Source organism: Vicugna pacos, chromosome 7, assembly GCF_048564905.1.
Source record: "Vicugna pacos chromosome 7, VicPac4, whole genome shotgun sequence".
Lineage (NCBI taxonomy): Eukaryota > Metazoa > Chordata > Mammalia > Artiodactyla > Camelidae > Vicugna > Vicugna pacos.
In genome coordinates, this window is record NC_132993.1 from 74,131,099 (window position 1) to 74,333,491 (window position 202,393).

At 35.9% G+C, this 202,393-nt stretch overlaps 1 protein-coding gene and 2 long non-coding RNA genes across 3 annotated transcripts; 1 reads left to right on the forward strand and 2 right to left on the reverse strand.

Moving 5' to 3' along the window:
- Positions 1–15,250: 15,250 nt before the first annotated feature.
- PTPN12 (protein tyrosine phosphatase non-receptor type 12) lies at positions 15,251–93,970 on the reverse strand. Its single transcript, XM_006198487.3, has 18 exons — positions 93,534–93,970; positions 61,547–61,655; positions 54,147–54,223; positions 52,498–52,593; positions 51,689–51,727; positions 49,342–49,413; positions 46,086–46,145; positions 44,289–44,431; positions 41,350–41,416; positions 39,174–39,251; positions 38,978–39,076; positions 32,421–32,506; positions 24,525–25,504; positions 20,940–21,017; positions 19,995–20,062; positions 19,030–19,060; positions 16,648–16,755; positions 15,251–16,112 (listed from the first exon to the last, which is right to left on the reverse strand). Exons 1-18 carry the CDS (start codon positions 93,630–93,632, stop codon positions 16,051–16,053), a joined length of 2,352 nt encoding a protein of 783 aa, XP_006198549.2. The 5' UTR covers positions 93,633–93,970; the 3' UTR covers positions 15,251–16,050.
- Positions 93,971–94,261: 291 nt separating this feature from the next.
- Positions 94,262–168,678, forward strand: LOC140697447 (uncharacterized). The gene is made up of 4 exons (XR_012074557.1): positions 94,262–95,137; positions 95,236–95,291; positions 123,906–123,993; positions 168,507–168,678. It is a non-coding gene; the product is annotated as an uncharacterized lncRNA (long non-coding RNA).
- LOC140697448 (uncharacterized) lies at positions 156,642–164,881 on the reverse strand. Its single transcript, XR_012074558.1, has 3 exons — positions 164,807–164,881; positions 158,861–158,973; positions 156,642–157,125 (listed from the first exon to the last, which is right to left on the reverse strand). It is a non-coding gene; the product is annotated as an uncharacterized lncRNA (long non-coding RNA).
- Positions 168,679–202,393: the final 33,715 nt, after the last annotated feature.

The following is a 202,393-nucleotide window of genomic DNA, read 5'->3' on the forward strand; positions in this document are numbered from 1 at the left end:
TGTTTTCCATAGTGGTTGCACCAATTTACATTCCCACCAACAGTGAAGAAGGGTTCCCTTTTCTCTATGTCCTTTCCAAAACTTACCTCTAGTCTTTTTGATAATAGCCATTCTAACAGATATGAGATGATTTCTCATTGTGGTTTTGATTTGTATTTCCCTGATAATTAGTGATGTAGAACATCTTTTCATGTACCTGCTGACCATTTGTGTGTCTTTGGAAAAATGACTGTTCATATCTTCTGCCGTTTTTTATCAGATTATTTGTGTTTTGATATTGAATTATATGGATTCATTATATATAAATGTAAGATATTAGCCCCTTATCAAATATATGACTTGCAAATATTTCCTCCTGTTCAGTAGCCTTTTCATTTTGTTGATGGTTTCCTTTACTATGCAGATGTTTTTTAGTTTGATGTTGTCCCACTTGTTTATTTTTGCTTTTGTTACTTTTGCTTTTGGTGTCTATTGTTCTTATCCTACAAATGATGAAACTGAGAGAGCTTAAGTAATTGCATTGATATTGCACAAAGATGAATTACTAATAGATATCACAGTAATTTTATCAGCACAGTCCATTTATTTGGGGGTGATGAGATGTGAAACTCATAGTGAATTCTTGTTTGATTTTGTGACTTGCATATAAGATCCTGCTAAAAGTATTAAGATTATAATTTTTAAATAATTTAAATAATTTATTATGATTACATAGTATGACAATAGCAAAAAGGTGGAATCAACTTAAATTTTTATTGATAAGTGAATGGATGAACAAAATGTGGTATATCAGTAGAATGGAATATTATTAACCTTAAAAAAGAGTGAAGTTCTGATATATGCTACCATATGAGTAAACCTTGAAAACTACATGCTAAATGAAATAAGTCAGACACAAAAGACAAATATTATGTGATTTCACTTATATGAGGTGCCTAGATTAGTCAAATTTTTAGGGATGAAAAATAGAATCGTGGCTACCAGGGGGCTGGGAATAGAGGTAATGAGTTGTTATTGTTTAATATGTACAGAGTTTTAGTTTAGTATGATGAAAACTCTTTACATGGATTGCCTGATTTAATCTTCACAACAGCCCTATGATCTAGGTACTATTATTATCTCCATTCTATGAATAAGGAAATTGAGGCACAGAGTGGGTTAAGTAATTTGACCAAGACAATGTAGCTGGTAAACGTCAGAGCTAGGAATTAAACTGAGGCAGTTGACTTCAGGAGCTCTCTTGTATTCTTTAATTTTGTTACATCCCTTGAGGGAATTTGAGATGCTTTAGGGAGCTGAAAATGGGGGAAATTCCTGCCCTACCAATCATTAGTTTTCAATTTGTTCAGTTTCATGTCCAATACCTGAATAGGGAAAATGAATTCACAGAGTTGTTGATTATTTTATTTATTTTATTTTTTGCATTACAGAATCTTAATTTGGAAGAGACTTTTTGGTTTTTCTAGATATTGGACTTTCATGTACAGTTAAATTTTCAAGATAATTTTGGAGACTAACACGGAGTTCTATAATTTCATTTTTGCCAAGGTGAGTACAATGAAAAAATAAAAGTATCATTCATCACCACTATTGACAAAAAGGACATCTTAACACCAAAATAGGGAAGTCATAAAGACAGAAAAAAACGAAATTCAAATAAATTGGATAGATTTACCTTTATGAAAATGTCGCTCACTGCATGTTTATTTCTCTGAATGTGCCAGTGGCTGGTGGAAACTTTGTCATAGAGAAGCAACGTTCTGAGAAATCACAAATGAATATTTGGTCTCAGTCAACCACCTTCCACCAATATCTGGTGCTTGGATTCTATCACATTCCACCCAATGGCAGGGAGCCTCTGATGGCTCATTGGGAAAAGTTTGCTTTCTCTAGGTGTACTTTAATGACGGTCATCACCGGGCCCTTTGAAAGTCTTGTGGGGGCCTTTGGATCATACGTTTCTTTAGTGAGAGGGTACACTAGTTGCAGCAGGAGATTGCTTTGCACATTTACCTTTATAGCTTATGCCATACAATTTCTCTAAGTACCTATTTTGGATTTAAAATACAAGATGATTTTGTGATTTTTTAATCTCTCTAATCTGCCTGTCCCTTGATTCCCATCTAGGTAGTCTACATTGTGATCTCTAACAGGAAAACTGATAGATTTGAAATTACTGTTTATGTTGCTCTCTATACAGGCATAATCAAAAAATAATTTGTCTCTCATTCTCCTGAAGAGACAAAAATATATTTTTTAAAAAGTCTTAGAGTAGCTGTTGAGATGTATGCTAGCTTGATGAACTTGTGCTGAATATGGAAATGCTCTTCCAGGCTAAGGAAATCTCAGAGAAAATTATCACCTTAAAAAGGTAATTTAAAAATTGCAACACAGTTGAATTTCCTTAGGTATCACCGGTCTGGAGGTGCAAAGGGGAGTAACATCAACAGTTATAACTCACATTCCACTAACTTTTGCCCACACTGATTCACAAAAGATATCAGCCCCATTCCAAAACTTCACATTTGTATCTGGGAAGTCCCAGGATGTGTTTCAAAAGTGCCCAAACAATTCTGGGAAGCTTTCGTGTGGTTCCCCCAGCCATAGGTTTCTGCAGAGCCTGCCCCACCAATCAGCTGAGCCTCAGTGAAGGATACGCTGTAGGCTTGTGCTGAATTTCCTGCTGCGCATATGGGGAACATGGTCATTTCTGTATAATTGCAGCCCCAGCTCTGGATAACCAGCTTGTGCTCTTATTTTTAAGGCTGATTTTTGTTTTTAAAAAAACTTCTTTGGTTAGTAATGACATTAAACCTGTGAAGATTATATTTGAATCAAGCATTGGAATTCACTCATTCCTTCAGTAAATATTTATTAAGCACTAGTATGTGCCAGGCAGTATTCTACATGCCAGGGCTAAATGAGGAAGCAAACTAAGCCCCTGCCCTCATGGAGAGTAATAGTCACCAAATTAACATTGAGTTCATGGTGCCAGCTCATTTCTGCAAATATAACATCTTGCTTTCCATCTAGTTTTCTGAGAGTCTAATCTAAAGAATTGCTACCTTCAATAGCACAAATCACTTGAGGGGAAGAGGGGCCACTTATCTATTTTCTCTTATATACTTAAAGCAGCTGTGAAAAGAGGAGGCGAGTGTTGAGGGTAAAGATAAAGGGTGTTGCAGTCTTCTTGCTAGATTCCAGATTGAGTCTCTCACTCTGATTGATGCCATCCATTTATACTCCGTGCAACTCCCTTAAACCTTCCCCAGAAGTGACACTTTAGGACGCTACAGACTAATTTACTTTTTGATGCATTTTTTGGTATTTGGAAGCCCTCCAGTGGCCAAATACTATATCTGAAAAAAAAAATCCTTTTGCTATGCTGAAATATTTAGGTCTGAAGTATACTCATGTTTGTAATTTACTTTGAAATCCAAAAGATGGATTAATGTATGATAGAGGGATAACGATAGATGGTTAGAGATGCGATAAAGCAAATATAACAAAGATAATTGAGAATTTAGGTGACAGGTTATAAGTATAATTAGGTCACTGGATAGGTCATAGTATAATTCTTTCATAGTATAATTCTTTTTGTGTTTGAATATTTATATAATAAAATGTTGAATAAAAATCTCTTTGCTAGACTCTGAAGATTTATACCTTTTAGTTCACATTATTGAGTTAAAATTTTGTGAAGACAATACTTAAATTACCTTTCAATAAAATTGTCTTCATTAATGGACATGGATTAATTTTTCTTAACATGATTAATTTTTAAATTCTTTTTTTTCTTTAATGGAGGTACTGCAGATTGAACCCAAGACCTTGTGCATGCTAAACATGCACTTTGCCACTGAGCTATACCGCCCCCCTAATATGGATTAATTTTTAAATATTTAAAAAGTACTTCTGGAGGAGGGGGAATTGGAGGAAGGTGGTCAAAAGGTACAAACTTTCCGTTATACAATAAGTACTGGGGATGTCATGTGCGACATGATTAGAACTAACACTGCTGTATGACATACAGGAAAGTTGTTAGGAGAGTAAATCCTAAGAGCTCTCATCACAAGTAGAGGACTTTTTTCTTTTTTGAGATGGTGGATATTAGTTGAACCTACTGTGGTAATCATTTCGCAGTATATGTAAATAAAGCCATCAAGCTGTATGCCTTAAACTTATACAGTGATGTATGTCAGATAGTTCCCAGTAAAACTAGGTGGGGAAAGCACTCTGTGTTTCTTTTTAGAAAGTTTATACAATGGGAATGTGAAATTGCTATACATTTTGTTTGTTTGTTTTAAAAAAGGCTTATTTTCCTAGTATATCTGTTTTACACGCTTAGACAATTGGTAACAAGTTAACTAAATTAACTTAAAAAATATCAGAGATCAACAGTTTGACAATTGCTGAAAATACTTTTTCTTAGAGGAGATGCATTGGTCAGGGTTCAAAGCAGAGATCAAAATCCACTCTTAAGTAAGTTAAGCCAAAAGAGATTTATTACGTGACCTATTACAAATGGTTGGCAGGGTTGAAGAAACAGCCTGTGGGCTGAGCTTCAGGAGTGACTCACAAATCCAGGCTATAGAACTGAGCCGTCAAAGGACTGCTTCTCAGGCCATGCTCGGGAGGCCACCCCTACAGCCACTGGTTCCACAGCCACATCTCCTTCACTATAATACACCCCATCAGGATGGTGCCTCATAACCTGACTCTCCTCCACTCAGTTCTGGATTCTTCACTATCCACAAGTGCCTCTGGTTCATGGAATTAAAATCACATCTGTAACTCTAGCTGCAAAGGAGTTTGAGAAGTGCATTTTAAGCCTTCCAGGCACTAAAGCCCAGGAAGGCATGTTAAGAGTAGGATGGCATTAGATGAAAAGCTGTTGGGAACTTTTTAATAAACAGATCAAGTTGACAGCACTCACTGATCAACATTACCATTGAGACTTCTAGACACTATGACCCTTCTTTCTGTTGTATAAAATAGATGGCAGTGCCTATGAAGTATTCTTGCCCAAATCATCAAACCTTAATGTGAGAAAGCTGCTAGATCCAACTACCAAGTTTACAAGAAGGGATAGAGGATGTTAACACCACCACAGGGTTGCAGTTAGCAAAAGCCAGTGTGGGAAACTTCGCAGGACAAAAGACACAGTTCAACAAATAAATGGCAAGGAAAAAAAGGAGGGAAACTTAAAATTGAGAAATTTAAGAGACAAATCAAGTAAATGTAGTGTGTGAATCTTGTATGGATCTTGATTCAAAAAAACCAGTTGTCAAAAACATTTCATGAGACTCTCAGGGAAATTTGAAGTGTACTTGGATAATTGATCATATTAGAGAATTATTCTTTATTTTTTTAGATGTGATAATAGTATTGTGGTTATGTCGACAATCACTTCAATCACTTTCACAATAAGGTCTTTACTTTTTCAGCTGGCTACACATTGTTTCATGATTAATTTAAATGTTTTTAATACTAAAAGAGAAAGTTTATTGTGCTAAGCATTTTATATATGTTAAATAATTTAAGCCTTGTAACAATCCTTTGATTAGAGGAAATTAAGGGAAACACTTGTTACAGCCTTTCTAGAAGTAGATAAAAACAAATGTCTGTTTTAAAGTGCACTTAGTATGTCTTTGAAGGAACAAGGAGGCTGACAGTCTTTCGGAAAGGAACACCATCAGCCATCTTAGCTAATTAATAGGTAAGGCAAATGATCAGATAATAAGTCCTTTCAAAAAAACAGATTTGTTAGATTCCATAAAGATTAGATTCAGTGTTCAAAATATTTTCAAATTGTTCCCTTGTCCCTGAATCTCTGAGAGGGCATGAAACTATTATCTCATTTTACTTTTTTTTTTTTTGAGGGGGGAGAGGTAATTAGATTTATTTATTTTATTTATTTTTAGAGGAGGTACCAGGGATTGAACCCAGAACCTCCTTTATGTTAAGCATGCACTCTACCACTTGAGCTATTCCCTCTTCTATTGTCTCATTTTAAAGGTGAGGAAAAACCCGACTCACTTCCAGCCAGGATGAGATTAAGGGTGAGAAGCACATTGAGGGTTTTGGTGTTATCAGGCACAGCCAAGGGGATGACGCCTGGACCATCAATGCTGCTAAAACTAGTTTGCTGTAGTCTTGAATTTGCAGGTCTCTGTTAGTGGGCTTGCACCATGCATCCTGAAATTTTGTTCTTGGAGGCAAAAAACCCCTTGTAGATGTAACAGTGGTTTGCACCTCTTCAAAGCTCAATTCTCCCCAACAAAATTTTATTCTTTAACTCTCTCACTAGGGGGAATTTAAATTTTCTCCTGTTGGGGGAGGGCAATAATAAAAAAAAAGTTTTAGGAACACTAGCTTAAGCCAAAATTGATGTCTTATGTAGAATAGAGTGATTTTTTAAAATTGCAATATAGTTGATATACAATGTTGTGTTAGTTTCTGGTGTACAGCATAGTGATTCAGTTATACATTTATATATATTCTCTTTCATTATAGGTTTTTGTAAGCTATTGAATATATTTCCCTGTGCCATACAGTAGGACCTTGTTGTTTATCAATTGTATATATAGTAGTTAGTATGTGCAAATCCCAAACTCGTAATTTAACCCTCTCCACCCCCTTTCCCCTTTGGTAACCATAAGTTTGTTTTCTATGTCTGTGAGTTTGTTTCTGTTTTGTAAATAAGTTCATCTGTGTCATTTTTTTAGATTCTACATGTAAGTGATATCATATGTTATTTGTCTTTCTCTGACTTACTTCACTTAGTATGATAATCTCTAGGTCCATCCATGTTGCTGCAAATGGAATTATTTCTTTTTATGGCTGAGTAGTATTCCATTGTACAAACACACACACACACACACACACACAACAACAACTTCTTTTTTGGGGGGAAGTAATTAGGTTTATTTATGTATTTTTCAATTTTTTTTAAGTGTAAGTAGTGGGGATTGAACCCAGGACCTTATGCATGCTAAGCACGTACTCTACCACTGAGCTCTACCCTCCCCCTTATACTACAACTTCTTTATCCAGTCATTTGTTGATGGATATTTAGGTTGCTTCTATGTCTTGGCTATTGTAAATAGTGCTTCTATGAACATTGGGGTGCATGTATCTTTTGGAATTAGAGTTTTCCCCAGATAAATGCCCAGGAGTGTTATTGTTGGATCATAAGGTAACTCTATTTTTAGTTTTTTAAGGTATCTCCATACTGTTTTCCATAATGGCTTCACCAAAAACATTCCTACCAACAGTGTAGGAGGGTTCCCTTTTTTCCATACCCTCTCCAGCATTTATCCTTTGTGGACTTTTTAATGATGGCCATTCTGACCAATAGGTGATACCCCATTGTAGTTTTGAATTGCATTTCTCTGATAATTAGCGATATTGAGCATCTTTTCGAGTGGATATTGGCCATCTTTAGAATACAGTGATTTTTAAAATCATGTCTTCACATTCTTGGAAATGGATATCATTACATTTTTTTTATTAAATTAATTTTAAAAGCAAATATTTTTTCTCAAGTATATATAGGTCCTTTTTTCCCCAGATTCCAAATGGCTTATGAAATCAAAATGCAGAATGATTCACCAAATGCCACTTTTTTCAAGGAAAATTGTGACATCTTTACCTAATAGAAAAATTAATTGATAAAGGAATGATAGCTCCCTCAAGGAACTGCAGTCCCATTTGACTTGGGCCATCTACCTATAGTGAACTTACTAACTAGTAAATGCTAGTTCCCACTAAACTTTATGCTTCATAAACAATCTAAAAACTGTTGGTAGGTAACTGTTTAGTTAATGTTCTCTACTTCTAGATCTTACCCCCTGTTCTTGCTTATATGAAATTGCTATCAAATTTTCTAACTTGAACTTAAGGAATCGCTATTCTTTACCCTGAAACTGCCCTGAGGCAATACAAGAAATGTCACCTCTGCTTGTCTCTAAAGTTTATGTAACAGGAACTGAGTCTGGAAAAGGTGCCCTCTTCACCCTGACTAAATGCCACCTCTAATCAAATGATACCATTACAACAAATGTGCACCTGAATCCATACTGTAAGCAGAAAATTGGGTTAGGCACTACTGTGGCAGATACATTTTATAAACAGCTAATTTAAAATTATGTGAAAAAAATTGCTTAGGATACTAGAGCTAAGGAGACTTGATAGAAGGAGCAATTGATTCTGCCAGAGGTCAAGAGGTTAGGATACTGAGAAGGAGGAAGTCTCTGTGGAAGGTAGTACTGGTGGGCTTTGAAAGGCATGTGACTCCACTTTTACATTTGAAGTAGATTCTGTGTAGGGGCAGGTGTTGAGTGGGACCAAATGAGCAAAGCACAGAGGAGAAAACTTCCAAGGTATATCTAGGGGCTGTTTTCCATAGCTGAAGTTTAGAATGGAGGGGCCAGTGGTGACAGATGAACCTGGAAAGATTGGAGCCACATAATGAATCTCAAATAACATGCAAAGGCCTCCATGCTCTAAGTTACTTCCCTGGGAAGAATTACTTAAAGGGAGCTGTTATTTGGATACATGATACCACCTAACTCCATTTCTGCCTCCTGCCCCTCATCCTTTATCCCCCAGAGAGACAGCAAAATTTCCCTGCATTGTAACCTTGGACAAGTTACTTAACCTCTCTCTGTACTGATTTCCTCATCTATAAGTGGAGATTAAAGATCGTGCCTATTCATTAAATGAGTCACAGCAATATATGGACCTGGTAAGCAACATATAAATGTTTGTTAGGTAAATAATGGATATAGTTCTGTCTAGCAAAATTCTCAAACAACTGTCCTGAGGCATAGAAGAAAAGAGAAGGATTTCAGATATGTTTAGATCTATGCTAATTTCCAACTATGGTTTTAAGACTTTTCACGTTACAAATTATTATGTACATCATTATAGCCTTAAAAAATGTAATTGCTAAAAAGACTACTAGTGTGCCCTTTTATTTTAGAGCTCACGTAAAGGCTTTTCCAGCCTAGAAGCTGCTTACAGAGTTTCATTAAGTAAGCGGGTACATTTCTAATTATTTCAGACTGGAAATTCCTTGGCTTTGTAGCTACAGCCTTTTCACATTTTCACTGTTCATTACCAACTATATGTTATGACAAGAAAGACCATGTAGGGCCATTTTATACACCTGTGAACAGTGGAAAAGTGATAGCAGATAGGAAGAAATCTACATTAAATATTCTGAGATTTAACTTATGCATTTTGTTCTCCATTTTTTTAACTATTTTAGTTATATATTGCTACATAATAAACTTTACTGTAAAACATAATAGCTTTAAAACAGTTTATTATCTCTCACAATCCTGGGCATTAGAAGGGCCACCTGAATGCTTCTCCGCATAGTGTTGGCTCGGACTAGCTCTCCATGTAGTCCCCCATCAGTCTCTCATTGCTCAGTGTGGTTTTGCCTGAGGTTCTTTACATGCCAGCAGCATCCCAAGAGGCTGAAGTAGCCTGGCCTCTTAGGGTCTAGACACAGAATAAGCCTAGAAACACATCTGCTGCATTTTATTGGTCAAGCAAGGCACAAAGCCAGCCCAGATACTGGAGTGGGAAAACAAAACAACACCTTGATGGGAGGATTTGATTATGGCCATGATTTCCAACCTACCACAGCAGCTGACCAAGATGACCATAAAATTAAAGTTGACCAAGTTGGTAAAATTCCAGATTCTAACTTCTCTCCCACACAATGTTTATCCCATTTTGCCCTAGAAATTATTGCAGGATAGGAAGTAAACAAATACCAAGGAAAAGCATGGAAATGGCCATCAGTTTTCAAGTTGTGTATTTTAAAGGCAATTAGTGAAATTTAACTTAAGTAACTAGACCCTTTGCCAGTCAGTTAACTAGCACACACGTTTCTGCCTACTAGAGTCTACACTCCTAGCTTCTCTGAAATCTAGAGGCATATAGTAGCGTCAGTAGTTAAGAGCAAGGATTTTGTCATGGGAATTAGGTTTAAATTCTGGCTTTGTTACTTTGTGTGGTTTTAAATTATCTAAAGTCTGTATTCTTCAGATTCATCCATAAAACAGGGATATCCATCTGGCAAAGTTTTTGTGAAAGTTAAGGAAGATAATGTGCTCAGAGATTAGCAGAGGTCCTGGCACATGGTAAGCATTCAGCAAGCTTAATTATTTTTATTAGATAGGCCTGAGTTTACATAAAGGTATACCAATGTGTTAAGGTTTGCATATGCCTCTTGCAAAGTGGGGCACTTGGCATTAGGAACTTCAAAACACGCTTAAACAGTGAAGCCACCCAAAAAAGCTGAGCCATGAGCTTTCTAAATTTTCTTATGTGTTTCCTGATTTTTTTTTTTTGACCTATGAATTTCCTCTCGGCTTGCTTTGCTGCCCCCTTCTGGTAGAATGGGGAAGAGCTCAATGATGTTCAAGCCCTACAGCCACTGAAACTGCTAAAAGCTCAGTATACTGAATCCAACTTTCAGAAATCTTTGGTCCTAAGTTCAAGTGAATTCACATGAAAGTCAAGTCTAAATGTAAATTTCAGTTTATTTCTGTTATATGAAAACTGATAGTGAGAGATGAAATAATTAATATTAAAACGGACAACTCACTTTAGGTTGAAAAGATGGCAAGAACACGTCTTTTAATGGCAACAATAATTTTACTATAAACTTTATTTTACCTTTCTGAAACAATGAAATGTGTACATATGAAATTTTAGCATAAGGTTTCCTAATGTTAATCTCAGCTAATCTGCATCTTTCAAATTATAATAGATATGTAGTATTCCTCAATTGGTATTTAAAATTGTTTGTATAGAAGCTGCATGAAATTGTTATTGTGTCCTCTCAAATACAATGAGAAATGCTAAATACTTAGATTTTATATTTAATTCTATAAGTAAATTTTAAAAATGCTTTCTCACATTTCAGTTTTAGAAAGTATTAGAAATATTCTAACAGATTTATATATAGATAAAACTAAAATTTAAAAACCACAGTACTTTAAAATATCAGACGTATTATACTTTTGTGTACTTGTTATAAGTAAACATAAGCCTACTACAAAATTTTTCAGTCAGAAAAACAAAATTTTAAGGAGAAATTTAGCACAATTTTTCTGTTTAATGTTTGGCTGTTTGGGTATAAATCTGTTCTAGCTAAAGAATATGTTCTTGCTGAAATGTTGGCAAGAGTTCTCAAGTCACAAATGCTGTTACATTAAATCATGATTACAGTACATAGGCTATGTTATTGCTAAAAACCAAAAAATGGCTGGAATCTTCGGAATTCCCTTCCGCCACTAATTCAACAAAGCCCAGATTTGTTGTAGTTTAGAACACAGAGACACATCTTCTTGAGCTACCCAAGCATAGCTGCTTTTCACTGGTTAAATTGTTCATGATCTAAATATTGGTTATTTGCACATCATAAAAGATTTGTGCACCTTAAGGAAAATAGCAGGAGAAACAGATTGCAGCAAATCTGTTAAGAAAATATAGTTTACATTCAAAATTAGAGCTACCTTTAGCATAATATGCAAGGGCTGCTTATTGAATGGATATGTGCCAAAATCTTTGTTAAAGTTTTTGCAATTTTCCATCTGCCAAAATTGAATATATGAGCTTCTGGCCTTTAAGAGCTATGTAACAAAGATCCAAAATTGGAGAATATAGTATTAAAAAACTGAAATTAATTCACATCTGATTATTTAGAAAGCTATTAACTGAATCTGAATTTTTGATATTTAAAATTAAAGTCACTAAAAGCAGGCAATTAGGAGATATCTGTGTAAGAAAAACAGCAAAAGTGTTTCCAAAACTAGCACAACAGTTCTTTAATTCAATTTAATCAAATATTTAGGGTTAAACTAAGAGCGACTTCATAGATTGCAACCAAGACTACCAAACATGGGGGGAAGTGTAGAGTACCTGCTTAGCATGCTTGAGGTACTGGGTTCAATCCCCACTATCTCCATTAAAAAAAAAATTAAATAAGCCTAATTACCTTACCCCCCCAAAATAGTCATTAAAGAAAGACTATCAAATACATACTTCAACAAAAATACTACAATCAGAACACATTTTAAGACTAAATATAAGTAAGATGTCATTCTTCACTTGGATTTATTTCAAAAGCTTCAGATTGTAAATTGGGTTATTTTTATTGCTCCCCTTCCACATTTAGGACAAAACTGTCTCTTAGTTTAATTATGTGCCCATCAATAGACGAATGGGTAAAGAAAATGTGGTGTGTACATATACTGTGAAATATTACTCAGCCATAAAAAAGAATGAAACCTTGCTGTTTGCAACAACATGGATGGAACTAGAGGGTATTATGCTAAGTGAAATACATCAGAGAAAAAACATAAACAGATTCATAGACAGTACAAACTGGTGGTTGCCAGAGGGAAAGGAGGTCGGGGGATGAGTGAAATAGGTGAGGGAGATTTAGAGGTACAAACTTCCAGTTATAAATGAGTCATGGGATGTAATGTACAGCACAGGGAATAAAGGCAATAATACTGTAATACCTTTGTATGGTTCAGATGGTAACTAGACTTATCATGGTGATAATTTTGTAATAGATAAAAATATTGGGTCACTGTGTTGTATATCTGAAATGAATGTAGTATTATAAGTCAATTATACCTCAATTAAAAGTAACACAGGCAATGGCATTAAAATCTTTTTTAAACAATAAAATTAAAAAAGTTAACATCCATAGTTTCAACTATTTAAAGCAGTCCCAGGGGTTTAGGACATAGTTATGTAATTTTGCTCAGGCAAAAAAATCTTAATCACATGTCCTATGAGGCTGTTATCTGTGAGGAAGTCACTTAGCTAATGACTGAGCCTGGCTCAGCACTGACATATAACTGTGGCTTTACTGCTCTCTATTTATCAATATACAGAGAAAATGTTCGTAAACTGAGAAATACTATACTGAAAATACTATTTGTGAAAAATTGCTTCCAGAAGAAAGGTAATTAAGTGTTAGGAAGGAAAAGGAAAGATTAAAGGTCGTTGTAGCACTAGCTACAAGGTAGTGGTTTTGGATAAAGTGGCAGGATGAATTTGGCAATGGCTTATCTGAGATACAAAAGAGCTTGTGATATGCTTTCATTGAAAAATAAAAATAACTTTGAGTGTTCTATGCAGTATAAAATTAATCAATGGGACAAAGCTAAAGGTGAAAAAAGCAGAATTTAAAAAATTATAAAGATAGGCAATAGAATAGGAAGCAAAAAAAAAATCTAGTAATTGACTCAAAGATCAATGGATACCTAACTTATGACAGGACTATATATCTAATGGGGAAAGGACATTAAATGGTGATTCGTTAAAGGAAAAAGAAATCTACCTTATACTCTACACACAGACAAAAATAATTCTGCAACTTTAGATAGAACAAAAATAATATAACAAGACATCAATAAAATATAAGCTCCTAGAAAAACTGTAGAATATCTTTGTGATGTTGGGGTGGGCAAAAATTTCTAAAAGAGGATACCAAAAAGGAGTAATTATTTTTAAAAAATTATAAATTGGATTTAGTTAAAATTAGCAACTTGTTTGTCAAAAAAAAAAAAACCCAAAATCAGAGTGAAAGGCAAACCCACAAGGATTAAAATGCAGAATATATAAATAATTCCAACATATCAATGAGAAAAACAAAACTAAATAGAAAAACAGGTGCAAGGTTGCCAGATGACAGGATACATGCACACTCTGCTTTAGCCAAAACTGCCGAACAGTATTTACTTAAGACTTGAACAGGTCGTTCACAAAAGAGAATATCCACTTGGTCCTAAACACATAAGAATGACCTCAACCTCATTAGTGAGGAGAGAAATATATTTTCAGATCATAATGCAGTACTACTACATACTCATTAGAATGGATAAAATGAAAACTGATGGCACTACCAAGCGTTAGCAAGGATATGTAACAGTCAGAACCACCACTTTGGAAAACCGGCAATTATCTACAAAGCTGAATATATATGCATAGTCTATGATCCAAAAATTCCACTCCTGGATACATACCCAACAGATTTATGTATACAGGTGCACCAAAACACATTAAACCATGTTTGTAGCAACAGAATTTGTATTTTTCTCAAGTCAGAAACAATCCAAATGTCTTAGTAGCAGAATGGACAAATTGTGGTATATTCATACAACACAAAACTCTATGGCAATGAAAACTGAACAAGCAACTACTGCACATGTAATAGTGAGCAAATCTCAGAAGCCCAAGGTGGGAACCTTTTCAGTGGCTGGTCCTGTTCTACTCCTTGACCTATGGGTGGTCACACTCCCAGGAGTGTACACTTTCTGATGAGTAATATGGTTTTTGCACATTTCTGAATACACGTATACTTCAGTGAAGGTGTTCCAAAGCAACCCCTTCCCAACAACAAAAAAACCTTTATAAATGATTGCAGTATTATAAAAAGTTGTAAGATTATTAAGTGTGGAGACTAAATATTTTTCAGTTATACTTATTATGAAAATAATACACTATAGAGGTGTTTGTGTCTTGTGAGTTTCAAGGGTCCACTTATTCACATTTTTTTTTACCAAAATATATGAGAAAATGTGAAATTCTAAGACTTTTTAGCTTTTTGTTTTAATTTTTTTAATGGAGGTACTGGGAACTGAACCCAGGACCTTGTGCGTGCTAAAGCACATGTTTTACCACTGAACTATACCCTCCCTCCCAAGACTATTTAGCTTTAATAATTTTTTGATATGAAATTATAGTATTATTTTCTCTTCCAGTGATCCTCCTTCTATTCCTATATGGTTATCTTATCTGACTTTAGCCTCATAATTTCTTCTCTCTTTTGTATGCAGAGGGAAAATATAGATGCCTATCAACTTCAGTCCATGACATCAGAATTCAAACTTGGTACTTATGGATAGGACCTGGGCTCCAGGTGCAGGATGCGGAGAAACCAGTTCCCCTTTCCCAGCCTGCACCTTTGTTTGGTGTTTTCCTGGGATCCTCATAGACAATGATGAGAAGGCTGAGAAGGATGCCTAGGGCTGACTCCAGGGTAGGTTAGAACTGCAAAGCCATATTCTTGCAGAAGGTGCTCCCTATTCTTTAGTAAAGAGATTAAACCCCATTCACACTCATAACTTAAAGATAAGACTGAGCTGGCAGGAAGGCAGATATTAAGTCTAATTTCCCACAAATGAGGAATGAAAAACCAAAACAAGTAGGCACTGTAAAACTGTTTTTGTTTTTTAATGGCAGGTCAAATATCCTGAAACATACATATATTTTGATAGTCTTCTAATCCCAGTTGAGTTCCAATATTAAAGTAACACACACGAGCTAAGAGAATTCAATGGTTCCAAGGCACTTACTGAATCTCCATGACTACATGAAAACAAGGACAATTAGGATGGACAATTAGACAGTATATAATATAAAAATAACTTTTTGCTTACAATTTACAAAATGTATTATTATTACAATCTTTGATCTCTGATAACCTGCAGTGCTGGCTGCATGAATCCAGCAATTTTAAAATTCAGAAACTATTTTCTAAAACTTCAGGGCAAATAATTTACAAATAAGGTACACAAAGATTTAGACCATGCAGAAATTTCTTACATCTTCTGTTAATAATATTTTATGACTGCAACTTTATCAAATTATATACCTACTTGCCCTGTACATATACAAAATAATGCATACATGATAAAACATTAGCAAAAGAGTAGTCCTTAAACTCAATTTATCATAAAAGTATTACTATATTAACATGTCTACAAGCAGCGTGTAACAGGGTTAAGAGACATTAAGGCAATAATACTTGAAGTTAGAAAATAAACCATGTGTAATACTTTTTCCTACATGTAATATAAGGCAGGTAGATGGTCCCAGCAAAAAATACTATGGTAACAATCTACACTGCTGTTAGTCCCACATTTTTAAGATGGAATACTATAAATCTGGCTTTCAGTGGCACTTGAATTTTCCAGTATAATTTAAAGTGTCTTTTAGTTCCCTGAATCATGTCCATTCTGAAGGTGGATCTCTTGGTCCTTTGGGTTTTCCACAGCGATTACCAAAACCTATAATCAAAACACCACAATAATTGGCTAGTGTTCAGAAGTATTTTTACACTATTAAACCATGTCTGTAGACATCTTCATTTTGTGGAACAAATAAGTTTCCATATGGGAATTTAGAATTTAAATAAACTCTACAAACCCAAACCAACACTAAATTTGTTCTAGGTAGTTGGAAATAATTGCTTCTTTTATAAAAATAATTCTATCACAATGTAAGAAAAACACCTAAGATATTTTAGCCTTTACAAAACAAAGATTTGTTTACACACTACATAGTTTTTTATATTTTAGTTTTAATCTTAATATAAAACAGAATAAATTATTTTATTTACTTCAGAATTAATTCCAAGTATTGTTGATGGTATAAGTTTTACTCTTGGCTAGTGTCATTTAAGAACCTGAATAAATCATAGCACAGAATTTGATAAACTTTGCCTTACGGAAATCCTGGAATGATGACAAATAACTCTTATTTCATTTTTGCCAGCATTAACTACATAATTATAGTTTTAAAATTATTTAGCAATCACATTACCAATCTCTGTGGCTTCTGTTGGACTTTCGGATATTTGATCTTTCCTGTTACTCAAAGCAGGTGGACATTCTGTACAAGTCTCTGTATAAATACCTCCTGCTGGATGATCTGAAAGTGCAAACCAAAACCACTGTTAATCACAATCATGTGTAGCATCATATGGAGAAGAATCTTCTAATGGTTTTAATGTGGGCAGTTAGTTAAAAGAGCAAGTTTTCTCTCTTGGGCATCATAATTTTGGAGGCCCAGATAAATATAAATGTAGGGGTAGTGCATACAGAAATCATGTTAGGGATTTTCATAGGCACTGAGAAATCTGTGGCGAGTTCTTTCGCAGTGTGAAATTCTCCTTATGTTCTTAATTTTAACTGCAACTGAAATGCCCTTATGTGGAAATAAATGGCAAATAAGTTCATAGTTTATTAATGGACTTAATATTTGCACCTAAAAGTAGTAATTCTTTTCTTTTGAAGTTTTAACATTGCTTAAATTTTAAATTACTTATTTAATTACTATTGCATAAGGAAATCAACTACCATGATTCAGTCATTCTTTCACAACCTTTATCACATCCCCTAAACCCCTGTAAGGAACTTTTCTGGAAACTTGGAATACAAGTCAAATAATAGATGATCCCTGCCTTCAGGTGCTTATAGTCTAGACAGGGGTCAGCAAACTTTTTCTATAAAGGTCTAGAGAATACTTTTAGGCTCTGCAAGCCACATATGGTCTCTGTCACATATTCTTCATAGATTTTTGTTTCTTTGCTTTTATTTTTAAACAACTCTTTAAAAAATGCAAAAACCATTTATTGAGTTCCAGGACAGAAGCAGAAAAGAAGCCAAGGGCAGTATCAGGCCTGCGGGATAGTTTGCCAATCCCTGGTTTAGTAGGAGAGGCAGACAAGTACCTTTACTGTGATAGTAGTGTGGTAAGTTTTATAATAATGGGGGCAGGGAGGAGAGGGATGTAGATGAAACTAGTGGTGGTGAGGTATTCAGGGTTTAGTCTAAAAGCCTCGATTTTCTCAATGAAGTAAAAGGTCATCTACTGAAAGAGTTAGTGAGATTGATGATTTTAGAAAAAAACAGATTTTAAAAATTCAAGGAGAACAGTGTACAAACTAGAGCATGTAAGATAACTGAGCAATACTGAGGGCTCAACTGTGGTCGAATACCTAGAACTGTATGTTCAATCTGTAAAACCGAGCGATGTTCTTAGCAGTGTTCAGTAATCCTGAGGGGTAAAATGAAATGGTATGGGAATTGGGAGCAAGACTAGAGTGATGGATGATGGTATCTAGATCAAATAGAGAAGAGAAACCAGAAGGGAGTTAATAGATACTAAGAAAATAAAAGACCCAGGGATCTAGCCATAGCAGCAGTAATAATATAACATAATAATAATATTACTATTGCTGCCATTTCAGTGCCTACCATGTGCCATGCACTGTGTCTGATACTCTCTCTCTATGATTTAATTTAATTAAATCTCTGGAACAATCCTTTAGTGTAGGTTACTTACTACTATTATCTCCACTTCACAGAGAAGAAAACTGAGGCTCAGAAAGATTAGGTAACTTGACCAAAGCCACATAGTAAGTAAAATGGCAAAAATGGGATTCCAATCCAGGTGGGCTTGACACTAAAGCTTCAGCTCTTTTCCTTACAGCATGCTGCCTCAGGAAAGCAGATAGAGTAGTAGGAGTTTATGAGATGAACGGAGCCCCATTAGGCAAAGATCTAGGAGAGAGCAGCTGAAGCAAAATGGAAGGTAAGGGCACAGATGACAGATAAATTGAGGGAACTGTATAGGCTAGGATGTTTGATGAGCTGATTACATGGTCACTGATGTGTAAGAATTAATAATAGCTTGACCTATTTTTACTATGATAATAAAAGTAATATGGTAGAAAAATCTTCTAACTTGGCATCATAATACTGGGTTGAGCTAATATAACTTTACTGGCCTTCACAAATGTAAAAGTCCTAAAAGGAAGATTTCCAAAACAACTGATTTTTAGGGACCCAATTCAACCATCTAGGTTAATTTGGGGGCATTTATTTCAAATCATTGTCAAATCTAGACTCTAAATATTTTTAAAAACAACAGAAATAAAATGGAGAAAAATATTGAAAAATAATTTCTTTCCCATCAGCCTGTTAACTACTGATACTAAATGCTATTATCTTCCTGATCAATAATAATATCTGGTATAATAATTAATTTGGAAAAATTATACTACATAATTCAAGTTCCAGAAGAGTTGTCCTACATATTTTCACATACAGAAACAATCAAATAAACAGCATACACCATGAGACATTTTTATAGAAGTTAATCTATACAATCTGTAGCAAAAAGGAACATGATCCAACTTACCACATGTTTCACTTCCAGAGGTTGTCAAGCCCTATAAGGAAGACATTTAATAGCTATTACAATACATCCCCTTCATGTACAAATAATAGAAAATTTGATCTGTTGTAAGGATATATCCCAATAAATCAAAGTCTATCAAGATTCTCAGCATCAAAGGAAAAGAAAACAATGGTGTTTTCAATTAGGGTTAAAAATTTTCAATGTTATGGTGTTTTATACTGGGAGTAAAAGGACAGAGGAATTCCTTTTTCCTTCTGGATAAAAACTGAAAATTCAAGAGTTACTACACAAAGGAACACAACTGCATTTTGCCAGCCCTCTACCATACTCATCAAATTATGGTATCATTGCTTGTAAGACATAGTATCATTATTAGGTTACTAATACTTTATGTGCCAATTAAAGTGTATCACAATGCTTTTTAATCAATTTTAAGATATACCCCAATTTCAGAGATACTAACGTGAGGGAGATAGGAAAAAACATTAATGTTGATGAAAAACTGTATTTCCCATGGCTAAAACAGTTACCTACCAAAATATTTCCTGAAAGTGAAAGGAAGCCTCTTCTGACCAGAAAAACCAAACAGAAAGACAATATACCTAGTGTCATGATGAAAAGAACTAAGTCTAGGAAAGTACTATGACCCTGAAAATAGTAACTCCTGTTCCATTCATACCTCCAAAATGATTTGGAACAAAGCATAATTTAAAAATCTCAAAAGCAGCTTGGGAAAATAACACTCTGCAGTGACGGTCATATGTGGATCATGATGCCCTTTAGAAATAGTTTAGATCTCATATTTTAATAGGCTTTCCATCTAAAATTGTAGCATAAGAAATGCTTATCAAAAATTATATTTAATAGTCTTAAGGTAACAGTTATTATAACAATCAACTGTAAGATAAATTAACAAAAGAACAAAAATACTGAGCTATAGCTGTTCCAATTCCAAAAGGACTCACTTTAGGGTTTTTTTGTTCAGACTGTTCCTGATTTTGAAGTTCACTCCACTCAGATCTTACAGGTGTATCTGAGAAAAACGAAATCTTACAATTAAAATTAACGTCTTTAATTCTTGAAACTTTTTCATTGAAGTAATATACAAAAATAGATCCCATATAGACTTTTTGAAACTATCACTTCCATAAAAAAATTTTCTAGTTTTCTATTAAAGAAAATCCCTTTAAGTTTCCTTCCTTAAAATTATTCAATTCTTGGAGTTCACTATAAACACACTGTAATCGATAGATATGACAAGCTTAGACTCATTTATTTAGTATTAGTGAAATATATGGCTTCACTGTTTTTAATATTGTTAAAATCAGTTAAAATTAACAAAATATTGGTAAAATGCAACTCAGATAAGACTAGTGAGCACTTCCTCTGAGCATGAGACACTGTAAATATACTAAAGCTGTTTCTGTACTCTTTTTTGGGACAGGAAGGAGGAGAAATACATTATTAATGTCCTAAAATATGATCACTTTCTCCCAGTTCTCACAGGTAACTCTTGTGACCTAAAGTGTCCATCAATTAACAGCACTGAGTGATGCCTGCCTTCAACCAAATTTAAATATTTACTTACCTAAACTGTCACCAAGTAAAGCAATTAATATCTTTTCACTAATAAGTGCTATTTTTAATGAATGAAAAGATAATAAATTGCATGCAGTTATAATTGTATTTCACTGAATTATAGGATTTAACATAAATGAAGCCATTAGCAAATAAAAATACCATTTTAAAGTATTTTTTCAAGCAAGGAATTAAAAACATTTGTCAATATCAACTCAAATCTGTTTTTGAATTTAATTATATAGCTCAGCAGCAACTAGATTAACATCAGCCATGTTTCTCAGAGTTTATTATTACAGTATGAAATATGTAAAATCAGAAGAGACACTCACTATGTTCACTTGCTAATACAAAAGATTCAGGAGTTCTTTCAGGTAGGGGAGGAGGCGAATCTTCATTAACATCCACGTCTATATTAAAAACATGAAATTCAGACAAATTATGAACTTGTTAAAAAATATTAACTAATTACAAAATGAACTTATCTAAGCAAAATAAGAGCTTTCTTGATATTTGAAAAAATCATTGCCACAAATATATGAGAACCAGTTTTAAAAAATGCAAAAAACAAACAAGATATCTTTACCACTCCACTTGTAATAAAGAATTATGAAGCTTATTGAACCAAAAATGAACTCCATCACTGCTGCAGAGAGAAAATGACTCTCCCATGACTTTCCTGCAGGCATTAATCACACTGTCCTCTGAGTCGGAAAGCATCTTCAGCAGAGAAGCCAGCAGGGAAGTGCCTGCTCTTCTGGGCTTGCTGATGATGCTCGGAGGCCACAAAGGAAAGCTTTGGCATTTGACTTAAGTGAGTGTTTCCCAAACTATAATCAACTGCTTCACGTCTTTTATGAGTATTGCCATACTGTGGACCATATGTCCTATTTTTAAAAATCCCACTCGTTTTTAACTATATAGTTCAGTCACGTTGTAAACAATGACTACAATAACAAATTTAAAGTGCTAGTTATTTTTCAAATGCATATAAAAATATAATCATTAAAATTTTTTGAATGTTCATTTATTGCCTAAAATCTTGTGAAAAATGGTACACGATCATACCTTGAGAATACTGACTGAAAGCTATATAAAAGCTTTTCACCAGTAAAAACAAATGCATTATCTTTTCCAAGAGCTAATTTAAGTAATCCTTAGTAGTCAGAGCTTTATTATGGTATAAAGTGAATGAGAGTACTAGATCCTCTGAAGTTTCACTGGAGGTAGAAAAAGAAAATACAAGGATACAGTTCTATGTGTGGACCCTCAGGTTAGGGAGGGTGGGGCAAAGAAAGGAAGATGTGAGGATCCTATATTATTTTTTCTGGGTGTTGACAACTGTTCTCTTAAAAATATGAACAATCTTGCCTTGATACTTTGGTGTTTTACCACATTTAATAGGCTTTGCATTAAAAAGAGATTGAAAATCAAGTAAAGCTGTTTCAATTTTCAACAAGCACTGCAATTTTCAACAAGCTCGAGCCAGGTATGATTGCTTTTGTCCCTCGTACATTTATTTAGTTGAAGACACAAGAAAATATAGCCTCTAGGTCCTGCTGAGAGAAGACTTCAAGTCCAGTACTTTATATCTATATAAACTATCTTGAGTACTGGAACTCTCTCTTGTATATAAAGTTAAGCCACTAAAGAACTATCTACCTTATCTGGTAGTAACTAGCAGTCTGAGCAATACTTCCCTTTGCCCTTTTGTTACTAACAGCTCACAGTGAAGAGATGGCAATTGGAAGAAAGGGATGCATAATCTTGGCATTGTCGTGCCATTTCATAATTAAGTGAACAAATCAGGAAGGGCAGTCTTGCTTGTTTACATTAAGTATCAAATATCTCGTCTGCTATAACAATCCTCACTCTTGAAGACTTTATTTTCTAACTATGGCTTTTGCTCCTCAACTTCATAGATCTTTGGGTTGCTCCTCAACTTCATAGATCTTTGGGTTGCCTTTTCTAAAACTTCTGTTTTAGAGGTTACCCAGAGACTGCATACTTTTCACAGGCTTTTGTAAATCATACACTTTATGGAAGCCTGGTGTAGCCAAGTTTCAGAAAACTTTCAGGAGGCCTGAGTCAATACTATAATCAGAATGCATAGCCAGGAATTTTTTTCAGGCAGTAGCCTATGTAAAAGGTAGTTTTAGGTATCAAAATTATTCCACAACAAATTCTAAAACAAACAAGTAAACAATAATCTAATCCTTGTGCCAGTGGTTCCTCTACAAGGGAAATAATTAATAACATTAAAAATAGGACTGCTTGTAGTTAGGTTACAACACAGAACACTTACACAGGAAAATCTCTGTTAATACTGAATGCATTTAGCATAGTTAGGGTAGGGTGAAAAGAAATTAGAAATCACATTTACATCTATCTTTGCTTCGAAATAAATATAAAATGGAGAGAACAGAAGTGAGCTGGTATATAGTAGGGTGCTTTCAACTATTAAGACTGCACAGTATGTGGTATTTTAAAGGATCCCTTTCTGTTATCACCAAGACTGGTCATGTGGCAGTACTTACAATGAGCATATCGTATCATGAATCCTTCCTTGTCCTCACCAAATTCTATTTCTAGTAATGGTTTAAAAAAATATATTTCCTAGATATAAAACATATGCCTGATATAGTAAAAAAAGCCCAAAATGAAAATTTTTTATCTACACATTTTCTTGTGTAATTACAACTTGACAGTTATTTTCAAACTCTGAAGTAGAGGAAGAAAAAAAATTAACAATTTTAAATTATGCCAAACTGGTAATGTACTATTTATTGTGGCAACCATTAACTTCTGAAGAGCTTTCAAATAAAACATAGAAGAATCAACAAAACAGAATCCTGTAAATTTTAAAAACTAGCTTAGACTGTCATCTACTCTACCAGATACATTCTCAAGATAAAAATAAATAAATAAAGTACGTGTGAGTTGAGCAAAATAAAGGTACCACAGTATGGGTGGTACTTAATGGGTCAGAAATAGAAAAAGTCATCTTTCAAGTTCAGTACTTATTTCGCCTGCATGTTATAAATACCAGCCTGTATGTGTCACTACCAAAGTTCACTGACAAATGAAAGACTACTGATAATCAATCTATCAGTAAATAGCTTTTGTGTTTATACATTTGCTCTCAACTTTACAGTCTGTTTGAGATGGCAGGCATGGTAATTTTTAGCAGATTACAAAGAGAAGTTTCAAAACCAATAACACATCTTGGGAAATGAGGGCATGCTTTATCCTGAAATGCTTAGATTGCTTAAAGAAGAGAGTCATTAATTAAATAGCATTAGCACTGAGAACTAGATATGTAAATATCCCATTTACTACCAACTGAATTAAACTTCCCATATTCTGCTGAGTAGCTGCAATATTGCTTTTTGGCTAAACCTAGGGTTGAAAGGAGCTTTTTTTTTTTTACAAGCATTTGTGAAGAGAATTTTAAAAAGGTATTTTCTAGTTAAAAGAGCATAAAAAGGAAATGAAATAGATGTTTGTAATGTATATATGGGTGAAATTAAATGGCCAGTCAAGCCATTTGACAACATTTGTGTCACTGTCACTATAAGTAATTTTGTCTTCCCTAAATTATTTCTAATTATTCAGTCATATAAATTTCTAACCCATATAAGTACTAAGAGCTGTAAGATATAAGAAGAGAAAATTTTCAGTTACAACAATTGAAATATTTTGGAAACACAAAATCCAGTAATGCCATGTGGCCAAACTAAGTAAGGTAACAATAAAAGCTTACTTTAAAAAAAACAGTATTGAAAATAATGAAATTTTGCCATAGGTTCTGGAGTAAAGTATGGAATAAACCATAATGAATTAATATAGCTAAAGTGCTTAGAACAGTGATTGGCACATAGTAAAAATATTTAAGTGTTAGATACTATTATTATTACCTTTTTCAGCACCTGAATGTATTGTTCCTGCTATATCATGTCTAGCAATGGACATTGGTAATACTTTCCTTGTAGAAATGCTTTCAGTACTAGTGGCAGCAGAAACGGTGGCACTTGCTGTTGAAATATTGGTTTTATTCTTGGTCACAGCCTCATCAGAGTTCCTTTCATCCGAGTCCGAGTCGTCAGAGTGAAGAGGATTAGTAAAACTGAGGGGTGCTCTGAGTAGAGGGGAACTGTTATGATCCACAAGATCATGGGTTTCAACTTGTGCTGTGGGGCTTGGTGTTAAACTCACAGTTTTTGTTGTTTCACACTGGAGATCTGAGGATTTGCCTTCAGATGAATTGGGCATGTGTGCGGTATTTTCAGGTCCATGAAATGACCACGTTACATGTCCTTTCTCATCAAGAGGCAAGCGGTCTGGCCTTGGAGGTGTGTCTGAATTCTTCTGTGCTTCTTCTGGTGGAATAACTGGGGCTATACTTGATTGTGTTGCACTGCAGTCCACACAAGAATTCTGAGAAATATCATCAACTTTTAGATCCCTTGAACTCAATTCCTGTGACTTGGAGATTCTATCAATTATACAAGGTGAAGCTGAAGCTGATTTAATTTTAATTGCATGTCCCCTATTCAAGAGCGTGTTCCCATCAAAACTTTTTGGTCCCTCTTGGAGAGGGACCTTCTTAATCTCAAAACTTAAATTTCGCTCCAATTTTTTATCTATCTGTTCAATAGTTGATTCATTTTTCCCTATTAGTTCTGATGATTTACTATAGTTTCTGTTGAGGTCTGTTGAATGTTGTTCTGATGACACCATGTGCAACACTGGCTTTGGATGGTATCTGTCATTGTCCTGCCACACTGTAGTGACTGTTGGAAAAGCTGAGGGGGGAGAAGGTGTCAAGATGGGTGGTACTGGGTGCGGTTCCGGAGGCTGCAGTATTTCTTCCTTAGCATCCCCTTCTACAAGGCAACTGAAAAACATTGAGGAAAGAGTATTGTAAGAAGGGTCATCCTTTTAAAAAAATAAGTTGATAGGGAACAGTTATGTAGCTAAGTCTATTATATTAAAAGTCAATAAAGTCTGGTTATGAATAAAAATTAGCAAAACTAAGAAATTTAATGTTTAACAAGGTAGTAATACTTGTACATTGTTTAAATAAGGCAATACAAGAATTTTAATAAAAACCCAACAGTCACCTCCCATAGCCATCCAGTTACTGAGACATCGAGTTTCAGCTTTTTAAAAACGGCTGCTTATAAGATTTATCTTTATATTTCAAAATGCATAAAACTGTTATTACCTGATCTTTCTACTTCACAATTCTCTACTTCCTTCCTACTATGTAAATGTCTTCTCCATCTTCCCAATACTTTTATATTATAATTTTTGGTTAGTGCAATCTTACGACTATAGTTATTATTCATACTGATGATACCATGATTTCCTATATTTTCTTATACAACTCTGGTTTTTCCCTAATAACTGCCCTGGGTTTCCTATGTATCATCAGTAATCCAGTCCTTCTTCAAACTTACCCGCAGATTTGTACACCTCCTCTCAATTGGTCAAGCATACCAGGTAACCATCAATACCACAGACATCCCTCTTAGAAATTTGAGCCTCCTGCTCCAGTGTGGACCACTGGCTCCTGAGGCCACCACAGAGCTGATATTCTCTCCTGTATCAGACTCTTCCTGTTTCCCAGGCCCCATCTTCCTTTTTCTAGATACATTCCTTTGATTTAGTGGGTTATATCTCCCCATTGCTTAAGGACTATACAGAGGAAACAAATTTCTTGAGGCCTGTACATTTGAGTATTATAGTTTCAAGGTTATTGACTTTTGGAAAAAGTATATTAATTCTAGAGTATAGATAATTTTCCTTCAGAATTTTATAATTCTGATTCCTGTTCCTTTGAATATTGGCTGTTTTTTCTCTCTCTTGGAGCTTTTAGGTTCTTTTTTATTCTTGATGTTCTACAATCTCATTGTGTAACTTTTTTTAATCTAGGGTATTACAATTTTTTAATGCATTACATTGAGAACTTTCTTTGAAAACTTATGTTAATATTAATGCTTACATCTTTGCTAATTTCTTCTTTTCCACTCTCCTTCCAGGCAGTATTAGCTTTAGATATAATAATTATTATTATGTGATGGACCTCCTATTTTGATTCTCTATAATTTCTTTATCTTCTCTCCTATTTTCTCTATTTGTCCATTCTCTTGGGAGATTTCCTAGACTATCTTCCAGCCTTATTTAATTAAAATTAAATTTTAAGTTTTAAAACTTATGCTATTATATTTTTAATTCCCAAGATCTTTTTATTTATTATGACCCAGTTCTTATTTCATGGTTGCAATATTTCCTAATTCCTGAGAAAAATGAACAGTTGTTTTCCCCACCTCATCTTTTTTCTACTGTGTGTTGTCTCCATTTCCTCCGTGTTCCTTTTATTCCTCCTTATTTGGATCTGTCTTTCATGTTAGAGGCTTTGTCAATTGTCTGATAATTCTTGGTTCTGTTCATTTGTTAGGAATGGAACATTTTAAATGACTGAAAGATGTGTACGTAATTGTCAGGGGGAGGGCTTGTGGCTCTGTGGTCATCTCACTGCTTGGTGACTGAATATAGCCCTTGCAATATCATTGGTGGGCCACAACCATCAATAAATAACTGTAGATTTCCTCTCTTGGGCTGGTTAGTTTTTCAAAAGAGGGATTCTGTCTCCCACCTTAAGTGGCTGCTAGTATTCTGGGAGCCAAACAAGGGCTGAGAACAAGGGAGCTGGAGGATCTCACTATTCAGCATGCAGATTCCTGCTTTCAGTAAGGCACTAACAACCCCACCATCAGTTGGACCTGATGTTCCAAATCCAGATACGTCCAGGTTCAACCACACCAGAGTAAATCCCTCCTACTATGTATCCAGGCTTGGAAGAAGCTGTCAATTGCCTGCTCAATTCAACGGAAGGAATCTGGGGTTCTAAACATTCTTTATAGAGACATTCTAGGACTCTTCTGATCTTCAGTTCTATCCTATATACCAGCCTTAACAGGGACCTCCAATTTCTGGGCCATTCTGGGGGTTCTTTGAATAGAATCATCTTGCTGCTTCTTGGCTTTACTCACCCACAGAAAAGCAAGTTTTAGCTTTTTCTGTTCTGTTAAGTCCCTTTTCATGGGTCAGTGTACTTTTCACTTTCCAAAATTTTGTCAAAATCTAATTTGCTGCCATTTCCTCTTCAATTTTCTGGTTTTTAAACTTTTTAATTTTTATATTCCTTCACTATAATTATAGGAAGTTTAGGGAGGGACCAGAATTAAATATATTTAAACTGCCTACCTAACCAACAGTCTTGTAAACTGTCTTACTGCTTTTAGGAGCAGTAGTCTGTACATGATGTTGATATGTACATAGTAAATAAATTCTTGGCTACTCACATTTTAAAAATAGCTTTATGGAGGTATAGTTGATATACAAAAACCTGCACATATTTAATGTATACAACTTGATGAGTTCGGACATATACATATACTATCACCACAATCAAGGTAATAAACATTTCCATCACCTCCAAAAGTTTTCTCATGTCCCTTTGTGGTTCTTTTGGCTAGTCAAATTTGATTGATCATTACACTAACAGACTTTCCCCTTATCCTTCCTGAAGGTTTGTTGAAATAGGCTTAAAACACTTTTATAGCACTTTGATGTGCACAAAAATTATAAGCCCAGTCACAAAAAAAATATGCTACATACTGACTTTCCACTATAGTATTCAACATTCTTATTTTCACTGGGTATTCTGATGGAAAAAAATTCCTCTGACTAAATATGATGTGACTTGCATCATTCTGATTGTAAATATTGTTCTTAATTTCATCTGTTCGGAGGAAGGCATTTTTCACTTCAAAAACAAAACACAACATTCAAGACCTACCACTTGCCAGGCAGTACACTAGTACTAGAAGAAGACAGAACAATGAACACAAAAGTTTGGGTCCCTAAGGAGTATAGAGTAATAGTGTAAAATAAGGCTAAAAAAGTAAGTTGGAGCTATACTGTGACGGCCCAGATTTTTCACAGTAAGAAGTTTGGACTTTATAATATAGAAATTTTACATTTAATTTGTATGACCAGATCTTAAAATTAGTGGACTATAACTTTTGTTTCAAATTGATGTTTTATAGAAACTCAGAAAACTAGTTTCCTTATAATAATTTAGGCTGGATTTTATGTAGGGTGGAAAGATTATGGCGGTGCAGGAAATGACAACCAAAATATTAGAACATAACATTTTTTTTTTTACCAAATTTTTTTTTTCAGGCAAGGGGTAGGTAATTAGGTTTATCTGTTTACCTACTTTTAGTGGAGGCACTGCGGATTGAACCCAGGACCTCATGCAGGCTAAGCACACACTCTACCATTGAGCTATATACCCCCCCCCAAGAACGTAACATTTTAAAAACAAAAAACCTTCACTACTATCCTTTCTTCTAGGGAGGTAATACCATATAATGAAAAAAGCAATGGACTAGAAGATAACAGATGTGTGTTCTTAGTTGAACTCTGCTAGCCAATGCAGGTCAACACCTTTGGGAACCGTCTATATTGACATCCATGTGATCGAGATTACTTTAAAAATTATTGGATTCTCTACATCAGTAATCACTTTGACACTGACTATCTACAGAATGAACAGAGAATACATGATGATCTAAAAAAGGAAGATGAGAAAACATAGGAAATTAGAGAACTACAGTAAGGACGCTAAAATCTTCCCGTATTAATCTTAAAAAAATGCCGATTTGGAATGATTATTTAGAACTTGAAAATTTTAAGTGGTCAAATTAATCAATCTTGTCCTTTGTGATTTCCTTTATGTCTTCTATTATATCTCCTTCTACAAGTTTGTCAAACATTAAATTATATTCTATGTTTCAATGATTTGACCTTTTATATTTAATTTATTTAAATATCTGAAGCTTACTTTGATATTTGGTGTGATACAAGGATCTAAATATATTTTCCCACAAATGGTTAATAATATTAGAACATAACTTAATAAATAACCCTATTCTTTTTTCCTACTTAGTATATGTTAGACTAATTCATTACAGGATCTATTCCTTAGTTGCTTTTTCAACTCCATCAACTGATATATTCTTACACCACTAACAGACTGTTTTAAATATAGCTTTATAATTTTAAAAGTGTTGCTCCTTGCTCATCATTACTTTCATCCTAAGTTTTCTTTGGTATGTTTGCCTCTTTATTCTCACAAATGAAAATATTTCAGAAAAAATTCCTTTGGTATTCTCATTTGAACTGCATCAAATTTGAAAAGAATTGGTATTTACATATCATTGAAAAACGGTAAATTACATTTAACTTTCCCAGCTAAGAATACTTAATTTTTGTCATTAAGACAAATGAATACATTTCTATCTAAGGTTCTGGTTTTTAAGGTTATTTCTAGGTATTTTATATTTTGAAAGGGATCTCTTTTTTAATCCTTTCTCTGCCAGATACAAAACTGTCTCCTTCATGGCCTCTATAATGCCACTGTTTCCTGGTTTTCCTTTATCCCTTGGTTGCCTCTTCCTTCCTTCCTCCCTTTCTTCCTTCCTTCCTTCCTTCCTCCCTTTCTTCCTTCCTTCTTTCCTTCCTTTCTTCCTCCCTTTCTCTCTCTGTCTCTGTCTCTCTCTCTCTCTTTCTCTCTTTCTTTTAGTTTGCTCTTAACAAATCTTGGTGCTTACCAGGGGTCCCTCCTTGGTACTTCATGATACTGTACCCAACATCTGAAAGATTTATTCATGTCCAAGTTTTCTATATAAGCTATATAGAGAATCCTCAGTAAACCTTTACCCCTAGCCTAGGTATCAAAATGTCTAAAACAGAACCACTTTCTGTCTTTCTCTCAATCCTATTCCAACTTAAATTTGTTTGAAGTGAGAGGCATTAGGAGCATCAAGTGTACCGTCACTGTCTCTGAAATATTTATAAATAAAGAAAATTTACTAAGGTGTAAATAACTGATTAACTTGCTTACTGTCACCATAATGAAAAATATACTGTTTGGTAAGATTTACTTTGTATGAATCTTACACTCTTGTGATTTTATTTTCATTTAGCAAGGTATTCTTTGTGGAATATAATAAAATTCTGCCATTTGACTCTATTGCATGAATAAGTAAAAAGATAATCTAAGCTTGTAATATAAAATCACATACATGTAAAAATTTGAGCACATAATCCCCAAATAAAATCCTGGCACATAAGCTGAATGAACATTTTTCTGTTAATACTCATTGGCTACTTCTTTAACAGGAGCCAAACTTTGGAAAAGGTATATGAGAAAGGTTTAAAATTCAGAACATTCTATTCTTTTTTTTTTTTTTGCTTCAAAATTAGAAAAAGGGTACCACTATTTGTTGTTGGAGGTAAATGACCATATAAATCACAAACATCAGTGTACACTTTGAGAACCTCTACATTGGCTCAACCTCAAAAACCAATTTAAAAGATATTAGAGTAGCAAAAATGTTTCTTAATTTCCTTTAAGGTCATTATAGTTTCTGTTAGGACTCTACAGAACACATATGGGGGACAAAGAAATTAGAAGACTAACAGTTTATAGGTTTTAACTGGTTACCTTCCACAGTAAATACCAAAGTGGAAATCAAACAGGAAAGAACTACTGGGAAGTGTTAGCACCCAGTTAACACCCTGAGCATTTAGATGCTGAGACCTAGACTCTACATAGGCTTTCTGATCTTCCTTAGAGAAGTGTGCAAAAAGCCACGCCAGAGACTATAAAAGCTACTACATCTTGCCTTAGTTATTGAGGAAATTGTAGGTTTTTTTTCTTTTGTATAGAGGGATGATCTCATTAAGGTGCAGCAACTCAATGCCAAGACACAACCATAGTCACCTTATCCAACTTTAGTGAACTGCTATCAGACTTTTAAAGGGAAAGAATTGATGAATACCTATATAATACCTACTCTGAGGGAAGGTCAATCTGTTTAGGCAGATCTATGCTCAAGACAGGACATAATATAAATCATTCTATAGTTTTATTATAGATCATCTACTGTGCCTCCTTTTAAAAATAATTCAATAACTCAATCTTAACATCATATTATAATGGGAAAACCAACATTTAATGAAAACAAAGTATATGCCAGGTCTTAAAAGTAGCATTTTCACATACTTTATTTCATTTAATCCTTAGGACAATACTTAAAGAAAAATAATCCCCTAAGGATCAAATAAGTTAAGTGAGTTACTCATGACTTTAGGGCTAATAAGTGGCTGAAAAGGATTTGAAACTAAATCATTCTGACTCTATCTGTATTCCTTCATACTACCATCTAACTGACTTAGCATCTACCCTGAAAGAAAAATGAAGAAAGGGGGACAGGAATATACGTTGCTTTAACTATTAAAAATGAGCTTGGTATGAAAGCAAGAAAATGTAGAAGAAATAAACTCATCTCTACTAGTAATGTTATTAATCATCTTCACATAATTTCTTCAATATGTATACAATTTTTGACAATCATATTACATGTTCAGTCATTATGAGAAAATTGAAATCTTTAGAGTAGCTAAATTAGTTGTACCACAGACCGAAAGATGAGCTATAGGCAATTCAGGGTTATGCTCACTGTTCTGGTATAGTATACTACTGAAATTTTATCCAAATTGAAAAGAATTTTTTACAGTACACCAGTAAAAAGGATCAGTTGCCATACATATACTAAACAAAAGAATGATAATAAATATTTTTTAAAGACCCTCAGAAACAGTCAGAATTTTTTGTTTTAGTAACAGTGAGTAAAAATAAAGTATCCTTTCTAAGAAAATGTGACGTACAGTACCTGCGGGTCCTTGGTGGTTTTGGAGGGGGAGAATCTTGTTTGTCAGAATCTATGGAGCTGACCATATGTTCGGTGTTAATTTCATTCTGCCAAGGGAAAAAACCAACAGAATGAGTCTTAAGTCCTTCACCTTTCCCAGACTTTTTTAGGACTCCTACTGCTATATAGTACTTTTAAATAGGTCCCAGAATTCATTTTAATCATTTCTTGCCCTGCCATCCCTCTGTTACCAGAGAATGCCCTATTCTATTAAGGCATGTAGCCCCTATATCACTGCCTAACCAAATGGACCCAAAGAAGGCAGGAAGACCCCATCCAGGAATAGCCTTGATTCTTGCTGGTTACATGACTAGTGAAATCATTAACAAGGATGATCCAGAGTCAATACAGCTATAAGAATCTTAGGTTGTATTTAGGATTGTGAATAGAGGAGATATGAAATTACTATACAAAACATTGCCCTGAATTAGATTCAGCCTCAGAAAGTACCTCATTTTTATCTGGCTAGGCTATGTTAATTCTAGGCCAGAAGACAAGAATGACTTTCACCCTTGCCTATATCTCAGGTAATCTTATTATTTTATATTTTATATATATATATATATAAAAGTCATATTTGCAAATACTAGGATCAGTTAAAGAACTCTGAAAGTGCAGCTGACTTTTTCTTTTAATCAAAAGATACTTCTATCATGTCTATCATGGCAGCTTGTTTGTCCATATAACTATTTCTTGCCAATGTCCTTTTTAACTTAACTACTCTCAACAAAAGCAAACAGAAACCTCAACTTTCCAGCAATTTTAATACACCCTGACTCCTAATATCAGATGCATTACAAGAGTCTTAACAACTTATTATATATCTTGTTTTGACCAAAACAGAAGTTACATTATGCAGCTAAAAGATTTCATCCCCTACCAAAACAGGCAGCTGTTGCAGGGATATCTGCTACAGGTAGGGTGATCATATAATTTTTTGTCCAAATCAGGGCTTTTACACCTAGACAAGTATAAACTGGTTTTGCCTCCGTTAAATCAGGACTTTTGGTTACCACACTTTTAGATCCCCAGATATTACCAGAATTTAGACTTTTTGCATCAAAAAGACTCCTTTCACATATTAATGATTCATTTGTTTATTATTCCTATTAATTAAACAATCATACTCCCATAATAACACTCATTAATATTTCAGTCTCAAAATCTATAAAAATTCTCATTAAATAGGTTAAATAAAGATTACAGGTAAACCACATGAAACTACTTCTACTGAACTGTTTCTAACCTACAAAAACACAGTAATTTTTCATAATACAACATGAACAGCCTCATGTCCTGTCAAGTCAGGTTTTGCTGCTAAATAAGTGTAATACCAAACACACATACACACATGCACACACACACAGAAACCAACCATAGCTTTTCACAGCATTTTAGATTTTGGAACAGCAGGTAAGGAAGGCACTGTGGATCTATATATAAAAGGCACTGAAAAGTAAGCACTGGAGAAGATATAAAAATGTAAAAGACATAGTACTTAACTTCAAGAACTGTATAGTCTGGTAATATAATCAAACAAAAAAGTTAAAAGAGTAATAATAAAACCATAAAGTGGTAAAATCAGTACACTGAAGCTATGAAATCAGGGAAAGGAGATTTATAAATGAGAATATTGAGAACATAGTTGAGAAGATATTAAGAAGTTGAGAATATTAAGGTAGCATATAGAACGGCATTAAGGGATGGATAAGAGTTTGACAAATGAAAAAGAGCAGAAGATGGAAGCATGGAACAGGGAGGAAGGGGACAAAGACAAAGTAGCTGTATTTGCAGGCAAATGACCACCTGTGACAAAGGAAAGAAGCTGTCATGAAGGATTCCCCATTCCCGGTAAATGAGAGAATGGTGGAGCCATAAACAGAAAAGGCTGAAAGATGAAAAGAACTTCTGGAGGAGGTTTACTTTTTGGGCATGTTGAATTTCACGTGATTAAAGGCATCAATGTGGCAATGCAGAAGTGCAACTTAGAGACTCACTGCTCACAGAGCATGAACAAAACCTCCTAGTCACTGGACTTCCAGAACAAAACAATGAACTTCTTAGATTCCTAGTTTTCACTTACAATAATGTTTGCTATAATTTTAAGTCTTCTGATCCTCTTATATTTACAGCTTTTGTCCCCACATTTATTCTACTGTGTACAGCTCTTTGGCTACTTTTATTACCAGTTAAAACAATCACCAACTTTTGAAGCTGAAAGGAATTTTAGAAATTAAATAATCTACTGGAGATTAGGTTCTAGTGTATTATCTTGTTTCAAGCAGAGCTAGCTAAAGTTACTTTTTTTTTTAACCTTTTGATCACCTTCACCCACTCTGCTAAGGCTATTTTGTGTATTAATATTTCCACGTAACAGAGCTCTGTCAAGGGACACGAAAGAAAAAATCAGAACCTAATTATCAAATACTTAAGGATATATTATCAGCTGGAGAACAAAATAAATATTAAAACAAAGTGCTTTAAAAATAAACATTAGAGGAAAAAAGATTCAGGATACAATAACATCAAATCTAAAATGCACAACACAAGCATAACAAAAGGAACATAACACAAACTATCGTTCCTGTTATTCAGTCATCCTAGAATTGAAAATCCTGTTGTTGATTATCGATGGTGGTATCATTTATGTACAAAGTAAAAAGACATGTGTGCATACCTTGCTTACTGAGGTGTTTCTAAATCCCAAGTCAATAAGCTACTGGATTCCAAAATAAATTTTCCCTTTAGAGCTCCTCCCTGGGAAGTGATTTTAGTTGTAATACTTCTGACAAATAACATTTATTATAGAGTCATATTGCTGATTAGTATTTCAAACTAAAATTTCTATAAAAGTAATTCTGGAATATAAGAGCTTGTTTTAAGAGCTTTTTAAAAAATTCCTTAACTTCTAAATTAAGTTTTCAGCGATATAATAAATAGAGATTTATAATTCTTTCTCACAGTACAGGTTCAGAACGATAAAGAACATACTTAGAATCATTTTATACTCAATCACACAGCTATAAGGTGATTTTCTCCAGTTTTTTAGATTCTACATTTTCTTTAACTGGGATTTATGGTTTTCAACCATATATTATTAACCTGTTATAAAAACAGTCACTTATAATTAAAAATACCTAGAAAACAAGATTTTTAAGAAGAAAATATTAGAAATTATCTAGAATGATAAGCTATCTTTTCTTCTGTCCATTTGTCCTTCCTTCCACTTTTTTTTTTTCAGTCATCCATTGAGATATTTAGTACCAGACACAATGGTACACAACTTTTGGCAAAATATTTATCCCCATCAAATATAGCTTTCTCAGAATAGATACTATAGAAAATTGTTTTTCCCACTTGCAAAATAAGAAAACCCATCTTACTCAAATGGTAAATTCAGCAGTCACCATGTCAGCTTTAACAAAATGCAAGGACATAATCTAACATTTTATGTTCAGTTAGCAAACATTTAGTGTGTGTCTCCTATGCAGCCAGGCAATGAGATAAGACAGTAGGATTGAAGTAACCACTATTTCCTATTGGGTATTATTTCATCACATACAGTGTATGATTTTTCTTGCATTCCTTGGGGATTTGTAAACCTTTGACCTATTAGACAGAAACAATCTATAAAAAAAATTATAATTGTAATATGGAGGTCAGGCTAGTAAAAAGGAATAAAACCTAATCAAAAAATCAGGTAATAAGAACAAATATGAGGGAATAAGCCAACATTTATCATATACCACTTTTGACAGACAACTAAAATACAGTTAATAGTTCAAAAATTACAACACTGAAAATTGGATTAAAAATTTTTTTTCTAGCAAACGCAACAAAAGCAAATTTAAGCAATCAGGAATGTATGAAACTAAAAAGCTCTGCACAGCAAAGGAAACCATCAAGAAAATGAAAAGGCAATATACCAAATGGGAGAAAATATTTGCAAATCATGTATCTGATAAGGGGTTAATATAAAAATATATATATATAAAGAACTCATACAACTTGGTAGCAAAAAACACACACAAGCCAATTAAGAAATGGGCAGAATACTGGAATAGACAATTTTCCAAGGACAGACAGGTACCCAACAGGTACATGAAAAGGTGCTCAACATCACTAATCTTCAGGGAAATGCAAATCAAAACCACAGTGAGACCCTAGACCTGTCAAAATGACCATTATCAAAAATACAAGAAATAACAAGTGTTGGAGAGGATGTGGAGAAAAGGGAACCTTTGCGCACTGTTCATGGGAATGCAAATTGGTGCAGCCATTACGCAAAACACTACAGAGGTTGCTCAAAAAAGTAAAAATAGAACTACCATATGACCCAGCAACTTCACTTTTATATATTTATCTAAAGAAAACAAAACATCTAACTCAAAAAGACACATGAACCTTCATGTTCATTGCAGCATCATTTACAATAGCCAATACATGGAAGCAACCTAAGTGTGCACTGATGAAAAATGGATAAAGAAAATGTGGTATATATATATAATAGAATATTTTTTGGCCAAAACAGAATGAAATCTTGCCATTTGCAACAACATGAATGGAACTTGAGGGCATTATATCAGGTGAACTAAGTCAGAGAAAAGACAAATACCTTATAATCTCACTTTGTATGTAGAATCTAAAAACAAAAAACCCAACTCATAGATAGAACAGATTGGTGCTTGCCAGAGGAGGTGGTGGAGGTGGTGGTGGTAGTGGTGGTGGTGCCCAAATTGGGTGAGGGGGTGTGGGTCAAAAGGTACAAACTTCCAGTTATAAAATAAGTAAGTCATGGGATAGAATGTACAGTATGTTTGTTATAGTTAATAATACTGTATTTTATATTTGAAGGTTCCTAAGAGTAAACCTTAGAAGTTCTCACTACAAGAAAAAAAAATTTCTGTAACTATGTATTATGATGAATGTTAACTAAACTTACTGTGGTGATCATTTCACAATATATGCAAATATTGAATCACTATGTTGTATACCTGAAAATAATACAATGTTAGATGTCAATTATGTCTCAATTTAAAAATTAATTAATTAAAAAATAATTTTCTATACATTAAAAATTCTTCACTACTATTAAGGAAATGATATATTTCTGAAGTATAAAAACCTTAACTTTGAAATTAATATTGCATTTATGAAAAAAAACAGAACTATTTTTCAATTAAAGTTTAAAGAAAAATGTATAGCCTACTAAACTTTATGAAATAATAAAGGTGCCTCAATTTGGATAAAATTATAGACAGTAATAATAAACATTCTATTCTATATTATAAAATATAAGGCTACACTAAGCACAGGTCATAATAGGCTTTAATTATACTTAGGGAAAACAGAGATGGCAATTTATGAGGCGTAGTTGCACAATGATCCCTGTGTTAATGAAGGAAATAAGAATGGGGTCATGTATATGAATCTTAAAAATCTGAAACTATTATTTGCCTAATAAAGGAAATACACTGTGTCAAAAATTCATGGATAAATATTAAAATATTTTAACACATTGAGACCAGCATTTGGGTGACAAATCTCTCATTTGTGACACCAAGAAATTTCAACAAGAGAGGAGGGTATAGTTAAGGGGCAGGGTACATGCTTGGTATGCACGAGGTCCTGGGTTCGATCCCCAGTAACTCCATTAAAATAAATAAATAAACTTAATTACCCCAAAAAAATTTTAAAAAAAGAAAAGAAATTTCAAACAAATAGTCTCAGAAACTGCCAAACCCATGTAAAAGGGAAAAGGGAAAAGAAGGTTATAAATTTTGCAACTAATTTCCTCATTTTACTTCAGTTATTGAGGCTAAGTTGGTTTATCATGCAATAGTTATCTTAGGTTCAGTGATAAAGATGTAAAGACATTTTACCAAAAAATAGTCTAATACCTTCAAGAATAACATGATTATATGGAGTAAATAAGAGAACTACTTAATAAAGAGGCAGAAATGAGAACACTAGGAATACAGTATTTTTGTCAGATCAAAAGTCTGAAAAAGATCTTTCAGGGCAAAAATGACATTGAACTAAAAGAAGCACCAACAGGACTTAACTCTGGTCCCCTAATTCTACTTATTTAAAAAACATGTACAAAATAACGACAAAGTTTTTTATCATCATGGCTAAGAACAGAATTAAATTCATGTAGAATCAACTTAGAATTACTTTGGCTGGGGTGGAAGAGAAGAAGAGACAGAAAAATGCAGTTAATTTTTAAAGTAATTAATACTTGAAATAATATTGAATTATATAACTTTTGGTGTGAGATCTACCTTCATAACTATATTTTATTTGGAATATTATTCAATCTGCATTGGAATCATTAAATATCATTAAATAGATTCAAACAGGAAGAAGAAAAGGAGTTAAAAGATCAAGGTTAAATAAAAATAATAACTGTAATGAATATTCTCATAGAATATGTTAGCTAAAGATGACAAAAAGCTAAATACTACATCTTGGTAGAAGTGAAAGTTTTCTAAAATTAATAGGCAAAGAACACCTACCACTCCATCAGCAATTTTCTGGGCCCCATGAATTTCATATTGTTGTAGCTGTTTTTCAAACAATTGGGCGATCGCTCTATGAACAAGCTCATATTGCTCCTATTAGGGAAATGAAATGATAAAGAAGGGAAAGGCATTAAAAACTAGGAAGGCATTTATAAAAATATAGTTTATAAAGTTAAACAAAAAATTATACCTTAGTTTGTACTGCAGAATGCCTTTGTGTTCTCATTTCTTGTATTAAATTAAAAACATTAAATTCCTCTGGTATTTTCTAAAATAAAGAATTTAATATATGAACTCTGGACAACTGTTCAGAGAAATAGTAAAACAGTCTTCAACTTTTATACAGACCTTACATACACGCTAGATAACTAAAAACATTTACTGAGCACTACCTACCATGTATCAGACACTGTGTTTGGCAGCATGGGTACAGAGCTCATCTTGACTCTAGAAGTCAGGCTAGCAAGCCAGATATATGAACAAAATAAATGTCCAGCCAAGGTATGATTGCAGTACAGTGGGAATAAAATGAAAATAAGTAACTCTGATTGGTGTGTGAGTGAAAAATGAAGAAAACACACATACGCATGGCAGATTAAATGTATAATCTATGTGAGGAATTGAGAAGCTTGATATAGATAAAGGAGAGTTATTCAAAGGGAGAGAAAAGATAAGACTACTTGGGATCAGGCTGTAAACATAACAGAGTTTGAACTCATTCTGTAGGCTAGTGTTTCCTAGGTTGGGTACATAAGGATCAGTTACATAAAAATACAGATCCTTCAGCTACATCTCTGGAGATTGACTGTGAAACATCCTAGGCAATTCGTTTGTACACCTGGAATCAGAATGACTGCAACAGGCAACCCTGACATGAACAATCTGCTATTCAGGTAACTTTTGCAGCAGGAAAGATGACAGAGTGAAAAGTGGAGAAACTGGTAACAGTAGTCTTAAAAAAAGAAGGGTAGAAACAGATTGGAGGCAGATTTCTGAGGCAGAACTATTAGAACCTGGTGATCCACAAGAATATTTTGGAGTGATAAAGAAGATAGAAGAATTAAGCATGATTTCCAGGTTCACTGCTTGGGAGTCTTTATATGTATCCAAAGATTTTTTACATCAGGTCCTAACCTAAGGCTTAAGATTATATTTACGTTAAGTCAAACTCAATTAAATGGGGACTATGTACAAAATACACAATTTTTGAAATGACCAGATGTTTGCTGGCAGTCATTCGTCTAAATGCCTCTTCCTACCTCAATTTTAATCTTTGATTTTTACTTTAAAATGTGTTAGATCTAGTGAAATTTTTTTCATTTAAAAATTTGAGTATTAAGAGATGATCAGTTTTGTGGGTATAAGAAAATTTAACAGAGGGCTTTTTGAAAGACTGTTTAAAATTTAAATATTCCCTAAGCAAAAGTGAAAAATAGAAAGAAGGCAAGGGGAAAAAGAAAACAGAATAGAAAGAAGAGAAAAAGATATTAGTATTTTATTAATCCTATTTTATATAAGATATAGATTGACATATTCATAGTAACTATAAAGCCATGAAGAGTAACAGCTTCTCCATAATGCACAGAAAATAACATACTATAGACGAAGCTAATGAAACAAATCTGCAATCAATGAGGAGACTTGTGTTTTTCAAATTTGTAATGAGGGCTGTATCTTTATATCCTCCATAGTGTCAAACTCATTTTCTTGGGAATAGCAATGGTAGCAACAATAGTAACAGCAATAGTAATAAGAAATAACACTAAACTGAGCACCTGTTACATGCCACACATAGTTGTAAAGAACTTCTATAAAAGTTTCTTAAGAACTTACGTAATTCTTTTAAGTTATTAACATTATGATCCCCATTTTCAGATGAAGAAATTGAGGCACAATGAAATTAAGTAATTCTACCAATATCCCACAGCTAGTAAATGACAGAGCCAGAATTTTAATCTGGAAAGTTTGGCCCCCGTCATCATTCTTAACTACTGTACTATATATAATATTTCCAGATAGGCATAAATACTTACTGAATCGATTATACTTATACCTAGAATAAATATAAAAGGCAGCAAGGGTGCTAAATTTGGAAAAGTCAATGCAGAGCTTACATCCTGAATGTAGGTATTAATTCACATAGGACACTTGGATGACAACATGTTTACCCTGCTGCCCCATGTATTACCTGTAGGTAATATGCATCATTTGCACCTTTCACTACCTTTATCTCTTACATAGCAAAGCTACTTCTAAAAAAGTAACATGAAAACAAAGCATATGCTATAATTTACTACTATTAATCATTAAGTTTGAAACCCATAATAGATCAACAGGATATAATGCCCCATGAAAATTATTCTTACCCCAGCTTTTAGTAAATTCCACGTATAATCTATGGCACAAATGGCACCTGTTCTTCCACAGCCGGCACTGTGGATATAAAATTTGAAAAAACAATTTGATTTGATTTTGACATGTTGGTATTCAGAAACAAAAAATCATTTAATAAACTTGACAGAATTCTACTTATTTAGTAAACAAAGTACAACTCAAAGTGTATGCATGGCAAACATCCTTAACATTAGGATTTATATCTTTTTAAAATTTAATTTAAAGAACTTCCAAGAGTAAGTGACTCACAGAATACCTAGAAGCTTTCACTTTGGAGGTCTAATTCTACCTCAGAAAACCTTGTCTAGCTAACAAAGAATCTTGCAGAGAATAAATTTATTCTATTCCGTGGTGCTTTAGAGCAGAGGAGGAAAGTACCATCATTTCCATCTGGAAAAGGTACAGAAAAGACAGTGAATGCTATAAGCCCTAGAAACTGGTTTGAACACCAGCAGTGATTTCACTAAAGAAACAAAGGCCACTAATGCTCTCTAATCTCTGAAGAACTAACAGAACCTGGAAAATGTAAAGCAAATACCATAGGTTTATTATTTAAAGACAATACACAAACTTGAAAGCAACTGATTCTCAACTAGAGGGAGACATGTGCACCTCAGCATTGAGAACCACTGCGTAAGTAAAGATGTTACTGACATTACCGTAATGATTTAGGCAGAAAAAAAGTTGGGCAGCACTGTAAGATGCATATTTTGAAACGTTCAGAAGTATCAGTAGTTAGTTAAACATGTAAGAATTCCAGATAAAGGACAACTTAGTATAGATTTGAAAGAGCTCTTAACAATAAACATCAATAATATTTTTAACCATTGATACATTTGTCAATTCCAGACATCAAAACATTTCCAGAATTTTTGGGTTCAGAGTTAACTAGGGCTAAATGATATACTTAAAACTTGATGTTTAAAACTGTCATATTACAAAGACAACCAGATCAATGAAACACAATTGAAAATTCAGAAACAGATCTGAGTATATGTATTTATTACTTCACAGTGGAATCTCTAATCAAAGGGGAAGGACTGGACTATTCCATAAATGGTACAGGGAAAGTTAGAACAAAAACTAGTCTTACCTTTTATCTCAATCATAAAGAAATTGTGGGGGGGTGGGTATAGCTCAATGGTAGAATGCATGCTAAGCATGCATGAGGTCCTGGGTTCAATCCCCAGAACCTCCATTAAAAATAAAAAATAAAATAAAAAGTTAAAAAACTTTTTAAAAATTTAAAAACTGCAGATGGATGAAAAATACAATGTTAAAAAATCCTATAAAAGTGTACTTTTAAGTATTACTGTGTTGGGGAAGAACTTTCTAAGCATATCTCAATGCAAAGAAATCATAAATTAAGACATTCACAACTTTGACTACACAACAATTTAAAACCATTTATGTATGGCAAAAAACAGACAGAATAAAAACCATGAAAAACCATGGTACTTACAACATGACTACAAGTTAACATCCTCAATATGTAAAGATGCATAGGAACTCATAGCATATAATTATTAAGAGATGAATGCCTGCTATAAAATAATTAGCAAAGTATTCAAACAAGCAACTCACAAAAGGATATAAACTACAAAGAAAAAAAGAGCTTGCCTGTCTCAACAACACTGAAACAAAATATAACAGTACTGGGAAGAGTATGGGGAATGGGCACTTGCACAAACAAACCAGCAGGGGTAGGTAGGCTTATAATAGCCTCAACTTTATGGATAACAAATTTATAAATACATATTAGAAACATGGAAAAGTTCATGTCCTTTGACTTAGAAATCCCACTTTCAGACATCTATTCTAATGAATTACAGATGTGCTCAAAGATTTCACCATAAAACCAGCCCATTAAATTATAAAATAACTGAAAACAAATGGGGTAATAAATGAAATGCCAAGGAATAGAGGTTAAATATAAAATACAGTGCAGTCATAATGTATTGCAGAAGAACATTTATATGATGTAGAAAGATGTACATAATATATCAAATGGGGAAATACTCTTTAAAAAATACTATACACATATTGAAAGGACATATACTAAAGTTTTAACAATGGTCATCTCTAGTGGGATTCTAAGTGACCCTTTCCTTTTATGTATGCGTTTTCTAGGTCACTACAGTTAACATACTATTTTGGTTGTTCAAAAATATTAAATGATCGATTTACTTTTTAAAGGAAAATCTTCCTATCATACTGGATTTATGAACTATACACATTAACTGAACAATACTGATAGAACAGGAAATAATTTCAACTAACTTGTAATAAAGTCAAGTCAAAGCAAACTGTTTACCTTTTAACTCTACAATTAAATAATCTTACTCTTTTTAAACAGTAAACTACTTACTTAAAAAGTCAACTAACCACTGAATTAACTACAGAAAATTATTTTTTCATTAAGCAGGTTGTTAATTGTTTCCTACATCTCCATCAGCAAGTCACTTTTCTGGCTCATAAAGGAAAAGCAGCCCTTTCACTTCATTAATAGGCATCACAACCCAACCAACTGGCTAAGAAAACTATCTTTGGTGTTTTTTAACTACTTACATTTTTTAACTACTTAATTAACCAGTAAGTCTCTGAGTCTGAAAAATTTCATATATTTTTATAACAAATATGAATGCAGGTAAGTCACTCAAAAAGATAAATTTACTGCAGTTTTATGAAAAAAGTATTATGATTTTAAGTCTTTTAGAAGAACCTAACATAAAATAAAATTAAGAGAAGAAAAACTGCCTCAAGATTCAAATAGCTTTTACTACTTGGAAACCCATATAATGACCTATCTAATGAAATTCCAAAACTTAGTTTTCAAAATACCATACATTACCCATATTATAATGCTATCTATATTCCAAAGAATTTAAATATTTAAGAGGTCATTTTGTACCTGCAATGAATACAAATAGGCACATCTTCATGTTCTTGGTATTTCCTCATTAAGCTTATCATATCCAGAATAGAATCAAATGATGAGGGAACATCATGGTCTGGCCAGTTCACGTAATGAAACTGATATAGCCTACGAGATTCCTTCAAGAATAACAGAAATTCAACCATTATGAAAATACAGTTGCAAATTTTAAAGCATACAGAAAAGTTGCACATCTCACTTTACTGCCATTTCTATGATACGTATGTGGTGTTTAGCGGTGCCTTAAAAAAAAAATGACAGCCTACATTTACAGACTATCACATAACAAGTATTGATCTAAGGGGCTTCACCTGTAACAATTTATGTAATCCCATGTAACACCATGGGGAAGGCACTGTTAATATTATTCTCATTTTATGGGCAAGAAGATTGTGACAGAAAGAATAACTTGCATAATGTTTCACAACAAGTGACATGTGGTATCTGAACGTAAGCAGTCTTTACCTCCAAAACTTGCACTTTAACTATTACACTATATATACTATTTAATTGACCTACAGTATTAAACGAATGAGCAATATACCATAAGCACTGTGTTAGAATATACTGTAATAGGAAGACTAACAGAATGTTTAAACTGATAAAGAAAATTAGAAATGAACTTGTCCAAACCCAAACCTACTTGTCTTTATTTTAGATCAGTGGTTCAGTTCTTAAATTATGGTATGGGTTGCTACCCAAACCCCTACCCTTACGAGGCATCTATGAGTTTTACACTATTTTTATAATAATACTAAAGTGTTATTTGCCTTTTTCACTCTCATTCTCTCATGAGGGTACAGCAGAATCTTCTCAAGGCTGCATGACTTAGGATGATGTCATCACTCTGATAGCTAATGGAATGTATGATTGTGTATTCATGTTTTAAAAAAAGTCTCAGTTTTAATTTCAAATATAGTAAATATTGAAAGATAGAACCCATATAAACAAGAGCTCTTTGGAACCTTTAGTAGTTTTTAAGAATGTAAAAAAGTCCTGATATCAAAATGTTTTGAGAATGGCTATTCTGAGGTGTTTAACAGAAAGAGCACTGCTTGCAATTCTGGCAAAACTGTATTCAAATTCTACTTCTGCCATTTACTGAGTAACTTCAGGTAGACCATCTAACTTCTCAAAGATTCTTTATCTTCATCTATGGGCAGTGGACATAACAGTTATCTATCACTATGAAGTTATTAGGACGACTGAAATACCTGATACACTACTCAAATTCAGTAAGGTTCCTATCATTACTACTGTCTATTAAAAAATAGCAACCCAAGTATAATAACTGACTCAACTACAGGGAAGCAATTAGTAACGTCAGGGTTGCTACGAGTACTGGAACCATGTCTACTTGTAAACAGCAAAGCCTTAAGTATGTTTACAAATGCACTAGCTGGGGAAGAATATGCACTTCATGGCCAAGTTGAATTACTTACAGTGGTTTAAAAATTAAGATAATAAAAATAAAGGAATTGAGGAAGAAGTTGACAGACACTCTTCAATGTTCATCAGATTTTTCTTGATTCCTTCCTAGAGAAATTACATAGCTCTGAAACAAGGGCCTCAAGTGAAAACAGTTCATATACTTTAATGGATAAGCAATAAGCTCAAGATACTAAATAAAACATGATTTTCTTCTTCATTATTTTACATAACTAAAAAAATTAACAAATCTCCTTAACCATGTAGGATAAGACAGTATACTATTTATATATTTTCTCTTTAGAAGCTATCCTTAGAAACTATTTCTAAATGGAAAATACTTACATTTTGAAATTCAAGTAAGAGTGTCCTAATGAAGTAGTCTGTTCTTGCTTGTTCAGCTTCCTAAGTAAAGGGAAACACTTGTGAGTCAATGAGAACATTTAAACAAAGACATATACACACCAAAATAAACAATAATTGCATTTTAAGGTCCACAGTATAAAATTAACCATTGAAATTCCAGGTGTGCCCGGTAATTATAACAATCATTCTAAAAGTCATCGATTTGTTTAAGTTTTATTTAGAGGTTTTTTCTTAAAACACACACACACACACACACACACACACAGAATTGTTTGTTAACTAATTACTTAAATTATCATCTGGATGACTCTATCATCCAATAAAATGTTTGCAAAGTAACAACCATTCCCAGAATCATATAACAGAAATAACACCTACAAACAAAATGTCACTCCTTAGTACTTTATAAACATCTTCAACCATCTTATCTTTCCATAAAGCTTGATTTTCCCTACCTAACACTCAACTCTGAATTAACTGGATGCCACCTGGGGAAGGAAAAGGATGCACTTAGTAAATCTCAAATTATTATTCTGGTTGACGACAACATAATCACTTTAAGTTTCTTACTGTCCTTTATCAGTGTATTAGAATGAAGCCATTACATCAGTTTGTCACTAAGCAAACTATTCTTTTTGACTTTTTATGTAAAACTACAGATAGTCTAGGACAGTGATTGTCAAGAGCAATAGGGTATGCTGCTTTAGTAATAAAAAAAAATTCAATATTATGTAAATTAATGAGTATGGCTGTACTCCAATAAAACTTTACTCACAGGCAGTGGGCTAGATTGACTCATGGACAGGGTGTTTATATCTGGTCTAAGTGGTTGCATGCAGCAGCAGTGCTACTAGGCTCCTGCTAGTTAGTCCCCCACGTTTCGTCAACACCTTACCCTCCTCCTCATCCCCAAAACAAGAGAGCTCCTGATACTGTCCTGTCTCAGTCTCAAATTCTCTGACTGCCAAGTCAAGTCACTTACTATGGTTATTTTCACTTTCTCCTATTTATAAATTTGATTTTTGTTTATATCTATGATAACAAATCCTGAGTCGTCTGAAACAACCACAGGACATACAAATTACTTTCCATTTAGAAATCCTGAAAGAAAAGTTTTGCTTCTTCAGTATAGATCTATCCCAACGTTGACAAATCAAACCAGCTGTGACTAATCAAATCAAACCTCTTATCAAGAGGACTTTTATTAGCTTGTAATTCAATTGAAAAACCAACCCAAAAGAGTCAATTCATCTTTTTCCAAATTATAAACTATTTCTTACTTCCTCTATTCATTATAGTAAGTTGTTTATTATTCCTAATCCCCAACTGTTCAAAAATTTCAAGTTGTCTTGTTGACTATTAAGCACTGTATGTTGCTGCTTGAATTGTGGCATTCAGTACTGTAATCTTATTACATTTAAATTTATAATGTCTACACAACCACACTGCACAGAACTAGGTTTCCTGAACTGTCTAGGAACTTAAAATTGTTGAATAGTTTCTGTATTGGTGAGGGTGAAGGTGTTCCCCCGGAAGTATAATACAGTATGTATTGGTTTTTATTCTTTCCAACTAATATGAAATACAGTAAGACTTAAAATTTTTTAAATATTTAACCCACGAACAGTTAATTCTAACCAGAACTTCAGAGCACTAACTGCATATTAAATCAGGCAGTTTAACTATGAGTTACAGTTAACATTACAAAAATCACATTGCATTTATAAAGAAGACTATGTAACACAGTTTGAGTCCTTTTTACAACATAGAAAGCAGTAAATTTGGGGTATGCATCAGAGGAATTCAAAAGTCCTAAGTACAAATAAGTGATACAATTAGATTTCTTCAATTCACCAATGATGAGTAAAATCACAGAAATTGTACTTCATTTAACCATTGAAAACAACGGCAAAAACAAGCAATGCTGAGATGCGGAATGCAATGGTTAATTTTATATGTCAAGTTGGCTGGGCCATGGTATGATCAGATAATTGGTCATATATTATTCTTAGTTTTCTTGTGAGGGAGTTTTTCGGTGAGATTAACATTTAAATCAGTAGACTTTGAGTACAGCAGACTGCTCTGTCTATAAGGTGACTGGCTCTCATTCAACCAGGCCCTGAATAGAACAAAACCACCAGCCTCCTCCAAGTAAAAGAGAGTTCTCCAGGAGACTGCTTTCGTTTGTAACATTGGATCTTCTTGGTTCTACAGCAGCCTGTCTTTGGACTAGAGCTGAATATCAGTTTGCCTGGGTCTCCAGCCTGCCCACCTTCAGACCAGCACTGCTGTATCAGCTCTCTCGGTCTCTAGGCTGTTGGTCTTCAGCCTGAAACTGAAGCATCAGCTCCTCTTGGGTCTCCAGCTTGCCCACCCACCCCTGCAGATTTTGGACTTGCCAGCTTCCATAATCACGTGAGCCAATTCTTCATGGTAATTCTCTTTCTCTCTATATATACACATCCTATTGTTTCTGTTTCTCTGGAAAACCCTGACTCAGACTGGGAAGTTATTTAATTTTCACATATGCTTAATCATGGTCTTTTGAGCTGAGTAAAGACACCATTATGTATAGCCCAAAGCAAATTGCTGGTTCTATTCTAAAGTTCACTTACATTTTACTTCTTCTTGTTTCTCCTTCATTGTTTGCTTTTTTAAATTCATTTTCTCAGATTTGTGCTGCGTTAGTTTTAGAACTTGAATTTAATTCATTTCCACAGCTTATCAAATAGGTATATATTTTAAGTTTCTTATCAAATTTTTTGCCAAAAAGGATCAATCCCTACTTTTAGGATGGAAGTTCTCAAGCCCATCTTTGTATCTAATTATAATAATTCTGGAGAGAATAACACATTGAAAGATTAACATGATAAACTATACTTCAGTCATGGTCTTTCCCATTTATTGAATTTGAAGCTATTATTTCTATCACTTTTCAAACAGATCATTCAAAGCAGTTATTTGTTTATTATTATGATCAACTTATACACAATGACAGAATTAACATAAGGTACAAGGAAATTATATGTTTATGAAAAATCATTCTCAAAGCTTCTTAATTTAAAAGCAAACATTATTAATGCCTGTTTATACTGTAATTAAGTGTAGATTTACGTGAGACATTGAGTGCTTGGCTTATATAAAACCAGGTTCACACCATATTAAAATTTAATTATTCATCAGTCTAATATGCCCGTTTTCTGATTAAATAATATATATCAAAATAGGTACTTACACAAGAAATTTTAAATGGTGCAAATGTTATAGGGTCTTCTCCATACAAAGGCCAATAGCGCTCACATTTTTTCTGTTACCAAAAAAAAATAAGATAGTAAATAATTTATAATTTGTTTTATTTGAACTTTTACAAATAGTTTGTATTCAGCTTGTTCTTCCTTCCCAGAAAACAGAAAAACTGTCAAGAGTAGGCAAGGAGCTAGGAGCACTCAGACTTATCCCAACTCTTTTTAATTTTAACTTTAATTTTTTTAATTGAGTTACAGTCAGTTTACAATGTTGTGTCTGTCCAACTCTTTTTAAAGGTGAGCTACTGTGTCCTCTCCAAGATTAGTCAGAAGGACCTTATTAACATACGCATATAAGCTCATTGCTAACCTGCTTGGTCTACACAGTAGACTCCTAAGATCCTCCTCTAAAAGAGAAAAATTGCTTAAAAAAAAAGTGCCTCACACAAGGAGGTCCATTTAGTTTTTATGGTTGCCAGGCAAGTTTTAATGTTTGTAAAATGACAATCTCTGTAATACGTGGCTGAATTTTCATTAATTGTAAAATCTGTGCTATAATGGAATTATTACCTATAGGCTAGAATTAACTGACAATACTGCTCTCAGAGCAACAAAGTAGAACTGCTTTAGCTTAGATTATGTGCTACCAATATTTTAGAAGGCTTAAAGCCACAAACCTCATTTCCCAGTAGAAGTTATAAAAAATGATGAAAATAATTTAATTATTTTGAAGGGTTTTTTCCTTTGTCTTCTACCTAGTAAAGTTTTAACATCTTGAAACAGAAGACAAGTTTATAAGGAGATTAACTGAGTAAGAATTGAAAGCTTGTTGACTAACAAGCTCCTCAATCAGATAAGCAGTAACTGCATAAGGATTATATTAGTACTTAAATTTCAGGTGTGAACTAATTACAATTGATACCAAAAATTATGTGTTAAACATCATACATGCATAATCTATAATAATTTATCATTGGTCTTAGAGATGAGGAAGCTTAAGTTCAGAACGTAAGTTCACTGCACCATGGTCAAAATGCTAGTAAAGTTTAGGTTTATTTGATTTCATTACTTATGCTCTTTACATTAGGTCACATTCTAAGTCAAGATCTGAATCAGGGTTATAAAATAAATTCATAGCCCTACCGGCAACTTACTACTAACAAAATACTATGAATCAAAAAATCTTTAGCCTCAAAAAATTTTACACTCAATATAACTTAATTTTTCATCAAGCATTATTACTGATATTACAGTGTGAGCTATTAATAGAATGCAAAGAGAAACAAATCCTAAACCTTAGAAGTAACTAACAAACTTAGGAAGGTGAAATTTAAATTTCCTAATACAATTGACTAATAATAACAGTACTGAAATACATAGTGAAAATACTTAAACAGATAATCACTTAATTTCTCAGTCTGTATATTTTCTAATCTTAGATTGTTCATTTTATGTCTAATATTAGTAATACCTCCACTTTAAGTAAGTGATGTGGTTGGGAGGAATGACAAAAATTACTAGTAAAAATAAGATCTTCAAATGATTTACACATCATAACATCTCATATAACTGAAAGATGTACTATCTTGCTTTATGCAACATACCCTTTTCTGAAAATTTTAACAAGAATTTTACAGCTTCAAAATGATTCTCACTTTAACTAATGAATCACATTTGTATAATGAAACTTCGACAAATCATCACATAGTTTGTCACATTTATAGAAGACCGCAATTAAGTTTTATTTAATACTTATTCTCTGTAAATGCATTATCATCTTCAAAAATGAAGACTTAGGAATTGATGCTGCAAGAGATGACAATACTTTTGAAATGAATTTCACTTGTATAGAATTTGTAACTAATGTTAAAAATTTCAGATTAAGGAATTTTCTTCTCCTTACCTTGTAGATAGCATTATAAAAAGGTAGTGGTATTTGCAGACAGAGAAATTAAAATATTCAAGCTATAAACTGATGATAATTAATCAGAATTGTTTAATTCATTTTAATTGCTCAATCTTATTCAGTCCATAAATAGTATTCTACTTATAACACCATTAAATATTTGAAGAATACTAAGTAACAGTACAAAATCTATTATTTTAAGTATATCATAAAATGTACTTATAAAATATAAAAGGACAGTTTGTGTGCTTAGAGATTACTTTGTTCCTTTTGATGAAATAAAAGCAATAGCAGAACACAGAAAAGGAAAAGTAACTATTTTAACAACATGGGATCAGAATATAACAAAAGACTAGAAATATGTATCTTTAGAAATGAAGTGATAAAAAGAATACCACACAATTATTTTAAGTGTTACTAGGTGTACATACCCTTCCCATCTCAAATTCACGACAGGCCATTACAATGATCTAAAAAGAAGTAGGGTTGGCAGAATATATCAGTTAAACACAATTTTACTTTTTCAATAAAATATACATTTCAGAATTATTTTTTTATTCTGAGTAAAAGTATATCTGGCCCGTCCAAAAAAGGTAGGTTTAATATTAAAAGTATGAGTTAAAGAAATGATCAAAATCACACCTTCAGGGCTAACTATTAGCAACAAATTAAGTTGGCCTCAAATACCATGATATATTTGCTTGAATTAAATTTAATGACTCTTACAGATTTACTTCTGTCTTTTGAAATTGTATTAAAATAACACATTCAGGATATTTAACCAATAATATAGCACTATTAAATATTTTATATACATTTAACAATATTATCTAAAGATTGAATGCATTTAACTGTCTTTAAACATAAAAGTCATTACATGTGCTTCACCATCCCAACATTTTACAATGTAATGTTTCAAACATACAGCAAAGTTAAAATAATTTTACAGTAAACACTGTATAGCCACCATCTCTACTCTACCATCAACATGTCACAATACTTGTTTTATCACATAGCTATCCCTCTGTCCATCTACTAATCTGTCTTATTTGGTAATTGTCTTATTAATTACTGACTTGGGGTAAGATGTAAAGTATTATTATCACACCCTATTCTTAAAATATTTCAACAAGTTTCTCAAAATTTAATTAGACATCAGTTTCTGTCTTTTTAGTAAACATTAGTTATAATCAAAATATCATTATGGCTAAAAAGTCGTGTTATTACATGTAATACTTACTACAACATTGTACTCCCATATCATCCTCCAAAAATCTATTACTGTATTTGCTAAAGGTCCTTGGGTTGCCACATATGCTTTTGGCCCATAAACACCCTAAAATGATTAAGAGTAAATTTCATATTTATTATGATTACCAAAAATGTTTCCTTAACTAAATTTTAAGGTTTCAAATTTTATTAGTAATAGTGCTGTTTTCATCTAAACAATTTCCAAATAACTTTTCTTTCATTGTACATAAAAGCATAACAACATATTCATTTCACTTTAGCTTTTGGTGACACGTTATTACTTTCGTGTATTTATTAGACATGGTACACAGAATTCATAATTAAACCTCCTTATGCTAATTTTAAAATTACTATTTACCTAGAAATTAAAAACAAAACCCCTAATATCCCATCAACAAAGCTAGCTCTAGTAGAAAGTTAAAAGTATGTGTTGATTCTAAAAGATAATACTAAAACTAGCTAACAGTTCTCCCTTAGCTAGATTCTTATATAGCTGCCTTTATTTATTCAACTTAAAAGTTTATAAAGCACCTACTGTATACATTTCCAATGGTAAACCCAAGAATATACCAAACAAGATAGTGTCCTAAAATACTAAAATACTAATTCAGCACACAATTGAATCATACAGTCAGTCAGTGTTATTAAGTGCAAATAAAAACTAGAACTTTCAACAAATGTCCTCATAAAAGAGCATAAGCATTAATTACATCTGAAAGAACGAGCTACCTACATATTAGTTTTTGTTTAACCTATTAGTTTTGGGTTTTGCCATAACTGTTGTAAAACTGACTTTTTTGGAAAAAGTTTTTATTTGAAACCATGACTATTCAATGTTGACATAGTATTAATTTTACCACATAATTTTTACCACCATAATAATTTTCTTAATAAAATATTTTATTAAAATATGTATAAATACCATATATAATATAACTGAAATTATACTGTCATATAATTAGGAAGATTCACACAAAATAACTAATGGAACAAAACAGTCTTTTATTTACTCAAGTAGCAGTTTGAATCTGTCTATTGATAACTGTAAAAACATGACTGCTTTTGATCGAGTATTCAAAAAAGTTATCTATAAAGACTATATTTAATGTTGCATTTCGGCTGTCACTTGAAATGCAGGGACAGTTGCCAAAAGTTTTTAATCTAAGTTTATATTCTAAAATTTAAAATCAGTATTACTAAGTAATTATGGCCCTGGTAATTTATTCTAAGAAATTACTCAAAAGAATAGCAACATTCACTGCAATATTATCATCAAGAAAAATTGTTAACAACCTATATAGTTCAACAACAGGAATGACCATGTGCTTTTGTATACACAAACTCAAAGGGAGAAAAGAGAAGATTAAGCAACCTGTAAAGTGTTTGTAAGACTTCAATGTAAAAGAAGAAACAAAAATAGAATACTGAATCTCCACTGTCATAAAACTAAGCAAAACTCTTTATATTTATGAATAAGGAAGCTAGAAGGATAGCACACAATATGTCATGGCTGTGATTTTATTTTAACTTCTTTTGCTGTTGGCATCATGTTAGGCACTTTAAAGTTTTCTTAATAAAACTAGTATGTAGGAAGACATTAACTATGACAAAGAAATACTATTTAAAGTTAATACATACCTTAATAAAATTTGCATTGATATAGTCTGAATCTTGAGAAGGAGTCTTTAAAGTCAACTTAACTCGGCTGTGGTCAACTATAAGGGGAAAAAAAGGATTTCATAAGTTATGTCCTGTTGGCAGACAGATTTTTTCTAATGAACCGTAACTAAAATTAAATAAATAACTAAAAGTATTTACTTGAAAAAACAGTTAATGAAAATTGACTCCAGATACCAACAGGGTAATCTCTAAAATCATATTGACAGGAAGTAAGTCTAATGATTATAAAGCTGTGTTTTAAAGCTGGAATCAGAATACTCTCAGGAGCTCTTTTAAAGTACAAATTCCTGGGCATTATCCTTGATTTATTATACAAGAGTCTGGGGTTCACGTCTCTGCAGTTTTTAACAAGCAAAGCAAGTAGTGAACACTAGCCACTGATACACAAGCTCATTTGCCAAAGTTCTTATTAGGAAATCTAACTTTCATATTTCACAAGATATTATAAAAATTAAGTAAACTATGACAAATAAATGAATTTACATAATGTGTAAATAGTGCTCAATACTTGCACTTGGCCAATAATATTTATTATTAGGTAATGTCCAGTATGTTAAAAAAAACTTTATAAGAAAGTCCTAAAGCATAAATTTTATTAATTTTATAAAATTATGTAGTTTTATTTTTAAAATAAAAATAATACTAATATGATTTTTTTAAATTAGATCTTAAAGAAATATAAAATGAAAAGCAATCATCTCCTGTCCTTGAACACCAGGGCTCTCTCTCCCAATAAAGACAGTATTAAAGTTCTTTTTTCCTTCCAAAAGTAATTTTCATGAATATACCTATATACTTTGAAAAAGTACAGAAACACAATCATAGTATACATGGTGTTCTGTACCTTATTACTTTTCAGTTAGTTATATATCCTGGAACTCTTCCCAGAGCAAAAATAGATCATCTTACTTTTTTTAATGTTACGTGGAATCTATTATATGAATGTTTCATTATTTATTTAACTAGATACACTATTGATGGGCCATTTTTTCCTGCTAGACATACTACTTGAACACTGCAGTACTTATATCTGTTAACCAGCATTACTAGAAAGTTAAGTTCCTAACAGAGGAATTGCTACTTGCTTTGTAAAGAGTATATACCAATTTTTACAATGCAACTGTTAATAGTAAAAGTAACTGGTTGTTAATCATACTTTTTAATAGCTGACAATCTAAAAAATAAAAAAATCAGACTTGCATTTTTGAATTATGCAAATGGTTGCATCTTTTCATATATAGTTAATTTCTTTTACCAAAACCACTTGTTTATATCCTTTGAACATCATTTCCACATGTCCGTGTTTTTCTCCTGATTTAATAAAATCTATGCGCAGAGAAAAATCAGCCCTTGGTCAGAGGTAAGTGCAAAGAGGTTTTTTAAAAACTTTTCATTTAAAACTAATTTTAGATTTACGGAAAAATTGAAAAAATAGTATAGAGAATTCTCATACATCCTTCACTCTGCTTCCCTTAATGTTAACATCTTACATAACCATAGCTCAATTATCAACACAAGAAAACTAACATTGTTATAATGCTATGAATTAAACAGACTGTATACAAATTTTACCAGTTTAAAAAAATATATTTTTTCTCTTTCCAGAATGCCACATTATACTTGGTTACTATTTCTCCTAAGTCTCTTCCAATATATAAAAGTTCCTCTGACTGATTTTTTTCTTGTGATTGGAATGAGGTTATGCATTTTGCCACAAACACCTGAGAACAATGATATGTCCTTCTCAGAAGACAAACCAAGGAGTTCATGATGTGAATATGCCATATTACTTGCGAGGTTAACCTTGGTCCCTTGGTTAATGAGTTGTCAGCTGGTGTCTCCACTGGAAAGTTACTATCTTTCTCTTTGTAGTTAATAAATATTTTGTGGGGGGCATACTTTGAGCCTACAAAATCTTAAGTAGTAGGATTATCTAATATTCATGGGTGTCTAGATTAGACAGGGCCATAAACATGTAACATGTCAGTATCATATTTTGTTCCTTTCTAATGCAAGGATAATGTCTACTAAAAGCAATTAAAATTCAAAAAGAGATACACAAATGGTAACAGATACTAATCAACTTCTTAGCAAACTCTTTAAAAGGACAACTAATGAATAAGTAATTCATCTGCCAATGACCCGATTTTTATACATTAGTACTAAGGCCCAGTTCTGCTTGTTTTATTTATTTATTTTTGGTGAAATCTTCTTTGAAAATTCGTAGGAAGATATATAACAAAGACATACTAGCTTACAATTAAAATTATTTATTTCCTTACCACGTTTCCAGGAAAGAGAATGCTTACATATTTATTAATACTGTTTCTTATTTCACTCCATCCTTCATGTCTTTTTTTTTAAGCCATTTGGGATAAGGGATATACATATTAAAAAATGCTATGCTTGGATGGATAAGAATAGAATAATTCAGTAATTAGGATAATGATAGTTAAGAAACTATATGAAGCTTCCTCTCACCACGTTTGCAGTAATGAGGGGTCCCCGTTAATTACCGTAATTCATGTGGCATATCAGCCTATATGCAAAGTAACTCAAAGGCAGAGACTTCGTACAATAGTTGGTTTACCATTGGATCCTTAGTAAACATTTCTGGGGATTCTGAATCCACATGAGAACTGTGGCTCCCAAATAATAGTCTAGCCTGGTGCCAGGCTGCTATATGCAAGCTGGGAAGTTTTTTTTTTTTTTTTTCAATTTTCTGTGATGGAAAATTTTATGCATACACAAAAATATAAATAGCTTAATGAATCCCCATATATCCATTACTCAAGTTCAATAATCATCACATTTTGCCAATCTTATTTCATCTATTGCTAATTATACAGCAGCTGAGGGCTGGGGGGAAGCAAATTAAAACGCAAGAATTCTGAGTCCAATATTCTGCAGTAAGTTTGATTCAGTAAATTCAAGATAGGACATAGCAATGGCTCGTTTTTAAAAAACTCTAAACCACAGGCAAATTTTGTAGTCACTGCTCTATACTATATAATGATAGTACATTATTGAGCATTTAAAAATCAGTATTATGCTGCATATATAACAAGTCATGCAAATTTTAATATCCTTCATTGGTGCTCCTAATTAAGCATAACATGAACAGAAATAATTTAAAGAATATTAAAGAAATGAAAACAAACATTCCTCTCCATGATTTTGCTGACTGCCGCTACAATCTCCCAAGAGTCCAACTCCAAGTAGGTAAAATCAATATTCATTAGAAGAGGCTCAGGTTAAAGCAGCAACTTTTTTTTTCTTGAACAAACATCAACAATCTATTGCAACAACAAGAATATATATAAACACTGTCACCTCCAGGAAAGACAACTATTGTCTAAATCCTAGGTCTGAGAAATAAAAAGATCCCATAATTAATATTGGAATAGGCAGAGTACCCTGTTCCATCACTTCTAAAGGCTAGCCAACCCAATTTTAGCCCTCTCAACAGAAAAAAAGCCAGTTCATCCTTAACATGGAGTATCTAGGAATTTCTTAATTCTGGGATTGTCCTCACTGTTCTAGCAAGATCTGCAAAATAGCTTGAGAAAAACCTAAGTGATCTTTGAACAGTGATGAAACCACTTTTTATGGATCAAAAGCAAGGATGTCTGCTCTTGCCACTGCAACATTATACTAAAGGTTCTAGCCAGTGCAATAAGGCAAAATAGACATTTAGACTGAAAGAGAAGTAGTAAAACTATCATTATTTGCAAATAACAAGATTCTGATATGTAAAAAATCCTAAAGGCTACACATACACACACAAATACTAAATACTAAAATAAACAAGTTTAGGAATTTCAGTGGATTAAAAAAATCTGTATGCAAATATAGATTGTGTTTCTATATACTAGTAATAAAGAACTTGAAAATAAAATTAAAATAATTCTATTCACAATAGCATAAAGAATTTTTTTTAAAGAAGAAATACAAGACTTGTATACTGAAAACCATAAAACACTGCTGAGTGAAATTAAAGAAGATCCAAATAAATGTAGGGAGAAGAGCCATGTTCACAGGTTGGAAGAGTTCATAGGTTGTTTAAGATGGCAATTGTCCCTAAATTGATCCAAAGATCCAACACAATTCTTATCAAAATTCCAGTAGAAGTTTTTGCAGAAACTGACAAGCTGATCCTATAATTGATATGGAAATGCAAAGGACTCAAAAGAACCAAATCAATTTTTAAAAATAAGAACACAATTAGAAGACTTACTACTTCTTACTTTTAAAACTTACTATAAAGCTACAGTAATCATGACAGTGGGATATTGGCTTAATAATAAGTCAATGAAATAGAATTAAGAGTCCAGAAATAAACCCTTACATTTATGGTCAAATGATTTCAAACAAAGGTATCAAGGCAATTCAATGGAGAAAGGATAATCTTTTCAAAAACTGATGCTCGAACAATGCTATACACACAAAAATTATTTTAGACCCTAACCTACACTGTGGTAAAAATTAACTCAAAATGGATTATAGACTTAAATGTAGGAACTAAAACTATAAAACTTCTAGGACTAAAATGAGAAAATATAGGAGAAAATCTTTGTAAACTTGGATTAGGCAAAGGGTTCTTGGACTAAACATCAAAAGCATGATCCATAAAACTGATAAACTAGACTTCTTCAAAATTAAAAGCTTGCACAACTTTAAAAGATACCATTAAGAAAATGAAAAGATAAACCACAAACTGGGGAAAAAATGTGCATCATAAGATCTCAAAAAAAGACTTGTATCTCAGATATATAAAAAACGTTTACAACTCAATAGGATAAAAATATCAATTTTAAAAAACTACAAATGATTTGAAAAGATTTTTCACCAAAGAAGACATACAAGTGACTAACAGAACAGGAAAAGATGTTCAACATCATTAGTCATTAGGGAAATGCAAATTAGAACCACAAGGAGATACCTCTAGATACACCCACTAGAATAATTATAATAAAAAAGACTGTCAATAACAGGTGTTGGTAAGGATGTGGAGAAATTTCAACCCTCGTACGCTGCTGGTGGGAAAGTAAAATGTTACACAGATACTTTGAAAAACAGTTTAGTGGTCCCTTAAAAAGTTAAACAGAAGCTTCCACAGACCCAGAAAATATAGATCTAAGAGAAATGAAACCTTATGTCCATACAAAGATTTGTACGGAAATGTTTATAGCAGCATTATCCATACAATGGAATATTACTGAACAACAAAGAGGAATGAATTACTGATGTATAACACGGATGAATTCAAAAACATGTTAAGTGCAAAAAAGCAGGCACAAAAGACTACATGTTATATGATTTTATTTACATGAAATTTCCTAGAAAGGAAAATCTAGAGACAGAAAGCAGATTAGTGGTTGCCCAGGACTGAAGATTATAACTATCTTTTCAGTGTGATGTAAATATTCTGAAACTGTATTGTGTTGATGATTATATAGTTCTACACACTTACTTAAAAATCACTGAATTGTACACTTAACATGGGTAAGTTTTTCCTTCTTAAAAATTAAAAAAATTTAATACAATTTTAAAGATTACTTTTCATTTACAGTTATTACAAAATATTGGCTATACTCCCTATGTTGTATAATACATCCTTAAGGCTCTCTTACACCCAATAGTTTGTGGCTTCCCACTTCCCCCACCCCTATCTTGCCCCCCAAAACTAGTAACCAGTAGTTTGTTCTTTGCACCTGTAAGTCTGCCTCTTTTTTATTATGTTCACTGGTTTGCTGCATTTTTTAGATTCTGCATATAAGTGATATTATACGAATACATTCAGATTTGTCTTTGTTTGACTTACTTAGCATAATGCACTCTAAGTCCATCCATGTTGTTGCAAAATTCCATTCTTTTTTAAGGCTGAATAGTATCCTATTGTGTATGTGTATATATGTATACACACATTCACACACCCCATATCTTCTTTATCCATTAATCTGCTGATGAACACTTAAGGTTGTTTCCATATCTTGGCAATTGTAAATAATGCTCCTATGAACACTGGGGTATATGTATCTTTTCAAATTTGTGTTTTTGGTTTTTTTTGGATATACACCCAGGAGTGGAACTGCTGGGTCATATGGTAGTTCTATATTTAGGTTCTTGAGAAACCTCCATACTGTTTTCCACAATGGCTGCACCAATTTATATTCCCACCAATAATATACAAGGTTCCCTTTTCTTAAAATGAGTAAATTTTATGCTATGTAAATTATACCTCAATAAAGCTGTTTTTTAAAAATAGAACATCTGCAAGAGCTGGACATGCTAAATATTCAAAGGAAGTTGACAACATATTATTCTTATGACAGTAAGTAAACATATCTCAAAAACTATTACTTTCAGTACAATTTTCCAAATTAAAATAACTAGAAATTTATTGGAAACTGACTCATTAAATCTTAAATAACTTAAAGGGAAAAAGGCACTGCTACTCTGCCTATAGCACAGTGATTAAGAGCTCAGGCTCTAGGGCAAGATTTCTCAACCTCAGCACTATTGATATTATGACGTTGGATAATTCTTTGCTTTGGGAGGCGGTAGCCCCATATCAGAGGATGCAGTAGCATCCCTGGTCTCCACCCTCTAGATGCCAGTAGCAGCCTGCTCACTCCACATCCTGATTGTGACAACCAAAACATCTCCACACATCGCTAAATGTCCCTTCAGGAGCAAGATCACCCTAGTTGAGAACTAATGCTCTGGATACAAAAGTTGCCTAGGTTTAAATTCTCATCCACCCTATTAGCTATGTGACAAGGTATTTAACCTCTCTATTTCTCTATGTCTTATATATAAGAATATAATTATATATTATTATTAGAACATAATGCTAACAGTCTAAGGCATGCCATCAGAGATACATATTTAGACTGCTGAGGACACCAGACACACAGGCATGAATCATCTTATGGTTCATTTTAATGCATAATTAATCAATTAGCATTCTTATTGTGAATAGACAATAAATGAGTTAATATTTTTAGCATTTTACAAAATATATTCAATTATATTTATTGAATTATCTATCTGTATTATTTTAACAAAATAACTTCTTCGAACAGAGTCCACAAAAGGTATTTTACTTGGATTTTTCAGTATTTAAAAGTAAGTTAGCATCAAGGTAACTGTGATGCTTAAAGAAAAAAAATTAAACAATAAAACCAACTAGAGCAACAAAAGGAAAAGCAAGCACAATCAGAAATTATTATCTTGTAGTGTACCTTGAAAGAGAGATTAATGACTACCTCCTTAACAAACTCATTAGGAAGTCTATGCTATAAAACTGCTAATTAGCATTTCCATTTGTTCCATTAAGGGTATTTCAAACTTACATGGCAGTATGTCCTTGTATCTGTTCTTTTTAACATTTTCTTCTTTTTCTCCAGTGGCTGTGGGATAAATCTTTTCTGTTCTATATTTGGTAGACAATCTTCTTAATCGCTTAAAATACAAAAAAAAAAAGAAAAGAAAAGAAAAGAAAATTGAAGTTTAGAAAAACATTAATATTTTAAAATTTTAATGAAAAATTTAACGATAAATAGCTCTTTATTGAATTTTGCTGATCCCAATTTCTCACAATTCATTTTCCTGTTTTTCTAAGTTCACAATATCTCCCTACCCCCTAATCACTGACTCTAAGGATAATTTCTTTTTTAGCATAAGTGCAAGCTTAAGATTAATATTCCAAATAGCAGTGAAAGAAAGGGGACGTTAGGATAGAAGTAGTTGTATTTAAAGAAAACATTAATAAGTTAAGTCAGAATATTTAACTCAGGGTCTCAAAAACCAAATTTTAAAATCATGCCTAAAAGATTATGTACAAGCTTCTTTATGCCTTTTCTCAGTAAACCTTGAGCACCCATGATGTGCCAGGCTCCTTCCAAGATATAAGCTTATAATTACTTACAAGACACTGCAAAACAAAGTTCTTTCATATTGAACTGGAAATGTCCAACAAAGACCAATTCTGCTTATTCACTGCATTACAGAAGTGGTTTGTGAGTTAGTGACAAATTCTTACCACATATGGCAGTAGGGATGTTCTTTGGGCTGGAATATTTCTGCATGTCAGTAATACACTTCCTGCTTTCAGAAGCACTGAAAGTCAGCATTGTGAATTGTTTAAATTTACCACTCAACTACATTGCTGAAATTTAATTTCAAAGGAGCCTACTTTCTTCCAGGCTTAAAGACATATTGAAAGCATTCGGGTTTTACTATTCAACAAATTATTAATACAAATGAAGTCTGGTAACATTTAACTTTTCATCATTTTATTTTTCCTCCTTATGATGCTGATAATTAAGCAATTAAGAATTTTATGTTTATATTTTTTAAAATTCAGTTAAAACTTTAATTCAAGATTCTTAACTTTTTCTGGTTATGACATACTTTAACACAGAGCACTTGAAATAAACTTAAAATAAGCCCTTACATCTAGAATAGTGAGTTTTTTTGTTTTCTCTGAAAAACAACTAAACTTTATCATGATCTTAGAGACCTAAAACAGGAATATACATTTTTTAAGATGAAAAGATTTATTAGAATCTTGTTCTGCATTGGCACGATGCCAAAGCAAAATTCTCCACATTTATGAAATTATTTCTTGTGGTAATAAAGTTCTCAAAGTATGTAAGTGTACTAGGGTAAAAAAAAAAAATGTATTTAGAAAGTAAATGGGCTATTGATGAGGGTGTGGGAAAACCAGAACCTTGATGCAATGCTGGTAGAAAAGAACATTAGCACAACCCCTAAGGAGGGTAATTTGGCAATGACAAATACACATAACCCCTTAACCCAGGAACTGCACTTCTACAAATTTCTTCTCTAGATAAATGGCACACATTGATGAAATGATGTACACACAGAGTTATTTATCACAGAACTGTTTATAACAGCAAAAGACTGCAAACAACTGGAAAAGACTTATTAGTAGAGGATTGGCTAAGTAGATTTGTTTCATTCATACAGTCAAATATGATATGGCTGAAAACAAATGAGGAAGCTCTTGATATACAGTGATATGGAAAGATCTTGAAAATATATATTAAGGGTAAAAAAGCAGGGAACACAACAGTGTATGTAACACACTACTGTTGGTGTTAGAAAGAAAAAAATATATTTGTGTTTGCTTGTACATGTACATGAAATATCTCTGAAAGACAAACTATTAACAAAGGTTGTTGTCTGTGGGGAAGAGAATGGGTAGCTGTAGAAAATGGATGGGAAGGAAACATTACTATGCGTCCTTTCATACCTTTTGGATTACATGAATGTATTACCTATTCAAAACTTAGCTGTTAAGAAAAAGTAAAAGTAGAAAAGACTGTTCATGATTTCATTATTCCACATTAGCAAGATCCTCCCAGTTACTTACATATATATCCTGCTTATTTAATCAGAATTTTTGTATTTCCTCTGCTCAGAGATTTTCAATATTTATAGTATCTTAAAGCATCACAAAATATTCTATGTGAATACAAAGAACTGAAGGATATCGCCCCAAACAGTTGCAAAAACACAGGGGAAAGGAACACACTGTCATTGGAAAAAATACACACACACACACACACACACACACATAAAAAACTACAAAGAAAAGGGAAGAGCAGATGAATTTAATTAGAAAATGGGACTGCCCTTCTGGAATATGTGCTGTAATCATGCGAAGCATTTCTTCTTTTACAAGTTATGTTACTAAGAAATGTGCAAAACAAAGGTTTTATAGGAAATGACTTTTCATTTCTCATTAAATGAACCTTCAGAACACTTTTGTGCACAAATAAATGTCTAATTTGTGTTTGAATTTTATATATCGAGTTTTCTTAAAGCCTAGAACAACATGGGATGCTTTCTACATTCAAGCTTCCAATGAAGCATGTTCTATAAAAACCAGTCTACATAAGTAGTGTACTTAGAAATTTTCACCCCTCAGAGATACAAATCTATGACAGTATAAATAAAGTAGTCATCCATTAAACATAAAAACTATGTTCTGTACATTAAAAAAAGCTGACATCAAAAAAAATTCTACACAACTGTATTAAAAAAGATATCCTCAAGTCAAAACTTATTTCCTAACAAAGTCAGCTTTATAGTTGGCTGCTTGAATTAAAATGCTGGATCTGACATTCTCTAGCTGTACGACACTGAACATGTTAAACTATGTCTCGCCCTCTGTAATATGAGGATAATACCTACTCTCAGCAAAGAGCCTGGTACAAAAAATGGGCTCAGTAAATGTTAACTATTACTATTGGGTCAATTACTGAAACTCTTTCAGTGTTATTTGCTACTACAGATCTCTTTCTTTGAACAAAACCTTTCCTAGACCAGAGATCAAAAGGAGTCATACATTCTAGGCCAATTTGTTTGCCTGGGAGTGCTGAGTATTATAAAGCATGCTTCATTTATATTGTCAAATTTGAGCATGCTTCCGAATCATCAGGAGGGCTTGTTAAAACAAGGGTTGTAGGGCCCTACCCTCAAGAGTTTCTGATTCTGTAGGTCTGGGGTGCAGCCTGAACATCTGTAAGTTCTCAGGTGATGCTGCTGCTGCTGCTGCTGTTTGGGGGCTGTGCTGTAAGAACCACTGGCATATGGTATGTTCAAGAAGTAGGAGTATTGTGATTGATTGCTTGGAGGATTGGAAGCTGATTTTCAACAAGTCTTAGGTTCCTCTGTATTTTATGTGTAGATTGACAGCATTGAAAACTTCCAAAAAGTGATTAGGGATTTTTCTTGGGAGGAGGATGAATTATGGATGAAGAAGGAAACATGTAATTATCAAGTAGCAAAAAAAAAGGGGGGGGGGAATCATTGTTCAGCAGCAAGTAAGAGCAAAAAAACCCAGCTGTAAACAAGAAGTACTTAAATGAAAGAATGAAAAGGTTTTGAGATTAGGGTCTAGATAAATTTGGAGGTACTGGCAAACCAAAACTCCTTCTTAAATCTCTTAAAACATCATAATAATACAATACTATATGGACCTGGTAGCACTTGACATCAGCAGCATGTAAATGGTAAACAAAACAAAACATCCAAAAGATTCAACCCTCAGTGTCTTTGTGTATGCTTTTTCTTTGCTTCTTAGTGGTCATTCCACTTGCACATCTTCAAATCTTACACATCTTTGAAGTTCTAGCTCTTTTGTAGTTTCTTACTCCCTCATGCAAAAATAATCTTTCCCTTCTCAGTTCTTTTTAGACTTTATGTGTCCTCTTGAAAAGCCATTTTCTTCTCTTTATGATAAATATATAAAGAGAATACATCTTACTTCCTCTACTCAACTATAAACTGTGAGAATAAGATCACTGTCAGATTAATATTTGTCATGCCTTGTATCCTTGGAGCATGTTTAATTCTTACATGTTAAAAAAATTAATCTTAGATATGAATCCTTGCCTAAACAAAAGAAGGTTTTCTTCTTTCAATACCACATCAAATTTAATGTCCCCATAGCGCCTGAAAGCACTAGAGAGGTAACATCACCAACGTTCATTTAACTGTATGAAATGGAGAGTACCCACACACAAGTTCATTTAACTTCCTGACCACCATTTCCATTGTCTCTAGTGAAGGTGTCACTGTGAAACTGAAAAACATGCCATAATATACTAAGCAATGTTATTTATAAACATAGCGCTATGTGACAGTTTGTATGAGAACAGCACTGGACTAAACACTAATAAAGTAATTCATTTATTTAGTTACACATAATTACACTAAAGCAAGAAAGTACTTTGAATCACACTTACTGTCCTAAATGAGCAAAAATAAAGCTAAATGGTATATTTACGTAAACTTACAGGTACTATGTATACCCTTTATCATTTTTAAATGATATTTCTGAAGTAAGCAAACAAAAAAGCCTTTAAGAAGACATTTTATAGCTAAGTCTATCCTTAAAAGTCTTGAGTAAGTCACATAACAAACTCCTTATATAATTTCATTTGTATCTCAGTTATTATTCCAAAAAGCAAATCCGATCATTTTAATGTTAATTTCACACTTAAAAATCCTCCAATGGATCTATTTCCTCCAAGATAAACTGCCAATTCCTTAATTTACTAATAACATATTTTGAAAGCTGCCTTTTTCCTACCTCCTTTTTATAACATTCTCTTACTCAGAGTATGACTCTTCAGCCATACAGAATTATTTGCCACCACCCGCAACCCTCCACCCCTCATCAGTTTCACAATTTCTGCTCTTGCTGTTGAGGTAACACAGTAAGACTCTGACTAAAGTGTTATTTCCTCTGTGAACCCTTTCTTGAACCTTCCCTCCCTAATTGCTCCCAGCTCCCAGCACTGAGTAGTCAGTAATACGTTGCTCTAGTAACACCCATGAAAAGTCTCACCCATTAGACTATTAAACTGAAGACAGAGACTGGACTGTCTTATTGTACTTTATAGCTAGCACAGTGCAAATCACATTAAAATGAATGATTTCAAGAACTGTTTAATTAGCCTACTCAGACAAGTCAGAGATACTTCTAATACATTAGAATTTTTGATGCAAACAAAAACGAAGTTTAATATTCACTGTTTTAAAGTTCAAAACAAATTATTTTTTCTTTATTTCTTCAAAACACTTAAGTTTTTTTCCCCAACCCTAAATCAACAAACTAATTCTCTAAGGCCTCTAAAGTCACACACAGTAAGACTATCCTCTTTAAGGTATCCATTTATGTGTCAAGATTTGGTTCTTTAAAAGGGTAGAGGAGTTTCCTTGTTTATCTAAGGACTAAAGCTAATGAGAATGTGCTTGTTTAATCTCTCCAAATAGCTGTCTACTCGATTGTCCACTGGGTGTCTCATGGACATCACGAACATGTCCAAATAGCAACACTATTCAATGGGCTGCTCAAGACTAAAAGCTGGGAATCATCCCGATTCCTACCTTTACCTTCCCTCATCCCCAACATCCAGTCAATCCTTCAGCAAGTTGTATTAGCTCCACCTCTAAAATGTATCAAATTCTCTTCATATTCACTTAACAGACTTAGGATAGGAACAAGTATCAAATTTAATTGTTGGCTGGATTTTCAATCAGGACAATTAAGAAAACAAACTGACACAAGTAATAGATCTAAAATGAAATTAAGCTAACTCAAATTCTTCCCGCTGTAAGATGGAATACAAATAAGTAAAATATTGGCATTCAACCCTTCTCATGCTGTTACAAGGCCCCACAGTACTGCTTCAAGCAGCTCAATGTCATTAACACTTAAAAAATAGTATGAGTTTCATAAGCCATTAATTTTTGTAAATATGTGCATAAGAATATACAAATCTTAAAAATGTATCTTAAAGTGAAATAAAGTGGAATTACTTTAAGCTTATGAGTTACACTGTAGCAAAATATAAAAATACCTAAATAGTACTGCTTTTGCTATTGCTCTGAAAAATGTCCGAGGCAATTACTGAAAAATCCATCTATATTTTAAAAGGTAGGGGGTTTGGCACATAGTTGGATTCAATAATAAGTGTTAAATGAGTAAATTAATCTGGTTTTATGCTTGAAATGTTTAAATGTCATCAGTCACAAAGGTCACTCATTGTAATACAACTAAGTTAACCCAATCATACAAGTTGCATGATTATTAAGATAAAACAATTTTTTTTAAAAACCCCAAATACAAAGTAACAGCAGCAAGTAATAAAATCAGAGTATAATTTCCACCAAAAGTATATTATCTCTAACAGGCTGTTCTTAAATTGTTAACAAATATATTTATATAAAAATATACCATTAATAACTGTTACAAACAACTAAAATAACGGGTCTTTTAGCTACACAAATATAATATCTACTTTTAGTTGCAAAATATGCAACCCTGCCTTTCAAAATTCATCCTCCTATCTTTGCTCACACTTTACCTACTTGCTACTAACTTGTCTGCTTTTTCTGAAATGCATAGCTCTGCCTTCTTATTAAAACTAAGTCAAGGCTGATACTAAAAGGACATACTTTGGAGTTAATAGAGGCCAATCTTACAGGTCTTTGGATAACAAAGTGCTTTTACTCTTTGTTCATGTTGATTTCAGCAGTTCAGTTATTTTCCTAGTAGTCCTCCAAGCGAAGGCCTTGCTTCTTTCTAGCTCAGTACAAAAATCATCTTGCTGAAACATATCCTGAGAATGGTACTGGCACCCAACTCTATCTTCCACTTCCTCCCATATTGCTTCCTTATCTTTATCCACAGCACTTTCATATATACCTTTCATCTAGGACATATCTCAATGTAAAATAATTATTTATATATGCACATATGCCATCCCTGATAGAACAAGAGTTCCCTGAAGATGCAAACTGTATCTTCTTATTCTATTACTACCAGCTACTACCAGTATAACCCATGACAAGTAGCAGCAAGTCAATATACCCTTTAAGTCTTCTCAAGTGGTAATGTTCAGAGGAAATGGATGCAAATCAGAATTCATCAGTAAACTTTGGAACCAGTTTTCTCTCCCCCGTTAAACTTCACAATGAGACGGCTTTGAGTCAGAGAAGCTGGGGTCCAATTTCTAGTTCCATCAACTACGAGCAAAGGAGATCTCCTCAACATAGCAGCTTTATAATCCTCCCTGAATGGATGCAGCAATAGATCTTAATTTCAAGAATTAGTTTTTAAATAAAACTTTGCACTAGAGACTTTATATTTTTAAATTATAAGTATGGCAAAGCATAAAAACTAAAAGAAATAAAGGTAATAAAAAATTTCACAACAAGCCTATAATCATTTTTTGCACACCCTAGACAACAAGCTAATGCTTTCCTTTTCTTAAAGGAAAGGCTTCTGTTTTCTGGCTGGAAAAGAACAGTGCTTTCTCAAGATCAAAATATTAGTTAGGAAGACGTAATCCAAGCTTATCCTCTCCCTAGCTCTAAGCTACGTTTTTTTATGGAAAAAAGTAGAATCCTTATTGAACTAAGAGGCCAATAAAATTATTTTGCTAATACAGCAAATGAAAAACAAATGTGTTCCCAAGTTTATTTTATTTTTGTTTGTTCCTAGTCACAAAGCCCTTGTGGTCTCTTCATTGGTTTCTTTATCATCCTTTTTCTAAAAGCTCCCTGACCATTTAACTCATACAACCACTGGTTCCACATTTTCCAGGTCAATCCCAACTTCAAATATTTCTTTCACTGTCCCCACAGCAAATTGCTCAAAAATTCCAAAATGTGGATATTAATACTATGGCTTCTGACTATGCCACCATTTATCTGGTTATGTGTCTTGATTTAAGAAAACATGATCATTACAGTCGTCTTTACCCTTTAGCCTCCACTGGGGAATTCTCTGCCAAGCCCAGACTCTCAACGTATTTCAAAGCAATCTATCACTAATCTCATTATTCCAAAACATATAATATGAACATATAGTAAAACTGAGAATTTTGAATCCCAGTTTTAATGATTAAGTCACAATAACATCAACTGACCAACTAAAAAATAAAACAAAGACCCATTTAAATTAATAGCATGGATGCAGAATTCACATTTTACCTTTGCAAAAGCAAATGTAGCACAGCAAGAGTCTCCTTTGCAGTTGAAGAAAGCTCAATTCATATCTATCACTATATGGAAAAACATTATTTTTTGCTAGGCCAGACTGCCACAAAGCTGTGGTCAACAGACCAAATTTTGTAAGAGAAACCTGTACTTCCTGGGGAAACATTAACTCCTGAAACCCCTGAAAATTTTATTATTCTCTTTACAACTTGTACTGAAAACTACTTTTATGATGTCACCAATAATCCAAAAGGCATCAAAATCAAAAGCTCCAATTCCTATAAAGTATTTAACACAGATGATCCACCCCTTTTTAAAACTCCTTTCTTAGATTCCTTGAAACTGTTTCTTGATTCTCCTCTTACCCTTTCTGGTCCTCTGCATCCAGCCCCTAAATGTACGTGTTCTCCACTGAACTGTTCTCTCCTCAGATTTTGTTTTTAAGCAAGTTTATACCCCCGTCCCTACCATGCCTTTACCTATGACATCTATGATGATCCCACATCTGTATTTCTAGTGCCAACTTTTCTCTCCAGTTCCAGTTCCATATTCAAACTGCTTACTGAACATTCACAACAATTCAAACCGAACGAGATAAAAAGAAATTCACCTGATTTTTCAAATGCTTCTATGTCCCTTTTTGTTTTCATGGTACCTCTGCCCTCCTTACCCATTCAGGCTTAAAAACTTCTAGTAGTTTTGGACTTTCCCCCTTATCTGTCCAGTTGCTTCCTCTCACATTCAGTCAGTTTCAAGTTTTGGTGAGCCCACCTTAGTAAAGATCTCCAAAACCTGGCCCTTATTTTCCATCCCACTGCCAGTGAAGAAAGACAGTTGTTTTAAGTAAAGGATTACCATTCAGGACAATTTTAATTGTCTTTTCAATTAAAAATAAAAAGATTTAAGAAACTGTTTGACTGAGGAAAAAGAGGAAATTTGGTAGGCATAACAAAATAGTATAATAAATAACTAATTAGTGTACGTCAAGGAGTAGAGACAGAAAAAATGCACATATGTTCATTAAATCATGTATGTAAAGCAGCCTAACAATATCTAGCATAGAGCATGCATTTAGAAATATAAAAACTGAGGTAAGGATATAAGATTTATTAACAGATGAGGAATTTAAGGAAAATTTTTAATTAGCTGCCTCAGATTAGCTGACTTGTTACTTAGGCTGCATTGGAGAAAATAAACCATGGGCCAAATTCCAGAATGGTAGAATAAATTGTCACTGATGGTCTCCCTAATCCTTCCATTATGGATACAGAGACAGACCACATATGTCCTATTATTTATCCAAAAGTGTGAAAATTACCTGGCAAACCACACTTAAGTTTACAAGCCATATTTCTGTACCTTCTCTTTCTACTTCCCAAGTCTAGTAACACATAAAGAATTACTATTAAGGGTTCTGCTGTGCCAATTTTTCCTTTTAATGCATAAAAATGCTTTGTTAAATATGAGGTATGTATGGTTTTAAAATATAAAAAATTAAGTGTAATAAAGGATCTGCTTTAACACAATTATTTCATTTTTCAAAAAGGGAGACCAAGCAGAGAAAAAGTCAAGTTAGAGTACCAAACTTTTGTTTGTAAAGTTAAGTTTTAAATTTTTAATAGAGACACAGTTGGGCAATTCCTCCAAAAGTTAAATATAGAGTTACCATATGACCCAGCAATCCCACACCTAGGTATGTACCCAAGAGAACCAAAAACATATGTCCAGATACAAACTTGTACACAAATGCTCATAGCAGCATTATTCACAAGTGCCCAAAAGTGGAAACAACCCACATGTCCATCAACTGATGAATGAATAAACAAAATATAGTCATACAATGGAGTATTATTTGGCCATAAAAAGGAATAAAGTACTGATACATACTCAACAGATAAATCTTGAAAACATCCTAACTGAAAGAAGTCAGACACAGAAAGCACATATCATATGATTCCATTGATATGTAATGTCCAGAATAGGGAAATCTATAGTCATAAAGCAGAGTAGTTGTTTCCAGGGTGTTGGGGCAAGGGGAAATGAGGTGTGACTGGTAATGAGTATGGGGTTTCTTTTGGCTGTGATGAAAATGTTCTAAAATTAGATAATGATGATTTCTCACAAAAAGTATCTCATTCTGGCATTATTTTAGACTTGGTCCAGAAAGAATAGATCAACTACTGTGAAGATATGTGCACCCCAAGTTACCAAGGGTATGATTTTTCTCTTCAAATATCTCTTTTGTAATAATGATAAATAGTGCTCCTCTTACAATACATAAAATCAAGCAAACAGTAAGCCAAACGTCTATCATGATAAAAAGTAGGACTCACCTCCGTATGATTATCAAGATTTCTGTAATATTTTAAATAAAAACAAACTTACAGTATAAAGGAAATACGTAACAAAAACAACTTACAAACAAATGTAATCTAGAATGCATTTCTTAATTAAAAAAAGATACTTTAGAATCCTTAAATCAAAGTAAGCCAAGATGTTAAAAAGATGTGACATTTTTGACAACTTTCAAAACTATGGTCAAAGTCATTGAAGAGGATTAACTAATATTTCCTCTAGCAGAAACTTTACTGAGACAAGCAGAAGATATGTCAATCTGTATAGCAATCTTGGAAGGGAAAAAAATAAGTGGAACTTCAGCTGATTATAAGAATTATTAATCACACGAATTATGAAGCCACATTAACTATCCTCTCTGAGAAAATTTTACTTTGAGAATGAATTACAAGTTTTGTTTTTCTATGACTGTTAAACTTTTATAAACTGACTGTCCTTTCTGTGCTGAAGATGGATATACAGAAACACTCTGAGATGAAGAGCTCCTACAACTCAACAACAAAAAAATCCCCACATTTTGTAAGTGGGCAAAGGATTGAGTAGACATTTCTCAAAAAAAAAAAAAAATACAAATAGCCAACAAGCTTAAGAAAAGATGCTCAACATCACTAACCAGTAGGGAAATGCATATCAAAATCATGAGGTCACCTGACACCCATTACAATGGTTATTATCAAAGTAACAAAATAACAAATGTGAGGATGCAGAAAAATTGGAACCTCTGTGCACTGCTGGTGGGAATGTAAAATGATGCAGCCACTGTGAAAAACAGTATGGCAGTTCCTCAAAAAGTTAAAACTTGAATTACCATGTGATCCAGCAAGTCCACTTTTGGGTATATACCCCCCAAAATTGAATGAAGGCTCTTGAACAGTGTGCACTCATATTCACAGCAACATTTTACTCACAATAGCCAGGAGGTGGAAGTAACCCAACTGTCCATCGATGGACCAATGGATAAACAAAATGTGGTGTGTATATATACAATGGAATACAATTCAGCTTTAAACAGGAAGGAAATTCACACATGCTGCAACATGGAAGAAACCTGAAAATATTACACTAAGTGAAATGAGGCAGCAACAAGAGAACAAATATTGCTATTATTCTACTTAAATGAGGTACCAAGACTAGTCAAAGTCATAGAGATAGAAAGTAGAACCATAGTTGCCAGGAGCTGGTGGGGGGAAGAGGGGAATGGGAGTTGTTTAATCAGTGTATAGTTTTGGTTCTGGAAGATGAAAAGAGTTCTAGAGACTGGATGCATAACAATGTGATGTACTTAAAACACTACTAACTATACACTTATAAATGGTTAAGATAGTAAGTTTTATATTATTTCCATTTTACCACTATTAAAATTTTTTTTAAAAAGGAAAAGAAATCCTTTGTAGTTGTTTGCATTGACATTAAATGCCCTAAAATATGATCTACCAAGCCATGAAAGACATAGAAGAAACTTAAAAGACATATTACTAAATGAAAGAAGCCAGTCTGAAAAGGCTACAAACTGTACTATTCCAATCAAATGACATTCTGGAAAAGGCACAACTACAGAAACAATAAAAAGATCATGGTTTCCAGGGGTTTGGAGAGAAGGAGGGAGGGAGGGATGAATAGATGGAGCACAAAGGATTTTTACAGCAATTAAATTATTCTGTATTGTATTATAGTGGTGGCTACATGTCATTATGCATTTGTCAAAACCCATAGAATGTACAATGTGAAGCCTAATGCAAATTATGGACTTCTGGTTGATAATAATGTGCCCATGTTGGTTCATCAATTGTACCAAATACACCACACTGATGAGGGATGTTGAGGTTAGGGGAGTGTATATGTGTGGGTGGGGAGGGCTATGTGTGAACCCTGTATTTTCTGCTCAATTCTGTTGTGAACCTGAAACTGTTCTAAATGAACAAAGTCTATTAAAAAAAAAAAGAAATTAAATGTCCTAACTAGTAATAGGGACCAGCTAATTGTTGGTAAGTGCCATTTAAGTGTCTCAGATTACTAGGCCACACAATATTTACATAGTATCAGACAGTTCTGCTCTACTCCTGAATTAACTGTTGTGATTTAAAAAAAAGAAATTTGCTTTCTCAGTCTACTGACATACTGGATCTGGGCATTTGTAATAAAAGGAAAAGGTAAGATTTAATTATACCTTCATGAGGACGACCAGTCTTACATTATTTTTTCCTAACCTACTCTATGTTCTATGTGTCAGGTATTCTTTTAGGTGGTACACGTATAGTGGTGAACAGGGCAAAATTCCTGCCTTCATGTAGCATGTATTCCAAAAGTAGATCCTCGTCATATAGTGTTTATCATTCCTGGTTCTTTTATCCATCATTTGTTAACATGGTTTATCCCATCAGTACCACCACTGCTGCCACCCAAGATTATAACTCTCTGTCTGCCAGAGATAATCTTTTGTATTTCTCTTTATCCTCCACAATGCCTAGTGTCTTCCGTGCATCACATATTCAGTAAAGCTTGGCAAGCCTTTAAGGCATAACGGGCACTGAAAACCATACTCAGAACATCATATAGTCAGAATTGGCACCCTAGTATTACATTTATAACATATTTAGTTCAGTAAGTTGAGGTAATATAGTGTGTATAACTGGAGAGTATGTATTTAAAAATGCTACTTGAGAAGTATGATTTTTGTGGTTTACCAGCAGACTGACATGAAACTGATAAAAAATGAAGTGTAATTTAAACTAATTTAAAGTAATAATCCCCATGTGCTAAATAAACAACATACCTGAAGACACCTTGTTTTTGATTTGCTTCTTTATTACATTACCTACCATGTCACCAAGGAAAGCTTCCAATCTTTTATCACCAGGGGAAAATGTGCAGAATAATAAAAAATAAATAAAATAAAATGTGCAGAATAAATGGGTGCTAATACACACATATAAAAGCCCATCAACACATCATAGTATATATGTGTGCCCAAGTATACACATACATACATACATATAATTTAAATATGTAATATATTAAATTTAACATTTTAAAATTTATATAAGCAATATATGTAGATGCTAAAACAGACCATAGTGACAAGTTGTGCCATGGGTTCCTAAGACCACCCTCAGGTTTGATGATGCATGAGGATGACTCACAGGACTATATCTGTAGTCATATTCACAGTTATGATTTATTACAACTAATGGATACAAAGCAAAAGCAGCAAAGGGAAAGGTTCGTGAGGCAAAGTCCAGAAGAAACCAGGCACAAGTTTTCAAGAGTCCTCTCCTAATACAGTCGCAAAGGACCCACTTAATTCCTCCAGCAATGAGTTGTGACAACACCTGTGAAATGCTGTCTACCAGAGTAGTTGTTTAGAGACTCAGTGCCCAGTTTTTATTGGTGGCTGGTCATATAGGCACTCTCTGCCTTAGCAGGAACCAAATCTCCAGATCTGCAGAAGGCAAGTTAAGTATTTCACAAAAACCATATTTGTACAGTAAAAGCAAAGTGAGCTACTTTTATCATGGAATGATGGGACCCTCCCAAAAGCCCAAGTGCCAGACACCAGTCAAGGACTTTTTAGGAATAGCAATCCCAAGCTTGCTATGTTATTTTTTTTCTGCATACATTTATAGAATGAAAAAGTAACCTCCTTTCCTCCATATCTCTCTCCCTTGAAGTATCTAATCATGTTAATAAGCCTCTTTACTAACAGATATTTTATATGTTGCTTCACAAAAATTGCTGTAACTAACACACTTGGACATACTATTTTAAGCACATATGCAAATGTTTTAAAGAGATTCCTAGAAGTTGACATGCTGGTCAAAGAGTATACGTATTACCAATTCTATCAGAAGTGGCCAAACTGCCTTCCAAAAAAGGCTTTACCAGTTCACCTATCAACAGATCTAGAATACAGGTTTTTCTATATCCTTGCCAACATTTGCTATTATCAATTTCTGAATTGCACTGATTATCAGTTTTTTAAATTTTACCAAATTTTGTGGAATCTGATGGACTCTCCCCTCAAAAAATGCTGATTAATTTTTATTTCTGATTATTGGATAGGTTGGTGACTTTTTCCCCATGTTTAGTTATTTGCATTTGTCTTCTGTTAATTTTCTTAGCACATGTTAATTTTTCCCTTGGAGTATTCTTTTTATTTATATATAGAAGCTACTGATATATATTAGATAATAATCCTCCCATTGTTAAATGTGTTTAAAATGTTTTACATTAATCTGCTACTTATCTTTGCATTATATTGTATTATAGGTGTTTTTTATTTTTCTAAGGTCAAATTTGATCTTTAGTATTATAACATTTGTGCTTTAATGTAAGTAAGGAGAAAAAGCACCCTAATGCATATTGGCTTTGTCCCTAATTGTTTCACCAGTCTTTTTATACTGGCATACTGACTCCTTTAGATAACTATTACATATAAAAATTTTACCCAAATATGGTGGATCTCGTTTTTGAACTTGCTTATTTTAAAATAAAATGAAAAAAAAATCTTATAATCAGGCTACTGTTTTAGATTACAAAGAGAAGTCTCAGGCAAAGTGGTATTCTCCTGAATCACTTTGTGAAGTGGCAATTCTTAGTTATCAGCTAATTTCTAATAGGATGAGGCCATTCGTGTGAGTCAGTACTTCACTGTCAATTTGACTTCTCTGAGCCATACAAAACCACTTGTGATAATACTTAACGTGTAGTGTGGGTACACTGGCAATCTCCAGGATTAAATTATTTTAGAGCATGTCTTCTATAACCAAATAAGGTTTATTGTTTAAACTTTAAATCTGCTGCTGACTCGAACACATCATGAATAACAAAGGCCAAATCTACTTTTACCTGTGGAAAACTGATTTAGCATTTATTCTAAAAATTCATACTATTCTTAACAAATTTCTTGTTTATTAAGTGTAAGTCTTAGTATTTATAAATTCACCAAAGCCCTACTAGATTAGTTATTTCTATAAATGTTCGTTTTGATTGCTCTTCTTTAGTTAATAATGCTACTAATTGTTGTTCCCTGAAATCTCATCTTTACCTCCAGCTATATTTGTTTGCTCAGAGGGTTCCCTCTACTTGTAAAGTTGCTCCACCAAAATTCACTTATCATTCCAGGCTCATTTTGAGAGCACCTTTTTATAAAGCATTCCATGACTCTCCTAAGAGTATAGGATTTTTTTCTCTTTAAGAATTCTCATTGCACAACAATGTGAATGTATTTAATGGCAACGAACTATACATTTAAAAATGGTTAACATGGTGACTTTTGTTATGTACATTTTTATCATAATAAAACTTTATCATAAAAAGTTGCCCCCCAAAAAGTATCCTCATGGTACTTTGTCCCATGGTATCATGTTCACTTTTGCATTATTTATTTGAATACATTTTTATTTCCTCATTTCTATTAAAATTTTTCTTAGGAAAGAGATCATTTAAGCCCCAGTGCCATTCAAATGGGTTGAATATACCAGAGAACTCAGAATAACTCAGTCTCTTTGAAATGAAATAAAGTTACGGTAATTCTATATATAACTCACTCCAACTCTGATGTGGTAAAAAATGTAAAGATAACCATTTAATGTCTGTTTTTACAACTTTAATAGGTGAAAAAGAATCTATTTGTCTTGCTTTTATATACTAAATTACTAAACTCTACTCTCAATGGAGAGTTTTCCTTCAATGAAATTGTTACATTAATGAAACAGAACTTAAAATTACAGGAAGGGATCACATTATTCATCAAAATGTACACTAACTAGCAGAGTGTTAAAGGCATATGAACAGAAATGCTTTGATTGGAAAATTTGCAAAGATGGAGCCACCTCCTCCTCCCACTGCATCATTAAAAATGGTTCACGTGCAACATTTTAGAAAAGAATTCCATGTCAACAGACATGACACTTACATGTTCAGTCCATACTCAAGTATATTTAAGGTAAAAGATGCTGACAAATGGTTGACAGCCAGCAGAAATGTTAACAAATTTTATGACATCAAGCAACCACTTATTTCAAAAGTTCTGCCAGTAAGTCTCTCTCAGGTTAGGAATGGATGATCTTGCTACTGTGCCCACAACAGCTGCACTGAAAGAGCCAGCAAAAGTATAACAGTTAAGAGTGGAGGAGCAGCACAAGAGTGGTAGGGAAGGGCAGAAATGGGCAACGCGATCCAGGGGTAAGAGAGGAGGAGAGAATAATAAACCAAATAAATACATTTATTAGCTTTCTGACCTATCTCCAGTCCCTTCCCCAAGTTCTATTTTCCCTAAAATGACTACATCAGGTTTACCTTTCAGGGCAGCTTATACATACATGATAGGATTTCATAGACAGGGTAATTCTCCCACTGCTTTAAAAAATAAGATCAATTCAAAAAAAAAAAAATCGGTCCTAACTTCTCCTCAGTGCTCTTGACAAGTCACCCACGGCTTCTATTCCCAAATTCAGGTTTAAATGCAAATTCTCTTTGTAAATCCTCAACCCACTTAGTGTCTCTACCACTCTCCAGGTTCTGCACCTAACTCACTAGCACTGAGAACTGATCATCCTCAAGTAGACACTAAAGTGAAGTGTGCCTAATGTTCTATATTCTTCCTTGTTATTCTCAGTATATATTCTTTATCTCAGAAATCTCATCCTCTTCCATGAGTTCAAAGATCACTCATACACACACAAAAATCAGAGAGCTAGAAGGCCAACCATGACTGGCCTGAGATCTAAATTCAACTCAAACTCTATACATCTAAAAATTGAACTCAGGGACTCAGTTCCTCAAACTTTTCTTTCCTCCTATACTCCCTATCTCATCACTATCACTTAATGTCCATGTTAGCTTGGATAAGTTCTTCCTCACCCTCCATTATCACCAAATTTCAGGACTGCCTTCCAAATGCATCTGTTGTTTTCTTTATATTCACTGTCATTGTCTCCAGGCCCTCCTGCTTGAACTACTCAAGTAGCTTTCGAAGCGTTCTCTGCTTGTATCCTTACCTCTCTACATTTTATTCTCCACACAGCAGGCAAGGTGATTCTGTTAAAATGCAAGTTAAGATAACATCACAACCAACAGTAAAACCCAAAAGGTTCTCATCTCACTTAGAGTAAAAGCCAAAAAGTCCTTACAATGACCTACCAGAACCTACATGGTTTGCCAAAACTCCCAACACTACCACAAATCTACTCTCTTCCTCACCTATTCTGTGCAAGCACACTGGCTTCCTTGATATCCCTTCGACACACTCTTAACTCAGATCCCTGGGCACTTAATGCTCTTTCTGTCTGGAATACTCTTCTCCCAGCTAACTGCAGGCTCACCCCCTCACTATTTCAAATCTTGGGTGCATGTCTTAACCACCTTATTGTAATAATAATAACCCCTACACTTGTCATATGGTAAATTAATCATATTAAATAGCCTGTTTTTCAACTCTTCCTATATTAAAACCACACGTGACTTTGCAGTTTTTCTGACTTAAAAGGTATAATCTATTTCCCAATCCCTTGAAGTTAAGGTGGTGCTATAACTTGCTTTGGCCAACAGAAAATGTAATGATTTGGGAACTTATTTGAAAATATTAGATATGGCATAAACAATACATTGTTTGCAACCAAAATATGGCTTGTAAACAATATAAAAATGGGCATATAATAAAGTAATGACAGAAAATTAAATGTATTGGTTAAACGTTCATCTTATATTTCTGGCTTAGATTAAGCTGCATTTTCCAAAAATACTGTAAAAATAATCTACAAGCCATCACAAGAATGTAGGTATAAGAAAATATCAATTATTTTATTATTCTTTGAAACTCTCAGACACCATTAGGATAAGCCATGTCACTGTAGTCAGTTTTACAAGATTTGTAAGATTCTTTCTTATTTTTAAGTATCCAATTATATTTCTCTTAAGACCTAACAGCATGAAAAATAGAAAGTATGCTGCCCTTGAGCCAATAATAGAAGAGACAGACTAAAGAGGTATGTGAAAACCAGGTGTAAATGATGCTTCAACGTAAACGGAAAAGAGGGCTTAAAAAGTCAACAGTGCTGAATGCTCAAGGGGCATCAAGAAAGCCACACACTACTACAACGTATTTACTGAATACGTCCAGGAGATCTAAGGCAACCATAGTAAATGCAATTTCAGCAGAATGGCAGAACTTGGAATCAGCTTAGAGTGGAGGAGGTTAAAGGAGTGAAGAAAGGACCAAGGAAGCAGAGCTAGCCAGTGCCTACCTAATTATTCATTTAAGAAAGCTTTTAAGCCTTCACTTTACCATTAATAATAATTTATTTGAATGCTGTCTTTCACACACACACACACACACACACACACAATTTTCTGTTTCTAGCTTTTGAACTATAAAAATTCTCATCCTCTTTAGTTTTCCATAAAATAAAAAGACCAAACCATCTTGGCATATTAAACATTAAAACTAAATTTCTTACTTTAATAAATAACTTCCTACTATATAAATTATAAAGTAATGAAAGAATTAAATGTTTTATTTCGCACATCTAATAATGCCAGTGAATGGGTTTAAAGATAAATATTTGAACATATTCAACTACTTCAAATAGTTGCAAAATCCCATTATTAATATCCACCTACTTTATGTTCCTCCTTGGTATTTACATATAACCTACTTACAGCACAAGAAGTAAAGAATTACAACAACTAGGCATAAATTACATAAAATTTCTAAATTACACAGTACATCCTCATCTATCTCTAATACCCATTTCCAACCCACATTAACGAATCTTAAGCACAAACAGGCCAATGGACAGAGCAGATAAAGATACGAAGACAGAAGTGCACAGGCAGGCAGATACACAGCACGGAGACCGGCAAATATATATTACAGCACTTAAATTTTAGATGATTTGGGAACTAAAGGAACTATACTTAGATTTATTTTATTAATGCAAAATCTATTGTGAAGAAAATACATTAGTCATCCAGTGATAAATTTCAGATGTATTTTCAGGCAGAGAATGAACGACTAAATACAATACTTTGATAAAACTGATCTTTAGAATTACCTTTCCTTGTAAGAAGGTAATGCTCTGGTTCCATATTTTAACAATGAAAAATTACAACTTAAATCTTGGGTACCATAAATATGCAGCTTATAGGTTATCCTAATTTTATTGTTTCCACTTGGAAACCTTAAACGTTGGACGTTTAATATATACTGTATATGTGAAACAACACTCTGCCAGAGTCAACAGAACATTTTCTCAAGTCAAAAAGACTCTTTACGCTTCTTCTTCTCTTCTCTGAAAGAAGGTGGGTGAAGTTTATTTGGGGCTGAAGCCTTAAAGTAGTTTAAAAAAATTTTTTTTCAGTTTTGCTTCAAGGATTTTGGTACTAGGTACTCCTTGGGCCACCTGCCTAGTTAGGGAACTAGCCCTCTCCTCCAACTAAAGTCCCTACCAATTACACAGAAACAAGCTCCCCACCTTGGTCAACTGCACACATGTATACTACATAATACTCATCTCATCAGCAAGTTAATTGATTCTTTCAGGAATGTGAAACTGAGCTATAACAATTCTAGTCATTTTGAGTTCTTCCCCTAAAATTGAAATAAAATGAATGAGATAGGTTAGATCGCCATAAGGGATGCCTTTATTCAGCACGTGCAACCCCAAACAGTGAAAGTCAAATGCAGAGAGAAGAGTAAAGCAGGCGCACAGAGAAGCAAAGACAAGTATCCAGGAAGCCCTAGAGAGACAGAGAAACTGAACAATATGGAGAACCACAGACACACAGAGCGCCTGAAACGAAGAGTCACCCAGTCTCTCCATCTCTTGGTTCCTGCCTTTAAAGCACCTCAAAGGCAGTACTCTATTGTAGTTTTTCCTACTTGAGATAGTTTGGAAGTAGGATACAACCAAAAGTCTATACCAACAAGAAAGTCTCCAATAATTTTCAGGACATTTATGCTCCACTTTTTCCCCCCTTTATTGACGTTTTCCCTAAATAATTAGAATGCAATTGTCAATCTAAGCAACACCATGCTGTATAAAAAGTATCTGCTTTGATAACTTGGGACAAACTCAGCTCTGCCAGCTTCTAAGTGTAAAACCTGTAACAAGCTCCTTAATTTCTAAACAACTTTAACGTCAAAGGAATGAGTTATGAGCAAACCCAGTGTACATGAAGGGAGAAAGTGTCCAGAAAAGCCATTCTCCATATTTTCATAGCATGGAAGCTAGAATTCCTTTCCCTTCTCACTTAGGTTCTGGTCCCAAAGGTGTAGCCTCAAAATCTCTCAGTTATCTCCTAGAGAATTCAGATATGCTGAGGAATCCAAACTAAACAAAGGCTTACCATTATAAATAATTTGCCAAGGTTCTGAAGACCTTTTTTAATGTTAATTTTTTTTACAGGGTGCTTTTAACAGAAGCCAGTGAAAAACACTGATCTAGCCATTTAAGAACTGTATAAACAGAGAAAGTACTACTTTATAGATCTGGGATAAAGTAAAATTACCATATTTGAGAACACTCGCCTTGTAGAACTCCATTTTTAAAAGATCCTTCATACCAACCAAACCATATATTCTAAGAGTAAGAAACTACGCCACAATGAGACATCAAAACACTCTTCACCAAAACATTCAGGAATGCAGAGGCCAATTTCATATTCATATCATGCTTAGCATTTAAGCTGTTCTCCCTTTGGGAACCCCCCCCCATTTACGCGGGTATGTGGGCTTTGCTTATTTTGTACACTGCCACCTTGTTGCTCTCATCAAACACCCCAGGTTCTTATCTCTATGTCTCTGCAAGTGCTGTTTTCTATCTCTGAAATGCCTAGGCCCCTTGACAAACTTCCTTCAAGAGTCAGATCAAATGTAGCCTCCTCACTGAAACTGTCTATGATTTATTCAGGCAGATCTAGGCTCTCCTGCCTCTGTGGTTTAAATCTTGAATACGCTTCCCTTCGAGTAATAATTGCATCTTGAACTACTACTGAGTACCTTCTACGAACTATGTTAGAAGCTTTACATACACATTATCTTGATCCTTCTAGGTGGGTATCCACATTCCGGATTTCTCTAGATAATCTGCTTATAATCACAGGAGGGCTAGGACAGAAATTAATTACTGCATGGCTCCAAAGCTCATTGTTTTTCTACTAGTCTAGAGTTTCTAAGATTTTTGGATACTAAGCCCCTTGAGAATCTAAGAGCTATGAACTTTCTCCATCCCTCTCCCAAAGGGCTTACACATAAAATACTGTGTATAATTTGAAAGGGTTCACAGACCCCCTGAAGCCCATCCACTGCCCTCAGGAAAACTTTTTGAGGGAAGTGATTCTCATCTTTTCAATTGTCTATTGTAAACACAGTGCCTAGGGCAAAGTGGGGACTCAATGAATATCTTTTGTATAAATGATGGATGGTAGGAATCATGGAAGGATGACCGGGACACATTTTTGCATTCCTTCAGAGCCTACCAGGGTAGTCACTCAAATGTTGTTAAATAGCTTTTCAAATGCAGATTACATCTAAAAACAGTTATTACAGGAAATGTAGACATTAGTATTCATCCTAAAGCCTCTGAGATTAACGTGATCCACATTCCACATTCTCTAGGAAAAACTTTTAGGCAGCAACTACTTATATCTGCCATAAGCCAGTTCACAGGTACTATAACAGTATACAAATGGAAACAAGATTTTTGTGTTATTTTGGAGGGAAGGAGATAACTTTCAAGGCTTAATGCATGAATCTAGAAAATTCAAATACTACAGGAAATATGAAATGCTGGGACAGTAGTTCAATTTGTTTCGAAGAGACTAGTGGTTTAGAAGAACTGCATTATCACTAGACTTCCCTTAGCAAGTCTTCAACTCAAAACTAATGAAAGGCTTTTTTCCCATGGTATTAAAAATCAAATTTGCAATGGAGAACAAGTGTTTTCAGATAAACTGAGCTAATATTTTATTCCAGAAAGTGAAAATTACATTCCTGCTTCTGAGTTCTGGGTGAATGTGATAAAGACATTCTAAATTTTCAGTGTTCTGATCTTCAAAGTACTGATCTATAAAATAGGAGGAAAGTTTTCTAAGAAAGGGAAAAAATATGTTCACCCGTACAATCACAGATAAGCAAGATTTCATTCATTCAGTGGGTATGCTCAAGGACAAGAAATAGCCATTTCAGAGGAAAGAGAGGACATATACTACAGAGTACAGGAGTGTAATACTGGAAAGGTAATTAGAGACTATGTTAAGAAGGCTCTGGGAGACCAGGCTAAGAAGTATAGATTTTATCCTATTGGCCTGTGATTCTAAACCAGGGCAAAAACTACAAAACAGCGGGGAGGGGAGAAAGGGAAATTAGGAAGGAAGACAGACAGACAATTACAGTTTGAAAAAAAGCAGCTCTTGGGTCTGATGCTTTAAGCTGCCTTAGGCATTTAAAATTCTAATAATTTTAATGGCCATCAGAGGGAGCCTTGAGAGTTTTTTTTTAACTTATACTTTTTGATAATAAAAATAAAACCATATGCCTAATATGGTCCTATATGGATATATTAAAGAAAATAAAACTAAGCAGCAACACTAGACTCAAACCCACATCTTCTGATTTTACAACCAGTACGCCCTCCATTACCCCACAGACGCCAACACTTGAAAGTGGTATTTTAGGAAAGTGAGTACGATATGTGGAATGAATTGGATGAGGCAAGAAACTAGAGGCAAGGAGAGAACAGCCATTGCTGTAATCACTCCCCAAACACCCACAAGCTACAAGATACCACTATTGTTGGTGAGATGCCAGTGACATCCAGTGATAGCTGGATTTTCTTAATGAAATCTAAAACCAAAAGGTAAAAGTGGACATTTTATTAAAATTAATATTCTAAGATAATGTCCCCAAAGTATGATTCACGAGGTGGGGAATACACAGGTAGTTACTTTAAGTTGTTTCCTGAATCCTTATGCACATGAATCAATGTCCAGAGAAGGACAGGTTCCATACTATTTTTCACATTTATGTGGAAGATATTACAATTAATAAAACATATCTATTTATAAGTTTTATAAAAGTCTAGTACTTTATCTTGTATTTTCTTTTTTTCAGTAGATACTGAAAACACAACCACATTTGTGCAAGCACACCTGTATGTAGAAAGAAAAAGCAGTTCTCATGCTTAGTCTAAGAGACAAGCCCCTTGGACAATGTTTTAGAATCCACCTGAAGAATAAATCTATTTTACAGCATTAAGCTCACGCAATGGCCATTAATGCCTATTAAATGCCAGGCACTATATTAACAATGGGATACAGAGATAATTAAGTCCCAGTCTCTAGCCTTGGAGGCTTTCAGTCTGGGAAGTCAGAGAATGTAAATGTTTATGAATTTAATGAACTGAGTGCTACAAAAACCCAGAAGTGTTTAGCATATCAACAAAAATTTTTAATCTATTTAAATGTTAATGTCTTACTTTCAGTTTCAGTCTTTCAAAAACCTTTTCCAAACTAAATGTCAAATATTGAAGGGAAAAAAAGCTAACAATATCTAAAAGTAAATAAGGTAAAACATTCTTGATAATTAACACCAGGTAAAGTTCCTGTGTGCTATCTCAGTGAGCCATGTCTGGAGAGTTATGTAAAAGTTCACTTAGACTTTTGAAGTTAGTTAAAATGTAAGTGTTTCACTGGACACTCATCAAAGGTAAGAGAATCTTAATTAAACCAGTGGCACTGGAAAAGGATTAAGATTAGCTAAAATGCTAGGACCGGAAAATATTTCCCATCACTCTAGCTGTAAAGACACGTTAGACACACTGCATGATTTATATAAGCTTATGGAGATATTTTAAAAACCTACAAGCCAACAACAAGATACCACATCACACCCTCTAAGGTGGTTAGAATTTAAAAGTCAGACAATAGCAAGTATTGGTGAGGATATAAAGAAATGGGTGGGAATGTAAAATGTTCTCTCCTGGTGGAGAAAATGTAAAAAGTACAGCAGGTTTGGATAACAGTTTGGCAGTTCTTTAGGTATATACTCAAGATAACCGAGGACATACATCCTAACAAAAACTTGTATACAAAGGTTTACAGCAGCATTATTCATAAAATAATACAAAATATTACATTATATTTATGTATTATTTATAATACAAAATATTCCAAAAAGTGGAAATAACTCAAATGTCCATCAACAAATGAATGGATAAACAAAATGGGGTATATCCATACAACAGAAAATTGTTCAGTCATAAAAAGAAGTATTTTTGACCATGCAACAACATAAAAGAACCTTGAAAACATTATGTTAAGTCAACGGAGTCAGTCACAAAACACCGTATGATTCCAATTATATGAAATGTCTAGAGGAAGCAAATCTATGGAGACAGAAGCCAGATTAGTGGTTGCCGAGATCTGCTGGGAGGGAGGGAAGCAGGAATGTCTGCTGATGGGTATGGGGTTTCTTTTTGGGGTGATAAAAATTGATTGTGGTGATGGTTGCACAATTTTGTGAATATACTAAAAACTATTCTATTGCACATCTTAAATGAATTAATTTCACATTAGTTGAATTACACTCAATAAGGCTGTTATTAAATTTTAAAATACCTACAAGCCACAATATCGAACAGTTTAATAGACAAAATTTTTTATACTTATTTAGTCTGTGCACCTAAGATCTTGTCAGGCTTTCAGTATTTCCTCCTCTCACTCCCTTTTTTTTTTTAACAAATCAAATCCAAACCTTAAATTAAAACTTAAGGGGTCTTATTTAACCAAAAGACAAGTTCCTGTTACCTGTCTTTTAAAACTATACTTAAACAGCAATCATTTAACAAAAAAATACATATAGATAAGAAATACATATTTGAAAAATGTCCCTATCTCAACTTTTTTTTTTAAAAAAAAGCAGAGGGTGGGAAAGTAGTTCTCCTTCAGTCTGTGTCTTCCTCTCGCTTCTGCCATCTATTTTCAGAATGTTAAAGTAAATGGAAGGAATTTATGCCACTTCACCTGTTTCTTCCTTAGCCCACTATAATCTGGCTTTTGCCCATACTCCAACCCCAAATGGCTTTTTCTACACTCCTACTTGGCAAACAGAGCGGTACTTTCTCAACCTCACCTTACCGGTCCACCCAGAATTATTTGACTTTGGTAATGACTCCTTTCCTGAAACTCTCCCAGGCTTTTCTGACATCCTCTGGGTTCCCTTCCCTCCTCTTTGACCACACCTTCCCAGGAACAGTAACTAGCACTTCTGTTTAGAAGCTACTCTTTAAATGCTGATGCTCTTCAACCTAAAGCTGGTCACTGTATATGCTTGTCTGAATAAGCTCAATCACCCTCATGCTTTCAGCTGCCTCTTACATGTTTACCTCATGACTCTCAAATCTTTAATACTGTCCTGTCAGCGCTCTTGAGCTCTAAATTTCTACTAGATGTCTCACAGGTACCTCAGTTTTAACGTGTCTAAAACTAAACTCATTCTTTTCTACCTTGAAATTTCCTCCAATCATCTTCTGCTTGTTTCTCTCCGTTCTACTTCTCCTTCTACTTGATCTCCTCCCTTACTCCTCACCCTAATGGTACCTTTCAACTCATATGATAGTGTACTAAGCTAGAAACCTTAGAGTCATACTACAATATTCCTCTCTATTACCCACACCTACTGAATCACTGAGAATTCTTTCTTAATCCTTATCAGATCTTTTATATACTCTCTATTCCTGTCTTTTTTAAATTAAAGTTTTATTATTTTTTTTTAAATTTCTAGGCTGCGGAGGTTAATTAGGCTCAGGCCCTCACATCCCACTTCCTATATTTCAATAGCTTTCCAAAATGCTCTTCATCCAGTAATCCATTCTTCATACTACCATCAGAATCAACTTTCCACAACACAAATCTGTCAAATGACTGCTTACTTTTCTTAAAATATGCAGCAATCTCGAGACCCATAGTACTGATTATCAGCTTTTTTACCAGAACTTAATATGAATGATATAACTGAAGGGTTAAAGCAAAGCAGGCTATATGGTGGTGAGGGACAGCTGGAGGTGGGGAAACCCTGCTGGAGTGTTCAACTAGCATGTCTGTTTTCTTAATACCTGCCCACTTTCCCTGTAACCCTAAGAAGTGTAGTGTATAATTGTTTAAATTCAATTGCTGATCTGTAGAATAAAATATAGCATAGATTCAAGAATCTTCACAACCCTATCTAGGTTTCTCAGCATTACATCAGCCTTTGCCATGCATTACTTCACTGCATGGTTCCCAAAGTACAGTCCAGAGACGGTCCAAACCCAGACTATTAAGAGTCCATGCATGAGGTAAAAATTCTTTTCCTAACAATACCAAGTTATGCTTCCTCACCTTGCAAATACATAAATGCACAGACTTTAGTACAATGACTTTCAAAAAAATCACTTTCATTCTCTTTAGGAGTATACAGTAGAGTTTTCTAGAGGGTACATGACACGTGATACTGTGTAAAATGTGACATTGCAGCAGTATGAATGCAACAGATACGAGAATCCAGCTCTCTTTCATTAAGCCAGACATTAAAGAAAGTTGCAAAAATATAAAAATAATGCTTTTCCTCACCAATTATTTTTTATTTTGAATAATTACTTGTCATAAAATATAATACATAGGTTAATATGGAATGGTTTTATTATTATTTTAAAGTAAATCATTTTTAAATATGTTTTAATTTCTAACACAGTAAATAAACAAAAGCTCTTTGGGGTCCTTAATAATTTTTAAGACTCTTGAGAGCAAAAGGTGTGAGAACTCCTATATTAGTTATAGCAGATAATCTATCACTCTCTGAACATGCTCATCTTTAAAACCTCCATCCTCTGCATGGTAATGCACCCCTCCACCACCTGCCTTGTCCCAGCCAGGTTCTAAGGAACCTCAGATGCACCCTGGAGAAATAAGATAAAAACAACGGGTTTATAAGTCAGGCAACTTCTCAGAGTGTGTTTCCTTATTTGTAAAATATAGGTTATATCTACCTCATAAACTGCCGATATGTTAAATAAGACACACTGTAAAATATCTGGCAGTGTTTAACACATAGTAGGGATGAAAAAAAAAGTTTATTTCCTTTCTACTTAAAATAATTTATAAAATCACAGACACTACTGCAGTAAAATAGAAACGATATAACAATTATTTACTCGAAACAAAGCAAGCAAACTGGTTGTTTTGAGCAGTTCTGTCAGGATTACTATTTGTAGAGCGCATGGTTTTCTATAATAAATCCCCTGAAATGCATAACTACTATGGTAGTTCTGTGGTTACCTCTGCTTGATAAGTTCAGATTAATTTAAAGTATCACTTATTTTAATTACCATTTTAACATAGGAATGGTTGCTATTATATCTGTTTAGCCTTAGAAGAAATGCTCATAAATCTTTTCCTCTCAATATTTCACAAAAAAGTACTATAGTTCACATCTCTGCTGCATCTGTTTTTTTAATACTTCACTGAGTCCACTCATTAAATTTTTGTTTCAATCTTTATAAGTTGAAGGAGAACTGGTTTTTAAGGTGAAACTGCCTGTTTGTAGCTTAAGTGGCATCTTTTACTACTTTTTAACATACAAGTATCTAATGCACCTTAGATAAACTAGCCTGTTCAGAATAAACCTTGTTTATTATTATTCTTGTTTCAATACTTTAATTAGATTTGATAAAGCTTTACAAAGTGAAAGAAAATTGCCGAAAATGAAAACCCAGATACCTCTTTTTCCTTCTGTCTCTAGCTATCTGTAATTGACCACATAAATTAGCCATTTGAGAATATACAGACAGCACAATACTCTGTTAGATGAAGATCCTAAATACCAATCTCATACTTCAGTCCTGTGAGGTAGGTAGCATTTTTTTTTTTTAAAGATGAGAGAACTCAATCATCCCATTTTCTTTTAAGTGGCCTGCCCAAGGTCAGAAAACCAGCCAGTGCCATGGAAGGGAATAAAACTTAGGTCAGTCAAACATAAATGTGCACCACCCTACATTACACATTTACTTGTCGTGATCACTGCCATCTCATAAAGAGGACTAAAAGGTGACATAGTTGAGATCAAGTTCTGGATCTATCACAAATTGGCTGTTTAGTCATCAATTTGTAAAGTAATCATTTTAGTGCTGCAGTTTACACCATTCAATACCTTAGTTTTCTCCTCTTGGAGATGGTGGGCACAACAGGCCAAGGTCAAGAATAGACAACTCATAGAACAGTTAATGATGGGTGGAAAATTTTCTACCCTTACTAGTCATCAAGATACTCAAATTAAAGCAAGATACCATTTTTCAACCATCAAATTATCAAAGATTAAGATAATTATTATATAACAGTAATATATTACTGACAGTTACATAAACTGATACAAGTTCTTAAAAAAGTATTCATAAACATATATTAGATGTTTATATCCTTTTATCTAGTACTTCTACTACTGGAGGATATCTTATGCAAAAGAATTTTTATGCGTAAGTGTTCATTATAGAATTATTATATACAATAGCAGAAAATAAATGGCCTAAACATTTAACCATAAGAAAATGGCAAAGCTATAACATAGCAGTCAGGTAAAATATTATATAGCCACCTAAAATTATTTTTACCAATGAAAAACACCAAAATTATTAAATTAGGGGAAAAAAATCCAAGAATATTAAATAGTATGGTCATATAGAAACATTAAAAATATCTAACAGATAGCATTTGGGTAATGGGACTATAAGAAGGCTGAAGAGAATAATGGAAACAGCAGTTTGAATGCCCATTCCACCGTCCTAAAGGTAAGGCATTCTTAATTATTATTATATAATTTCCAATTTTCAAATTTGAAATAATGAACATTATCACTTTATAACTGAATCAGGTTATAAAAGCTAGATTACCCCTAAGGCTCAGTTCTAAAATGCTAAAATTTCAAAATGCATTTTTAATCCACATCAGAATTTAGGAATAACAGATGAGTTAGAATCTATCCGCTGATCTCCTATTCTCTTTCCATGGCAGAGGGGACATAGTTTCCTTACAGCCTTCTAGTCAAGGGAAAACACGGCACCAACTAGCAGCCTTAATTATAGCTATTGCTTATCAAGTCACAGAACTAAAAAAAAAAAAAAAAAGCAAGTACTATAAAAGAACAGTCTTAGTCATCAAATTTCAAATGTAGAATCACCTAGCTATCCCTAGGTATTACAGAAGAAAAAAGAAACTCATTTAGTCCTAGAGAAATGAAGTCTCCAATAGGAATCCCTGACTCATCCCCAAAGCATGAAGCCTAAGGCTACTTCCCCTGTACAGGAGTTCAGAGACTGGGCACTTATCCTGATGTCCCACATTACCAAACAATGCTCCTTCCTGACAGGATATGCCCGTGGATAACAAGATGACTAGCAGGCAAAGAAGTGTCCAGGGACCACACCACCTCTTCTTCCATAACCAAAATGAGACTGTATAAAACTAGTTTTAAACATTTCAAATATTCTAAGTAAATATATTCTATTATGGCTAGAGAGTAGTAAAAAGGGAACTCCATCCAATCATTGTGATACCATTCCAAGGATAACAACACATTAAAAATTCCCAATAGTAAGGAAGGAAAAGTCCTCTTTTCTTTAACCTTCTCAGATCAAAAAGTAATTTTTCAAAAATACATGGGCTAAATATCAAGAGAAAATTTGTAAAATAAGGCATAAATTATTTAACCAATACTTTTTCCACCTTCAAAAGATACTAACAAAATCTAACTCCTATCCTCTATTATTGGTCTAGGGAGGCGGGAATCACAAAGCTCAACAATACTGTTATAATACTGTGTAAGGTCAAGGATCTATTTTATAAGCTGTTAATTTTAACGCTAAAGCTTTACTAGGCCGAAGTCTCCTTAAAATGTGGAAACGTATTTCAGTGCTAAAAGCTATTTCACCTACACCTTGTAAACAATTAAACTGTACTTTGAAACAAAAATAGCCAATATTTGAAACAAAAATAGCCACTTATTTTTATAGATAGTAGCTGTGTATTCTTCTTACAATCAAGAATTTCAGAGTTAAGTGATTATTCTGGAGGTGTATCTTGACCGGGAGCAAGATTTTCCCTAGCTTATTGCCCATTCCCAAACCCCGCCAAGAAGCAACCACTTCCCAAAGTCCCACTTCCTTTTCCATTCCCCAGACCTCCAGGGTTTCCAACGCCCCAGTCTTGCGCAATATCCGTAGGAGCAGCAGCCGCAACACCGCCTCCTAAGCCGAGAAACAACCCTAAAGGGATTGTCCAGCAGAAAAATTAAAGGGGGGGGGGGCAATGGAGGAAGTCGACTTTTGGTCCCACGCCTTCGGATCTGACCCCCCTCATAGTGATGGATCAAGAGCAATTCCATGAACAAGATTTTTAACCTCTCTCTCCAGCTCGCCAGCACAAGCAGAGGGCGGAAGAGGGGTGGAGGGGGGATATAGGAATGGGGTTGGGGAGGGAGGCTTCGAAGGTTATCTCCCAGTTCAGGGCTTCGGCCCGTATCGTCGCCTCCGCCCCACCAGGACTATTGTTCCCAAGTTCCCCACCCCCACCCCGGATAGGAAGTGATAGTCACATCCCCTACGCCTTCGGCAATATCCCCTAGGGAGTCTGAAGAAGGCTTCCTTCAGGATAACCACCTACCCGCCTCTACACACACACGCACACGCACACTTAACACACACTCTCTCTCTCTCACACACTCTCTTACCCCCTCAACCTCTAGTCACGTTGACCCCAACACCATCTGAAACCTGGGTCTCAAGGGACAAGAGGTGGGACAGGAGTAAATGGAAATTGAGCAAACCACGAAATTCCTTATGCACAATCCTGCCCAAGCGTTGGGATAATAATTCTGAACCCAGAAAAGGCATAAGTCCTACCCTGCACACTTCTGAGACCAGCTTGAGCAAAGGGACCCCATGAGTTAATTGCAACCTTAATAGCCCCGTTCCTTCGTCAGCCGCGATCTGCTCTCCTCCTTGGGCAGACACCCGGCCTCGACCCTCCCAGGAAAGGAAGACTTGATTGGGAGGTGAGGAGAGACTAGCCGCCGGGCCTGCACCTTATTCGCCTCCGGCTCCCGGCCTGAGAAACAATAGGTGGTCGCGGGCGGCAGTGCTGAGTGCGGGCTCGGCCCGACGGCCGCTCCCTTCGCGTCCCGGACGCCAGTGGCGGGGGCAGCCGTCGCGGGAGGAGAGGAAAAGAGGCGTAGAGGCGTAGGCAATCTCACCTCCCGCCGGCCTCCGAGACCACCCGACCCTTGGGGATGGTGCGTGCCCCCTCCGCCCCTCTCCTTACAGCCGCACACAAAGCGCTGGCGGCCCCGGGTACCCCGGGCGAGGCGGCAGTGGGCTCTGGTGCCGGAGAGAGGCGGCGACAGCGGGGGGAGGGACTCACCATGAAGTCCCGGGCGAAGTTGTCCTCCCCATTGTGGTCTGGACTCTTCATGGCCTGGACCCTCTGGATGAATTTCCGCAGGATCTCCACTTGCTCCATCCTCCCGCGTCCCCCCGGCCGCGGTTGCTGGCCCCCCCGCCGCCCGCCCGCCCGGCGCAGAGCCCGCTCAGTCTTCCCCAGCTCGCTCCCCCAGCCCGTCCCCTCCCTCCGGATCCCCGCAGCTCCCTCCTCCTCCCCACCGCCCAAGGCGATGGCAGCGGCAGCACCGGCCCGGCTCCCGACCCTACAACTTCCAGGAGCAGTCGCCGCTCTCCCACAGTACGAGGCGAGCCGCTGCGGCTAGCGCCAACCCCAACCCCCAGCTTGCTCCATCCTCCTTCCCCGCCCTCCTCCTGCTCTGTCCGAGACGCCGCCACCGCCTTAGGAACACGGCTCTCCGCTCGCCCTGCCCCCCCACCCCTTCCCGGTTCCTCCTTCCCTCCCTCCCTACTAGCAGCCGCGAACGCCTCTCCCCACGGGCGCGCCTCCGCCACCACCCAGACGCGCGGTCCCGCGCTGCGGCTCCGCCCCGGGCGCTACGCCACGCCGCGCCGCACCGCCCCCGCCCGCCCCGCCCCGTCCACAAGCCCGCCCCGCCAGCCATTGCCCCTCTAGGACTGGCTGGAAGGCGCTTCGGCGGCCGACGGGGCGACTTGACTCCACTTCCGGGGCGTGGTCCCGCCCGGCCGGCTACTGGGTATGAGGAGCGCTAGGAGGAGGGAATTCGCCTCAGCAGGGCAAACCCTAGTCAGTTGGAGTAGGACTTGAGTTAGAAATTGCGGTCTCACCGCCTACTAGTGGGAAAAACGTATTTCTAGAAGGCTTCCGCGCCGCCGCCAGCCGTGGGCTGGGACTACAGGTCCCTGCCGGCAGGAGTCCAGGAGCGGGGGCGGGAGAGGGCGGCGGTGGGGAGACAGGCATGGTGGGAAGTTTGGTAGTGGCCTCTCCCGTTCACGGCAGGTATGTCTTCATTTTAATGTTGACGGCAGTTAGACCTTGGCACTCTGGGGAATAGCTACAGCCAAGAGAAAGGAAACGCTTTTTCAACGAAAGGACTTTTGCTTTTTTGCAAATCTGTCTAAACCCTGGTTAATGAGTGTCTGAAATTCGGAGTCCGTCCTCATACATAACGCGCATTTGGTGGGGGCTTGCTGAATTGAAGGAAATTTGTCGTCTTGCCTTCAGATTCGTAGCACCTCACAACTGAATAACAGACTTTGTGAGTATCTGTCCTAGTCTAATTCAACATTTTACAAAGAAAGTGATTTGCCCAAGGTCTCCCAGCATATTCTTAGCAGAGCCCAAACTAGAACTCAAATCTTTTGCTTTCACATCAACACCGAATTGCCTCTCACTAAGGAACGTAAACGTGATACTGTGACAGAAGTGAAGGAATTAATCCGTGGACTTCTTTTGGTCATTTATACCCACAAACAACGTTTTTTACGAATCAAATTGGTCAGGCAGTTTGGTTAAAATAGGAAATACTAGTGGTAGGCCCCATTTCCCAGATGAATGTTGAGAAGCACCGTGGAATTTAATGATAAACTCCTTCAAGAAAACAGGTATGAGTAACAAGATCCAATTTTCTATTTCTTTTAAAGAAATATATTTCTCTTTAAAATAATACAACTGATGTATACCAATCCACTCTTCTTCTCAGAAATAACAACTTACAGATGTGCCCTTCCACATCTCTTCCTATGCATTTCTATACAGGTATGTACGTGTAAAAACATACAGTTTTGTCCTGTATTTTAAAAATTCACTGCGAGGAATAGTTTAATTTCTGAGATAAGTTTCACTTGAAACAAGGCTCTGGAGTATTTATTTAACTGTTATCAGATTACTGATTCTCAGTTTCACTGGATCCTGAGAAAAGATCAGGATCTGGGTTTAAACACCTACCAATATATCTCACTGGAGAGTACTCTTTTTTCCCCCAGAACTAGGAGAGAAATTAGACTGTAGGCGGAGAAATGGGCAGATAATCAGGGTTGCCTCTACTTCTGGTATGGTACTTCTTTTGAAGAATGTGCAAATCAGATGGTCACTGATAAAGACTATATGCTGGACAACGAGCTATTAAGTGGTCTGGTGATAGTCCGCTCCGAAGTAACCTGTTTGAGTTACTTAGTCCTATTTTGGCTAGTATTTTTACAGGGTTTTTTTGTTTTGTTTTGTTTTTTAACTTTTCCTCCTATTGCAAGCTTCTCTTTCTTCTAACCCTTGAGTGTTTTTTGAGTTTTGAGTTCTCAGTAGCTACCTTTAGCATTTCATGGAGGTTAGGGAAAACAAAACTACTTTTATGGATTTCAGCTTTTTTGGAAAGACTTTCCTCTTTTTAATATATTTGGGTCTTGTTTCAATTTGCAGATATTTTTGAAATCACAATTGGAAGGGTGGTTGTGTGTGGGGGCATGGGGAGATACAAAAATGTCTTAGAGATGCCTTCTAAAGTCTATAGCTTAGTTCAGGAGACAAGAAAAAAACAATAAAATCTTAATGTAATTTAATAAATGTGAAATGAGTGATACAGACAATGAGTGGCTTAACAACTCTAAGAAAAGAAAATTATGAAGTGGGTTGTTAGCATGAAGTGGTCACAGAGGATCTTGAAGGATAAGTGAAATTAGAATTAAATGGGAAGGGGAACTCCCAGGGAAGAGAAGTGATGAAACAAAAAAACATGAAGATAGCAAAGCAGAAGTTTGAAGCAGAACTTTTGTAAATGTGTGAAGGCATTAAAGTAGAATGAGACTGGACTCTGGAGAGCATTCAATACCTGGCTCAGGTTTTGAACTTGATCCTGTGGTCAGTGGGAACCACTGAAGGTTTCTGAGTATAGAAGTGAAATTAGGCAAATAATAATCTGTCATATTAAGCTGTGTGGATAAGTTGCGAAGTAATAAGGGGAAAGAATGGAATGAGAGATATTAGGAGCCGATACATGAAACAACAAAAGCTGAACAAAGGTCATGGCACTGCAGTTACAAAGACACATATGGAGGTGAGAGACACTGAAGAAAACTTACAGAACTAGGTGACCAACTGACTTTGTGGGCAAGAAAGAAGGTAGAATTAAAAATGACTGAAATTACCAGACTAGAAGAGATCAGAAAGTTTGACAGACACAAAACTGTGCATGGTATGGACAAATGGAGACTTTTACACAGGTAGTGAGAGAAATTGGCACAACATCTCTGGAGGCAGTTTGGCCATAAATGTATCAAAATGTAAATGCCATTTGTGCTTTGACTGAAAAATTTATAGATAATATTTATCACAAACATATGCTTTTTGCAGGCTTATTTGTAATGACAAGAGTGGAAACAACATACCTGCCTATCAAAAGGTCACTGGCTAAAAAACAAAATCACATACATATAATTAAGTTCTATGAAGCCATTAAAAGATGAAAAAAATATGTGTTGATTGGAATAGGAACAACTCTCAAGATCTACTTATTAAATGAGAGAAGCTAGGCACACATTGTGTTTATGGTATTCTTCCATTTACATAAAATGGAATGTGGATAAAAATACTTGAACTTCTGTAAGATGTTTCTGAAAGATGCTTCAAAAACTGTTAGCTGTGGTCACCTCTAGGAGGGCCTTGAGAATCTTTGGTAGAAAGGAGACAATTTCCAACATGTATATGCTGCTATATTCTGAGTATTTTACCATATGTGTGCATAACTTTTCTAACAAAATTAAATCTTTTTAATTAAAAACATTTTTTTAGACTTTCAACCTAGCTGATAGGAAGAATGGCAATATGTTTAATAGAAACACACAAATAAAGAAAAAAGGAAACAGATCTTGTTTGGGTGATGTTTTTAAATGGCACAGGCTAAGTGTCAGAATGCCCACCTACTTACACTACAATTCTCAAGGAACAGCTGAGGGTTTGGCCACTTGATCCAAGTTCACCAATCCATGTGGACTGTCCAGCAACCTATGGCTTGGTGTAGGAACATGATCTGGGAGTATCAGTTCTCACTGTTAAGAATTGGAACTTAGAAGCCTAGAGAGATTAAGTCATGAAGCAGCAAGGGCAGACACTGAATGCCACGGGATAGAATCAGGGATTTGACAAGCTAAAACCTTGACGAGTAGAAAGTATAGAGAATCTGGTTGGTCAAGAAAGAAGCACTAAGCAGGCATGCAGAGATATGTAGAGATGTTGCCTTATGACCCATGTGGCCATGGGAGAGATGGGGAGAATCTCTGAGCAACTTTACTTCCTTAACTTTTTAGGACAGATTCGGTTGACATTTATTCCAGAAGTAAATTCTGCTTTTCTTGAAAGAGAATAGGGCAATAATAAAAATCGTAGGCTCTGACGTGAGAGAGACGGAGGTTCAAAAGCCCATTCCATTTCTTACTCAGGGCAAGTCACTTAACCTCTCTAAGCCTCAGTTTCATCTTCTAGGAAAGCTGCCTGGTGCTATTTTAATGAGCTGTGTTTCAGAATTAGTGTACTACATGTTACCCTTGCTTATAGAAAAAACAAAGTGAGAACTGGTTAAACAAAGAATGAATGGTTTCCAGACCTTTTATTACTTTTTTACCCCCTGTCTCTTCTTTAGGCTATTTCCTTACTCACTAGCTACCTTCACTTTGGGTAAATACATGAGGGATGAGAAGAAACCCAAATATAATTTTCAGAAATCTCCTTTCTTCTTAGTACTTTTTGAAGGTTTGAGTGGGAGTTTAATAATCCAAAAGAGGGTTCAGGGTTACATACCCTGTTTCATATTCACAGTATCCCCTCCCCTCCTTACTCAGGTAAAAGCAATGCTTTATATGTATGTAGAAATTTTAACTTTTGGAGTATTGCTACATCTGTTCTCTCATAAAAGCTACCTTTATTATGACTTTCATGACATTATACCTCTTTGTGAGTTCTATTTTTTTTAACAACCCTGGGAAATAATTTGGCATCATTGTTCTTGTTAATAGATGAAAAACTAAATAAAACATGGGAGTGAACATGACTAGCTCATGTAAAAAACAAATGTCAGATGCATGGCCAGAACCCACAGGTCCTGAGTTTCCAGCTTGTTGCATAAAGCACTGAGTCACAATGCTTTTATACCTGATGTAATTAAGTGAAACTACAGATGAAGAGTTAAACCATTCCTAAGATTATCCCAAAGTAGCACTTCTGATATTAACTTGTCATTTCATTCTACATCTCTCAGTCTTCTCCATAGTCTCAAACTTAAGGACTCGTAGCTGGGAAGTTATGGTAGAGGGAGGGAAATTCTTCTGTGGTTTTCTCCTGTTATTCTTTACTCCCTCATTCCTAGACCTAGTCACAGCAACAAAGCTGTTCACCATTTTTTATTAGTGAGTTTACTGTTAAAATATGAAATCCAGTAGATAGGGGACTGAGGGGAAAAGGAGCATATCTTTTTGTTTAGAGTAACATAAGATTTTTAGAAGAAAGGGATATAAAAATGGAGAGAAGTTTGGAAAGGATGAAATTTCTTTAATAATACAAGTTTCTAAAGTTAATGTTTCAGAATTCTTTCCACATAATACTCCCTGTTTACTCTCATTAGTCTACCCTAAAGTAAGCCAGCTGGGTAGTATCATCTCCATGTTTATTTATGCTTTAGGGATAGTAATGCCTAAGCTTAGAGAAATTAAATGATTTGCCTGAGGTCATATGGATGGCAGAACTGGAACCAAAACCTAGGTGATTGTCCACTCAATGAAAGCTTCAGAGTGTTACACAACAAAGGATAAAGGATGTAATAATAAATACTAACTGCAGGAGAATGCTGTAATTAAATCCACTCTCTTCTCTAAGTTTTCGATTTCGTATTTCTCATGCTGTTTCATTCAACATTCAAAGAAAAATTAAAATTTCATAAGTAACTTCAAAGTCAGCTACTACCTGAGCATCTAATTAGTGACCCTTCAAAATGATGACATTTAGTTTCTGTGCTCAGGAATAGATCATTAACAAGGGCTGTGACATATGATTTCACTGGATATAAAATCCATCCAGTATATTGATTGGGCTCAAGCCTAGCTATCAGCAAAAAACTCCAAAACAAAACAAGCAAAAAAATCCCTTTCATTCAGTGACTGCTAGTACTTTAGGTTAAAATAAATTGTGGATAAAGTCAAATACTGTATAATCTCACTTATATATGGAATCTAAAACAAACTCATAGAAAAAGAGATCAGACTTATGGTTACCTCAGGCAAAGGATATGGTGGGAGTGGGGAGATTAGAGGAAGGTAGTCAGAAGGTACAAATGTAATGTACAGTTGTAACATAAATAAGTACTAGGGATGTAATGTACAATATGATGACTATAGTTAACACTGTCGCATGACATATAGGAAAGTTGTAGAAAAAGAGTAGATCCTAAGAGTTCTCATCACAAAGGGAAAAATTACCTGGAGATCATCATTCTAAGTGAAGTAAGCCAGGAAAAGAAAGAAAAATACCATATGATATCACTTATGTGTGGAGTCTAAAGAAAAAAAAAGACAAATGAACTTATTTATGAAACAGAAACAGACAGACATAGAAAACAAACTTATGGTTACCGTGGGGGAAGGGAGTAGGAAGGGATAAATTGGGAGTTCAAGACTTGCAGATATTGACTGGTATATATAAAATAAACAGGTTTATACTGTGTAGCACAGGGAACTATATTCCTTATCTTGTAGTAATGTATGGTGAAAAAAGAATATGAAAATGAATATATGAATGTTCATGTAGGACTGAAGCATTGTGCTGTACACCAGAAATTGACACAACATTGTAAGCTGACTATACTTAAATAAAAAAAAGATTAAAAAAAAAAAGAAAAATTATTTTCTTTTTTCTTCTTTCTTTTCTTTTTATTTATATGAAGTGATGGGTGTTAGCTGAACCTATTGTGGTAATCATTTCACAATGGGATTCAAGCCATCCTGCTCTACACCTTAAACTTATATGGTGACATATGTCAATTATTTCTTAATAAAACTAGAAAAAATAAATTGTGATTCCACTTATATGAGGTATCTGAAGTAGTCAAATTCAAGAAACATAGAGTAGAATGGTGGTTACCAGAGTCTGGGGGTAGGAGGAAAAGGGCAGCTTTTTAGTGGGTATAGAGTTTTGATTTGCAAGATTGAAAAGTTCTGGAGATCTGTTCCACAACATTGTGAATATACCTAAAATTTCTGAACTGTACACCTAAAAGTGTTTGTCTCCTGCAGGGAAGCTTTATGCATGTTTGGTGCCTTGATTTTTGTTTTTGGTGCCCCAGCTTTGGGGGCTGCTGCCTGAGGATGCTTCTTGATTGCCTGGCTCTGGTAACCAGGAAGTTTGCGTTCTTGGGTCCCACAGCACTATTGCAATTGGAAAAATGAGTTTTGGCAGGTTGTCACCCCCAAGGCACTGTATAGGCATTGGACTGAGGCACCCCCCAACTCCAGTCTTTCTGGGAAGGAGGCCAGTTTGCTTGTCCTGGAGCTTTGACCTGAGGGGCAGGCTTCAAGTTTAGTACGCATTTGTGGCCTATTGAGCGGCTCTCAAGGAACATAGGACACACCACTGGGCTCCCCAACTCTGCTTTGCTCCAGTCTACCGGTATCACCCAGAAAAGGCCTTATACACTCATCTGGAGCCCTGAGTTTTGCAACTACCACCCAGGGGTGCCTCCAGATCACCTGGCTGTGGTGGCCAGTGGGGCATACACTTATGGTCCTACAGGACTCTATAGATTTGCATACGTTTAAAAGCTGACGCCTGAGGGTTTGGCTTCCAGTCAGCCTGAATCTAGGTGCTAAGATCCTCCCCTTTGGGACACTGACAGATCTTGGCACACTTCAACTACTGGGAGCTGTTAAAAAGATAATAGTCTGCTTAGTTATGCGCAAAGGTTTGAGAGACAACCAAGAGGAAATGAAATGACAAATTTCATCTCCTACATGAGGCCACTCCTTCAAGACTGGGAGAGGTGGTTTCATCAACTGTTAGAAACCAACACAGAGTCACACAAAATGAAGAAGCAGAGGAATGTGTTCCAAGTGAAAGAACAAGATAAAACCTCAGGAAAAAAAAAAAAACCTTAATGAAATAGAGATAAGTAATTTTCCTGATTAAGAGCTTAAAGTAATGGTCATAAAGGTGCTCACTGAACTGGGGGAAAGAACGGATGAACGCAGTGAAAACTTACAACAGAGAGATGAAAAATATGAGGAAGTACCAAATAGAAGTCACAGAGCAAAGAATACAGTCACTGAGCTGAAAAATACCCTAGAGGGATTTAAGAGGAGACTAGCTGAAGCAGAAGAAAGGGTAAGTCATCTCGAAGACAGAGCAGCGGAACTTACCCAGTCAGAGGAACACAGTGAAGATAGCTTAAGGAACTTACAGTACAACATCAAGCAGATTAACATTTGTATCATAGGGCTCCCAGAAGGGGAGAGAGAAAGAGGAAGAGATCTTATTTGAAGAAATAATGGCTAAATACTCTGATCTAAAGAAGGAAACAGACATGCAGATCCAGGAATCCCAGAGTTCCAAATAAGGGAAACCAAATAAGAGACCCACATTATACTTTAAATGTCAAAAATTATAGACAAGAAGAAAATCTTAAAAGCAAGAGAAAAACAACTTGCTATATACAAGGGGACCTCCATAAAACAACAGAATTTTCAACAGAAACTGCATGCTGTAAGGCAGTGGCACAATATATTCAAAGTGCTGAAAGGAAAAAGCTTCCAACCAAGAATACTATACCTGGCAGCCAAGTTCACTCAGAAGTGAAGGAGAGATTAGGTGTTTTCCAGACAAGCAAAAGCTAAAAGAGTTCATCACCATTAAATTGGCCGTACAAGAAATGCCAAAGGAACTTCTTTCAGCTGAAAAGAAAGGGTGCTAATTAATAACAAGAACACTTGTGTAAGAATAAATCCCACTGCAAAGGCAAATATATAGTAAAGGTAGTGAATTCACCACTATTTATAAAGCTAGTATGAAAGCTTAAAGACAAAAGTAGTAAAAATAACTATGATTACAATAGTTAAAGGATACACAAAAGATGTAAAGTGGGACATCAAAAACGAAATGAGGCAGGGGGAGTAATAACAATGCGCTTTACAATGGGATCAAACTTAAGTTGTAGCAACTTAAAATAGACTTGAACTAATTTAAAACTTAAATAGTTAAATATATATAAGTGGTTGTATGTAAGCCTCATGGTAACCACAAAGCAAAAATCTATAGTAAATACACAAAAGATAAAGAGAAGGCAATATAAGCGTACCACTAAAGAAAGTCAAACCACAAATAAGGAGAACAAGAGAAGAACAAAGGCAGAGAAAACAACTACAGAAACAGCCAGAAAACAATGAAATACCACTAAGTCTATTCCTTTCAATAATTACTTTAAGTGTAAATAAACTAAATGCTCCAATCAAAAGACATTGGGAGGCTGAACAGATTTTTGTTTAATCCATCTTTATACTGCCTACAAAACACTCACTTTGTTGATTGATTGATTGATTGTTTTTGTTTTTGACAAAGTGAACAGCTGCTTTGTTACTCAGAAGGGGAAATGGAAGGAAAGTCCTTGAGCAGAGAGAAGGACGGAAGGGTGCTTGAGCAGGGAAGGGAAGCACTCTAGCCAGGAGCTGTCAGCCAAGATGGCCCGTAGAGACAGCTCCAGCCCAGGACTTGCTGAGGGGTCTTTTGTTAGAAGGCTCTGCCATTGTTATCTTCATTCCAGTGGTGGTGTTAATTATTTTCTGCTACAGACTCCTTCCTCCCTCAGAGCTCAGCCCTGAAACAAAAAGCAATTAGCAGAAACTTCAGTGGGAACAAAGGAAGAGATACTGTGGTATGTCCTTGGATTTTAAGGAGCCAGCTGTGGGATAAGAGAAATGACCTGCCTTTTCTTCAGCTAGGTACTTCCTTTCCCTTGTTAATGAGTCAGGGTCAGTAAGTCTGCCTAACCACCTCTCTCGACTACCCCCTGAGAGACTTCAGACTCAAGAGTCTTCTTGGGGAAATGGATGGAGGCCTCTCTCTTCTGTAGCTTCTTCCTGCTGTACAGGGATGTAGGCCTGCCTACCAGAGCAGAAGTCTCTCTATATTTTCTTAATCTAGATAATCTGACCCTGGGATAGGCTTCCATCCATGTAGCAGCAGAATCTTATTTTGAAATTGCTGGATACAATTTGAAATGAAGCAGGAAATTACTTGAATTGAAAATGGCCCAATAAGCAGGGCTGACAGGGTAATTATGGCAGGGCCTAGGAAGGGCGATAATCAAGGCAAGACACTGGGCATTTGCCCACCGAGTTCTTCACCCTGTTTTCTGATGCTTCCTGTCAACTCTAATAGACTTCTGATCTCTTCTTGTCTCTGCCCTGATTGGTTGTAATCCCCTGTGTGGCCAGGTTTAGGACAGGCAAGGGAGAAAGGAATGGATTTAAATGTGTGGCCTTGAGAGTTCGATTTTCCAGGTAGAGAGCGCTGTGTCTAGGTTCCCACCACAGGGTAAGATTGGGAGGGATTGGGATTCCTGACAAGTAACACTTGTTGAAATTTCCAGTTTTTACATGGAAACTAGGAGGCCGCGGTATGAGTTTTTTGGTCATCCATGGCAGAAAAGGGGTAGTGTGTCAGTTATAGCCAATTTTTTTTCTTCTCTGCAGCTGCCTCCTGAGACTTAGATAAGAAAATTAGTTTTTAGTCAAGAGAGGCGCAGAGGTATGATCCTGGGGGCAACAGCCTCGGTAACAAAAAGGAAAGTTGCTTTAACACCCCCCACCCAAATCTCCAAAGATTCTATTTAGCCATGAAAGTTTTAAAGGGAAATGGAATAATCTCAGTTAATCATTGAGATAGGTGGTCAGAGTCATTGCCATCCTCCAATGCCTACAGGCTTGTCCTAAACAACTGCTTGAGTCTGCTCTTCTAAGACTTAGGGGGGCCTGGGAGACTTCAGTTTTTGTATAAACAAGAGGCAGGGGTGGGGGTGCCTCACAGAGTTCTGGTTCCTTTCAATCCCGCCCCCCTTTTTTGATACTCCTCAATCTTGAGGAGAATGGTTGTTGGTCAAGAAAGGGATAATGTATTGGGTAAAGAGGTTAATCATAAACTTGGCAGATGAATGCAATTTTAAGGGGACTCAGTTTCAAATCTCCCCTTTTAAAAGACTCACTTTTTATGTAGGGACTCACACAAACTGAAAGTAAAGGGATAGAAAAATATATTCCACGTGAATGAAAACCAAAAGAAAGGTAGAGTAACTACACTTAAAAATATAGAAACAAAGAATGTAGTAAGAAACAACAAAGGGCACTTCATAATGATAAAAAGAAGAGAAAACATTTTGTAAGTATTTATGCCCCCAACACAAGAGACCCTAAATATATAAAGCAAATACTAATAAACCTAAAGGGAGAAATATATAGCCATACAATAATAGTTGGGGACTTTAATACCCCACTTACATCAATGGATAGATCTGAACAACACATTAGACCAGATAGACTGAACAGATGTTTACAGACATTCCATCCCAAAGCAACAGAATACACATTCTTCTCAAGTGCACATGGAACATTTTCCAATGTAAGAGACTACTATGAACAATTATATGCCAACAAATTGGAAAACCTAGAGGAAAATGATAAATTCCTAGAAACATACAGCCTACCAAGACTGAATCATGATGAAATAGAAAATCTGAACAGACTGATTACTTTGAGCCTCTTGGTTATTCAGCTATAGTCAAACATAAATAATTGGTGTTGTTAGGGAGCTATTCAAATCTCAAGTAAAATCTGTAAGAGGGAAATTTCATTTCTAAGACTCATCATAACATTATGCAAAAGTCATTAATGCCCATAGAATTTTACAAGGCACCTTACATGCATATTATGTTCCATTCAGTGAAATCCTTAGATGGTTGCCTTGCCTTGTCAGTGACTATCACACTTCAGGATGCCCATTTTGTAATCACATTCAAGTTCATTCAGTACTTGAAAATTTCTTTAAGGGCATTTACTGTTAATAGCTAGTTGTTTTTTTTTTTAATTCTATTTTGATGGGGAGGTAATTTGGTTTGTTTGTTTGTTTGTTTTTTAATGGAGGAACTGGGGATGGAACCCAGGACCTTGTGCATGCTAAGCATGTGCTCTAACACTGAGCTACCCTCCCCCCATTTTTCTTAGTTTTCAACTTAGAAACATTCAGATTTTAAACTAATTTTTAAATTTTCTTTTAATATGTTCTACCAGTTACTTTTTAAAAGTAAACGTATTAAAAATACTTTTAACTTTGAGATATATGTTTCCTTCTTTTTTCAAAGAAATAAGGTATGTAGTTTATCAAGCAGTTATTATCTACCCTCTCCTTATCTGTCTTTAAGCACTTCCATTATTTTAAAATTCAAATGAAACATTTGCTTATACCGTTATTTAATAGTAACTTGTCCCTCAGTGATCCTTTATTTCCTTTTCTGACTTAAATGTTTGATATATAATGTTTCTTCAGTAGATTCCACTTTGCCCTTTCTCCAACTATCCCTGATCTTTCTATTGAATGTTCCATAAAGACTATTTTAAGTATATTCATAATATGTCAGAAAAACAGTGGTTTTATTTCTGATGAGCAATTTGTGAGACATTACTTATGCAATGATTGTAACAGCTAAACTTTTAATTGTGTATTTGTGTGGGGGGATGGGGAGATAGTTACGATTTCCACTAAAACACTCAGAGCTGCCCAGGCAACCCTTTTATTCATTCTTGGTCAACTCCCACAGCTCCTCAAACTGTAAACCCTACTTCCTCATTCCTAGAGAAAATAGGAGTTACAAAGTTTCACCTCACTTCCCACTTCCCATGCAAAATTTGGAAATCACAATATCCCATACTCATTTGTTTCTCGCCACTATTAGGATTCTTAATTCTTTCTGAGGCTAACCTCTCTATTCTCTTTTACTTCTTCATAGTCTTGCTGTGTAAATATCTCCTCTCCTTTATCTGTCTTCAGTCTTTCCCTCTCCACTGACTTTCCTTATTCTACAAAATGCTTAAGACTCCCACAAACTACTCGACAGTCTGACTATTCTTACCATTTCTTATAAAAGGACCTCATACTTGCTAAACCGAATAACCTATTAGTTTACATCCTACTCAATCTTTCTGTGGCATTTGACCCTTTTCAATATATATCCTTCCTTCTTAAAATTCTCCCCTTCCTTAGTTTTATTTTTAAATTGAGGTGAAATTGACACAGCATAAAATTAACCATTTTAAAATGAACAATTCAGTGGCATTCAGTATCCACAATGTTATACAACCACCATCTCTATCTACTTCTAAAACATTTTTATGATTCCAAAAGGAAACCCCGTACCCACTAAGCACTTCTTTCCCACTCCTCCAACCCTTCAACCCCTGGCAACCATTAATCTGTGTTCTGTCTCCATGTATTTACCTATTCATGGATATTTTATATAAATGGAATCATACAGTATGTGACCTCTTGTGTCTGGCTTTTTTAGCATAATTTTTTTCTTATTTATTTTAGATCCTAATATTTTGCCTCAGATTTTATTTAAGTAATGAAACATTACAGGTAGAATTGAGATTCTTTTGTAGTCTTCCCTTCCCTCCCTCCCCAGAAGTAACTATTATCTTGGATTTAGAATTTTCATTCTTCCAGTGTTCAGTGTTATGTTGAGTGGTATCTTGACTTTAAAACAGATCATGGTTAAAAAACATGGAACATAAAATTTATCATCCTAACCATCTTTAAGTGTACAGTTCAGTTGTGTTAAGTGTATTCACAATTTTGTGAAACAGATCGCCAGGATGTTTTCATCTTGACAGAACTGCAAGTCTATACCAATCAAACAACAACTGCCCTTTTCCTCTTTCCCACAGCCCCTGATAACCACCATTCTACTTCCTTTTTCAATAATTTTGATTACATTAGCTACCTCATGTAAGTAGAATCATACAGTAGTTGTCTTTTTGTGACTGGCTTATTCCATTAGCATAATACCCTTAAAATTCAACTATGTGTCCACGTGACAGGATTATCCGCACTTTTTAAGGCTGAATAATATTCCTGTATGTGCCACATTTTCTTTATTCCTTCCTTGATGAACATTGGGCTATTTCTACCTTTTGACTGTTGTGCATAGTGCTGCTATGAACATGTGTGTACACGTACCTGGAGCAGTATCACTATGGTCATACGGTAATTCTGTTTTTAACTTTTGGAGGAACAACAAAACTGTTTTTTTCAGTGGCTGTACCATTTTATATTCTCAACACTATGTACGAGAGTCCCAATTTCTCCATATCCTTTCCAATGCTTGTTATTTTCCTCAAAAAAATTTTTTGGTAATTTTTAGCCATCTTAGTGGGTGTGAAGTAGTACCTTGTGGTTTTGATTTGCATTTTCCTAATGATATTGAGCATCTTATGCTTATTGGCCATTTGTGTATCTTCTTTGCAAAAATATCTATTCAAGTCTTTTGCACTTTTTAGTTGAGTTCTTTGTCTTTTTGTTGTTGAGTTGTAAGAGTGCTTTATATCTTCTAGTTACTAGACCCCTATTGGATAATGAGTAGCGGAAATTTTTTTCTTATTCTGTAGGTTATCTCTTTCCTTAGGTTTTAAAACACTACTCTCTGCTATTTTCCTTCTGTGTCTCTTTCAAACGGTATATTTGTTCAGGAGGATAATTTTGAATGTTTTAGGTACTGGCAGTAAAAACACAAATATTGTTTACTCTCTGACACCTTTTTATCTCTTTCACTATCTTCCTTATTTCTTTTAATGCCTTAATGTGAGCATTTTCTAGCATTATGTTGCCTTCTCTGTGGATGCTTTCTGCCCTTTTTTTTGTCCAAGAAAAAGCCTATTCAGCCTTTAGTTCCCAATCTTGACATCAGTCCTCTGGGATACTTACACTATGGGAAGATGCTGTGATTTCACCAGGAAAAGTCAATCACTCCTTCTTTGCTCCTATAGCACTTTATGTACTTAACACAATGTTATAATCCTTACGTTGCTTTATACTTGTTTGTTTATGTACCTAGGATGCGAGCTCTTTAATGTTGAGCTCTTACCCTCATAGCTAATAAATCTCTCTGAAGTTCCTAGTAAAAGTCTAGCACATTGCAGTTGTTCAACAAATATTGAATGAATTATCAGGCCCTGAATTTTTTAAACTTTTCACCATGGATAACTTTAAATTTATACAAAAGTAAAGAGAAAAGTGAAATGAATCACCATTACTCATCTATCAGCTTTGATAATTATTAATACATGGCCAGTCTTGTTTCATCTAAATCCCTTCACTCTTTCTCTCCACTGAATTATTTTGAAGCAAACCTCAGAAATCATTTCATTCAAAAATTCTTTTCTGACATTTTTAAAGGAAAGATTTGAACTTTAAAATAAAACTTTAGTGTATATAATAAAACCCTCAATTAACTATCCCTCAATTTTAAGAGAAGACAATAAGAAATTATTTGTGTGATCTCAGAACTTAAACAGTTTTGATTTAGTGGGTTCTAATCTTACAACAAATCCAGCATAATCTTCTACATTTCTACACTTAGAAAAACTCTCAAATGACAAACCGTCATTCATTATACTAACTTTAAAGTTATTGCAAAATATAAATTATCACAGAAACAGCCAAGGTAAAGTATTTTACTTAGGCAAGAAATATACTTTTTTATGGTAAAATAAAAAAAAAATTGTTGAATCTCATTTCACCAGAAAAATAATGTTTCATTACACTCAGATATACAATGACACAGCCAGAGCTCCAAAGTGTTTTTTGACTGCATTGCAAACGAAGTGCATAGTGTAGTATGAGTACGGTTAAGAATGTTGAAAATTACTATTCTTTACTTCTTTAATCTAATAAACATTTTTTGAGCTCTTTCTATTTCCTTTATTACCTTTGGGGGCTCTGTAGGAAACTTGTGAAGGTCTTTTCTCGTATATCTCATGATTACCACTTGCTAAGCCACTATCATCTCTCGCCTGCCTTTTATGATAGTCTTCTAACTGGTCTTTCTGCATCAGCCCTTGTCTGCCTCGGCCACAAAGATCAGAATGGTCCTTTAAAAATGGTCATTTAAAAAAACGAGTTGGATCCCATTACTCCTTGGCTCAAACCCCCTAGTGGCTTCCTATCCCACTAACACACAGCCTGCAATATTCTCTGTGGATGTGGTATTGCCCACTAGGGTGTGTTTTGGAAATCTGAGGCAAGCCTTTTGGAATATACTATGATTGAGTGGCGTTTAGTGTTGGGGTCTGGGCTGCTAGTTCATCCTATAGATTCCCTTACTGTAAAGGATTGTCTCTCTTCTTTTTAAAATCAGTTTTAAGGTATAATTTATGTAAAATAAAATGCACAATTTTAAGTGTGCAGTTTGATGAGTTTTGACAAACTTATACACCTGTGTAAGAACCACAACAATCAAAATATTAAACATTCCCATCACCACAGAAGTCCTCTCGTGTGCCTTCTGCATGACTTTTGGATGTCCTTTGGACATTCTTGAAGGTGAAAAACCTTTTTATAATGATCTGAGCCTAGACCCTAACTCCATTTATATATAAATACAAAATCTTTTTTACATGGTTTTAATGGACACTGACTTTCCAGAAATGCAACTATCATATACATTGAGTGAAGGTGACATTCTAGAATGTTCAGAATTCTACCAGAGGTTTGTCATTTTGGAAAGTCATGTCACAGAGTGCATGATCCTCAGCATTTGTGGCATTTGAGTTTCCAAGAGAACACTCCTCTGTATTTGTAGCTGTCATATTTACAGTGATTATAAAGGCGACATATTTCCTATGTCTTTTACAGTGTTCATGTCTGAACATTTATTTATGAAATAGATATTATTTTGTTATAAATGACTTATTTATTTCTCATTTATGCTACAGGTTCAGTATTATATTGGTTCTTTTGAAGTTGGGGGTGAAGATAGATTGTATTATATTGAGGTTAATTTCAGAATAGTAAGGGAAGAGTACAAAATATTTGTTGAAAAGAGAACATTGGGTCTGATTAAAGAAGCACTGCCCTATACATTCGAATCCTGTTCCTTTCCTCCCCTAGATTACTTCTCTGAATCTACTATTTGCTATTTTCCCCTGTACGCCCTTGCTCTAGCTCTACTGGCCACTGACTTCCCTGCTGTCAGGGCCGTCTGAAAGCTCCAGGCCCCTCTGGACTTCTGACTGTATTTGTGGTTTGTTTCCTTGTTAGAATGCTCTTCTACCACATATCCATGGGACCCATTCCTTCCCTTCCTTCAGCTCTTTGTTTAAATGCCACCTTCTCGGTGAGGCTTTCCCTGGCCACCCTATTTAAAATTGTACCTCTACCCACCAGCATCCTCATATGTCTTCCCTGCTTTATTTCTCTTATAAAACTTATTACTTTCTGGACCGACTTTATATTTTATTTATTTTTTTGTCTTCTATTAACCTGCCCTATGCCCTCTCCACCCTACCCCACCACACACTTAAATTTAAATTTCATAAGGACAGAAGCAAAATGTGGGTTGGTGCTGATTAAAAAAGAAGTCCAGTTTCCCAGAAAACTGGCATTTGTTTTGATATGCTAAATAGTCAGCCCTGGGCTCCCTTCTTATCTTCCAGCCTGGTATATTTCACTGGCTTCCCCAGCCCTTAGTCTTATATATGAAGGCAGCAGCATCCCTAGAGTTTAGAACAGTGCCCAGCACACAGTAGGTACTCAATAAATGTTTACTGAATGAATGCCTTTAGGCCTCCAAGAGAGGTGTTTTTCTGTGATTTTATCTGAAAGTTTGAAGCTTTAAATATTTTTCATTTTATATTAGCATGTTTTTCTCGAGACTAATACAAAATAAATTACCTGGAGATGTGCCATTTATATTCTCTTATGCTGTGAAAGTTGGTTGATTCGTAATTAGTTCTTTAAAGGTCCTATTGTATTCTTTTCCTCATTAAGAGGATTGACAGCTATAACCTAGAGTTATTTATAAGCTATACCCATAAGGCACACTGATGTGTGTCCTACATATGGTATAATTAACCTGAGTCATAAATTACTTATCAATCATTTGCCTCCAGGTGTCAGAGGCAATATATGGTAACTTTCTTAAGAATAAAACTGGGGAAACATTGTTAATACAAATTTATCTCATTATTTTGAGCCCCTACTATTTCAGAAGTTGAGTTAATTTGCCTGAACTGAGCTAAAAATCTTAACCCTTGAATAATCCTTGAATAAAAAGCAAATCAGTGGTGTAATGAGGATTACAGGAAGATGATCAATCTATTTTAAGAGAACAGCCTACTTGTAAGTAATCATTTGGCATAATCCTTTATTTATTCATTCAGTCAATATTTATTAAGTAGCTGTGTGCACCAAGCATGGGTCTGGAAATACAAGGACAAATGAGACAGAGTCCCAGTCTAATACAAGAAAGTAAACAAATAAGTTCAATAAAATGTCATGGTCACCGAGATGGCACTCTTACAGGGGACAGAAGGGGATAGACGTGGGACTGCAGTATCTACCTGCAGAATTGGGAATGAGGCAGAAAAGTCTTCAAAAAGAAGGTAACACTTGAACCAAATCTCTGGAGTGAAGAGTGTGGTAGTGTGGGTTGAAGATATTCTAGGCTTAAAGTCATTATGGTCCAGAGGATTGAAATAATCTACCTGCTTAGCATAACTGTTTGAAAGGGTTGGAGTACATGCTACTGTGGGAGTGAAGTAAGTTAAGGCTGGAATGGTGGGCAGGAGTCATCAGGCCGTGGATGGCCTGGTACCATAGACTAAAGGAATTTGAACTTTATCCTGTGGGCCATGGAGAGCCAGTGAAGTCCTTCAGGAAGGATAAAACATCATTTTATTTCACTGGTGTGTCAGCAGTGGTTAGATAGGAACTGGAGGTATTTCAACGTTCCAGTGGTTCAGATGAGCATTGTTTGAGATCCCATGGTAAGAAAGTGGCGATTAAGATGAAGAGGTGGGAGACAGACTGGAGAAATGCTAGAATCTGTAGGACTTTCTGATTATTGCAATGGAGGTATGGGGAGAGAAGGGCTTGACACAAGAGTCATAATATCAGATGCCTCAAGAGCCAGACAGTTGGCAAAAATGAATTAAAGGAGCCTCAGCATCCATTGCGGCCAGTATGAATACTACATGAACCAAGAGCTTACATGAGTCTAAACAGAATATCAGAATTTCAGACTCGCCCATCAACTATAAACACACACACACACACACACACACACTGCTACATGCTTTCTCTTTTCTTCTAGTATACTTGACTTTCTTAAGGAATCTGACACTTGAAAAATATTCATCTCCCTGGACTTGCAAGACATAACGGATCTCTAGGCAACAGCAAGCTTCCTTTTCTCTACTCACCTCTTTACTGATAACAAACTTTGACTAGTTGCTGAGGATGATAGGCATAGCAGGCAGAGTTGCACCAGCTGTGTTTGAGGATACAATGCCAACTGAGACCCCCCGTTGGGGCTATTTCGTTTTTAGCAAACTTGAGCCTTTGCTCTGCTTTTCAGTAGAATACTACTGAGAAGTTATTTTGGTGTTTCTGAAAAAATACTACTCTAGGCCATTAGCAGGGAGAATTAGCCAGCTTCCTATATGGTGAGCTCCTGAAAGAATCATAGATGTCTGAAATGGCAAGAAAGTCTGGGATTTGCATAAAACATTGGGTTTCAGTTGCATATTAGAATCATCTGAGGGGCTTTAAAAAATATTGATGCCCTTGCTCTGATCCAGATCAACTAAATCAGAAGCTCTGTAGGTGAGTATTTTCTTAAAACTTCCCAGTTGATTTTAAAGTTGATTTCCAAGGCTGAGAATTACTAAGGTGAACTGTAGTCACCTTGAACTGCTTAAGAAAACTGATACAAAAGTAGAATTATTCCTGTATATATATTATATATAAATGATAATTGATATTATATTATTAAGTATATAAGAAATAATATATTTCTTTTCCTTCTGTAATAGTTTGAATTCTATTTTGGGCTGCCAGCCCCACTGAAATCTTAAGAGCAATCCTCCCCTCATCCCCCTCAGTTATACCAGATTCTGGTGTCTGGCACATTGCCAAGTTGTCAGGTATTGGCATCTTGTGCAGATGATCAGGCAGTGCAGCTTGCTGCTGAGACAATCACCATCCTAGTTGGCATGTGTGGTAGTCACTTCCAGGAGAGCCCCCAGTGATCCTTACCTCCCGATTTTCATGCCCTCGTGTAGCCTCCTCCCACATCATACCAGTATTGGTCTGTGTGACAAATAGAATTCAGGGGAAGCGATGTGTGGTTTCTGAGACTAGATCAAAATGAGATAGTGTCACCTCTGACTTGCTCTCTGGGATGTCTCACTCTGGGGATCTGAGGCCTCCTGCCAAGAGCCATCACCAAGTTGCCAGCCACGTAAATGAGCCATCTTTGAAGTGGACGTTCTAGCCCCAGTCAAGCCTTCAGATGACTGGAGCCATGGCTGGCATTTTGACTACAACCTCCTGAGAGACCCTGAGCCAGAATCACCCAGCTAAGTCACTCCTGAAATCCTTACCCACAGAAACTATGTGAGATACTATTTGTTTTTATTTTACCCCTTGAGTTTCAGAGTGGTAACTTTGTTATACAGCAATACTTAACTAATAGAGCATGGCTTGTTCAAATCTAAACGTTGTCTTTTGCTTACATGACACTCTAGGAACACAGGAATTCTCCTGCTGTTTCATGAGGCACTTGGAGTATGGAAATTATTGAGGAGTTGTCTATAGTGCTGTTTACCCCAATGCACTATGTAATTATTCCTTCACTGGAATTGGACCTTCCTAGTCCTAGGGAAGCAAGGCCTGAGTTCCCTCTTTTCTCAGGAAGATAGACCTGTTTGCAGACCTCCCATCCTCGTCTCCAGCCTGGGGGTCTTTTGTTTCTGTCTTAGGGAAATCCTTCTTCACCTTTATGGTCATAATATTTTGTTCTTCAATCTTTTCACCATCTCCACGACTTTTAGAAATAAAAGCCAGAAAACTTGCTAGCTTGTCTGTTTTCTACTATGTTATAATCCCTTCTGTCAGACAGTGAACACATGGCTATCTCTTTGAATTTGGGGCAGAAGAGAAGGGAAGAAGAAAATGGAGGGACGAAGAATCGTAGTTAAATATCTCAAAATATTATCCTACTACAGTTATTAATGTTTGAGTGCTTACTTTGTGCCAGATGCTCTACTGAGTGCTTGAAATATTTTATCTTACTGAATCCCTACAATAACCTATGAAGAAAGTACCATTATAATGCTCATTTTACAAACAAGGAGTTCAGGTTTAGAGATTAAATAACTCGCCTGAGTTCTCAAAGCTTATAGGTGGCAAAGCTGAGATGCTACAAGGAATCTGCCTTTGGCCATTATCATATAGTTTCTTTCCTTGTGGTAACAAGGGGAGAGGGTGGATCTAAGGACACTCCCACTTGGCTTCATTTGTTCTCATAAATGAGTATGTCAATCATAGCTAAGATTTATCTGTTCATTAAAATTTTTCTGACAGCAGCTTCCACCAGGCAGCACTTTGTAGACAGGCTGACCTACTCTCTATAGTTGAAATTTTTAAAACTCCAGTTCTAAAATACCGACTAACTCAGATGTTTCATTTAGTTAAGCAGGCCATATGGTTGAGAATAATTGAAGAGCAGGATAGATGCTTGTAGGGGCCAGATAACAAAGGCATTTTTTGTACCATTCTAACCATTTTATACCATTCTGAGGTTAAAAGGAATAAAAATCTTTTTCACAGGTGGGATCTTGGCCACAGATATGCTTTGTTTGACATACTTTTTTTGTTTTTTGTTTGAATTTGAATGCCTTTAAAAGTAGACATACATCCTCCAGTCCCCTGTCTCCTCAGACCCACTTCTCCATATTATATTTGACCTGGCTAATCATTTATTTAGGAGCTTATCTGCTCCTGAAGACATTTGAGTTTACTTCTTTTGCTGTGGGGAGTCACCAAAGAATCTTTTGGGGCAGAGATGACATGAATGCATTTGTTCTTTTAGAGACGACCATTCAGCTTACTGTGGAGGATGAATGGTCAGGCTACCTGGAAAGGGTGAAAAGCAGTGCAAAATTCAGAGACTTACTGAATGAGGAGGCTGAGGAAGAGGGAAGAGTCATGATTGCCAGGTTCCACTGGATGAATGGTGGTGCCATTTACCCCAAATGGAGAAAATAAGTGTTACCCTATCCATTATATAAAGTTATTAAATTCCCTGGGAAGTATTGTGGAGAGCTTGCTAAGAGTTCACTTAATGGATATCAGGAATACAGAGATGAAATTCACCAGCAGACTTTTCAGAAAAAGTGTCTTAAGTGTGCTTAAAAATATCACATATTTATGTCACAGATAAGAATACATGTAGATCGTGTTGGAATGTACTGATGGTAACAGTGAGACATAATGTTTAAAATGGGAACTGTTCTGGAAAACCTGGGGCATAGGGTCACTGGAAATAAAAGTAACTTTGTTGTTTCATTTGGGATCCCTTTAATCAAAGGTCTCTCCGAATAATAATATTGTCTTTAGAACATGTACCTGTTTAAGTGAACATTTCTCAGATAGAGCAAGTCAATTTACAGCTATTTTCTTACTTTCAGCATAAATAATAATTTAAAACTCCTCCCTACCATACTTTTCCCAAAGTTATTAATGGGATGCTCCGTCAGCTGACTTGAGTTTTCTTTTCCCCAACTCACATTCACTGGAGGTATTAATGGGAAATAGAATGTCTAAAAGACAGGAAGCAGGAGAGACATAGGTAGTCTTCAGAGTGAATACTCAGGTAATGAATAATCGTAAATCCACAAGAATCTGTTCTGTAATCTGCAAAGTATCTGCACACTCAAAATGCAAAGTATAAGAAGGAAAACCACATTGTAGCAATGTCTTCCTGTTATTCTATACATATCAGTATATTATAATTTTATAATTACTGTTAAACCTGATTTTATATTAGAAATAATGTCGCAAACTTTTTCAAAACTTTAAAAACACAATTAACCTTGCAAAAATACTGAGTGAGATACTATGTAGAAGGCAAAGATGTGTAAGACATGATTTCTTCCAGAAGTTTAATACTAACAGAGGAAATAACACATTCATGAAAAAGACGGTAGCATAAGCTAGTATATAGTGTAAAACAAAGTTCTAGCAATAAGTGTACACTTGTACAAATAATATTACAAAGAGTAAAAATGATAAGGAAGTCATATATTTTTTCAACTGAAGAGGCCAAAACACTATTTGTTAATAAAACAGACTCAGGCTATTTATAATGAATACATGATAATACTCAAAGATAACTTTAGAACTAGTCAATGCAATAATATGCTCATGATATTTAGAGTAATGACAATGAAAGATAGTCTCATTTTTTGATAATCAAATATTTTATTACTAAATCTTAAGATTAAAAAGTAGTTAATTCATAAGAAAGTCAAATATTGCTGACATTAAAGTTTTATGAATTATGGAAAATGTATTTTAAAGATATAAATAAGTCATTGTTTTCAGCATCACAGATTTTACTGTAACATATTCTTTCTTATTCTAAAAGTAATACATGTACATGCAGAAGAGTTAGAAAAAACAAATAAGGCAAAAAATAGTAATGAGTTTTAATATTATAATGTAAATATATTGACTAGCAATGGTAGACTAAGTTACTTGGACCAATCTGCCTGCTAAATGTAACTAAAAATGCTAGAAAAAAAATGTAAAGAAATAGTTTAAAAGTACTGATGATATAGGAAAACTTTAACACAGATTACAAAGCGTAAAAACTGTTTGCTAAAAACATATGCTGATCCCTAGCAAATTTCAGCGTGGCCTTGTGGGGACAAGGGCACAGAAATCAAAGCTCTTGGTCCATAGAGCAAGTTCAGTAGGCAATATGGACTCACACAGTAAGTTGGAACTCCAAAAGCATACACTTTTGCAACACTGGTAAAATGGAGATAAACCAGTACTTGGTACATCAGCTTGGGAGACTCAAGTCCTAGTATTTCAGCTTATAACAATACAGATTTATAATGTTCTTTCATTTGTACAAAGGTAGTTAGTTCTGGCACTAAATCAGTTCTCTGACATGTCAATCTATCCAACTTAAGGAAATGAAAACAACCTTAAACAAATACACTGAAAAGATAATTAACCATTAGATCCCTTATCAGTTAGGAATAACTTCTGCTGTGAGTAAAAGACCCCCAAAAACAATGTACATTGAAGAATGGGTAGGAGTCTGCTAACATAATACAAGTTTTAAGGGAATAGTAATAAACGAATGGGTTTTTCTGCACTGGGTATAATAAAGGTCATCATTTGTGGTGGGAAAACATGCCACCAATATGGTGAGGTTTTAAATTAGTGAGGAAGACAGTTGGTACTAGTTGTCAAGATTTTCCTGTTGAGACATTACTTTTGATGTCCTGTAGCCAGCTTTTTGTGCTTCTGTTTGCTATGGGCAAACTTATTAGAAGTTTTTTTAAAAATCAGAAAAACAAATATTCCTGGGTTCATTGCTTAAACAAAAGAAAAAAGTCATTGTAATACACTAACTTCACAAGATGTTTCTTTAAAGGTGCTTGTTAAAGTTCCTTCCAAGAAAGGATCCCATGGTCTGATGGAGGTATTCCTCGCCTTCTTTTTTTCTTTTTTTCTTTCTTTTTTTTTTTGAATGATCTGATTTCTTTAATTTATAACAATGTTAGATGCAATTTTCTTGTACCTCAAATATTACCCATTAAAGTGCGACTAGCTGTCAGGCTTTGGGTTTCTTGTAAAATGGGAGGTCGTTCCCATCCTCACTTTGGTCCTCTGACTTCACATGATTCAGTATTTTATTAGTTTAAAAAGAAATGAGGTTCAAGTTTAGTTTAAGCACAGTTAATTGTTAAGCAGTTTCTTCCTTTCTGAACACACATTGCTATTCCCATCCCACCCCCAATGCACAGGGCAGTAACCCCACCACGTCCACCTTTGTGCTCTATTGTGTGTAACAGGATGACAAGAATCTGGCAACTATATGCTGCAAGAGGATGGCCCAAGGCTATAGCCCCTCCTTCAGTGTTGACCTTCTCTGGATTTAATCCAAGTTCTTTAGTTATTGCAACAGAGAGGGCTGCAAAGGCTTCATTGATTTCAAATACATCAACATCCTCCAGTGACCAACCTGCTTTTGCAACAGCTTGCTTTATTGCTGGAATTGGTCCTATTCCCATAATGGAAGGTTCCACACCTGCTTGTAACCAGGAAACTATCTGGGCTAAAGGTGTAATGCCACGATTAGCAGCTTCTGACTTCTTCATGAGAACCACAGATGCGGCACCATCATTCATTCCTGAAGCATTAGCTGGGGTGACTGTTCCCGTTCCATCTGTAAGAAAATAAGGCTTTAGCTTAGACTTAGCTTCTGTGTTGCTCCCATGGTGGTTATTCCTCACCTTCTGATTTCTTGCAGAACAAAATAAGGCAGGAGTAATGACAATGTAGGAAGAAAATATTGTCTCTTCTTGTACAGTGTTGATCTACCACTAAATGCAATGGTTGATGATTGATTTCTGTAGCTTTATGAATAGTAATAATAATTGCTGACAAATTTTTATCCTTCATATACATTATTTCACTTGAGCCTCCAAACAACTATATGAATGTTATCATTCATTTTAATTTTAGAGATGCACAAAGTTACACAGCATATAATTAGCAGAGTTGACATTTGAACACAGGCAATTATAATTTAGTATCTGGACTCTTAACCACAAGTCTATGATACCTCCAATTATAAAATATAGAAAATAATGTATCAGTATAGTATTTGAAAATAAGTGAAAACTTGAGTAAATATGGTGTTTGAGGACAACAACAAAAAAAAATCAAAATCGACTGTTTGAACAGCCACTGTTTGCCAGGCACTGTACTCAGTGCTTTACTTGTATTACCTCATTTAATCCATATATGAAGTAGGCATTATTTTTCATTCTCATACTGTAGAAGAGGAAACTGAGGTTCAAGAGCTTAGATAACATATACAAGGTAACCTCAGGTCTATCTGACAGCAAAGTTCATACACTTAATTACCATGAAGTATTGCCTGTATATTCATGGTTATGTTTCAACACCGTGAAAGATGTCTTCTATTTTAGGTAAGAATGATCTAGTTTAAGCCAACTTGTAGTTTTCTACATTTTTAATTTTATTCAAAACGTATTTTCAGTTGCAGATCAGATTCATTATGTTGTCCACAGATGTTACTTAGAAAATGGAGAATCATTTTAGTATTGGAATAAGATACAATAAAAACAATTATTATATTTGCTTAAAAATTATTACATACAATATTTTAAAACTATAAATGACTTTTGAATTATATACTTGTTTGGATAATTCAATAAGCTGCTCCTTTCTGTTATTGAATATGTAAAATTCATAGTATCTTTAAAGTCCAGAATTTATTATCTTAATTGCAACCACAAGTCACAGTTGATAACATGATCCACTAATTAGCATTTTCCTTACCTGAGTTTTGAATGTCACAAAATAACAGAATCATAGAATCTGAAGGCTGGATTATGTAACTTTTTAACTCTTCACTTTACAGATGAGGAGAATGAGGCCTCAAGAGATTAAAATGACTTGCCCAATAGGACAAAATAAGTTGTGCCAGGAAATGGCTGGAGGCCTCTCTACTGCCCACCCTCACCCTGTAGCCATCTTAAATAAACAAACTAAAAAGAAAGATGCTTACTATGTTATGAAACTTGAAGACCCTAAAATCTATTAGAATTTCTCCAAGTCACCTCTAATTTATTTAGATAAGAACAGTGTGTTTGTTCCACAATCATAGCACCAAATTGCTGCCCTTATGCCTCTCTCTCCTGTATAATCTCTTCTGAACTAATCACTATGTTATAGCTACGGTTCCTCCAACTTTAAGTACAATTTCTTTCCTTACAGTGTTGTAACTGAGTCCTCTCATAACATATTTGTAATACTGCTTATATTGTGCTTATTCTGGCCAGGGGCTTTGTTAAGTGCTTTGCATATGTTGACTTCTTTGATCTTCCCAGGGACCCTATGAGGTCAGTACAACTATTATCATCCACATTTTATAGATGGCAACACGGAGGCACAGAGAAGTCACAAAGAAGCCAGTATCATACAAGTTGTAAATGGCAAAGTCTAGGCAGTCTGGGTCCACATACAGTGCTCTTAACCACTATACAAATACCTCTTACAATGTAACATTCATAGGTCTTTCCAGAAAATTTTTAAACATCTGTCCTCAGAATTTCTTGCATTACATATATCCCCTTGGTTCATAATTAACTCATTTGTTTTAGGCAAAAGAATTCTTTGTTAGAGCGTTTAGCCTCCTTGGGTTATACCAGTGATCATTCACCTTCTACTTAAATTTCCAATTACCAAAATAGCTGAAGTAAATACACTCACTTAAAAATAATTTAAATAATGTAAAATACATAAAGAGTGAAAATTTCTCTTAACTTCCTCTCTAATTCTGTTTTAATTTGATTTTTCAATATACTTTTCAATCTATTTTCAGATCTATATATAAATGTTTATATATATGCACATATATGTATCTGTATATATGCACACATGTATATATGTGCACACATTTGTGTATGTATAAATATATGATACTCATATGGTTTTTAATTTTTTTTCAATGTATATAAATCTACATCTTAAAATTTTTAATTTAATCAATATAATACCTGCATGTCATCTTAACATAAATTAAACAGTGGGGTTTTTAAAATAGTTACCTCCAAAATCACTCAACATGCATATAATGCTGTTTCTCTTTTTAAAATCTTTTTAAATTTGCATTCTTTTTTTATTGAACTATAGTCAGTTTACAATGTTGCATCAGTTTCTCGTGCAAAGTATAATGCTGTTTCTTTATCAGTTTAAGATTTTGTGTTAGTTTTCTATTGCTGTGTGACAAATTACCCCAAAACTTAGTGGCTTAAGACAATAAATGTTTATTATCTAACAGTTTCTGTCGGTTAGGACTTGAAAAGTAGCTTAACTAGGTGATTCTGGCTCAGGGTCTCATGAAATTGTAGATAAGCTCTCAGCCTGGCCTGCTGTCATCTGAAGGCTTGATTGTGGGTTGGAGACCCAAGATGGCTCATAAGTTGCATCAGTTATCTTTTCTTTATCTTCACTAGAAATCTGTTAAGATGTGTTGCCTCTACTTCTGTTACTCTGTTGTCTCTGGCATTGTGGGTTTATATGGTGCTTTATTCTTTTGCTGTCATTTAAATGAGATTTTAATGTAATGAATTCATTGTCTTTAACTGGAACACTACCTAATGCCATTTAAAGGCTGCACAGTATTGCACAATATAGATGTACAGTAACTTATTTAACTATACTCTCTTTGAAAGACATGTAGATCTTTTCTTTTTTGGTGAAAATCCTTATTTATAGAAAATCCTTATCTTTGAATAAATGTTAAAGTGTTTCTAAAGGATAGATTTATGTAACTTGTTATGTTAAAGGATATGTGTTTTTTTTTTTTTAATTTTAAAGATGCTACTGAATTGCCTACCACAAAGCCGTATCAGTTCACCTTGAAATGTACTTTTGATCATAGCTGTTCATGCATAAACATCTAAACATCCCAGGAGTGAACAAGAATTCCTCCATGTTATATTCCTGTTCATGAAAGAGCAGGAGAAAAAGAAAAATACGTATATTTCAACTGCATAATGACAGTTTCATCTTTAGCTAATAAACAGGAAGTAGAACCAAGATAAAAACATGACTTCCTCCGTTTTCAATGAGAAAAGCCTAACAAACACCCTACCACCCCCGAAATTAAGCAACTAAATAAATAGGCTGCCACTTATATATAGCAACATTCATAAGTAAAATTAAGATTGACATTTTAACCAAATGAAAGCCAGCCCAATCTAAAGTGGAATCACTGTATGTAAGGACATATGCCACTGAGGTCACCTTAATTGATACAGTAACTGTCTGCCTGCATAGTTGTGCGTAAAATGATTTTTTAAAGTGGAACAATATATTATTTACCAAGAGAGCTCAATTCTGAATGAACTCTATGGCAAATCAATATATTTTTTTCATTCTACAAACATCCATTTTCTTTTTTTTAACTGTTTTTTTTAAATTGAAGTACATTTGATTTATAGTGTGATATTAGTTTCTGGGGAACAGCATAGTGATTCAGTTATATACATATGTTCTTTTTCATCAGATGTTATTACAAGCTATTGAATATACTTCTCTGTGCTAAACAGTAGGGCCTTTTTGTTTATCTGTTTTATATATAGTGGTTTGTATCCGCTAATCCCAAACTCCTAATTCACCCCTCCCTCCAAACCTTTCCAAACCTTTGGTAACCATAAGTTTGTAAACATCCATTTTCTCATATGAATTCCATATGTGATCTCATAATTAGAACAGTTGGAGCCTTTAATTTAAAAATTAGCTGATTTGCTTTAAACAAAATTCTAATAAACCATGATTTTTCTGTTCTTGCTCACTGGCAACGATTGTTAGACACCTCTTGTGGCCCAATTAGGAACTCTCCACAGTATCTACCACAGCCAAGGGCTTCAGAAAAATTCACTTTCTCACAAAAACATGGATTTTTCTATTAGTTTCTATAGCAGTATCCTTGTCCCTATGTCTGTTAGCTTTTTGTATCTCTAAGCGTGATCTTCCTGTCCCTGGTGGTACCGGAAGAACTGACTTGCAGTAGTATCTCTGAAGGCAAAAGTCGAATGTTTCCAAATGCCATTGTTCTTATAATAAACAGGATTGTAAGTTCTTGGAAGGTAGGACTTCTTCTTTGGTCTACAGTTCCTCATTAGCAGCTAGTTTTCTCTGTGAATACTTAGAAATAAGAATTCAGTGAAATAAAAGTGAGCTGGCATTTATTCAGAATTTGAAAACCACTTGAAAATGAATTCACTTCTCTAAATTGTGATCTCAGCAGCTTGCTCTTATTACATGTGGGATGTGGGTCGTTTGAAGTTCTGTCAGTTCAAGTCAGGGTCACGTCTCCTCATTTCAGGACCTTGGCTTAAGGAGCGTTGCCATTCTGGGACATACCTTTTCATGGCAGATAAAGATGGCTGGTGGAGACTCACCATGTCTTGTAAAGCTTCTGCTTAGACATTATGTATATCATATCTGCTCACATTCCAGGGGCTGAACCTGCCGTCTGTGGTGGGGATACATAATCCTCTTTCAGGAAGCTGTACTTCGGGATAATCACTGCAGTCTACAGTAGAAGGTGAGTGTGTATGTTGTGTTGTGGGGGTGATGAAAAGATGAAAAGAAAGGAAGTGCCATAAGTGAGATCTTACTCTTCCAATGGGATAGGAAAAGTGCTTATAAATAATTAGGTATCTGTGCAGGAGAGTAGATGATTTTCCTGTACTGATGTTGTAAAAGAAAGAGCCAGATTACAGTGGAGTAAGTCTGCAATCAGATCACACACTAGGCTGCTGGTGGACACGGGGTTCCTTTTGAGGGTGATAAAAGTGTTCTAAAATTAGATAGTGGTGATAGTTGAACAACTCTGAAAATTCTAAAAGCCACTGAAGGGTATGCTTTGAAACGGTGGATTTTATGGTATGTGTTTTCAATGCAACTGTAAAAAAAAAAAAAAAACGGTTGCATATTAGAACTGCAAACTAATGCCTTCTGTAATTTGAGAAACTTTATATTTTTCTTGAGTAATGTTAAAAACATATTCAAAGAGACAGGTGATATTTTTAAAACTTAGTTTTACTACATTTTAGATAAAGGTAATAGTACCTATGAAGTTGTTAAGCTTTTTATTATGGAAAACTTGAAACATATATAATAATAATAATAGTATAAAATCCATATATCCCCAGCTTCAACAAAAATTGACCAATTTTGTTTTCTATTTTAATTCCCAAGTACCATATTTTTTCTGTAAATATCTAGTAATTTGTCTGAAAGGTAAGGACTCCACCATTTAAACATAATTACAAAATCATTACACTTCCAAAAAAAATAGTAACTTTTTAGTATCATAAAATATCCAGTCAGTATTATTTTTCTTGTATCTACAAGTAATACTTTCGACTTGAAAGAAAATCTAGTACTGTGAATTGTTATAAAACAATTAACAGTATTCAGAGCAAGAAAATAATATTCCTGTTAAAATACATCTAACCTATATTCCATAATGTATTAAGTATTTGAAAAGGAACTTCTTTTTGCCACTGTGATGATGTATCTATACCCTGATATCTAAATATTTGTGTGAATCTATGTATTTGAGTGCATGTATGTGTGTATGTGTCTACAGGTGGTGACTTTTGAGAAGAGGGTTTGGAGGTGAGGAGGGAGCTTTTTAACTTATTATTCTCTGTACTATTTGAATTCTTTAACTGTGGCTATTTATTTTCTTTAAAAACTAATATCAAAAGGAGTTCTCTAGGTATTCCATTTTTGCTATCTTCTTTCTATTTCTTGATTAAAATATATTGGGGGAGGGTGTAGCTCAGTGGAAAAGTGCGTGCTTAACATGCACGAGGTCCTGGTTCAATCCCCAGTCCCTCCATTAAATAAAAATTAATTTAAAAAAACCTAATCACATCCCCCATGAAAAAGAATTAAAAAAAAAAAAGAAGCCAATGGCAAAAAAAAAAGTCTATAAAAATAAAATAAAATACATTACGTGTTACCTGTTAAATAAAGTGAGAGGGAAGGCTGAGGCAAAGGACAGGAGTAAGTATAAGATGCAGCCAAGAGTACACACACACTTTGGAGCCCTAAACAGCTGCCAAGAATGGGCTGCAAGTTTGTCTTTAGACTTTCTAGCAATCAGTGCAATGGGAATAAGCTTGTGAGGTACACAGAATACCATATTTAGGAGAAGAAAGCAAACTTATTGCTCAGGATGAGCATAACTAGTTCTCCTGAGAAAACCAGAAGAAAATCTCCGTAATGGTCCTCACAGAAGATTCCGCTTTGTAAAGAACATGAAATTCACCTTCTTACTACAGCTGGATACAGAGTTTCTGAGGCTGTTTCATAGCATCCCCAAATATAGGCTGATGACAACCATTGAAGTGAAACAGTAAAAGCAATACTGACACTAGAATGGCAGTAGCAATCCAATCCTGGCATGCGGTTCTCTGCTGGCCTCTCTGATTTTAGAATATCTGTAGCCATAGCAAATGTAGAGATGTAGGGACTGGGACCACCTGGAGAGCCCCTGACCCAAGTAAAGGGAGCAACTGCCATGTCCCAAACTCCAACAGATGTTGCCATGTGGGGACACTAAGGACAGTGTTGCCACCATCTATATTTGAAATCTCATGGTTTTCCAATGGTGGCTCAAATTTTTAAAAATACATTGTGGGCCAAGCAAAATATCTCTGTGGGTTATATCAATTTTAGTTTGTGACTGCTTATCTTGAGGAATGGATTGAGTTCATATCCTTCAGATAATCTCCCATAAATATGCTTCTCTCAGCACATATATTTGTTCCAGTTGTTTTCTAGGTTGGAGGTATGACTGACTTCCTTTTTCAAGAATAGAGTTGCTTAAATGACATGGGTTCCTGAATAGAAGGCCAAAAAGGAAGGGAAGGTAATTCATCCCTTCTCAATTTTCATGCAATGATCAAATGATCAGCATAACATTCATTTTAGAGCTGGCTTTCTTCCCTGATATACTTGGAACCAACCCAAAAGAGTCCTAACTTACTAAACAGAGGTCAAAAATGATCTGGTGACAGCACCCAGAGGGCACTTCCTCCTCATTTTTGCTCTTGCATTTGTACTTCCCACCACTGACATTAATGCTTCCTGTTCTCCTACCCAAATATAGCCAAGTCCGAGTTCATAGATGATGGTGACTGGAAGAAGGTTTGACCCCTAACTTTATTAGAACCAAAGAGTACTACTGAAATGTCTTTATATGGTGATGGGTGTCCAGTTCTTACACAGCAGCTTCCACAGCTAAGCCCTTCTGATGCGTGCATATCACTAAGGCTGAGTCAAGGAGAATACAGTCATCTTCATTAGGGTCTTCTCAAGGACAAGTACAAAATTTACATAGTTCCTGGACTGGCAAGGTTCGTATTTCAAGATGACCTCAAATATTCAGCTAATCAAAGTCAAAGGGGATAAAAACTTCAGAAACCACAGCCAGAAATACATCAGACTTACTTCTTTTTGGACTATAAATCCAGGGAACGATTGAGATTCTTTAAGTGTAAATATAAGGCCATAAGCTTATAGAATTAAAGGAAGTTTTCAGAGTATATGGAGTGCATGGCGTTGTACTTATAGCATACATATTTCTATTTGCAGCTGCTGGACATATTTGGAGGTAACCATATATACTACCACTATAGTATGTCAGTAGATTACATCTAAATAAACACACATCCATAGCATTTGTGTCTTGTGACAAAGTATTGTTTACCAGGAGTCAAATTTAAGCTTTAATATTATGTACTCAGATGCATTAGCTTTAATTACAGTAACAGTTAAATTAAGAAAAAATTTTCTTATTAAATTTGACAATGTAAAATTATTTATCTGTACTCTTTAAAAAAAAGATTTGAATTAGCTTATAATGAAATACAGAGGCATTTTTAAAAGAGAGAGAGAAAGAACAAAAGCCAGTTTATGAACAGGGCTATGGGAGTGGAAGGGATGTGTACAGATGGTGACTAATTAACCTGAAACCTTAAGAATGACTAGATGTTAAAACTGGGTAGAAAACTTAACTCTAGACTCCTTGATTAAAAGGGAAATAAAAGTTGTGTAGTCTTACTAACCACTAAAATGAAACATTACTGGTTGCTTAGAAGGAAAATATATTGCCTAGCATTGAACTCAAAGAAAAATTTACCACGCAGATCTTGTTATGAAGGACATTGGATGAACAAAAGTGTTGTCAAATTGCAATTTTATGAAAGATGCCAAACTATTCTTCACATGGTCTTTTCAAGATAGGCTTTTGGCAGAAGTTCAAGGACATAATGTTAAGTAGATGTCTATGAAAGCTGAAGAAATGTAGATTAAGTTTGTAATCTGGCGCCATGGTAACATGAACAAGGATAGACTAAATAATTGCTATGCCTCTTAGAGTGTCCACTTAGCAAACGATGAAAGAAATATTGAAGACAACACTTTGTAAGACTCACAGACCTTCTGAGAGCTTTTGTTTTCATTAATCCAGAAGGATATTTATTGATATCATGATGTATATGCTAGTTCTGCATATGCCCTAGAAATGTTCACGAATATCTCATCTTTAGATGGTCCTTAAGTATTTATATGTGATTCACATACCCACCTGGTTCTAAGGAAAAATTATGCTTATTGTCAATTCATTCATATATATATAAAATTCTGTTTTCAACTACTGTTTTTATAAGATCTATAGATAGTTAGACTTTTACCTATATCACAGTGAGGATATACAGTTAAAAAGAAAAAAAAGAAAACTTCTGTAAAAATATCCTATGGGTCTAATTTGGGCAAAACATTTAAAATAGTTAATAAGACAAACAGTTAAAACAATGGGCAAAGGATCAAAAATACACAGAAAAATTTCCAGACTTCCATAAACTTTTATCTGGTTATTTGACCTGGCCATTTGTATTTCTAATAAAAGCAAATGTTTCTGGTCACATTCACATGCATTTATTTTGAGCCTTGTCTTTGGGTACACAACTAATACATAGGCCAGATGATTTGGATCATAATGGGTGATAATAGATAAAAGAGAAAATGTTGAAATGCAAAGCCTGTATCAAACTCCAAAGTGTGAAACTTAACAGCTTTCTCAACTTCTGCCCTTTGTTTTCATGGGAAATTGTGTGTGACATTAGTTTGAAATGGGTGAGGGGTCTCTCCAAAGACAGCAGAAAGGATGGGATTAACTTTCTGAGGCTCTCCTATGAGAAACATTGTGAGGCATTATGTTAGGAATTTTTTATAGATATTATAAGGTTTCAAGTCCTGTTCATGTCATCTCGTATATGAGGGAGCAGACTTGGATTAAGTAACTTGACCAAAAAAGTGTACCAAGTGAGCATTGTGATGATGGCAGTAACACAAGGAAGCTGGTTCCAAAGGGGTTTAGGCAACCTGCCCAAAGCTCCGCGTTGAGGAGGTGGCAGAGCTGGGGTCTGACTGCATAGTACACAAGCAGCAGTATCAACCTAAAGAGCCTGCACAAATGTATAATTTCAAAATTGAAAGAGATTTCATAGATCATCTAGTTAGTTCAATGTCCTTTAGCACACCAATTTGACACATGAAGAAACAGAGATACAATAATATTAATGTTCTTTCAAATGGCAATAAGGTGTGAAATTATTGGATCAATTTAATTCTTTGCCTAGTACATAATAGGCACTCATATTTTAATAAGTAAACAAGAGAACACTGATCATAATTGTTGGCCTTTTTGTGAAGAGAAGGATGTTGTTGGCAGTGAGACAATAATCAGTGAACTAAGTGAATAAAATCCAGGTGCTTAAACTTTTCCTGTGCTCTCAACCCAGACCTCCCCCCACTTCTCCCACTGTTTTCCTGTCAAATGCTTATAAACTTGTTTAGGGGAACACGGGAGTTTAGAGAAATCATAAAAGCATATTTTAGTGTATGAAGTTCCCCAGAATTTGCCTACCCTTTACCAATTTTCAACTGGAAGTACTTCTGTTACCTAAAACAATTAGGGATGTCCTATTAAAAAACAATCGACAGTTCTGAAAACCTGGACTCAAGTTCTCCAGATGGTCTGTTTACTAGATCTCTTGCAGAATAAAAATTTTTTGTAACGTGGTGTCTATTTTTGCCTTGGACAGAAATGAATACTTTACTCACTGGATATAATAATAATAATAATAATAATAATAATAATAATAATAATAATAATAAAAAATCTCCTTTGCTTCTCATTCGAAGCAAAGCTTGTCCTCCCTCAGTATGTCCAGTCATGTCCAGTCAGTGGTATGTGGTCCACAGATGTCTTTCCCATGGGAGAACTTCTCCTTTCAGGATAGAGATTCTACAGACTCTATCTGAGTAGTAGCTGGTTCCAGTGTTTACTCATCCTTATAATCAGGAAGTTCATCTTTGCAGCTACCATGTATGATTCCTGCATTTTCTCTGGCTCTGCCTGCTATGCTGATGGGGATATGCTGGAGGGAAATTCCCTCACCAGGGCGTCTTCCCAAACTCAGGCAGATAATGCTCAGTGGGAGTAGGGAGACTGTCACCATGCAAGGTGCAGAACAAATTGTAATGTGCCCTCTATACCCTTTAAGTGACACAGTCCTGCTCTGATGCTCAACTCAAACTGGTCCCCACCAAGTCTTGGTATCCCCAATTATTCTGTCCTCTCCTTCCCTTCCCCTATTAGAACAGCTACTTATTAGATACTGAGTGGAACAAAATGATTATCTGATGAAATGCTTTTCTTTTAGATATGACTGATTGAAAAGATTTTTTTTTCCCCAGCAGGCATTTACTTTTTAAAGTAAGCACCTATTGATTAAAGAATAAAATGCTTATTACTGAGTAATAAGTTAGAGCTAATATTACTTCCTTTCAGGCCTGTGTAAGGTTTGGAAATAATAATAAAATGCTTAGCAGTTTGTATCCATACAGTGAATAGTACATATTATTAGTAGATCCTGTAGTTCAAATAGTTTTTGATTCTATAAATAATATTTCCATGGCCTTATCTGAAAAATTTTCTGCTGTAATACAGTCCACATTAACAGTTCTGTAATATATTGTAGACTAGTAAGTTCAGTTTCTTAAATTTGTCCTTATAGGCCTGATTTTATGTCCTTTAAAGTTCTTGGTTGGTTTTTCCTGGAATCTAAGTAATTTGTAATATATCTGTAAGCATTTATTTTTCCAGTATTTCCATAGGATGCATAAATTTAAAATGTGAACAGTCAACATAGAAACATTACTGTAACTTAGAACTAAGCAAAGCTGAGAACAAAGGAAGTTATGGTTAATCAATTTTGTAAAATTGTTCATACATAACAATACTAGATACATTTTCAACTGTGCTACTTTCTTGGCTCATATTTAGAATGGGAATCACTCTCATCCTCTGTTCTTTTCTATACTTTCCTGATATATTGTATAAAGCCCATCCTGTGCCACCTTGTGCTTGGACAGATTATTTTTCTTTCCTAAAGTAATTACACTGCTGGTTTCCCGCAAAGCATCTACTGTTCTTATCCATCCATTTTCCTATCTTGTTAGAAATTTGTTTTAATGTGAATTTCCTAGGTTGCAGCCATCCCATTCAGTTTGGAATTACTATTAATTATCAACATCAAATTACTAATAGAAGTGCTAAATGGCATAGGGTTTAGGGCTGATCCCTTGAGATGATCCTCAGTGCCTAAGTCCCTGTTAGCTGTGATATCTTGGAAAGAAGGAAACACTAAAGAGGTGGAAAATTTTTTGGAAAGGGAAAGAGGCCAAAATGAGAGAGAGAGAGAAAGATCCAGAGATCCAAATATCCAGAAAGAAGGATATAGATGAACACTATAGCTAAATGGGAAATTGTAGAAAAGGGGGGAAAGTCTATGATAAAGAGGGAGATACATGGCAAGTAAAAGTTCAATAAATAAATAAAAGTTCAGTATATACACCGAGTCTTACTTAAAGTTGGCACACCAGATTTCTACTATTTCCAGTGCCTATTCTAAAATATACTCTTAAAATAATTGTAAAAATTTACCATTAGTATTTTAAAAATTTATCTTCAAAAGTTAATCTACTTTTTATATGGAGAAAAATTACTAACATTTATATTTGGTTTTAACTAACATAGAGAAATTTAGATTTTTCATTTAAAATAAATACAATATGCTATGCTAGAACAAGCAGGGCTTTGAGATACAGGTCGCTTTGAGTTCAAATCTTGTCTTTTCCACTTACTACTTGTTAATCCCAATGGAATTCTCTTGCCTCATAAGCAAAATGGAGCTGAAATTAAAAATTTTCAGGTGTGTAATAAAGTTTAGAAATAACATGAAGTGTTTTGCAGGTAAGATGCATAAAATAAATCAAAGCTACTTTGATTAGGTCATGTAGTCCCAGTAGTCATTGATACAATAAATAATATCTCTTGGTCAGGATTCCTGGCATTTCATTTAATAGCAAGGCCTGTATATTTTCTTATTTTGTGTGCTTGGTATTGTATCATTAAAAACAAAATTTTAATACTCAGAAAACAACCCACACAAAATAATTCTAAAATTTCATCTAATTATTTACTTCTTTCAGCCAGTAATTTATCTTGTTTTGCTAAGGAGCATCACCTCAACCAAGTGATCAAATTAAAATCACTAATGAGAAGAGCTCTCATTGTGTACTCCTGATGCGATGCCCTGAGGACACATCATTTATTTAGCGTTTTTGCTGATAATAACATACTTTAGTCTGACAATGAGGAAACGTCAAAGATATCCAAATTGGAGGATATTTTATAAAAACGAATGGACTATATTCTTTAAGAAATTTCAGTGTCCTGAAAAACAGAATGGCTCGGAAACTTTCCAGATTAAAGGAGATTAAAAGATATAACGACTAAGTGCAATAAGTAATCCTGGATTAGATGCTAGATTAGGGGGAAATTTGCTGTAAATATCATTATTGGTGAGGCTTGAATATGGACAGTATATAAGACAATTACATAATACTGTATTAATGTTAAAATCCCCTGGTTATGTAAAATAATATCTATAAATATAGACACAGAGAAAGCAAGCACTAAAGCAAATATGACAAACTGGTAAAAATTGGTGAATCTGGAGGAAGGGTATCAGAAATTTTATGTCCTATTCTTGCAATTCTTTTGTAAGTTTGAAATTATTTAATAGTAAAAAAATTCAGAAAGAATTTGTCTTGTATTATAGAGTGATCAATTTCTTGATGCAATGAGTTGACTTTTTAAGTAGAATTTCTTTAGAAAAGGCTTATAAGCTCAAATCACAGGCAGAAATCTGCCCTTAGAAACCTATTAAGATTAATGTATAATAATTGGTGCATTATTCTCATGAATGTGGTTAAAAGAAGTAATAAGGGTGATGAATTCTCTCTCATCCTTTTAATGATTGATTCCTCCAGGCAAGTATAATGTCATGGATAGATCCGCATGTTAAAATTGGCATTATTAATGTGAACTGAATTGATGATTAACTAGGAAGCAGCAGTCACAATGAACAGTTTTGAACTTTCATATGCAAAAGTTAGACCCAGCAAATAAAAATTAAACCCTCTTTGGTAAAAACAAATATATCTCAATTTAGCACATTGAAACCATTAATAAATACATTTAGAGAGATCATTTTAAATATTTTAGATTTGTTTTCTCTGAGAATTTAAGAAGGTATCTCTCATATAACTCTGAAATCGGGAAACAGATTAAATCTTACTTTTTGGTATTTGATATTTCAAAAGATAAAAGGGAATCTTGAACATTTCATTGTTTCTCTCTTATTGAGAATGTGCAATTCCTTATATGTAACAATCAAAATACACTGTCCTCAAACAATATAAAAATGGTACTGTTATTTGGATTAGCATCATTTCTGTAGTCTCAACTTTGTGTTCATGCATTCATTTCAGGCTACAATTTTGGATTCTGTTTTTTTCTTTCTTTTTTTAAAGATTTCCTTTATAAAACTAGAAAAACCTAAGTGCTGTTATTTCATATATTCTCAAGTTGAGAGTGGCCACAGGCTCCAAGAGGCCATGTGTCATGAGGTCAGTGAGATCCTTGCTATTTTGTGAAGGCTGAAGAGCTTTTTTAAGTCCCTGGGTGGTCTGGCCGAATTTCTGGGTTGAATTAGAACAATCTTTCATATCATGGGATGTCTTGCCCAGGTTGTGCAATGTAACCTTTAAAACCAAGCAAACCTGTTGCTCAACTACTTCAGTCCTGTTCTTCTGTATCCAAATCAGGTTGTTTTCATACAAGCATGGTTCAATAGGCTCTTTACCACCTGAAAAGAAGGATTGTAAATATTTTTGTGGGTTTACTGAATTAAAAAAAAAAAGTTAGTTTGAAAATATGCTGTGAGCCAGCCGGAGCTCTGCAATCACTCTGAAAAACAGGTTTTATTGTCTGGATAAAATTCAGGTTCAACCAAGAACAGGTGACATCAGATGCAATTGTTCTTTACAGGTGGCTCTCCTTTCTACCCACCTGGGCTACCCACAGACTCCTTTATTTCTCATCCTAGGACTAAGCCACAGGTGCGGCAGGTGTGGCACCGCCACTGGCACAATGCTGGAAGAATTGCTTCTGCTTCCCGCCAAGGCCCAAGGCCAGGTCACTAGAGTGGGAGTGGTTGGGGTTCTTGCTCTGGGACAGAAGGTGGGAGAGAAAATGAGAGGAGTATATGAATCGTCCTGACAAGAGAGCATACTTAATAGTTTCAGTCATTCCAAATTTCTTTAGTTTTTACACAGTGACCTTAAGAATCAGTCATCTATTTCCTTTGAAGTAGTTGATTCATTTTTTTTATGCTTTGTGCTCTGCCTTCCGAATTTATTTTGAGAAAAATGTACATCAACTAAGTTTAAACTTAATTTTCACTGGTACTTAATTTGTTAACTCCCCAAGTATTAATCCCTCAAAGAAAAATAAAATAATTATGATCCCCAAAATGGATTTGGAAATTTTATTGTTAAAAAGAGGAAAAGAAATTGCTAACATTTCTTTGCGCAGTTCTGTGCTGTAACTTTCCACTGTCAACATCTGAAACTTCCAGGGTTTCTGTTACAAACAGTTCTCTTGCGTAGGGATTTTCTTCTTTGCTTTATTTTATAATGTTTCAAACCTACAACTAACTACTTTGCTGCATTATGAGGACACTTCCAGCTCTATACCATGTAAAGATACACAGCTTATGAATTGTATCTGTGTACTAAACAAATGATTACTGAAGGCCTATTATGTGCTAGTCACTGTCTGTGTGCCAGAGATACAAAAATGAAGCTCCCGGTCTAACTGGGGAAATATAGACATATCTGAATAATTACAGAGTAGTCACAGAGATGTCAAAGATATACCTATAAAGTACAGCTAGGCCAGACAATGGGATAACTAATTGTGCGAGAGAGAGTCAAGGAATGTAGTAATATTTGATCAAGGTCTTAAAGGATGACTAGAGATTCACCCAGTGAGTCCACCCAGTGGGAGTAGGCATTCCAATTACAGGGAACATTGTTTGCAAAAGCACGCAGGCCTGAAATGCAAGATAAATCCTGAAAGTGGCTGGAATCACTGGAATTTAGGGTACAAAGATTAAGCATAACTTCCTTTCAGCAGTTGGCTGGCTCTTTCCCAGCTGCCTCTCACATTATTCTCTTAGTTTCACTCCTGCTTCTGCTCCCAATAAAACAGAACTCTTTTTCTTACCCAGCATCTCTGGTCAATGAGGGTAGTTTCTGAGCTAGTTTATGAGCATCAGACTCCTTTCATGAAAGGGACACACCTTTTGCCTCTCTGTGTATATTACTCCCTTTAGCAAAACCAGTCCTGCTCAGTCTTAATACTCCCCCTATTTATTGGGATTTATTCCCAAAGACTTTTGACTATTTTCAAGTTAAGCCTACCCTTGAAGAGTAAAAATTTATCATCATTTGGGATAATTAAGGTATACCTTATAAATCTTGAATATAATCCTGGGAAATATTCCAAAAATGTTTTTAGAAATGCTAGCATCATTATCACCTTTTAAGATGACTCTTTGAAGAGAATACTCCTTTGCATGTGCAAATTCTAGTGTATTTTAAAAGAGGCACATGTTGTTAATTTTTAGATATGAGAATGGTATTGTGGTTATGTCTTTTAAAATCATTTTTTGGAGATACATCCTGAAATAATAAGGTGAAATGATGTGGGATTTGCTCTAAAATAATCCAGTGGTGAGAGGAGAGGGCAGTGTTGAGGAGTATAGATGAAATAATATCAGTGGATAGACATTTGAGGTTCATTATAATAATCTATTTTTGCATATGTTTGAGACTTTCAATAATAAAAAGTAAAAAAGTCACCTTACATTATAGTAGCACTTTATTTTGTGCTTATAGGTTGAAAAGGAATAGTCATTTTCACAAACATTAAGATATACTTTAATGTCACCATTTCATTACCCTCTCCCTATGTTCTCTGACTTCTCTATAAGGACCTCTAGCACCTCTTGCTATAAAGAATTTTAATATATATTCATGTATAAAAAATAATCTTTTATTAATTAAGTAGGCAACTAAGCATAGACTGCAAATCTAACAAATTAATGTATACTAAAAATTCTACCTTTTAAAAATAACATTTTTATTGAAGTACAGTCAATTTGCAATGTTGTGTCAGTTTCTGATGTACAGCATAATGCTTCAGTCATACATGAGCATACATGTATTCATTTTCATATTCTTTTTCACCATAAGTTACTGCAAGATATTGAATCTAGTTCCCTGTGCTATATAGTATGAACTTGTTGTTTATCTATTTTATATTTAGCTTGTATCTGCAAATCTCTAATTCCTGATTTATCTCTTCCCACTCTCTTCCTCTGCTGGTAACCATAAGTTTTTTTCCATGTCAGTGAGTCCGTTTCTGTTTTGCTAACAAGTTCATTTGTCTTTTTTTTTTTTTTTGAGATTCCACATATAAGTGATATCATATGGTATTTTTCTTTCTCTTTCTGACTTACTTCACTTAGAATGACATTCTCCAGGTTCATCAGTGTTGCTGCAAATGACATTATTTTATTATTTTTTATGGCTGAGTAGTATTCCATTGTATAAATATACCACAATTTCTTTATCCAGTCATCTGTGGATGGAGATTTAGGTTGTTTCCATGTCTTGGCAATTGTAAGTAGTGCTGCTATGAACATCAAGGTGCATGTATCTTTTTGAATTAGGGTTCCCACTGGAATGTATGCCCAAGAGTAGGATTGCTGGATCATGTGGTAAGTCTATTCAAAGTCTTTTGAGGAATCTCCATACTATTTTCCATAACAGCTGCACCAAACTACATTCCCACCAACACTGTAGGAGGGTTCCCCTTTCTCTGCACCCTATCTAGCATTTATCATTTGTGGAATTTTGAATGATGGCCATTCTGACTGCTGTAAAGTGATACCTCATTGTAGTTTTGATTTGCATTTCTCTGATAATTAGTGATATTGAGCATTTTTTCGTGTGCCTATTGGCCGTTTGTGTGTCTTCATTGGAGAATTGCTTATTTAGGTCTCCTGCCCATTTTTGGATTGGGTTGTTTGTTTAAAAATTCTACCTTTTATCCCAAAGAGTGCACTATTTCTTATTTTACCTCGTCATTGTCTTTTTATTTTACAGCACAATTGCACTATGAACTAATGAATGAATAAGTATTATCAAATGTAAAAGTAGAGGTATTTTCCTCTCTGTTATAATGTATTGAGTTCTATTGAGCTATTCAACCTCTTCATAGTGCCCTCTTCCACCTATTTAAAAAAATTTTTTAAGAACTCCCGGCATCTTCGCACAATAGAAATCATGTTAAAATCAGATCTTTCTTTAATTCAAATTATTTAGCCTATAAAGTAGCTTATAGAGGAGATACCGTCTGCCCTTTTCCAGCATATAAAGTATTTTGCTACGAGAATAGTAAGGTGACTCGATGGGTCCTCTTCTTCCCTGGGGGAGCCCACACACTTCAGAGCACAGGGCGAGCTCACCAGTCAGAGCTCACCTTCAGCCCTCAGAGAGCCATTGGAGATGGACAATTAGCACAGACAAGGTTGTACTCTTACTGTTTAAGTCAGTCCTGAACAAATAACATTTGTGCCTTTTGTAGTGGTTTCCCTTGCTCCAAATCCAGCTAAACTAGCATATCCCCTTGTTCTTAACCTTTTCATTTTATAAATCACCTCTACAAATTTCAATTTATACATTTTCTAAGACACTTTCCATTTAGGCAGTTTCCCAAAGTGTGACCAAAAGACCTCCTGCACCCAAATCCTGCTTGGAGTGCTGCCCCCACCACAGAAGTTCCGCATCAGAATCTCTGTAGGTGAGGCCTGGGAACAGGACTCCAGTACTCGTTAATGACTGACTGCTAAGCTTTAGAGGAAGTTTTCTTTTGGCTATGGAACAGCAGGAGCAAGAACGATAAACTACCACTCACTCCTGCTCACCCCTTTCTTCTTAGAAGTACATTTCCTCAAGTTGTAAAATGCTCTGTTGATATAACAACAATTTCTTGTGCAAAAAGAAACCCTACATTTTGGGTAAAATGTTAGAAATAATAACTGCAAAAATACCTGTCAGTTCTAGAAGTGGTGACATTGCACATACGTTTCCCATTGTCAAGTCACTTCATAGTGAGCTCTTTTAAATATACATATTTAAATGATTAGTCACTCTCAACTTTTAAAATTTTTCTTAAGTTGTAGTATTTTATGCCAATAAGGAGATACCACTTAGGCAAGCTGTGCTGTTTTGGGATAGCAGTCTTCCAACTGTACCTGTTCATAAACTATGGTACAAGTACTTTACAGGAGAGATGTCGGCCAAAAAGAGTTTTAAGGAAATCAGATTCTGGGTATTTAGTTACTCTTTGCACTCCTTGAAACTGATCTGAAAAAATAATTTCTGGATAGAGGACCAATATGGCAACCTAAGAGGCTCCTTAGCTACCCTCCTTCCATGGATGCACTGAAAGTACAGCTGTACCTGGAGCAATTCCCACTGAAAGAGATCCAGAAGCTAGCCAAGCAACTCCTATATATTGGACAAATAAGAAACAGGCACGAGATACTGAGATATTTTCTTGCCATAAACCTCACCTCTGGCACAGAGCCATACAAAATGGACTGAACACCCAACTGTCAGCTTCCCTGAGAAGTGAAGGGTTTGGATACCATATTTAGCACCCCAACAGTTAGGACCCCCATTTGTCTAGCTTTCAGAACAGCTGGCTCTGAAAGCTAATGGGACTTGCAGCCAGAAGACCCACAAGATCATAGAAAACAAAGATAATACTGTTAATTAATGGTGTCAGAAAACTGGACACTTATCTTACATCACACACAAAAATCAACTCGAAGTGGATTAAAGTAGATAAAAGACTTGAATATAAGACCTGAGACTACAAAATTCCTGGAAGAAACCATAAGGGGTAAGCTCTTTGATACTGGTTTTGGCAATGATTTTTTCGATTTGACATCAAAAGTAAAGGCAACAAAAGCAAAAATGAAGAAATGAGATGACATCAAACTAAAAAGCTTCTGCACAGCAAAACCATCATAAGGTGAAAAAGCAATCTATGGCATGGGAGAAAATATTTGCAAACCACCTATTCTTGAAGAGTTAATACATAAAATATACAAGGAACTCATACAACCCAAGAACAAAAAAGGAAATAACTCAGTTAAAAAATAGGCAAAGGATCTGAATAGACATTTTTCCAAGGAAAACATACAAATGGCCAGCAGATACATGAAAATGCGCTTAGCATCGCTAATCATCAGGGAAATGCAAATCAAAATCACGATAAGAAACCACCTCACACCTGTTAGAATGGCTGTCCTCTAAAAGACAAGAGATAATAAGTGTTGGCAAGGATGTGGAGAACAGGGATCCTTTGTGCACTGCTGGTGGGAATGTAAATTGGTGCAGCCACTATGGAAAGCAGTATGAAGATTTCTCAAAAAATGAAAAATAGAACTACCCTATTAATCCAGAAATCCTGCTTCTGGTTATATATCTGAAGGAAACTGAATCACTGTCTTGAAGAGATATCTACTCCCATGTTCACAGCAGCATTACTCGCAATAGCCAAGGTGTATGAGGTGATTGATGTGTTAATTAACTCAGTGGGACGAATCCTTTCACAATGTATGTGTATATTCATCATTTGTGCACTTTAGGTATCTTACAATTTTGCTTGTCAGTTATACATCAATAAAGCTGAAAAAACAGTTTCAAAAACTGATGTGCTTGAGGATACAACATTTTCACTTCTTCTTTCACACACCTCTCCCCCATTATCTCATATTTTAAAGAAGAAAGGCCCCCTCTCACCCTAATCTTCCCATAGTGTATTACCCTGCAGGAGAAACCTCTGTAACCCACCAGTATAGGTATTGATATTGGTGTTGAAGACAGGAATCACACTAATGGATGAATAATAAATCCTTTTGCAATTAGATGGTTTCCTACTTTCCTTTTAATAAAATTGCAGGAAGATCTGCAATTGAGTTGTCAATTGATAGATCATTAAAAACAAATTTTGGTGTAGGTTTCCCTTGATTTTTGGCATATGATTCTGAGTACAAAGAATGAAGGGCACTGCTGTAATAAAACTCCTTCTTTCCCCACCTATTTATTTACATGAACAAAATTTTATCAACATCTGTATTAATAATAAAACACAAAAAGGTGAGGAGATAAAACTGAAGTTGAACCCTATCTCATTTTAGTCGTAAGTAGTACATAATTATGGTTAAATTGATACCTGATCTACTTTTAGCAAAAATTAGATACTTGACCTAACCAAAACCAGCCAGTCCCCATCCAGCTCATTAAGAGATACATTTAGAATAAAATTTAAGTTTTTCTGTTTAATAATTACTTATCAAAATTTATAATATATTCATGTTGTTTTTATCAATAGTATACTAATAGTAATAGAAATGATAACTCAATCCAGAATAATTTTTACATACAGCTTTATGGTCACTGACATAAAAAATATAATTTTGACATTTATGCCTTTTGTTATGATAATTAATATAATTGACATAAGATTTTCAATAATAATATGTCATTTTTTTGGTAGAGGCAAAATAGAAGTATGATTTCAAAGAGAAAAAGGAAAGATGCAAAATCTCTGATTATTAAAAAACAGCATGTTTGTGTATTTTTTAAAAATAGCTGATGTGGTATTTAGATTCTATTGGATATGTTTTTTAAAGTGCTATAATTATTTTTTAGAGACAATATTTACAATACACTCGAAGTTACATACTTTGCAACTATTTTAGCTTGGGATGAAAAGTTTTAGATGTCAGCTTAATAATGTGCAAGAGGATACAAAGCTTTACAAAATTCTTTTGGAAGTATTTGCAAGTAAAAGGTTTGAAGACCACTATTTTAGGAAACCCAGTCAGAGATCAGTGTGTAGAATGGACTAAAATGGGGAAAAATTGGGCAGGACACCAGTTAGGGGACAATTGATTTTTTCCAGACATAAGGAATTTGAACTATTAAGTTTACAATCATGGAAATGAGAAACAGACTGAAACCAAAAGCTGCTAAGAAATAAGAGTTCCTAGTGTCAGTCCCTGCTTCATTTCATCTTAAGTTTTAAATACTGTCAAAACTGAACTTCCCAGTGTTTTCCACCTGTAGATTCTCCCAGACTTAGTCCTGAGCACTTTCCTTCCTTCCTTCCTTCCTTCCTTTCTTCTTCTCTCCCTCCCTCCCTCCCTTCCTTCTTTCTCTCCTTCCTTCCTTCCTTCCTTCCTCTACTGTTCATCAGACACTTTGTGAAGTGCTGGGACTTCTGAAACAGTTAACATCAGGCTCTGGCCTCTGATAGCTTCTGCTCTAGTCTGGAATCTTAAACCTGAGTGTGATGGTGAGAGAGATCATCCGTGGCTCACACAGCGCCCCTGCCTCCCCTTTGTGACAGGCTGGAAGATAGAGAGCGAAGCCTCCATTTCCCAGACTTCCTCAGATTCCACATGTGGCCCAGCCTCTGCCCTAGCAGACATATGGATGTCACATTTGGAAGACAGAAGCGAGACAGAGGTGGCATGTCTGCTGTTTCCACTAGCAAGCAGGGATGTGGAGGCCCTGGTTTTTCTATGGCAATGTATGGAGGCCCTGGTTTTTCTATGGCAATGTAGCAGAGGCCCCAGGGTCAGATGCCTACTTTTGTGGGTGCCAAGGACACCCATTTCAATGACACAGATCCAGACAGAGTCAGTGTGCCTGGACCCAGCAGTCGGGGCTGCCACATCCTTACTCCCCAGCTTGCCCCTCATTCCTCCATTTTCTGACCACAGCACAAGCAGTAGCTACCTTGGTTGGCATGGGTGACAACCACTCCTGGAAACTTGGCCTGGAACCTGTTTCCTTAGACTTTCTAACCATTTTGTAAGCACCTGATTCGTTATATTAAATCCCTTTAAGCTTAAATGAGCTAGAATGGCTTTTTTTATTGGCAACCAAATTCTGGCTGACACAAATGAAGTCCATCATTCCTCCTGGCTTCCTCCTAGCCTCCTGTATTTTCCCTGGGTCTCTTTGTTGTTAGATTGAGTTATTGTCCTATGGGCCATTGATGACCCTGGAATGCTACGTTGTTGCCTGAGTTGCTAATATTCCTCTCCTGTGTGTTTTAATTCTCAGAATTAGTCTCTGACATGACTTGTTCCAGTTGGTTCTCTTTTTGGTAAACTAGAGTCTCTCCTGACCTATCCTGGTGAAGGCTATTCCTGAACAGATCTAAAAGGTGACTCCGAAAGTGTTGAACCTTTACAGGCTGTTTGCTCCATTTTTCTGCCTCTATGTTCCACTCAACCTTTACTTCCTCTTAGCCCTTTGGACAGGGGGCCTTACTCACCTAGCTACTCTTCCACAGTGTGTCTTTTTGTATTTGGATCATTTCTTTTAGAGCATTGATTCTGCTTAGTTGACCTAAGAAGTTCCCTGAAGAATTAACAGATTCCCCAACCCAACCCTGATTCAGTAGGTCTCAGGTGTGGCTCGAAGTCTGCATTTTAAACGAATGCAACAGGGCACTCTGACCCAGCCTGGCCTTGTATTACACCTTGACAACTCTCTGATGTCAGTGCCTAACCTACTTTAGTGTAGTAATAGGTCCTAGCTCCTTCCCTCGTCCCTGTACTATGGAGGTTGAGAAAAGAGGGCAGTAAAGGTAGCCCCCCTAGGTTGTAAATTTGGTTGAGTAGGATTATGATTGGAGAATAGATTCAAAAAGGAAATTAAGAAGGGAAGCCAGTTTGTGGAGGAAATAATGAGTTCCACTTGAGACATGTTGGGTTTGACATCCAGAAGATTATATATTGTTGACAGCTTGTAATGGCTTGATGACTCAGGTCTTGAGGTTAATCAGTGAGATGGATTCTCTATTGAGTCGACTTCAGAGGATCATTGCTGCACCTAAATTATATCTTTAATGTGGTGCAACATGCTTGTCCTGAAGATGACATACATCTGTGGGTGTCATTCCCAATATGCCATAGAGTCAAGTATATTTTGTATTTTCCGCTGGGTTGCATAAGAGGAAAAGTGAGAAGATTCATGGTGGGATAATCTGTGTTATACGTAGCTTAGGAGGTGCTTGAGGCCCAGCTTTTTCCCTTAGAGCTCTCCTCCCCCTTTCCCACCGTGCTTCCTTCCCTTCCCTCCGGCCTGCTGACAAACATATCTTAGTTGTGTAAATGGGAGAAGGAAAAATTATGTAGGATAAGAGTAAGAGAAGAGAATAAAAATGGAAACTACAAGTGTAAATGCTTCAGTCAGCCACAAACTAAGTAGGATGAAGTAATACTATTCCCACAGATGTCTCACACATCTCTGTCCAGGCTTCGTCCAACCTATTGTAGAAGTTCTGTTTCTTCTCTAAGACTCAAAGCCATTGTTTAAAAGTGGCTTTCAAGCTCTCCCTTCAAGTGAAATCTTACACAGAAATAATATTTCAGAAATGAAGCTGTATTTGATTGCATTCAAATATATATCATTTATCCATTCTAAAGTTGTTGCCTGGGTTTCATAAGAACAATGAGATTATTCCGATGGAGATAAAAATTTTAAACTAGGGTATAAGGGTGATGGTTGTATGTGAGCAAACAAATGTCTTCCCACAGTAATCTTGATAAAATTCTGATTCATTCAGAAAAGTAATTGCAAATGGAACACTTTTTGAAAAAAAAACCCAGCATGTTTTGCAATAGGAGGATACTATAAACAGACAGAGTACCAGAACCCTAATTCTGAAACCTAGCCAATAATGATTTGACTTTTAGTGGGCCCGTCATAAATATTCATTGAACACTTAGCATGCTCTAGATACTGAGAGTGCATTAGAGAAAAAGATACATGGAATTTATAGCCTAGCAGGGAGGATGGATACTAAACAAATAATTGTAAGTAATTGTAAGTGCAAAAAATTACAAGTTGAAAGAAATTCTGAGTATGCTGGGAATGTATGGCAAGAGGCCTAACCTTGTGTGAAGGTGGTCAGAGACGTTCTTCCTAAGGAAATGACGTTTAAATTGAGGCACAAAAGTTGAATATGTAAAGGGAAGAGCAAAAAGTATTCCAGGTAGATGGGCCACTGTGTACAAAGGCCCCAAGGTGGGAGACAGTATGATAATCTATTTAAGCCTTTATATGGAAAATTATGTATAGTCTATTTGAGAAACTAAGTCAGCATGGGTTTTCCCCAACAAAGGTAGAGAGACCAGTGAGCTATTCTATTTGTAGAGGCCAAGAGTACAAGACTTTCTAGCCAATGCTACAGGGTAATTTGTGAAGTATTAATTGATGTGTTTTTAATGCCAGTACTGCATTCACCTTCAACACTCCACCACTTGGGCTGTGAGCAAAGAGGTATTCCCCCAAGATGTGGAGAAGGTACCATAAAGAAAACCAATAACAAAAACTTCAAATTTTTTACTTTTAAGTCTAAGCCAAAAAAGTAACAGGCCAGGCATTAGAAAAATTGGGGCAGGATAGTTGCTGAATGAGAATACGGTACAGGGCTTGCATAGGGTGCCACAGAAAAGGACGTGGGCACAGCCTCACAGATAAAGATGATCCCCAGAATCCCCAGTGGGCTGTGAAGAGCAGTTAGGTATTTTCCCTCATGGCCAGAAAGTGACACATAAGAGCAGGCTGACCTTGCGAGTGCTGGTGAGGCAATGCCAACACTGAGGAAGCAAGTGTCTAGAGGAGGGACAAGGGATCAGTATATCGGGGTGGGGTTGGAGTCCCTCAGTTAATATTTTTTATATCGTCCTTACATATATATATGTTAAGTGTTTGGGCATTATATGAAAGATAATGGGAAGCCACTGAAGGATTTGAAATAAAAACCTGTCTTGATGATATCCCTCTCTAGCTGAGCACAAGGAATGATTTGAAGGAGGTGAGACTCACCTAGAAGGATGTTGCAGTAGTCTAGGCAAGAGATGAAGGCGGTCTGTACAAGGATGGTAGCAGTGGGATGAAAGGAAGTGGACAGTTTGTAGCTACCTGTTTTAGTTGGCTCAGGCTGCCATAATAAAATATATAATAAACACTGGGTGGCTTAAACAACAGAAGTTTACTTTCTCACAATTGTGGAAGCTGGAAGTCCCAGATCAAGGTCCACCAGGGTTAGTTTCTGGTGAGAGCTCTCTCCTGGGCTTTCAGATGACTACCTTTTCACTGTGTCCTCGCCTCTTCTCTTCCTCCTCTTATAAGACAACAGTCCTAGTAGAAGAGGGTGGGAGGAATCAAGGATGACACTTAGATTTCTTGAGTAGAAGTGATAGTGCCATTTATGGAGATTGGGATCTCTGGAGGTAGAGAATATTTGGGGGAGAAATATCTGAATCTAATGTTAAACATGTTTGTTTTGAAATATCTATGTGATATCAAAAGGCAAATGCCAAGTGAGTAGTTGGTTATATGGGTTTGGAATTCAGAAAAGACATATAAGGTACAGATGTAGATTTAGGACTAATCTTTCTACAGATGGTCATTAAGCCATGAGAGTGGGAGAGAGTCCATAGGGCAGTGGTTCTCAATCTTAAATGTGCATCACAATGACTTGGATAGCTTGTCAAAACACAGATTGCTTGGCCCTACCCCTGGGGTTTCTGATACCACTGTACTTTCAGAGGCATACGAACATTTTAAGATTTTTGAAATCTATTGGTAAGTTATTTTCCAGCGAGCTCATGGCAATTTATATTTTTATCAGCTGCATATGAGAAAGCCCATCTCACGCTACCCTTTGTTGCATTCAATATTGTGATTTTTTTTAAATATTAGAAGCAAAAAAAGTGAACTCATTGCAGTTTTATTTTGTACATCTTTGTTTATCAGTGTGATAGTGAACTTTTACCCCAAATTTTCAAATGATGTTTGCATGTCCTTCAGTTTTTGGAAAAAGAAATCTTTCTGTTTTTACATATATATATATATAATATATATATATATAATATTTATTTTTACATATTTTATATATATTTTTTTAACAGCTTTATTATGGTAAGATTCCTGTGCAGTAAACTTACACATATTTCAGATGTGCAGTTTGATCATTTTGATAGATGTACACACCAGTGAAAACACCACCACAGTCAAGATAGCTAACATTTCCATCACCCTTCAAGAGGTGTAAATTTCAAATTCCCAGTTTATCCTTTCCCACCCTCTTTACCCCCAGTAACCATAAGTTTGTTCTCTACGTCTGTAAGTCTGTTTCTGTTTTGCCGTTAAGTTCATTTGTGTCCTTTTTTTAGATTCCATATATAAGTGATACCATATGGTATTTTTCCTCCTTTTGACTTACTTCACTTAGAATGACAGTCTCCAGGTCCATCCATGTTGCTGCAAATGGCATTATTTTATTATTTTTTATGGCTGAGTAGTACTCCATTGTGTGTGTGTGTGTGTGTGTGTGTGTGTGTGTGTGTGTACCACATCTTCTTTAAGATCTTTATCCATATCTTCATCTGATAAAGGACATTTGAGTTGTTTCCATGTCTTGGCTATTGTAAATAGTGCTGCTGTGAACATTGGGGTACATGTGTCTTTTCAAATTATATTTTCCTCTGAATATATGCCCAAGAGTGGGATTGCTGGATCATATGGTAAGTCTGTTTTTAGTTTTTTGAGGAACCTCCATACTGTCCTCCACAGTGACTGCACCAATGTACATTCCCACCAACAGTGTAGGAGGGTTCCCTTTTCTCCACATCCTTTCCAGCATTTATTGCTTGTGGACTTCTTATTTTTTTATTTTTATTTTTTATTTTATTTTATTTTTTGATTGAAGTATAGTCAGTTTACAATGTTGTGTAAATTTCTGGTGTACAGCACACTGTTTCAGTCATACATGAACATACATATTTTTTTCATATTCTTTTTCACCATAAGCTACTACAAGATATCCAATATAGTTCCCTGTGCTAGAAACTTGTTTATCTATTTTATATATACCAATCAGTATCTGCAAATCTCAAACTCCCAGTTTATCTCTTCCCTCCCCCTTCCCCACCTGGTAACCATAAGCTTGTTGTCTATGGCAGACTCTTTAATAGCAGCCATTCTGACTGGTGTGAGGTGATTGTAGTTTTGATTTGCATTTCTCTTAACAGTTAGTGATGTTGAGTATCTTTTTATGTGCTTGTTGACTATCTGGATATCTTCTTTGGAGAAATGTCTATTTAGGTCTTCTGTCCTTTTTTGGATTGAGTCGCTTGGGTTTTTTGTTTTTGTTTCTGTTTTGTTTTTGATATTAAGGTGAATGAGCTATTTGTGTATTTTGGAAATTAGTCCCTTGTCAGTCACATCATTTGCAAATGTTTTCTCCCATTCTGTAGGTTGTATTTTTGTTTTGTTGATGGTAGCTGTGCAGAACATATTTATATTTCGACACATTTATTCTTTGGCCCTTTCAGTACACCATTGCATTTTTTGATCAGCATATTTGGGAGATAACTCATATTGCTAAAATGTACCGTAATGTATGTGAATCATCATAAACAGGCAGGTCTTTAATATTCACCTCTGTGAATATGATGAAAATACTCTGCTGGTGACACTTTTCCAAGTTGAATGGTATAAAAATGTCACATACGTAGTGCTAGAAACAATTTCCATGTAGGGTAAGTAAAACCAAGACATTGTCATTCTGATTGACCCTAGGTTGTCCTATGGTCCATTCACGTGGCAGGGCCCAGAAATTCCTCTTCTTCTAAATGTATAACACACTTGACTGGCTCTGGCAAAATGACCATGACCTAATGTTCTGTCTTACACGATCCTCCCTACATGTGAAAGCCAGCCCTAATGCTGAGCTGGATGACAATGAAGTTATTGATGACAAAACCAGATCCTATTGGGAGCTCAGCTGTTTTGTCCCTGTGGCTCTTTCGGTCAAAACTGGGTGACTTTTCTGACAGCCTCTTTCAGTCAACAATGTTAGATGACTTGAAATTATACTTCAATGTATGCTTCAGACACTTTATGACTCTTTCTTGGCCTGCAGCCTCCCTTGTTAACATGTCGTAACATCTGCCAGGGTCCCCTGTCATCACTTCTTTCGGCACCTGACTGTCTCAGTGCAGTGAAGCTGGGATTAGGTCTGGTTTGATGGCTGTGAAGCAAATGTTCCCACAGTCATCATCAACTGCATTTCTTAAACACCCACCCTAGAGTTAATCACAGAGATACTTTCTGACTCTTTGAAGTGAAGGATACCCAGTGGATTTTGCAGATGAAATACACAGAGGCATAATATGGCATTATATTAAGGCCAACTCTCTTCATATCTAAAGGGCATTGGATTTTATTATATAGTTTTACTCTGAATGGAGATTTGGGCGTCCTCTGCCTCTTCTTAGATTGGGGAAAGAGCAGAGCACAGTGGAATGGACTTGACCTTTGAGTTTAGACAGAACAGTCTTCTGGCCGTATGACCTTAAAGCAACTTTGGTCATTTCTCAGAATTTGTTCCGTTATTTGTGAAGTGAGGTAATACATTTCTTAAGGCCTATTGTAAGAATGTGGAAACATGTAAAACACACTGCAGGTGCTCAGATGTCAGTTCCTTTCCCTTATTTACTAGGAATAGCCATCACTTTGTGAAAGGGGTTGTCAGTACATGACTAGGATTCAGAAGGTAAGTTCTTTCATGAATAGCCTGATTCTTGGATAATAATGACTCAGCTGCAAGGGCTTGAGGAATTGTTTTATTGCCTTGAACTTCCTTTGGCACAGGGCCCCACTGAGCCCATGCAAGAATGAATGCCACTGAGCAGCCAAGTGTTCCTCGACTGTAAACACTTTCAATACAGATTTGAGAAAAGGAATTTAATGGCCAGAAAGCAAACAGATAAAACTGAGTATTGCATATGGAGATCAAGATTCCCAGTAAATCCAAGGACTTTTATATGTTATGTCCTTAGCATGACTATCTCCCCTTTTCTTTTTACAGTCCATGATGATGGGGGAGACAAGGAGGTAGAAAGAAAGGGAATGTTCCTGTTTTGGGCTCCATCGAAAGTCTCTGATGCAGTTTCCTGCCAGGCCTCCACTTTCTATTTTCTGGAGGTTTTTCACAATTACAGTAACACCATAATTAGAACTTCTGAAAATCACAAACAAGTTGGAAGCTGGCTAGCTTTAGATACCACTGATGTAGAGTTGGATGGAACAGCTCAGCTTAGACTTGTGATGTGCTCATTACCTGTCATCCATACCCAGTTATTAAAACAGAATCTCTGTATAAGCAAGACAGTCAGCTGACAGCCTCATTGCTGTGTTTACTCCAAAGAAACAGTTCTGCTAAATTTTAAAAATTTCACTCTTTTGATTAATTCAGCTATGTCTCCACACAACCTCCAACCCCTTCTAGTTTAAATTTAACAGGTGTAATTATTTGAATATACTTTCCTTTGAGCATACTGAATAGAGATATGAAAATCAAGATTTATAGAAAATATAGTGTAATTTGGAGGCTTGTTATTAACTTTATGAAAAAGAATTCCTTCTCTAGTTGAAAAATTCTCTGGTTCAAGTAAGTTGGTGATAAAGTTGGTGGAAAAGACAGGAAGGGATGCTTGGGAAGCGCTGTGGTCTAGATTCTAGAACTGTTACCAACTAGTTTTGTCTTGTTAGTTAATCAAACAATTCTTCGGCCCTCAGTTTCTTAATAGTAGAGGGTTAAGCAAGATAATTTCCATGGTTTCTTCTGTAAATTCAAGTTACAAGAACTCATCTGTTGTGTAAACCAAGACCCAAATTTCTGCCCTGGACATTATGGAATTGTTAATGGAGTCAGGAATTTCCCAAACTCTATTTCCCATAATTCCTGAGTTCTGCCAGTACTTGCCACTCGTCATAAAGTTCTCAATATTCTGTTATAGCAACAGCAATTTAATATTAAATTTAAGAGCATATGGAGAAAAAAACAGTTCAAGTTAAAAGCATGCTACTATGTTTCAGATGATAATGAGCTTATTCAATAAACTTGCAAAGTTACTAACTAATGCAATGTTATGATTTATAACATATCTCTATCTATTGGTTTCTAACGAATGCAGTATTATGTTTTACAACTTGTGTCTATAAAGTCTGTTGAGCAGTGCCTTTCCCATTTGATTCAAATGTAGGAAATGTGACATTAGTGAGCAGACTTTCCTTCAAACCACACCTATCATAACACATCATTTGAGTCCTAAATTTAAATTCATAACATATTACAATTCCCTTGCCTTTTTCTGATACATGTAAGAAGGTTTGAGCATTTAGGATAACTCATTATTTAAAGCAGATTTGAGAACCGAAACTCCACTCACCATTAGAATGACTTTAAAAGTGACTCACCCAGTTTGGTGGTCAGACTGTTTTTTTAAAACTAGGTTTGAATGGAAAATTGAAAAAGAAAAGGACTATTAATAATGACAGGAGGTGGGTGTATGAACAGGTGTAGTTGATTGTGGTGAGAGAGATGTGAAATTGCTGCAATTCTAAAGAACCACATCCCCATTTTTTTGTCACCTTCTCAGCAAATGGTGGTTTTATGATTCGGAAAAATATGTACCGAATCGTTGAGACTAGATCATTAAAATCTTTTTCATTCAAGAGAGCAAAAAATTTCAATGTAAAATTTTTGGACTCAAAAGTAAGAATGAGTAGTATTTGTTTTAATCTGAACTTTACACCAATAAAGGAGATGAAACACTTTACAAGTGTTTATCATGACCATGACCAGAAAATCCTTTATTTCTACATCCAGGAAGTTATCATGTCTTACTGACTCTGTGTCCTAAATATCTTCATCCTCTTTTCGCTGTCTTCACTGTCATTACCTAGGCTCCTGCCATTATCTTGTCTTACCTGGATGACGGCAGCAGCTCCCAACTGTTCTCCCTGTTTCCAGCATTGAGTCTCCACTCTGCCAACAAACTAACCTTCTAAAACCCAAATTTGATCTTGGCCTTCTTCTGTTAAAATGCCTTCAATGAATTCCCATTGCCTTGAGAATAAAATTCAAACCTTCAGCGTAACATAAAAGATTCTTTATAATCGGACATCTGCCCTTATCTTCCAGCACTCTCTTCCACTCTGCAACTTCATTTCTTGGTCATGCAGAACCAAATTTTAGCTTCCTAAATTCACTTTGCTTTCTCACCATACTTCTCTGCACATACTACATCACTTGCTTGGAGTGGCTTTCCTCACTTTTTCATCTGGGAAACTCTTACTCATCCTTTAAGACTCAGCCACCATCTCCTTTCTTCACCTCTAACCACTCTACTGGTCTGGTGTTAACGGCAGGATGTTCCCATGCATACCCCTCTGCATGCTTCATTCTACTCTGAATGCATCATCACTGTGCTGCGGTGCAGTTTGTCCACTTTCTCCACCCTGAGACTTAGAGGGAAAGGACTCTATCTTGTTCATCCTTTTCTCTCAGCACTTATAATAATGCCTGGCACAGAGTAGGAATTCTGTAAACGTATGTTAAGATAACCAATGTATAAATAATCCAGGAAGGAAAAGTTCAGCATGGAGTAGCTTTAAATTGGGACTAATTATGAAGCTGCAACGACCTACAGTAGAAAGGCTCAAAATTGTATAAAAAACTCAAAGTAAACATTTTTTTTTTGCTTGACTAAAAAGAACCACATTAAAACAACCACCTTTACTGATACTTTTACTTTACTTGTAAAGAAAAGAAAGCTTTTTTCCCCTCCATAATTTTATAAATTCATAATTTCCCTTCCCTCAAATTGCAGTTATCACTGGAATCTTAATTCTATGAAACCTTATCAATCCCAGTTAAAGCAGAAGAGGTGACTACTATTTACACTTCTTCAACCATTCTGTAAAGTTATTTGAAATTTTACTTATGTGTTCACAATGTAATTCCATGAAAAATACAACTCCCAAAACAGTATGCTTTCATAGGGAGAAACAACAACATCACAAGGGTGAATCTTCGTAAATTTGGGTATCAGGAAATATTACGTTATTTTTCTATGTGCTTGTCATTCTGTGAACTTAGTTTCTACGCAAGCCCTTATAAGAAGACTAGAATGAGAGGTGACGGAAACTTAATCTAAGTTAATTTGGACTTCTCTCTCTTTCTTGAAGTCTAGGAGCTGATGTAGTCCTGGGTGTCAGAGGGGAGGAGGAAAGGAGTGTTTGGCCCTTACTCTCATGATCTAACCAGATATATCTCAAATATGTTTGTAATACACACATGGACATGGTATAACTACGGGCCATGCTCAGTTAACCATGATCTCAAACTGGCTACTGCAGACATCGAAGATACTGAAAGTGAAAGTGACAGCATACAGCTTTCTACCAGAACCAAGCGGTAGATATTGTTATCTAAGCTCCAAAACATGTAGTATGCCCTCTGAGGAAGTCAAACCAATTTCAAATAAGTTAAAAATGTTGTGCAAGGTTAGTGCATGTAATGAATTCTACATAAATTAAAATATTATATAAGGATCAATGTATGTAATATCATATTAAACAATGAAGGTTTTTAATGTTGAAAGTAAATTATTTTTAAATTGTCAACACTGCATCAGCCAAACCAAAGATGCTGGCAGGACAGGTGTAGTTTCCAGGCAGCACATTTGGACTTCTGCTCAGTTGATTCAAACTTTGTTCAAACTTTGATAAATTAGTTTACAGTGCTTCCCAACATATCTGACACCAGGGCACACATGAAAATATGATCATTTTTGTATAGCACACTGAAAGCAGCTTCTTTTTGCCTAGGGGTATCTGAACTGTGGCCTCCTAACGCTTGGTCTTAGCCCTTCCCCCTGAATTATTGAGGGGCTGAAGAGCTACACCTATGTTGGGCATGCCTGGGACCCATCTATTTGCAGCATCCACTATGGCACGGCCCTGTCTGTATTAGAAAGCATTGAATAATGTCTGGAGGAAATGAGATGAACATAGGTTTTGGTGGTGGTGGAATAGGGAAGGAAGGGGAGGGAAGAGCGGGGAGAAATCCCAGGTTGTAGAGAAGTATTTGGTGGGAAGCAGGGAGGGCAGCCTGCCAGAGCACCTCAGTGAAGAACCTGAGTCCTGAGCAGCTGGTGTAATCCCCTTGAAGACAAGGAGCGTAAAGGTCTATGTATCCCTGGGGCCTGGCACAGAGTCTGATGTGGAAAGTGCCTAAAAAATATTTGTTGAATAAATGAAATGTAATCGCAGGGTGCGGATTCCAGAAGGAGAGGCCTTATCTCAAGGTTCTACCTTTGGTGGGTGGAGGGTAGGAGTAGTCACTTATCTACCCCACCCATGGACACCTACCTCTCCCTCCTCCTCCCCCTGCTCCACCCCTCCATCCCCCATCCCCCCTCACCCTCCCTGAAGAATTTTCCCTATCCCCAGAGATCAGACTTTTTTTTTCTACAACCCTCAAACTGATCTTCTTGAGGACACCCTTTCACTGCACTTTCTCCTTTCTCACCTCCCCATGCATAATCCCCTCCCCCGAACCTCCCATATCGGAAAAGAAAGGCCTCCCTCCCTGTGAGATGTTACAGCACATTGCCCTGGGGTGGAAGAACCTCTGAAGTGCCAGACAATTCAAATTGTTGGTGTGGACAGTGAGAGAGAAGAATAATTATAATAATCCTTTTGAAACTCAGGAGGTTTTCACTTCTTTACTTTCCACAAAATTAAAGGAGGCATTAACTGAGTGGTTAGTTGGTGACTCATTAAAAAATAATTTTTAATTATCCATTACCATGTGCTTTAAGTTGTATAATTCTAAGAGGTTCAAATAATTGCAGGCTGTTGCTGTAATGAAATGCCTTTCAGTCCCATCTCCTCGTATATGTGAATACGTTTTATTTTTCAGAGCTTACATTAAAAAAAAAAGGTATGTCTAAATTCTGGCAGTATTAACCCATAGATACATAAACTAACTGAAAAAGGCCCTTAATTTAGGATATGTGGGTAGAGGGGCAAAATAGGTGAAGGAGATGAAGAGGTACAAACCTCCAGTTATAAAATCAATAAGCCACAGGGCTGTAATATGCAGTAGAAGATATGTAGTCAATAATATTGTAGTAACTATTATTGTATTATTTAATCATTTTTTTTAATGGTGGGGGGAGGTAATTAGGTTTATTTATTTTTAGAGGAGGTACCGGGGTTTGAACCCAGGACTTTCTCAAAATTTGTAGATACTGACAGGCATATGCACAATAGAGCAACAAGATTATACTGTGTAGCACAGGGAAATGTATACAAGATCTTGTGGTAGCTCACAGCAAAAAAGAAAATGTGACAATGAATATATTGTATGTTCATGTATAACTGAAAAATTGTGTTCTACACTGGAATTTGACACAACACTGTACAATGACTATAACTCAAAAAAAGCTAAAAAATAATATTGTAGTAACTGTGTATGGAGACGATGATTACTAGACTTATGGTGATAATGTATGCAAATGTCAAATCACTATGTAGTCCACCTGAAATTAACATAATGTTGCACATCAACTATATTTCAATTAAAAAAAGTGAACCCTCATCTGCTTTATGGGAACATCAATAAATAATGACAAAAGTGTCTTTAAAATCAAGAAGTAGCAATATAAGTATGTTATTTAGAGATATGGAGGTCAAAATAGAAATGGTTGCCTGTTGGAAATGGGAAATGGGGGTAAGCCCTATGATACTTCTGTTAAATGTCTTTTAGGATGATTTGATTCTTTAAACTATATGGATGCATAATTTTAATTTTAGAAAAGCTAATGAAGTAACACATGCTTGTAATATCATTATTGAAATAGTAAATAAACAACAGAATCTTGAATTTACACACATAAAAGAAAAAAAACTATTCCTTCATTAAAAGATATATTTAAAGTAAAATTTTAACTTTCCATATTTAACATTTATTTAAATGTCACTTACTTTGTTTGATCAATTTTTATCTATTTAATAACTGTAATGGTAACTAAGTACAGAACAAAAAATAACACAGCATTGTAGAACCAGAGAATATTTCAATTTGTGTGTATAGTTTTATTGCAAAGAAATATGATAGAGTGATCAATTAAAGATTTTCAAGCATCAAAACATGGCTTACTAGGATAAAATTTTGTGGGGAAAATGGAATGAAAATATGAGTTCAGAGAGAAAAAGAAATGTGAAGTTTCTGGCAATTAGAAAAGAGTTTGTTCATATATATTTTTTGAAACATGATGGTGGGAATGGAATCTCTGTGGTATTTACATTTCTTTGATAGTATTTAAGAGTGATGTAATGGTTTAATTTTAAACATGTCAATAATTGTAAGACACTCCAAATCACATCTTTTGCCATTATTTAAATTTGATGAAAAAATTTAGACTCCAGTTTTAAAATGTGTGAGGGGATATAAAGTTTTTCAAAGTTATTTTAGGGAGATTGCAAGGAGAGTCTAAACACTGCTGGTTTAGGAGCCAGGCCCCAAATCTCGAGACCAAATTAAAATCTTATTTACTTCCTCCAGTGGTAAGAATGACTCCATCTTTAGTGCTGTAATAAATGGTCTTATCTTTCACTTTGTCAGTGGAGCAGATACTAAAGAATGCTTCAAGAAAATCTCAGTAATTAGCTGTTACTCAGTAATAGGAGAAAATGTCTAGAGTACTTAGCTTTAAATAACTTCTATATGCAGATGATTCACAAACAAATAATTCTAGCCCAGACGTCTTTTCTAGTTTTAGATTTACATTTCCAGCTATCTGTGACAGATCCACACGGTATCTTCTTACAGGCAGTTTGCCAATATTGTGTCTGCTAGTCCAATTCTGATACTGTGATTCCCTTCCCCCAAACCCCAGACTGGTTTCTCTTCTCAATAAATATCCTCTCCTTCAGAGTTTTAGGCACTGTGGCCCTTGCTTATGCCAGGGTAGCAGCTGCACCACTGATATTCCTAGATTGCCTGGAGACTGAAGCCAGAAAAAAATAAGAAATGGGGTGGGGGGGGGAGGATTAAAAAGCTAGGTGATTTCTTCTGTTTTCTCTGAGCCTTGGGGATCCCTTTTCTCGTTTGTTGGAAGAGAACTCGAGCTGCCTTCTGGAGCCTTCTCTGTCCAGTCCCAGTTCCCACTTCCAGTTTTCGGGCTGTCCTGAGTCCAGGCTAGGAGGTACTGGAGGGAAAAGAAAATAGGAAACTCCCTGCTGGTTCAGCAGGATTTCGCATTTTTATCTTCTCTTCCAGTCTGACTATTGCTATTTCATTTTAGAGCAGTTATGCGTTCTACCCATTTTACATCTCCATTCAGTGGGAAAGACAGGATGGAGTCAGCTTACCTGGAACTGGAACCTCTGTATTCTGCATCTTAACTTCTTTTCTAGAATAAGCATTTTCCATTTCTGTTAGTTAATCGGCCCCTACCACACTCTTGATTGCACATTTAGGTTGCTTTCGGTTTCTTCCTATTATAAATTGTGATGAGTGTATACTTAGAAGAACTCAGGAAAATCTTTTTGTGGAGCCTAGGCCTTCTAAGTAGATTTCTATTATAACGAAAATCTTTTTCCTTTTTACCATCAGACTCTTAAATTAGCTGAATTCAGTAGGTGCTAAGTTATAAGCAAGATCAAGCAACTCTGTTACAGTGCGATAGTTTGCATTTAGGGGCAAATGTTGTATTTGACCTTTAAGACCATAACTGTCTTGTGTAGTAAAGTAATTCGAGGATGCATGGGTGGTCCACTCTGTGCATGTCTGGCCATTGTTGACAAGACCCTCAACTGTATCTGGATAATCCCGTAAAAATCAGAGTCCTCTGGCTCTCTCTCTCCAGGATAGCCTGGCACAACAGGATGCAGGTGACTGTGATGTGTTACACCTCCTGGAACTTAGAGAAAAAACTGCTTTCCTTTCCTGTGGGTCTGAGGCAGACCCTGTGATCTTGGGAGACCTACAGGTATCATGTCTGTTCCTGGAGTGGTGAGAGTTGTAAATCTTACTCCCTCTTGGGATAGGGACCCGCATCTTTCCATCCCATTGAGTCTGCAGAGGGCTGGAGGTGGCATAAAGCTTGCTTTTCTTTCATAGTATATCAGGAGTCTGTATTCTCCATGTAAGGGTTCACTTGGGTAGGGGAAAAAAAAAGATTTTGGTTTCAAGTTGCGTAATAGGAAATTACTCTGATTTTCTTCTGTCAGGTTATTCTCTCTACATGGTTAGATTTCTCTCCATAAAGATGATACCAATTTACATTTCCACTAATCATATATGAAAATGCCTGTCTCACCATACCCTTACCAATAATTCTCACTTTTAATATTCATTAATTTGACAGATTCATTAATTTGGCAGATTTTGTTTTAAATGTGTATTTCTTTAATTGCCCGTGAAATGGAACATTTTTCCATGTTCACTGTCAGTTGAATTTCCTCTCTTACAAATTTTCTATTCTTGTTCATTGCCCATCTATTTCCCCTCATGTTTTAAAGTGTTATACTTTTAAAGATTTAACATTTTATATTGATCATTTAGAAAAACCAGACTGGAAATATAGAGAGCTGTAATGAAACTCTAGTCTCCAGTTCTGATCATTTTGCTGCATTGTTTATTCTACGTCTACATAGGAGAATGGTAGCAAAGTTTTCATTAACAACTGAAATCTAGAAAGACTCCAAAAGCCTAAATTAAGATAGTGATGTAAGTTTTCTTCTTCCAGCTTTTTGACCAAACAGGTTACCAATGCTCTTCCTCCTGTGCTGTCTGCCCTCTGGTGGAGGTGCTAAAGAGCAGACCAGGAGAGCAAGCAAGTCATGAAGGGGGATAAGACCAAGGTGGCCTAAAGGGTAAACCAGCCCCTGAATAAGTAAAGAGCCAGTGTTTGACTTAACATTCCTCTGCTCCTTAATTTCTCTAACATCAAATGGGGAGTGACAGAATTCACCGTAAAGTGATCATTCCCAAGCCGGTACTTCTCCATAGGTGCTGCTTTCCACCTTTGGTGTTGCTGACCTGATCATTCCTGCACGGGAAAAATATGTTTTCCCCCAATTCTATATCTGGAAAGAAACACAGGTTGGTATAGTATACAGAGCAGTGGACCAGGAACTGGATTCCGTTCCCAGCTCTGACACTTGCTAATTGGTTGGGTGCCCTTGGGTAAGTCCCTTAACCTCTCTGAGCCTGGGCTTCTCCATCTGTAAAGTAAGAACAATGAACTAATGGGTTATTGTGAGGCTCATATGAGATAATGGTAGTGAAAGTGCTTTGTAAACAATAACCACTCTACAGATCTAGAGTAAGACTAATAGTGTTGACAGCTCTTCTCTCTGAACCAATGTTGAACTTGACTTAGTTGCCTTTGTATTTTAAAATAAGAAATAATCAGCTTATCCTTTTAATCTTCAGCAGACAAATGGAGCTTTTGGTCTCAGATCCATAGAAGAAACAAATTACATGTCCTGATGTGACCTAGCCCCTATGTGTCCTCTCTGGATCTCACTTTCATTTTGCTTTTAATTATAGCATTAAAGAGTGGAAGGTTTAAAATGACACCTTTCAGAAGTAGTCATTATTTAGTGACTCTACATTTCAAAAATATTGCTCTTGTCTTTAAAATGAATTATCAGTTTCTTTTATTGTTACCTTGGCCTAAATATAAATTTATTGGCAGGGTGATGACAATGATTTTTAGGTGTTTTTTTTTTTTTAACATTTCCCTGAAGCTGTAATAATTTAGAAGGTTTAATTATTAAAATATATTAAATGTTTAAGTTAAATTTAAATGTTTAAATTAAGTTACATATACATTTTTTGTTCTGTGTGACTGAAGATAAATGTGAAAATCTATAGAATTACATACCTAGAAGAGTTGAGAGCTCTACACTCCTTTCTCTGCTATGCACACAATTGCTCTTCCCTCCTGGATCCCACTCTAGTATGATATATTAGAAGAAAACCAAAAAAGGTAGGAATCTGAAAAGAAAGAAAACTGTGAAAGGTACCTGGTGTGAGTCAGAATTATTCTTGCCTTGGTACTCACAATAGCCACCTATCTGGTTTTCCTACTTCAATCTGTTATTAAAATAGTAGCCAGAATGATTCTGCTAAAATCCAAGTCAGATAATGTCACTTCTATGCTTAAAAACCCTCAAGGGCCTTTGATCCTCAGTCCTCTTTTCCTGGCTACCCCCGCATCCTTCAGTTCAGCCACACTGGCCTCTTCACCCCAAGTCTGCTTCAGCCTTGCCCTGGAAGTGCGTTCGCTCAGTATCTGCAGGAGTGACTTCCTCATCTCTGTCAGGTCTGTTCATCTTCTCAGTGGCGTCTTCTCTGTCACCTCTTTTAAAATTGTAACTCTCACCCTGCCTCTATATGCCTTTCTTCTATAATGCTTATCATCATTCAACATGCAATACATTTACTTACTTCTTTTGTTTATTATCTGTCTTCCCCTCTAGAATCTAGAGGGCGAAGGGGTTTGCGTGTTTCGTTAACTGCTGTATCCTCAAGGCCCAGAAGAGTGCCCAGCTCATACTAAGTGCTCAAAGTTCGCTGAATGAATGGTTGAATAAAACAAAGATAAATCATGGTCTTATTGGATTTGCAACTCTGTAAAAATTACAGAAATTTCCTCAATACTTAAAAAAAAAAAGCCACGAAACCTTTTGCGTATCTTCTTATGGTGAGACCTAATGCTATGACATCCAAGGCATCAGTGTTCTCCTCTTCCACCCACCTCCAAATATTTTGGGCATTCTATGTTTCAAGAATTAAGATCTCCTTTAATCCATCATTGTTAAGTTTAGTGTAAATATAATTGTGTAAGTGACTCCTAGTTTGTCATGAAAAGAGTGAAGAATTGAATAATGAAACATCTGTCTTTTGTTTTCTTTGACACTGTGATCACCTGATGATCTTAGTTTTGGCCACTCACTTTCTGATTTCTCTTCCTCTCCTGTTTCTGAGATACAGGTGTTAACAAAGGATCTTGCTTGGATTTCTTCTCTTGCTTTGCATGCTCTTATCTACTTGTCTGGCCTCTATTATCTCCTTTTCTTAGATTACTCTCAAATATGTAAGCCCAATCTTGGCATTTTCTTATTGGCTCCCAGTTCTGCATGTTCCAGGCTGGGCATATTCATCTGGCCATCTTTCAAGTTCTCCATTCATCTAAAACCACATGTATCTTTTTCCTTTAAAACTGATTCCTGCTCCAGTAACCCATTTCTGTTAATGACTCTGCCTTCTTACAAGTTTGGAAATGTTTCCAAGGTTTGTAATCATTCATGACTTTTTTTTTTCTTCTCACATTGTCAGTTGTCAAGCCTTGCTGCTTATACTTCTAGATACCTCTTGAATCATCCTCTTCTTTGCTTTCAGTAGATCAGAGATGGAATCTGAGATTCTGCATCTCTAATATGCTTCTGAATCAAGCTGATGGTGCTGGTCTGTTGACCACACTCTTAAAAGCATGGGCCTGCTCTAGGTTAACAGTGACCATCGGAACTTAATTGCCCATTCCCCAGTCCATGGCCAAATCTAAGAAAGACTCAATTGTTTTTCAAAAATAGAGATCTAATATTGCCTAGTCTTGCATGAAAAGAGAAAAGGTCTTTTTTATGTCATAGAAGATGTGGAAATTTACAGAGACAGAAGATAAAAAATTCAAATCAGCCACACTGGTCAGTTCAAAATTAATCATTAATACTTTGATATATATATCCTTTTAGTCCTTTTTTTCTATACATGTTCTATATATGTTCTATATATGTTCAGGTTAGATCTGTATTTTTCAAACCATGAAGGGGTCATTTATATCTTTCTTTTGTTGCCCAGTGTGTAAATTTGCCAAGTGTACTGAATCCCCTGACTTACACAGTAAAAACTGCCTTTTCTATATGATATAAATGCTTGCTGCTCCTTTTCTCAATCTCCCTTACATCTGGGAACTGGGGACTTCATGCAGCCAAGCAGATGCATCCTCTCTAGGCTCTGATTCAGGAGCTGGTGACTCAAAGCAGCAGGGATGACGCAGAATCCATTCTGGCCAGGGCACAGAGGTGATGGCAGCTGCATCCGGTTTCCAGTGGCAGCAGAGACAGCTGTTCTGGGGCAGCATGCAGTGTCCAGCATCCGAGGACTTGGTAGTGCCAACCGTGGGGTCAGTGCTTGGCAGCTGTAGTGGTGACTTCACAGGACCAGCCCTGCGGAGTGCTTTGGGTGTGGTTCTTGCCCTGTGGTTTGCCTTCTCACCTTTACTTCTTAAATTAGCTTAAAAGTTGACTTAATTTACTGGCAACAAATGCTAATGATAATAGCAATATCTTTTAGATAGATATTAATAATAACTAGCTTTAGATAGTGCTTACTATGTGCCAGGAAAATTTCAAAGTGCTGTATGTATATTAATTCATTTACTTTTTACAACAATTCTGTGATGTATATACTAGTATCATCCCCAGTTTACAGATGATGAAACGGAGTTATAAAGAGGTTAGGTTACTTGTTCAAGATCAAACAACTATAAATTGTGGCTCTGAAACAAACGCAGTCAGTTTGACGTAGTTCTTAAGCGCTCTGATACATCTACTGTTTTATAATCTAATTTTTTCATATAAAAAACTTTTTGTGATCATTTCCATGTTATTAAATATTCATCTAAATATTTAAGAGAACTGCCTAGTGTTCATTTGTAAGATTGATTCATGATATATTTAACCAACTTGCTATTGTTGGACATTAAGTATATCCTGGTGGCTAAACTTTTTTATCGTTGTTGTTTTGTTTTGCTAATATCCATAGCTGTTTCACCAGGATAAAGTTCTAGAAGAGAAATGCTTGGTCAAAGAGTATTCTGATTGCCTTCCAGAAATATTATTCCATTTTACACACATAGCAGCGTATGAGAGCATCCTGTTTCCCTGAGTTTTTATTAACATTGAATATTATCTTTAAAAAAATTTTTGATGGTACTGAAAATGATATATAGTTTTCTTTTAAATCCAGAATTCTTTAAACAATTAAAAAATACATTTATTGGCCATTTGCTGAAAGTTCTTTTGTGAATCAGCTGCTCCTATGGAATAAAGTTGAAACTTAGAAGGCAGTTCAAGGCTCTTCTGTCTCTGACCGCAGCTACTTTTCGAACTCATTCTACGAGTCCTGAACATTCACTCTACACACCCATGGGAATTATTTTTTTTTTAGCTGGAACTGTACAATTGTGCTATTTTTGTAGGCCCAAAAAAATGGTTGACTATTGACAGTTTTTTATGGTTCAGCCTTATAATTCTCCAAAACATTTGCCCTCCCAGTAGAGTGTTTTCACAAATGTCTTTTGCCTCTCTGCTTGGTGAAATCCTTCTCTCTCTTTATAGGCTGAGTTCACTGGTCATATTCCCTGGTGCCATCCTTCTTTTGTTCCTCCTCTCACTTCAGCTTAGGTTACTGTAAACCATGCCTCTTCATTACTTCTACTCTGCTTCTTTCCTATCATAGCTGCAGAATGGTCCCAGGGTATTGCAGCTGGATAATATGTCTGCATCTGCCTGGCAGAGGCCAAGCCTTCTCCTGCTTCTTGCCAGCAGAGACTCTGTATTTATTTTGGCAGCCGCAAAGCTAGCAAAGTTTCAGGCTCACAGCAGATGCACAGCAAATATCTGTTGAGTTGAAGAATCAGTAACTTTAGGGCCCCGGAAATGCCTTATTAGCCAAATGACAATTGCAACTTCCTCCCATGCTAAATAAGGAAGAGCATGTGTAACACCCTGTAACATCTTCTAATTTGGTCGGTTGATATTTTGTCAGGAATTGGTCTTCCTTATTTTGAATCCTCCATCCTTCGAATTTTTTTTTCCCCTGTATTTTCAGATGTGGCTGTTATATTGCAAATCAATGAAATTAATCTATTCCATGGTACAATTCTCAAGGATGAAACAACACAGTTCTCTAACTAGCTAAATAAGCAATCATGTACTTCCAAGGAATACATTTTATTTTTTCCCTTTTACCAATATTCACCTTTTTTCTTGGGTGGACTTGGAGGAACTTTAGTGACTTCTAGGAAACATGAATGTTATAGCTAAAGTTATAATATTACAATAAGTTTCAGAAAACATTAAAAGTAAAAAAGCTTTTTAAAAAACATTAAAACTATTTAAACTGAATCTTAAGATAAAGGCGTCTGTTTATAAAAGAGATACATAGCACAATCAATTTAAAATGCACTTACAGGAAGAAAGGCATGAAATCATAGAACTTTGGAGGTAGAGGAGATCCCCAAGGTTCTCAGTATGTTCTCTTTGGAGGAAAAATATTAAGTAGGAGTGGAGAAGAGAAGATAGTAGTCCAAGGTTAACTTTGGCTCCATCTTCCCCCACCTGTTAAATTTTCAAGTGAGGTCTTAACCTTTGCTCATCTTCTCTCACCTACATGTCCTGCCCTAGCAATACATTGAACAAGTTCACGTAGAATCAGTGTCAATGCCAGGCCTCCTTTGTATTTATAGTCAAAAGGGACTGGGTACCCTGGCTCTGGCCTTTTCTCTCCCACTGGGTAACTGGACATGTGTGTGCTCAGCATTTTGCCTTTTGTAAGTGGCCTTCTCTAATCAAGAAGCTGGTTCGATGACTAGACCCAAAGATCCAGAAGATCTTTTTAAGATTTTTAAATAGAGGGTGGAATGCTTAATAAAAAATACAGATAATAAGAACTGTTGGCAAGACTGTGGAGAAATTGGAACCCTCATACACCGTTGGTGGGAATGGAAGATGGTACAGTCACTTTGAAAAACAGTCTGGCAGTTCTTCAAATAGTTAAATGTAGAGGTACCATATGATTTAGCGATTCCACTCCTAGGTATACCCAAGAGAAATGAAAACATATGTCTACATAAGAGCTTGTACTTGTACATGAATGTTCATTGCAGTATTACTCATAATAGCCAAAGAGTAGGAAAAACCCTAAATGTCCATAAGCTGATGAATGAATAAACTAAATGTGGAATTTTATTCAGCAATTAATAGAAGGGAAGAACTGATACATGCTATGACATAGGTGAACCTTGAAAATTTGTTCAGTGAAAGAACCAGTCATAAAGGACCACATATTTGTGATTCTATTTATGTGACATTTCCAGATAAGCAAGTCTCTACAGACAGAAAGTAGATTAGTGGTTGCCCAGAGTGATAGCTAAGAGGGGTAGGGTTTCTTTTTGGGGTAATGAAAATGCTCTAAAATTGATTGTGACGATAGATGTGCAAGTCTGTAAATATACTAAAATCCATTAAATTATATACTTTAAATGAGTGAATTGTACAGTATGTGAATTATATTTTAATAAAGTTGTAAAAAAGAAAAAAGGGGTAGGGGTTCTTTTCATTTAACTTTGTCTCCTAGTACTTCTCTGATTAGCTGGACATTCCCATGCCTAATTTCACATTTGCTTTGCCTTTTAATTCTGCTTGAAATCCAGCCAATAGCTAATGTAACAGGGTGGAAGTTTAACTCACACTAGAACTCAGACACAAAGAGCAAAATAAGTTCTTTCTTTGGTGTGTAATTAGTCTAGCTTTCCTCCTGAAGCCCAACTGATGGACAGTGGGAAAAATGGATGTCATGTTTAGTCCCCAGTCTCTGGGAGGCCACTATGGTAGAAAGAATGGCTGGAACTGATCTACCTGCATCTGACACAAGGTATTCTTGCTGCAACTAGATCCACTCACATGACCAATGGATCAGTGGACAGTGTGGAGCTCCGTGTATATGATTCTGAATTCTTATCTTGATACTGGATTCTGTGCCTTACCTTGGCCTCTGTTTTTTATGTGATTTAAGACTTGCTTTAAACTCTGGATGTGTGTGGGCCATAACTTACCCTGGCTCTTCTGACTTCTGACTACTGGTTCTGTTTCCTAGCACTGGCTCCTAGTCAATGCCTGTGATCTGGGTTTGCTGTGTTCCTGTAGCTGGTCACAAATGTTCATTGTTTCATTCCCCTAGTCCTATGGCTTCTTACCCCATTTCTATGATCAGTAGCTGGCTAGGGTGATAAAATGGTCATTTTGTACTTTCCTGAAGCACTAGAGCTTAACAGAATGTATACACATATTCCCTTCTCCTGAAACTATATTTAAAAGCACTCTAAAATGTTTTAAGTAAAATTTTCCATGTTTTTATAATTTTGTATGAATGACGTTGAGTACTTATTTTACTAAGTGCGCACACGCGCTCTCTCTCGCGCGCGCTCTCTCTCTCTCTCTTTTTGGCAAGAGGACTGCCTGACTACTGGTGCTTTGAATGGATAGAGGTACAGAATAGTATTGTATTAGTTGTCCAGGAGGGAGATAAACGGTGATGTTTATTTGCTTTTAAAATTGTTTTATCTTGGCCAGACCAAGTCAGTTGATGTGACAGTTCAGAAAGAAATTTGGAGTACTACATTAATTGAAAAAAATCTGTGTATAAGTGGACCTGAGCAGTTCAAATATGTGTTGTTCAAGGATTAACTGTATTTACTGGCTGCTTTATTCTGAAAATTATTATATTATATAAACAACCAAAAATATTTCAAAGTTGATATTCATTCAGCCCGAGTGCCAATGCCTAGGTAGCCTTTTTTTTTTAAACAAATAATATATTATTTTGGAAGAAATCCAAATTTAAAAGTATTTAACATTATATGAATGTATGTTGAGTTTACAAAGTGACAAACTTGACTAAAATATGTGACTACTAAATGAATAGGAGTTTAAGAATGTATTTTTTTGAAAATGTATTTTATAGGATCTTTTATTCAATAAAAGCTATGTATGTGTCTATTATATACATATATGCCAGTTTAAAATTCAGGGGGATATATGTAAATACTATCAAAATAAATATGCATATATAAGTAAATAATAAATACATGTGTGTATTTTTAGGTATGTTGCCCCAATCAACTGAATGTAATTTTCACATTATCACCTTAATCAAAATTATACATGTTAATCCATAAATTATACCTGTTAATTCAGTAAGGAGTGAAAGTTTGATAATGACAATTTAAAACAAGTATACTCTTTTGAATATTTATTTACTTATTCAGATAGTCAAAATTATTGAGGTATAAAAAATGCCTGAGCCATTTCTAACAACTCTAAAGCAGCTAGAAGAAATACTAATAAAACATGCGAAGAAATTACATAGATCCCTAGACCTGAATAAATGTGATGATGGTAGACAAAGAACAGTGAAGAAAGAAAGGGAAAATTGGAAATGAGAATAAGAGTGAAACACTGAAGGACTGATCTAACTGAAGGCTTGGGCAGGTCATTGACAATCAGGGTAAATGTGTATAGCGTAGGAAAAATGTGTTTGTACAGATGAAGCACTGCACTGCGATGACTTTGTGTATTATATTCTCACACGACTCATACATCTCATCCTGTTTGTGTTGACTGGGATGCCGGTTAGACAGACTGCTGTATCAGATGAGCCCAACATGTAGTGACTTAAACAAGTAAAATCCAGGGTCTTTAAGATGGCTTGACAGTGTCTGGGACAGAGGCTCCTTCCATCTTGTGGCTTTGCCATTCTTGAAGACGCTGCCTTTATCATTCACGCTGCTGAAGGTGGCTCACCACCATACCAGCTGGGGTCACATTCCACCCAGTGGGAAAAGGAAAGGCGACGCAGAGGTTTTATGAAACCCGGCATGGTTATTCGGAAGGGAAATGAAGGAGAAGGAAACCTGACCATGTGTCCAGGATGGTTTAAGAATAGTTAGATTTGGGAATTTAAACAGTCCCTTAGGCAATGCTGTGTCTTTCTAGGGAAAAACAATCAATCTCTGAGAGACGCCCACCCATCCTGTTTCTCTCCTTAAGAAGGTGCTCTGGTGTAAACAGAAGAGTAATGTGGTTTATGTGTCCCCATTGATGTGGGATGAGCTGGGGAGACTTGGCTGTCACCGGGTTTCAGCAGGGCTCAGTCATAGAGATGATCTCTTTCTACGGTACTACATGAAAACCCAGGACAAACTCCTCTGCCCTTGGTTTTACTTTCATTTACTCAATACAGTGGTCCCTGGACCAGCAGCCTCAGCTTCACCTGGGAACCTGTGAGAAATGCAAATTCTTGAGTCCCAGACCTACTGAATCAGAAACTCTAGGAGCCCAGCAACTGTGTTTTAACAAGCACTCTAGGTGATGTTAGGCACAAAGTTTGAGAACCATGGATTTAATGCAATTCACTGAAAGGAGGAATCAGAATACATGCTTAACGGACTGACTCTCCTTTTCTCTTGATCTCTCTCTCCCTCTTCTTTCTACAATTCCCTGGGACTAAAAGGAGTAAGCTTTTTGTTTACTACCCCTGACATAATATCCTACTGCCATAAAGCATCAGCTTTCATAGCAACATCCCATAACAAAACAAGAAAACAAACAAACAAAAGCCCATGAGAATGGGCTCTTTGAGTTTGGTTAGAATAAGGTACCTGAAAAACAGCCTAGATTGTTGCATGACCCTATTTTATTTTTTATTTTTTAATTTAACATTTTTTATTGATTTATAATCATTTTACAATGTTGTGTCAAATTCCAGTGTAGAGCACAATTTTTCAGTTATACATGAACATGTATATATTCATTGTCACATTTTTTTCTCTGTGAGCTACCATAAGATCTTGGATATATTTCCCTGTGGTATACAGTATAATCTTATCTATTCTACAATTTTAAAATCCCGTCTATCCCTTCCCACCCTCCCCCACTTTGGCAACCACGAGTTTGTATTCTATGTCTATGAGTCTATTTCTGTTTTGTATTTATGCTTTGTTTTTTTTGTTTGTTTGTTTTTGTTTTTTAGATTGTACATATGAGCGATCTCATATGGTATTTTTCTTTCTCTTTCTGGCTTACTTCACTTAGAATGACATTCTCCAGGAGCATCCATGTTGCTGCAAATGGCATTATGTTGTCGATTTTTATGGCCGAGTAGTATTCCATTGTATAAATATACCACATCTTCTTTATCCAGTCATCCATTGATGGGCATTTAAGCTGTTTCCATGTCTTGGCTGTTGTAAATAGTGCTGCTATGAACATTGGGGTGCAGGTGTCATCCTGAAGTAGGGTTCCTTCTGGATATATGCCCAGGAGCGGGATTCCTGGGTCATATGGTAAGTCTATTCCTAGTCTTTTGAGGAATCTCCATACTGTTTTCCATAGTGGCTGCACCAAACTGCATTCCCACCAGCAGTGTAGGAGGGTTCCCTTCTCCACAGCCTCTCCAGCATTTGTCATTTGTGGATTTTTGAATGATGCATGACCCTATTTTAAATGCCAGAAACTATTACTTTTGTCTTTGCATTCCTTCTTTAAGATATACTAATTTCCAGCCCCCTCCACTGATGGATACCATGGACCGACCATGCCAAGGGTCCAGTTCTCAGAGCAGTAAGAGAAGAGCATATTATTTTTCAAAGTATTGTATTAACCAGTTACACACATCTCTTTTGCCAGGAGTCTGCACTTCAATTTGATGAGAATAATAAAGAGGATTGGCTGTCTGCTCCTACATGCTCCATGGAAAGAAAGAATTCCGGGCCACAAAAACAGAGAGAAAGAGTCAAGGTAGAGAATGTCTGATTCTGGTTGTGTTTCTGTCCCAGCATCCTCAGCGAAGTGCATAGTTCCCCCAGATTATAAAATGGAGGTAATGTTCTAAATGCAATATTACATAAAAAGACATTTATTTTCACTCCTTTCTCTGCATAGAAATAGTCATTTGTCTTCCTTCTCAATGTGAGTTAGAATTTGTACTTCCTGAACAGAAGTAATTTCTATTTCCATTGACTGAGCATTTGTCTATTTCCTTAGGAGAGAGTTGTCTAGTAAACAAAAAATGTGTGGGATGTTAAACTTTTGCAATTATTTAAAAGGAACAACTCTAAATATGCTACACTAATATGGTTGTACGTTTGTGAATGGGAAATTTATAGAAAAAAGAGACATGATTCTTGTTTCCACCTAATCCAGTCTCCACATCTGATCTTTTGAATAATCATTTCAAAAGTGTAGGTTGCACACTCCCCTCCTTGGGGACTTCCCACTGCATGTAGAGTCAGTGCCCTTCAGTCACCTCGGCTCCACAGCTTCTGCCCTTGTGCCCTTCCCTAGAGTCATTTCAAGGTTTCCCACCCCCTCCTTACTTATATTGGTTTTCTTTCCATTTCCAAATTCTTTCCTAGCCCAGAGCTTTGGGTCATTCCCTTTGCTAGGAATGTCCTTTCCCCTAACCCTTCACAAGGTAAATTCTCACTTACTCTGATTTCTCAGAGAAATATCTCTTCTTTAGAAAAGCCTATGGTAGTTTTAGGAGTCACTCTTACTGACCACTTTGCCTTCATATCGATTGTCACAATTTGTAGTTAAGTATTTGCTTGGTGCTTATGATTGTCTAACTTAGCTTATAAACTTTGTATCATCAGAGATCACGTCCGTTTTGTTTACTTCCCTATAACCAGCACACAGGAGGTGCTCATAAGTTTTCTGATGATTGGATTACCAAATATCATACAGCAAAATGGACCCTGCAGTTTGAAATACAAATGATAAATCATCCTGAAATTTTAACAATATTACAGTATATTGAATTTGATTGTTCATAGATGGGTCTAATTCCAAAATTTGTAAACTGGTTATTTGACACTCAGATTATGTATCTCTACAGAAAAACTGTCATTGTCGGTTAAGGCCTGTGGCCACTGAAAATAACAGTTACAAATCTGCAAGCTCAAGACCTTTGTTTCCAAAGTAGGATTCCTGGTTTTTTGCCTCCATATGATTTTTAAGGACTTTGTTTTTGTGAAATTAAGATAGAAATAATGTATTCAAAAGGTGATTTTTAGTTTTCTTCTCTCTCAACATCTCTTACATGATCTGAATGTTTGCATTGCTGTAAAACTGTTCTCAGCATAATGGATAGAGAGCTTTAAGGAGCTGAGGGGAAAGGACAGCTTCCAAAAGTAGTTTGGAAGGTGATCTGTCAGCACACCGCTGTAGCTCCCAGTGTGGAAATATGTTTGTGTGTAAGTGGCCTGGGGTGGGGCTGGGGGGACTGCTCCAAGACGGGGAATGACTCTGGAATCGGCCCCTTGTCCACTGGAGTGCTCCACTGCTTAGTCACAGTGGCAGCTGCACAGCCCTAACCGCCCTTGGAATGCTGGCTCTCAAAGGCCTCGTCAGTGGCACCGAAGTGGCCACTCACAAGTGCAGATGTATTAATTAAAGGGCCCAATACTGCAGCTCTTTGAGGTCAGTTCAAATCAAACTCAGTTTTGCTTTCAAGTCCCTCCCAGACATATAGAAGCATATTAGGCCTGAGTGGTTGAAAATTTCCCTGACTAGAACAGGAATTTCCGCTCCAGCACGCCTACAGGTGCTCCTCTGGCCTTTGTTTGAATACTCACCTCCTTAGCCATCAGTCCACTTCATATTTGGACAGGTCTCATTGTTACACATTTTGCTTCCTTATGCTGTAATGAAATCTGCCTCCCTGGACTTTCACCCCATTTGTCTTTGTTCTGCCCTTTGGAGCTATGTAGAATATGTCTGATCTGTCTTTAGCCTGATAGTTCTTTAGACATTTGAAGACAGCTGCCAGATCCTCTCCCCTAAACTCTCTTTCCCAGGTAAAATAGCTTCAGATCTTTTATAAGTAGTGTATTACTGTGGAAAATGTATGAGCAACAGCCCTAGGCAGAACTGAGTTTGGTTAATTCAATTATTCACTCTCTTTGCATTTATTCCCACTTATAAGTAGAATAAGTATGATAAACCCTACAAAGGAGAGGTACACTAGGGAGGGGTTTGGCCAAGGCAGGGAAACTCAGCTAAGGCTCTCTTAGGAGGTCAAGACTGAACTGACCTGATGGATGGGCAGGAGTTAACAGGGTGAAGAGGAGAGGAAGTGCTTTCCAGATGGAAGGAGCCTTATGTACAAAGGCCCTGTGGGGTGTGGGCATGTGATAGAGGCATCACATTTCGTCCTGATACAACTTCTGTCAATATGCAGAGATGGATTATAACAGCTTCTCCCTTATTAAAAGAATTGTTCCTGTGGTGTTATTAATAATAGTAATAGTAATAGTAATAGTAATAATAATAATAATAATAATAATAATAATAATAATAATAATAATACATTAACCCAGTCAGGCCTATTCCTTCGTTATTCCACCAACAGATACTCCCACTTCTGTTCTTTTGCTTCTGCTCTTCCCTTCCTAGAAAGGTCTTCCCTTTTCTATTTACCCAGTCCTTGCAATCTTTATGGTCTATCTCCAGTTCTAGTTTCTCTAGGAAGCTTCCCTGGGCACTCAGCCTCAGGTCCTTTCTGTAGTGTAATGGTTAAATGCAGGATTTTGTAGTCCTGGGTTTGACTCCAAGTTTGGTTATTAACTACCTGGTGGCCTTAGGCAATTTACTTAATTTCTCTGATACTCAATTTCCTTATCTGTACAAAAGAGGTAATAACAGTAATTACTAAATTAAAATGGTTGGAAGAATTAAGTGAGATTATATTATCTCTGTGTGTGTGTGTGTGTGTGTGTGTGTGTGTGTGTGTGTGTATGGAAGCCCTTCCTAATGCTTTTTACTTCCTTGTCCTGTACCTCCTCTGTGGCCCACACCAACTGACCCAGTAGTTCCTTTCTAAGGCCGACTCTAAGGATAGTGGAGAAGGGAGGAAGCTGTCTGCTTTGCTCTTTGTACCACTAAGGCACACCCCCAGAAGTGCCCTCACAGTAAGCCCTGGTGCGCATGCCCTTAGGGCCTCTCTACTACCCACTGGCAGAACCTTCGAGCTCCTCAGGCTCAGCGTCACCGTGCACCACCAAGCCAGCCCAGGGAACTGTAGAAGGCAAGTTATATTCATGCTTTAAATGGCAAGTAAAACCATTTTCCGGAATGTCACATCCAAGTCGTCCCTGGATTAATGATTCTTTTGCAGAATCGTATTTCATAAACATAACTTGACAAATTTTAATAACAGGAAAACAAATTATTTAACTCATAAATAAACAGGTTTTTAAAGCACTTACTTTCAAATGAGGTTAACTAGGTGAAATTCTAGTATTATCTTTAAAAATATTGAAACCTATATGTCAAGACTGTAGTCAAAGTTGTAGTGGTAGGATATTGAATTTCCATCTCAAAAAAGGAATGGAAATGTTCTAAATTGATTAAGTCCATTGATTTAAGTTTTTTTTTATGCTTACAGACTGCAGACAATTGTGGTTCAATATTGCAGGTAATTGTCTTCTTTGCAGAATTAAAAGAATCTGCAAAATAGAAACTAAATCAATGTTGGCACTTGCAGTTTAAAACACAACCCCTTACCAGCATGACTCTGCATTTGTTTCATATTTCAGATACTTCTCATGCCCTGCTAGGTCAAGGACTAGAAAAGACATTTTAATGCATGTCTAGTTCTGCAATCAATAAAGCTAATTTAAACTATCCTCTAACAGGTGAGGTAAAGGATTAGTATTTAGGTCTGGGATTAACAAGTGAAAATAGGCCATTCTGTGATACTCTCAGGGACACAGCACAGTTCAGGGTTTAAAGCTCAGAGAAAATCTATTTTGAGAAAGGCACGAGTGAAAAACTTCACTATGGACAAGCTTGTATCCTATTAGTGACAATATCTTTATCTTCTGTTCCTGAAGCATCATCTCTTTATTGTGATATAACACATCTTTCCCCCACCAACCTCAGTTCTATCAACTGAATTTTTCTGCCCTTCCTTTTGTTTTTGAAATGGAGCCTCCAGTTACATTTACTTTGATTACTGTTTTAACAGATACTAAAACCGAGATTAGTGTGTCTGTTTTTCTGTTGCAGCCATTTTGACTACAAGTATTTAAATGGTATGTAAAATCTCACTGAAGCACTAAATTCAGAATTTGAAAATGTGTGTACGCTACCATGGTTCTGTAGAGTTTAAAATTGGCCATTTTGTTTCTTTATAAAATTAGCAAAATGAAAATATACATTTTGTTCTATTAATTTGCTTTTCCCTGTTCTCTTTAATTTAGCTTTATTTCCTCTGTTCTTTGTAGTCTCCCCTACCCCACACTGATTTTCTTTCTGAAAATCCCTTAAATGATGGACACTGACATCAGTGTCCACAGTTTTAACACTTTTATTAAATCTAATAAGTTTCATAAAAAGCCAGGTGCACCTTAGGGAACTGTGAGCTTATTAAATATTAGCTAACCTCATTTTATGGCCAAATCCCTCTTTTTCTGTTGCTCTAACATTTATTTTTATCAATTGTTACTATCTTCTGCTCAAGCATCATGATAAGAGATACAATTGAAGTCTCATTTGTTTTCTTTCACCACCCAACATTTTATTTTGATAAAGTTGAAACATACATAAAGGTTGAAATAATTGTATCATGAATATCCATATGCCTACTCATACATATTCTACTATGAACATTTTATTATATGTAATTTATTACCCAGCCATGCATTATCCATTTCTTTATCCACCTATCAATTCATCTTAATTTTTTGATGCAGTAAGTTGCAGGTATCAGTATACTTCATCTCTAAAGCTTCAGCATGTGTATAATTAACTAGAGTTCTATATTAGTTTACAGTTTTATTTTCATTTTCTTTCAAATAACATGTACATCTAATGACCCATACAAATCTTAAGCTTACCATTTACTGAATTTTGACAAATGTATACACCTACATAACCGAACCCCCTATCAAGACACAGAATGTTACCATCACTCCAGAAGGTTTCCTCATACCTCTTTCCAGCCAAATCCTCACCCACACTCCCTGCACTCAGGCAGCCAGTGTTCTAATTTTTTTTTTCCACCACAGGTTAGTTTTACATGTTCTAGAACTTCATGCAGATGGAATCAAAGTATAGGCCTTTACAGGCAAAACTTCTTTCATTCAGCATAATGATGAGATTCATCCATGTATCAATAGTTAGTTCCTTTTTCCTGCTGCGTGGTTTTCTGTACTATGAGTACACCACAGTTGGTTGATCCATTCTCCTACTCAAGAACAGCTGAGTGGTTTCCGTTTTTTTGGCCCTGAAGACTTAAGTTGCTATGGGCATTTTTGTACAAGTTTTTGAACGTGTGTTTTCCTTTCTCTGTGTAAGTATTTAAGAGTGTGACTACTGGGTCATAGGCTAGGTGTATACCTAACACTGCAAGAAACAACTAGGTTTGTTTCTAAAATAACTGTGCCATTTTATACTTCTTTCAGCAATTTATGAGTTTTGGTTGCTCCACATTCTTGCCAACATTTAGTGTTGTCAGTCTTTTGAATTTTAGCTATATTGGAGAGTCCATAATGATACCTCATATTGGTACTCATTGGCATTTCCTATTAACAAATGATGTTCAGTACTTTTCATATGCTTCTTGGCCATTCATAGGCCTTTATTTGTGAAATTTCTGTTTAAATCTTTGTCCACTTCTTTTTATTAGGTGGTTTTTGTTTTCATTATTGGGTTGTAGTTCTTTATATATCCTGGATACCAGTCTTTTGTCAGAAATATGTCTGTGAACCTGTTTCTTCATCCACCTTGGCCTCCATTCTGTGGCATAATTGAATCAGTGTTAAGTATTGTCTACATATTCTTGTCCAAAGACCCTTATAAGTTTGTAAAATAAATACCTGCTAGGTGATATCTTTCTTTAATGTCATAGGAGGGCAGTGGTGGAGTCTCAGAAAACTGTTGAATGTCAGGGACTGTTTTTTCTATTTGACCTTCTGTTGTACCAGTGGTTATTTTCAGGATGGAAATTACTGTTTTCTTAGTTTACTTTTTAAAAATAGTTCCATCTAGGTTCTTTTCTATATATAAAGTAGTACAAAGTGAAACAAATCTAAGAGTAATTGTGAAAAAAAAAAGAAAAAAGAAAACCAAACAGTGTTTTAGTGTTACTTTATTCATAGTTATCTAGGGGAAAGAGTGTCTAGTGCTATCTGTGATTTCATGGTAATAACAAAGTTGATAATGATATTGCAAGTTTGTGAAACCATTTTTTCCCCCAAAGTACTTCTACAATTTTTTTTTAATCTTTAAAATCAGGAAATAAACTTTAGAGTTGGCTTCATCTCTTAAGAGAGGAAACACTACTGTAACTAGTGTAACTTTTGTGGCAAAATCGTGTTCTTAGGATTTGTTCTCAAAACCAAGATCCAAGTGAAAATCTAGGAGTATTAAGTACTTTTGCATCATGCATTACTACATTGTTTGTATACAGAAGATTAAAAACAAATCCAAACATCACCCCATAGGAGACCAATTCAAATGAACTGTTTCAGTCATACAATGGAATAATTCCCCTTCTCAGTCTCCTACAGAATATATATATATATATATATATATATAAAATCACTTATGTTATATTTTTTCTTCGTGATTTCATAATAGTAGGGTTTTACAGATAGAAAGAACGTTGGGGTCATCTAGTTCTATCCCCTCATTTTACAGAGGAAGAAAAAAACCTCACAAATATTTAAAGAAATATGCCCCAAACAGTAGAACTCACAATTTTGGGAGTTAGGACTAGACATAGATCTGATTAAATAATCTTCTGATTGAATAGTTTTTCCTCTATTGTCAAACCCTGTGGCTTTGTGCTTCAAGATGACACTTACATTTACTCCTTCCTTTCTATTGTGTTTTCCAAGATGGTCTCTAATTATGTCTAAACTGGATTGTCACTCAGACTGAAGTTTTCCCCTCAGATCCATCTTGTACTCTTTTGTCTCACTGATTCTCCTAATATAGACTTTTCATCGGGCATCCTTAATCTCCAGAAACTTCAGTACTCGCCGTTGAATCGGGTCCTAAATTCTCAAGGATCTCCATACTCTTGATCCCGTCCTGCCTCTGCATCCTTGTTTCCCACTCTCCCCAACCTGCATCTGCCCACCAGGATGCTCTCACTATGCCCTGGCTGCATGTGTACTTATTGGTTCCTTATTCTAGTAAAACCGCCCGCTCTTCCCTCCAATTAGCCACTTACATCCAGCTCATAGTTCAAAATCCAGCTCAAGCTCCACCTTCTCCATGAAACACTTTCCTAATTTTTCTCAGCTGCAGTGACTTCTCACCCCTGAATATACACTGCCACTTCCCACTTAGCAATTGATACGTGTACTAGCTCTGTAACAGATAAACCCCCAAATCTCAGTGGCTTAGCATCAGAGATTCATACTTGTTGCTCAGTGATGGCAGTGTGAGTAAGTGTTCGTGTACTGCTGATGGTGGGGTGGCGTGGGGTGCTGTGCTCGTTGCAGCCATGTAGGGGTCAAGGACCATGGAGGCTTTGCCACCTTTTGCTCCCAGGTTTGCTGAGGCATTGGAAGGTGGAGAAAGAGTGGAGAAGGCACATCTGCCTCTTAGGCACCTCAGTCAAGTAGGGACATGTCAATACTTTTGCTGGTGAAAACTAATCACCTTCCCCGGGAAGAGTACCTGCTCACTGGGCATCTGCATCCCTAGAACTATTCTGCTCTTACTCTACTCATCGTAGGGAAGCACACATATCTGGGATGGGGGCTGGGGGGTAGATAACTAGCTAGCTGTTCTGATTTTAATTGTTTGGGGTCCTTGTATCTCCAGCTGGATTTTATATTGTAATTAAAATTCCCCAAATGTATGCAACAAAATGAGAGTCTGGCACTAAGTGTATGCTCAGTGTATGCTTGTTAAATAACAGAATAATTTATATAGTCTTCTTTTTTGTTAGTTTTTAATTTCTAAATTAAACCAGAAAGAGAAACAGAAAATAACAAATCCCTAGGGGTTCTGTCTTTGTTTTTTAATTTTTTTGTTTTATTTTTTAAGAGCATGTTTGCAATGTATTCTTCACTTAACATGCAGAAAGTGAAATTTAGCTGGATTATCTTCCCTTTGAAAAATAATCAGATTCTTTTCAGCTTCAAAAACAATTTTCAACTGGTACCTCTTCTTTCCCTTTCTTTTCCTATATCTTTTATAGAAAAATTGACACATAACACAAAATAAAGTGAATATTGTAACTAAATCTTGTCACCTGGCTTCAGTAATGATTGACTCATGACTAGCCCTGTGTCATCTGTCTGCCTCACTCCCATCCCACACTCAATTTTTGAAACTGAATATAAATATATTGTTTCATGTGTAAATACTTCCACTTGTATTGCTAATAGAAAAGGCCTAAAAAAACCCCATAATACTATATCTCATTTCAATAATAACAGTAATTCCTTTTTAATCACTAAATAATCCTGTTAGTAATCAAATTTCCTCCATTATAAAAAATTGGTTTGTTCAAATCAAGATCCAAACATGACATTTTAGACATACCTCTGGAATATTTTTAAAAATTATAGTTTTTCTCTCCCTTCCCAGCTTTTTCTTGGAATTTATTTATTGAAGAAACCAAGTCATTTGTCCTATAGTGATTTTCACATTCTGGATTTGGCTGAATCCACCCCTATGGTTCCTTTTATAGTTTAATGTACCTCTGTTCCCCAGCATTTCCTGTAAACTGAAGTTAGGTCTAGAATCTTGATCAGATTCAGGTTTGATTTTTCATCATAGATGGGGTTATGTATATCCATCAGAAGACACATAATGCCTGGTTATCTCTCTTTTTTGCTTATAACGTGTATCAGTGGGTTTAAGAGTTGTCACCCTGATCCATCCATTATAAAGTTCTCCCTTGGCTTTTCACCTGCGGTTTTGTCTGCCACTGATGATCATTACCTAGATCCATTATTTAATTTTGCACATCCTGTGTCTTTTTACAATAAGATCTCCCAGAATTTTGAAATATTTTATTATTCCTTTTCATCTTATATTATTAAATATATTCTAGACATTTAAACTCCCAGTCATAAAAATGATAATTAACATCTGTTTGACACAAAGTATTTTCACACTGCTTCACAAATGCAATCTGATCCTCTCAAAACACCTTAGAGGTGAGCTGGCTCTGTGACCTTGGGCAAAGGTCCTCATCTTAGAGATGAGGAAAATAATAATAACCACCTCTAGGATTGTTATGAAAATAAAACAAATTTAATATATGCAAACTGCTTAGAACAGTGCTCAAATATTACAGTGAGAGTAAAATAAACATTTGCTACTGTTGTTACTAATATTGTCATGTTGCTATCATCTAGGTTTCTTTCAGTTTTAATGTATTATTTTGCAGTTTTAACTAATGTTTCTTCGACCTTTTTTTAGTTTTTATGGAGATTAATAGGAACAATTTAATTACTACATTTTCATATAACTTCATAGTCTCTGACCCCTGCTCATAACCTTGTTTAGCTTACATGGGATATGAACTTAGCTTTTACTGTCACTTACTGCTAAATATCATTCATGTACTCTGTTTCCTTTATTTATAGAAAACCAACTAACAGTCATTTTCTTTCCCCTGCCCCCCCCCAAAAAAACAATTAAAAGAAGATGATATTCAACTTATGCTGTTTAGACTATCTGTAGCATTTTCTCCTTTATGAGAAGAAAAAAGCAGCATGCTTTCACAAATTTTATATTAATGAGCTTTTAATATATTCTAAAATAAACCTTAATGGAGTCACAGAGTGCTAGAGCTTGGAGGACCTTGGAGGACAGTCTGAGCTCTTCATTTGCAGGTGAAGAAACTGAGAACTAACCAGGTTAAATGGCTCATCCAGGTAGAACTAGCGCCGAGATCTTAAATCAAAACCAGCCCACGTCTCTAGCCTCTTTCCATTACACTGCATGATGCTCAACAATTTTCAGTGTCCCTCCATCAGTGCTCACAACACTACCGGCAACAGTATCACTATTTGGAGTTAAAAGTGAGGAACATGAGCTACAGGCTGGAAGACACACAAATGTCAGTGGAACCTAAAAAGGTGGAACCCAGGAACCCATCTCTGTGCTAGGACATTTGGGTGACAACAGACAGTAAGTGCATGTCAGGCTAAATGAATATAATATGTATTTACATCAATACTGAGACATAAAGAGACAGCGACTTTCCACTGATACCGTGTGCCTAGTAGTACTTGCCTAGTCACATAGTCATATATGGAGGGTAGAGTTGCAAGCAGGTTTTAAGTAATTTTTGACTTTTTTTTGTTTGTTTTTACTTTTAATTGTGGAGAATTTTAAATATATACAAAAGTGGGCAGAATAGTGTGATTCTTATGTTCCCATCACTTAGCCCCACTCTCCATTAACCTAAGGCCAACCTTATTCCATTCCTCCTCTCATCCACTCCCCATCTTGTATTATTTTGAAGCATATTTCTTTAGAAGACAAAAACAGTTTTAAAATAATTACCACATGACCCATTATCATGCCTAAAATTTCTTAATATAATCAAACCAGCAGTTGATATTCCATTTTCCCATTGTTTTAGAAACATCAACATTTTAGTCTTTTTTTGACTTAGAATCTAATCCCTTACATTGTGATTATTCCTCCTTGATCTACATATTACTTCTCTCTCTCTTTACTCCTTGCAATTTACTTGTTGAAGAAAACAGATTATTTTTGACCTGAAGTTTTTCCCATAGTCTGGGTTTTGCTGCTTACATGCCCATAGTATAGTTACAAAGCAGCTTTAAACATTCAAGAAAATGTTTGTGCATATTATTATCAGGTTTCACCAGTTCGATGGTATTATTCTGGGCACAGATGATAACAGCTGGAGGTCCGGGTGGTGGATCCCAGCTGGCTCTGAGGGATCTGTGACAGAGTTAGGTGTGCTTGTCAGTATGAGCAGCTGCTGTCAGGCTGAGAAAGCTTGTCTAGTGCTCCAGTCCTGTCCTGCTCTCTAATCTAAATTGTGCCTTTTGTTATATAGTTTCACAGCATCCTTTACTTTTTCTTCACAGCAGCCAGTCACAATTTGTAACTGTAGCAATCTTCGAAGATTTATTGTCATAAAAGCTAGGAGTGCATGAATGTACCTATGTAAAACTGAATTCTTTATAACAGACAAACCATGGTTTCTAGCCGGGAATGGGAAAACATAAACTTGACAATTCATGATAATCATTTCCACATTGGAACTTTTTCTCTTGTGATTAAACACTAAGTCAAATTCAATTCTTCCTTCCTCTTCTCTTCTCCCTGGGGAAGACCAAGTTCCTGGGCCAGGGTCATCCCATAGATAGGCTGTTCTTTATTTGGTCCTCACCTTTAACTAAGGTTGGGGTATTTCTTCATGCTGCATTCATCCCAATTTCATAGGCTTATTGTAAAAACCCTATGATCAATCAGTCTTCCAGACAAGAAGACAAGATTCAGAGGAGGCAAGAGTGTAGATGCTAATGGGTGCTGAGAAGGGTGCTGTCACCCTTTTCCCTACTGGGGCAAAGCCGAAGGAGGTATTTACAACACCCAGATTTACTTAGATGAATCTCAGGTTTGAAATAACACCTGCCAATAGGACACCTGGGCACAAGGACTGAGTGAGTCCTGGCAGATGGCCTATGGGCAGCTTTATAGATCCCTGCACATGCCAGGGTGGTGTGAGGAAGTTGCTGAGAGGTTTTAAGCCCCTGAAGGATTTGAGGGTGAGGGTAGTGGCAAAATGCCAAGAGACATCAGGGACCTGGGAGAGACTGAGTATGTGGACCTTGAGACTAGAAGCAATAGCAGGGACTATGGCCACCAGCAATGTATGCCAAGTACCATTTGTGGTAAACGCCACTTCATCTGGTGCATGTATGTGACTCACCAAAGACCATGTGTACAATGACACTTCAGATGTCCCCTGATGCTGGAAGGCAATTAATGCATCTTGGGGAAGTTGGCTCATACTCAAGAAAAAGGGAAACAGAAGGAGGAAGAAAACTTTGAATCAGCATGAATATTTAGTAGTTTTAAACAGAAAGAGACTGAGCTATCTTCAAGTGGCAAGACTGAATTAATTTTCCTTCCCTCAGCAGAAAGAGGACTCAAGCGTTAAGTTTGAATTCCATCAGAAAATGATAAAAGGCATATGCCAGCGCATCTGGGTTGTGACTATACATTTTAAACCCACTATACAACTCACATTTATGTGTTTATTTTTAAATCTCTCTCTTCACTATATTGTAAGTTTCATGAAGGTACAGGCCACCCCTTTTTTTGTTCTTTATTCTTGACACCTAACCCAGTGCTCGGCACTTGACAGGTACTGAAGAAGAATTTACTGAATGAATCTTATACCCACACACCAGAGCTCCTTCCGAAATACTTGTTACAGAGCAAGCCCACAATAAATGATCTTTCCTCTTCCTTTCTAGAAGAATATATATATATTGAGGGGAGGGGCACAGTCCATCCTGCTGTTGAAAGTCAGTTGTGCCTTGGGTGGCTCTGAAAGTAAATCTGCTTTGGTATTTTTATGAGAACTACTTAAGGAACTGAAGATGTAACGTGTGTCTTCTCTAACCCTTTTCTGTATCCAAATGGTACATGGCCTATAGCAGTAACCACAGCTGCAGCTGCAAAGGGTTAATTCTCTGGAAAATGCTGAATATCAGTAGTAATTGCCCCACTACCAATGTAGTCCTGGTCCCTTCATTCCGAAACTTTCTTTTTCCCTCTCCACCTGGGATCCAGTCTGTTCTCATTCTCCTGCCCATTTTCTGTGCTCTGGCTCTTGTCTCTTCTTCTTCTCTTTCTCCTTTACACCCTCAACCTTCACCCCCTTTCAGGGTAGAACACTCAGCCAGACAGGATGTCCTGGATCGTTCTTATTTCGGGGAGAGTCGTTTTCTTCTTTGAAAAAATCAAAAAGGAATTTTATAAAATATGTCGATATGCAATTTAACATATAAACCTTTAAACCATTAATTTGTATCCTACCTCATTCATAAAAGTATTTGAGGTCAGTATATCTTAGTAACATTCGTTGTAAATAAATTCATTGACCAGTAAAGAAATCTATGCCCTCTGATTGAGACTTGGGAGAGGTGGACCCCATGGTACAGTATTTCCTGAGCTTGCCTGCGAAGAATTACCTGTGCTGCTTGTTAAATACGCAGATATCCACAGCTCTTCCCTAGGAGATCATTTGGGTAGGCCTGAATTATTTTTTTTCTTTAGGTAATTCTTTTCATCTGGTAAGTTTAAGAAAACTTGTGAATGTCCATAGCAAGAACTGTGAGGATGAAGACACATGAGGAATATGGGCATAAATGTTGGGGGGGTTGCAAAGAAATTGCTAAGTGGAAAGGAATTTGATCCAGCATTCTTTTTTCTTTTCCCAGTATTAAGATATCTGTTTGAATGCTGATTAAAAAAAAAAAAAACAACACCTCATGGCAATGTGGAAAACTGATAATATTAATGGTGGCAAAAGATACTAAACTATCAATGTAAAAACAACAGCAACAACTGAAAATGTTGATCAAACTGTGTCAAATACTACTAATTACAGTCGTTTAAATTATCTCCTTACTGTTGTATCTTATTACCATGAAGCACAAACTGTTAACTGTAACATGAAATGTGTCTGATTAAACTGTAAGTTTTACTTGATTAGAACAGTAACTTGCCTCCCTCTGAATACCTGTTTGTATCTTTATATAGTCAGTCTTCATAGGCAGTTGTATATGAGCATGTTTCCATCTCAATTTTAAAATATTATAAGGAACACAGCATGGATAAGGCTGTTCTTTATCCTTATTTTTTGAAATCTAAGGCAAACACCTATTAGAATAGCGGGTTATCCATTTTATAATCTCTGCCTCTCTTGAGAATTTTGTTTCTTTCTGTCCCACCTCACCTTGAATAGGAGAATTTCACATTTCAAAACCAGTAGGTAAAGAGCAGTACGTAAGAAAGGAAAACCCCAAGCGTTGTACTTTGAGACCTCCACCCTCTGAGGGTGTGGTCAGCTGTCTTTCATTCCTGAAGTCTCAGGAGCGCTGGGAAGGAGAGCTTTCTGGGAGGTCAGTGTGTGGGAGGGGTGGGATAAGGAGCCCCAGGGAGCTGGGATGGCTGATGCTGCTGGAAGGCAGTGCTAGGGATGTGGACGGCCGTGTGGAAGTGGCAGTCAGGAACCTTCCAGGCCTTCCAGTTTGTGATCCTGTCATTGTCCATTGCTTAAAAGGTGGAAGTATTTAAAACTAATAATTCCTAAAGGACATGAGTTTTGTAGTCAGAATCTATTCTTAACAACATGAAAGAGGCTTCATAGCACAGATTTTCAGGCTGTTGTAGTCTCCTCTCCCCAGAGTCTGTGGCCCTGCTGTTTGGTGTCAGCAATCTGGCTTCTTGCCAGAGACAGACTATTTTCTAATCCTGTTGCTCTGAAAACTATTGTCATTCAGAAAAATTCCCTGTTCCTTCCCAAAATACTACTTCCCAAGTGTTGGGTATTTTTAGAAGTTTGACCCTTTGCAATTATGTCTGTTAGTTTTATATTACCCCCCTTTCTGGGTGGTTTCATGTAAATAAAAGCCTGGTGCTAGCTGATCAGGTAGGTATTGATGGAATTCAACATTGAAGGACTTCGATCATATTATCCAGGAAAATTAAATTTTCCTTGCTCTGTGCTCATCATTTCCTCTCTTTAGATGTCCCTACAGAGCTGGGGACATCACTGAAGAATGAAAAACCAGTGCCTTCAGAGTTTCCCACAATACATTTTTCTGAATAAAAGGAAAATGGCACTGATAGGAGAGGCAGGTAGTATTAGAATTATTTGGGTACTTAGCTGGATTTCCTTCCTGGCTGATTTAGTCCCTTCCTTTGTGTCTACCTATCCATCTGTGAAGAGAGGATAATTACACCTGTTCCTCAGAGGGATATTACAGAGATTCATTTTGAAAGTCTATAAAGCTTTTTGAGCATGGAGAAGTATAATTACAAGAAAATATATTGTTGTTGCAGTGGTCCTGGCAAGCCTTAAGTAATTCCAGTCATCAGTATATTGATGAATATGCATTATTGGTTCATTACATAGAAGTTGGCTCTTTCTGCTCTGTTTTTCCTGATGTGTGTATATTTCTAAGAGGAGGGAGTCGGGAGAATGGATAATCAGCCACATACGTGGGTTTTAAAAGATCCGTTTTCTTTTCATTCACTTGTGTTCAGGCTTCCAGCAAAAGGAGATGAATTAAAGAAATGTCATGAAGAATGCTGTAGTCCTACATGCCACTGTGCAGACTCTCATATTTTTCTGGCTTATGATCAAAAGTGATCTCTTGAGTCAGAAAGGATTTCTTCAGGTCAGAGATGCTAGTTTCTTAAAAACAAAAATTCCTATGTAAATCTTGACAAATCACCTGGACCTTTTAAATTGATGTTTCCCTAAAGATTTTTTTATTGAGTTATAGTCAGTTTACAATGTTGTGTCAGTTTCTAGCGTACAGCACAATTCTTCAGTCATACATGAATATTCATATATTCATCTTCATTTTCTTTTTCACCATAAGCTACTACAAGATATTGAATATATTTCCCTGTGCTATACAGTATAAACTTGTTTATCTATTTTATACATACCAGTCAGGATCTGCAATCTCGAACTCCCAATTTATCCCTTCCTACCCCGTCCCCTCTGGCAACCACAAGTCTGTATTTTATGTCTGTGAGTCTGTTTCTGTTTTATATATAAGTTCATTTGTCTTTTTTTTTTGGATTCCACATATAAGTGATATCATGTGGCATTTTTCATTCTCTTTCTGGTTTACTTCACTTAGGATGACATTCTTCTGGGCCATCCATGTTGCTGCAAATGGCATTATTTTATCATTTTTTATGGCTGAGTAGTATTCCATAGTATAAATATACCACAGCTTCTTTATCCAGTCATCTGTCGATGGAGATTTAGGTTGTTTCCATGTGTTGGCTATTGTAAATAGTGCTGCTATGAACATTGGGGTGCAGGTGTCTTTTTGAATTAGGGTTCCCTCTGAATATATGCCCAGGAGTGGGATTGCTGAGTCATATGATAAGTCTATTTTCAGTCTTTTGAGGAATCTCACTACTGTTTTCCACAATGGCTGCACCAAACTTCATTCCCACCAACAGTGTAAGAGGGTTCCCTTTTCTCCAAAGGCTCTCCAGCATTTATCATTTGTGAACTTTTGAATGATGGCCATTCTCACTGGTGTGAGGTGATACCTCACTGTAGTTTTGATTTGCATTTCTCTGATAATTAGTGATTATTGAGCATCTGTTCATGTGCCTATTGGTCATTCTTATGTCTTAATTGGTGAATTGCTTGTTTAGGTCTTCTGCCCATTTTTGGATTGGGTTGTTTGTTTTTTTTCCTATTAAGTCATATGAGCTGCTTATATATTCTGGAGATCAAGCCTTTGTCAGTTTCATTTGCAAAAATTCTCTCCCATTCCGTAGGTTGTCATTTTGTTTTACTTATGGCTTCCTTTGCTGTGCGAGAAGCTTGTAAGTTTAATTAAGTCCCATCTGTTTATTCTTGCTTTTATTTCTATTGCTTGGGTAGATTGCCCTAAGAGAACATTTTTGAGATGTGTGTCAGATAATGTTTTGCCTGTATTTTCTTTTAGGAGGTTTATTATATCTTGTCTTATTTTTAAGTCTTAGATCCATTTTGAGTTTATTTTTGTGTATGGTGTAAGGGAGTGTTCTAACTTCATTGTTTTCCATGCTGCTGTCCAGTTTTCCCAACACTGTTTGCTGAAGAGATTGTCTTTATTCCATTGTATATTCTTGCCTCCTTTGTCAAAGATTAGTTTACTGAAAGTTTGTGGGTTCATTTCTGGGCTCTCTATTCTGTTCCATTGGTCCATATGTCTGTTTTTGTACCAATACCATGCTGTTTTGATTACTGTAGCTCTGTAGTATTGTCTGAAGTCTGGGAGAGTTATTCCTCCAGCCTCTTTCTTTTTCTTCAATAATGTTTTGGCAATTCTAGGCCTTTTGTGGTTCCATATAAATTTTATTATGATTTGTTCTAGTTCTGTAAAATATGTCTTGGGTAACTTGATAGGAATTGCATTAAATCTGTTGATTGCCTTGGGCAATGTTTTTTATCATTTTAACAATATTGATTCTTCCAATCCAGGAGCAAGGGATATCCTTCCATTTTTTTAATTCTTTAATTTCCTTCATCAGTGTTTTATAGTTTTCTGTGTATGAGTCTTTCACCTCCTTGGTTAGATTTATTCCTAGGTATTTTATTACTTTGGGTGCTATTTTAAAGGGGATTGTTTCTTTACTTTCTTTTCCTGTTGATTCATCATTAGTGTAAAGAAATGCAACTGGTTTTTGAACATTAATCTTGTAACCTTCTACCTTGCTGAATTCTTTGATTATTTCTAGTAGTTTTTGTGTGGACCTTTTAGGGTTTTCTATGTATAGTATCATGTCATCTGCACATAGTAACACTTTAACCTCTTCTTTTCCAATTTGGATCCCTTTTATTTCTCTCTCTTGCCTGATTACTGGGGCTAGGACTTCCAAGACTATGTTGAATAGGAATGTTCATAGTGGGCAGCCTTGTCTTGTCCAAGATTTTAGTGGGGAGCTCTTGAGTTTTTCACCATTGAGTACTATGCTGGCTGTAGGTTTGTCATATATAGCTTTTATTATGTTGAGATATGTTCCCTCTATACCCACTTTGGTGAGAGTTTTTATCATAAATCGGTGTTGAATTTTATCAAATACTTTTTCTGCATCTTTTGAGATGATGATGTGGTTTTTGTCCTTTCTCTTGTTGATGTAATGTATTACATTGATTGACTTGCATATGTTGAACCACCCTTGTGTCTCTGGGATGAACCCCACTTGATTATGATGTATAATCTTTTTTATGTGCTGTTGGGTTCTATTTACTAATAGTTTGGTAAGGATTTTTGCATCTATGTTCATCAGTGATATTGGCCTGTAATTCTCTTTTTTTGGTGGTGTCTTTTCCTGGTTTTGGTATCAGGGTGATGGTGGCTTCATAGAATGAGTTTGGGAGTATTCTCGCCTTTTCAGTCTTCTGAAAGAGTTTGTGGAGGACTGGTATGAGCTCTTCTTTGTATGTTTGGTAGAATTCCCTGGTGAAGCTGTCTGGTCCTGGACTTTTATTTGTAGGGAGGTTTTTTATTGCTAATTCAATTTCATTTCTAGTGATTGGTTTGTTGAAGTGGTCAGTTTCTTCTTGATTCAGTCTTGGTGGACTGTATATTTCCAGAAACGTGTCCATCTCCTCTAGGTTATCCATTTTGGTTCCATATAGTTTCATAATATTCTTATATGATATTCTGTATTTCTATGTTATTTATTGTAATGTCTCCATTTTCCTTTCTTATTTTGTTTATTTGTGCTCTTCTTTTTTCTTCTTTGTGAGTCTTTCCAGAGGTTTGTTGATTTTGTTTACTCTTTCAAAACACCAGCTTTTGGTTTGACTTATTTTTCTATTGTTTTTTTAGTCTCTATTTATTTCCTCCCTGATCTTCATTATTTCTTTCGTTCTGCTAACTTTTGGGGTTTTTTTTTTGCTCTTCCTATTCTAATTCTTTTAGCTGGTAGGTTAGATTGTTTATTTGAGACTGTTCTTTTTTGAGGAAGGCCTGTATTGCTATAAACTTCCCTCTTAGCACTGCCTTTGCTGCATCCCATAAATTTTGTGTGGTTGTGTTTTCATTTTCATTTGTCTCAAGGTATTTTTTAATTTCAACTTTGATTTCATCATTGACCCATTGTTTTTTTTTTAATTGAGTAATAGTCATTTTACAATGTTGTGTCAAATTCTAGTGTAGAGCACAATTTTTCAGTTATGCATGAACATATATATATTCATTGTCACATGAGCTACCACGAGATCTTGTATATATTTCCCTGTGCTATACAGTATAATCTTGTTTATGTATTCTGCATTTTAAAATCCCAGTCTGTCCCTTCCCACCCCCCACCCCCTTGGCAACCACGAGTTTGTATTCTATGTCTATGAATCTGTTTCTGTTTTGTATTTATGTGTGTGTGTGTGTTTTTAGATTCTACGTATGAGTGATCTTATATGATATTTTTCTTTCTCTTTCTGGCTTACTTCACTTAGAGTGACATTCTCCAGGAACATCCATATTGCTGCAAATGGTGTTATGTTGTTGGTTTTTGTGGCTGAATAGTATGCCATCATATAAGTATACCACAGCTTCTTTATCCAGTCATCCATTGATGGGCATTTAGGCTGTTTCCATGTCTTGGCTATTGTAAATAGTGCTGCTATGAACATTGGGGTGCAGGTGTCATTTTGAAGTAGGGATCCTTCTGGATATATGCCCAGGAGCAGGATTCCTGGGTCATATGGTAAGTCTATTCCTAGTCTTTTGAGGAATCTCCATACTGTTTTCCACAGTGACTTTCCTTGTTTCCCTCTCCCACTCTTAATGATTTAGATGTCTTCTTTTACAATTTTGTGTTTATTCTTTTTGTAATTCATGGCAGTTATCTCCTTTCCAGTTATGTTTCTCATTTTTATAGCATCCTGCTTCTTTTCTATTTAGAGTAGACCTGTCAATATTTCTTTTAGCATGGGTTTAGTGTTGCTAAAGTCTTTTAGTTCTTGCTTGTCTATGAAGTTCTTTATCTCTCCTTCTATTCTAAAGGATAGCCTTGCTGGATAGAGTATCCTAGGCTGCATCTTTTTTTCATTTAGGACTGTGAATATATCTTGCCGCTCCCTTCTGTCCTGTAGTGTTTGTGTAGAGAAATCAGCTGAGAGCCTTATGGGGGTTCCCTTGTAACTCACTCTTTGTTTTTCTCTTGCTGCTTTTAGGATCATTTCTTTATCATTGACTCTGGCCATCTTAATTATGATATGTCTTGGTGTGGGTCTGTTTGGGTTTTTCTTGTTTTGGACCCTCTGAGCCTTCTGTACTTGAATATCTGATTCCTTCTTTAGTTTTGGGAAGTTTTCAGTCATGATTTCTTCAAATACCTTTTCAATCCCCTTTGTTCTTTCTTCCCTTTCTGGAACCCCTATTATGCGTAGATTGGCACGCTTTATATTATCCCATAGGTCCCTTATATTGTTTTCATTGTTTTTTATTTGTTTTTCTCTCAGCTGTTCTGATTGGGTGCTTTCTGTTGTCCTGTCTTCTAGGTCACTTATTCGTTCCTCTGCATTATGTAGCCTGCTTTGTACAGTCTTTAGGTCAGCTCTCATATCAGCAAATGAATTTACTAATTCTACTTGGTTCTTCTTTATAGCTTCAATTTCATTTTTGATGTAGTTTATATCTCTAAACACTGTTTCTTTTAGTTCCTTCAGTACTTTGATCACTCCTTTTTTGAAGTCTTGATCTAGTAGGCCATCAGTGTCTATTTCCTTGATCATGCTTTCAGGGGATTTCTCTTGATCTTTTAATTGGGAGTGGTTCCTCTGCTTCTTCATATTGCTCATTTCTCTCTGGCACTGTGGCTTAAGGAGTATCAGTTATCTAGTTCTCCTGGAGACGGTGTGCTCTTAATGATTTTATCGAGAGGTCTTTGTATCTTTGCCCTGTTTCACGAACTCAGCTTGCTGTTTCCAGAGGCCCTCTGTTGGCTCCCTCGTCTGTGCTGCTCCCAGTGGCTGTCGGCTAGCAGATCATGCCCCCTCCCAACACTGGGTCAGGTGCTGAGCTCTTACCCAGTGGGCGAGCGGGTCACTCCCCCTCCTGATGCTGCAGTCAGATGCTGTGGTCACTCGGGTGAGGCAGGTGGGCGGATCGCACCCCCTCCCAGCAACATGGTCAGGTGCTGCGTTCCTGCCAGGAAGGCAGTTGGCCACCCGCCCTCTCCCGGTGCCAGTCGCTCCACTACTCTGTGCAGCTGCCCACTCTGCCTCAGGTCAGCACTCCAAAGGTGGGCTTGGGGAAGACCGCAGAACAGCCCCACCTCTGCTCTGTGCCAAATCTCAGCTCCTTGTTTGTCTTGATGGCATGAGTTCTCTGAGGTGCCAGGGCAGAAAAATCCTATCTGCCTCGGGCTATAAACAAGTCTCAGTACTGCCTAGGCGGTTGCGGAGCCCCTGGGTGCCGATTCAGGTCTTGGCCCTGCCCCCACCCAGCCACTGCGCACAGGAGGAGATGGGGGCTGTGGCTGTGCCCCGCCTCTCTTCTCCCGAAAAGAGAAGCACCAGTAATGGTGGCACAGGTCTGAGGAGACAAAGGCTATGGTGCCCCTCCCCCCAGGGCACACTAGCCGTGTTGCTTTGCTTTTTTCACAACTTATGGGGGACCAAGGTTGTTCTGCTCCATATCCCCTCCCAGTCATGGCACGCAGCACCCTGCAGTCCCCAGAAGCTGCCTCAGTGCAGCCACCCCAGTACTCTGTCCAGCTTGGGCAGCCTGTCCTGGCCCCAGCTACTGGCTCGTGTCTCAGGCTGGGTGTCACAGGGACCCTTTGTGCCCATTTAACTCAGTTCTGTCTGTCAAGAGGTGTTTGGGGCAGATCTGAACCTCGGAGGCTCCCCCTCTGTCCTGGTGGCCTCTCCGTTGGAGAGGGGAGACCCAGCGAACAAGCGCCAGTCCTCCTTTGCCACTCCCTCCCCACAGGATCTCATCTGCCATCTTGCTTCTCTCTTCCCATTGGTTTTTTAATAGCATGTTGTTTACTCTCCATGCTTTCCTTTTTTTCTCCTTTGTTTCTCTGTAGTTGATTTCTAGTTTCATGGCATTGTGTTCAGTAAAGATGCTTGAGATAATTTCTATCTTCTTAAAATTTTTGAGGCTTCTGTTGTGCCCAAGTACATGATCAATCCTAGAAAATGTTCCATGTGCACTTGAAAAAAATGTATATCCTATTTTGGGGGAGTGTAATGCTCTGAAAATATCCACCAAATCTAATTTTTCTATTGTATCATTCAATTTCTCTGTTGCCTTATTTATTTTCTGTCTGGAAGATCTGTCTAGTGATGTTAATGCAGTGTTAAAATCTCCAACAATGATTGTATTCCAATCAATTTCCCCCTTTATCTTTATTGTTAATTGTTTCATGTGCTTAGGTGCTCCTTATTGATAAATTTTCATTGTCTTTCAAGGAGGAAAGCAATAGCTGTTTCCTGAAAATTGTTAAAACTGCAGTAGCAGTGCTAAAATTGCATCAACAACTTGGGAAACTGAGGAAAGGTACAACAAATCTGTATAAACTCAGAAATCCACAATGAAATTATGGATTTCTATTTCCTTCTGTTCCACAGCACTCCTCCCTCACCACCACCACCCCCCCAAACCGTGAGGAAAATGTACAAGACATATTTGTTAAGTTCCTGCTACATGTTGGAGTAGTGGTTCTCATGTGTGGTTCCCCAGACCAGGAACATCAGCATCACCTGAGAACTTGTTAGAACTGCAAACCAGAAACTCTGGAAGTGGCGTGCAGAGATCCGTAATTTAACATGCCCTGCAGGAGACTCCCATTCATGTTAGAGGTGCCTCTTAGAACTGGGATTTCACAGGGTAATGGGGACATGGGGACTGGGCTGGGCATCCTATGGTCAGTATAGGTAGTGGCTAATCACAAAGAGCAGAACCCATCCCTCTGAGTCCTTACTGGTACTCCTCTGTCTGAGCCAGCTCAGGGCTTGTATTTTGGGAGGGGAATTACTCTTCTCTGGGATTCAGATTTCATTCCAGGTAAAATGCTCAAATGGGAGCTCTTCCAACTTGTGGTTAATATCATGCACCATGAAAACAAAGCTTTTTCTCTGTTGCTCTTATAACATTTGCTTACAGAGATGGAGAGAAAAGGGACAAGAGAGTCTGAAAGGATTTGATTCTTAGCACATCTTATCTTATTCTTAGCACATCTCTTATCTTTACTATCCCCTACCACAACTCTTTCCCCCTTTTCCTCTTGACCTTCCTATGTCCAGCATACTCTCCAGTGAACACTGGGAGAGGTGAAAAAGTGAAGGTGAGAAATGTGCTAGAGATGGCTAAGAGAAAGGATGCCCCAGGCCAGTCCACCACCTCACACATGAACCTGCAAGATTCAGGTTCCAGGTTGTGTGTTAGCTAACCATAGCTGTCCAGTATCCAGCTCCAGCTCCTTCTCCCTCTCCTAGACAGAAAGCAGTTTCTGGAAATAGAATTTGTCTTTCACTTAAACAGGATATGACTATGATGTATGTTCCAATTTCAGCTCGTGGTGACCTGGCTCCCAATAGGAAGCCCCATCTCCACCCTAGGCTTTGGTGGAGAGAGCCTGGCAGCATGGCCACCTTCCTGAGGCTCACAGAGCCTTTCAGTCCTCATAGAGTCTTAGCAGTCAAATTCGGGGGCCAGTCATTCTTGGAATCAATATTCCCTGCAAGAAACCTTCCCTTAGGAAGCCTTTGATCTTGGCAACATCAAAGAGAGACTGGGAGAGAGCAGGCTTTAATTTTCACCTCTGGCTTAAAATTAATATGTAAATATATGAAAGAGAAAGAGGAAACTCAGTGGACTCAGCTGTCTGAGACATCTGGGTCTTTATTTATTCCAATTTATTTTTTTTAATGAGATGCTTATTCACAGAAAACACTACAAACACTGAAAGAGACTTCTGACTGAAGGACAGAGGACAGCAGGGTGGTTTATCTGGATTTCATATCATCAGTACACAGAGAGTTAGGATTTTTCTAACACTGAAGGAAACCTAGATTAAGGCGTTTTAAAGCAAAAATTAGCAATGTTGCTTGAATCTCAGAAGAATTTAACCCCCCCCCCCCCGCCAAAGACCTCTCAGGTACTTATCCAGCAGTGTGTGGGTAAACCCTTTGAAGAGGAATTGGGGAGCAGAAGTGAACTGTTCTTTTTAAAAACTCCCTAATATTCCTTAATTCTCAATTCCATTTTCCTGAATTGCTCTGTAGAATGTGTCTTATCTGGCTACACAGGGTAGCTTTCACTATTAAAATCTTCATGTTTCCTTGGTTACTAGAGTTGCAGTATTTCTCCTAAGCCTGTCTCCACATATGTACTTGGTGACAGAGGTTGGTGTGTGGATATCTTTTTTAGACTATCTTATTGCTACTACAGTTAAGAATCATAGAACTGGAACTTTGGGGATCATAGTCCAGCTTCTTTTATTTTACAAGTAAGAAAACCAAGTCCAGGAAGTTTGAGTGACTTGCCCAATGTCACAGAGCTGCCTGATCCCAGCGCTGTGGCGAAATTCAGTCTTAACTCTCAGTCAAGTACTAAGTATATCACCCTTTTGCTTTGCTTCTTCCTTCCTTCCTTCCTTTCTATTTTAAATACCTGAATACCTCCAGAGACTCAGCTGAGCATTTGGCCAAACTTGTGTAAATATCAGGCTTTTTCTTTAGCAGCGAGGTTTTGATATTATCAAAGAACATTCTGACGGGGAACTGTGCTATCTGCTCTCAGGGGTGGACATGGATTAGATGGACATTTGGAAATCTGGATGTCCTAAAGGCAGAGGTGGCAAATTACAGGCTTCAGGCTACCACTAGTACCAAGCATTCTAATGGTGTTCTGATCCCACGCAGGACACAGAGAAAGATCTCTTTCCATTGGTTCATATTTGTCTCTGTAGTCTCTCTTCTAGTCAAGACCCAGAGACCAGTCTTGATTAAAATGACTTAGATACAGATCTTTTTAAAGAAAAATTCTGCAATGGAGGAGGTTAAGCCCAAAATTTGGAAAAGGTTTGGATTTTTTAGAATGAAGAGGGTTTAAGTTAAATATTTCAAAAAATTACATGAGTATAAGGAGGAATATTAATGGAGCTCTCAATAAACATTTAAAAAATTACCTATGAATCTCACTATTTCCACAAATTAAATTATTTTCAGTAAATAACAGGGATTTTTAAGAGGAATGAGCAGTCATTTTGGTGATTAATTGCTTGGATCCTCTTTTGAATGCACTGGGCTGGTTTCTATTTCTCTAAAGTAGTCTGTATTATTAGCATGCATGCAGAGAAAGGTTCAGAGTCTTCCTTTTTTTTTTTTTTCTGGCACAGTAAAATCTTTTTCAAAAAGATTGTCTATGATAGGGATTTTTTCTATACCTCAAGTCAAATCATGTTCCCTTTGTGTATTGTGATTCGTGGTAAGATAAATTAAAAAATAAATAATCACCAAAATTTAAAAAGAAGGTACTTAATGAAGATCTTTAAGTAGTTAATGAGTCAGTGTGTATTCATAGAACTTTGATCAATGCTTGCAGGGACTATTTTGTGCTGAGAACAAAGACACCAAAGAGATACAGCCACTGGGAGGAAACTGGAGGGAGGGGAAAGGCTACCACGGAGCACTGGAATCAGGAAATTCCCAGCCCTAGTTACCAAAGCCCAGTGGAGGGGAGAGTAGCTGAAAAGAAAAAACAAAACTCAGAACTGCAAACAGGTGAAAAAGGCAGAAAACACAATGTTCTTAGCAAGGAGAAATTCTTCCATTTTAGATCACCTGCAACGTATTTTCTCTGTAAAATCTTGTCCAAGAAAAGAGGTTCGTCTGACTCAACAGCTGAAGGACAGCCTGTCATTTCCCTTCCCCATGCAGTTGACACTCACTGGAGAGACACCAGAATCTACTGAATTGGAACATTACATCGTACAACAAAAATATTTCATTTTAATAGAATTTATTTTCCCAGGAGCATTCAAAAGAGCACACTAACACACCGCTTTCGAGAAGATAATTTATTTATGTAGTTTTGGTTTATTCAAGACCCTAGACTGGCTGAAGCGGTTCCTCCAGGAATTGCCCCTCCAAAGGCGGTGACAATAGTCTTCTGTGGAGGGAATTGCTGGGAGAGCGTTCAGCTTCAGTAAAGGCGGCTTTCAGGGAAAGTGGGAGCTGAGGGCCCGACTGCCAAGATTTTAATGAATTGTTTCAGATATTCTCTCTCATGGTTTCCACTGTGTTTAGAAATCTGAAAGCAAAAAAAATCTATGTACAGAACACATGGTAGTTGGACATTAAAAATCTGCCACACACAAAAATATCTGTTACACATTCTTTTTAAATGGCTAAGTGCTGTTCATGAAATTCAGTGTTTGCATTTTTAATGAGAATGTTTCTTTAATGTATGTTATTTTTTCCTTGTATATATTTATTTATGCTGTCAAATATGAAGTAAAAAGTCATATGATTACTCTGAAAAAAATGTTTAATTTTAGTAAATTTATTTTTTTCCTGAGGGCAGTTAATGGAAGATTCCTATTGAGGAAAAAAGACAGTCATTTAAGAGGTGAAAATATAATTTTTCCATCATGCTTCTCCTTTTATTTGACTATGGTTTATTTTCAGCCAATTTTGGAGAATTCATTTCATAGAGCACAAGATTACTAAGTTCAGTAGTTTTCAGTATAATTTAAAACCTTTGCATCCTCTGATAATTCAATGTATTAAATCAAGCCCACCTATGTCACTATTTTTGGGGGGGATAATTTGGTTTATTTATTTATTTGTTTATTTACTTACTGATTTTTAGTGGAGGTACTGGGGATTGAACCTAGGACCCTGTGCATGCTAAGCATGGGCTCTACCACTTGAGCTATACCCTCCCCCTCCTGTCACTATTTAAAGTTTGCTTTTAAGACAATGGGAGATGATAGTTCCTTTTCCCCCGTGGAGTATTCTTAACCACTTTTGTTTTGGCGCTGCCCAATTTCGAATGGCTTTTTGTTCAAATAAACTCTTAAGATTTTAATATGCATATGTTTTTCTTTTAACGATTCACAATCCTTTATTGTAGTTGTTTATTTTGATGCTCAAATTGTCTCAAGTTTGGCCAGTCAGGAGCGCCATCACACTGGCTCCTGCATCCTAATATTTTGCCGTCATTTTTGGAGCACGTTCTTGCTTTCTGGCATTATGAGATGTTTCAGGCTCATCTTGTTCTTTCTCGTGCCAGGCATGTAAATTGATATGGGGGTATTGCTGCTCTCAGGCTTTCAGTGGTCGGGACTAGAGTGTATACACATACACACATTTACGTGACATCTGCATTTCTATCTGTCATTACCACCATCATCATCATCTCTCTCAAATGAAAATTGTAATACTTCTGATTCCAATCCAGCACTACAGAGTATATTTTAGCCCTTTTCTCTTTTCCTGTGACACCCTTGCCTGCCAGTGAAAAACATGACTCACGTTATTCTTAATATATTGACTTAACTGACCAATCCCCTTGTAAGTAGTCCATCTCCCATCTCAGCTGCACCCTTGTCTCCACCCCTGTGCAGACGCCCTCTCCAGGCCACTTGAAATCTGATACCCCGTGCTGAACAACCACCCCCACCTCCCTGCCCAGCTCTTCCTGATTGGATTCTGACGTCTCATGCTGGGTGACACCCTCTACAACCCTCTTCTCCCTGCTTGGGCTGTGAAATAGAAATTTTCCCTGACACCCTGTCCTCAACCCTACCTGTGCAGTTGCTAACCTTTCTTTGCCCCACCCGATGGCTTCAGGATGGAATTATTGGGAACAGAAGGGGAAAGGGGATTGAAGGAGGAAGGGAAGGAAAAAGGGGTGAAAAGGAGGAAGGAGAAGGAGGAGGAAGACATCTCTGTTTAAATAAATCACCGGTAAGCAGATGAAGTTTTTTGTTAAAATAATACAATTTAAATAAGAAGAGAAAAATCTAAGAAGCCACTTAGAAACAGAATGCTTTCTGACTGAGATGGAATATAACTTACTCTTCCCTGGTCATTACAAGTAATACCAAAATCCAGGTATTACAGATGGCAACCCAACTTTCACATGATTGTATGCTTCTTGGATGATTTTTTTCCTATTTTGTACATTTCATGGTTCTTCCTATTTGAACTATAGTAATTCCACACAGTTAATTGTATCTACTCATAAGCTAACTTTAAAAGGAAGTTGGGCAAGCATTCTTGCTGTCAGAAATGTTTAGTACCTTTTTAACTGTTTCACCCCAGGTCTTCCCTATGCTCTGATTAAATTAAGTATAATTCCTTTAGAATGGATTCAAACTGTTCTCTAGTCCATCTTGTTAAATGTCAGTCGTTTATCTCCCTTCTAATCATAGGGCTGTTATTCTCCAGAACATTTCCTTAACAGATCGATGTCAGTCTTCTTTCAACAAATGGCAGGGAGAATGCACTAACACTAACATTGTAAATGATAAGCAAGCGGATTTAAACGGTTACTCTATCAATCACTGCTAAATACAGTGTCAGTTCTCTAACATATAAAAACAACATATGATGTCCATAAGCATACAGCCATCTCCACAACTACATAGGCCAGAAATTGGCACAAAGTGTCAGGGAGATGTTCCCTTAAAGCTTGAATGAAAATTTTATTACCAAAATCAGAGTGAAGATTAAAAATTTTTAATTTTAAGCTGGTTTTTAAAATTAAAAAATTAATAAGTACCTAAGGTTTAAAAAAAAAGCTTCATCTAGTTACATTTCCCAGAGATAACTATTGTTAACCATTGAGACAGCCTTTAGAATTCCATTTGTAGTTCATAAGAAATAAGACTCGATCGTCTATTTTTAAACATACTGAGATAAGATTCCTTTCTTAGATGAGAAATGTGTTGGGTATCAATGCGCTTCACTTTCCTTTCTGAGTAGAATTTTAAAATGACTGCAAAAACATCCTTATTGTAACAGGACTTGGAATTGATGATTTAGGGACATATGAATTATTCATCTTGAACATCTTGCATATTTTAAAAAATCCTCTAGGAAGGTGACATCTTTCTCCATTTCCTATTGTGTAGATCTCTAATATTATTACTTAAGTCACTTAAAGTAAAACACTGAAAAGTTTGAACACAGATAAAGATGATCTCCTTGCTATCGGATGCCCATTTATTTTATTAGCATCACTGTGTTGGGATGTGCACACAGTAGGTATATTCTGGAAGACTCTAGTGTACTCCCACCGCCTTGTCTCCTGCATCTTGGAGTGAGATCTCTACTCTGCACCAAATCAACACAGGCTTGGGACTCAGTAACTCAGTCACAAACAGAAAGAAAGAAAACAACTCTTCTTTAAAGTATATGGTAACTAGAAAAATGCTTCTCAAACCTGAACCTGCACATGAGTCATTCAGGGGTCTTGTTAAAATGCAGATTCTGATTTACTGCCTTGCTTCACCTCTTTTCACGCCTGTGTTTGCATCTCTCCTATAAAGTGTCAGCACTTTAATCTTTGCCCAGGCTCTGCTTTCTAGAAGTCCTGGGCTAAGATCCTTTTCATTTCCCTAAAATCTCCTCCCTTTAGTTTCTGATTTTCTGCGGTCCGCCACTAGAACTTGTGGCCCATGGCCTGGTTCTAACCTATGAAGTCAGTATTCACCTCCATTTTAGACTTCTCTCTGGACCTAGACCTTTAGCTCTGAGGTGTTTCCACAACTACAAGTCCATCCCTGTGAGCCCTCTACGTGGTGAAAGTATGGTAGCAATACACAGGTGGGAAGATCCTTGCATTATGTAGCAGCACTTTGCTCTTCAAAGTGTCATCATGGACCAGCTTCAGCCTCACCCAGCAGCTTGTTAAAATGAGGACCCCAGCCTGATGAATCAGAACCTACAGTTTAACAAGCTTCTCAGGTAATCTGAATGCTGATTGAAGTTTGAGAATCCCCGACTTGGGATGCTTTCAGCAGAAGTAATTGAAAATCCAATCCAAACTGGCTTACCTAATAAAGGAAATTTATCGGCTCAGGTAATTAAAAAGTCTGTTGATAGAACGAGTTTCAAATATGATCTGATCCACAGGTCCTTAAGTTCTCAGGGTTCTGAAACTAACTTTTTGCTAATGTGGGCTTTCCCCCCCAAACCTGTGCCGTTTACATTATTTCATTTTATGTTAATAAAAACAATACAAAAATATAGAGCAATGTGTCCTAATTTGTTCAAAACCTAATGTGTAGAGTGATCATAGCACTCTTTGGTGGAAGTTACCAAAATTTTGAAATGACAGCTCCTTAAAATTGAGAGCCTTGGCTGCAAGTAAAATAAGCAAGTAAGACAAAAGTCTGACTTATTCTTTAAAAAAAAAATTTTTTTTTAATCCAAGTGTAGTTGGTTTACAATGTTAGTTTCAGGGGTACAGCAAAGTGAATCAGTTATATGTAAGTTGGACTTAATCTTGTTTAAACAGTAGCGAAGTTTGTTATCTCTAATATCAAAAAGGCCAGAGGTAGGGCTGGTGTCAAGAACGACATGCCAAGGCCCCCTTTATCTGCGGTTCTTTGGGCTCTGCCCAATTCCATCTGTGGACTCCCTTTCAGAGTGAAAGACTGGTGAAGTTCCAGGAATTATATTCAGGCCTTGAAATAAATAAAGGCTGAAAAGGACCTTCTTTTTCCATGTCGCGTTTTTCAGAAATAGAGAAATCCTTCCCAGAAATACCATAACAGAGGTTTCCTTACAACGTATTGTCCAGAATTGGATTTAATGCCATGATAGAGACCTCTAGTTGCTTCTGAATATCCGTTCTCCCCACTTTTTTTAGTAATACAATCCTGATTTTTATCTGGGCATATTCCTAGCCAGCTAAAGGATTATATTTCCTTGCTTCCCTTGCATGTATTTGATCACACAACTAAGTTCTAGTCAGTTAAATGTAAGTAAAAATGTTACGTAGAACTTGTGGGAAGTATCTTTAAAAGGGGGGCAGCATCCTCTGTTATCTCCATTCTTCCATTCTGATTTCTGGAATGCAGACAAGACGGTTGAAGCTTTCACAGTCATCTCAGACCATGAGGACAAGGATATACTCAAAGAGCTGGTGGAACAAAAAGCTGGAAGAAGCCTGGGTTCTTAATGACTTCAGAGACCTTCCAAGTAGTGGACTACCTACCTCCAGACAGGTGAGAAAATAAAACCTTGTGTGTTTAATTCACTGTTAATTTGGGTTTCCATTAACTTCTTTTTAAAAATGTATATATATATTCTCATTGAAATATAGTCAGTTCACAATGTTGTATCAATTTCTGGTGTACAGCATAGTGCTTCAGTCATACACGAACATACATATATTCGTTTTCATAAATTACTGCAAGGTACTGAATATAGTTCCCTGTGTTATACAGTATAAACTTGTCTATTTTATATATAGAAGTTAGTATCTGCAAATCTTGAACTCCCAGTTTATTCCTTCCCACCCAGTTTCCATTGACTTCTGGTGAATCTAATCCTGACTGATGCACATGCCCACTCCCCAGTCAGTCACTGGCAAGAGGAGCTGTTACCACTTGACTGGGGGCAAGTGGATAGAGGGGGTGTCATGATCACCACATTAAATATTTACTTAAAAACACGTTAAATACTTTTGCTAAAAATAGGTTACTATAGGGAAGCAGCATTCTCAGTATCTACATAAGAAGCCATCTCATTGTAAGTGCTTTAGCATCTTAGTAACAAAACTTAAATTATTTCCTGGAAAGTTCAGAGGAAGCTCACTTATTTACCATTTAATTTCTGATGGGTTTTCTGGTAACCTCTATTGATTTTAATGAAAAAATTCTCAGTTGTGCTTTCAAAGGATTAGCTCTAAAATGTAAGGTTTGATTTTTAGTTGATTCACTTCTGTTTAATTTCAACACACAAGTTTATTAATAAAAATGCTTGTTTAGCACATTTATTGCTCCATTGAATGCCTGTTTCAAACCTAGTATCTTTAGCCCTTTCCTTAGATACTTTGCAGTTTTAGAATTTTGGATTAGATTTTTTAAATGGACCATTTTCTAATTCCTTCAAAATCAAGTTGTATAGTGTTCCACTTCCAAGAGTTCTTTCTTGGTTGGGAGAATGGAATAGAACTTTTCATTTTAATCCCTCTGTTAGATAAACTACTTTCATTTATAAATGATTTACTCAACCCACATTTCCAATTCCTTTAGTTTCCTTCAACTCTAAAACTCAAGATGAAATTACAAAGAACCTAGGCTATTTTAAGGAAACCATGTGATCCCAGTTCTGTGATTTCTCACTGTGGTCCCAAAATTCCACCCCAATCAGGGTGTGGCATTTGAATAAGTAGACATCTTCAGGCTGTAAGGTAATTTGAGTCTCCTAGGTCTGGTCACTGGACATAACACAAACCCCAGTAGCAGGAGACTTGTGTTTCGACCCCAACGTTGTGGTAACTAGCCTTGCTATATTAGACCAGACACTCATTTCACCTTTTTGAGCCTCAGTGTCCTCACCTACAAAATAAAGGTCTTGATTATAAAATCTTTAAGTCTCCAACTCAATGCTATGCTCTGATTTTAAGGAAAATGATGGTAAATTCTTAAAATCCCCCAAAAGCAGAAATATTTCTACTCTATCCAAAAGGCAGTTCCAGTGCTTAACAATTCTGAGGCAGCTTTATTTTTCCACTTTTTGAGGCACATAGTTAGTGTACAGCATGATAATTTTATATAAATATACATTGTGAAATGATTGCCACAATCAAGTAAACACATCCATCAATGAAGCAGCTTTTTAACCAGAGAAGCTAGGACAGTCTCCAGGTCTGCCTTCTCTAAAGTTGAAGGATAATCCATCAGCATTCTTCTTCCATTAACCTTTCACAAATTTTAAAACACTAAGTCACCATTTACCAGTCTTTTTCCTTTGTGAATTATCTCCAGAGCTCAGCCATTCATATACCAGCTTCATGGTTCTGGCCACATCTTTCTGGTATCTTAGTTATTATTTCTCACCTTTTCTATGCTCTTCTTTACTTAAATTTATTTTGAAAGGAATACTTATATAATCTCTTTCTGGTAAAGACTATAAAATCAGTCTTGCTTGGCAAAAATAGAGGTTAACTGAGAAAAAAAAGTTAACAGAAACTTACTGAATGTTTTAAATAGGCAATGTTTCTGTGTGACAGGCAACAGCTCCATTTGGCATGAAATATTCGTACTAAGCTACTAAGTTCTCCACGACTTCAGTGGCCTCCCTTTTATGCACTAGCAATATTTGCAGCCTCATTAAGCATTTCAGTTAAAGCTTCACGCACTTTGCAGGTGCAATGATGGTGGTGAGTTGTGGGGAACTACCTGAAATCATCCACCACCTCATTTGGAGAAATATCTCTCTCGAGTGAAATCAAGAGTTTCTTTTACCTTTCTTTAGAGAAGTTTTCAAAGCTTAGCAAGCCTAAGACTCACCCGAGGCTCTGGCTAATATAGACATTTCTGTGCCTTACCCAGGTCTAGACTAGAGCCCAGAAGTCTACGTTGTAAAACAGCTTCCCAGATGACTGCAATGCAGGTAGTTTTCAGACCCTAACTTTGAGAAACATGTAAGCAAGTGTTCCTTAGTCTATTACTGTATTGACTCATTCTTCAGTAACAGTGGAGCACCTGCTAGGGTGCAGAGGGGTATGCCAAGACTCAAGATTCAATATTCATGTCTCAGCACAGTATTTGATGGTCAGATGAGGTGTACTGGCAACACCTAAGAGTTCAGGGTTGGG

Coding starts and splice junctions, on each gene's coding strand:
- PTPN12 (XM_006198487.3), bottom strand. CDS start 93,632: ATGGAGCAAGTGGAGATCCTGCGGAAATTCATCCAGAGGGTCCAGGCC. Junction 39,252..41,349: donor GGAATTTACTAAAAGCTGGG/GTAAGAATAATT, acceptor TCTTTATTTTAG/AAAATACCAGAGGAATTTAA. Junction 16,756..19,029: donor CTCTGGAAGTGAAACATGTG/GTAAGTTGGATC, acceptor TTGCACTTTCAG/ATCATCCAGCAGGAGGTATT.